General features: G+C 39.1%; 1 protein-coding gene and 1 pseudogene across 16 annotated transcripts; both read right to left on the reverse strand.

Annotated features, from left to right (window-relative positions):
- Positions 1 to 64,543: 64,543 nt before the first annotated feature.
- Positions 64,544 to 174,159, reverse strand: ARPP21 (cAMP regulated phosphoprotein 21). 16 transcript variants are annotated; one of them, XM_088021450.1, is made up of 19 exons: positions 174,031 to 174,159; positions 172,975 to 173,016; positions 171,895 to 171,984; positions 167,764 to 167,908; positions 166,253 to 166,331; positions 165,539 to 165,598; positions 164,672 to 164,812; positions 150,569 to 150,677; positions 148,576 to 148,677; positions 142,249 to 142,286; positions 140,358 to 140,414; positions 136,121 to 136,350; positions 128,568 to 128,798; positions 120,794 to 120,957; positions 119,793 to 119,897; positions 118,604 to 118,864; positions 114,218 to 114,344; positions 65,989 to 66,137; positions 64,544 to 64,801 (listed from the first exon to the last, which is right to left on the reverse strand). In XM_088021450.1, the coding sequence occupies exons 1-19, from the start codon at positions 174,157 to 174,159 to the stop codon at positions 64,544 to 64,546; spliced, it is 2,517 nt and encodes an 838-aa protein (XP_087877576.1). The 16 variants fall into 16 exon arrangements, with proteins under 16 accessions (XP_087877576.1, XP_087877573.1, XP_087877570.1 ...); XM_088021447.1 differs by having other exon boundaries at positions 136,118 to 136,350; XM_088021444.1 differs by having other exon boundaries at positions 140,358 to 140,417.
- A 60,252-nt stretch (positions 174,160 to 234,411) lies between these two features.
- Positions 234,412 to 235,375, reverse strand: LOC114212252 (polyglutamylase complex subunit TTLL1 pseudogene; annotated as a pseudogene).
- Positions 235,376 to 288,358: the final 52,983 nt, after the last annotated feature.

Consider the following 288,358-nt stretch of genomic DNA (forward strand, 5'->3'; position numbering starts at 1 on the left):
ACATTAAGGAGGATTTTGATCTCTCTCTCTCCATCTCTCCCCACTCCCTTTCTCAAGCCATTATCTCTTTTAGTGATTTTGCTTGATATTATCTCACTCTGTTAATGCTAAGATTATCACTGCACTTTAAAAAAATATTTTATTTATTTATCAGAGAGAGAGAGCACAAGCAGGGGGAGCTGCAGGCAGAGGGAGAAGCAGAAGCTGAGCAAGGAGCCCGATGCGGGACTTGATCCCAGGACCCTGAGATCATGACCTGAGCCGAAGGCAGACGCTTAACTGACTGAGCAACCCAGGCATCCCTATCACTGCACTTTGAATGCAGTGGAGGGACGGCATTAAAATAAGCATGTCTTTTTTTCACCTATTATGAACCCAGGCAGAATCCATTAAAAAAAAAAAAAAAAAAAGGCCTGACAGGAATTTACAAAGTAGTTGTTACCAACATTGTGTAATTCTCATGTGCTGTCATTTGCTCCCTGGAGAACAGGCTCTTCCTAAGTGCAGCTAATGCTAGAGCACAGCAAATTAGAACAGCATAAAGCCCACCCAGTACTATTACAAGATGTTACCTTGATTTGTAGACTCTATGTAGAGTCCAGATGCTAAGGAGCCAAGGGATATATGAGAGGGGAATCCAGATGATTGGTCATCTTTAGTTGCCTCACAGTGCTTATGACAGCAAGGTTACAGTCCCTTCCACATATGGGCTAAATCTGAGCATTGCTAAATCTGAGAATGCATCTTGTACCACTTACATTGAATGAGATACCTATCCAAAATGCCAATGGCTCTTTCCAAACATTTCACAGCTATATCTATGTCTTTGCATTTCTAGCAAAGAGTTTTTCAACAGAGTAGCTAGTTTTACCTTTCAGATGATGTGAACTTAGACACATTTAAAAAACCAGGTCTGGGATCTCTCAGTCTACCATTTTGGCATCTCAGAGATATTGGCAACATCAAGAAAACATTAGGGTTTTGAAGGGCTTTATTTAAATCCATGCACGTCTTCCTAAGTGTGTTGATTCTGCATATTTTTCTGCCTCCTAGACAAGATGGATTCTGTTGGGTACAGTGCCAAGCTGAGGATAAAGGCCGGGTGGTGTGTCACTTCTAGGACCTCGGCAAGAACATATTTCAGGGGTAATGCTCATCAATCTGTAGCTCCTTTAAATGAAAAATCTCTGGAAGAACAATAGTTGCACACATTGCTGCTGATCATCCTAACCAATGAATACATTCCTTTCTCACATTCTTATTTGAACTATCACCTCATCCTCACAGCCCACAAATTGAGAAAACTGCTTGTTCCCACTGATCAAAATGTAACTATCCATTTACAGCTTCTCTCACCCACCTGGAATTTCTGTAGAGGATTATGTCAGGTGGTGAACAAATATGCTTGCATTATTTTTTCTGAACACAACCCAGAGATCCAGAATCAGTGGAATCGGAAAGCCTCCATCAGAAAAATTTACAAGATGGTGGAGGAGTAGGAGACCTAAATTTCATCTGGCCCCAGGAATTCAGCTAGATAGGGATCAAACCATTCTAAACACCTACGAACTCAACAGACGATTGAAGAAAAGAATAGCAACAACTCTCTGAACAGAAAAGCGACCTCTTTCTGGAAAGTAGGATGTGTGGAGAAGTAAATCTGAGGTGATATTCGGGAAGATAGACCTTTGGGGATGGGACCTCCCTCAGGCGCTACCAGCTAGTGATAGAGCCGCGGAGCACAAAATTGGAACATTTAGAAGTCGGCTCCACTGAGGGACGTCGCTCCAGTGGCTAAGCAGGGGGTGGAACCCTCACGGGACAGTGTGGTCTCAGGACCGTCGGGGTCACAGAAAGACCGGGGGTGCCTGAGTGTGGCAGAGCTCCCAGGTACTGGAGCAGGGAAGCAGCTGCAGAGATGGAGCCAAGGAGTGGGGTCTCAGCTCGGGGTTGCCATAAACTGTGATCCGTGGCACAGTTGGGCCACTGCTGCCCCAGTAGGGACCCAACAAGCAGCAGATCTGGGGAGACGTCCCTTCTTCCCCTGGGAGGGGTGGCATGGGAGCGCACTGCAGGGATCTGCTGAGTTTGGAGACTCAACACCGGGTCATGTGCCAGAGATAGAAACACATGGTCACAGGCCAGGTGAGAGAGGGAGACAGGAGTGATTGACTGCTTTACTCTGGAGGAGCACTGAGGAGAGGGGCCCCGGTTCTTGGCTCCTCCAGAGTGGAGATTAGGAGGCTGCCATTTTCATTCTTGTCCTCCAGAGCTATATGGAAAGCCTGCAGAGAACAAAAGCTCCTGAGAGCAAACCCGAGCAGATGACTTAGCCTGGACCAGACAAGGGTGGGGCAATTCTGGTTCCAGCAGACATTTGAGAACCACAGAAACAGGCCCCCTCCCCAGAAGATCAGAAAGAACAGCCAGCCAAGACCAAGTTTACCAATAAATGAGAACAGCAGAACTCCAGCACTAGGGAAATACTCCACATAGAATTTATGGCTTTTTTCCCATGATTCTTTAGTCTTTCAAAGTTAATTTTTTTAATTTTCTTTTTTCTTTTATTTTTTTTATTTTTCTTTTTCCCTTTTTCAGCCACCATCTTGTCAATCCCTTTTTTAAAAAATCTTTTTTGTTTTTCATTTTTAGAGTCATATTCTATCCCTTCATAGTAGTTAACCTTATTTTTGGTATATATATATATATATATATATATATATATATATATATGTTGTTCCCTCTTTAAAATTTTGGATTACAGTTTCTTCTAACAGACCACTATATACCCTAAATCTCTAGTGTATGGCTTTGTTCTAGTCTCCTGCCTGATCACATTCTCTCCCTTTTTTAAAAAAAATCCTCTTCTTTCTTTTTTCAAGCAACTTCTTATCTTATCAATTCCTTTTATAAAGTCTTTTATAATTTTCATCTTTACAGTCATATTCCATCCCTTTATCATATTTACCCTTATTTTTGAACATATATAAGCTTTTCTTTCTTTAAAATTTTAGGAGGCACTTTCTTCTAACAGACCAAAATACGCCCAAAATCTAGTGTGTGGCACTGATCTCTGCAGCAGCTTGATCATATTTGATCATATTCTGTTTTTTTTTTTGCTTTGATTTGTTTTTGTTTGTTTATTTGTTTCTATCTTTTCCTTTTCCTTTTTTTTTCTTTTTTTCCCTTTCTTTTCCCCTGGTTTCAGGTCTCTTCTAATTTCTTTAGTGTATATGTTTCTGGGGTAATTGTTACACTATTAGCATTTTGTTCTCTCATTCATCTATTCTCCTCTGGACAAAATGACAAGACAGAAAAAAATCACCTCACAAAAAAGAACAAGAGGCTGTACTGACTGCCAGGGACCTAATCAATATGGACATTAGTAAGATGTTGGAACTAGAGTCCAGAATGACGATTTTAAAGATACTAGATGGGCTTGAAAAAAGCATGGAAGATATTAAAGAAACCTTTTCTGGAGAAATAAAAGAACTAAAATCTAACCAAGTCGAAATCAAAAAGGCTTTGATGAGGTGCAATAAAAAATGGAGGCTCTAACTGCTAGGATAAATTAGGCAGAAGACAGAATCAGTGATATAGAAGACCAAATAATGGAAAATAAAGAAGCTCTGAAAAAGAGAGATAAACAACTACTGGATCATGAGGGCAGAATTCGAGAGATAAGTGATCCCATAAGATGAAACAATATTAGAATAATTGGGATCCCAGAAGAAGAAGAAAGAGAGAGAGGGGTAGAAGGTACACTGGAGCATATTATAGCAGAAAACTTTCCCAATTTGGGGAAAGAAACAGGCATCAAAATCCAGGAGGCACAGAGAACCCCTCTCAAAATCAATACAAATGGGTCAACACCCTGACAACTAATAGTAAAACTTAGTGGTCTCAGAGACAAAGAGAAAATCCTGAAAGCAGCTCGGGAGAAGAGAACTGTAACCTACAATGGTAGAAAAATTTGATTGGCAACAGACCTATCCACAGAGACCTGGCAGGCCAGAAAGAACTGGCATGATATACTCAGAGACTAAATGAGAAAAACATGCAGCCAAGAATACTATATCCACCTAGGCTGTCATTGAAAATAGAGGGAGAGATAAAAAGCTTCCAGGACAAACAAAAACTAAAGGAATTGCAAACACAAAACCAGCCCTCCAAGAAATATTGAAAGGGGTCCTCTAAGCAAAGAGAGAGCCTAAAAGCAGCATAGACCAGAAAGGAACACAGACAATAAACAGTAACAGTCACCTTACAGGCAATACAATGGCACTAAATTCATGTCTTTCAATAGTTACCCTAAATGTAAATGGGCTAAATGCCCCAATCAAAAGACACAGGCTGTCAGATTGGATTAAAATCAAGACCCATCAATATGCCCTCTGCAAGAGACTCATTTTAGACCCAAAGACACCCCCAGATTGAAAGTGAGGGGGTGGAAAATCATCTACCATGCTAATGGACACTAAAAGAAAGCTAGGGTGGCAATCCTTATATCAGACAAGTTAGATTTTAAAGCAAAGACTGTAATAAGAGATGAGGAAGGAGACTATAACCTATTTAAAGGGTCTATCCAACAAGAAGATCTAACAATTGTAAATATCTATGCCCCTAACATGGGAGCAGCCAATTAATAACAAAAGCAAAGGAACACATTGGCAACAATACATTAATAGTGGGAGACTATAACATTCCCCACACTGAAATGGACAGATCATCTAAGCAAAAGTTCAACCATGAAATAAAGACTTTAAATGAAACACTGGAACAAATGGACTTCACAGACATATTCAGAACATTCCATCCCAAAGCAAGAGAATACACATTCTTCCTAGCGTCCATGGAACATTCTCCAGAACAGATCACATCCTAGGTCACAAATCAGGTCTCAACTGGTCCAAAAGATTGGGATCATTCCCTGCATATTTTGAGACCACAATGCTTTGAAACTAGAACTCAATCACAACAGGAAAGTCGGAAAGACCTCAAGTACATGGAGTCTAAAGAGCATCCTACTAAAGAATGAATGGGTCAACCAGGAAATTAAAGAATTAAAAAAATTCATGGAAACCAATGAAAATGAAAGCACAACTGTTCAAAATCTTTGGGATGGAAAGTATATGGCAATACAAGCCTTTCTCAAGAAACAAGAAAGGTCTCAAATACACACCTAACACTACACCTAAAGGAGCTGGAGAAGAACAGCAAATAAAGACTAAACCCAGCAGGAGAAGAGAAATAATAAAGATCAGAGCAGAAATCAATGAACTAGAAACCAAATAACAGTAGAACAGATCAACGAAACTAGGAGCTTGTTCTTTGAACGAAAAACAAGATTAATAAACCCCTGGCCAGACTTATCGAAAAGAAAAGAGAAATGACCCAAATCAACAAAATCATGAATGAAAGAGGAGAGAACACAACCAACACCAAAGACATACAAACAATTATAAGAACATATAAGCAACTTTATGCCAGCAAATTAGATAACCTGGAAGAAATGGATGCATTTCTAGAGATGTATCAACTACAAAAACTGAACTAGGAAGAAATAGAAAACATGAACAGACCTATAACCACTAAGGAAATTGAAGCAGTTATCAGAATCTCTCAACAAACAAGAGCTCAGGGCCAGATGGCTTCCCAGGGGAATTCTACCAAACATTTAATGAAGAATTAATACCTATTCTTCTGAAACTGTTCCAAAAAATAGAAATGAAAGGAAAACTTCCAAACTTGTTTTATGAGGCCACAATTACCTTGATCCCCAAACCAGAAAAAGACCCTATCAGAAAGGAGAATTAAAGACCAATATCCTTGATGAACATGAATGCAAAAATTCTCACCAAAATACTAGCCAGTAAGATCCAACAGTACATTAAAAGGATTATTCACCACGACCAAGTGGGATTTATCCCTGGGCTGCAAGGTTGGCTCAACATCCATCAATCAATCAATGTGATACAATACATTAATAAAAGAAAGAACAAGAACCATATGATCCTCTCAATAGATGCAGAAAAAGCATTTGACAAAGTACAGCATCGTTTCTTGATCAAAACTCTTCAGAGTATATGGATAGAGGGTACATATCTTAATATCATAAAAGCCATCTATGAAAAAACAACAGTGAATATCATTCTCAATGGGGAAAAACTGAGCGCTTTCCCCCTAAGGTCAGGAACACGGCAGGGATGTCCACTATCACCACTGCTATTCAACATAGTATTAGAAGTCCTAGCAACGACAATCAGACAACAAAAAGAAATCAAAGGCATCCAGATTGGCAAAGAAGAAGTCAAACTCCCACTCTTTGCAGATGAAATGATACTTTACATGGAAAACCCAAAAGACTCCACCCCAAAACTGCTAAAACTCAAACAGAAATTCAGTAAAGTGGCAGGATATAAAAACAATGCACAGAAATCATTGGCATTCCTATACACCAACAACAAGACAGAAGAAAGAGAAATTAAGGAGTCGATCCCATTTACAATGGCACCCAAAACCATAAGATACCTTGGAATAAATTTAACCAAAGAGGCAATGGATCTGTACTCAGAAAACTATAAAATACTCATGAACGAAATTGAGGAAGACACAAAGAAATGGAAAAACGTTCCATGCTCATGGATTGGGAGAACAAATATTGTGAAGATGTCAATGCTACCTAGAGCAATCTACACATTCAATGCAATCCCCATCAAAATACCATCTACTTTTTTCAAAGAAATGGAACAAATTATCCTAAAGTTTGTATGGAACCAGAAAAGACTTTGAGTAGCCAGAGGAATGTTGAAAAACAAAAGTAAAGCTGTTGGCATCACAATTCCAGACTTCAAGCCCTATTACAAAGCTGTCGTCATCAAGACAGTATGGTACTGGCACAAAAACAGACACATAGATCAATGGAACAGAATAGAGAGCCCAGAAATTGACCCTCAACTCTATGGTCAACTAATCTTCGACAAAGCAGGAAAGAATGTCCAGTGGAAAAAAGACAGTCTCTTCAACAAATGGTGTTGGGAAAATTGGACAGCCACATGCAGAAGAATGAAACTGGACCATTTCCTTACACCACACACAAAAATAGACTCAAAATAGTTGGAAGTCCTAAATGTGAGACAGGAGTCCATTCAAATCCTAAAGGAGAACATAGACAGCAACCTCTTCGACCTCAGCCTCAGCTACTTCTTCCTACAAACATTGTCAAAGGCAAGGGAAGCAAGGGCAAAAATGAACTCTTGGGACCTCATCAAGATAAAAAGCTTTTGCACAGCAAAAGAAACAGTCAACAAAACCAAAAGACAACCGACAGAATGCGAGAAGATATTTGCAATGACTTATCAGATAAAGGGCTAGTATCCAAAATCTCTAAAGAACTTCTTAAACTCAACACCCAAAGAACACATGATCCAATCAAGAAATGGGCAGAAGACATGAACAGACATTTTTTCCAAAGAAGACATCCAAAGGGCCAAACAGACACATGAAAAGGTGCTCAATATCACTCGGCATCTGGGAAATCCAAATCAAAACCTCAGTGAGATATCATGTCACATCAATCAGAATGGCTAAAATTAACAAGTCAGGAAACGACAGATGTTGGCGGGGATGCAGAGAAAGGGGAACCCTCCTACACTGTTGGTGGGAATGCAAGCTGGTGCATCCACCTGGAAAACAGTATGGAAGTTCTTCAAACAGTTGAAAATAAAGCTACCCTATGATCCAGCAATTGCACTACTGGGTATTTACCCCAAAGGTACAAATGTAGGGATCTGAAGGGGTACGTGCACCCCGATGTTTATAGTAGCAATGTCCACAATAGCCAAACTGTGGAAAGAGCCAAGATGTCCATCGACAGATGAATGGATAAAGAAGAGGTGGTATGTATATACAATTGAATATTATGCAGCCATCCAAAGGAATGAAACCTCGCCATTTGCAGTCACGTGGATGGAACTGGAGGGTATTATGCTGAGCAAAATAAGTCAATAAGAGAAAGACATGTATCATATGACCTCACTGATATGAGGAATTCTTAATCGCAGGAAACAAACTGAGTGTTGCTGGAGTGGTGGGGGGTGGGAGGGATGGGGTGGCTGGGTGATAGACATTGGGGAGGGTATGTGCTATGGTGAGCGCTGTGAATTGTATAAGACTTTTGAATCACAGATCTGTACCTCTGAAACAAATAATACAGTATATGTTAAAAAAAAAAAAGAAGAAGATAGCAGGAGGGAAAGAATGAAGGGGTGGGGAATTGGACGGGGAGATGAACCATGAGAAACGATGGACTCTGAAAAACAAACCAAGGGTTCTAGAGGGGAGGGGGTTGGGGGGATGGCTTAGCCTGGTGATGGGTATTAAAGAGGGCATGTTCTGCATGGAGCACTGGGTGTTATACACAAGGAATTAATCATGGAACACTACATCAAAAAAATTAATGATGTAATGAATGTATGGTGATTGACATAACAATAAAAAATTAAACAAAATGTGTATGCTGTTCCTAATACATTAGAAATAAAATGTTACTTACAATCCTGACTATTTTCCAAAGGAAGCGAGTGTTCCAATCACACAGTCAGATTTTTTTTTTCTGTTGAGTACATCAATTAGTATGCTTATGTAAGTGTTTTGTGGTCAGAGGGAAAGATAAATTCCTCAATTAATTAAGAAGAGAAGAATTTTAAGGAAGCAGGAATGAGGGGATGTAAGAAGTTAGAGTGTGAAGGGCAGAGATGAGAAAGAGTGGAGAAAGAATCATTCAGAAATTAGGAGGGTATAAGTGGATTTCTTGAGGAAATTGGTGAAAGCCCTGGCTTTAAAGTTGTGTAAAGTTTTGGTATCTTGACTTATAAGGCAGACTGTGTATGTATAGTTTTTCATATGTATGTATACAGGACTTAAGAGCCCAGAGGGAGAGGGGTTAAGATAACAGATGGCATGTCCAACAATCTTCAAGAGGCTTTGGACACTCTCAGATGGTAGAATTGGGTCTTGCTGAAGCTTAAGCATTGGGAGACCCAAGTTCACATCTGAATATACTTCAGTAAAGCAATCCTATTTATGAGAAAACATCTTCCAGTATTTTCGTAAAATTTATGCATATAGAAAGTTTGGAATTAGAGAATACTACTTCAAACCAAATTTAGACACTGATCTACTAAATATACTAAAACTATAAATTATGAGTTTTTAACATTTAAATCAATACTTGTTGGGTCTCTCTTTTGAGCCCTGTTGAATTCTCCTACCTTCGTGGTCCTACTGAAAAACCAAGGTTGAAAAAGTTGCATTGTTTGGGAGGAACAATGAACTCAGAGACAATCAGGTCAGGTTTTCAAGACAGCACTAATACTTATGGAATTCATTTATTCATACCACATGCTTTTTAATTAACTTTCATGTTAAGCCATCAAGTATTAGGTGCTGAGGATTCAGATATATAAATAAAACATTATCTTTGCATTGTCTATGTTCTAAGGCCTTGAGTGGGTGGGGAGGATTGAAAGGAAGAAAGAAATAACAAATAGTAAACTTGAGTGCTATACTAAAATATCTAGAATGTACGGGGTACTACTTAGGATTTCAAGCCTAGAAGTAATCAGAATTTAAGTTTAGGATGATCAATTTCAACAAGTTCCAGGATGGGAATCTGGATAGCAGCAATATTTGAGGTAATATATGATGACAGCCTAAAGCAAAGCAGTGGCAGTAAGACAGAAGGGAGAGCTCCATGGAAGCAGCAGCACTTTGGCACTGTCAGAATGTGTGTGTGAGAGATGGGAGGAGTCATTTTCTGACTTGAGCGACTAGATAGATAGCACAGTCACTCATGGGAATATGGAATACAAAGCTGGAATCAGCTCAAGAAAAAAGATACTGAATTGTATTCTGGGCAGTGTCCTTCAAATTGTCTATAGGTCATACAGGTAAAGGTTTTCAGCAGGCAGGTGGATGTCTAGGCTGGAGGTCAGGAGAGAATCAGAACTGAAGCTCTAAGACTGTGAGTTGTCAACATGTAGTTGATACTTGTCATAAAAATGTCCTCAGGTGGTTCAGGCAAAAAAGATCTGCTGAGAGGAGCAGTTTCCCTAAGAAACATCAGCATTTAAAGATTCAACCAGTGTCCATGTCCATCCTTGAACCTTATCTCCCATCCCTGGCATCAGGAGCCTTAGAAACATAGTACACTGGGAGTTTGCAGGGTAAACTGACTCTCCCCACATCCTTGCCCACTTCTATACATACTTTTAGCCTTGTCTTTATCATCCTAGCCAAACCCTCCATTACTTTTATTTTTCAACATCTTGTTGAAATTTTTCACCCACTGATGTTCCCATTCAGATTATTTTTAGATGTACATGCTATACCTTTTTAATTCATTTATGTAATAAGGACTCAGTTTTTAAGTTTTTCCTGACAGCTTGTAAGCCTCAATCTTCCCTCTTTCTCTTCTGCCCCAATCTGGACAAGCTGGTGAGAAAGCCTGAGTGCTCCCTTCTTTGCCACTGGGATGAAGTTCAAATCATGTGCAGAAACCTTGACTCAGCCCCATCCCTAGACCACAATAAAAACTCAAGTGCTGTCTCCTTTTCCTGACCTCTCAAGCCATTTTCAGATCACTCGGGAGCCACCTTGATCTCCTCAGAATGTCTCATTATGTGAGTAAAAAAAAATGTTTTCATCTCCTCTTGGTGTGTGTGTGTGTGATATCATCAGTGTCCACATCTGAACCAAACTTTGGGTGAGTTTCCATCTTTTCTTGCATAGTGGATATAATATTTCACTGTTACTTTAGTTGGATCTTGGTATGGAGAGGAGAGAAATACAAATGCCTAATCCACCATTTTCAGTGGAGGCCTTTTTTTTTTTTTTTTTTTTTTTGGTGATTGGTATTCACCCTTGAGTGTAAATTTGCAATTTTTTTTTCATTTTTTTCATTTTATTATGTTATGTTAATCACCATACCTTACATCATTAGTTTTTGATATAGTGTTCCATGATTCATTCTTTGCATATAATACCCAGTGCTCCATTCGGTACGTGCCCTCTTTAATACCCATCACCAGGCTAAACCATCCCCCCAAACCCCCTCCCCTCTAGAACCCTCAGTTTGTTTCTCAGAGTCCATAGTCTCTCATGGTTCATCTCCCCCTCCGATTTCTGCCCCTTCATTTTTCCCTTCCTGCTATCTTCTTCTTCTACTTCTTCTTTTTTTTTAACATATAATGTATTATTTGTTTCAGAGATACAGATCTGAGATTCAAAAGTCTTACACAATTCACAGTGCTCACCATAGCACATACCCTCCCCAATGTCTATCACCCAGCCACCCCATCCCTTCCACCCCCCCACCACTCCAACAACCCTCAGTTTGTTTCCTGAGATTAAGAATTCCTCATATCAGTGAGGTCATATGATACATGTCTTTCTCTTATTGACTTATTTTGCTCAGCATAATACCCTCCAGTTCCATCCACATCATTGCAAATGGCAAGATTTCATTCCCTTTGATGACTGCGTGATATTCCATTGTATATATATATATACCACTTCTTCTTTATCCATTCATTTGTCGATGGACATCTTGGCTCTTTCCACAGTTTGGCTATTGTGGACATTGCTGCTATAAACATCAGGGTGCACATACCCCTTCAGATCCCTACATTTGTACCTTTGGGGTAAATACCCAGTAGTGCAATTGCTGGATCGTAGGGTAGCTCTATTTTCAACTGTTTGAGAAACCTCTATACTGTTTTCCAGAGTGGCTGCACCAGCTTGCATTCCCACCAACACTATAGGAGGATTCCCCTTTCTCTGCATCCCCGCCAACATCTTTCGTTTCCTGACTTGTTTATTTTAGCCATTCTGACTGGTGTGAAGTGGTATGTCATTGAGGGTTTGATTTGGATTTCCCTGATCCTGAGCGATATTGAACACTTTTTCATGGTTCTGTTGGCCGTTTGGATGTCTTCTTTGGAAAAATGTCTGTTCATGTCTTCTGCCCATTTCTTGATTGGATCATTCTTTGGGTGTTGAGTTTGATAAGTTCTTTATAGATTTTGGGTACTAGCCCTTAATTGCACCTCATTAATAGCCTTTTTGATTTAGACTTGGTTAGATTTTAGTTCTTTTATTTCTCCAGAAAGGGTTTCTCTAATAACTTCCATGTTTTTCCAGCCCAGCTAGTATCTTTAAAATCATCATTTTGAACTCTAGTTCCAACATTAGTACAATGTTGGATATTAGTACAATATCTGTATTAAGTAGGTCCCTGGCAGTTGGTACTGCCTTTTTTTTTTTTTTTTGTAGGGGTGTTTTTTTCTATCCTGTCATTTTGTCCAGAGGAGAATAGATGAATGAGAGAACAAAATTCTAACAGGGTAACAACGTCCACAGAAAATGTATTTTAAACAAATCAGAAAAGACCTGAAACTGGGGTAAAAGAAAGGGAAAGAAAGAAAAAAGAAAAAGAAAAAGATAAAAACAAACAAAAACAGAACAAAACAAAAAAACAGAATATGATCAAATATGATCTGGCTGGTGCATAGATCAGTGCCACACACTAGATTTCGGGTGTATTTTGGTCTGTTAGAAGAAAGTGCCTCCCAAAATTTTAAAGAAAAAAAACTTATATATGTACAAAAATAAGGGTTAATACGATGTAGGGATGGAATATGACTGTAAAGATGAAAATTATAAAAGACTTTATAAAAGGAATTGATAAGAAGTTGGTTGAAAAATGAAAGAAGAGGACTTAAAAAAAAAGAAAAAAAAGGGAGAAAATGTAATCAGGCAGGAAGACTAGAACAAAGCCATACACTAGAGATTTAGGGTATACTTTAATCTGTTAGAAGAAACTGTATCTCAAAATTTTAAAGAGAGAACAACTTATATATATGTGCCAAAAATAAGGGTAACTACTATGAAGGGATAGAATATGACTCTAAAAATGAAAAATAAAAATGTTTTTTAAAAAAGGATTGATAAGATGTTGGCTGAAAAAGGGAAAAAGAAAAATTAAAAAAAATAAAAGACAGGAAAAAAAATTAACTTTAAAAAGACTAAAGAATCATGGGAAAAAAGCCATAAATTCTATGTGGAGTATTCCCCTAGCGCTGGAGTTCTGCCGTTCTCATTGATTGGTAAACTTGGTCTTGGCTGGCTGTTCTTGCTGATCTTCTGGGGGAGGAACCTGCTGCCATGGTTCCCAAATGTCTTTGCTGGAGGCGGAATTGCCCTGCCCTTGCTGGGTCCAGGCTAAGTAATCTGCTCAGGTTTGCTCTCGTAGCTTTTGTTCCCTGCTAGCTTTCGGTACAGATTTGGAGGAGGAGAGCGAAAATGGCGGCCTCCTAATCTCTGCCTCAGAGGAGCCGAGAACTCAGGGCCCCGCTCCTCAGTGCGCCCCCAGAGAAAAGCAGCCAGTCACTCCCGTCTCCCCAGTCTCCGGCCACACTCCATGCTCACCCGGCCTGTGACCGAGCGTTTCTATCTCTGGCACCCAACCCGGTGTTGAGTCTCCAAACCCAGCAGATCCTTGCTGTGCACCCCCACGCTGATCCTCCCAGGAGAGGAAGGGGTCTCCACGGATCTGCCGCTTGTTGGGTCCCTGCTGGAGGAGCAGTGGCCTGACTGTGCCGTGGATCACGGTTTATGGCAACCCCGAGCTGAGAGCCCACACCTCGGCTCCGTCTCTGCAGCCGGCTTCCCTGCTCCAATACCTGGGAGCTCTGCCGCACTCAGGCACCCCTGGTCTTTTTGTGACCTGGAGGGTCCTGAGACCACACTGTCCCACGAGGGCTCCACCCCCCCCGCCCCCCCCCCCCCCAGCGTAGCCACTGGAGCGACGTCCCTCAGCGGAGCCGACTTCTAAAAGTTCCAATTTTGGGCTCTGATGCTCTATCACTTGCTGCTAGTGGCTAGTGGAGGCCCCCTCCCCCACCGTCTATCCTCCTGAATATCACCTCAGATTCACTTCTCCGCACATCCTACCTTCCAGAAAGTGGTCGCTTTTCTGTTCAGAGAGTTGTTGCTATTCTTTTCTTTGATCTCCTGTTGAGTTTGTAGGTGTTCAGAATGGTTTGATCCCTATTCAGCTGAATTCCTGAGACCAGACGAAATCCAGGTCTCCTACTCCTCCGCCATCTTGCTCCGCCCCTCCCATAACAGCATATACTTTTAAAAAAAGAAACTTTATTTCTCCTACAAACTTCTTTGGGATATTTTTAGAAAAAGTCCATCATTAAAAATTACCTTATTAAAAACTATATAAACTAGTGTTGGTTCTGAGTATGTGGTCTTCCAGGAGAAAAACGTCCTATGTGATATTCTCCTGTCCCAACCTCAATCTGTTCCTGACTCATACATCTTCCTGCATACTGAGTCTTTCCACTGGGATGACCTATAGACTTGTCAAATTCAACAGGTTAGTAACCACACCCACTATCTTGGCCTCAAACCCACTGCTGTGTTTCATATTTCAGTCATCAAGGTGGGAGATTTGAGCCCTCTCCTCCTCCTTTTAAGCAGTATTTATCAAATTTATACTTTGTGCCAGGCAAGATGCCATGTTCCAGCAATAGAGCTGTGAACATGACTGAGTTGTACCATTTCTCTGCCATACTGAGTTTACCTCCCAGATTTCCCACATCCATTTCTCCCTCTCCATTTAGTTTATGTCCTTGCCAATCCTCATCTGGACTTCTGAAATTTTCTCTAATCTTACCTCTCTTCCTCTCCCCACATTTTCACACCACATTTTTCCACGTGCAGAGCTGACCATGTTGCTTTGCTGCCTGAAAACACATAGTCAATAATATTGCATGTCACATGATTATATACAATAACTTTGTATGGTGACCATTGATAACAAGACCTATTATTATCATTTTCTAATTTGTAAGAATATTGAATCACTACATTGTATACCTGAAACTAATATAATATTATATGCCAATTATATTCAATTAAAAGAAGGAGAAAAACTGTACATGAATCCTGTGGTCATCAAAAATAGCAGACCCCTCTTGGCTGGCAAGGCCTTTCAGGATATGGTTCCTGCTCACCCCACTAGTTTTATCTTTCTTTCTAGCTATTAACATTAAAATTCCAAAAATCTACACAGGATCCATGATGTGCATTTATAATGTTTGTGTCATATGTAGAATAGCATTCTGCCTATTTTCCATTGATAAAGGTCTTACTCATCATTCAATGCCTCATGTTACTTCGCCTGAGAAGTCTTCCCTTCCCCACTTGTCTTCTGCTCATTCCATTGCTCTTTGGATTGACCACTGTTTTATTAGTGACCAAATAACCCAACATTGCAATTGATGATTCATTTCCCCATATACTGTAAGGTCCTCTACTGAAAGACAGCATCTAATTGATAGTTTTACTCTTATAGATTTGCCTGAAAGCAAAATAAATGCTGTAACTGCTATAAATTTTATCCCCAAAACTCAGGTGTGAAAAATGTGACATTCCTTCATCTTATTAAATCAAGTAAGCAGGTCTAAGATCCCTATTTGACTCAGCTGGTGGCAAGTTCAATCGCAGTCATGAGTTGTGGCAGCTCTTAGAAATATTCGAACTTCATGGACTCTTTGTATTCCAGAATGCCTGACAAAGGACCTTCTAATTTCATTCCATGCTTGATACCACTGATAAGCTCAAAATCCTAGTCTTTATAGATTCATTCAGGAAGGAAGTTCAGGTTTTTTGATTCAATGTCAGCCATTGGAAATTTTTACTCCAGATTCCAGGGCCATAGCCATTTCTTTCATTCGACTTCTGTTCTCCAAACTTTGGGTTTTCTCACCCTCTGGTTGGATGTGTCTATTCACAGAAAAAGCATTAAATTTATTCCTCTCCCGATCTAAGAGAAGTCGTCAAGAATATTTGCCTGCTATGGTTGGCCCTCTTTTGCTCCCCACCTGAAGATTTCATTTCTTTCCCCTACCAAACAAAAGCCTTCAAATTTTTATTTTATTTGGGGGTCTGAAAATGACTTCTTTGATTTCCACAATATTGTTTTAAGGAGTGAAAATCTCTTCTCCAAAATTTGGAAGAATTTGAGGGGGGGTTGATTTCTTCCTATTATGCTCATCCTACTATAACAATGAAAATAAAGCATAAATACCCTAATAGACTATCCTTTTGTTTATGGAATAAATGGTGAGCTCTAGTTATGATCCATAAAGTGAAATCTCATATAAATTAACCAAATGTTTACTAATATTATCCTTACATTGTTTACAGATTTGTATTATCTGAGATATGACAAGTGTCTTTCAAGTCTTTGGAGAAAGTACCCTAAGGCTGACCGGCTTAGGTCAGTGACCATTAGGGGGCAGCCAAGAACTTAATCCTTTTGTTACATTGTAATCATGGAACATTTTCAAATAGATCTTTCTTGGGCCTTACACTAGACAGATATTCCTCAAAAACAAAAACAAAAACAAAAACAAAACAAAACAACTATGTACTATCACAATGTAAAGTACTCTTTCGTATCATCAGTCTCGTATCTTATGCCCCCTACATCTCTCTCACTCAAGTAGCCACACACACACACACCCCTCACAACCACAACCATACACCACAACTACCACGAAGGGCTGTTTTTATTTCCAAAATTACATCCCCACCACAGTGTTTTCCCCCTTTCATTAAATAGCTGAATTAAAAAAAAGAGAGAGAGAGAGATAGGAATTTGACAGCATCTGGAAAAGAGTAAAAGGTGACAATTTATGAAACACATCTGTACTGAACAAAGATCAAACTGGCAAATGTTTTGTAATGTATTCAGATGAGCCTAATTCTAGCTCCTATGCAATGCTCACATTTGAACAAAGAAAATGGGAATGTGGTTGGATTACATTTCCAGTGTTTTACTCTGTGCCCCTATAAAGGCAAAGGAAAATATTTCTTTCAAAGATATTTTCCTGTCATGTTGATGTAATCATAACTGGTTTTATCACACAGTTAAACTATATATGTGTGTGTGTGTATTTATGTGCATATGTATATATTCATCCTAATCCTTTCCTTTGTATATTATTTATTTTCCTTTTCTATCCTTGAATCTGTTCCTCTCTTTCTCCATACACAACAGTACACACACATGCAAGCACACAGATGTAAATGAATATACATACATCTGTGACAAGCTGATTAGAGTGAGGTTGACATAGAATTCTTTGCTTTCCAAATTCTGCTAAACTAATGCCCAGCTAGAATACTGTTACCCTGATTTTCCGAAGAGAGAATGAAGCTCAAAAAGAGGTACCCGTGGTGACTTAAGAGGTGTTGAGATCATAGCACCCACTGCCTTCCATTATATGCTATGGAGGGAAGAATTGCAAATAATAAGAATTCTTCACTGTCAAAATAGAGACAAGATATTACTATAATAAATCTCAGACAAATTAGGGCAAAATGGTAGCTTCTCTTTATCAAGAGGATGGTGAAGGTCATCATTAGTTGGCCTTATAAAAAGTATTGAATCTAGAATACCATGTTTTTGTTTTTGTTTGTTTTTTCTAGCCTGTAACTCATTGTCTGTCTTTTGCTCACCCTCAGAAGCAATGATCCCAATGGAAAAGTTCTTTCCTCTTTGATCTGTCTTGACAAATCAATTTGGGATTTCTAAAACAGAGAAGAGGATCTATATGAGAGAAGAGTCAAGTCTTAAAGCTATGTTTGATTTTTATTGCCAAGACTACAACATTTGAAACTATTCTTCCTGTTTTTTTCAAGCTCTTACGTAGACTTAAATATCTTCTTTGGTCAATCTTATTTCAGTTACAATCAAACACCAGTGTTAGATGAAGGAGGAGGAAGAAGGAGAAGAAGGGGGAAGGAGGAGGGAGAGGATCAAACGGAAGCCATTTACTCTTGAAGAATTTGTTTCTAATAAGATGCCCAGGCTGATTTTTCTGCTAGAGTACACCATGCTGGGACTTGTTATTCTTTTTAGCAAAACAAAATGGAGTAGGAAGGTATAGTAATACTACAAGAATGTGAATAGAATGTAAATCCCACTGCTTTTGTCTGTAGGATCTCACATGAAAAATGTGTGAGAAGTGAATGAAGAACCCTCAATGTTTGTAACTTAGGAAATTGTTACTGTTTGGGTTCTAAAACCATCCAAGATGGACAAATTTACTATAGTTAAGAAGAAATAAAATGCAAAGATAAGCAATAAAGAGCTTGTTGATCTGATTCTCAGTTTCTAAGATTGCAAAGTTGTTCTATTTAGGTTTCCTCAGAATATTGAATGGTAGCTAATTTACCAAAAGAGTAAAACAAAAAAGCCTAATTTAATTTTATCATCTATTCATAAGAGAACAGTCCACAAATTTGAAAGAAAAAAATGTGTGTGTGTGTGTTTTCATCACTTACTAGCTAAACTCTAATTGATTTTAAAAGTGTCAAGGTCTATTATTCTTCATTATAATCTCTACTTCCAAAAACTTGTTTTAGACTACAGAGAAGAAAGACAATGAGGGCAAGTCCTAGAAAACCCCTCATATCAGAAGACCAAGCCAGGGAGAACATATTCCTTCATTGCTTCTCAAAATGAAAAAAAAAAAAAAAAAAGTCTAATGTTGTTGGGACAACATTTTCACTCCACCTGCAGAGCTGGGGGCATGAAAAAAATTCTGAAGTAGGCTCTTGCTATATAAAACTAACCTTTCCAGTCAGGTTAATGTTTTAGAAATTTAAAGTTAACAGTCCTGAGGAGAAAGGAAGCAACGAGCAAGGAGGGATCGACAAGAGTCTGTGAATGGTGAGTCAGAGGCCTCGCTGTTGTCCTCTGTCAGTTACAAAGATCTTTATGAAGATTATGTTTGCACTTTGGCTTTATGGAAAACCACTGAAGCCTTTTTTCTTTCCACTTGGGAAATGAGGTTTTCCCGGTTTTCATATATTGCCAAGGCTGAAAGATGGGCCCCTGGCTCCAAATCCTAGAAGGGATAATAATGTTCACTCCAAAAGAACCTTTATTATCTTGCTTTTCAGGTTCAGCTTGATTCTGGTGTGAAATTCATGAGGAGTCAGTCCCTACCTGATTCCACGGGAGGTGTCCCTGAAATCTCACCACATTCATAAGTATTTCACAGCCAATGAGCTTGAAAGTTCCCCTCAAATGAGTCAGTCCCAGCGTGCGAAGTGGAGGGAACTGTTCTCCCCAGAATTCAACTTCTCTTTGGTCTGCTTTTGGCTTCTGATTCTAATCTCAGAGAATGAGAATTACAGATTGAAGACATAGAAAGATTCTCAGTTAAACATGTTAATGTACACAAATAATTTACCTTACTCCACTTAAACTCCACTACAATGGAAGTAAAAGAAGGAAAGCATACAATATGAGATTCAGTGAGGAGACAACAGTCCATGTAAAAGCTTACCTCCATTACTTTTGGGAACTGGAAAGAATATGGACAAGTGATACCTGACTCCGTATACCTGATAGGGCTGAAAGTGTGTAATGGGGAAGTCTTCAGGAAGCAAATTGATTCATGCCACAGGACCCCAGAAAGAGAGTGAAACTAGAGGTGGGATCCGAGGTGGGTGTGTTGGGTGGAGGGGCAGGAAGAAGGATGCGCAGTTTGTTCAAGGAGCAGTTAGACCCATTACATCATTCTCCAAATCCTTATGCCCAGTAACAGTATTCCTTAACCCCAGCACATATTAGGTTTACTTTCTGGGCAGCTGCAATTATGGATTGTGTGGTCATTAAGCATAGTTAGTAAATGATTCAAGTTCCCATCTGAAAATAAGTGAATGATGAAGACCTCTGGTCTCCTAGGCCACCAGGCTTACTTACCTCAGACAGGAGGTTAAGTTAAAGGATTCCCTAGAGAAAGACACTAGGGGTATCTTAATAAAAAATCCATTTTACTCCTTATCACTCTATATTCAAAACCACCTGTCTGTTGGCCTTCCTCATGTACTGTCGGTTCCAGGCAGATTTTTAGTAACTCGCTTGCAAACTTGAACAGACAGCCAAGAATCAGAGGGAAGTTTAAGGCAGAGAGCATATTCATGAATTAATGGCAGGTACATAGAAAAGGAAGCAAAAACAACAAAAGAGCTGTAAAGCTTACCTCTTTGAAAAGACACAATGCAGAATATAACCAGATATAAAAATATTTAGATGGTTATAGTAATGGGAACACTAAATATTGATTAAACCAAAATTTGTGATATTATAATAGCAGGGAGAAAGAGGAGAGAATGCCTTTATAATCCCTATAAGATAAGCATCATCTTCTATGATATAATAGATAGATATTATATATCTATATATAGATGTATATGATATGTATGTGAATCATATATATATCACATAGTTATATAAATGAATCATATACATATATATGATTCAACTGTGCTTGACACAATTCTCTTTTTTCAAGGTCAAGCCAATTTTAAATCTAAATAGAACTTGGCCATATGTGTTTCTGAGAGGGGTTTCCACTGTCTTCATTATTCTACATTTACATGAAAAATACAATTTTTTCCTAATTATAAACATAATTTATTTAGCAGTTAGTTACTATGTACCATTCCCTATAGTATGTGTCTTAGAACTACCAGTGACAAATCTGTTATTGCTATCTTATTTTATAGATAGTAAGACTGGGTCTCAGAAAGTGTGTATAACTTCCTTTAATGGGTATTGAGATAACATTCTCTAGAAATATGGAAGCAATTTCTGGAAGAAATAGCAAAACAATTTTTAAATAGCTGCTTCTAAGAGCAGGAATTAAGAATGGAGAGGGTTGGGGTATATAAGTAATCATTTGCTGTACAAGAAATCACCCTATAACTTAAAGACTAAAAAAAAAAAAACACTTGGTTTTTTGTTGTTGTTGTTTTTTATTTTCTCTTAAGTCTTTAGTTTGGGCGGGGCTTGATGGGAACAACTCTGCTCTTTACAGCATCAGCTGCATGGCTTAAATGGGATTGGAGACTCCATTGTTGTGGCAAATTTTAGAAAATATTGGAAGGTAGAAATACTGGAAAGTGTGAAAAATTTTAGAAAGCCCATTTACGCATGTGCTGTTTATTTGCATTTAAAGAGCAATATTTGCTTTTCATCCAAATTTTCATCTGTTTCAGAGTGGGACTGCATGGCCAGAATTGACCACCACATTCCAGGGCTAATGTCAGCCTGTCCTAGACAATCCCAGCCTTGAATTCCTGTGATGTTAGAATTCACCACTATAAAAGGTTTGCAACTGTTGTAGATAAATAAAGAACACATGTGAAATTGAATATCAGAGCCAAGTGCAGCAGTGTTACATGTTCACCTTTAATGATACATCCAAACAGGTGCTAGCAGAGCTGAGTCTACAAACATCAATCAGCAGAACTCATAGCTGAGCCCCCAGGATCCCTGACACCAGCATGACATATAGAAAAGATTCTGCAGCTGTCAGAATATCAGTGCTTGGAGCTGCATTCCATGGCTTTTCCCTGATTGACAGGTCTCTTCAAGATGCCTTGGGATTTTGTTACCATCTGGCAGTGTTCCATATCCTTTATCTTCTCAGTGTTTTATGATGCTTAACTGGTTCAACTTCAGAAAAACAGCATAGAGCAGACAGGAGCAAGTAGCAAGCACTTCCTTTCAGCTAGAGATCAAGAAGTACTGAAGCACTGGGAAGCTAGGTGACTTATACAAGATCACAATGTCATAGATTCTGATGCCAGCTCATACGCTCATTTATTTCATATTATCGAACAATTGTATGTGCTGGGAACCAACTTAAATACTGAGCTTATGTAAGTAAACAAGACAAAAGATTGCTCCCTTGTGGAGCAATCGGACTTGTACGCTCAAAATGGAGGACAGAGGCATGTAAGCCGAGCAGTGAGGATACACCGGACCTTGCAAGATGGGATTCAGGAAGCAATGTCTGCTTTCATTTCTAAAGTATGAGTGTGAATTTGCCCAAATGGTGACTGTGCAAGTTTGTGTAGATTGGGAAGGAGAGGAGGAAAAGCAGCATCTAGTGTCTAGAATGTTCAGGAAGCTTGTGCAAAAAAGCACAGGGTCATGACATAGCACTTGCTCATGTCTGTACATTCTTTGGATCACAAAATGGGCTGTATAGCTGGGTACTCTGCCAATTATAATTTGCATTATCTGAACTACATGGGCTAGACCAGAGTCTTCTTAAAGCATTTAGGCAATGAGAACACCAAATAAATATGACAATTGATTAAACATGGGTATGTCACCTTTAAAACACATGGTACACTTTTTGCTAAAAAACAAACAAAAAACTTTATCCTGAATAAGAAGAGAAAATGAATTGAGAAAACTCAATGCTAAGAGGCACAGAACCAGAGGAGTTAGTGATGGACCTCTGGACATTGGGCTTCTGCACTTTTGGCAAAACTGTGAGGGAAAATCCTTTAAAGAGCTTCAAGTTAAATTTGGTAATGACCAAGTATTCCTCAGCCATTGGCTTCTTTCTATAAGCACACAACTTAACTCTGGTCCAGAAACCATCAAACCTGCAAATCCAATCTATTCCTTGTTATTCTGCACTCTCATTGCTAGATTCCTAATCCCAATAGTCTTTGCCTTTTTCCTCCACTCATTTCTGTCTTAATGCATCATAATCTAGTCCACTGCCCCCCTTTCTATGTCTGTCCCCAGCCCCCAACACTCAAACACCAAGACATACATTGTATCGATTCTCCATTGTTATAAAGTAAGAAGTCCCAAACTTGGTAAAATAAAGCAAAAACTCTTATTTATCACAATTCTGTAGGTCAGGAATTGGGGCAAAGCTCAGTTAAGTAGTTCTTCTGTTCTCTGCAGTGCTGACTGGGATCACTTGAGAGACTACAATCAGCTAAGAGTTCAGATAGAATTAGAACATCAAGATGAACTGTCCTCATTTAGGGTCTCCCCGCAAGGTGTTTTGTAATCATTCAGTAGTTTAGCTTGGACTTCCTTGCAGTATGGAGCCTGGGCTCCAAAACAGAAGCAAGCAGAAACTGTCCCCTTAAGGCCTGGGTTTGGAAGTCCCAGAATGCCAACTTCTTCTGTATTCTATTGAGCAAAGAAAGGCAACACTGTAGTCTTTCCCCCTTGCCATGAGGAATGTTGTTTGCTTATAAGGATGAAAGGAACTGTGGCAACTCTCTGGAGACAATCTACTAAACACATACACTCTAATAAAACTACTCTCAAGGACCACAAATGGCACGCTTCCAAATAAATTATGAACCTCTTTTCTCACTGTGTATCTGAAGTTAATTTTTTACGGTGCATTAGTTTCCTAGGGATACCATAATAAAGCACCACAAACTGGGTGACTTGAACTGAAGGCAGTCCCTTAACCAACTGAGCCACCCAGGCGCCCAAACTGGGTGACTTAAAACAACATACATTTATTCTCTCACAGGCCTGGAAGCTAAAAGTCCAAAGTCAAGGAGTTGGTAGCATTGGTTCCTTCTGAGTGCTCTGAGGGAGAATGTGTTCCTTGCCTCTCTCCTAGCTTCTGTTTGTTGCTACAATCCTTGACATTGCTTGGCTGATGGGTGCATCACCCAAACTCTGCTTCTGTTTTCACGTGACATTTTCCCTTTGTCTCTGTCCAAATTTCTCTCTTCTTTAGAAAGAGACCAGTCATATTGGATTGGGGCTCTCCCCCACCCATTCCATGACCTCATCTTAACTTGATTACATTTGCAAAGACCCTATTTCCAAATAAGGTCACATTTTGAGACACTGGGAGTTAGGACTTCAACATATCTTTTAGGGGACATAATGCAACCCATCACACCCATCACCAAGAGAAGTGGCACTGGGAAGTTAACCTCGTTGGCAACTGAAACTGCTTAACAGTGGCCGCTGCCACCATGTGCAACACTCAGAGTTTTTCTTTTTAAACTTACTCTTGAGAATCTTGATCGTGGTGTCTCAATTTGGGTTTCACAGCTCCTGGCTTGGTGCTAAGCAAATTATAAACACCTATTGCATGTGGTTGGTTTTGATTACGTGACCTCCAGAGTTCATGTGTATCACGAAGAATGGGATCATGCCCACACAGCAGGATAAATACACACATAAAATCCTACATGGTTCAAACTGTCTGACAAAGAGTAGTCACAGCTCGAAGTTCAAAAGTGCACTAGGATTCTAAAAGTGCAGCCTTGCACTTGAAGTCCCACGTTATCCAAATAATCTTGTTGGTAGTATTTTACAGCAGTATTTTAATCTCAGGTTAGAGTCCTCTTGCTGTTCTGAGGGCTCAGATAATGCATAAACATTTTCAAATGTTGTTTTTCACCCCTTCACGTTGGAGGTAGTGTATACTCATTTGAGACATTGTGTAAAATACAAAAATGTACCCTACATAAAACAATTACACATAATTCAGCTACCTAAATGCCACCTAATTTAACCTCTGGGACATTTTCTTCTAGTCTTTGTATGCACAATATTTTTACTTTTATTTTTTATGTAACTGTAATAGATTGGGCTGGAGGCTAGTGAACAACAGGCTGCAGGCCAAACCTAGCCCACTACTTGCTTTTGTAAATAAAGTTTTATTGGAACACAGCAGCACCCATTTGTTTATGGATCACCTAAGTCTGTTTTCATGCTAATGTGGCAGAGTAGTTGTGACAAAGATTATATATCCCACAGAGCTTAAAATATTTACTAACTAATCCTTTCTAGCAAAGTTTGCTGGCCCCTGAGCTAAAATGTATAAGTTCCATCAGAAGAGTCCAAGTCAGCTTCATTAATCACTGCTTCCCGAAGTCTTTACACAGTGTCTGATACGTAGTAGGTGATAATACATTTGTCAATGGCTTTATATTGTACTTATAATATTGACTCTACTTTTTAGTTAACATTGCATTGCAAACATCTCTGAATTTTACTCAATAGTTGGGATGTGTGATCCTATTGTCTATATAACATCTTGATGGGTGTAAGGAAAGAGGAAGCATTAATATTAACATTAAAAATGTACCGAGTAAATACTTTGCAGATATTTGTTCTATAATCTTAACAACCTTATTAGGCAAGAATTATTATCTTATTGTTACATTTGGGGAAACTGAGTTTCATGGTGGTTACATAATTTACATAAATTCACATTCTCCTATATTTAGACATTTTGCTTTTCTCAGGTCACCACTATTTCAAGAAGGCAATGAGGATCATGACTACACTACACATGAACTTCTCCCATCTGTAAATTCATTTCTATAACCTAAATATCCAGAAATGAAGTTACAATGTCCAATTTCTTAATTCATACTGCCAAATTATTTTTTCAAGGGGACATTTAAAGTCATTTTAGTATTGATCTAATTACTTTCATAAGAATAACATAGTTTGTAAAATGCACACACACACATATCACACAGCATACCAGAGTTATTAATATGAATCTCTTGAGCAAAACCTGAGAATCAGCAGTTAAACACATTTTTCCAGTTAATGGTGATGATCAGTGACCATTAGTATTTGAGGAATCCTGTTTTTGTCCGAGCAGATTTGACATTTGAATAGCCTGGTATTTAGAAATTCAAACCGTTAATCGGCCAGTAGGACAGATAAGGAAGAGTTTGCATTTTAAAATGTGTGCAGCTTAAAATTATGTAGCTATTTCCTGATGGTCTCCGTAAAAACATTTCCCTCTAACACAATATTTTGAAATAAGCCTAAAGCCAGCCTCCTACTTTGGATAAACAGCTATATTCAGAGCAGACATTTATACACCAAAAGTCTCAATAAAATAAATGATAACCGAACACAGTTCAATCTCAATGCCTTCAGCAAACACTTCCTTTTATTTCTCATTGTGAAAAAAAAATTCTATCACTTTTTAATTTTGATTGGCATGTAAAATTGGGTATGTTTGTTAAAAGCAGAAAAGAAGTAAATGACAGTTTCAAAATTTGAGGATTTTAGGTCCCAGCCATAATGTAGTGGTGGTGGACAGACTGTACTGTGTGGTCAGGGAAAACCACGGTCCAGAGGAAGAGCGTAGAATCAGGATAATGTTCTTGGCTCACTGCTGGATTTGGCTTTCTAAAATTAGCTGAGGGCATTTGTGCAATGATCCCTAGTTCATTACATGGCATAGGCTGCCCTCCACAAAAGGTGGGAAAACATGATGGCTGGAAAGAACATGGACTTTGGTCTGATTCTCCTACTAACTTGGATTGGGGCTATTTCAATCTGTTTTGCACAGAAGTTGTAGTAAGTGAGGTTAAGTTACAGCTCCTCAAACACAGGAGGGTATGACAAAATGGAACATATTCTTTTGAGCAGGATCGACATTCAAGTGGAAAATTCAGGACTGCCCAGTGAAAGTTCTACTTGCTACCATATGGTAGACATGGCATTTTCAAGATCTCAAGAAGTTACACACCTATCCACCTGGTTCACAGTACGGTTTTTCACACCCGAGTGAACCTTCTTCTCATTCCCTATGCCTCAGGCCCACTGAAATGAAGTACTTCACCTGGGACATTTTCCCCAGCCTGGCTTACATGAGATCCACCTGATGTCCTGATCTTTCTATGTCTCCCACTGCTGACCCAAATCGTATTTCATTATTTATAATTAGAACTGTAATCAATGCCTGGAATTCCAAAAGTCATCAACAAAACCGATATTGGAATGCTAGTATTTGGGGCAGTAAACATAAATATTGCCTTTGTTTTCACTGTTTTGGACACTGTCGTTGCTCCTAGCCCCTCACCCATCCCTTCTGTATTCACTTCATCCTTCTAAAGCTGTTTATTATTCATACCTGAGAGCTATTTCCTGGCTAGCAGAGCACACTCAATGTCTGGGGTGTTAATGCTGGCAAAAGTAACCCCCTCTGCCAACAATGGATAGGGACTATATGGGAAAATACTCTGGATCCCTTGACTCTGGGTGGAATCATGCTGAGGCCTGTTCTGCACTGTCTCTCAGAGTCCCCCAGCAGTGCTGAGATCCAGTGTCCCATCGTAGCCCCTGATTAATAACACATCCACTATCGGTTTCCTTCTCTTCTCTGCCTCATTTCCCCACTCTGTTAACTGTGTCTCCTGGGATCACATCCAGCTTTAAATATCTACTCTTGAATAATTGTCTCAGGGTCTGATTTTGGAGAAAACTCAAGTCAGGACAGAAGCTCCCAGCAAAGTTGGACAGCTGACCTGAACACTCTCAAAGGGCCCATGTGCTTTCTCTTCTAGCCAAACTCCATTCTACTACTGCCTTTGGTTCTTGCTTCTATTACATCTCTTGAGGCCATTGTTCCCAAGCATGGACCTGCCACCCAACTGATATTTATTGAATTAATACTAATATCATTGCAAGAAATAATTATAGTAGTAGATGTCATTTATTGAGAAGTTTTCCTGTGTCAGATAATGTGCTCAGTACTTTATTCATATCGATTCACAATTCATTCCATAAGCTTTGAATAACATCCTATTATTATTTATTATCCTTGTTTTGGAGAGTGAAAATACTGGTTTGGTTTAGGTAAGTGATGGCACAAGATGGGCCTGGCTTCAACCATGCTCTTAACTGCTGTACCCTCCAGGCATTTCAACCTGCCAGCACAATTCAGTAATTGGCAATTATTGTTTGAGAGGAAAAGACATAGCAGGCTTAAGTACCTCAACTGATTTTTCCTTTCCCATTGGTCGGGGATATTTGGGATTTTTTTTTTTTTTTTTAGCCAATAGAATATAGAACAGTTTGGGAGCTCTTCCTCAGACATTGGCCTCTGATTATCCTGTCCTCTGAGAGTTGCCCAAGAGATAACGAAGAAGGTCCATCTCGCAATGCCTCCCCCGTTTGGAAGGCCACCAGCCTGTGTGATAACCCTGTGTGACAGAGACTCAAGAAAGCAACTCTCCCTAAGGAACCCAGAAACAGTAGCTTGAACACTTGGGGTCTAGTTCTGACAGCACTACCAAGCAGCTATTTGATATTAAATAAATTATATGATCCTCTAGAGGGTTTTCATTATTGTCAGTTGAAGGAGTTGAAGGAGTTGGTCCTTCACAATTTGGTAAATCTAGGAATCCACAACAATTCCTCCTCATGAATCAAGAAGAAAATCATTGCTTTCACACCTATTTCTCAGGCTATTGAAGACACATCCATGATTTTATTCTTCTCTCCAGATCTTGCTATACCCCTTGACATGGTTTCATATAATTGTCAATCTGTAACTTCCTAGAATATTACAGTTCAAAATACAATGTTCCAACTATTGCAAATGGTCTGTGGTCCCTTGACTATTGTGTTCGCTTTTATGTGTCTTTTTTATAGCGCATTTTAACAATGTGATCTTGTTATTTGTAGGAAATTTTTTTTTCTAACTACACTTGAACTTGAGGATCGGGTCTAATGCATCACGCTTCTTTTAGTGCTTATACATATCTTGCGTTTAGTGGAAATCAATATATGTTCATTGAATTCCATTTAGCAGCCAATATGTCTTTTCCTCACCGTATTACAAGCTTTCATGCTCTGCTATTCAGTGTAGAAAATGCCACGGCTGTGGGTAACTTCAACAAGCCCCACCCTCACCATCCCATTACCTGAAAAAAAATGATTAATATATTCTAGTCTCAGATGTAAGGGCTTCTCCTCCTAAAGGTTCTGAGTGGTGATACAGTAGGGGGATTAAGATAATTTCAGTAGAGCTGGCATTGAATTCAGGCTCTGATACTCATAAGCTGTTTGCCCTGTAGACTCACCGAGCCTGATCTCGCTCACTGGCAACATGGGAATTGCTATTGCAGAGGACAACTCGATGGGTTAAATTATATACTATATGTCAAGTGCTTAGAGCCAAGGCTGGTACATAGTAAGTGCCAAATGTGACATATATATTATTATTACTACTACTATTACTACCACTATTGCTGCTATTACTACTATAAACTACTGAGTCTCATTCTAAACAGAGAATCTTGACCTCAGCTACTGAGGCAGCAACTCCATAAGCTGAAAGTAAGTTAGAGGATGGTCTGACCCAGAAATGAAGTCTAAATGCCCATAGAAACAAGAATGACAATGCACATTTCAGATTAGCTCGAGGAAGAGGAATCCATATTTTTACAAACAAAAAGTTCACTCCTGTTCCCAAAGACCCCTAGTGTTATCTTGTTTGCTTGGAGAAATGCAATTAGCTTGCCAAGGCAGATTTTATTATCATGTTCATTTTGATTTAGATGGAGAAAGTGGGGAGGGAGGTCAAGGGAAGTGAGAAGGTGGGGGGGGTGCAGAGAACTAGGTAACTGTCCTGAAGCCTGTGCCATGCAGGATACAGATTTACAAAAGCAACATCAGCTACATCACCATGCATCTTTGTCTGTACCAAACACAGCAGGATTATTGTAGGCATTACAATCTCTCTCTCTAACACACACACACACACACACACACACACACATACACACAGTATATCTGTACCAAACACAGCAGGATTATTGTAGGGATTACATCTCTCTCTCTAACACACACACACACACACACACACACACACACACACACACATACACACAGTATATCTGTACCAAACACAGCAGGATTATTGTAGGGATTACATCTCTCTCTCTAACACACACACACACACACACACACACACACACACACACACATACACACAGTATATCTTATTTGACACGGAAGAAAAAGAACTCTCTAGAGCTTCAGAGACATGGACGGGTTCATCTAAGAACTCAAGGATAGAATGGAAATTTCAATTTTGGGTGAGTTACTTGTTTGTTCAGCCTCACAAAGTCCATTTTTCTCCCTGACTGATCCCATTTTCAGATAGAATCATTACATGTCCAAATGCAATTGCCTAAATTGAATACATGTGACTCACAGCCGTGTTTACATAGTATTCTTCCAACCTAGGGAGCAAGCTAGTGATTTTGTCATCATCACGGGGACATAGTCACCCTCGGTCAAACATCCAGAACTCGTTTGTTCTCATTAAGAAATAAAATTACTGGCCACCTGTGTCACTGACACACATGACTAGGGAAAATGTGCAAAAACTACAGAGTATTGGGGAAGGTGGCTCACAGACCTTCAAAAATAATGGTTGCTGAGTCTTACCAACCTGAACTCTCCCTTTTATGTCTTTATCTTGCAGTTACTCTCCATGCCAATGGCAGAGGAATTTCCCCCAAAGCACAGTTCAGATCCAGCTCTACCCAAGCGAAAAGTCATCTCTAGCATTTTGACTTTCAGGAAGTGATTTGTAGAGACGATAACAGGAACTGGTGCCTATAGGATTGGCAGGATTCCTATGGGGTGGGGCCTGGTGGAGATAATCCAGGAGAAGGGAAACAGTATGAACAAACAGAGAATGCAGAAGGAGTTTGGGGAATAGCAAATAATTTTTCCTTGTTGAAGCATAAATTCTCTCTAGTCTCTCTAGCATTGCTAATGCTGCAATGCTAACATTTGCCTTTAGAGGTCCTTGAATTAGATCAGATTAGAGATGATAGATAGATAGATAGATAGATAGATAGATAGATAGAGAGAGAGAGAGATAGAGAGATAGATGATAGATAGATGATAGATAGATAGATGATAGAGAGAACTCAATTTAAAGGGGGGATAGAGAGAGAAGACAGAAGGAAGGTGGAAGTGAGAGAGAGACAGAGGGTAGAGGAGAGATAATAAAAGAATTGTAATAATTTTTAAAAGATTTTTTATTTATTTATTTGAGAGAGCAAGAATGAGAGAGAGAGAGCACGAAAGAGGGAAGGGTCACAGGGAGAAGCAGACTCCCTGCTGAGCAGGGAGCCCGATGTAGGACTTGATCCTGGGACTCCAGGATCATGATCTGAGCTAAAGGCAGGCACTTAACCAACTGAGCCACCCAGGTGCAGAAGACTGTATACAAGTCCAAGATCATGAAGAACATCCCAGATTACATGGACACTTACTGCTTACATTTTAACCTATCTTCTACATGTGAGGCAGGTATATATGGTTATTGGAAACTTTGTTTCATCTTGGAAAGTACAGATCTCTGAATTATTTCTTTCAGGTTTTCTAGCCTGCCTTTATAACTGCTACAAATGTACAAAAGAATGGGAAAAATTTTGAACACAGTGCAAGGAATTATCTGTTGAATGTGAATTTCAATCAAGTCTAAAGGTGCCTCCCTGGGTTCTGTCAAACAGTTGTCCCTGTTCCTCTCTAAAACTCCATCTGTAACTGCCCGTCAGCACCTACATGTTCTAATCCTTTCCTAGTGTTCCAATTTCATTCCACTGCATCTCTTAGAGCTTTCCCCTGGCTTACTTGGCAGCAACCACATGGGTCTTGGAGTTGCTAAAACAAAGCAAACTGAACCTTACTCAGAGCCCTTCATCACTCCTCAGTCTCTTCATTGAAGATCAATGTTCTTGACCTTGACAAGACTTGCTCTTTCCCTTCATTCAGTTATCGCAAATGACTGTCCTTAAGGAGCTCTTCCCTAATCACACTGGCAAAATTAGCCCCCCAGTCACTCTCTTACACATACCACTACCACTTAGATCTGCAACTTTAAATTATCTTCTTTATTCTCTGGTCTACATGTTTATTATCTATTTTGTAGGTAATGATAATGAATTGTCAAGCTTAATGGAACAGCAAAAGACCTTGATCAGAACACTGAAGAAGAGCAAAGGTGGAAGTCACCACTGATATGAAGATTTACTGTGAACTACAGTGATCAGGACAGCATGGTATTGTTGAAAGAATTCTATTCTATCTATAGATCCATAGAACAGAATGCTATGCCCAGTGGTAGACTCACACAAATATAGTCAACTGGAGACACTGTGCTCTTAAGGAGGTGGAAAATAGCTCTTCACTCTTGAAGTGTTGGCTAAATGTCATCACTTCCTCCAAAGAGTATGGAAACATGGGGGGAAAATTAAGCAACTTTACTGTGGAGAAACCTGACATACTCAGGCAGGGGTCAGGCAGGGCAGGGATCAAGGTCAACATCCGTAGCGATAAGCCATGTTGGTACTATGTACACTTGATGTGGTATGATGACTATGGCATTTTACCTTGTGATCTCCTCCCAAAACCCATAACCCCAATCTAATTATGGGGAAAATATCAGACAAATCTCATATGAGGGACATTCTACAAACTACCTGAGCATAAATCTTCAAAACTGTTAAGGTCATCAGAAGCAAGAAATGTCTGACAGACTGGCACAGCCAAGAGGAGCCTCGGGAGACAAGACTACTAAATTTACTGTGGTATCCTTAATGGGATTCTGGAATGGAAAAGTAAGGAAATCTGAATAAAGTATGGGCTTTAGTTATTAATAATACTAAATATATTAATAAAAATATATCATTATAATATAATAATAATACATCAATATACTTTATTAGTTATGATAAATGTACCATATTAATGTAAGACATTAACAATGGGGAAACTGGGTGTAGTATACACAAGTACTTTCTGTATTATTTTTGCAATAATTCTGTAAATCTAAAACTGTTCCAAAATTAAATTTTACTTAAGAAATAACAAACTCTTCAATGTCTTCCTTTTGAGAATCAGTATGAACATAAGAATATTAAGAGCTTTAAAAATCCTCCAAAAATAAACATACAAACCAATTAACAAAGCGACAATGGAAAGCATTAGCACCACCTGAGAAATTGAAACTTTCTCTCTATTGCAGGCCCTCACTCCACAATGTGTTTCAGATCCACACATTATAGCACATTCAGATGCTCATTTTCCCTAAAAATTTTCATGTATGCCTCCTCTCCATTTTATACAAATTGCTTCTTGTACCTGAAATGGCCTTCCCCATTCATGGTAGGCAGTCAACCACTACAATGTTTTAAGACCCAAGAAGAAGGCTGCATAATCTTCTGTCAGTTTGTCCCTAATCCATCCAGTCTTCACAAGTAGGAATAAAGCTCTTGGATTCACAATAACCATAAGCCTTTTTCATAGTACTTTTCACTTGGAATGACTTTTTTTTTTTTACAATTTTTTATTTTGTTATGACCATACATTACATCATTAGTTTTTGATGTAGAGTTCCATGATTCATTGTTTGCGTACAACACCCAGCACCCCATCAATACGTGACCTCTTTAATACCCATCACCAGGCTAACCCATCCCCCCACCCCTCCCTTCTAGACTTTTTATCTTATTTTTTTCTGTGCCTCATCTATCTTGGCAAAGTATAATCTTGATTGCCGGATCCAAGGTTGATTCATGTCTGTATTCATACAGACCCTTGTACAAAGCAGAGAGTTGCTAATATGGTGGGTATTTGATAGATTACTTGCTCAATTTAAAAAGGAAAAAGCACAGATCAGGTCTATTAGATTATACAGACATTCTCAATTGTGTCTTAATTTCTAACCATACAGGATAGATGGACCTTGTGAGATCAATTTTACATGAGCAAGGTGATTGATGTCAAAGGAGAAAAAAATCAACATGGGCTTCACTTCTGATTTTGACACATGTATTTTCTTGGGCTTCTGGGCATCAAAGTCTCCCCTGCAAGCTTTGATGCATCACTTCATCACTAATGAAGATCTTTCTCAAACTCCTCTTGTTCACACATCCAGCTTCCCTTGAAAGATCTGAACAAATGTCAATTGCTTCCTGTTCCAGTTCATCACTCAAGATTCCTGACACCATCCGATTTTAATGAATGACACCAGAGCACCCAGTCCCTGTAATACCACCCTCTCCCCTTCTTCGCTCACAGCCACAATAGCACCGCTTTGATGATGTGGATACAACAGAGTCTGTCGAACAGATGTAATCACAAACTACCCTCCATTTAACAGTCAATCAATTTAGCTGATATGATGTCCTTTTGGCGAGGTGTTTATGTACTTATAACTGTTCTTGACTGCCTGTAAAATTCTAAATCAGATTGAGCTGTTTTTCTAAACATGTGCAGTGGTAATGTTCCTTGTTAAACCTTCCAAGATTTTAAAAAATTCTTCATTATCTATCTAAATCAAATTAAATTTAATTCTGAGCTTGTACTTCTCTGGGTGACAAGAAATTCAAACTTAGTCATGTTTGAGGACTCCCTTTTTCCTGGGGCTGCAAACATTTTCTGAGTCTTCTATAGCATTCAGATGAGAAAGGGGGATGGAACAAATGGGCTTAGAGAGAATTTCATTGTGATTGTCTCGTAATGCTCCTTATCAAAGATGGGTGGCTCACTCTGCTTCTTGTCAAATGGGCATCTTTCGAAGTAATTCTTACCATTACTCAGAAACAGCTACATAATGTGTGGGATTCAGTGGGAAAAAAAGGAAAACTCAGAGCCTCTCATTCAAATTTATTAAGAATTTCAAGATGGTGAGAGCAGAGCTTTAATCCAAGAGCAGGTCCTTCTAAGCACGGGCCTGAGGAACTACAAAGATCGTATGTCCATGAAGCCTGGCCTGCTATCTGTTCTTCATGTCATGGGTCACCCCAAGTCACCTTATCAGAGTTCTGGTGAGGCTGGCTTTCTAAGGAAATAGGTCCTTGTTAATTACGGAGCCATAAAACCTTACTACTCACTCTTCCCTTCATTCTGGACAGACCCTCCACCCCACTCTTTAAACAGCAATTTGTTCTCCTTCTGGGCAGAGAAGCTCTTTGTCTTCTTGGGTTTTAGGGCATGAAAACAAAGCCCCTTATACCCCACCCTGGAGCTTACAGAGGCTGCACTTCCCTACGATATGGCTGTTCAAAGTGAGGTCCAGCAGCAAAGGCATCCCCTGGGAGCTTGGTTAGCAATGCAGAATCTCAGACCACAACCACATCTCCTGCATCCCAATCAGCATTTTTACAGGATCCACAACTCTGGGACTCAGAGCGTCACTAATTCTTCTTGGGTTAGAGGGCAAGGAGGGGAAAGGTAAGTTACTTCTAGGGTTTCATTCTTCTACACTAAGAAAAATGTACAAACTAATTATCCTATCCAATATTGGTAACTAATAAATTAATTAACAACAGAATTGAGTTCCTGGCATAAAGAAGGGAGTTACAAACTCAAATGCATCTGAAGGCCAATAGGGTAACTGGAATGGGGGAAGCTGCTTGTGTGTGAGGTGGTGGTGGGGATGCTGGAGCTGGGGCAGATGGGGGAGAGGGGGTGATCATTCTCTTACAGAGATGTTGCAATGGAGCAGCATGGGTCACTTGCTGTACATCTTCTGATCTCAACTCAAGAGAAAGTTGGAATTTACACTTTACTCAAAATCTTCAGCAACTGGTCAAAACACTTTAATGACAAAATAAAGCACATCTTAAGACATGTTTAGTTGGCAGGGTGATCACTCATGTAACACCTGGAACGGGCACTGAGAAGCAGCGTATTATAAAAGAGTGAATTACGTCTCTACCACTCTTTGTAATCTTAAACAGATTATGTGACATTCTTTTTCTTTGATTTTTCTCATTCACAAAACCTAACCCAAACTGTGGTCATGAATTACAAGAAACGGTATGTGTATGCAAGAGCTCTGGGTTTCCTGAAAAAGCAGCAGTAGATTATAACAAAATTTTCTGCGGTGACACCCCCATCTGTATTCATACTCCCTATGATGTGACCTTGCAGTTCATCCATCAAGAAGGAGACAATTTCTCCTGTTCTTGAGTCTAGTCTGGCCTTGTATTTTGCTTTGGCTCATAGAATGTGGTGTAAGTGCCACATGTCAATTCTGGGCCTTACTTCTTCCTCTTTGGAAGCCCATTGCTGCCTTGGACATAAGCAGGCTGGCTTCCTGGAGGATGAGAAACTGCGCGGAGCCAGTGCAGTCCATCCTAGATAGGGCCATCCGGCACCATCCAGCCCCACGCAACCCAGCCTCTGACCATGCAGGTGCATGAGCTCGGCCCAAATCAGCCAAAACATCGTGTAATTTTCTTTGTATTAATCTTGTTTAGGTTTTGCTGAGCTTCTTGAATCTGTGTGTCACTGATTTTCAGCATATTAGGAGACATCTTGACCATTCACTCTCACTACTGCATCTCTCTGTCCTGTTCTTCTTAGGACTACATCCACCTGTTTGTTAGACCATCTGTGTCCTACACATTACCTGTGCTGTTCTGCCCTTTTCATCATTCCTGTGCCTTTTTGCTTTAATTTTAATATATTCTATCTGTCTTTGAGTGCACAAACTCTGGCTTCTGCCAAATGTCTCTTTCCTCCCACCCAGTAGTTCTCAGTTATAGGCATACTTTTTTTCAGAATGTCCATTTGATTCTTTTTTTTGTAAATCCCAAATCCCAAATGAAATTCATTTAAAAAAATCTATTTTCTCTAACTTATTTCTGATAGCCATTTTTAACTTTCCCAGTTACTCCTATATCTTATTTATCTCTGGATTTGTTTCTATTATCCGATTCTTTTCTTTTATTCTCCTTGTGATGTCTTTTTGATTTTTTTATTTAAGTTAAGCATTGTGAATAAAAAATGTTGAGACTGATGATAATGTGATGTTCCTTTTTTTCCCACAGAAGGAAAATAATGAAGTGAATTCATTCTAGAATTAATAAATACAAGATGGACACTAGAACATCTGTGTTGTAGTCCTGACACTCACTATGAGCTATCAAAATTCACCCTGAGGGGCCTCTGTTAGCATTAAATGTTCTCTGCAGTCTTGTTATGTGCAAGAGTTTACAGTTCAATGATTTCCTACTGCTATAGTGATGTAGAAAATCCTGTGGAAAGGAGAAGAATAAACAGTGTTTAAGTTTAATGATACCTTTCAGAGATGAGGAAACTCAAGCCCAAAACATTTGTTAACTTGCCTGTAGTTGTAGAAATTGCTTAGGACTTTCAAATCAGCTTCACTCATGGATATGTGGGTGTACCAAGAAAAGCAATCAGGACCCTGAAGAAGCATATTTATCTTAAGACTATTTTAAATATGATTAATTCAATTTTCAGTTAGCCTTCAATATTCAATGAGTGGTAAATGCTATCTATTTACTTTACAATAAAAATAGAGATGATGTTATTTGAATTCAACTGAGCACAAAAGTACCAACAATACCCAAATGCCCAAAAAGTTCTAGATATTGAATTCTACTCATTCTAGCAAAGAATCCACACAATTTGAGGTCACATGTGTGCATGTGCACGCATACACACACACACACACACACACACACACATACACACACACACACGCGTTCTTTTCTTCCATTAACATAGTGTTAGTTCTGTTTCTTTGCAGAGAATGTCACAATATCCAAATGGGCAGCCAGCAACCAGACGAGCATGTGAAGCAGCACTTCTCCTGACACAGGCAAAAGACAAAATGCTGGTAGTACTCATAGGTGAGCTATCAAACCTCCAAAATGTACTCTTTTATACACAATGTGTGTTTATAAGAAGAAATGCAGGATATTTCTCAGTTGTGAACACTCACCAAACTCAGAGGTAAAGCAATAAAATAAAATGCATGACAACAACAAAACCCCTTTACCTGTGTGTCTTGAAATAATTTTTATCCTGAAATGTCAAACTTTTAGGAAAGCATAGAGAATGAATTTTGTAAACAAGCAGATGTTTAACCATCTATTTTTTGTGAAATCATTATTTTTGTATTTATTTCATATTTTATATTGCAGATCTGGTTGAAACTTCTTAGCTAAGTGTACCCTTTCCATTCCTCATTCTCTTCTTCCCAGAATTAACCACTAGCTTGAATTTAATATTATTCACATGTAGTTTCATTGCATATTTTAAATTATACTTTATCCATATTCATAAAGCATGCATTGATTTATTTTGAATATTTTCACATTTACTTAAGTATCATGTTTTAAATATTTCTCTATTTATATGTTTATCAGGAATTTCTATTTGGGGGATTTTTCCATGCTGATAAATGTAGCTCCAGGTCATTCATTATTACTGCTGCATTATATTTCATTGTATGAATGTATTAATCTGTTCTCCTAATTGTAGGCATTTAGGTTGATTTTAATTTTACTCTTTTAGTCGTTCATGTAAGCATGTTCTTGTCTCCTTGTGCGAAGGGCACTCTAGTTTATTTCTCTACAAGTGGAATTGTTGGATGCTGGGTATGTTTATTTTCAATGTTACTAGATAATGTTACTTTCTTTTCCAAAGTGATTGTCTAACTTATACCCTGTACCCACTTTTGTGGCTAAGAGCTCCCATTGCTTCACAGAAAAAAGAGAGAGAGAGAGAGAGAGAGAGCACTCCCATTGTTTCACATTCTCACCTAATATTTTTTTGTTGTCAAATTTGTTAATTTTTGCTAATGTGATTGGGAGGAGAATGGTATATTAAATTTGTCAATTCCCTGATTACTAGTGATATTGAACCATTAAGATTTAAATGTTTACAAACCATTCAAATTTACTCTTCTGTGAATTGATTGCTCTATTTTTCTATTGAGTTTTTTTTTTATTGGCTTATAAGTAAGTGTTCTTTATATATTTTGAATATATTTAAGATCTTCTAGTCAATAGCTTTTCTCTTCCACCTTGTCATGATGACGTTTCTTCAGAGAGGTTTTAATTTTTATAGGAAACAAAATTTAGTAATAATTTTTCTTTATGTGATTTTTGTGTCTTCTATAAAAAATCAATGTGTAGAGGGGCGGAGCAAGATGGCGGAGGAGTAGGAGACCTGGATTTCGTCTGGTCTCAGGAATTCAGCTGAATAGAGATCAAACCATTCTGAACACCTACGAACTCAACAGGAGATTGAAGAAGAGAGTAGCAACAACTCTCTGAACAGAGCAGCAACCACTTACTGGAAGGTAGGACGTGCGAGAAGTGAATCCGAGGTGATATTCGGGAGGTTAGATGGCGGGAGAGGGGGCCTCTGCCCCTTCTGGCAAGTGATAGAGCCGCAGAGCACAAAATCTGAACTTTTAGAAGTTGACTCCGCTGAGGGACGTCGCTCCAGTGACTAAGCGGGGGGTGGAACCCTCGCGGGACAGTAGGGTCTCAGGACCCTCGGGGTCACAGAAAAACCAGGGGTGCCTGAGTACAGCAGAGCTCCCAGGTATCAGAGCGGGGAAGCCGGCTGCAGAGACAGAGCTGAGGCACGGGCTCGCAGCTTGGGGTTGCCATAAACCGTGATACACGGCCCAGTCGGGTCACTGCTCCTCCAGCAGGGACCCAACAAGCGGCAGAGCTGGGGAGACTCCCCTTCCTACCAGGGGAGGAGCTATGCGGGATCGCACCACAGGGATCTGCTGGGTTTGGAGACTCCACATGGGGTTGGGTTCCAGAGACAGAAATGCTCGGTCACAGGCCAGGTGAGCACGGAGTGCAGCCGGAGACCAGGGAGATAGGAGTGACTGCTTTTCTCTGGGGGGTACACTGAGGTGCGGGGCCCTGAGTTCTCAGCTCCTCCGGGTGGAGATTGGAAGGCCACCATTTTCACCCTGGTCCTCCAGAGCTCTACTGAGAGCTTGTAGGAAACAAAAGTTCCTGAGAACAAACCCAAGCAGCTTGCTTAGCCCCCACCGACAAGGGCGGGGAAATTCCACCTCCTGCAAAGACATTTGGGAATCACTGCAACAGGCCCCTCCTCCAGAAGATCAGCACGAACAGCCAGCAAGCCAAGACCAAGTTGACCGATCAAGGAGAACGGGAGAACTCCAGCGCTAGAGGAATACTGCACATAGAATTCATGGCTTTTTTTTTTACCATGATACATTAGTTTTTCAAAGTTAATTTTTTTAACTGTTTTTTTTTAATTTTTCTTTTTCCTTTTTTCAACCAACATATTATCAATCAATTTAAAAAAAAAGCATTTTTTATTTTTCATTTTTAGAGTCATATTTTATCCCTTCATAGTAGTTACCCTTATTTTTGGCATATAAATATAAGCTGTTCTCTCTTTAAAATTTTGGGATATAGTTTCTTCTAACAGATCAAAATATACCCTAAATTACTAGTGTTTGGCTTTATTCTAGTCTCCTGCCTGATCACATTCTCTCCCTTTTTTTTCTTTTTTTTAAATCTTCTTCTTTCTTTTTTCAAACAACTTTCTATCTTAACAATTCCTTTTAAAAATCTTTTATAATTTTCATCTTCACAGTCATCTTCCATCCCTTCATTGTATCAACCCTTATTTTGTACATATATAAGTCTTTATTCCTTTAAAATTTAGGAGGCACTTTTTTCTAACAGAGCAAAATACAGCCAAAATCTAGTGTGTGGCACTGATCTATGCACCAGCCTGATCATATTTGATCATATTCTGTTTTTTTTGTATTGTTCTGTTTTTGTTTATCTCTTTTTCTTTTTGTGTTTTTTTTTTCTCTTTCTTTTTTCTTTCTTTCCCTTTCTTTTCCCCTGGTTTCAGGTCTTTCCTGATTTGTATACAGTATATTTGCTGGGGACGTTGTTAACCTGTTAGCATTTTGTTCTCTCATTCAACTATTCTCCTCTGGACAAAATGACAAGACAAAAAAATCACCTCAGCAAAAAGAACAAGAGGTAGTACCGTCAGCCAGGGACCTACTCAATATGGACATTAGTACGATGTGGGACCTAAAATTCAGAATCATGACTTTAAAGATACGAGCTGGGCTAAAAAAAGGGTGGAAGTTATTAGAGAAACCCTTTCTGGAGAAATAAAAGAACTAAAATCTAACCAAGTCAAAATCAAAAAGGCTATTAATGAGGTGCAATCAAAAATGGAGGCACGAATTGCTAGGATAAATGAGACAAGAGAGAATCAGCAAATTGGAAGAACAAATGATGGAAAATAAAGAGGCTGAGAAAAATAGAGATAAACAACTACAGGATCACGAGGGCAGAATTCGAGAGATGAGCAATATGATAAGATGAAACAACATTAGAATAATTGGGATCCCAGAAGAAGAAGAAAGATAGAGAGGGGCAGAAGGTATATTGGAGCAAATTATAGCAGAGAACTTCCCTAATGTGAAGAAGGAAACAGGCATCAAAATCCAGGAGGCACAGAGAACCCCTCTCAAAATCAAAAAAATAGGTCAACACCCCGACATCTAATAGTAAAACTTACTAGTCACAGAGAAAAAGAGAAAATCCTGAAAGCAGCTCGGAGGAAGAGATATGTAACCTATAACGGTATAAATATTAGATTGGCAACAGACCTATCCACAGAGACCTGGCAGGCCAGAAAGGACAGACATGATATCTTGAGGGCACTAAATGAGAAAAATAGGCAGCCAAGAATACTATATCCAGCTAGGCTGTCATTGAAAATAGAAGGAGAGATAAAAAGCTTCCAGGACAAACAAAAACTAAAGGAATTTGTAAACATGAAACCAGCCCTGCAAGAAATGTTGAAAGGGGTTCTCTAAGCAGAGAGCCTAAAAGCAGCATAGACCAGAAAGGAACACAGACAATATACAGTAACAGTCACCTTACAGGCAATACAATGGCACTAAATTCATATCTTTCAATAGTTACTCTGAATGTAAATGGGCTAAATGCCCCAATCAAAAGACACAGGCTATCAGATTGGATTAAAAAACAAGACCCATTGATATGCTGTCTGCAAGAGACTCATTTGAGACCAAAAGACACCCCCAGATTGAAAGTGAGGGGGTGGAAAATAATTTACCATGCTAATGGACACCAAAAGAAAGCTGGGGTGGCAATCTTTATATCAGACAAATTAGATTTTAAACCAAAGAGTGTAATAAGCGATAAGGAAGGACACTATATCTGACTTAAAGGGTCTATCCAACAAAAAGATCTAACAATTGTAAATATCTATGGCCCTAAGATGGAAGAAGCTGATTATATAAGGCAATTAATAACAAGAGCAAAGAAACACATGGACAACAATACAATAATAGTGGGGGACTTTAACACCCCCCCAGACTGAAATGGACAGATCATCTAAGCAAAAGATCAACCATGAAATAAAGACTTTAAATGACACACTGGATGAAATAGACTTCACAGACATATTCAGAACATTCCATCCCAAAGCAACGGAATACACATTCTTCTCTAGTGCCCATGGAACATTCTCCAGAATTGATCACATCCTAGGTCACAAATCAGGTCTCAACTAGTACCAAAAGATTGGGATTCTTCCCTGCATATTTTCAGACCACAATGCTTTGAAACTAGAACTCAATCACAAGAGGAAATTCGAAAAGAACTCAAGTACATGGAGGCTAAAGAGCATCCTACTAAAGAATGAATGGGTCAACCAGGAAATTAAAGAAGAATTAAAAAAATTCATGGAAACCAATGAAAATGAAAACACAACTGTTCAAAATCTTTGGGATGCAACAAAGGCAGTCCTAAGAGGAATGTATATAGCAATACAAGCCTTTCTCAAGAAACAAGAAAGGTCTCAAATACACAACCTAACCCTACACCTAAAGGAGCTGGAGAAGAACAGCAAATAAAGCCTAAACCCAGCAGGAGAAGAGAAAGAACAAAGATCAGAGCAGAAATCAATGAAATAGAAACCAAAAGAACATGAATAGATCAACGAAACTAAGAGCTGGTTCTTTGAAAGAATTCACAAGATTGATAAACCCCTGGCCAGACTTATCAAAAAGAAAAGAGAAATGACCCAAATCAACAAAATCATGAATGAAAGAGGAGAGATCACAACCAACACGAAAGAAATACAATTATAAGAACATATTATGAGCAACTCTATGCCAGCAAATTAGATAACCTGGAAGAAATGGGTGCATTCCTAGAGATGTATCAACTACCAAAATTGAACCAGAAAGAAATAGAAAATCTAAACAGACCTATAACCACTAAGGAAATTGAAGCAGTCATCAAAAATCTCCCAACAAACAAAAGCCCAGGGCCAGATGGCTTCCCAGGGGAATTCTATCAGACATTTAAAGAAGAATTAATACCTATTCTCCTCAAACTGTTCCAAAAAATAGAAATGGAAGGAAAACTTCCAAACTCATTTTATGAGGCCAGCATTACCTTGATCCCAAAACCGGAAAAAGACCCCATCAAAAAGGAGAATACAGACCAATATCGTTGATGAACATGGATGCAAAAATTCTCACCAAAATGCTAGCCAATAGGATCCAACAGTACATTAAAAGGATTATTTACCATGACCAAGTGGGATTTATCCCTGGGCTTCAAGGTTGGCTCAACATCCATCAATCAATCAATGTGATACAATACATTAACCAAAGAAAGAACAAGAATCATATGATCCTCTCAATAGATGCAGAAAAAGCATTTGACAAAGTACAGCATCCTTTCTTGATCAAAATTCTTCAGAGTATAGGCATAGAGGGTACATTCCTCAATATCATAAAAGCCATCTATGAAAAACCTACAGCGAATATCCTTCTCATGGGGAAAACTGAGAGCTTTTCCCCTAAGGTCAGGAACGCAGCAGGGATGTCCACTATCACCACTGCTATTCAACATAGTATTACAAGTCCTAACCACAGCAGTCAGACAACAAAAAGAAATCAAAGGCATCCAAGTTGGCAAAGAGGAAGTCAAACTCTCACTCTTTGCAGATGATATGATACTGTATGTGGAAAACCCAAAAGACTCCACCCCAAAACTGCTAGAATTCATACAGGAATTCAGTAAAGTGGCAGGATATAAAATCAATGCACAGAAATCAGTGGCATTCCTATACACCAACAACAAGGCAGAGGAAGAGACAAATGAAGGGTCGATCCCATTTACAATTGCATCCAAAACCATAAGATACCTAGGAATAAGTTAACCAAAGAGACAAAGGATCTGTACTCAGAAAACTATAAAATACTCATGAAAGAAAATGAGGAAGTCACAAGGAAATGGAAAAACTTTCCATGCTCATGGATTGGAAGAACAAATATTGTGAAGATGTCAATGCTACCTAGAGCAATCTACACATTCAATGCAATCCCCATCAAAATACCATCCACTTTTTTCAAAGAAATGGAACAAATAATCCTAAAATTTGTATGGAACCAGAAGAGACCCCGAATAGACAGAGGAATGTTAAAAAAGAAAAGCAAAGCTGGTGGCATCACAATTCTGGACTTCCAGCTCTATTACAAAGCTGTCATCATCAAGACAGTATGGTACTGGCACCAAAACAGACACATAGACAATGGAACAGAATAGAGAGCCCAGAAATGGACACCCCACTCTATGGTCTACTCATCTTTGACAAAGCAGGAAAGAATGTCCAATGGAAAAAAGACAGTCTCTTCAACAAATGGTGTTGGGAAAATTGGACAGCCACATGCAGAAGAATGAAACTGGACCATTTCCTTACAGCACACACAAAAGTAGACTCCAAATGTTTGAAAGACCTAGACGTGAGACAGGAGTCCATCAAAATCCTAAAGGAGAACACAGGCAGCAACCTCTTCGACTTCAGCCACAGCAACTTCTTCCTAGAAACTTCGCCAAAGGCAAGGGAAACAAGGGCAAAAATGAACTATTGGAATTTCATCAAGATAAAAATATTTTGCACAGCAAAAGAAACAGTCCACAAAACCAAAAGACAACCGAGAGAATGGGAGAAGATATTTGCAAATGACATATCAGATAAAGGGCTAGTATCCAAAATCCATAAAGAACTTATCCAACTCAAAACCCAAAGAACAAATAATCCAATCAAGAAATGGGCAGACGACATGAACGGACATTTATCCAAAGAAGACATTCAAATGGCCAACAGACACATGAAAAAGTGCTCACCATTGCTCGGCATCAGGGAAATCCAAATCAAAACTTCAATGAGATGCCACCTCATACCAGTCAGAATGGCTAAAATTAACAAGTCAGGAAACGACAGATATTGGCGGGGATGTGGAGAAAGGGGAACCCTCCTACACTGTTGTTGGGAATGCAAGCTGGTGCAACCACTCTGGAAAACAGTATGGAGGTTCCTCAAACAGTTGAAAATAGAGCTACCCTACGATCCAGCAATTGCACTACCGGGTATTTACCACAAAGATACAAATGTAGGGATCTGAAGGGGTACATGCTCCCCAATGTTTATAGCAGCCTGTCCACAATAGCCAAACTGTGGAAAGAGCCAAGATGTCCATCGACAGATGAATGGATAAAGAAGAGGTGGTATATATACACAATGGAATATTATGCAGCCATAAAAAGGAATGAGATCTTGCCATTTGCAACGACGTGGTTGCAACTGGAGGGTGTTATGCTGAGTGAAATAAGTCAATCAGAGAATGACATGTATCATATGACCTCACTGATATGAGGAATTCTTAATCTCAGGAAACAAACTGAGGGTTGCTGGAGTGGTTGGGGGTGGGAAGGATGGGGTGGCTGGGTGACAGACATTGGGGAGGGTATGTGCTATGGTGAGCACTGTGAATTGTGGAAGACTGTTGAATCACAGATCTGTACTTCTGAAACAAATAATGCAACATATGTTAAAAAAAAAAGAAAAAGAAGAAGATAGCAGGAGAGGAAGAATGAAGGGGAGTAAGTCGGAGGGGGAGACGAACCATGAGAGACGATGGACTCTGAAAAACACACTGAGGGTTCTAGAGCAGAAGAGGGTGGGGGAATGGGTTAGCCTGGTGATGGGTATTAAAGAGGGCACATTCTGAGTGGAGCACTGGGTGTTATGCACAAACAATGAATCATGGAACACTACATCAAAAACTAACGATGTAGGGGCGCCTGGGTGGCTCAGTTGGTTAAGCGACTGCCTTCGGCTCAGGTCATGATCCTGGAGTCCCAGGATCGAGACCTGCATCGGGCTCCCTGCTCAGCAGGGAGTCTGCTTCTCCCTCTGACCCTCCCCCCTGTCATGTACTCTCTCATTCTCACTCTCTCAAAATAAAAATAAATAAATCTTTAAAAAAAAAAAAACTAACGATGTAATGTATGGTGATTAACATAACAATAAAAAAATTAAAAGAAATCAATGGGTACCTTGAGGAAATCAAGATACTCTTTTATAGTTTCTCCTTAAGTATTATGCATGTTTTTGCATTTCGTATTTAGGATTTTTTCTTTTTTCAGCTCTATTAAGGTATAATTGAAAAATAAAATTGTAAGTTATATAAAGTATACACTCTAATGATTTTATATATCTACACGTTGTGAGAGGATTTTCTTTTGAGTTAACACATCCATCACCTCATTTAGTTAGGATTTTCATCCACTTCTTTGTTATTTCTGTGGATTTTGTGTGATACAGCATCTAATTTCATTTTTTCATAGAGATTACATATTACTGGTAAAGATTCCCATTACTGGATAAATTATCATTTTCCCACAGTTTGCATTGTATTATTTTCATTTGTGGATGTGTCTGTTTCTGGGTTCTTTATCTTATTGTTACAGATATATTAATTTAATAGTGTGTTAATACCATGCAACTTTAACTGTATACCTTTATAAAATGTCTTGATATTTCATAGAGCAATGCTGTCATCTTGTGTCTCAATATTCATATGATGTTCTTAGCTATTTGCTATACCCCGTAGGGGGTTCAGGATACAATTTTGAAGTTCCTTAAAAATATGTAGAAACTTTGTTTAGAATTGATTTCAATTCATAGTGTAACATGTGGAAAACTGATATATTATTTTACCAGAGTTTCCATAACACAATACCAAAGAATGGGTGGCTTAACCAACAGAAATTTATTTCTTGCCGTTTTGACGGCTTATATCCAAGATCAACATGTTGGTAGGTTTTGAGTCTTCTGATGTGATCACAGATACACATAGACATTGTTGGGTTGCATTTGTTAATGTTTTATTCCAAATTTTTGCATCTATTTTCCATGAATGAGTTTGGCCTATAATTTTACTGTCTTATTCTTCCCTTGTTTTGTTATGATTTCAAGGTTAACAGACTCATACATTTTTTTAGGGATGGCCTTAAAAAAAAAACCCTCTGGAGAATGTATATGAGATCATTTAAGGCAACCCAATGTAAACATTTCTGGGACTGGTGTTTGGGGATTGGAATATCTTTAACTATACATTATTTTTGATCTGTTATCATGTATTATTCAGCTTTTGTATTTATTCTTCTTTTTTTGTGTACATTTTATTTTATGTATGTTATAATCCAATACATTTTGTTAAACAACAATGAAACAAAACAAAACAAAAAAACTAATCTAGTCTAATACTATTGCTTCTGGACAAAAATATCTCTGGCCTAGCTTTCTTAACTCACAAAATTTTAGGGTTAGAGGGATCATTGCATATTATTGCATCCCACACTTTTAATATACAAAGGACAACTAAATCCTTAAAGTGTTAAAATCACCTCCCTATTCAGAGTTTTTCTTTTTAATTTTTTTCCTTTAAATTGTTTTATTGTTACGTTAATCACCATACATTACATCATTAGTTTTTGATGTAGTATTCCATGATTCATTGTTTGTGCATAACACACAGTGCTCCACGCAAAATGTGCCCTCTTTAAAACCCATCACCAGGCTAACCCATCCCCCCACCCCCATCCCCTTTAGAACCCTCAGTTTGTTTTTCAGTCCATCGTCTCTCATGGTTCGTCTCCCCCTCCGATTTACTCCCCTTCATTCTTCCCCTACTGCTATCTTTTTTTTTTTTTAACATATATTGCATTACTTGTTTCAGAGGTACAGATCTGTGATTCAACAGTCTTGCACAATTCACAGCGCTCACCACAGCACATACACTCCCCAATGTCTATCACCCAGCCACCCCATCCCTCCCACCCTACCCCCACTCCAACAACCCTCAGTTTGTTTCCTGAGATTAAGAATTCCTCATATCAGTGAGGTCATATGATACATGTCTTTCTCTGATTGACTTATTTCACTCAGCATAACACCCTCCACTTCCACCCACGACGTTGCAAATGGCAAGATCTCACTCCTTTTGACGGCTGCATAATATTCCATTGTATGTATATACCACAGCTTCTTTATGCAATCATCTGTTGATGGACATCTTGGCTCTTTCCAGCCACAGTTTGGCTGTTGTGGACATTGCTGCTATAAACATGTGGTGCACGTACCCCTTTGGATCCCTACATTTATATCTTTGGGGTAAATACCCAGTAGTGCATTGCTGGATTATATGGTAGCTCTATTTTCAACTTTTTGAGGAACCTCCATACTGTTTTCCAGAGTGGGTGCACCAGCTTGCATTCCCACCAACAGTGTAGGAGGGTTCCCCTTTCTCCGCATCCCCGCCAACATCTGTCGTTTCCTGACTTGTTCATTTCAGCCATTCTGACTGGTGTGAGGTGGTATCTCATTGAGGTTTTGATTTGGATTTCCCTGATGCCGAGCGATGTTGAGCACTTTTTCATGTGTCTGTTGGCCATTTGGATGTCTTCTTTGAAAAAGTGTCTGTTCGTGTCGTCTGCCCATTTCTTGATTGGCTTTTGTTTGTTGGGAGATTTTTGATCACTGCTTCAATTTCCTTAGTAGTTATAGGTCTGTTCAGGTTTTCTATTTCTTCCTGGTTCAGTTTTGGTAGTTGATACATCTCTAGGAATGCACCCATTTCTTCCAGGTTATCTAATTTGCTGGCATAGAGTTGCTCATAATATGTTCTTATAACTGTTTGTATTTCTTTGGTGTTGGTTGTGATCTCTCCTCTTTCATTCATGATTTTGTTGATTTGGGTCATTTCTCTTTTCTTTTGGATCAGTCTGGCCAGGGGTTTATCAATCTTGTGAATTCTTTCAAAGAACCAGCTCCTAGTTTCGTTGATCTATTCTAATGTTCTTTTGGTTTCTATTTCATTGATTTCTGCTCTGATCTTTATGATTTCTCTTCTCCTGCTGGGTTTAGGCTTTATTTGCTGTTTTTTCTCTAGCTCCTTTTGGGTGTAGGGTTAAGTTGTGTATTTGAGACCTTTCTTGTTTCTTGAGAAAGGCTTGTCTTGCTATATACTTTCCTCTCAGGACTGCCTTTGCTGTATCCCAAAGATTTTGAACAGTTGTGCTTTCATTTTCATTGGTTTCCATGAATTTTTTTAATTCTTCTTTAATTTCCTGGTTGACCCATTCATTCTTTAGTAGGATGCTCTTTAGTCTCCATGTATTTGAGTTCTTTCCGACTTTCCTCTTGTGATTGAGTTCTAGTTTCAAAGCATTGTGGTCTGAAAATATGCAGGGAAGAATCCCAATCTTTTGGTACCAGTTAAGACCTGATTTTTGACCTAGGATGTGATCTGTTCTGGAGAATGTTCCATGGGCACTAGAGAAGAATGTGTATTCCGTTGCTTTGGGATGGAATGTTCTGAATATGTCTGTGAAGTCCATTTGTTCCACTGTGTCATTTAAAGTCTTTATTTCATGGTTGATCTTTTGCTTAGATGATCTGTCCATTTCAGTCAGGGGGGTGTTAAAGTCCCACAGTATTACTGTATAGTTGTCCATGTGTTTCTTTGCTTTTGTTATTAATTGCCTTATATAATCAGCTTCTCCCATGTTAGGGGCATAGGTATTTACAATTGTTAGATCTTTTTGTTGGATAGACCCTTTAAGTCAGATATAGTGTCCTTCCTTATCGCTTATTACACTCTTTGGTTTAAAATCTAATTTGTCTGATATAAAGATTGCCACCCCAGCTTTCTTTTGGTGTCCATTAGCATGGTAAATTATTTTCCACCCCCTCACTTTCAATCTGGGGGTGTCTTTGGGTCTAAAATATGTCTCTTGCAGACAGTATATGGATGGGTCTTGTTTTTTAATCCAATCTGATAGCCTGTGTCTTTTGATTGGGGCATTTAGCCCATTTACATTCAGGGTAACTACTGAAAGGTATGAATTTAGTGCCATTGTATTGCCTGTAAGGTGACTGCTACTGTATATTGTCTGTGTTCCTTTCTGCTCTTTGCTGCTTTTAGGTTCTCTCTTTGCTTAGATGACCCCTTTCAATATTTCTTGGAGGGCTGGTTTCGTGTTTGCAAATTCCTTTAGTTTTTGTTTGTCCTTGAAGCTTTTTATCTCTCCTTCTATTTTCAATGACAGCCTAGCTGAATATAGTATTCTTGGCTGCATAGTTTTCTCATTTAGTGCTCTGAAGATATCTTGCCAGTCCTTTCTGGCATCCAGGTCTCTGTAGATAGGTCTTTTGCCAATCTAATGTTTCTACCATTTTAGGTTACATATCTCTTCTCCCGAGTTGCTTTCAGGATTTTCTCTTTGTCTCTGAGACTCTTAAATTTTACTATTCGATGTCGGGGTTTTGACCTATTTTTATTGATTTTGAGAGGGGTTCTCTGTGCCTCCTGGATTTTGATGCCTGTTTCTTCCTCACATTAGGGAAGTTCTCTTCTATAATTTGCTCCAATGTACCTTCTGCCCCTCTCTATCTTTCTTCTTCTTCTGGGATCCTAATTATTCTAATGTTGTTTCGTCTTATCTTATCGCTTATCTGTCCTATTCTGCCCTCATGATCCAGTACTTGTTTATCTCTCATTTTCACAGCTTCTTTATTTTCCATCATTTGTTTTTCTATATCACTGATTCTCTCTTCTGCCTTATTTATCCTAGCAGTTAGTGCCCCCATGTTTGATTGCACCTCATTAATAGCCTTTTTGATTTTGACTTGGTTAGATTTGAGTTCTTTTATTTCTCCAGAGAGCACTTCTCTAATAACTTCCATGCTTTTTTCAAGCCCAGCTAGTATCTTTAAAATCATGATTCTGAACTCTACGCCTGACATCGTACTAATGTCCATATTGAGTAGGTCCCTGGCAGATGGTACCACCTCTTGTTTTTTTTGTTGAGGTGATTTTTTCCATCTTGTCATTTTGTCCAGAGGAGAATAGATGAATGAGAGAACAAAATGCTAACAGTGTAACAACGTCCCCAGAAAATATACTCTAAACAAATCAGAAAAGACCTGAAACCAGGGGAAAAGGAAGGAAAGAAAGATCAAAGAAAGGGAAAAAAAAGAAAAAGAAAAAGATAAAAACAGAAAAAACAAAACAAAAAAACAGAATATGATCAAATATGATCAGTCTTGTGCATAGATCAGTGCCACACACTAGATTTTGGATGTATTTTGGTCTGTTAACAAAAAGTCCCTCCCAAAGTTTTAAGGAAAGAAAGACTTTTATATGTACAAAATAAGGGTTGCTACAATGAAGGGATGGAATATGACTGTAAAGATGAAAATTATAAAAAATTTTATAAAAGGAATTGATAAGATATGAAGTTGTTCGAAAAAAGAAAGAAGAGGGTTAAAAAAAAGAAAGAAAATAAAAGTGGCGAGAATGTGATCAGGCAAGGGACTAGAACAAAGCCATACACTAGAGATTTAGGGTATATTTTGATCTGTTAGAAAAAACTGTATGTCAAAATTTTAAAGAGAGAACAACTTATATATATATGCCAAAAATAAGGGTAACTACTATGAAGGGATAGAATATGACTCTAAAAATGAAAAATAAAAATGTGTTTTTTAAAAAAGGGATTTATAAGATGTTGGTTGAAAAAGGGAAAAAGGAAAATTCAAAAAAAAAAGTTAAAAAAATTAACTTTGAAAGACTAAGGAATCATGGTAAAAAAGCCATGAATTCTATGTGCAGTATTCCCCTAGCGCTGGAGTTGTGCAGTTCTCATTAATGGTAAACTTGGTCTTGGCCGACTGTTAGTGCTGGTCATCTGGGGGAGGGGCCTGTTGCCATGGTTCTCAAATGTCTTTGCTGGAGGCGGAATTGCCCCGCCCTTCCCGGGTCCAGGCTACATAATCTGCTCGGGTTTGCTCTCAGCAGCTTTTTTTCCCTGCAAGCTTTCTGTACAGCTTTGGAGGACGAGAGCAAACATGGCGGCCTCCCAATCTCTGCCCCAGAGGAGCCGAGAACTCGGGCCCCCCTCCTCAGTATGCCCCCAGAGAAAAGCAGTCAATCACTCCTGTCTTCCCTGTGTCCGGTCGCACACCGTGCTCACCCGGCTTGTGACCAAGCATTTCTATCTCTGGCATCTGACTTGGTGTGGGGTGTCCAAACCCAGCAGATCCCTGCGGTGCACTCCTGCGCCGCTCCTCCCGGGGGAGGAAGGGGAATCTCCCCGGATCTGCCACTGGCTGGGTCCCTGCTGGAGGAGCAGTGGCCTGACTATATCACCAATCACAGTTTATGGCAACCCCGAGATGAGAGCCTGCGCCTTGGCTCCGTCTCTGCAGCCGGCTTACCCGCTCTGATACCCAGAAGCTCTGCCACACTCAGGCACCCTCGGTCTCTCTGTGACCCAGAGGGTCCTGAGACCACACTGTCCCATGAGGGCTCCACCCCCCGCTTAGCCACTGGAGCGACATCCCTCAGCGGAACCGACTTCTCAAAGTTCCGATTTTGTGCTCTGCGGCTCTATCACTTGCCAGAAGTGGCCGATGGAGGCCCCCTCCCCCGCCATCTATCATCCCGAATATCACCTCGGATTCACTTCTCCGCACGTCCTACCTATCAGAAAGTGGTCGCTTTTCTGTTCAGAGAGTTGTTACTATTCTTATCTTCGATCTCCTGTTGAGTTCGTAGGTGTTCAGAATGGTTTGATCCCTATCCAGCTGAATTCCTGAGACCAGACGAAATCCAGGTCTCCTACTCCTCTGCCATCTTGCTCTGCCCTTTAGTCTTCATTTTTGCTAATTAATATTTTACAAATATTTTATCTCTTTTCAAATTTATTGGCATACAGTTGTTCAGAGTATTCACACTATTTATTGTTTTTACTGTGTTTATATTTATGCCCCATTTTCCCTAATATTATTTATTTTTTTCTTTTTTCAGTACCAATGACATTAGAATAATGACATTTTTATTAATCTTTTCACTCACTTTTGTTTATTCTGAGTAGTAAGAAGGACCCCATCCAATAAAGGTTTGCATTTCTTTTTCATATCATAGATTTCTTGCTGCTAAGTGGCCTCCTGACTAGGAACACATTTGCCAGGCTCTCCCTTCCATAAAGCACATCCACATGATTGATCTTCACCAATGTGAACAGAAGGCTGTGTGTCACTTCTCACCCTTCCTATGCACTGGCTGAATGCAGAGGACTTTAAGAGTATAAAAGAAAGATAAATCCTCAAGATGGAAAGACTCTGGGTCCCTGTCTGTGACAGCCATGGGAATACTCCTCTCAAACCTCTGATTGCAGGGAGATTGAGTGAGGACCCCAGGCACTGTGCTCCGAAAACCATCTCTATCTTCACAGCAGTATCAATTATCACACATGCTGCCCAAAGACAGCGACTGAGCTCAGCAGAGATGTTAAGGTGGGTTCATTCCTAAGACAGGTAGGTCTCCTCTGACACAGTTGTTTTGACTTGAAGACTCCCCATTGATCTTGATGAAAGTTTCTTGAACTTCACTGCATTCTAAGATTTGTCCCACCCAGACTTTTTCTCCTGCCCTCCCTCCTCCATGGGGTTTCAGACTTGCATCAGGGTCAGATGCCTCTGCTGGAATCCTTCAGCTCCCTCCCCACTTTTCCTTCCTCCTAAATCTCTAAAAAGTCTAATCCCATCTTGGCATCTGCTTTCCAAAGGACCCAAACTAACACAAGTGGTGACAAGTGTGGTATAAATAATGGGCAGTAAGATGGGGTTCAGGACTGGCAAAGAAGACACCACCCATGGTTCCCTGGCACTTAGCTCAGTGGCTAAACATTGCAATGGCGGTGATGGGGGAAAGCACGCCTGGGGAGAAAAATGACCTTGTAGGTAAAATGATTCAAGCATATAACAGATATGAGGGGAACAGTGCCCACAAAGGTAGCAGAGAGGTAGTTAAAGTTATTGCTAAGTTGTGTTGACACTCTGCAGAAGGCTAATGAAGAACCAAAGACCATTATCAAATAGTTGCAGTCTTAAGGGCTAAAGCCAGAAATGCTCTTTGGGAGCTTACAAATTGCTTCTACTTCTGCAGTGGAAGACAGGACAGAGCTGAGCAGCAAACAACAAACATAAAGTTGAATAGAATTTCAGAGCTCCAGAGACTTCAAATGTTCAGCTGGGAAGGTCTGCAATGCTAAATCAGGACCACAGCTGAAGAAACTAGAGACCCTGAAACACAGAAAGGGGGGCATCTTTTTTTTAAAGATTTTATTTATTTATTTGACAGAGAGAAAGTACAAGTAGGCAGAGCAGCAGGCAGAGGGAGAGGGAGAAGCAGACTCTCCACTGAACAGAGAACCCAATGCGGGGCTGGATCCCAGGAACCCAGGGATCATGACCTGAGCTGAAGGCAGACACTTAACTGACTGAGCCACCCAGGCACCCCTGGAATGGGGGCATCTTGATTGATGTCCTGGGGGGATGTTGTTTCTGCAGGTCCCTCTGAAACTTCAGAGTTCCCAGAAATGGCACCTCCCCAGGGTTGTATGGAAGACAGTGTGGAAGCCCTGTTCCTCCTCAGCAGATACCCTTTCTTTCTCTCCTGGCTGCAAGGCTGCTTACTAGTGTTAAATCCCTGCATAAACTGACTGGACAATTGTTGGGCAGGATAAGGGAGGAAAGAAGTGAATAAGGGAAGGAACAGCAGTAATTAGAGAACATGTACCAGGAGGACCCAGAGGAATATTTTAGAGGTTAAATTCTGAGGGTACTTCATCATGGGAGCTAAGATGTAAGACTTTCTCAAGACATGGGGTTTAACATTCTGGCAGGGACCCTGGGGGATAGCTTTCAAAGTCCTGAAGAAAGTGATGCTCAGTCCTGAGAGAAATAGAAAAGCCCAAGATTTACTGACAGATGATGGAGAGGGAAATAACAAGGGTGGAGGAGGTGGGCTTGCTGGGGGGCTAATGTTTTGAAAAGTCAGAAGATTGGCTAGAAATTTATCTTGGGAGGGCTGGAGGATGCATGATTCATCAAGATCATCAGAGATGTGCTGATAAGGACATCAGCATCACTAAGATTAGTGGTGGCCTGCTCAGAAGAGCAGGCTGATGGTAGGAGATGGGGTCACAGAGCTAGGCACACTAATATTATAGGAATGATGGCACCCCCAAATGACAGTGTTAGGAGGTTATGCTGTCATCATAAACTAAGGGCCAGTTACTACAGTGACAGATAAGTTTGGGGAGGCATTTTGGAATGAAATAGATAGGCAGACAACATCTGCCACCAAAAAGGCAAGAGTAGAGAAGAGGGGGCTGAAGGTGGCTGTTCCAATAAAAACTTATTTCAGTAATATTATTAAAAAAATAAATTATAAAGGAGGTCTAGGTCTTTGCAGGCCCCACCCCTACCAAAGTCTATCATTGAAAGCTCAGTGCCTTCCATCCATGGCCTTGAGTAGTTTCCTTTTTAACACTCAGAGAATTGCCCTAAACACTCTCATAGTCCTGAGTAATTTAGATGGGAATTATGTCTTAAGATCATGACCTAGACTTTCTACATAGGTCTTACGTGTCCCTTAGATATGTCAGGGATTTCAAAGTCTTCTAGTCCAAATCTCACTGACCAACAGAGCCACTGGCAGATCTTTTTAAAAAGATGAGATCCTGAAATCCTATTCTCCACCACCCACTCCACTTGTTGAACATGAGTCTCCCAAACTTCACAAATGATCAGACTATCCGAGGACAATGGCACCAAAATGGACACTGCAGCGAGGAGCTTGTGGACAGTGCTTCCAGCAGTGACTGAGGCTTGGACAGACTTCCTATCTGAAGTCTTTCTTTGTCCTTCAAGTTGTCAAGTGAAGGAGAAGACATATGTCTCTATTTTGGAGACTGGTAAAAAATAAAGATTCAGTGATTGAAAAATTTATCTAAGGAGAGAAGATGGACCCCACAGTCAGGAAGAAGGAGTGTCAATGCAGTTATATGAAACTTAATGAAAATAGCATGTAGAGAGGGAACTCTACTGGGTCTTACTAGGGGATCAGGAAGCTAAAGGAAAATTTTCCACAAGAAGAAATGTTTGCGGAAATGAAGGCTTGTCCAATGTCACCCATGTAATAAACATAAGGACTTGAAATCTGATTTTTTTTTACCCAAAACCTGATGGTGCTCTATGAAACACATCCAACCATTGCAGGGCCAATGATGGACCACAGCAGACAACATAGACTGATGTTTGACTATAGTTTGAGACCTGTAGGCTTTGGGTATGTTATGGGTTATACTGTGTCCCCCCAAAAGATATGTTCAAGTCTTATTCCCAGAACCTGTGAGTGTGCCCTTATTTGGAAATAAGGTCTTTGTGGATGTAATCAAGTTAAGATGAGGTCATTGAATGGGCCTTATAACCCCCTATGATGGGTGTCCTCGGGAAGGAGAAAAGTCAGAGACACTGAGACAGAGACACAAATGACAGACAGATTGCCATATGAAGAAGGAGGCAGAGATTAGAGCCATGCTGCCACATGCCAAGGGACACCTAGAACCTGAAAGAAGTGAGGAAGCATTCTCCCTAACAAGCTTTGGAGGGAACATGATCTTACCAACACCTTGGTTTTGGACTTCTATCTTCTAAAACTGTGCAGGTATATATTTTTGTTGTTTGAAGCTACCCAGTTTGTGGTATTTTGTTATAGCAACCATAAGAAACTGATACAGGGCTTGAAGACAGGGAAATTAAAAAAAAAAAAAAAAAGAACTGTGCATACTCTCAAAGCCTGGAGGCATTCTGGGTCTTCTGCTTTTATGACTTGATCATTCCATATGTAACTGAGCCCACACTCAGGCAGCCACAGTGCAAGTCCATCCCTCCTGGTAGTGTGGTGCATGCACACAAACATGGTAAATTAGGCTGGATACAAGCACTGTATTTTGGGATTGTCCCAAGGTGGAACCCAATATGAACAAGGACCAGGCATGGTCTAGGTGTAGGGTACACTGATGGTGGCCGAGTGGGGGTGCGATGTGCCCCTTTTCCTGAATGAGTAGGGGACAGCAAGGTCAGAAAAGGAGACTACAGTGAGATTCTTCCAGGCGAATATGGCAGCATCTTGTTCATTTAGAATTATATACAAAGGTGCACTAAAAACTTGGCTTAACCTCTATACGTGAACACCGTCCAGCCAATATGGCATTTTGCACTTGTGTTTACAAATGTAGAGTATGAAGCTGTGAGAGAGGCTAAGGGGCTTGCACAAATCCCAGTGAGTGCGTGTGTGTTGCAGCGGCGGGTGGTCGGGGTGTTGCTGGGATTCAAACTCGAGACTTCTGATGTCATATCTTATACCGCAAGTATGGCAATATGTTGGTATAAAGGAATAATCGTGTCATGTATCCTTATGCCAAGCAATACCAACTGATGAACAGCCACCAATTTGAACAAATCAATTAGTTGCTTGAAGAGTTGAAAAAGATTCGATACATATATAGACAGATAGATAGATGATAGATAGATACTAGATATAGACACTTGTGTGGAGGGGTGTGGGTGTGTGTCAAAAAATATCCTAAGACACTGTTGGACACAGAGTAGATTTTGAGCAATTAGAAACCCCCGGGTTTCCCATGCCTCTTGTACCAGTATTCCATAGAGCTTTACATTTTTACATAAAGAAAAATAGAATACAGACATCACTGTCTTCTGGTACAGTACAGATCCTTCCCTGATGGAAAGGAAGCTAACCGAGCCTGGTAATCTCCAGCGAGGATGACATACAGGCAAAGTAAAGCAATAAATCATCAAATGATCTGCCAGCAGACTCAGCTGCAAGTGTGTTTATCTACTTTCTTTTAAACAACTCTTTTAATGGCATCTCACTGTCTCTCCCTTAGGAAATTATTTCATTGTATAATTGCCCTGGCTTCGAGTGAAATTTTCTTAATGTCCAATTTAAATTGCTGCTTTTTTTCTGTCTCAAGCCATTGCTCTCTATTACATTACTATTAAGCAATGTAAGTAACTCCTCTCTCTTTTGAAAAGGATGAAATCGGCTTGCACATTTCATTTAGAAATGTGACCTCATTCTTGTACATCAAAAATTTGAAACACTTGGAAAAGACAGGTAAGCATCCTATTTCTTGGAAAAACAGGGGATTTTCCTGCTTCTGAGTTTTTCCACCAGCTTAGAAACAATTCATGGGTCTAATACAATGACCCAGACAACACTATACATGTGGTGTTTCTTGCAGTGTCCCTGTAATGGAAAGATAAACACACTCATTTCTTCAAGGAAATGTGAACCCTGTATTAGATGAGGCATTTTACACAAAGAAGGAGAACATATTTGCACAGACAGAGGTGCTTATTGACTTACTTGCTCAAGAACCCAGGAGAACCAGCTGCAGACTCCATGCGCCAAAGAGATAGAACCACAAGAAGGTGGGGAGTCTTATGATAGCACTATGGCAAGCCAAACATGGATAGTTTCAAATCTACTAGACAGTAAAAACTTTTAAGGTACAGAGGGAATAATATGGCCTTTACTTTTACTCAGAACCATCTATTTTCTTGGGTCGATTCTTATGGAGGTGCTAAATGTTTAGTAAGAAACATGATTCAAAAATTCACAAAAAAAAAAAACTGCCCTAATTTGAATTTGAATTCCAGGACGTACATCTCTATGACTCACCTTCTCCTTCTGCACCCCTGCGTGCCCCCTTCCTCCATACCCTATGTCGCCCAGACACCGAAAGAATGAGGCCTCAAGTATTCAGAAAATGACCCTCCTCCAACAGGACGCTATCCAGCTGCATCGGTCAGTCTGGGCCTGCGCGTCATCTGCATGCATATCGTCTTGATTGCCTGCTGGGTTTGCTTCTTGATTGTCCATCAAATCCAGTTTCAGGGTTCACCTCTATTCAGATTTATGTCTCCTTCTGTTTGCTCAATATCCAACCTCTCCTGACTCCTTCTATGCCAACACTGGGAGTAAAATGGAATAAAGCAGTAAAACAACAAATCAAATCATGAACACAAACATCAAAGCGTTCCCTGAGCTTCCTCAGTCAGGGAGTTGGTTAATATTGTCTTAGAGGATGCAGCCTCATGCCCAGTACAGGAATCAGTTCTTTGAGGAATCAATCGGGAAATGATTTTCCTCCACAGAAGAGTATCAGATGTCTGCCACCCCCACTGTGTCCACAATGCTGAAGCAGCAGAGAACAAGATCAGGGTGAGCTGCTCGTGCCCCTGGTGGCATATAATAGTGGCAAATCTTTCTGTACTGAAGATTGGAGGCTGCAAAACTCCTCAGAAAGTGGATGATAAAGATTTGAACTTGAAATGAGCACTAAAGCTGAGAACTATTGGAAGATAATCTCAAAGCCCTAATGAGAACAACTTCCTTAGAAAAGAGGGTTTGGGGTAAAATAATATGGAAGGAAGCCAAAATGTCTGGTCTTATGTAGAAGAAGTGTCACCCATAAGAGTACAGAAAACACATTTTTTAAAAGATTTTTTATTTATTTATTTGACAAAGAGAGTACACAAGTAGGCAGAGCGGCAGGCAGAGGGAGAGGGAGAAGCAGGCTCCCCCCATGCAGAGGACCCCCCTCCATGCAGGGCTCGATCCCAGGACCCTGGGATCATGACTTGAGCTGAATGAAGGCAGATGCCTAACCAACTGAGCTACCCAGGTGCCCCGAAAACCCCCTTTTTTGAGCTCTAATGGAAAAGGATTCTCACCATGTATTGAGACAAGGGGGTATAAGAAGTTGATATCAAATTTCACCATGTATCTCGTACAGATACTGAATACTTAGCAACCTTCCCCATGCTGTCTCCAGTCTCAACTCAGACTTCATTTCTTTCACCCGGACAGGGTATAGTAACTGTGCCATGTGATGCAACTTGACAGGGCACTTACATGCACACATTTCCATCCAAGAGGGAAAAACAAGACCTATACCACTATAAAACTTGGCTGTGCATGCAACACAATTGCTAAGGGTTGAGAACCAGGATTCATTTCTGACTTCTCCCAACTAGGCTGCTGGTCCCAGTAGCTCAATGACAACCCTTAAGTATAATTGTGTTCATCTCCACTTTCTGAATGAAGAGGCTTTTCAAGTCTAACCCGTCCTACTTTTCAAGGCCCATGCTTCTTTAGGAACCATGGCTGGATCGTATCACCTTTGATTCAAAACTCTTCAGAAGTCCCTGGGGGCCTGTTAACGCTGCCTGGCTGTCGAGGTCCTGCCAACCAGGCCCACCATGAACCTCGAAGTACTCCTCCTGTCATCTTCCTCTATCTAGCTACCTCCCACTTCAACCAACCTGAATGGGAATGTCCAGGGGTTCCTGGGTTTCTTTCGTTTTCATGTGTTTCTCTTGGTTGGGGTTGTGACTCACTCACCTCATGTCTGCATGCCCAAATTCCATCTAACCAGCATGGCCCAGGCCAAAAGCCTCATAAAACCACAGCCAGGAGCCATCTACTCCTTCTCTAAAATCTTGTTTTTACATGTGTTTTTCATATGAAGCCTGTGACTACTTTCCTATAGTTTTTAGTCATTTGTACACTGGTATAATTTATTCTGAAAACTTATAAACTTCATAAAGGCAGGGGCTCCAGATACTGGCACAAAGTATGGAAATTAGTGAATACACAGTAAAAGGTGGTTGAATAAAAAAAAATGCATAAATCACTCTTGTTCTTTTTTATACTCATAGGAAGGTGTGCAGGATCATTAGAGATAACATCATCTATATATCTATATGACTATTACTTTAATAATTTTATTTTTTTTAGAGATTTTACTTATTTTTTTGTCAGAGAGAGAGAGAGAGCACAAGCAGGGGGAGCAGCAGGCAAAGCAGGTAGAGGGAGAAGCAGGCTCTCCGCCAAGCAAGGAGCCTGATGCGGGACTCGATCTCAGGACCCTAGGATCATGACCTGAGCCGAAGGCAGACGCTTAACCGACTGAGCCACCCAGGCATCCCTATAATAATTTTAGATATAAATTCTTCCAACATCAAGAATTTAAAAAGAGAAAGCCCAGAAATATTGGTGATATGGCATTAGCTTCCAGACTCACACACTCATGGAGGAAAGTGTACACACTAGGGTAGTTACCAAAAGATGTCATAGTTGGAAGGAGGGTTGTGATATTACATGTGCATATATAATGTAGTTTCTATGCAGATAAAAGAACTATATTTGTATTTTTTTAGGAGCCTCTAACGTAATGTTTTAAAATAAAGGTTCCTCATAATATTAATCTTTTGATACAGTCTGTGAAGAAAAGATATTGTGCTCGACTAAGTTTGAGAAACTGCAAATTATGCCACCCGCTTAGAAACTCGTAATCTAAAGTGCTATGGTAAAGGTTTCCAGAAATCAGAATCTTTACAAAGATTGCTTAACTTTCATTAACCTTGTTTCCCAACCATTATTATCCTTGGAACAGTCTTTTTCAGATAATAACTATTTGTATCCCAAGGAAAGGGTCTACCACAGAAAATGTTTTAGAAACTACTCTTCTAAGGTTTTACTTGTGAACAAAACCCAAGCTATTTGTTTTAACTCTGCCCTTAGGGTGAGAGATTTATAATGCTTTCTTTCTGGTCTATAAGTGATCAAGTCACCTGCGATGACGAGTGCCAGGTTAGAGGTAAGGGGTGGGCCTGCAGTGAACAGTGCAGACCTGTGTGCACAGAATACAGGTAGCAGACCATGGGGGTTGAAAACATCCCACCACACTCTAGCTGTTGGCCAGAGTGGAAAGGGAGACTGAAAGTGCATTTGTTAGACCTCAAAGCCATTTCTGCTGCAATGTTCTTCCTTCCCTGATTGTTTTTGCTTTGTACTTTGAATCTCTCTTATAAAGCTGCTCTGGCTCATGTGTACCCTACTTATTTTTGTTATGATGATTTATAACTTTATTTTAAATCCTCCAACCATACTTCTAATTAATTACATAACTCCACTTCCATAATGTTACATAACATTCTCTCCTATCCCACCCACATCCTGTGAAACTATATTAAAACAATAAAATAATTATGGCTGACATCCATTGGCATCCTGGTTAGAACATTTAGTTCCAACTATCGCAGAATAACTAAGTGTATGATAAAACTTACAAAAATAAGTCTAAGTGCTTTAAATTTATTTGTACTCATTTGGAATGGTGCCACATAATTAGGATATAATCAAGTATGCAATAAAAGTTTGCTGAATAAATGAATGCATAAGTCACTCTTGTTCTCATTTACGCTCACAGAGAGGATCATTAGGGATGACTGTATCTATGTAGTTACATATATATGTATCCATGTCTCTCTATAAGCTTATGTACTGAATAATATGTAATTACAAAATGTGATTGTGATAAAATTATTAGCCAACATGAAAAAATAGGAATGTTCTGATGATAAATTAAATCCTGGAAATTCTTCACTGATAAAGCCATCTCTCTACACAGCCATCTCAAATATTCTAATGTAAAAGACAGCATAATGTAAGATCTGGAATAAATAATGTTGGGTATCAATATTTAGTGAAAGTAGACAAGGCTCAGCCTGAAACAGTATCCAAATTGCTTTATGCAGGAAAAGTCAAATGTCTCAGTGGGAAAGAGCACGTTTGCAGGAGGGGGGCCAAAGACAGAGAAAGCCTGTCTTTTCTACAACCGTGATTAATGTTTCAGATAAAGAGGGCTGAGTCATGCTAGAAATCATTAAAGAAAAGATAAAAAGTTCTCAGAATTCTGTGAAAAGAAGATAAACATTCAGACTCATATTTGGATCCTTGCGTTTGGGATCACTGCCAATATGAGAGAGCTAAATGGAGGCTATATTTCTAAAGTGATCTCTATTGGTCAGCCCCTTCCTTCCATTAGGGGAAGGTATTAATTAGGCAAACACATTGCTCCTTCTCAGAGCAGCTATTGGTTTAGTAGCTACTCAGCCTGTTGGTTTAATGGCTCAATAAAAAAAAAAAAAATGCAACATTCTCTTTTTATAACAACTCTTTCATTGGATAGGGCTTATTTACAATGAAGAATTCAGGAGACTGAGATTTGGGGCAATGGGACAGATGTCCCAGGGAATGAAGCTAATGAGAGCGTGCATAAAAGTTCCCTTTTAAAAGAAAAAGAAAATGAGAATATAAACTTAAGAAATGGTAATCCTAGGTAGAGTTTTTAACTAGTAGCTTCATGCTATCTCCAACTAAGCAACATGAAAATGGAAAGATCTAATATGGGGGAAAGTGATAATAAAAAGAACAGTGGGAATTATCCAGATATACTCTCCAAACCCCTCTCATTGGTAATAATGGTTTTTAGACAGAGAGTATAAAAGAGAAAACTATTAGTCATTGTACTGTGATAGCACAGGGGAAGCTGTAGGGTTATATTCCCCCATTAAATACCTCCCAGAATGGCCAAAGCTGATGTTTGGAGTTCTGTTATTATTTTTCAAAGGTTGTCATAAAACAATCTTACCTGCAGAATCTACAGGGGATTAGATAAACATTTTAGGATTAGACAGGATCGGCTTCTTCTAAATGTTTCTTTTTTTTCCCAATGTTCTAAGTCTTTGTGACTAAATTGTTGTTATATTTTACCTTCCTTTCAGTTGCCAGGATAAACGTTAGCACCTTTGAGTTATTGACCCAAAACTAGTGGCACTTTATTTACATTGTATGACCCAATATATTTGATAGAATTAGATCATGCCCTTCCAATTTCCCACTAAATGAAGAAATCTTGTTTTTCAGGTAGATGGTGGAACTTCAAAGAAGACAGAACAGAGTTTGGTGTAGGGCTGCTATTATAAGTCACTCAGGTTTTCCGACTTCCCGAATTTCCGAGCTACATATATTCAATACCCCTAGATCTAAAATCAAGATATACATTTCAAAAATGTGAAGTCGATGAATGTTGGAAATGGAAGACATCTTATTCCCAGGACCCCTGTATTACTAGGACAAGAAACTACAGTTGGTTAATTGTTTGCCTACCACCTCTCCCAACGTGATGCCAGATTTACAAATATCTGGAACATCTTTACTGGGCATTACTCATGAAATAGTGTTCAAAGGGGTAACAGTGACACATAAGCAAACACATATTGGAAGAGAGAGTGAACCAAACTGGTGGTAAAAACATGACCTTCCTCCATAAGGTCAAATAGTTTTATTTTGATTAAACACTACAATACAGTATATATCCATTAAAAAAGAAAACTCTATAGTGTATATAAATTATTCCTTCCATTCATCAATTCTTTTCTTTTCCATTACAGCTTTGGTACAATGTGATTTCAGTATATCATTTTTAAATACTTTTAGCATCACAAACTCAACACAAAGTACAAAACTAATAATCCAAATTAGGGATATTATAATCTACACAGTGGTATTCAGTGGTAGGAGAAAATCTTACCTTGATGAATTCATGTCACTAGCTAAGCTAAAGGCATACCTAGCAGACATGACGGAAATATGCACCATTAAACAGCTAATGTGTGTATTAGTCTTTGTTGGTTTTTTTTTGTTTTGTTTTTCTGTTTGTTTTTTTACAGAATACCAGCAGCAATCATTTGAGTGTTGAGTGAATGCTTGAGTCCTCAGCCAGTCTCCCACCTTGCTCCTCTTCCCTTAAAGGCCATGAGTAAGATCACAAACATGTAGCACAGCCAGAGCACTCAGAATTTGACCTGCCACCCGGTGTTGCTCATAGTTGTACAGTTTGTCCTGCAGCTAGCCGACATCACAGGGACAGTGCTGGAGGGGCAGTGTGGACCGATCAGCCTAAGGTTGTTCTGAGGCGTCGGCGGTGTGACATTACAGTAAACAGGCATTCCAGTGGCTGGGAGTGACCCTTGACCTGCCTGGTTAGGTAGCATGATTGGCTGTTGGTATGACTGCTGGGGCAGTCCTTGAGAACCCTGGGTCATTGGCACCTGTAGAAGACACAAGAGAGAGCCCTTCATGAAGAGGTTGAGTTTGCCTGTCCCATGAGCTACTGTGAGGTCAGGAAAAATACTCAAGCGTTTGGGTGAGACCTAACTGGTCACCCATCCCAGCGCTACCTTTTATCAGCTGTTTTACCTTGGGCAAGTCCCTCAACCTCTCTGATTGCCTCGGCCATCTGCATAGTGACACCCATGCAAAGTGCCACTGAGAAGATTGTAAGGCTGATGTACGGTGCTGGGACATGTGTGGTGATGGCGCAAAAGGCGTTAGCTCAGAACTTCCTTCTTTCCTCCCTCCTTACCCACTGGAGGCTGCAGTTTAGATTACTTGCTCAGAATTTCTGTTTGGAAAGCGACACTCCCATGCTGGTTTCACATACACAAAGTGGCCTGGAGCCAGACAGCAAAAGGGGCTTTTGTCCCAGGCACCTGCCTCACTCTCAACCTGCAGCTTCAAAAAACATCTAATGTGGAGCCAGAGGTTAAACTGAGACAATTTGAGTCAGGATTCTCAGAGGAGGAGGACGGAGGATAGGGTTTTTATTTTGTTTTGTTTTGTTTGTTTCTTTGTTTGAGGGCCAGAAGTGGCTGGTGCAGCTAAATTTAACAGTGAAAGCATTTCACTAACCCTTCACTTCCACTTTCAGGCTATCTCAGGATGTAAATCACAAAAGGATGCATGACATTTTTAAAATACCCAGTATGGGTTGAGTCTAGAAAATAAGGTTGGTATAGACCTTATCCATGCCCTTTGAAAAATCTGAGATGCCATTTGAACACCTCTTTTAACTTGAAACTGTGGTAAAATGAAATTTGGGGGGCTGTGTACAAAAATGAGTGGAAATTTGTCATGAGGGTTTTTTTCCCAATAAGCCAAATTACAATGGAACAGCCAAAGGTCTTCATGACCAAAACGTTATAGGCTGCAGACTTTTCTTCCATGAATAGAAGTTTATATAGAACCACATTTAGCAGGACATTCAAAAGCCACAGTAGTTAGAGAAGCATACCTGTCCCATTTTCTACTTATAGTCTTAATTCAAAGTCAACCATCAACAGGGGCTGGGCATAGCACCCACCACCCTGCTAACCACCCAACACGGGACATACCCACAGCCTCTACTTTGGCCAGTGCTACTTTCTAAACCACAATTTTCCAAGCTGCTGATGTGCACCTGATAAGAAGACATTGTTGGGTAGGAGACCATCACGCTTTGCACCGGAGCTCCTGGCTGGTTGCTCATCACGCTCTGACTCTGGGGTGGCTGCTGCACTCCTATGAGGCCTTGGAACCCCTGTTGGCCAGACAAGACTGGCTGGTAACCTGCAAAGAAAAACCACCTTTTGAACTGGTTGCCCCAGGAAGAGCACAAGTGATATCTCATGGGGTACAAGCACTTGTTCACAAGGCAGCCTTCAGACATCTCGATCTGCCTGTCGGCAATGTGTTACCCAAATGCTTATTTCCCAAGAATGTGGTTTTTTGTTCTAAGAGTGGACAAGAGTAGGAAGCCAAAAAATTCGCTGATATTTGCATCCTCATGCAGAACGGTCCAATGAGCACGTTGTGACGATTGTAGATTTTTTTAATGGCACAAACACGGTAACCTCTATTGGTATTTGATAGCTATAAATTACACTTCTCATGATTTGTTGTTTGCTTTGTTTCAATATTTGGAGTATTCACAAATTATCAAGTTTTTTTTCTAAATAAATTGACTCATTCTCTTACTATCTCACCTTTCTGCACAAACTCGTTTCACCCAGAGATCATCAAACTGCCTAATAACTTTCTATTTTCCACGTTTTAGTGAATAAAATGATTCACTACCCTTACTAATTCGATGTCCATTGCCTTAGACAAAAGGCAGCAACAAGAGAAAAATATGGCATGCTTTTATTCTGTTTCAACACTAGCTCCCAGGAGAACATTCTGGTAAAGCACTCTACTAAATGACCATGTACATACAATAGATAATACAGAATACAGCACTTAAAAATTTTTATACATCGTGTCCTTCTGAGTGGGTCAGTTGCTTTGGTTTCTTTTCTTTCTTTCTTTTTTTTTTTTTTGAAGTGGATCATAATTTATTTGTTGCAATTATTTTAATCCCCACCACAAGTGGTTTAAAATGCATTCTTAAAGGAAGTGAACTAGTCTTATAAATTCTGGGAAGAAGGTTATGATTTAGGTGAAAATGATGTGGTGGTAGAAAAATGAAACAGATTGACTTCATGATATAAAAGAAGTCCTTCCAGAGCTCATATTACTAACCTTACTGAGTACTTGAGAGAAAGTAGAACTGTTGTGTTAATACAATTCTCTGAGAGAAAATCTTTAAAATCCTAGATTTTTAAAAAAGATTTTATTTATTTATTTGAGTGAGAGAGAGAGAGAGCACGATCCCAGGACCGTGGGATCGTGACCTGAGCCAAAGGCAGACGCTTAACTGACTAAGCCACCCAGGCGCCCCTAAAATCCTAGGTTTTTTTTTTTTTAACACAAACACTGAAATATGTTTTACAACCAGATTTTGAAAATTGAAACAAAGAGTAAAAAAATTCCTAATCAACATGCATTCTTTTTTTTAAGATTTTTATTTATTTGAGAGAGAGAGAATGTGAGCAGGAGGGAAAGGATGAGAGAGAATCTGAAGCAGACTCTGCGCTGAGCATAGAGCCCAACCACAGAGCTCAGTCTCACCACGGCGAGAGCATGACCTGACCGGAAGCCAAGAGTCAGATGCTTAACTGACTGAGCCACCCAGGTGCCCCTCAATTCTTAATAAATAACCCGTGTTTTGAGTGCATGTGACAGTTTTAACTTTATATCGAGGACAGGTAAATCTTTGCAGAGGAAAATATCTTGCTATCCTTTCGCATACATAAAACTACATTTACTCTTCTTAGAAATATCATGGAGAAAATGGCTTGCAAAGAGTCACTGAGTTAGGAGATCAGCTCCGTTGGCCAAACTAGATGGAAATATGGTGCAGTCCATATGGAACACCTAAGAGAGGAGGCCTGGGGAAAAGCTGAGCTGGGAGGCCTGACCTGTGCCTGCCACTGGGTTGGGAAGTGTGGAATTTAGAAAATCACCCTTTGATCTTCTTTACATATTCCACTGTTTTGTGTTCACAGTAGTCACCAAACTTCAGTTCCATAGTGGTTTTAACTTACTGAGTTATTTTAACTTCTTGTGAGGACACCACATATTAAGAATATAATTAAGAATAATGACAATCTCCCCTCTATCTACTTTGTGCCCATGGTACACAGTCAAAGCCTTCCCTGGACATGCTCTGTAGGCCCATGTAAGACTAAGAGCATCAGCTCAGGGGGTGGCATACCTAGAAGGTTTACAAGTTATACAATAAGGAAAACCCACCAGACAGGAACAAGAAATTGGGACAAAGGCCATGTCATCGTCCTCACTGTCTCCCCAAATGCCTCGTATACAGAGGCACTTGGGAGAAAATTATTTTAACATTGCAGACATACCTTGTTTTATTGAGCTTTGCTTTAATGTGCTTTGCAGATACTGCATTTTTTACAAAGTGAAGGTTTGCAGCAATCCTGCTTCAAACAAGTTTATCAGCACCATTTTTCCAACAGCATTTGCTCACTTCGTCTCTGTGTCACATTTTAAAATTCTCACAGCATTTCAAATGTTTTCATTATTTCGTTTGTTATGGTGATCTGTGATCTCTGTTTATAAGTCATGGAAAGCTCAGATGATAGCTAGCATATTTTAGCTATATATATATTATATATGTATAACATATATATATATAATTTTTTTTAAGTAGGCTCCATGCCCTGCATGGAGCCCAACATGGGCCTCATCTCATAATCCTGATATTGAGACCTGAGCTGAGATCAAGAGTCAGATGCTCAACCGACTGAGCCATCCAGTCACCCCGTCAATAAGTATTTTTTAATTAAAATATACACACTGCAATTTTTAGACATGATTCTAGGCTATACTTAATAGACTAAAATATAGTGTAAACATATATGCACTGGAAAGCCAAAAAATTCATTTGACTCACTTTATTGCAATATTCACTTCATTGCAGTGGTCTGGAAGTGAACCCACAGCATCTCTGAGGAATGCTTGTCATTGCAAACAATTGTTTTTTATTATTTCCATTATCCAGAGATTCCACTCTAATTCATGTATCCATTGGCCCTGAAAAATTCTGTTGCTATTTTGCTTTTATTACGACATTATTCCTAGCCATATCAAACTCAGGCTAGCAAGAATTGTTACACATGCAAGAAAACAACTTGATATGAATGTAAACAATTCATCACCAACAGTCTTCCTTACCATCTAATTCCACAGCAAAGAATAGGCAATGTGTGAACACACTTTGTAGTCTAAGTAATGGTAAATATAATAGAGCTTTATTTCTCGCTGAAGATTCAAAGCACAGGTTGAAAAAGTGAGGAATGTCTTAAAATTCTCACTTATATCTGGTCACAGAGTGAAAGCCCTGTTGGTCTCAACGGACGTTTTGCAGGACACACATAACTAAGATGGGAACAGAAAGAGGGGAGGCAGGGAGGCGAGGGGGGCAGGGGGTGAGGGGGAGGCAGGGGGGCGAAGGGGGGCAGGGAGGCGAGGGGAGGCAGGGGCGAGGGGGGCAATGGAGGCGGGAGGGCAGGGGGGCGAGGGGGGGCAGGGGGGCCAGGGGAGGCAGGGGGGCGAGGGGGGCAATGGGAGGCATGGAGGCGGGGGGAGGCATGGAGGCGGGGGAGGGCAGGGAGGCGAGGAGGGGCAGGGAGTCAAGGGGGGCAGGTGTCGAGGGGGGCAATGGAGGAGGGGGGAGGCAGGGAGGTGGGGGGAGGCAGGGGGGCGAGGGGGGGCAGGGAGAGGTGCAGTGGCCTTGCTTCTAGAGATTATTTATGTATTTGCTTATTGAATCCTTCCATCCTCCCACAGAGTCTTCTTCAAAATGTTCAAAACTAAACTGAGGTGGCCTTTGAGAGATTCATTTATTGCACAAGCTCTAAACCAAAATTGGGGTGAAGGGATATAAGTCTTATGATAATAGAGCTGTTTAGACATACAGAAACAGAATGTCTTGATAGGACGAGGAAGGACATGCCAAATAATACTCAAGCAGAGAAAAAGCCTAAGGAGGCTGTGTGGCCTCATCCCAGGACAGGCACAGACCTGAGGGTGAGATGCATCTTTGCTGAGAGGACGGATGCAGTGCACTGCAGTGATTCCCTCCCCAGGCCTCCTCCGCCTCATGACCTGTGAATGTAAATACTCAGTAATAGCAGAGCAATGAGCTTCCAGCTCTGCACCGGGGTTCCTGTGGTAACCACACTTAGGGCACATAAAGATTTCTGTGGGAAGCGAATAATGCTCTACAATTTCAAAATGAAAACTTAACGTGTAAAGAAAGCCCAATTTATATTCATGAATACCATTCATTTCTCAATTTGCTCCCCAGGCAAGAGATTTACACCTGGAATGGTTTCATTGGAGGTGCCCGTTTCTTTAAATTACGGTAGGCAGCAGAATGGTCCTTAAGACAGGAGGCTTTTTGGAATGTGAATCTGAGACCTGGTCCAGAAATAGACCAATAGAAATGCAATAGCAGTGACCTGAGAATGAACTAACAGTATCTGCCCAGGACACAACACACCCAAAGGCAGAGCTGGCAGAGCTGGTGGCAACCTGCTTAGCTCGTCTATTCAAATGACAAATGTGCTCCAGTTTGTCAATTCTGAGCTGTGAAATGATCGGTTTTTTATATTTATTGAGGATTAGCAAGATAGAATGCATCTTACAAAACAGAAACAGCAACACTCTGCCCTGTAGGCTTGCCATGGAAATCATAAAGACATTAGCTATTTTTATTTCTTTTTCCAGTCACGATTAATTCAATTTTCGAGTCACATGCACCATTTGTTTTCTGAAGGTAAAAAGGTTAGGAATGGACAAATGTCTCCTCGCAAATAAAAGAATGCACTCTGCTAAGATTGAGGGATTATATGATTTAAAATGTCTGGATCTGATCAATCTGAAAATTTAATACTGTTTCTACTAAAATACAACAGTTATTGGATACTCTTTGTATTTTGAGGATTATTCATTAATTTTCTGTCAAGGAAACATTTCTCTTGATACACCACAATTATGAAAAATCAGAATGTAAATTGATTAGGGAATATAAATTGGCATGACTGTGACGGACCTTATTTTAGCCAGTATTTGAATACTTTGTTACAGATCCAACCTTTTGAAATGAATGAAAGAACAAAGTAGCAAACTGTATTTTCAGTTGCCTCAGCTACTGTTGGTTACAGAGGTGAAGATGGGGAAATGAGTAGTTAAGAGAGCAGATATCTCTAGAACAAATTAATGAGAAACTAGCCAGTTCTTCCTGTCTCCCCCAACCCACCCAAGTAGTGTAATTTACATGTTGTGTTTATTAAGTAAAATATTCTTAATGTGCCGGGATGTCTTTTCAAATATTAAAATTAATTTTAATTAATTTCTTAATACAAAAATTGCTTATCTTGGCTGAACCAAGATACAAATATTTCTCTAAGTTCCTAGGGAAAATGCTAGCTGTCTATGAATCCAAATTCTGCTCTTTGTACACAGTTTTGAGATGGAATTACAGTAGCTCAGCTGTGTCATGGCTGGTGAAGAATATGAAGAAAAATGTTTATTCAGAACTGGCTTCTCCCTTTGCTGAATTTTCATAGTTTGTGCATTAGGCCATTTTCCAGTATTTCCCCAGTTCTGTTTCTCAGTTTCCTATCAATTCCTTTATACTTTGATTTTCTCTGAAGATTTTCCATTATAAACTAGCTAACTAGCTATTTTTGTTGATCACTTAAGTCTAATCCAGACAGTGAATTAAATGCTTTTACCTTTTATCACGATAATCCTGGGAAATAGTCACTATTATTAAATTTCTTTTACAGAAGAGAAAACTGACTTAGGTGTAGGGTTTTCTCAAGGTCAGACAGCTACTAGGAGGGAAAGCTTGAATTTTAGTTGTGGCTTACTGACATCAGGAACCTTGCCTATACTCACTAAATTGGAGTACTATTTAGTATACCATTTTTCTAATTCTCATACCCTAACAATTCCTTCAGTGTGGCAGGTACTCAATGGTCATTTATTGCATTCATCGTTTCTCAATAATTGAAACAATTAAGAGGACAAGATTTTTGATCCATAGTTTGCTGAAGAAGATCTTGTTAGTATCAAAGAAATAAAATCAAAGTCTGACCTGTCAAAACCAACTCATACTACTCAATAACAGTTTTAAAGTTTTATTTGTCAGATTAGGGGATACTAGACAGGCAGCTGGGTTGGAATAGGGTTGGGGGGGCAAACAGACTCTAATCCCTTCATTTACTTCTAATAAGCTGATACTATAGTTTTCAATCACTAGGATCATTTCAAATAATGGCTTGCTTCACAATCTTTGAAGACCTGATCTTAAAATATAAGGTAAAAAAAAAACTGAGGGTTCTAGAGGGGAGGAGGGTAGGGGGATGGGTTAGCCTGGTGATGGGTATTAAAGAGGGCACATTCTGCATGGAGCACGGGGTGTTATTAACAAACAATGAATCATGGAACACTACACCAAAACAAATGATGTAATATATGGTGATTAACATAACAATAAAAAATTTTAAAAAAACTTATGCCTACATTAAATATAAAGTTAGTCATTTGACTGTTTTAGGCAGCTGGTTGCCTCTAGGAAAGTCACTTGGCCTTTGGAAACAAAACTAGTTTTAATCATACTGAGAAATAGGCAAGAGAGGGTAGATACACAGAGACTCTGCAAAATGACCTAGGATGTCAGATGAAGGCTTGGAGAAACCAAGATCCCCCAGGCCACTTAGAGATGGCTATACCTTTGGATTTTATAGACTGCAATCACGCTTCCTAGTTCTGTGAAACTATGACTTCTCTCCCGAGTTTTTCCTGTTACTAGGCCACTGTCTTTAAGACAGGGAATCCTTTTTGGCTTCATCTACCTATAGTACCTTGGTGTTCAAGGTGGCCTTGGGTAGAGAGTATGGATATTCAGCATGGTATCACTATGGTTTCCTGAAAGAGGAATCCCTGTCTTATGCTTTAGAGAGGTGGATTTGGGGTAATCGATGCCCCTTGCCTGTCATCCCACCCTCATGTGAGGTGGAAGATCACCTCAATATCTTCCCTTCAGGCCTTCCAGAACTAGAGGGTCCTCAAATACTAAGGAAAACACCTGATTCTGGCCTTTGCAGATGCTGGCCTGTTCTAATACAACACCCAGGTGACAAATCTCAGGTGTGACAGTGTCGCCAAGTGGGCTCAACTTTGACAAGCAAGGTGTTTACCTTTTGAAGCACTTGCCTCTATGCCACACTCCCCATTTATGTGACCTAAGCCCTAACTAAGATTTTTTTAAAAAAAGATTTTATTTATCTATTTGAGAGAGAGAGAGAGAGAGTACAAACATGAGCGAGGGTGGGGGGGGAGAACAGAGGGAGAAGCAGGCTTCCCGCTGAGCAGGGAGCCTGATGCATGGCTCGATCCCAGGACCCTGGGATCATGACCTGAGCCGAAGGCAGACACCTAATGACTGAACCACCCAGGTGCCCCGTAAGTAAGACTTTTAAAACAGGAGAACTGTATAGACTAGATTGGAAGACATTTTTTATCTTTATACATGTCAAAAATTAAGATATGGGATAAAAATACCTAGCCTAGAAATCATAATCAGATACTCTTCTGTTCTTATATATGAAGTAAAATAGCACAAAACGGTCCTAAGCCTTCAAAAAGAGGAGGGTAAGAAACTGCTTTATTTTTCCTCTACCCATTAAAGCCCATCACCACTTCTTTCATCTCTGTGTAAATGGCTGCCTCCACCTTATTTGCCGGCTGCTTCTGCACCGATCCTCTTCTTTTCCCTGCCATTTATTATTCTGTGGTGTTAATTTCATAGGAACATGATGCAGAATGACCTGCAGGGAGTCTGCGCGGGAACAGAGGTAATGCAGCACACGTCCTGGCAAAGACCAGTCCATCCTAATGAATTTGAGGAAGGCTGTGACAGGCTCTAAGTGGAACTATGCTTCCCGAAGCAGTAGTTTTTCTTCACACTTGTTCTTTTGCTCATTAGCTTTCATACAGCACAGAGTGTAATTCTTAAAAGCCTCTTTCCTGTCCCCTGAGAACATCCATGCATGGGTCATTTTCTAATGGCAGTACACATCAGATGAACCAGCCTATTACTGCCAGTTCGGGGGCCTCTTCACTGCAATTATACCATCCTGATCCATGTTGTCGCAACTACAAAGCTGTTTTTTTTTTCTCTCTTTCCCCCATTTTTTTTTTTTTTTAAGTCAGGGCAAACATGAGAGATACTGTTGAACGACTAGAAGAATGAATCATGTGTGAACTTTGAATGAATGCCACTGGGAGAAGCTGCACTGAGGCCCATTTTAAATGGGAGAGGCTGTCGTATTACTAAAGTCATCCTCTGAACTTTCCCGGCCCAGAGTTCTGTGCTGACAGCCAGAGAGCTTCAACAACCCGGAGGGAGAAAAGCTGCATAAAAGACCCGCAAACGTTTTACTTTTCTAATGAGGCTGCCGCAAGGCTGCATGGTTTTGAAGATAAACTGGCGCTCTTGCATCCCTGCACCTCTGCCAGAATTAACTGTGGCCATAAGACAGCCAGGCTGGGTGACAGCCAACTGCTGCGGAGGCAATGTGAGGACCTCTTTCCCCAGATAGGCTTGGGGCAAAGTCAAGGTTGAGAACGGCTCTAATCGCTGTCCGCATAATATCATCCCCCCTGGTGGGTATTTCACTGATGAATTGCTGTTGATCAGCTGGCTCAAACAGGGTAATTGTGAGGTCAAATGCAATGGGGTTAACATCACTGTGATCAAATGACCATCACTGCCATAGGGCTACAGGGTATAACTTGGCCCTGGCTGACTATTTTGAAAATAAGTGCTGTGAACATAGAGTCCATCTGTAGAAACCTACCCATCACTACAACTAGAACAACTAGTTCAAGGCAACTAATGGTGAATCAAAAGTGCCCCCTTTATATGTTATTTTTCCCAAGTCACCAAAAATAATTATCCTCTTTTCTTCAATTCCAGACTGGCAGGGTTCTTATCCAAACCTTATTCTAGTGGTACATTTAACAATAATATTGTCCTAGGGGCAGTCTTCTGGAAGGCAATAATAACACTGCTCGATCTAGAGTGCAGACAATGAAGACGTGAACTAAAGCAGGACAGGTAGGAATTGAGAGAAGGGACAGATACTGAGAGATACTCAGGGTGTGAATTGTCAGGAAGTGGCATCTAGGAGTTTTAGTGGTATCGCATGCTTGACGGACATGAACGTGGATTAATTGACTGTACCACCATCGTGAATATCAGTCATCCCCTGGAAAACTGACTCTCTGACTAACAAAAGCCCTGATTTGTAGTTCTCCCTGATTTTTCTGATGTAAATACTCTCCCCACGGCCCATTTCAAGCTACAAACACCTTAACAATTAGCTGGAAAGGTTCCTGATTTTTTTAAGGGTTGTTCTTGTGAGCCAGAATGAGACAACTCAGCAGAGTGGTACACCACTGTCCTAAATTCAAAAGCAATGAAATTTTCAGTTCAGTTTCATGTTTTTTTATCCTTCCCTCTAAAATCTTATTTACTATTTGTTCTTTGACATTTGGCATAAGAATGATTATAAGAGCCATTCCCAGAACTTGGGCAAGTGGTGGAGACCAGCCACGAACAGAAACTTGCAGTACACTAGGATGGCCTTAGGATAGAAGCAGGACTCAGACTCTAGCATCACTGACAGGGAGATTTACTTGTGGTGAGAGTGATGAAATGGGGAGCATGTGATAGAAGGCTTCCAGGAGATCATTTTGAACCTAGTATTAGAAGATGAGTAGGTGTTTGCTAATGGGGTTGGGTGAAGTGGGAATAATCAGGGTAAAGGAGGTAAAGCATATGGAGCAACATGTGAAAAGCCCAAAGATGTGGGGAATACATTCAAGGATTGTAAGTATGTAGAGGTGGTGGCAGGTTAGAAATGAGGAGAGGCAGTACAGGGGGAGAGAAAGGGAGATGTGTTCAAATCCTAAGGTCTTGAGCACCATTTATAAAATTGAAATTTAATGTTGAAAGAATTGGGGTGCCATGTAAGGCTTATAAACCTAACAGTGAAATGATGGATGGCCATTTCATGAAGATTCTTCAGGAGTCACTTGGGGGTTGCCATACCTGGAGGTAGGGAATCTCCTCCTCAGAGGCCATGGCAATCATCTAGGGCAGAGACAATGAAGACATGCATTGGATTGGTAGGGGTGGAGTGAGTGGACACCTCAGAGAAATACTTAGCATGTGAACCATCAAACACTGGCATCTAGGAGCTGCAGGGACAGAAAGGAAAAAACCCAAATATCAATCTCAAGCCCTGGTTTGGTTAGGGGAGTTGACCGTAGTGCCTTAGCAGTAATACAAGAGGGACAGTTAATGGAGATGAGTAGAGAACAAATGAACGAAAGAGGTCTAGAGCTCAGGTCATCAGCCTCTTAGGGGTACAGACTCGGAAGTCATCAGGACATAGTTGCTCTTGAAGACAGTATATTTATGAGTGAGTACAGGCTGGGAAGACAAACAAGATGGAGCCTTTAAGGAACAATATTATTCAAACACTTATCTGAGAAGGCAACACCTAAATAGAAGAAAGAGGAGTGATGGGGAAATTAGAAGAACCAGAAGAGAATGGTGTCAGCAAAAAAGGGAGAGGAGTATTTCAAGAAAGAGAAATATGCCAATGACTACAGCTGTAGAATTGCTGAGAAAGAAAAGAAATGAGGCCTTCAGTTTAAGAATATGCTGGTGATCTTGACAAAAGCAAAGGCAGTGAAGGGCAAAGCAGCCAGATAGGAAGGAAAAGGAAGAAAGGAGATTCCTCTGAGAAGTCTGACAGTGAGACCAAGTTGTGGGCAGAGAACAGAGCAAAGAGCTAGAGGGGGCCATAGGGTAGACAGGATTTTGTGGGTTTGTTTTGCTGTTTTAACATGGGATGAATGTAAGCATTTTTATCTTTTGGAAAAATGAAGTAAAGAGAAAAAGATTAAAAATCTGGGAGAGAATAAGAAAATCTATGAACTTGTCATGATTCATAACACATTAAACATCAAGGGATGCACACAACCGAGAAGGCTGGGACCTGAGTGACAGAGAGTCTGCATTTTCTTTCCCGCCCATCTGAGAGCTTTCAGTGTCACCTCCTCACTAATTTATACCTCCTCTGACCCAACAGTGAAATATCCGGTGTCTTTCCTCTCTGCCAAATTGGTTGAAGGAACAAGACAGCTCAGAGGGCTTATGAGGAGACATGGCAAAATGCTGTAACATAATTTTGAGAAGGCAACAGAAGATATCCTAGATAACTTCTGACAAGAATCTGAAGGAAAGAGGCCCCTATTCATTTTATGAATCCGATTAGTGTTTGGTTCACATGGAATTGCAGGAAGGCAGTCTTGATTAGAGGTGAATGAGAAGCCCATGGTCCCACAAACTCTCCATTCAAAATCAATCAACAGAATCCACTGATGTGATGACATGATCTCTATTACTTCCTGAAGTAGACAATCCAGTGAAATTTCCATCAACACAAAGCTGAAACAATAAAGAGACACTTTCTGCTCATCTACATAATCAATGTGGTAATCCTTGGTAACAGCAATAAGAAATATCTTTAATCTCACCATGTAGGCAACTGTTATTTAAAAGTGTTGTTTTCATCTGGATTGAGACAGCAATCAGAAGTCTTCAGCTTTGTCCACACAAATACAAATGGGCTTATCTCTTCAGCTGACTGGAATTGGAGGCTACGGTCAACACTTAAATCCGATTTCACAATAATTAAAGTGAAAATGAAATTGTAGGACAAATGGTCTGTCTGTCCTGAAGCCTCTTTCAATCATCCCTCTGAGGCAGGCTGTCTCCCCCGTGACAGAGCAGTTTCATTTTTTTAGTGGCCTGCTCCAGGGTAGGAAGAGAAATGATTCAGATCATTCACTTGTTAATTTTTCCCTTCAACCCAAGGCATTCAAGGGTGATATTCACATTTCACATGGTTAAGTGCTTTAGAAGCACCCAAATAGAGCACGAGCATTTTAAAATAGTCACAACCTTTCTTGCCTGAGGTTCCCTTCCGGGCCTCAGAGGAACCCCCCACATGGCACAGCCAGCTCTCCAAACCTTAGGCAGAGGGTGCGCTCTGGGCCAAACGTACCACTGTTCTCTTCGGTGCAAAGAGATAATATAAACACACTGGGTCTAACAGAGCCAGCCGGCAAAAGCCTCGGGTTTTATCCTTGGTAGGACAGCAGGCTATCCTAGAAGTACCTCTGAGAAAGTGCTGTATAGGGTCCATCCTTACCCAGCAAGGTTGGCATGCTGGCATCTCAGAGCTTTGGGTTCTCACTGTTTCACTCAGTCCTGCCTCATCATCCTGTCTCCATTTCTGATTGCCTGCTTCCCCACCCAGCTGGAACTCTCCCCTGGGTCCACAGTTCTTAGGGTTAGCCTGTCTCCGAATAACATGGAGGGCCAGTGAAAACATAAACCACTGGTCTCCGGTTCAGTGGGTTTGAGTTGGGGCTTGAGAATTTGCATTTCTGACAAGTTCTCCAGTGATGCCAATACTGCTGGTCTGGGACCACACTTTGAGAACCACTGCTGGGCCTGGGCTCTCAAAAAATACCTTTGCCTTGAATTCCTATTGTTTAACCCACTCATTATTTTTCCCCTTACAGAGTGAGTGATGGGATCTGACAAATCACGCTCTGTGGGAGGCCATCTCTCCTCTCGGTGGGTTTTAGGATGGACTAAGAGCCCTCTTGTACGACACACCCCAGTAACTGGGCACCTGGCAATGACCAACATGTGTGACTCTCTTCCCTTGCTCTTTGCAATTTCCATCTTGTATGGACTTGGATTATATTGTATTACTTACTTAGGTCCTGCTTCCCAGGGAGATTACAATCATCAGGAAGAGAACGTCTGTACTGTGCCTCTCTGCCTAGCCTGGTATTCTACATTCGGCACTTCAAGATTTCTTGACAGTGCTGATGAAGAAGCTGCCCTTACTACACTCACCCTACAAGAATCCTGTGATGTGACATAATAGAAAATAAGCCAATAAACAAAAATTTGAACGAAAAGAATGAAGAAGTGACGTACTCAGAAGAGAGAGCCCAGAGCCCTGCCCATGCTCAAGAGGTGGCAGGAGGCAAAGGATTTGTCAACTCCACAGCAGAATTTCTTTAAAAAGCTCAAGAGATGTCAACGACTTTCTCTTATCCCCTTTGCCTCTGGAAAAAAAAGAAGTTCCTTCTAATGGCAAATCAAGAGGGCACAGCACTCTTTTCTAAATTTACCTCTTGCTATGGAGATGGAGGCAGAGATAGGTCCAGAAAAGGAAAGGGGGAGGAAATCTGGGAAGAAGCTAACAAAGGGAGTGCAGGAGAGAAGGAAAAGTGCATCGGAAATGGATTATGTTTGTCACCCTCAAATCTATGTGTCAGCATTTGGTGAGGCATCTGGGAAACCAAACAAGATGTCTGGAGCCTCCTACTTCTTAGGCTGTAGCAGCGAGTTTGCTAACCAATGGTTACGTGCCTGTGGCTGTGCCTCAAACTTTCTTTGTCCTAAAAGAAAGGCAAACAAGAATCCTAGACCTCGCTCACTTTCCCTGATACAGTTCACGCGAATTGTCCTTGGTTTTCTAATTTTCTCATTGGACCCCACTAAGCCTGTGGGCATTCAACTTGACCGTGGACCATGGATCTGGAATTACCTGGTCGAGCTAGCTCTGGGTGGTGAGGTGGAGGTTTACAGGTGAAGAAAGCACTTGCACAGGATCACAGACAGAATTTCTTATAAACTGGGGACTAAATCTCAGTTTCTTATTAGTCCCTGCAGGAGCATACATGCTATCATGCTTCCTCCAAGCAGGACAGACTGGACTTCTCAGAATGTTTTTGTTTCCTGAATGTTCACACTAAGGGACTCTGTAGTATCATATTGGAAATAATCCATATGTGTTCCATAATTGAATGATAATGCCATTTCCTTTCCACACTACTGCTATTATCATTTTATTACTAAGAGCTTGGAGAAAATGTCTCGTGAACCAGACCTGAAGCTCACCTAGCTTGTCTGCAGTAGCTACCAACAGACTTTTCAAAGATAACACATAGTAGGGCCTTAGGGAGAAAGAAAATGAGAGTTTTGGAGATTCAGGGAACTCTTATGAGTTGCAAAAACTAGAATTAAACCAACTCTTTTAAAAGTTATCAGGCCAACTGTATCCTAATATTTAGATACATATATTAGCAGTTATTTACCAACAGGCAACATTCCCAGGAGGTCATAGCATGGATTAGTACGGTCTACCCTTGTACTAACTCAACCCAGGAAAAGCGCTTGCTTAAGCATTCTCCTTACCTTATCAAAGATGGTGGTAATACTAACGGACGCACCTTTCTGTACTCACTGAGCTATGCACTTGTAAGTGGGTACAATTAGTATTCTCATTTTACAGACGATGAGATGAAGCACAAGGAATTGGGTAGATGGTTAGGGCCACATAGCCCTGAAGTAGCGGACTGAAGCTTTCTCTCCCACCCCCCACCTCAGGGGCCTGGCAGGCAACAGAATTGCACTCAAATGATCCATCTGAGGAGACTAATAAGGAGAGCAGAGCCAAATGAGTGGGCAAGTTAAGGGACCAACAAGTGAGGGAGGCACCCAAAGCCTAAAAACAGAGGGGGCACCATTTTCACTCTCAGGCCTGAAGGCCTTAGGCAAGGAGGCGGTGTTACCAGAAACCTTAAGAGCTGGAGGGCCCATCAGGAGAACCAGCCACATCACTCATCCTGAGGCAGGCAGGGAGCCAGGATGCCACTGACCTCTCTCTCTTGGCCCTCTCTGCTCTCTTACTGCTGATGCCTTCTCTTACCAGAACTCACCTGGAAGCCCCAGGCCAATGGAATCTGAAAGCAGTAGTCTGCAGGGTCAGAAGAGAAGGAAAGAGAACAGCTACGGGATGGGGGTCGAGGCAAACAGAAAACAACCCCACACGCCTTTCCTCTGAAGATTCCGAGGAGTACCTATGTCAGGCACTGGTTCCCAAGTTACCACACCAAACTGCTCAAAGATTTTAAAGAGAGTGGATAATGATTTTAGCAGAGTCCTGTCTTGCGGTTTTATAGATCTTTTTTTCCTTTCAGAAATTATCCTTTCTAACACCTGATAATATGTCAGACTATGCACTTAGCATGACTACTTTGGCAATTAAGTAAATGTTAACTCTCAGAGTTCTATGTCATTAGATATTAGGGCAGAATATTTGACTCTTTGCCCTAATGCTTGCCTTTCCATTTTGAGGAAATGGCAATGTTTGTAGGGAATTGATAATAACTTAGGAAGTACTATTAAGTAATGTTACTGTTTAAATATCCTGTAGGGCAAAGGAAAAAAAAGTTAAATTATGATTCAATTCAAGCAGTACTACTCATTTTGTTGAATCTGACATTTTCCTTCGCTGGCAGCAGCAGAACCAGATGGCTGAGATCAAACGCATAACAATGGGCAGAGAATATTTCCGGGGAAATGAGAAAGGAAAAAGGAGGATCTAGTTTATTTCTACAGTGACCTAACTGACCCTTGCATTCCCTAAGCATATTTGGTTTAGAAACTGCTCTGCTATAAATTGGTCTCAAACTTAGTACATGTAGCCAAATTTCTTTTCAAATATTTAAAGCAACTATTGGCAAGATGAAATAGTATGAAGGAATACTTAAATGAGACTTTACGTAAGGCTTCTAATGTTAAATCTAAGGAGTTTCTGTTCCTAATGGAAAAATCACAGGCTGTAATCACAGACAAGGGGCTAAAGGCTACCTCTTCCACCCACTGGCTCTGTGGGGGAGGTTATCTAATATCACTGAGCTTTGTTTTGCCTGCCTGTTAACTAGAGGCTGATAATTCCCCACTTCCTAGGGCTTTTGTGAAAGTCAAGTAGATATCAGGTGATGTGACTAAAATGTTCTTCAGCACATGGCATTTACTCATGGTAGCTGATGTTTGTACCCACCAAACGATGCTATGTAAATAAAAGTACTCTCACTCCCTCCAGAACTGTATCTTAAATGAAAAACAAACTGGGTGTTGATAGTAGCAGGATGGACTCCACCTGCCAAAAACCCAAAACAAAACAAAACAAAACAAAAAACCTGGAACCGCTCCTTCTAGCTGACAGTGTGGAGGCTTTGGTACCCCCAGTTTCTTTATGAGCCAAGGCACAGTCATTAAGTGCAACGTACATGGACGTAAGCACAGACGAGGCAATGACAAGGCATGACTGTGTTCCTCCGCCCTTGGATAACGGAACGCGTCAATTCTAGTAGCAAAAACATCAGAAGCGGTTTTGAATGTGAAGGTAGGCCAAGTACCCAGTAGAGCAGGGGATGGAGAGGACAAGCTGGCCATAACTGGGGAGCAGATGCCCAGGCAGGAATCCTTTGGAAAGGCATTTGGGCCCAGGCTCCAAGCACGGGGGAAACACCCATTTCTCGACTGTCACTTTAGGACAGCCAGGGTCCTATGTCCTTTCAGTCCAGGTGCTAAGAGACTCAGCAGAATGTGAGGCCTCCGTTTGTTCCCACGTGAGAAACAAACCCAGTTCTCCGCTGCCTCTTGTCTCCTAATCAAAGCTGTGCTTGCACCTCCCATAGGCTTTGTGTGCGCCACCTGATCAGAGTACTCAGAAAACGGAGCGCTCCCCTTCACCTAAAGCTGTCTCAGAGCAAAAGGGTGCTGAGTGCACCCTGGGCTCGGGCAGGCGCTTTTCAGTCTTTTTCTGGGGACTTGAATAAGCCCATTTAATAATGGAGACCCTGTCATCGCATCAAAGATAAGACACAAAGCAGTGGCCCCCTTCTCTGCTTCCCAGGCCAGCTGCTCTTGCTAAAGGCCATCTCCTAACTTGTTAGCCTATTACAATGCTTCCCCGCATCTAGAACCCCTGAGATGTATGCAGAGGGACAGAGAATCTTCCACCTTACGATATTTCTAACCTAACCATTTTGTACTATTTTTTCGTGCTAGATGATTAAGCAAGTGATTTTTGAGAAAAACTTGTCTTTCCAATGAATATGTTATTGATTCTATTGTAGTATCCTTTCAAACGCAGTATTTAATAATATTCACGATATATAGGGGACAATTTTACTTTTTCCCATTGAACAAGTGAAACAATGTTTCATTTGTTTTCTATTTAACTATATAAGAAAAAAACCCTCATGATTTGTGAACAAATATCTTTTGAAATTTGGGGCCTGGGAACCAAATGAATAATAAAATGAACACTTCAGTTAAAGACATATTGAAGCCCCAAAATAGATTTGAAACATGTTTTTTTAACTTGACGTTTGGAAATTGTCACACTTTATGCATTAAAAATCAACTGGCTGGTTTTGATGATTTTTGTGTTTTGTTTCTAATTGATAAGATAAGACAAAAGGATTCATGCTGCTCACTGAAAGCACTTATCCACAAAAAGCACATGATAGATTATAGATAGCCTTTATTCCTTCTAAACAAAAAGCCAAATTGGATATAAATGTCACTATTTTCCTCTTTTAAACTTTGGAATGTATTTATTTACTTTAATTACTAGTTTTTATTTAATGTATATTGTCTAAAGGAGCACAGAATGAAGATTAAAATTGACCTCTTCTAACATCTTTTTTTTTAAATCATAGAGGCAAATTTTGCAGTTATATATAGAGGGGCCATATGTATTTATTAATGCCTATTGTTCTAGTACAATCATTAACAGCCTTCCTTTTCACTCTCAGACATGTAAGGGTTCAGATGGTAAAGAGTCCTGTTACTATATACGTGTGTGTACATAGTAACTGCACAGTATATATGTAGGTATATATACACACATGCACACTGATAAATACACACATATATACTTTTACATACAGATACATACATGTGTGCTTTTGCATGTGTGTGCATATGTATATACACATATGTACACATAAATATACTCTTTGTGAAGATAGTGACGACTTAATTTAAATGAAGTTAGAGAAACGTTACTCTGTATGCTGCTCACAAACTCCGTTGCAAACTTTCTTGTCCTTTCTCTTCCTGTCCTTAACCAATGAGCTATTATGCATATAAGTTAAACAATGTATAGCTTAGAATTAAAACTATTCGAAACAGTTTGGCAGATAATTGGGTTCAGAACAGTGCCCAAGGCATGAGTGACTGAGTGAGGGCATGCTCTCTCTTCTAATCTACTAATGGCCTCCCACTCAGAGTACATCTTCAGAGTTATTTTTCTTGGGGCTGGGCAGGGGTGGGGAGTGGTTATATTAATTTGATGTATTAATCTTGTTTAAATTTGGTGTATTTACTGTCTTTGACAGCAAGGACTCCCAGAAGCCCTTAAGTCCAGTTTGGGAATTGCTGTTTAATTTCCTTGCTAATCTTTGAAAGGAGAACAAGGCCACTATAACAATAGACACCACGGACTGTTCATTGGTCAAGGACACGGGCATTTAACAATCTCAGAGGAGTATGGATCACACTGAGAATGTGATGAAAGTCTTGAACCTGTTTTCTAATCAATTGTATCCAGACACATACAAAAAAAAAAAAAAAAAACTTGCATAAAACTTCCCTGGTTTTAGGAACTCCAGAAACCCCATCACAAAATCCAGAATTTAAAACTCCCGATCTAGCCAGAAAGATGAGCAATTCTCATTCTTTGCCATTCAAATATAACACAATTCGAATGGAATCCTCCTCACTCCTCCAGCAAGATTCGAAGTATTAAAAAGCAGTGGAAGAGAGGGAGGCAGGGCTTGAGGAATACACAGGAATACATTTGCATTGATGAAGAGCAATTTAATGTCACTTAGACAAGTTCAGGAGTCTATGACTGATCCAAGAGAGACTACCAATGAAAGTACCATGCTCCTTTGAGAGGTCTTTGTGAACTGAATATAGAAGGGAATTTGTCCTGGTACGGACCTCCCAAAGTATAAAGCATGTCACTTAAATGCCTCTCATTCAGTTACACTTACAACCATGTTTTTTTTTTTTTTTAATTGCTTGTTACATGGGAAAGCCTTTTTAATCTGTTATAAATTGGTAAGCACGTTTTAGGGGGACGTCCTCTACACTCACAAAGAACACTTCGCTGTTAGGCTCTTGTACCTGGCCATCAATATGGCGACAGTGTAACTGCAAAGACAGGACACAGACCCCGTCTTACCAAAGTGAGTAAAACAGAGTCGGCACAGCCTCCCGATATAAACACCAGCTGAGCTGACACGGTGCCTCCACACTGCTGTTGGGAGCACAAAGCTACAAATGCCCGTATTTACAGAGAGGTAGCCAAAGATGCGGTGCAGCACGATAATTAGTTCCATTATTAACTTACTGAAAAACACATCGAGCGTTTCTTTTGCGAATACAATTCTAATTAAGGAAAGTTCTATTTCAGCAGGTGAGGGACCCTGGAAAGCTTCTATGATGAAATCTCATGACCGTCAGGTCCTAAGCGGTCTGGCTTTATTAACAAGATCATGATGAAAGACATAGTTGAGCAGTTTAAAAATAGATGATTACAACTGTTTCACCTAGGTGTGAAAGTGCTGCTGTTTGCTACCTAATACCCATAGCCACACATCTAATGACGTCTCAGTGGACGCACACCTTTCATCCTAAGATCAGCAAGAACATTTCTCTGGGAGGAAGTAAGGATGGCTATTGTTTTATTTTGTAGACACAGACTGTCAAGTCACGAGAGGCAGTGTATTATAGTAAAGACCCAGCTTTGGGAGACAGGCTCCATGTGTCCCCTAGAGCAGTTCCTTTCCCTTGCCAAACCTTGATTTCCATCATCTGTAAATGAGGCAGGAGATACAATGACAATATCTATCTCACAGGGTTGGGGTGAGGATTAAGTAGCATAACACCTCTAAGCACATTGCCTGGCATATTGAGAGTTGCTTTTATTTAGAACCTGAAAAAATGATCTGAAGTTAGAAATTCACTTGCTGCTAAGAGCACACCACCCCCAGGATGGCCCAAAAGGCATCATACCCTCATAATATGCTTTATCCTCAAGATGATGTACTTTTTATTCATTTTTCAAGACACGGTTTTGAGTCTTATGAATAGTAGAGAACTCAATGCTTAGGCTGGAGCTATGGCTAAGAAACCCAGTTCTTAAAGTACAAAATCCTTTTGATCTCACTTCAATAAAAGGTAAAATATCTAGGAGCAACAGCCCGCTGTAGGCAAAAATAATTGCAATCTACTAATGCCCGGCTCGGTTACAGAAGCGCAGTTCTGGAAGAACAGCTGATCCAGGTTCCGGCTCACACCCTACACTGGGAGGCTGACATCAATACATCAGCCCAGGCAAAGCCGGGCAGCTGTTCGCGGGCATCCTGAGCCCTTTAATTTATCTGCAGCTAAGAAATCTGTGATGATCACCACACAGATGATTGCCCAAAATAAAGTGGAATAAAAAGAGAAGAGGATTACACCTCGTACAAGTAAATTCACTGGACCAGGAAAAAAAAAACAAAAAACAAACAAACAAAAAACAGGTTGGCTTTGAAAAGGCATAATGGAGATACGATGGAGAGTCTGAGACCTTGAGGACTGCCCAGGAGGACGCGACCTCACCTCTGAATGCAGAAAACATGCCCAATTTCTGAAACGAGGATGGCCTTACTCATCCCTAACTGACAGACTGCTCGGCAATCCGAATGTCAGCTCACGACTTGACTCTGTCGTCTGGCTCTGAGCAAGTGACTTTCTCAATGTCGGTCTTTGTGCAGTATGACCGTAAAGCTGGGGTCCTGAGCTCAACTGGGTCTGTTTAAGATCTCGTCCGAGTCTGACATTCTACAGATTAAACGGGATTGCCTCATTGAGGACAATTAAGTAAATGGTTTTCCGTTGCAAACTTTTTAAGCTCTGGAAGATGTTTCTCATTTAAATATCCTTTCTTTTGATCCGTCTTCCGAGAAGAACTGATACTAATACCACTTCAACAGATGCCCCCAAATGCTTCAAATCTTAAACCTGTCCAATTCATCAAAGTTACATTTCTGAATGGGCACAAAACCCAGCTGCAACCAAAATTAGAACTCAAATGGCTTCAAAGAACAGCTACATTTGCTACTTAAAAAGATAATATTGAGCCTGAACCAAATCTGATATTAAGTTTACTTAAAGGGGAAAAAAAAAAAAAAGATCCTGCCTGTTGTGAATTGGGCTTTTATGGAGTCTGTTAAGGTCAGTCTAATCTATATCTTTGGGAGAAAACAAACAAAGCAACCAAAAAAACTTCTTGATCTGAAGAAAGGATAGTTCAAAAGACCTCTACAAATATTTTGTTTACATATATGACTATGCAATGATTTTTAAGTCACTTTCCTTCTCCTTCTTGAGTGTAATCCCTAAGAGATGGCTTTGTGTTATTTATCTTTTTCTCATTTTTCCCACTTTGCTTTCCCCACACCCTCTATGTAGTTGCAAAAAAGCCTGCATATACAGCAGACGCTCAATAAATGCATTGTTACTGTTCAATAAATGGTATATTTTTAAAAAATCCGATTTTGCCACCTGATATTATGTAACATTTCACCTACATATCTTGTTTCTGAGGAGTAGAACCCAGAGGCCAACAAGCAAAATAGGCAAAGGACAGCAATGTGCACCTGGGCCAGGGGAACTGATCTCCAGTGTAGCTGGGAGGGACTCTAAAGGTCAACTCTACTGACTTGCCGTCCCGCCAACTGTGATTCTAACTGCCAACAAGAGACATTTCCAACAAAATTAAGAGAAAGGGAATTCTCACCCACTGGAGCCTCGGGTCACACACAGAGGAATGGTTTGGCTTTGGGCAAAGCATGTAACTCACTCTACCTGTTTCTCAGGTAAAAAATGAGGAAACTGGATGACTCCTACAGCTCCAACAATTCATGTCCTTAATGTGTCACCCATATTGACAGGCATTCTTCAGCTCTGCTTTGAAAACCCTGGGTCTTCATTGACGATTCATTCATTCTATTTGTCACACCAAATAGCCCTCCACTGACCAAAATAATACATCACAGCAGTTATCTCCCATATGTCCTCCCCATTGTTACATAAATCACTTAAGTGACACAAAATATCTATTAGGGCATACAGAATTTTGGCATGCGGATAGAGTCAGGAAGTTACTGTTCGATTTCAGCACTTTATGTTTAATTCTTCCGCAGGGTATCTACCAGGCTCAACAATGATGCTCAGCAAGTGTGGCATCGATACAACTTGGCAAAGTCACTGCCCACCAGTGAAAACTCATCATCAAATGTATTCACACTTCTGAGGGCTGGGTGTAGTCCAGGCCATTCTTCAAGAGTCTTCAAAAATGTGGCAGTGACTGTTTCACCACAAACAGTAAATGCTGTTTGTAATAAAGAGAATGAAATGCTATTTCAGAATGTTCAGTCCCCAGATCACTGAGATAAAAAGCTGCAATTCCAAGAGGAAGCCTGAGCTATCCGAGCCTCAAATGGCTCTCAAGACCAAGGATGATGAGCCATCTTACTAACCTTACTAATGCATACCCTTAAAGAAATTGTCATTGGAAAATCCAAGCTATTCTTTCCTTGGCCAAGCTGGTGAAAAGAGAAGAAATGAATCAAAAGAATCATTTTAGACATCCAAAACACCAAAGTGCCTTCCTTAAGAGAATTTAGAAGCCCAGTTGGGACTCTGCTGGGAAGAAGGGCATCATATAAAACAGGTTGGGTTTTAATCCCAGAGACGATGAAAAAGCAGCATATTTCAGATGAGTATTTTGCTCATAACTGCTGTGGTTGAGAAACTTTCTAGCTGCCTTTAGATTTTCACTGATGCAATGGCTTCTTTTAGCTGTGACAACACAGCAAATCATTGTGAGTCACCTGAACTGTGAAACCTCTCCTCCATGAGCTACATACCCCCACACTCCCACAGACTTGTACACTTTTTATTTTTGTAGTTAGGTGTGGTTTTTGTGAATTCTTAAACCAAACCACTACATGCCCTTCTGAGCAAGGCCTTGACTCACACATTATGTTTCCCTATCAAATTGCTGGTAGCAAAAAAGTTTGCCCTAAATTACCATCAAAGGGGCTGGATAAATAGATGTAAAGATTGTCCTTAGGATGGTCTGCCTGACTACCAAGAATAAAACTATAATTTGGCAAATTATTACTCATTGCAGTGAGGAAGGCCATACAGCAGAGGGATGACAACTTTGTTGTCTCACCAACAAAGGAAAATATAGAGGAAAATATAGAGTTATCAGAGGGAGTTTAACAGAAGCAAAGCAGGACTGTGTCAAGGAGTCAATATCCTGTCTGGGCTGCAGAGTGGACCCAGGGTCCTGTCTCCTTGGGAACCACAAAATAGAGGGAGATTCTGGAACGTCATATCCAGAAATTCCTGTCTGAAACCCTGCATGTGGGATGTGAATCGAGGCTGTTCTTTATGTTCCAGTGACTGAGGTCTTCCAAGCAAGAGTGGGAATTATATTCTCAAAAGATATAACTTCGAAGAACAAAGCTTAATAGTCTATAATTTTAGGGGACAAGATTTCTCAATGAATGAGAGGACAGCAGTCATTATTCAGATAAGGGGGTTATTATGACTACAGCTCATAGAACAGGTCCTTGGGAGACAGTTTTCCAATTAACGTTGCACCTGCTGCTGTCTGTGTCTGATATTCCAGCCTGATGAATGGCTGCATAGATTTTTACTTTCTCAGTCTGAGCTAATTTTCACTTTCTCAAGATATAGATACATAGTCATAGAGAAAGAGATGGAGAAATAGAGAGAAGGGAGAGAGAGAGAGAGAGAGTAATTTCTTCAAGGATTATCAATCTTCATTTCCCTTTCCCTTCCTCCCAGGCTTCACACAGGTGGACACCCTGCAGGTAAAATTCCTTCATTCGAGCCCTTTCTCATTTCCATCACTTTTCTTATTCCATAGTAAACTGTGCCTTTAAAATGAACTTAGGATACTGAAAAATATCACACCAGTATTTAAAGAACACAATGACAATATGACAATAAATTGCAAGCATTTAATGATAAAACAATTACAGCAATAATATTGTCATATCTTAATAATTTGGAAAAGAATGCAGGTGGCCTGTCAGTGAAAAGACAAATAAATGAGAGTGAGTCATGCGCAATTAAGCACTTGAAAAAATGTACAACTCAACATTCTACAATGGAACATTTAGTAAAAAGCAAATCTGTGAATGGGATTCCACATAGAAGAGTTGTCAATTAAGTGTGCAAACGACCACCCATGAAGGATTGCTGTTTTATTATTATATAGCTCTTTTCTTTAAAAATATACTGCTATTAAAATTAATGATATTACCCTAAACTATCAGTTGTTTTTCTTTTTTGAATGGGTATTTACACAATAGAGGTAGTCCCATAAATAACTGATTTTCTAGACAAGGAATCGCTAGGATGTGTTAGGCAATGTCTCATATTTTGGGAAAATGAGTAAATCTTCCAAAAAATGATGGTAATCTTTTACTTAAACTGTTTGAAGTGGAATTTGAATTGGCCTTGGGGAGGAGGAAACCAGCTCCCTTCCATGGATAGTGTCAAAGAGAGAAGAGAATGAGGTGAGGGTCTGGGGAAAAAAAAAATGGGAAGGAAAGAGGCAGAATTCTATCTACTTAAAATTTAAGTCAAGAATCTGAGTGCCCATCTCCATCCCCAGCCTTTCCATCCTTTACCTCCATCCCACACCCATACACACACGTATGCACATCAGACACACACACACATACACACATTGACACACCCCCAACGTACTCACATACACACATATACAGCATATACACAAACATACACACATACACATACACAACATACATATGCACACATTCAGAGGAATGCACGTGCATCAAGCAGGGCATGAGCCTGGAGCTGGGGTGAGTTTACCTGGGTTCAACACCAGAGAGGCACAGAGGTGGCTGGTGGAGCCAGAAACCAGAAAAGGAGGGGTATTGAGGAGATGAAAATCCTGGGGTGCATCCTGATTCACCTGGGCTGATGGGAGTATTGTGGTGCTTGACATGGACATTGATGTCCAAGTACTGTTTCAGGGGCAGGATGGGACCACCACCCAGAGGCTGTGAAACACTGGTTGGAAGTCATCAGGCATAAAGGAGGGGTTTCTGAAGTTCTCAGTAGCTGCTAGCAGGTAGTTTGATATAAACACAAAGAACATAGAAATGCGTGAGAGAAGGGTGGACAAATCTGAAATTCCATGACAGGACATGGAAGTTCCCTCTTGATAATAAAGACAGAAAGAATGAAGGCTTATTCAAATATTGCAGCACACATGGGAAAACACTTGGCTTTGAAACAAATAAATTAGTTTCTAATTATAAAAGCTGGCTCCTTTATAGACACTGTTTTCTCTGCTTGGAATGAACTATTGAGGCGATTACAGACAAAAGTATTTTCCTACCACGTAAGAAGAGATGGCAAATTAGTTTATAAATATTTAGCAGTTTTTCAGTCAAGCCAATACAAGAGGAAAACACTTTATTGCCCATCATGCTGAATAGAGTCCTGCAATACTATTAAAAATAGATTATGTTTTCCTCATTGGGTACTGCAGACATAATATGGTTATATAATACATTTTCTCTCTCAGGAGTCTAAAGGGTTCAAATCAGGTTTGAATTTGGGTTTGTTCATTGTGTGAAATAAAGGAAAATGGAAGTCAATCCCAGAGATCACTATGGGCAAAAATGCAATTCTGCAGCCTGATTAATTGGAATGGCTGTCTTTAGAGTTGTCAGTAGAGATAGATACTTGCTAAACATCGGGTTTCTTCACCTCGAGCGTAGCAGACCTAACAGGAACCATTTGTGCCGAGTCCTATTTCTTTGCGGACTGGTTTCACCGAGACACTGGAGCAGTGAAGAGCTAAATGAAGTTTAACCCCAATTGCAAGCATTATTACAGTAATCATAAAGGAATAAAGTGCTGCTAAATAATAGGCAGGATAAAAATTGCTGCATTTCTCTTTGAGCTTACATGATTTCCTTGGAATATTTCCTTGCATCTTAAATATGAGCTTCCTAATTTCATTTTAGGAAATGGGTTATGATGCATTACAATTTACACAAATAAAAGTCTTGGAGAGCATTGCATCTATAAAGCATGAAGATAACTTATTGTTCTGGCAAATGATAAAACTGCTTACAGTGGCAGGCAGCTGTGATTTATTGAAGCAATTCAAATACACTTGGAGAGTATATTAGCTTTGCCTCTATCCACAAAGGGCGTGTTTGAGCAGGGTAGGACAGACCAATGATAAATTACAGACCAGATCCAAGTGAAGGCAACTGGCACATCAGATACCTAAAGGCTCCAAATTATAGCACGAATGTGTTTTCCATGATAATCCCTCATATGCAGTGGCATCTAGGGTAGGCAAAGAAACAAATTAGCACCTGATTGTTTTATTTTGCGATGGTGTTTTTATTATTTGTTTAATAATAAAGCTTCTCTTGTTTTCATCAATAAAGAGATTGGCACCTCCAAACTGCGGTCAACATTACCTCAAGCACGTGTGCCATTAAAACTATAACTGGTGGGGATTTACAAATTGGTTCTAGAACAAAACTTGGCTGAGCCATGTGCCTATATTTACAAAAGAATCCAAAATGCCCAGTTTCCTCTTGAAAGAATAAAAACATGACTCTAACTATGGGACAAGCATTTAAAACCCAGAAAGTTTAATTTCTAATGGAAGATCACTGAATGGAGCATTTTACTGCATTGGCTATTAGATATCCCCCTTAAGTAGAAAAAAAGCGCCTTAGAAGAGAAAATCTTCAGCATCAGTGCTCATGTCCTGTGCAGGCTCTGTGAGGTTACTCACCAGTCATTGCCGTCCATGCATCAAGCTCTTACTAAGTGCCAACAATTGAAACAATCTACTCTCATTACTGCATTGGTGACTGATGAGTTAATCCTAGGATTATCTTCATTTTACAGATCAGAACACTGAGGCAGTGATTAATGGGTCGAAAGTCAAACACCTATACTCGACAGAGATCTGAAGCCAGGTAATCTAACTTCTTAGTTCTTCTTTCTAACCATTTTATATAGGACAAATTATTTATGTTTAATAATAAATGAAGCTGATCTATTTAAAAGGACCAATTCTTATCTTTTTCATCTTACTCAGTTTTGATCTCAGCTAGAAGGAAACTACTTATGTTCGATGTATTTAATAAGCATTCAAAGTACTCCCTTCATTACACTTTCATGACACCTCTTTGTTTCTTGGTATGGCTGAGCTTTGTTTCTCGGCAAGAAAGCATTCAAAATTGTATCCCATGAGGAGAAAGGGGAACCCTCCTACACTGTTGGTGGGAAAGCAAGTTGGTGCAGTCATTCCGGAAGACAGTATGGAGTTCCTCAAAAAGTTGAAAATAGAGCTACCCTATGACCCAGCAATTGCACTACTGGGTATTTACCCCAAATGTAGTGATCCAAAGGGGTACGTGCACCCCAATGTTTATAGCAGCAATGTCCACAATAGCCAAACTATGGAAAGAGCCAAGATGTCCATCGACAGATGAATGGATAAAGAAGATGTGGAGTATATATATATATACACACAATGGAATATTATAAAAGGAATGAATTCTTGCCATTTGCAATGACATGGATGGAACTGGAGGGTATTATGCTGAGCGAAGTGAGTCAATCAGAGAAAGACATGTATCATATGACCTCACTGATATGAGGAATTCTTAATCTCAGGAAACAAACTGAGGGTTGCTGGAGGGGTGGGGGGTGGGAGGAATGGGGTGGCTGGGTGATAGACATTGGGGAGGGTATGTGCTATGGTGAGCGCTGTGAATTGTATAAGACTGTGGAATCACAGACCTGTACCTCTGAAACAAATAATACATTATATGTTGAAAAAAAGAAGAAGATAGTAGGAAGGGAAAAATGAAGGGGGGGAATCAGAGGGGGAGATGAACCATGAGAGACTATGGACTCTGAGAAATAAACTGAGGGTTCTAGAGGGGAGGGGGGTGGGGGGATGGGTTAGCCTGGTGATGGGTATTAAAGAGGGCACGTATTGAATGGAAAAAAAATTGTATCCCAACTATGCCCAATTGACAAGAAGGATTGCTGACTGATGTTCTGTACACTGATGCTTCACTTATGTAATAAGCTAAAGGACTCAGGGCAAAAGAGACAACTCAGTTAACTACATGTCAGTATCTATGTACTAAAACCCATGCTTTTCATTCTTACCTAAGAAGCTTAGCTATCACTCAGAATCAATCTCAGGCATGTTTCTAATAAGCTTTGTTATCACGCTTTCAATCCTAATCAGAATAGAAGAAAAAAAAGGGGATCAAGGCAATTCTGCTTAGAATTTGCCATTTTGACAGATGTAAACCAGGAAAAACAAGTATAGGCTTGGGATATTTAGGGTAAGAACAAACAAGGTTATGTTCAGTGTATATACTTGGTTTATTAAGTTTACATTTAAGTCCAATTACTTAAAAGGATAATTTTTTTAATTCACCTAAGAAGAATTTTCCCTGTCCTTCAGCAGCAGTACATACATGAGACAACAATGTGTGTCTCATAATTTTAATTCTGATGTTTTGACTTTGTATTTAATCAACAGAATATAGAGAATTACTTCAGATCCTGAGGAGTGAAGAGGTTTTGAAAATAATGCATGTTAAACTTTTTGCCGTAACTCAGTAAGTAGTTAAAAACCCTCTATAGACTCTGTACATCTGTGTGTGTATAATGAATAGCTCTATCTTTCATATATAAGCAACAGAAATATAATTTTTTAGTAAACGTGGCAGACTTACATTTACCTCTAAACAACCATTTAGAAAAACACACTGCATATATATGCAAGCAGAACACCAAAACTCCCACAAAACATTATCCAGGATTCCCTCTTTTGCGTAGTAATTCTCTATTCTCACTGACCTCTTTTGTAACCAAAGAAAACTGTACTTGAGAAGGTCACCTGGAATTAGGGATGTAGGTGTGACAATGAGGACAATTCCTGCCTTCCACCCATTGTGTCCTAAGCTGCTATCCCCACAGCGCTATGGAGGAAAGCACATAACAATCCAAATTTAGTCTTGAAGACCAGGGTCATACATCATCAGCCCTGGGAGAGAAAAAATAAAAAAGAATACACAGAGGAAAAAAAAGAAAAACACTGAAATCTGTTGCCATACCACTTTATGTTGGTCAAGTGTTATCTTTCTAGTGCAAGGTGTCAGGTTTGAAAATTAAAGGCAGAGTATTAAAACTAAACATTTCTAAAAATGCTATTATTTATCATTCAAAAGGATGCATATAATACACCTATAATTTTTCTTGACAGAGCATGTTTCTAAGAGCCTTCACAAGAACTAATACTATTATTTCCATCAATCTTCCATTTTTTTGGCTTACCAACAAAAGTTAAAACTTCCACCATACTCTTCTATGGGACAAGAAGAGATACCAACATTTAATTGCCTAAAACAAGTAAAAATCTTTTTAATGCACTTTTAAATTTTCATCAGCCTTAGTAATTCAACCCCATCAGAAAATCATATTTGGAATACAAAATGGTCATTAGCATAATTTTACTGTTGACGGACAATTTCTGAATGTTTCTACAAGTATTAAAAGGAGATGGAAAATTTGGAAATGATACCACTTAACACTTGGAACTGTGGGATGCCCCTATCTAGGCCTCTAATTTGTCATTAAAGTCAGTTGTGACTACAAACTCAAGATTAATGTACTATATTCACTTATGTAAAATTTACTAGATTTTACAGTGATCCCTAAAAGACTTTTGATTGCCAAAAAGAGAACCACTGGGTTGCCATTTTGGGAATTGTCCAAGATCCATGTGGTTCCATGGGATTAAGTAATAAATAGCTCTTTTCCCTAATGGGTATAACTGCAGGGTGAAGAGCAAGGTGGAGCAGACAGCCACCTCCTGACTCTTTGCCCTCCGTGAGGCACGTCAATGACAGAGGGATGTTACATACAGGTCAAGACTTAACATTATCAAGCACATAAACCAAAGTTCTAGGAGTCCTCCACAGATGTCAACCCACGAGGTAGTGTCGACTCCCTTAAGAGTTGTCCTAAGGCTGCATGAGAATCCCACCTTCTTCTATAAGAACAAGGCTGGAAGAGAAATATCCAAGAAGAGCAGAAATGAAACAAGTGGGGGAACTATCAATCAGAAGCATGGAGAGCTTAATGAACCCAAAGTATGTCATTTAATTTTATTAGAGAACTTTTGATGGGCTTCCTTGACCCTTGTTGTGTAATCAGTCATATTCTTAAAAAAACACACAGAATCACTAATTTTAGCCCTATGTCCAAGGAGTTTTCCTTTATTGGGTCTTATTATTTGGTCCAACGCTTGTGTCCCCTATGGAGGCCTCCGATTCAGTTCTCCTGTGGTTATTTCAAAAGTCTGAAGTATTTCAGAGAATCCAGTCTGCCTGAGCATTAGAATCAGTAACATTTAGTAAAAGGAATCACTGAGGTGACCCCTCCCCAGTAAGACTGAGTAATTTTGGAAATGATGGTGCTTTATAGTTTACTTGGATCCAGAGCCCCATCTGGTTTTAAACTTCTGGCCGTCAATATGATGCTAAATGAAACCTTAACAAAACCCCAACATATGCAAGTCTTTGAATCAGGATTCAATCATACGCCTAGAAGCATCTTTTCCAGCATTTGGTCTTATTATTTTAGGAAATTGTGGCATCTGCCATTTGTTCATTCAAGAAATCCTGTCTGTGTGCCAACTACATGGGGTTTATATTAACACAGTTGGTATCAACTGGTCATAAGTGGTCAAGGATGCCTTTTAGGCCTCATGAATCCAATACTCACCAGAAATAAGAAGACATTATAATGAGAGCAAATACACGAGGACCTGCAAGTCTCAGGCAGAGGGTCAAATATACTAATAACCTGAATAGCCTCACACCTGTTACCAACATTATTGATTGTATATAGAAAAGCAAATACATAAAAACTGAGAAATAATATCAGCATTTCCCTAATAGCATTGCAAATATCATTTTTAAGTTGTCAAAGTAAAGTATAGTCTACTTGTTTACCAACACAAATGAAAATATTTTCCATGACAGAAGATCTCTGTAATTTTGGTTTAAAAATATATGAAGAGATATCAACTAACTTATGGGAAAACATTTTTTTATGTGTAAGAATAATGATATATATTCTGTGTGTGTGTGTGTGTGTGTGTGTGTGTGTGTGTGTGTGTGTGGTTACTACAAAGTTTTTGACTTTGGTGTTGAGGGCTTTGTGTTTGGGAAAAGCTCTTTATTATTTAAACATGTTGTAAAATCACAACAAATTTGAGAGGATTCATGATGAATAATGCAAATGGCTTCAGCATGTCTCCAGATATCCGTGTCTCCAGATATCACTGAATTTCTACCTGGTCCTCCTATTAGGGACTCAATAAACACTTGCTGAATAAATGCCTGGTTATAAAATTGATGTTTGGCTTTCACTTGGAAATTCAACCTGTAGAAACAGAACTCACGATATACCCCGAAGAAATCTTTTTGCTCCTGGCATTAAAATCACTGGTGGCTATAGTGCTAATCTTTCCAGTTTCTACCTTCTGGAAATTCATGATATCTTAGCTCTCACTTTCTACCACTTAATAATAAAGAATCACATTGGTTCCACTCAGATTATTTTTCCCTCAGAGGCTTAAAATATTTCTTTTAAAAACAGAGTAGACAGCCCCAATGGGATGCCTCTGTGGGCATCAAAGCACAGAGGAAAGAAGGTAGTGCAGGAAGGCTATTCTTCAACAGAAAGTCCCTGTCTTCACGTGAGCAGTTACTGTATAACTTCCTCATGTTGCTATATGAAGAAGAAACACTTATGAAGGCACAGAGATCTTATGAGTAGTTTATAAGTAGCTTTGCCTTATAAGTTGTCACACTTGCTGGCCAGATGCCATTTTTTTTCATGTACCTTGCCTCCATCAAACCCCTCAGCCACCTTCTAGTCAGAATCTTCTCTGAACACATCCCTAAACCCAGAGAAAACAAACATTTGCATTATCAGACAGTATTCCTGGCAACATACACACCTTGGAAAATGTGGAAGGAAATTTGCACCCTGTTTGAACTGGATAGTATTCCCCCATGGATTCTTTAGAACATAGGGAAAGAAATAAAAAATCAGAAGAACTCTCAAAGTAGATTTGTTTGGACTGAGAAATGAAATCATCCTTGACCACTTGAATGTTAGTGGCATGTTAAGTCCTTGAGAATGTATTTTGGAAAAGCTGATCTGTCTGAGCATTAGAATCAGTTACACTTAGTTTAAAAGAAAAAAAAAAAAGCTTTTACAGAGACTGGAGAAATATAACCTCCTCATAAAAACTGAGTAATCCCTGGGGAGAGGTGGTGCCCAACCCTCAGCAATTCAGGAAAATCCACTTATCTGCATTTTTTATAAGCTCCCCTCCTCATCCTCATATGGGTGGAACATCTCTTGGACAACAATGACTTAGGGACTATGCAGGTGCATTTTTCCCATGGCTGATTTCAATCACATCACCACCTTTCCTGAAGAAAAGTCTATCATCTACTGTTCTGTGATCGGGTCTTTAATTTTGAAGTCTTTAAGGTTTCCATCTGCTTTCACAATGCCTCCAAATTCCTCCAGGTACATAATAAAGTTCTAATAAATCAATGAAATTCATCTCAAGTCCCTTGAAGGCCAGCAGAATTGAAACTCCCAGTTGATTTATTTTTCTACTTCCTGCTTCTACTTCCATGCCTGTTAGCTCCCAAAATAAAGCTATCTGTGGTGATTTCACAGAGGTTCTGGCTTCCCTGGAGACTTCGCATTCCCCAAACCCAACAGAGACTTCTGCTACAAATCTAGTCGAAAGAGCCAGATGGCAGTTGTCCTACAAATGCTGGCTGTCACCACCGGGCAAAGGTACAGAATCGTGTAGCCTGTGTTCACAACAATCCTGCAGACCCCAAGGGCCACCAGTGTGAGCTGGAACGGAAGAGAGCTCCCGGGGTGCTGAGAGCTGGCATTACTGATTCACACAATTTATTGTCAGTTACTGTCACCACAAACCAACAACAAAGACAACAACCATAAAGGGAAGAAAAAAAGAACAAGAAAGAAAGGTTTTGGTGTCTTTTTACTGTTTTCTCGCAGTCTCTTGAATAAACCCCCGCATGTCCTTTTTTAGGTTTTTAATCTCCATTTATAAACACACACAGATACAATGTGATGTTTAATATATGCCATCTAGTTCCTGAAGGTATAATGTAATTTCTGCAACATTAGAGTGGCTCAAAATGAGAAGGAACACAGAAATGTTGTTTCTGTTCTGGTTAATTCTAGCTGGCGGTAAAACACTCCAACGTGCTAGTATTTGTTGACAGCATTACAAGAACGCTTTGGCAAAGCACATCAGTTTCCACCTTACTATCTTTCTTCAACTCTTCAGTTTGAAAAGAATAGGCAGATTTCTGCAAAGCAAGGAAAAGAGGCCTCAGAAGAAACCAAAGCTGCCGACAAACTTGACCTTGGACTTCTAGACCCCATAACTGTCAGAAAAAAATGTCAGTTGTTTACACCACCCCCCCATTCACAAACAAAGCAGATACTAATTCTCTGAGCTTTGTTACTTGTGCTGAAGACTGGTGCCTGAATAAGAGGCTAAACTACTGGCAAACTCTTAAATTCCTAAAGTTCCAAGCAGAACAGGTGGCTCAATGATCCATCCAGAAAAGGATGTGAAAGCCTATGGTACATTGAAAATCCTTGAATAACTGACCAGCCCAGCAGCGGAATAATTTAGAAATCAACAACTGTACAGTATTCATCTTCTCTTTCATTGTCCTGAGAAGGAAAATGATACAAAGAAGAGGGATAAAGTGGATTGGGAAGAGGTAGAGCTTTGGCTCCCGATAGGGTCTTATTGCTATCCTGGGGCACAGTGAGAGCTCAGGACTAAAAATCACATTGGTTAATCCCCATACTTGCTGAATGGCGTGTCTGAAATTAGACTACATAGATTACCTATCTATAAATTCATAGGTCTCTATTCGCCTTACTGTTTTCAATAGTGGGGAGAAAGGCATTTTGGGCTTATGGGAGCTTATTTAGAAGTATACTTAATAAGTATGTCATGAGTTTTGCCAAATTAATACATTAATTTTCACAGCGGTCACCAAACATGCCATTATGTTCTGCCAGAGATTTAAAAATACCTTTGATGCAAATTTCAGAGACTGAAAATAAATGTAAAAGTAAGTGCTACCAGTCATTTAAATTCGGTTCATTAGGACAATCACATTCACACACACACACACACACACACACACACACACACACACACACACACATTTCTTAAAACCCAGTTTCCCCTTTCTCTTTTTTAAATGGTTAAAAAAGACCAGCTAACGGCAATAATGAGAAAAGGCCCATTTCACAGCTGAACTGTTTTCACTGATGGGAAAACAGAGCAAAGGGTTGGTAATGGCACCTCAATGGCTAGTTGATCAAGAGCAGGGACTCTTGTCTCCATTGTAGTTTCTGTGCCTGGCAAACAGCAGTGCTGAGGGGCACTAGGGAAGGAGGTAGGGAGCAAGTGTTTCCATGGATTTTTATTTTTTACCACATTCCTGTTGCCAAGGAAACCGACTCCTTTGTGTGGCATGTTCATAGAGGCACTTGAGGTAGACTCCAACTCAAAGAGCGTGAGCTCCTTGAATTGTATCACTTTTAACAATGGGAAATTAAAAAGACAAAAGCGCTTGACAGAAGGTGGAAAAATACCCTGAAACTTCTGTGGAGTCCTCCCTGCTTGGGGAGAAGAGCAGCAAGCCGGTAACAACAGTTTATTATGAAATATTTGTTGGATATGGAAGTTAAATAAGATAGATAAATGAGAGATGTGAAAGCTTTAGTCTCCCCTCCCCCCCACCACTTACATACTTTTTCTTTGAAGGAGAAACCAGGAATGAAGGACTGCTTTGGGAAACATTTCGTGTTGTAATTGTTATTATTCTAGGAGACTCTGTAGGGTGTTTGGGGCTCACTGTGAGTGCTTCCCAGTGACTGAGGCAATGCCGTGGGCCCTTTGGACCTACAAGGTTGGGAGCAGGGTGATTGCCTTCATTGCTATTAAAATTGTGTCACACACTATTCCAAATTGAATTTTAAACTTTCCATTTGTTTTCTGCCAGTATAGAAAATATTGTATATTAAATATTGATTTATGTATATTGTCCTTATATTCTGCAATACTGTTAAATTCCCTAATGAGTTCTAGTAGTTGTTTTGTACACTGTTTAGAATTTTTTATGTAAATATGCTTGTCACCTGCACATACAATTTTACTTCTAAAAAAGACCATGTCACAGAAATGTCAGAAGACTCAGTTTACATGCAAGTGTAAAATGAGTTTTGAGTGAGTAAAAATGTTATATTAATAAAAAAGTGGCATGATCTATGATTGCAATACATGTATGTGTCGGTCATGTGTACATACATAAGCTCAAAGGCAGAAAAAGAAGAGGCAAAAATAATCCATTATCGTGTTGGTACGGAGTTTTTTGCGTCTTTTTTAAAACATCCTTTACTGCAAGTACTGTGTTGTTTTGACAGTTTATAAAAGTTATATATGCATAAGAAAACTACAAAAGTTGCCCACTAAAACAATCTTCTCTTCCTCCTAATTCTTGCCATGATTTTCAGCAAGGCAGAACTTTTGTCTCTGATTTATACTTTGGATTGTTCTGTTTAAGTCACCTCCGCAGTAGGAGCTGAGCCTTTCTGACCAGATAGATCTAGTTAGTCTCAACTGGGGAAATCGAAGTTTCCATCAAGATGCACTGAAGAGCGCCTCAAGCTTTCTGATCTCCGCAGTGTATGTAATACCACACAGTCTGCTTAACACCCTCTGTGCCTAGGTGAGTAATTAGAGTGATATTGGTTGATAAGTTGCTACTGTTGGAAAACAGTGCATGGAATGCCTGCTCAGAGCTGGCTTGGCAAATTTGACTGCATGCTCTTAGAATAAATTGGGATGTATACTCCACTGCACTACCCTGCATTCTGCAAAGTGCATTTGGGGCTCATTCTGGCCCCTCTTCCTGCCACTAATTTCTTATTCTCAAAACAATTATGACCCACATGGCTCATGAAAAGTGCAGTGCTGGACCTAATACAAAAATAAAAGTAAAACACAAGAGTAAGAGCATTTGGGAGAATGTTAAAAATTCAATTATAATGAGTCTCTAGGTGCCTTCAAGGAAATGGTGAGGGGATCAGGAAGAAGATGTCAGCAAGCCATTAGGGATTGGTGGCAGTCCTTGCAGGGCATCGAAACCATCACAGCAGCCAGGGAGGGTCAGCGGGCAACTGGGAATAGCACCTGGGAGAGACCACAGAGGCAGGCCCCGGGGAAGCTTAAAGGATTTGGATGAGAGCTTAAGTGTGAAGGCTACTGCATGCTGCTGACATGCTCTTCCAATGAACAGATGTGCAGAAATGCCTGTGCCATGGAATCATGCTGTAACAGCTGAATCAATTAGTGACCCTACTTGTAAGCATGTGACCCCCCCCCGCCCCTCCACCGCCCAGACTCTAAAGAGGTTGTGTGAGTCATTGTGTTTCTTCTAGAATTATACTACTTCTCCTAGGCTCAGACAATCTTGTGGCCTTCCTGGGTTATAGAGATTGCTACTTGGCTCTGAACTAAAATGTTCATGAACCACTCATGTGGACAGGATGGCCCATGGCATTTCAGGACTGAAGGGAGTGATGAGAATCTGTTCTTATGCTGATGGTCTGGGGAAGGGGCAAAAACTAGCATGTGTGAGTCCATGCAGATTGGTTTTACTGAATATCCATTTGTGTCCCTACAAAAAGCAGTCACATCTGAAGACAGTAGAAAGAAGAAAGAATTTCAGAAAACAGCACATTTTAGGGCTGCTGACTTCTGAGGTCGTGTCCTTTAAATTTAATGGTTTGTACACTGCTCTCTTTTCAAAGAAGGAACAGCAAAATGTCTAAGCAATAGTGAGCCCCTTGGAAATGACAAATTTAAACATCATCCAAAAGCCTGACAATTTTCCTGTGGGCACCACTGCATCATTGAATTTGGGAAACAAAATAAAAATAACATCCTTCAAGATGCTCTTCACTTTTTTATCACTACAATTTTCCAAGTTTGAAGTAACCAACCCTGAGGGTAACTTTATGCTGGCTCTAAGGACAGCAAGGTGGAGAGAAGACAGTTTAGTACTCTTGATGTTCTCTGTTCAGAAGGTGGGGAAAACCCAGCACATTCTCCTTAATCATTGGCATGTTGGATCATGAATATCTCTGGAGGTATTAGGTGTCCTATCTCATAATGGAAAGGAGTGTGTGGAATGGAAAGAAATAAGTTTAATAAATTAAAAGAGAAGAAATGCAGACAACTAAAGCCTGGTATGAAAATCACCCAGAGTTTAGAGTGAAAAGTATGTTTATTATAAAGAGAAAGAAACAAAAAAAAAAAAAAGAGAAGGAAAGAGAGAGGTCCAGGGAATTAAAGATAGAAAGTAAATAAAATGAGAAGTCAGATTTGGAGATGGAAAATCAATGAATACCATGAAAAGGTGAAAAAAAAGTGCTTCCAAAGAAAGGAGGGACTGAAAAATAAGGCGATTTATAGATGAAGGCAAAGTTGGCTGCAGTAACAAGAAATTGGAACAAATTGCAACAAATTAACAAGAAAGAAAAGGGGGAGAAAATTAAAAGGATGGAGGAAGACTGCATACGCCACAAAATATCCTAACTTCTCTTCATTTAGTTCAGTGAAACTATTGGGTAAACCTGACCACTTGGAACTAGTAGTTTGGGTTCTTTAGATTTTTCTAGAGTTCAGATTCTCTCAGGAAAGCTGTGCATGAATGTTAGAATTTTGGAAATAAAAACACATAATTGGTATGCTTTTCTTGCCACCTTTCTTTCCTTGCCATCTCTAAACCAAATCTTTCTTTTCTCTAACAAACTACTGCTTCTACTTTTGGTTGCATAATACAAAAAATAAACGATACTGCTATGATCTATCTTACTCCCTATCTTTGTAGAAAAGCAGAAATCCTAACCACACCAGTAGTGCTTAACTGCATAACAAATGAGTAGATAAACACCAAAAGCTACATAAAATGCAAAGTGCTAAAGCAACTCTCAGAAACATGTTGAATAAATCCATTTTACTATATAACCACCTAGGGGACAGAGAGAACCTGGCCATCTGTATTGTTTTGGTTACCTGTAAGGCTTTCAGATCTAAAAATAGCATGATTCCTATTATTGCTCCTAATAATGTTAACCTTTCTCATAACCCCGTCTTAATACTTCTCATTCCCATTTCTGTAAATGGACTAATTAGGCCAATTAATGAAAGAAACACATGAACATTTCCATAGAAACCTTTCCCAGACTCATATTTTTAGAACAGCATGTTCCTTGAGGATTTATCCATGTGACTTCCACTGATGTTAACAGAAACCAGACAAGTAAAGCCTCATGTAACTCTTTGATAATCGACCCCCTCTACTTTTAGTAACATAATAATGCAGACACCCAAGGTACCCATGGCTTCCTCAAGGTGGTCAAATGCAACAATTTCTGCATTGCTTCTCTGAGTGACTATTGGTTATACATTTTTAAAAATGTATTTAAAAATATATAGAGGGATTATTAAGGCTTTAAGCATTAAAATATATGTAAATTATACATAGGATAACTAGACAAATCTTTTTTAAAACCATCAAGTTTGGAGAAGGCGTTTTAAGACTAAAAAAGAAAATCCCACTGTCTAGAAATTAATATATCTTATTGGTCACGCTGGTATTCCAAATTCTTTCTTTAGCTCTGATGGTCCTTCCTCCTATCTCCACCCATTCCCCAAAGGAAGAAAGTCAAGGGGAGGAATACCATAAGAGCAAAGAAAGAGAAGATCTTTTTCAAAGATAAAACTCCTCTTAGTTGCATTGACACTGCTTAATAAGTCAAGCTGAAAATACAGGATTCACTGTCAACTTTACACAAGTGCTCTGGTTAAATAAATTTATAGACTCCATTAAAGTACATTTTGCCCCATCCCAAATGTGTTTCAGAACAACATTAAAGAGATAATAATCTTTTTTCCTACTAGGAGATGTTGTTATGAACAATATTCTATCACAACAAAAATAGTACTACTACAAGAAGAAAAAAGCTAAACATAGCACTGTTTATTGAACTTCCATGCAGGCCTATCAGGAAAGGAGCTGTGGCTTTGGTCTATTTTCAAATATACACGTGTTGTAGATAATGACATTTTCCTGCCAGAAACGCCACCGAGTCCATTCCTTTGTTAAAAACTCAAAAGAGAGCTACGTGATTGAAGAAAGGAGTTGCCTTGAACAGACGGTCCTATGAGCAGTTTTCAGGGTGTGGTTACTCCCTGCCATCTGAACAATTTCAAAACTAATCTGTTGAAATGAGTGTTGATGGGAACATTATTCCTTTAAATTTATAAAAATTCATAAATTTCTAAGCATACACAAATCCAAACATACTATCCCCCTGAAAGTGGCCCAAAGGGTCTGTGACCTATTCCTTGGGCAAGTGTCTGAACTTTGAAAAAGGTGTGTATTTGTTTGTTGCTGTGGATTCGTTTGTTAGGCTGTCTCTCTATCTGATTTCATACCATTTAACTACACTTTTGCTCTTACTCATATTTGAGATGGAGACTGAGAGGTTTCCATTTAGTCTTTTCAATCTTCACACATTCTCTCCTCTCTCTCTCATACACACACCAACACATACACACAGCCACCTAACCCTCCGTGTTCATGCTAACTTGAAAAGAGGTACACATATTATTCATTCTTTCAACACTTCTGAGTCCCTGTTGTGTTGTGGAATCATGCTATATTTACTTTCTATCTCAGAATTTGGATCTGTAAACATTAATGCACTAATTCTAAATATAATTCATTAGCACTGTGAATTGTGCAAGACTGTTGAATCAGAGACCTGTACCTCTGAAACAAATAATATGTTATATGTAAAAAAAAAAAATGAAGAAGAAGAAGATAGAATGAAGGGGGGAAATCGGAGGGGGAGACGAACCATGAGAGACTATGGACTCTGAGAAACAAACTGAGGGTTCTAGAGGGGAGGTGGGTGGGGGGATGGGTTAGCCTGGTGATGGGTATTAAAGAGGGCATGTTCTACATGGAGCACTGGGTGTTATATGCAAACAGTGAACTATGGAACACTACATCAAAAACTAATGATGTAATGTATGGTGATTAACATAACATAATAAAAAAATAAAAACATAAAAACATATGAAATAATAAAAAAAGAGTCAGACGCTAACTACGAAGTATTAATTTTTGCCTAAAATATAAATAATGTCAAATCAAAGAGTGAATTTGTGTAGGTTCCTTCCTTTTGCTACAGCTTATACATAGGCCAGCCATGATCAAAAATTTGCTATCTATGACATTGTTCTCCAGATGGCAGGCCATTAGCACTAGCATCCCCTGGGAATGTGCTCAAATGTGCTCGAAATGTAGAATCTCAGGACTCACCCCAGAACTACTGTGTCAAAATATGCCATCTGATCAAGATCTTAGGTAGTATATATGCCTATTAAAGTTTAGGGAGCCCTGACTACAGTAACCCTCCCTCAAACACCCACAACATGGGAGGGGCTGAGAATGGCATTTACAAGCTCTTCTCAGGAATCCAGAGAGGCATGGAAAAATCCAATGGCCTGTTATACAGCTAGTGTTTCTGACAGGCTGAACCCTCCAATCATACAAGTCCTCAGTGAAGAACTCCCTACACACAAAAGGTTTTCTGCATATGTAGAATGGAGGTTTGAATCAATGCAATCTATATCCTAAAGGTCAGAGTGTCCCTAAAGATTCCTGGATTAGGCTGTTATCCTATCATCAGTTAGCAAAATAAAACAAACAGGATCTACATTCCCTGACCTGATTTTCTCTTCCTTCGGTGTTCTTCTGTATGCTCTTTATTTACATATATTTTGAATTCATTGCAAATGTTCTTTATCTGCATCCATCCTTCTTCTCTTTGATCAACTGGACAACATGAAGCCTGTTGCAAGGCTTGTTTTTGTCTTCTCTAACAGGACAGAGAAAGATGATACTCTGAGGGGGTCGAAGCTCCAATTTCTGTCTTATGAAGGGGGAGGGGTGATAACACATCTCCCAAGTTTTCTGTTTGCATGCTCTCCTTATAACCTGCACGTGGTACTAAGTTCAAATATCCAAGGACAGAATCTCACAAGTCAGACTTGGTTCACACTGAGTAAGCCTGCTGGGTTTCTGAAACCTGTGTTTGTCCATGAATCTGTGAAGACTGAGGTACTAGAAGCCCCCCACCCCCCTTTCTGGCTCTGACAAGAAAGATGCCACACCAGGCAGGAGGCTGACCTTCCTCAGTTTCCTCATTTAACCAAACTGAGCATTTAAATTCTGAGTCTACTATTCATACCTCATGATGGCTGTTTGGCAGAGTGTAAGAGAGAGTCCAAGTGAGGCTTATGTTAAATATAAGTGAAAGAGTGAGTCAAGCAGCTCAAACAATTTTGAAGATCTCCATCATTGTCTCCTGCAAGGATTCCAGCTCTGCTTTGCCAGGCCGAGTTGGTTCGTCATTTACCCCACCCAGAGCCCTGACAGGACCGGAGCAGAAGTAAACTAAATAGGCTTAAGGAAGCCCCACAAAAGCTGCATGGGCTTTTGCAATATGATGCATTATTTAAGACTTCTTTTTCATGGTTTCTTTCTGAGCTATAATTTGAAAAGTAAAACATTTTCACAGAAATTGTACTATGAAACTGGTTTTTACCCAAAATGAAGCATTCAGCAGGTGGCTGGGAGTGGGGGAGGGAGGCAGGAAAGGGATTTAAAAAACAGAGGTAAGCAGCATCTCCAGAGTTTTCAGAATCTACCCCAAAGGATGCTGCAGTTATAAACTAACCGAATGAAGCGCTCCCTCAAGTATTGTGTTTCCCCCTTCCTGCTCTGCTCTGCGGCCATTCTACTTTCACGGCATTTAAGAATCCAGGTTCTCCTGATCTATCAGGAAAGCAGCACTGTTGGACTGCCTGTTGTAAACAGTAATCTACATTATTCTTCTACCTAAACCTAGAGTAATATCATTGGCATTAAGCAAAGTGTTGGAAGCCTGGCACATAAGGGATGTAGGCAACAGTGTGTGGGAACAGCTTACCCAAACCTCATTGGTCACAGGGCCTTACCTTCTGGACTATTTTTATGGAATGTTTCTAACGTTTTTTAGGGAATCAAACATGTCTTAATTATTTGAGGAAAAAAACAACAACAACAAATGATAACATGCTTTGAATAACTTCAAAGTTTCCCCCACATCCTTGGACTCCAGGGAAACTGAGGGTAATCTTTGCCTTAAGATTTACGTCAGGACTATAGGAAGTCTTATAATTGGAGTTGTGAATATCACCCCTTAGCCATGGATAGAACTAGTTAGCAGAAAATCATCAAAAGTATAGAAGATCTGAACAGCAAAATAAATTGACAGGATTTTAATTGACATGTCTACAACATTTCTGCCAAACAACAGCAGAGTACCCAGTTGTTTTCAAGAGCTTATGGAACATTCAGCAAGTTAGACCATATCCTGGTCCATAAAACCAACCTCAACAATCTTCTAAGAGTTGAAATCATACAGAGATGTTCTTTAATTGTAATGGAATCAGTCTAGAATCAATGACAGAAATACAACAGGGAAACCTCCAAACACTTGGGTATTAAACAAAACACCTCTAAATAATCCATAGATCAAGGAGGAAATCTCACAGAAAATAAAAAAAAAATATATATATATACACAAATGAATGAAATGGAAATAAAGCCACATAAAAATATGGGGCACATTGTTAAAGCAAGGCTATGAAGGAAACCTATAGCACTAAGTATGCTTGCATTAAAAAAGAGAAAATGTCCTAAATCTGTAATCTCACTTCCTACCTCAAGAAACTACATAAAGTAGAACAAAATAAAGCAAATTTGTGCAGAAAGAAGAAAATAAAAAGATAAGAACAGAAATCAATGAAATCGAAACAATAAAATAGAGAAATCAATGAAACAAAGTGGTAGTTCCTTGAAAAGTTCAATAAAATTGATAAATCTAGCAAGACTTACAAAACTGAGAAGGGAGAATGTAAAAATCACCAATAGTAAGAAAACAAACAAACAAACAAACAGGATATCCCAACATATCCTGCAGCCATTCAAAGGATAATAAAGAAATACCACTAATAACTTTTCACTCATAAATCCAGCAACTTAGAAGAAATGAGCCAATTCCTCAATGACCACAAAGGACCAAAACTCAGCAAAGATGAGACAGATCATCTGAATACTCTTGTAACCATAACAATTTCATAATTAAAAGCTCTAGGAATTATATTTATGTAAAAAGTAAAAAAAATAATGCTTCTGGAAATCCCCAGGCCCAGAGAGGGTCACTGGAGGATTCTATCAAACATTTAATTCGGCACCATTTTTACACAATTCCTTCCAAAAAACAGAAGAAAAAGGAACACTTCCCAATTCATTTTATGAGGCCATTATTATTCTGATACCAAAACCAGGATTTATTCATCCCCACATGCCCACTTACAAAAGCGTATAGGACTTTACAAGCCCATTTTTGTGGCTTTTAGAACATGTGCAAGATTGTGGAGAGTGGAGAATGAAGCTACATATATTTCTTTTTTAGTCAAACTGAGAAAGGAATTTAGAGTTGGAGACAAGATCCAAGATGAATTCTTTTTTTTTTCTCTCTCTCTCTTTTCAATATGTGACCCGCACATAAATGTCTCAGCTGTGCTCTGTCATTGGCCGTTAGTGACCAGCACTGCAAAGGAATATGAAAGCCTGTGGATGGTCAGGAGCCAAAGTCCAGAGTCCCCCATTTGTTCTGCTATTAGTCAACCTGGTTGTGCTTGGATAATTAATTAGGTGCTATCTGCCTCCGTAACACGGGCCTGCAGGTTTAGTTCCAAGGGGCTTGTTTCTCTATGATCATCTGTGACAGTAAATAAAGGCAACACTAGTAACTAGGCTTATGTGATTGTGATAAAGTGATTAATGCACAGGTTTAAAACCAGGCAAGCCTGGGTGCTCCTCCCAATCTGATCAACCTTGAGACCCTGGGTAACTTATTTCTGAACAGGGGTGCTCACAGCTATTTCCCTTGTAAATTTGTGGTGGGGATGAAAAAATGTGATGTTTGTAAATACTTCACATAGCAACTAGCCCCTTAGAGACCTAACTGATGGTGCCTATAGTTACTACTAACATGTTTGTGGCCTTAAAAACATTTTTAGGGGCGCCTGGGTGGCTCAGTCAGTTAAGCGTTTGCCTTTGGCTCGGGTCATGATCCCAGGGTCCTGGGATCCAGCCGCACATCGGGCTCCTTGCTCAGCGGGGAGCCTGCTTCTCCCTCTCTCTCTCTATCCTGCTTATGCTCTCTCTCTCAAATAAATAAAACTTTTAAAAACAAAACAAAACAAAAAGTTTTTAAACCAGAATAAAATCATAGCAACATAGGTATTAACTAAATGCAAGACGGTAACTGACTACTAAGTAAGCCTAAAATATAAAGAAATGAAACGCTTGCTCCTCAGTACTCCATTTCAGTATTTGATCCATGGAAAAATCCTGTTCTCAGGTGGGACATTTTCACTTCCAAGTCTTTCAAAGCTGGAAGGATTTGAAAACCACAGTCTTTTTAGCTTGAACCTGATAACTGCCTTTCTATGCAGCTTCAGGTCATAGGGGGTACCTGATAATGTTAAACTGACAACATATTTTTTTTCCATTAGAAACACTTCTGTATTAATGGTTTTTATATCCCTCATATATGTAGCTACAAAATCCAAATATCACTGTTCAAATCTACCATTCATTAATGACCCTTGTTTGTAATCCCCACCAGTTCTTTCGGAGGCTTAGCACCTTTGGTAGAGTAAAGAGTACAAAAAATCACCAGGAGGAAGAATTTATGTCCCCCTATTGGGCCTCAGGGTAAGGCCTATTTAGTCAATTGTAGAATATCCTATTTCCTTTATAAAAATCCACTATGTGTAGTTTTAAGGCCTAGGAATGATGTCGTGACTTACAGAGATTTCAATTTGGTCAAGAATGTAGGACAAAGAAGAAATACTTTTCACGACTGTTAAATAAAGATTAAGAACAGTGTCAAGAAGCAAACTGGGATTAAACTCTCATTTGGTTGTAACTGAGATAAATTTGCTCCACACTAATGTCTAACCCTGTGATACGGAGTTTACTCTGACGCAGGCCAGGCAGTACCAGATACTCTGACACACGCCAGGCAGTACCAGATACTCCTACGCAGGCCAGGCAGTACCAGATGAAGGTGGGAGAAGGTCAGGTCCCTGAGACTCAGGGCATCACTGTGGGGTGGTGCCAGACCACCCCTTGTCCTGAGGTCACTTTACAGAGAGAGAGAGGGCCTATCTTCAAGCTCCTCCAGGAACTGTGGCTCCCCCAAATAACCACCTTGCCCCTTTGGGAAATCTCTGTTAGTGTCTAAGCTCAGCAAAAGGCCTCCTAGCTGTAGTCACGTACTGTCACAGAACCATGGCATGAGCTGGATGGCTGGGATTTTGTTAGCAGAGGTGATTCTTAGTGAGGTCAGGGGACACTGTCTTCCCAAACCTTCAGTAAGTCCAACACCACGCTGGAAACTGCACTGAGATTTTCGGCTCATACCAGGTGTGGTGGTCTCAAAAGCTAGGAGCTCAAAGGTCTCATGTGCATATTGACGCTGTCCCTTCTGGGAGGGTATCATTCACACGTCAATTCCTTTTTCTCATCTCCCCACTCCCCACAGACCATCTTAGCTCCACTCACCTCCTTGACACCTGAAGCACTTCTGTTTTGGATATGGTGCTACTTTAAAATGCACCCCTCCTAATTGCGATGCTGTTACCTCGCCTTGGGGCTGGCATTTCCATGGTGATGCGGGATCATGGGACAAGTCAGTGTCTCCAGGCTGCCAGGGAATGTAGTTGGAGCCAGTTAGGTCTCCATGAGACCGGGGGAGGTTCTGCATCCCTAAATTCTCCCACAGTGTTTTAAAAAATATAACAAAATATCACAGTGTTCTTGCTAATATTGACACTCATCAATGAAGACAGTGGAGAAGGGTCAAGGGGAGCCCAAGGCTTGTCCTAAATCTGCTGTTGCCCAGCGAACATATTCATCCAACTGTCTCAGTCCCTCACACAGACCCAGAGTTTTCAGGTTTTAGTAGGTCCCAGAATGTTTGTAACTGCACGCCTGCGTAGGAACTATACTCGAACACAAGGCTGAAATATCTCTTCAGGAAACTGTCAAATAATGGCAGTAAACTAAAATTTGGTCTATCATTACCATTAGATATCTGCACCTTTCTTCTACAAGCATTGGTAACCAAAAGGAAAACTTCACAGTGGCCTCTGGACCAGTAGCTAGAAGATCATAAATTAACTCTCTGACAAACATTAGCAGGAGGAATGCAAGCAGCACATCACTATAGTATATATCTAAATTGATAGCACCGTTACCACCACGTGATAGAGATAATAACATTCTCCAACAATCAGAGAAAATATTACCCAACTATTTTCTTAAAATAACTGATCATTTTAAACGCTTTTGTGTTCAGGGCACCTGGGTGGCTCAGTCGGTTGAGCGTCTGCCTTCGGCTCAGGTGATGATCTCAAAATCCTCTCCCTCTCCCTCTCCCACTTCTATCTCTCAAATAAATAAAATCTTTAAAAAAAATAAAAAAAAATAAACCCTTTTGTGTTCTTATTACTATGAAAATGTAAAATCAATTCAGAGGTCAATGTGTATTTTTCCTCCAAACTATTACAGTGTTGAAACAAAAGACAGTCTGGCTGGCAGCAAAACATTTCTCTGACTCTTCTCCCACAGACTTTAAATAGGCCATGAGCCGAACCAAAGACTCTATACCTATCTGCAGTACAGAGGAACTGAGTCATTGCTCCAATCTGACAAGATGCTAGTCGTGTCCGCATTCCTGTTCTCAGGGTATCTGTTCTTGGTGTGAACCCTTGGCAAGGACTGTGCTTTTTGTCTGCTTATAAAAATTGTACATCTCCCATATACACCACACGTATATGTTCATATCACAGATGCATATACATATAATCAGCACAGAGATCTGATGGCAGAACAGCCATTCAGGAGACAGTGGGAGCACGTGCTCTAGCACAACCTACTTACGGAAGGCAGGGTCCCCCAGTCAGGCGGTCTTCAGCATGGCAATGAGCAGTTTCCCCTGCAGAGTGGTCAGCAGGAAGGACACAAGCCTCTCCCTAGCACAAGTCACTCAGCCCTGCTGGGTTCCTGCTGCTCTCTGGGCACCGGCATGCCATTAGGAGTGTGACACAGTAGGGAAAGAGACCGGTTCACTGTGAGACCTACTACTCACTCTCGTACAGTGTATCGGCCCCCCTTCCCACTGCACAGTGGCTGCCAAGCTCTGGGCAGGAGGCGTGTGGCCCTCGAGAAAGTGAGCCATGGAGTCAGAGTTCCACCGGGGATACGGGCTGCAGTGTCGGGGGCCTTCTTCTAAAAACAGTACTTTTTAGGATGGCATGGAAACAACCTGATTTGGTCCCCTAGCCTTAGGAACAGGGGAAGGATTTCTTCAGGTTGAAAATGAAAAAAAAAAAAAAAGAAAGAAAAGAAAAAGGTATGAACTAGGAAGATAAGGATGTGGTTGGCACTCTGCTTTAAAAGAAATTAAGAAGATCCAAAAATAATTCATGGAGACTGTATTTAGCATGCATGTCTGGGGTGCTCGAGTGACATGGGCTTCACCTTCTTGTACCTGTTACTTTTCCACACAGAGTTAATCCAATGCTCCGTTATCTTGTCCGGGTAAAGGAAATGAGGCGATTTAAACTGCCAAGCTTGGATACTCATCCAAAGAGGACAGCTGAGGTATTTACATGCAAAAATCACCGGTTTAGAGGAGGGCATGGAAAACAGACTGCAAGTACCTGCTTGTTGTGCTGCCTGCGGCATTGGCTGACCCCTCTGAGCACTGTACTGAACGGAGGCCAGGGGTCGGTACTGCTGCGTGGTTGAGGTAGGGTACTGACCAGATGGATAGTAATACACGGACATCTGTGGAAGAAAGAGAACAACCACAGGGAATGAGAAATGTGTACGAAGTAACACTTTTTAACATAAAATATGTGGTCATCTTATGACATACTACGATTGTAGTAGATTGTAAAGATGGCCACCAAACACTTCACCCTGGCCTATGTGTGTGCATGCTACTCTTCTCATGCAGATGTGAAATCGATTCCCCAAGTCCTTGAATCTGGTCTGGCTCTGTGACTTGCTTTGACCAATGTCATGAGGCAGAAATGGCGACTCTGAGACTTGCAAGCCAGGTCCGTAAGAAGACTTGCACTTCTGCTCACACAGGAGGGGCACCCAGCCACCGGGAAAAGAAGTCCAGGCCATCCTGCTGGAGAAAGAGGCCATGTGGAGAAGACCGGCACCCCACTGGACAGGCTATGCCGACATTCTAGGCATGGGAGCGAGGCCATCTTAGATGTTCCAGCCCCAGTCAAGCTGCCTGAGCCATTACCATATAAACCAGAGCTGAACCATCCCTATTGAGTTCTGCTGTAGTTGCTGAATTTTTGTGTTTTCAAATGAAACAAGAGTGAATGAAACAGGGGCACCTGGGTGGCTCAGGTGGTTAAGCGTTTGACTTTAGCTCAGGTCATGATCCCAGGGACCTGGGATCAAGTCCACCATCAGACTCCCTGCTCAGTGGGGAGTCTGCTTCTCCCTCTGCCCCACTCCCCAGGCTTGGGCTCTCTCCCCATCGCTTACTCTCTCTCTCTCTCAAATAAATAAATAAATATAATCTTTAAAAAATTGGGGGGGAATGAAACAGTCATCTACCACAACAAAAAGTTTATGGTAGTTTTAATTATTTAATTTAATTATTGTATTATTATATTATAATTATATTATATATATTATATTATATATTATATTATAGTTATATATATTTAATTATATATAATTAATATATAATTATAATTATTATATAATTATATATAATTATAATTATTATATCTAACAAATTGTTTTCCTAATGGAAACACAAGTGAGATGTGAAAACTACTAATCTCTAGCCTATAAGAAGCAGGGGTTGGAATTACGAAATATGGTCAAGTCTATCAAAGCACTTGGCAGAGTGATTGGCACAGAGCCAGTATCCAAAAGAATTTATGTTCAATCTGAAAAAAGAAAATATATTTAAAATAATGTTTATGTCACCTAGTGTCACTTTCTAATGACTGGGAATAGCAGAAAATATTCTAATTACTTCCAATAAGATTCCAATCAAATGTCTCTTGATTTGGACATTGCCTGCCTCAGTTCATTTATTTTAAGGCTGCTCTCTTACTGATCTTGAATAATTTTTCATCTCCTCACCATTCTTCTATCATCTTCTTGAAAGTGTAAACTGAGGTACACTAGGACCAGCCTACAAGTAAGTATCACATACACAGAATAAAATTACAAGCCACTTATATTTGAGAATGGTGATTTCAATGGTGATTTTATTTTCTGATTTGATCATGTCAAATAGGAAACACTTTTTTATTTCAATCTTGCTATTGAAACACATGTATCATGTTTTCTTGACTTAGCATAACATAGGGACAAAAGATAACTTAGAGTGTGTTGAGCTGTGGTTCTGCAACCCCCTGGAATTGTTATGAATTCTAATTCTGTCTGGCAATATGGATTTCCAAGGGTAAGAGACTGAACGAGTCTTGAGTGAACGCGGGTCAGTATTTGGCAAATAACTGATTGTACATTTTGTTTATAGTGATTTTTTTTCTCCCTTTTTTTTGTAAGGCAATTTATAACAATAAAAACCCAAAGAATCCTAGAGTAATAACAGGTTTTAGCTATGCTCTGGCAAATCATGACGCTATTAAAGATTACTACCATTATACATCAGATGCTTCCTAAAATTAAGAACAAGAACAACTATTATGGAATTTATTCATGAGCCTTATATTTCTATGTCCTTTAGGAAGAATAAACAGTTTGTTCCCTTAGGAAAATCTGTGACTTGATTCAATGGAAGCTACTAAATATGTTACACAATCCTTGGTCTTTTCTCTCACATTCAATATGAAACATGAAAATACCTTTAGGGATGAGGGACAGAGTTCAAACATTTAAAAATTCCCTCATGAGCACTAATGGTTTGGATGAAAGTATAACCTCTTGAAGGAGAGCCTCAATTTTTAGTACTCAGTTGTCCTGGTTTGTTCTTGTATTTTTCTCCCACCCTACCTCCTTTGATACCCTGCCAGGCTGTGCTAGAGGTTTGGTCACCTCCATTTAGTACCTCTCTCAGGCAGAGCATCAGCCAGCTCTTAGCACTTACATCTCCCAGTCATATGAAGGAAACGGGGCATGGGCACTTGGCTCTTCCTCATCCCCCCCCATGGAGGAAGGTGCTGAGTGGGGCTAAGAGGAGTCATCAAAGGATCCAAATGCAAGGTTGGAAGGGAGAAAAGAATAAGGATAGCTCCCGAGAGGAGAAAATGTTTATTTTTCAACAACTATGTATATTTTAAGGCATGGAAAACCAAAATATGAGTAGATTAGGAGAGGAAAGCAATAAACGAGAAAAAAGAAGAAGCCATATTAAAAAAAAATCTCTTCTCCCACCAACTTCTTCAAGTCCCTCTTTGCCTTGTGCATGTGTTTCTTGCCTCACCTTCCAGGGGGTGTTCAAAAGGCTTACATAACATGGCAGACAAAACTGACTTCAAGGTTATTAAATATTAGGTTCACTTTCTGCATACATTTCATTTATTTCCATATGCCCATGGACTGTACCTCAAGTTCTTTTCATTGTTCTATAGTTGAATAATCAAGGTTTAAAATGTTTACTAAATTGAAACTCACAGTGGGTTATATCTTATACATAAGAAGTTCATGCATGCCCAGACTGACCAGGAACCTTGAACATCTGTTTTGTTTTTCTACTCTCCTCCCTTTCTATTTCTAAATCTTTTGAAGAAGTGTCTGTTGCAGACACACCAGGGGTTCTGAGTTGTCTGTGCTCCTGCAGTGCACTAATACTGAAATTCATTCATCAAGGAAGACTTTTTTTTTAAAGTCTTTCAAAAAAATTCTTCAATTAAATATCCTGCCAACTCTTCTTCTTGATAGCAGAAATGGGTAAGAAACACTTAGATGCTGTTTAGGGTAAAAGAGCTACACTATTTTCCTCATTAATTAAACTTTAAGTATTTAATTTATTACTAAAATAATTAATACATCAATGAAGTCATTTCTCCTGTAACTTAAAATTATTTTTTCACATCTCCTTAAATCCTACTGGTCAAGAGATATTGCAGAGAAGACAACCGAAGATGAACAATTAATTAATCATTCAAAATAAAATGAACAACTGAATGAAAATCATTTCATGGTGAAGAGTTTTGCATGGCTCAAAAAGAAAATAATTTATTCAAGATGTTAAGGCAGTGAAACAAATAATACAAAGGTGACACCGTACTTTAAACAGCTCATCCAATGCAATATTTCTTAATTAGGATGGAATTTGCTCGGGATATGTGTGCCTTGAAAATGGACCAGAAAATGCCTCCGTGCATTTTACATCTTGACAGTAATCACTTGCAATATTCTGCAAGGGATACCCAGGAGAGCACCAGAGATGTTTGGTGGTGAACAGTAACAGATAATCAGTCTTTGCGAAGACAGTAAAAATCAGTGATCTGTGGTGTCTTACATGCTCAAGTCAATTAAATATGATTAATGACTACCCATGAGAGCACGCAGGAGCTCTGCTTCCCCCTAGGGAGAGGAAAGGACAGTGGATGTCCCCTTTAGCTTCCTCCTTTATATTCCTAGAGGAGCTCCTGCCTGGAGCCCAGATTAGCTCCAGAAAATGCTTAAGGAAAGAACACATTTCCCAAGCAGCAGCAGGGGAGAGTTGAAAGTCCCCCAGGAGCAGGCTCTCTTCTTCCTTCCTACTTTCCCTTTCTAGGCAATCCAGTGAGCAGGACGTTGCATGGGAGGGAATGCTTTCCTGCGTGGCTCCCGTACCAGCAGCCTGGAAAATGGGACACTCCCCGCACTGTATCATGGGAAGTTGGGTCAGTTTCATTCAACTTACTTTCTGAGCCCCACGGCTTTGCACAACTGCTGAATAGGACAGATCAGGTTCTGGAGGTGGGGAATATCAATATGGACCAGAAAGAGCCACACCAGGTTGACCTGGTGATATTTTACGTGGAAATGTAGATGTCAAAACAGCCAGCGAACAAGCTATAGGTCACAGGTGTGAGGAAAAGCACACTCACCTGTGCAGGTGGAGGCTGTTGCACAAATCCCTGTGGTGAGGGAGGGGCCTGGAGGACTTGCTGGGAGATGGGAGGTCCAGAGCCTGAGAACCCCCCCGTAGGGAGCTGCTGGCCTGTAGAGGCAATGACGTAGCTTGGCTGTTGGGTTGGCTGTGCCATGAGAGACGGCGGGTAGACAGGACCAGATGGGGGCTCAGGAGTCTCTCCTGAGGATTGCCGGCTCAGGTTCATCTGGGTGAACTGTGTCGCCACATCGTCTCTCTGCCCAGAAACAAAGAGGAAATTAGCAAGAGCAGCCTAGTAACGGGAGAGGCACACAGAGGCAGGCACAGGCCACACTCTTGTTACTGTGGGCAAGGGAGGGCGTACCAATTGGAAACAATAACTGAAAGGAATTCTCTGTCCAGAACAACAAGAGAACATAATAAGATTTTAATCATCTGGAGGATCAGAGATGGTAAACAATTTGACCGAATCTCCCTCTTCCAATGGAAACAAATCATTATTTTTTCACCAAGGGTTTGAGATCCTCGGGATGGTGCTGAGACAAGGAGGGCTTGGTGTCCTTGGTCCTGAAAGGTCAGCAGGGCTTCCCAGAAGTAACCACAGTCTCTGCCTTCTGGAGAGAGGCAGAAGTGGTTGTATTCACCATCACCCACAGCTGCTACAGAGATGGAGCCATCATGGTGTCATGATATATTGGGGAGTATTTTTTACTGGCCTGGACTGAAATTTCGGGGCGATGCTCCTTCTCGATGTCCAAAAGGACCTAGTTCATTGTGGGGAAAGGAAGGGAGAGTGGGGGATCAGGGAGCTAGGGGAACCCCCCACATTAGTAGCACAGAGTGATGACCACCTCAACTAACTTTAAGCTGTTTCCCAAGCCATCACGCTGAGTTCACATCTCTCTGTTTCTGACTTCGAACTCTCGGGGCATTCAATCCCTGCTTAGCCAGTAAATTCTTAAAAGGGTACCCAATTGCAGAATCAGCAAGCGTGGAGCAGATGACAGAATGGCAACCATTATTTTGGAGATGGGGTGCAACGTTCTGGAATGAGACCCCAACTCATGCCCCCTCACAGTCAGCCCGGGGCACCCACCCAGCATCAGCCAGCCCTGCACAGGAAAGTAATAAAACTGGTGGACATGCTCTCCCAGGGGAAAGGTTGCACACATGGAATACGGTACCATGGGGAACTGTTGAGTTGGAGACACAGGCAGGAGATGCTGGGGAGGAAAAGAGACCGCTGGGTATTGCACTGACTGGGAGGAAGCCTGCAGCCCCTGCACCGACTGGAGGAAAGAAAAAGCTGATCAGGTAACGGGGAAGCACTGGGGGGCAGAAATCCCACAGGAAGGTTGGCTTATTGGAAGCACACCACCTACACCACCCTACAGGTCCTCTTGGCTCAGTGCCCTCCAGAGAGGGGAACCAGCCACCGACGGGAAGTCAATGCCAGGCAGAGCACAGCCAGCCAGCCTTGCAGGAGGCATGTTTGCTCAGAGTGAACACTGCCTTCAGAAGTCACTGCGATACTTTTCATGTCATTGTTGTTAGTCAAATCCACTGGGTCTAAAGATACTGCACAGGGACTGAGAAGTAAGGGAAAAAATTACAAATGAGGTTCACTCTGGCAACCTCCTGGGAACACTACAGATTTCTGTGGCTATTTCCAAGTGTTGCTCTAGGAAGGGAGGACCACTCTACATTTCTTGAAGAACAGGCAGGCCACCTCAGAATGGACTGATATCTGTTCTTCCAATTGATGAAGCATTCAGTACTATCCCTTTGCAGACATGAGTCCTTGGTCTGTGCTGGGAATGAGTGAGCAGGATGATATGAAAGCTTGGTTGAGGTTATGGATTCAGTCTCTCAGTCAGGCTCCGTGATGCCTTAGAAGTAGCATCTAGGCCTCAGAGACAACTTGGCATTCGTTTTCCCTAGCGCAGTGTGCTCACCATGCAAATCATTGGATGGGGCATTCACGTCTATCTAAATTTGAGCATCCAGATGAAATCTTATCAACCTGCCATCAAGGGCTCTAGGCTGCCAGGTCTTACATATGAGTGGGTGGAAGTGGCCCCAGTGAAAAGTATCACCTCCTCCTAAGGCACCAGTCGCTGCTCTGAGAACTCCGCAGCCTTTGCCTGGGAACACCTCCCCTCCCCGCCTTCCCACCAGCTTCTACCTGAGTGACCAGCGGACCGGCCATATGTGGCTGGGGTGGCTGAGGAGAAGGCTGTTGCTGCGGTGGCGGCTGGGACTGCGCCATCATCGAGCCTCGCAGGGGCTGCTGGCTGGTGGGGGGGTTGTATATTGCAGGGGTTCCGTCAGGATTCACAAAGGGCTGGCCTGCAATGGAATCGGAGCTGGGTTCAGGTGAGCTCCTCGGTCTCGCCTTTAGCAGGAAGAACCATACTGATAGATATGCAACAAGTAACCCAAGGTAAAGGGGCAGGGAGGTGGAAATCTAGGACAGCAGAACCTTCACCACCATGAAGACTTTCCTGTTTATGACCTATCTGCTTAAGCTAGCTAACGGTGCAAGCCCAGAGCAATTTAAGAAGCAACGAATAAATCCACTGCCTTCAGGGAGATTCGCTAAAGCTAAGCGCGTCTGTGCACAGTGGCGCCCAGTGGAGAAGGCCTGTGGAGAAGCAATCTTCACGAAACCGTGTGTTTGCCGCCTGCACCTCGCCATTATCAGCAAGATCGCACACACTGAGAGATAGGGCTGCCTTCCCTTTACAGAATTCCGGCTACCCTGGCTTACATATTATTTACCAATACATTTGTTTTTCTTCCACTCGGCTTGTTGCCAACTCGGAATGGCGATCAGTGCTCCCGATACACACACAACAGAACATACCACATCCACATGCTCGCTTCTCTAAACAGACACAACAAGGAGCACGCAGGGGTTCAGATTTTGAAGATGATGCATAATATAAGCATCACAGCATCATCTCCTGATGGTGAAGCAAATATACATTGTTTTGCCTTTTGAAATGATGGCATGGCTCGCTATTGTTATTACTATTATTTGAGGAATATTTTATGGTTTACAAAATAGTATCATCGGATCCCCAGCATGACTCTGGGAGGAAGGACAGTATCATCTCCCTATGTCGCACAGGACGCAATGAAGGCCCACCAGAAGTCACAGGAAAAAGGAAGGAGCCAAAGGAGAGGCAGATGGAAGCGAGGGAAAGAGGAGGGAAAGAAAAGGAGAACCAATCAAGTTCCAGTGTGGCGGGCACCTTACACACACAGCTCAGCTCTTCCAGGGACCCCACCGACATGCGATCTCATCCCACTTTAGAGACAAAAACATTAGTGCCCGCATGGACCAAGCAACTCACTCAGAAAGGCCAAATCAGTACGCGAGAGTCAGGAAATGGCCCTGGTCAGAGTGACGCCAAAGTCCATTCACTTCCCATCACACCAAATAACTTCAGTGGAGTATCCAAGTTTACACAAGGTGTACGTGCTACAACAAGGTCTGATGACAAAAGTCCAATCATAACTGAAAATCATTAACACGCGAGAAGTCAGGAGGGGTGGGGGACATGTTTTAAGGTGGAATCACAGCCAGGACTGGCAGGTAAAGAATGAGAAGAATCAGAATATGCTGATTTGCATTAAGGGGATATCAGAGGCAGCTTGCTAAGTTCCTCCCAAGCACATAGCTGAAAGCCTCCCCTCACATAGTTCTGGTATATGGGGTTCATGAGAGCATGTGATGGTTGAGGAAAACAGCCCTTTTCATTAATAACATATATGAAAAACAACCAAAGATCACCAGTGATATGCGGAAAATTAGCAACAAAACACAACAGGTTAGAATGAAGATAAAAAAAAAAAACTGACCCAAACGAAATAGTATTCTAGTGGGGAGAAAAAAAAAATGTGTGGTATCCAACAAGAACAGACTGTTACAAAATGGGAAATAATTAGCCAATATACACCAAGTGAAAGAAACCAGTCCCCAAAGGGCAGCCATTAGGGAAACGTGCAACTACATTTCTAATACCTTCAAGGTCAGGCAGAACTTAATGGTAATGGAAGTCAGAAAAGTGGGACCTCTCAGGGGGCAGGAGGGAGCCTCCTGGGAGACTAGTCATGTCCTATGTCTCCTTCCAGATAGTGTTCACACAGGGGTTCATACATTCAAATACCTGCCAAGGCTACAGGCCAGGTATGTGTGTTTGACAAATTACCCGTGAGAAAATATTTTAGAGTAGGTTTGGAATGCAAACAGTGGGGTTGTAGTGAAGCCAAACCAATTGTTCCCAGGACTTAATTTCAGGCCCGTTAGGAACTGTAATGGGACCCTAGTGTACCCATCATTACCCCACATTTTCAGCCCAAATATACTTGTGTGTGTGCAACGTGAAACCCTTAAATGCTGCATATTCATGAACTAAGGAAGTTCTGACAACAGTTTCATAACCAATCACAATGTGCTGTGATGGAAAAGCAAATGTGCCAGAATTATAGTCAGAGAACAATGACTAAATTTAGAGGTATTTAAAAAAAATGTTAATGTTCTTCATAGGCACTTGTTTTCCTATCACTGTCATTTAATTTTAGATACATTTAATTGTTTTAAATACTTTTTTTAAAAAAATAACTTTCTTCTGGATTTAAAATCTGCAACCCATTTTTTTCTCCCCAAAGACGGAAAGTAAAAATAAAATGATCTTTACTATATTTCCTATGACTTCCAATTTATCCCAGTGAGAAGTAAGGTAACGTAAAAAACGGACCATAATTGGGGTGAGAAACATAACCACAAATTATTCAAATGTCCTTTTTGATAAATTTTAGATCCTCTGTGTGAAATATTATTAATGTGCTATGAAGCAGGCAAAAGAAAGGTTTCCATATAATTGCATATGAAAAGTACTCAGAACTCCCTTAGGTAGAGAGAGGTGGCAGGTTCTTCTGGAAGAGAAGAGAGAGAATAGAAGACTGCTTTTATACTCACTAAGGAGGGGTGGAAAGACCTGAGAGACTGAAACAAGTAAGATGGATATGCCAGGGAAGGGAACAGACATGATTACATGATTTCCTAAGAGACTTAGGACAGGCGACTATTGGTTTTCAAGTCAGGCAACGCTGGCCTCTCTAGATGCTGCCATTTCTGCCAGTCCAGATGCAATTACAACTGGATATGGGCAATTAGTTTGAATGACAGCTGCTGAAGACCGAAGGGGAAGGAGAGACAGTTGGCCTAGGACCATCCAGCTTAAAAGAGGTTTTCATGTCCAGAACTGTGCGAGCATGCCTGGCAGGCCCTGGCATGTGTGCTGGCACAGGTAAAGGGTGCAGGAAAGTCGGGCTGCCACAAGCTGGCCGAGTGCTCATTCCCCTCAATACATGGCCTTAGATGGAAAACCTCTCCACTCTCCACATCAACATGAATAATGTGCAGTAGATATTATTTTTTTAAAGATTTTATTTATTTATTTTAGAGAGAGCGAGTGGCAGGGAGGAGCAGAGGGAGAGGGAAAGTCTTAAGCAGCCTCCCTTCTGAGGGCAGAGCCCGACGTGGGCCTTGATCTTAGGACCCTGAGATCACAACCTGAGTGGAAACCAAGAGTTGGATACTAAGCACCTGCGCCACCCAGGCATTCTGTGCAGTAGATATAATTTTACTATTATATAATTATTGAGCCTTGCATGAAGACTAAGACTTGGTTATCCATTCCGGAGATGCAAAACAAAAACAAAAACAAAAAACCTGAGTCTGATCCCTCCCCACAAAGAGCTTATAAATACCCTGGTAATGAGGAAATGAACCCAAGGGCAATTCATACTAGAAACAAAGTAATCAAATGCTCTTGGTTTCTAATACCAAAGCATTTCTGCCATGTATTTGGCAGAAGGGTATTTATTAAAAAAGATAGAGAGGGCATGAGAAAAAGAGATTTTTCCTTTCCTAGTCCTTAGAAGGTGATCAATCAAATCATAAGGATGCTGCTGATTATGGATAGACAAAGGTCAATTCAGATCTCACAAAGATACGTTGAGGGCCATGTCACACACAAAATCTTCATGGTACATTTAAGAAAGAGGTGGAAAAAAATAAGAAAGAAGTAGAATAGATGCCAGAAGGCCTGTGAAAAATACAAAGTGTAGTGTTAGGAGGATCCATCAGGAGTATTTCAAAGAGATGAGCCCTAAAAGGCTGCTCAAAGCAAAGTCCCAGCCGATGGCATGCCCTTACATCACTCACTTGTGAATTTGTGCCAGATGAAGGCAAAGCGAAATGGCAAAACAAGAGATATGGGGATTAATGAGTACTTGGGGGATGTTAATGCCTGTTGGCATCTCTGGATAGCTCTAAATTGAAAGAAAATAGCCAAACAAAGATGAGCTTTCTGCTAAAAATTTCTAAAAGGAGGCCAAGTCCAAGACAGCAGGAAGAAGATCAAACTCAAGAGTCAAACCCAGGCTTGCCTTGTGAGGATGAATACATTATACGGGGATAACTTTGAAAAAGAGCCTCTGCAGCAGCTCACTCATCTAGATGCCTGAAAAGCAAAGAAAGGATAGGCCAGAGGTCTTGAGTTAGAAACAGACTGGCTGAGAGCAGAGTCTAAGGCCAGACAAAATAAAATGTGATCGCATTTGGGGAACTGCGAGAAGATATGTGGGTGGGTTGGTTTCAGGTTGCCAAATATTTGGTACTTAGGAAGAGGCAAGTCAATTGTGCCCACAAAGGAAGTTTCATTTTTGTTTCATTTGGTAGACATGACTGGCAGGCACCTTGGTATTCTCAAATTATTGCTTGTCTTCTGTCTGCTTAAGATAGATACTTTATGAATAAACAGACAAAAAGCAGAATCAGACCTATAAATACAGAAAACAAACTGGTGATTGCCAGAGGAGGGGGGATGAAGGGATGGGCAAAATGGGGGAAGCAGAATGGGAGGTACAGGCTTGCAGCTATGGAATGAGTAAGTCATAGGAATAAAATACACAGCAGAGGGAATCTAATCATTGATACTGTAATTGTACTGTATGGTGACAGATAGGAGCTACACTGTGGTGAGCCCAGCATAACAGGCAGAGAAGTTGAATCACTATGTTGCATACCTGAAACTAATATAACACTGTGCGCCAACTATACTGAAATAAAAAAAAATAAAAGACAGGTATTTTATCATAGTTTCATACATGAACCACAATCTCAAATATATTAGATAAAACTGTTCTACTATGCACATCAACATATAATGAGTAGTAGATATTATTTCAATACTATGTAATTTTTGAGCACAGTGCCTAAGACTACTTTGTTATCCACTCTAGTAAAGTAAAAAAATAGCCAAGAATGGCCCCTTCCCACAAGGAACTTATAAATGAGCTGGTAACAAGGAAATGAATCCCAAGGGCTATTCACACAAGAAGTAAACTAGTCATATGCCATTGGTTCCTAACCCCAAAGAATTTCTACCGCACATTTAATGAAGGGGAGAGGTGTGGATTTCAGGAGTTCACAACAATGACAGAGAAAGATGAGTTCCAATCCAAAGGAGGCAAATTTCCAGTTTCAATAGTAGAATCATAGGAGATTAAATAAATAGATGGTTGGATAGACAGACAGAGAGACATGCACACATACACACCATAGACACACACACACACACACACACACACACACACATATATATCTGAATACATGATGGATCTGTACACACACACACATGCATATTTTCAGTTTACAAAAATAAACACATTCTAGGAAAGAAGAAACATCATTCCCCTTCGATCCTACCACTCAACCATGGTATACAATATATTAATATATTTTCCTTCTGGTCTTGGGATATTTTAATGTCAAGCATTTGTCAGATCAGAGAGGTGCATACAGAGAAGCTACTCGACAGTGTGATTAGATCCTTTTCCTCGGTTAGGATCCTTTTTCAAAGGAGATATTTTGGTAACAGCTCTAAATGACTGGATCTGATACATAAGAAATTGGGACTTGACACCAAAAATCACTTTCTTTCTTTTTCTATAAGCAAGATTATACATGATAATATACACATAACACATGCATAACCATTATATCATTACAAATAACATTTCTTCATTATACCCTAAAAAATACTCTGTTGAGCTTTTTTGAAACACGGCAATTTTGCTTAAAACAAATGACTCAAAACTAATGCCCGTGTGTGCTCTTGTCAGCAAGCCCTCCATCTCAATTAGAAGTGAAGGGATTTAAGCCAACGGAGTCAGACCATACTTCGATCAGTGCCCAGAGTAATGACTATAATCCTGGTTTTCTTTTAATTTCCTTTTAGTGCTTCCAATGATCCAAATAAAATAAAAGCAATCTAATATTCTCCTTAGAAGTATCTCTTCTGAAAGCTTTCAAATGGTTTTCAATAAAATGATTATGCCTTCTTTTCCCTCAAGCTTATGGCATTTTCAAAATGTCTCCATCAAACACCCTGCCTTGAGAATGTGCCATATGTTTTCATGAAAATGTGGCAATTATTCAAGTAACTATTTTACTATCATTCTCATGTTTCTCTGAATTTCCTAATTACTAGTAGTGCTATATACGTGAAAAGATTGAGTCAGATTGCTTTTATGAGATTCTCATTCACTTTTGCTTTTTCAAGTTTAGCTAATCACAGAAATACTCTGGAATCGTTGAAACCAAACCACAGACATTTTTTGAGATAATTCAATTTTTTTTCCAATTACTTATAAAGGCTTCCAAAGAGGCAACTAGTCAATGTCAAGCCTTCTAACTGAGGGTTTCCCAGCCATAGCACTACTGATATTTTGGGCTGGGTAATTCTCTGTTGGAAGGGGCTGTCCTGTGCATTGTAGGATGTTTAGCAGCATGTCTGGCCTCTACCTTCTTAGATGCCAGTAGCAGCTCCTTCCTCTCTCAGTCACGATAATCAAAATGTCGGTGGATATTGCAAAATGGCCTTGGAGGCATGGGCACAATTCCCCCTGGTTGAGAAGTTTCCCCTATGAGGCAGATGCTTGTCAGTCTATTTGCCCAATGCCCTTGGTTCTTTGGAATCAGTGTGGAAGTTAACTGACCACTAGAGAAATTAAAAAATAAAGAACCATTGATCATGGAAAAAATAATCATCATTGAAGTTACCAATTTTCCAAACCTCATCAAAACCAGTCTAGTCCTAGGATCCCTAAAATACATAAGAATTTGTTCCCTATGTCCTATTTGTCACTGCTATTCCTTATTCCCCAAGTGGAACTGGGTGAAATTCTAAGGCAAAAGAGCAACTTCTATCGGTAAGAATCTTTTTTTTTTAAAGATTTTATTTATTTATTTGATAGCAAGAGACACAGCGAGAGAGGGAACACAAACAGGGGGAGTGGGAGAGGGAGAAGCAGGCTTCCCGCGGAGCAGGGAGCCCGATGCGGGGTTTGATCCCAGGACCCTGGGATCATGACCTGAGTCGAAGGCAGACGCTTAACAACTGAGCCACCCAGGCGCCCCTCTAGGTAAGAATCTGCTATGTGTCCCAATTGATATTTCAAGTTTGTGAAATATCTTGGATGCAAAAACACTTTTGACATAATAAGAGGCTAAGCCGGGATTTAGTCTGCGAAACACAGTATCTTAATTAGTATTTCCCAGATCATCACTTTACGGTCTCTGGTCTTAGCTCCCAGGAATACCTGAGACACACCATGGTCAACACAAAGAGGACAGAGGAAAAAGTGGATATTTCTGGGAAGAACCTATATTTATCACTACATATCAATATTGCTATCAACATAGAGATAGAGATTACAGCTATAGATCTTCTCTTCCCAAATCAAGACCCTACACAATGGTTCATGCACCTAGCTCTCCTGCTCAGGAATTTTAAGAAAACTTGCTGACGAATTTATAAGCTCAAACACAAGAACAGAACTCTGATCTTGAGTCCCTGCCATAGCAGAGGTAAGGAACTAACCTGTGTGCGGATTGAGAAGGATGCTTCCGGGCGGGATGCCTGTCGCAGCCTCCAGTGGAAGGAGGATGTAGCTGGTGCTGGGGGCTGCCTGGCCCCCTGCTCCACCCTCTGGATAGGGCACACAGCCCGGAGAGCCAGCGGCCACGCCCGCAGCCAGGGGCGTGCCCTGCAGGGGTGCGTGGGTGCGGGGCAGAGACCCCGAGGAGCCTGTGCTGCTGTTAGACTCAGAACCTGCCACAGAAGAAAAGGATCAGAAAATCATCCAACACAGAGAGCTCTGGATCTAAATGCCTAGTTTACATAATCCATCCTTAAACCATGCGAGGTGAGTGCTGCAGGACCAGAGCAATATTTGGGGCTCACATTTTATTGAGATATCTGCTACATATTTTTCAGATGTGTCCATTTCCTGGGACAAGAGAGGTTAAGAATGAGCACTCTCTTTCAGCCTCTCACATGCCCGTAGGGTGGTACCTTGGTAAATGGTACCCTAAAGCTTCGGACTCCATGTCTGGAGATGCCCATCACCCTGAGTAATTAAAGCCAGAGGGCTGTCTTACTGGAGGTAGGAGAATAAAATGCCAGGTGGATATTAAAGAGACTGCAGTTTAAGAAGGAGTCCTAGAATGTGCTGATCATGGATGGCATGGCTCTAAGGTACTGGTTTTCCAACATCCATAAAGCTGCATTTTGAAGAGGCATGGCCAGAAATAATCTTTTCCCCTCAGAGGTGAGTAGAAGAACTGGGTCACTCCTACTGTGAGTGCTTAAGGCGCGTATTTCACATAGTCACAGAAATCTTACTAATATGTCCAAGAGGCAGACAAAGAAGGGCTTGGCCTTCATAGAATGCTGGATCATCCTTTAGACGACACAGAAGAGTAAAATAATGGGGAGGATTGTGGACTGTGTATTTTGCAAACATGTAGGTAACTGGATTACAAGGTGGACTCTAGCCCAACCATCTCCCTCTCCCTCCACTGTGGACAAGGAAACACCTGGTATCTCCCACGTCCATTAGGCATTACCTGCCCTTCACCATGACCAGAGTCAAGGAGCTCTGGCACCCTTGACCACGGCTGTTCTGGGCACTGAATATTAACCAGAGCATTGAAGAGAAAATGCACCAAGCCCCATTTCTATATCAGTGAATTCTAACTAACAGATGATTTGGACGATATCATATAGTACAAGAAATTTTTAAAATTATTTATTAGCTCACAACTATCGATTTATGTCATTAAAAATGCATTCCTCTGTGTCATTAAAGGGAAACCATATATAAGGAAGAGTTAACATTGTTTTCAAGATTCTAAAATGTGCCCTTGAATTAAATTGGAGACCTTTAAAAATGAGTGATAGGAATACGGCATGTAATTGCAGAGAAGAGGGGCCATCGGAGAGAATTTAGAGGAGGACATAGTTTTCGAGAAGGAAGACAGTGATATTTATTGAGCACTTAGTATGTGTGAGCACCTGGACACACTGTACTAATAAGTACTATTACTGGCTGTACAGATAGGGAAGTTGAAGGATAGAGATGTTCGATAACTAAAGCCGACTCATACAGCTAGTGACAGAGTGGGATGTGAGCTAGGCAGACTGATCTAGGTTTAACTGTGACCCAACACTGCTTCCTGAAAGCAAGCATATACGTATGCCATGGACTGCCACCAGTGTTCTCAGTTGGGAACCTTCTCTTCTTCTCCCACGTCTTGATTATTAATAATGATAAAGTTATAAGTTAATTCAGGATGCATCATCTAACAAGTTTAGAATGCTGATGGATTCTGAGTAATGTATGGGGGAAAAATAAAGAATCTAAAAGGAGATCTGAAAATGCTAAGAGTCGTTTTGAGAGTGCATCCTGGCATGATGTCCCCAAGGTTGCAACCCCAGGGCAAACTGCAGGGTGTGTTTGTGAACTTGCCCCATGTGATTCGATGCTACAGTCCAAGTTTGACACTAGTGCAGAAAGAACAACAGCAAGAGCAATAAACAATAACAAAACCTTCTGCCTCCAAACGCTGAAGTTCATACAAAATAGGTTCAGCCCACCTCCAGGCTGAGGGGTCAGACAGCAGGAAAGGGTTGGGACTAAGGCGGCATGTCCTGAGTAATTTGAGGTGTCAGCTGGTGCTGGCAAGGGGAGGGGGGGTTAGGAGAGGGTATGGATGCACACAGCTGATGTGCCACAAGAAAATCCAGAGTGTTTTTTCTTTTTGGCTTTCAGAAGTTGGCTATTAATCACTGATGTGCAATATCATGTCCTTCTATCAACAGGAGAAAAGCAGCACCTTCAACAAGAACAATGAGAATGCGGTGCAAAGACAATGTAAAGAATCTGTTTCCACAGGTTAAAAGGATAGAAAGGAGACGGATTTAGCTTAAACTCTCAACACTTGCAAAGATGGAGACAGTGAACCCTCTTTGGGGGGATAGCTCAGCAACCACCATGAAGCCAAGGTTAGTAACTGGCCTTTTTGGCTGGCTTACAACCAGCTTTGAACAGCCTGTAAACATCAGTCTATGCTGTGCACACAGCCAGTGTTACTGAAGTTCTTGATCAAAAATGGATGCTAGCGATGGTAATAAAAGGCACAGGATTAGAAGTGTTCAAAAAATTAAAAAAAGTGAAATTGATATTTGAGAACTTTACTGCTTTGGGTGCTGAGAGTTAAAGTGTGTCCAGTCTCCTTTTCTCAGGGACTTGAATATTAACAATGGCAAATATTTAAACAGTATGTCTATGTGACAAGCACTGTGCTAATCACTATGTGAATTACCTAGTTTCATTTTCACAGCAACCTCATTTTGAAAATGAGAACTGATCCTCAGAGATGTTAAGTAAATTTCCCAAGCATACTTCATGTGTGGCAGAGTCTGCATTCAAACCCAGGCAACAGGAGCACACGGGCCACGCCTTACTCCAGAGTGACATGTAGGTAGGGCTGGGGCCCTGACCAGGACTGTGCCAAGTTCTAGGAGATATAGCATAGGAAGTCAATGCTGCCCCAAGTCAGATGCTTAGGAGTGGAATCTGGACCCTGAGGGGAAGGTGTAGGGACAAGACTTCAGGGTGCCTGATGGGGGACTCTGGTGAACACCCAAGAGAGACAGGATAAAGGAAAAGGGGAAAATGGGGGGGAAAGGTTGTGTAAAAGATTGTAAGGCAGAACAAAATGGAAAACTGACTGGGCAGAGAGGAGGGGTGTGGGCAGATTTCCTTGGAGCTCCCTACTCCCCAGGGAGGAAGCATTCTGAGTTTTAGTTCTTGTTCTGCCACTGACTAGCTGTGTTTTCTTCAGGAAGTGATTACTTCTTTTTTTTTTTTTTAGATTGATTTATTTATTTGAGAGAGAGAGAGAGAGATTGTGGAGGGGAGAAGCAGAGGGAGAGAGAAACTCAAGCAGACTGTGCTGAGCCCAGAGCCTGACGTGGGGCTTGATCCCATGACCCTGAGATCACTACCTGAATGAAACCAAGAGTCGGATGCTTAACTGACTGCATTACCCAGGCACCCCTAAACTGACTACTTCTTTCGACCTTAGTATCCTCTTTTGTAAAATATAAGTCACCACACTAAATTGTGAGTAGCTATCAGGATGATGGCCTTAAAGTTTTTCTCAGCTTGACCAAACTTTAGATGGGTTTCTTCCAGAGGAGCTTCCCTCTACCTCCTTTTTCTTAGAGCATTTCTGCCCCTTTATGGTGTAAATCTTCCACTAGCCTCTTAACCCAGGTATATCTTTCTTGAGGATTCAGGAACCATCTCTTTGAAATGTAACAATCAAGAGAACTAGTGCCCTTGTCTCCCAGTTTCTGTGGAAGGGTAGAAAGAAGACTGACTTTGATAAGCACCAGTCAGCGAAGATGACTTAGTTGAATTCACCAACCACCTGTCCACCTTTCTCCAGTGCTTTTCCAGTGATTCACTACAGCGCTTCAAACTCCCCTGTAAGTTGTTAGTGCAAGGATGAGTTCAGTCTTTCACCCCTATTGCAATAGTCTTGACCCTTATTGCCATAGTTATGAATAGAACCTTCCTTGTCTGTTTATCTTGTCTGATGCAATTCTTCTTTTATAAGGACCCGGAACCATAAGTATTTTTCCCTGAATTAATAATTCAAGAAAATATTTCCAGATTCAGGGGTCAGAAAATTCAATATAATGACCTAAAGCTTCTGAAATTACAAGGAGAAAGAGAACATCCAGGATGCATTAGCACTGTAATGAAAATAAACACAAAGAAGAGGAAGTGGTGGAGAGATGAGGTGTCTTGCATTGGCTCCAAAAATACTCTGGAATGTAGACAAGAAGGTGACAACAACAAGAATATGCTTGGATCCCAAAAACAAAATACCATGCCATGTAAAATTACTAAAACAAAACATAAGGATATCTTATTTCTCCAGAGCATTTGTTCTCAAAGCATGGTTTGAAAACAAGCAATCTGTGATTTTACAAATCCTTCAGGTGATTCTGACGCACCTACAGTCGAGAACCCCTGCTCTGGAGATGGAGAGAGGATGATAGTAAAGCAGTGTCCTTTGACCAGGGTGGAAAGAAAGAGATGTCATGCTCATTTCCCAACCTCATAGCTGCGACCAAGAAGCAGCGGAGGTTATGGTACAAGCACAGTTCCTGTCCTCTCCACGAGGAGGATGTTGTGACAAAATGACATCATCTACCCCTGGAGCCGTGTGCTGGACATCTGGTAGGTGACCGTCACTAAGCTCGGTGTCAGGGATATGTTAAGGGAAAGACAGCCCAGGCCTTCAGAGCATGAGCTTCTGCATTCAGACTTCAGCAATAAGCTCCTTCCAAAATGTAGGAAAGCATGTCCCCACCTGGAGAAAGTCTCATCATTATCTATTTAAAGCTCAAACCTATGCAATTAGAGGAGGAGAAGAGTAACTTAAATGTCACAACTCCAGGCTTGGTTTCTGAAAGGTCAAAAAAAGAGTTTGCAATTCCACTGAGAATAATGAGGCAAAAAATTGAAAACTTGTGCTGTTCTGAAGAGCCATGACAGCAAAATTGACAGCTTTGCTTCATAAAACCATCTTGGGAAATTGTAAGCTTGTTTTGACATTCTATCTTGATCGCCTTTAATTTTTTTTTCTTCTTCTTCTTTTTTTTTTTTTTTTTTTTGCTTTCCGTTCCTGCACCTTGACAAGCTTTCAAAAGGAGACACTTAGATTAAAAGGGAAAAAAATGTCTGAAGCACTTAAATTTCTAATCATTCTTCAAAGAACATGGCATTTTAGCATTCTTGAAGTGTTTTAAATGTTTCCAAAGAGCTTTTCTTTGGAAGTGATTGGGGGGTGGGTGTATGGACAATGACGATTAATTTAAAAATCTTAAGAGCTCTTTTGGTGTGCTGGAATTTTTAAGTGTACCATTTAAGGTCCTTAGTTTCTGCATTTTAAGGAGATTTAAAGCTATTTAACCTTTCTTAGTTTACAAGAGCTCAAGTGTACCACACTGGGTTTTCTTGACTTCAGTTGCTGCAATAGTGGGATATAAGAGCAATTAATTAGAGTAAGACATCAAGAATTCACCAATTGGTGATACGACAGAGGGCAGAAGGCAGGGTGAGCCCACCTGAATCTTTCCAAGGAGAAGGAAATATGTATATATATAGTAGTGGCTGTGACTAAATGCTATTAGTTTTCTGCCTGTGTAGGAAAACACGAGATAATTTCTTAGGAGCATTTTCAACAACATAATTATCTTAAACCATTAGCATAATAAGCCTAGATTTCACAAAGAGTGCCCCCTAGTGTGAGTGTGAAGCTTGAATAGGAAAGTATTCTCAAATTAGGACAACCCATGTCTAATCTCTGGTCAGTGTTGGCCATTCACCATCCCCGTCCCTTCCCTACAACCCCAGGTCTGTGAATGCATCCCCAGTGTGTCCAACACCCAGGGTGTGTCACTGAATCACAGCTCTCGACCCCCACCCTAGCTCCGAACTTCTGAGGCAAAACCCAAACCAAACAGAAACATTACAAATTATCACCACACACTGAATTCATGGAGAACTACTGAAGGGTCATCTGTTACCTTCCTGGGATTCTAAGAGATACTTTGATTGAGAACATTTGAAAATAATTTGAAAACAATGATGAGGGATTTTGGAGACGGAGGAGCTAGAGATGGCAGACCATGATGGGGATTTTTTGGACTCATATGAACCTCCTTTAATGGTATTAAAGTTTCCATCAGTTTAAAGTTGTTTCCAGATCATGGTTCTCATTAGTGCTCACCTCCCAAAGACTGTCCATGCAAACTTGAACTACCTACCTCAAAAGATCACTATTCACTTAGAAGAAAAACACAAGGTTAAAAAAAAGAGATACCTGCACCTGGCTACTTGGAACTCTAAGCCTTTCTGAGGCTCACTTTCCCTGTGGCTGTAATAAAAATAAACATGAACTCGTGTTTATTGAGGGCTTATAACCTGCCAGGTATTATTCTAATTGCTTTGTGTATATTAACTCTTTTAGTCTTGAAATAACCTTGCAATATAGGTCCCTATATTATTATTAGGTCCCTATTGTATAATTAGGTCCCTAATTATACAATTATTCCCATTTCTCAGATGAGGAAACCAAGACACAAATCGGTTAAATAACTTGCCCACAATCAGACTAACAGCATGCCAAAGCAGCAGCCAAAACTATTAATATTATAATTACCTTACAGTGTGGTTTTAAGAAACTGATCATAGTATTAAATTAAAAACAATAGCTAGCTTTTGTTAAATAGTTACCTTGTGCAGGTGCCTTGGTAACCATTTGTATATAAATAGTTGAAATTTAACATACAATAGTTTGCTAGGGCGGTGGTGGGGGGTAACGTCATATTCTATTACAACCTACATTTCATAGTGTGAAAGTTGAAATGACATGGGGCGCTTATGTCAAGAGGTTTTCAAATGGAGTCAGGAGGCCACTAAGGAGATGGGTGTTTGACACGTCCTCACCTGTAGAACCATGAACTTTTGAACCGGGCCAAACTGCAAAAACACCAAGGACTCAGCTCAAACACCTACAACATGCTACAGTAAGAGGCGGCTTAGGGATAACCTTTGAAACCAATTATATTCAATCAAAATCAGAGTTGTACCGCCAACGCCAATCAAAAATTCTTTGTAAACAACATATACAAGCATTCCCTTCTTGCTTTAAAAACCCCTGATTTTGCTCCCAAGTGGGGCACCATTTAGGTTGTTACCCATATCTGTGTACCCTGAATTGCAATGCTTTGATCCCAAATAAATGCTCTTGGTCAATTATTGCCTCCTGACAATTTTAGGTTGACAACAGATAAGGAAACCGAAGATTAGAGAGGTTGGTAATTTGACCTAGGCACACAGCTAGGAAGAGACAGGGTTGGTATTTTCATTGCACTTCTGACTTCCCAGGTATCCCAGCAATTAATATCATCATCATTAATTAACTGGAAGCCAGAGGGGATAATGACTGTATGGGTTGGGTGGAATCTAGGAAATACATCAGGACATAAACCCATTCAGTACTAACTACCTGCTTTGGACAATTTCCCGGTACTCCTGGTACTGGATGTGCTGTCACCCCTGGTCAGCACCGTGATGCCCCCGAAACTTGCCGTCTTGGTCATGGTAGGCTTGAGATTGCGGTTGGAACTGTCAGAGTCTGTGCTGCTCCAGGCCCTCTGGTGGTCCGACCACTTGAGCTCATTCTCCGAGCTGCTCTGTCGACTCCCGGATGTTCTCCCTGAGCCATCTCTGTTGCCCCTGGAGCACAGCCATCGGAAAGATGTACAGGGACAGTGTTACATTTCACGAGAGGTATGGATCTAGAGGGGGACCTTTCTTGGAAGAGCCGTTCACACAAGACCCTTCTTGCAACCCTTTCCATTAAGCCCGTTGCCTCACAAACTGTACCGCAGATAGCTCGTTGATGGGCAGACAGATAACATACCACATTTAATGTCATGTTTACAAACAGAAAAACCAAACCTAGAAATGTCAAACCATCCCTCTGCCAGTGAAGGAGAAACAAGTAGAAAAAACATGGTATAAAATATAGTTGTTAACTTCTCTTATGGAGAGGAGAGGAGGATAAATTCTCCTGACCCAAGTAAAAAAATGAATCAAGGTTTGGGACCAATTATGATCTTGAATGATTCTGAAGGCAACTCCCACTGAAGACAAGTTTGTCTGTCCCTTTAGTGTTAAATAATGGACCGTGAGAAAATGCACACAGAGGCAGTGAAGCCATTTATTATTTTCTAACTTGATGAGATGTCTATCTGAATTCATTAAGGCTTTGGCAGTCAGCACAGAAATCACGGAAATTACTCTGTTGACCTAGGGTGAGAGTTTTGCCCGATGAGTTTAACCTTCATGGGCAGAGGAAAGTGTCTTTTAATCCTTTTCACATAGAAAAACTTGTGATAATAACAACACCAGTATAAACACTACACTGACAGGAAACTTTCCAAGGGGATCAATGGAAATAACAAAGCTCCATAGGTGAAAGAACACACTGGTTCAAAATCCAAATTGAGAAAGAGTGAATGTACGGGAAGAGATCCAATAGGCAGACATGCTTTCTGAAGACTCCAGAATATCTCTAAGTAGAACACAAAATTACATGTGTTTTATAGAGAAAGTTGATGAAATTTGCATTTTCATTGGTTTCCAATCTACTTAAAGAGGAACTTAGTGAATATTTTCAAAGCTTTTCCTGCAGTTGGAAATAAGACATGATTAAAATACTCTAAGATTTTCATGGATTGTAAGTAAGTAAAGGGGGCATAAATCATTGGCAAGAGATAGAACCCGTAATTTCATTATCACTAAACAATGTGACATGCTCAAGTGTTGATCCAGATCTCACAGATGTGGTCATTAGTTTTGTTAATAGATAGTCTTCTAAAGACAAAAATAGACCGCAGAGATGTTAGGAGTGTGTGCATCTGATCGAAACACTCACCAACAAAATTGTACAGAAGGTACACAGAAAATTTTTGCTTTTGTTTCAACTTTACCTAATAAACTTTTCTTTTGTTTTATGAGAACTTAAGAAGGTAAATGGATCCAAGAGATAATAAAAATGAAATGGCTCATCTGTGATAGGAACTTTGTAAAATGAGGGGAGGACAGAAAACTCATAAAACAACAAGCACTCAGTGCCCTGCTGTCCTGCATCAATGTTTTCTTATAGTCTCTCTGTTAGCACCTCAGGATGGCTGGGTTTGGAAGGAGGAACTAAAAAAAGACCAGATTGTGAGTAGAAAGTATCACACACTCACCAATGGTCAGATGGCTTGAGTTCTTAAAACTCCTTTGAAATTCAAGAAAGCCAGAGGAGGTGGGGGTAGAGGGAAAAAACCCATCCTCTTCAAGGGTATGGTGTTCGATTCCTGATTGTTTTCCTTTCAAGTACCAAATTCACCTTTACTCTTTTCACATTTAATTCTGATTTATTTGACCCGTCTTTGACAAAGCTTGGCAAAATCATTATTTAGCCACTGTGAATGCCCCAGGGATGTGATAATAGTCTCACTTGGAGCTAATGGGGAATATTGCGTATAGGAAAAGATTTGGGGTAGTCCTTAGCCTCAGCATACAAGATGCCTCAGAAGGAAGCTCTCCCTATGCAGGTGATCATCATGAACTCTGCTTGAGTTTCCCTCTCCCTATGCCCCCTGCACCTCCATGGGAGGAAATGCCAGTGTGGCTGACCTGTCTGCAAAGCAGTTTCCACCACTATTCCTGGGTGCAAACTAGTGTGCTGGAGTTTGCAGGCTTCACCCTGGCGATGGGTAACTCCTTTAGACTTGTGCCACACCCTTGGCCGATAAGGCAACCTAAGATTTCCTTGACTTCTTCTACCTCTACTCTCCACCCGTTCAAATCAGCCTCCCAAAGTCAAGAGCTCTCAAAATTCCCAAAAGAGGGAATTTAAGTTGCTGCTTTAGAGTTAGCATTAATGAGATTCATAATAATGCATCTAATTCTGATTTATGGATCTCTATTTATACACTGAAACAGTATTTTATAGCTCTATCTACTGATTATTCACCTTAGCACTGGCAAAGTGAGGTCCAGAATTGAATTTCATATCTATTTGTATGTAGAATCATAGACCTCATAGATGAACATAACCACAAATGCCTTCCTATCCCTCCTAAGCCCAGTCTTGGTCCCTTCCTACCAGAAACCAGGAAGACAATGGTAATGAGGTGTCTGGTCATCAAGAGGAGTTGGTCCTTGTGCATGTAATGAGAATTTGATCCCAGAGTAGTCATAAAGCACATACTTGAAGTTCTGTTTCTGTGCTGATTAATATAACTAACATTTATTTTCCTTCATGTCTGTACATGGTACTTTTGTTTTATCAAGTTAGATATGATGTACACTTTGAGTTGCTTTTACTATTGTGTGGATGTCTTTGTGCTAAGTCATCTTCCTGAGTCTCTGTGCTTGGTGACTCAGTGGGTGATGGCACTCATATTTGTAATGACTGATCTGAGTAGATGGTAACTCTGGCTAGGGACCAAATTTGGAGCTATGTGAAACCAATTGGCCTAGAGGGGCAAGAACCCACATTTCATATATTTATTGGCCTAAGCAAACCAGATCTGGTGTGAGTACAGGAGTACTGATAAATTCTTCTTGTTCTTCTCTGGATTTTCAAAGGAACAATGCAGAGTTATCATTTTAATCTACAAGTGTGATAATAAATGGTCTATCAATAAAGGGGAAGGCATTAGACTATGTAGTTCAATCTAGAAAAGTGAAGGACATTTTTTTAAAAATCTTTTTATTTCTGCCAAGTGTAAAGGGAACAAATTAATCCAACTTTTCTAATGATGAGGTCCTAAATTCACATTTACTACAAAAAAATACTTTCTGAGCACACAATCCATTTATTTTTTTCCTTAGTCTTTTCTTCCTTCTAAGTGGGCAAGAGGTTTTATTTGTAAATGAATACGTTTTCTCTCTCCTACAACAGAGATGAATCCTAATATTCATCGGAGCAGTAACATATTAAATATATGCATTACATATCGAGTACATTGATAATGCTGTATATCCCTTTTGCCCTATAATAATATTAGAGGTATATTTAATAGGGTAGTGACAACATGGGTATGGTCCCTCTGCTTTGATGGAGCTTCCGGCCTAGTATATAACTTAAAATATACAATATTAATATATAAAAAATACATATACATCCATTCTCTTTATCTTACACAGATCTTGATTTAAGTAATTCATTATAATTGGAAGCAATCCTGTACCTTCCCTTAGAAATAAAATCTTTGCTTGAAAAACATATTTGAAATATTATGATGGATAGTAGTGGCTAAAAATCAACTACTCAAATGGAGTTATCATTGGTGTTTTTTTCCAGTATCAGGCATGTATATGTAATTGCAAACTATCAGAGAAATTTTAACTTGGTGTAATTCACCAAAGTTGAATCTTAAATCAGTGTACTGCCAAAGTTAACCTTTGAGGGGAAAACAAAAACAAAAACAAAAAACCCACCAAAAACGGAAAATCAGAGGAAGAACCTGAAAGGATTATATACCAAGCAGTAATTTCCTGGTCCCATATCTCACATTATCCAGTATGGCTTCAGTACCAGCTCTGTAACAAGCTTTACAAAGATATAACCAAACATATTTATTTTATGAACAGATATTTTACACTAATACACTTATATTTAACATTGATTCTGCCACATAATCTGAAAACACAGTTTTAAAAAAGTAAACCATACCAACCGAAAGAGCTGTCTTTTCTTATAGGTCTCATTGCATATGTTACTGTCTTCCAAGAGCCTACTGGAAATGAAAAACATGGTTTTTATGATATAAAACCTAATGACTCTAAATGCCCTATGCTAAATAGATGTGTACTCTTTTGTAACAGTACTGCTCTTGCAAATCAACCCCGTGGACTATGTTTTATGTGCATGATATTGAATTTTGCAATAATAAATTAATGACAACATGATTTTTCTCCTATCCTAGGATTGAGGTGCCAATACTAGATAAAAAGGAAAGGAAGAAGAAATAGAATGAATGGGAGAGGGGAAAATAAAAGAAATTGATGTTTAATAGGTATTTAATTAAATATACTCATTGTGATTTTTTTTCCTTTGGGTAATATTAAAGTTATCTTTTTTGGGGGGGTGCAGAGAATGAAATACTGACATTCCAAAGACAGGTATACAAGAAATGTATTTATTTTTGTAGGGAATCTACTCAATTAAATTTTTGCTTTTTGGAAATATCAAGACTTGTTCATATATGCCATGCATGTATGTGACCAATTATTGTAATGATGAATATAATTCAGTTTGAATCTAAGGGACACTTAAAGTGTATTAGCAGTCTTTTTATGCAAAATCCAAGTAAATGAATAAAATTTGGGCATAAAGCAGGGAAAATGACTGGCTGGATGACTAGGGAAAAAGGTTTCCCACCAAACTGAATTATAAACACTCACTTCATCATTTTAGTTAGACTATAGAATTTTGGAATGCTTCATCATCATCCCTAAGATGTTAGTGCTCATAGATTCTTAATTAACTGTAAATAAGGAATATTCACTTAAATCTGTATGGATTTTTGAAGTTGCTTTTGAATGCCTTCTTTAGACATGTTTTCTACTTTCATCTATTCTTCTAGAAGAGGCTGTTCAATGAGGGGGTTAGCTACTCAAAGATTTCTAACTGCTAATATTAAAGATAGCTTTTTTCCCCCAAGCATCTCTAATGCCAAGTTTAAATTTTCTCTAAGTACTAGAATTTAATCAAACAGCCTCCATTTTAATCAGTTTTACAGGGACACCCATTAAACCAACCCCTGAAATAAAGTTAAGCACCACTTTCTGAAGGGATACCATATTTCCATTCCACCTTGCCCACTCTGCTGCACCTTAAATGTGATTAATACAGTTAATGTGGAATTCTTTAATTCCCCTTGGAAAAGCTGCAATTAAATCAATGGGGCATTTGAATATCTATGTCAGTTTAGAACTATTTCTTAAAAGTATATGTTAAATTTGAAAACCTTTGGCTCATATACTCAAAACTTTGTGTAAGTTGTGTAACCCATTCATCTCACAACAACCACCTCCCTGCTAACTCCCAAGTTAGTAAATTTAGATTAGATTAGATAGATTTCCAAGTTAGATCAATAGGTTGTTTAGAGTGAGAAACTTAAAACAATATTATTCCAATCATTGTTTGTATAGCTATATATAATTATGGGGCACAGGAAGTGGCTAATGATACCCAATATACAAATACAGTGAACAGTCTCGTCCATAAGCCAATGAAATTGCAAGTTCATTTATGCTTTGTAATGCCTGGTAAAGGTAACAGGAATTAGACCTCTGGAAGGACCAGAAGTCAAGACTTTACATAAGGAAAATGTACAAGCTATGTCTGGAAGTAAGAGAAAAGTATTTCCCCAAATTAAATAGTTTTTAGGCATGCTAAATAACATACATGTGTGTGCATGTAAGTATGTATGAATAGATATATGTATTCACTTATACATATATTCAAGCACACACTTATATATGGGGTATATATCTATGAAAATACAGGACACACATGACAGACTTTGTTCCTCTAAAGACATGAAAAAGCATATTTCACTTTACCTGTTTTCCACAAAAAGGCTGTCCTGGGAGCAAACTGACTGAAAAATAAAAAAAAGGGCATTGTATCAGACGTTCTGGATGTGCTGAGGGATCCCAAATCCTTGCCTGCTTTTAAAACTACTTTTCCCCTCCAAGAGGAAAAGAATTAAGAAAAATATGTACTACGTTTTGAAAAAGTGGAAATAAAAAAGGAAAAAAATGGTTAGAGTTAGAAGTGTAAACCATTCTCTTTCTCTTTCAGCATACAAGTACTTTTCCATCACAGCATCTCCAGGTCACGGATAGATTTAGCCCGTTTAGCATCAAGGTCAGGAGAAGAGAGATGTGAATGAAACTGTTCGAGAATCAGAGAACCATGTGTCCATCGGATCCTGAGCTAGCAGTTTCTTCTGGGCTATGGAGATGCAGCCCCCAACAAGAGCCAAAGGACTGGTTCAAATCAAGGCAGGGCATGTGCACTTAGCACGATCCACCTGAGGATAGGAGAGCCATAGAACCACAATCCTGCAGTTATGACCTGGCAATGATAGACTCTCTTGAAATAAACAGACTGACTGCAAGACTCTCAAAATTGAAGAGATGACATCAATCAATTTGCAGGGGGGGTGCGCAGAAGACATGTGAGAACAAAATGGAGCTAATTAGGAAAAAAAAGGTCAAGTCCATCTAATATTTTGTTTTGTTCTGTTTTTCACACAGAAAAACAATGAATTTCTTCTTAGCTTCCATTCCCCTAGCTATCACTTCTCCACTATCTTGTGTTTAATACACATGGGGAAGAGAAAATTCCATTACCATTACAAGCTGGGGAAAGGCAAATCAAATTGAATTTTAACAAGCAGAAAAAGAGAAGTCTAAACCAAATATGGTGCAATGGCCCTATAACATAGTGACTGTGTTTAGGAATTAACAAAAAAACATTTTCAAAGTACTGAGTTTCTAACCATAAATATATATGCCATATTATACGTGCAGATTTTCTAGATGATGAATAAATGACCTCTATATGGGTAAAATGAGACTTAACAGGTCCATTTTAAGAGAAAAAAAAAACTAAAGTAAATAAGGACCTTTCAATATTGAATTTTTAAAAGATTAGCTAATGTAACCACTACTCAGAGAGGCAAGCAGGATATTGGTTTCTCTGTACATTTTGTTGGAGAAATCATTTCCTTCCACTAAACCAAAGGGCTAGCTTTGGGCATAACGTGTTTTCCTCAGTGGTCTGAACATTTCAGTGAGGGCATCTCTAGAACCATTTGTAATTTAACCTTTGTGAATTTAACATGCATCCTGAGTATCAAGTGCACAAAAATCTTATTTAACAAAAAGCAAAAAAAAAAAAAAAGATTAAGAAAGAAGCTTTTCAGAAAATATCTTTTTTTAAGTTTTTTTTAATTTGACATTTGTATTTATAAACAAATACAATTTATGGACCACTGATATTATTCCTGTGGAGATCTCTTTATAGTAAGTGAAATATCCCACTATCTTCATTTCCTTTAGTTTGGTTTTACTCCCACTTTCAGTCAAGTCATGGAATTAACTGTCTCAGGTATACATTATGAACTCAAGACTTCACTACTACTCAGCTCTTGTAGTTGGAAAGAGGTCAATTATGTTTATAATGTTCTGGCTGGATAATGGAATTGTTGAAACTTTACTACTTCTTTGAAAGAGTTGATCAAAGACATACTGACCTCTTCAGACTCATTAATCCAATAGTATTTTGAGGGAAGTTAAGCTGCCATAACTCTTTGAATGAAAAAATAAGGCACCTGCAAGTTGAAGATAACTTTCCCAAAAACGTATCTCAAGAGTATTTTTCAATTTTTGTGCAAAGGTCCTAAAGATTTATTGCATGATCTTCCAATACAGTTTCATAAATAAGGCAGATATGGTTATGGGCTGTGATTCAGTAGCTGATGAAAATAAACTTTAAAAAAGTTATTAATATAACTTACGAATTTTAATAGCAGAGAAAGATAAAAGTGTCACAGTAATTAAGTGCAGCATTCAAAGCTGTCACTTATTTGCATTCTCAGATATAAAGGGCTCTTTTTTTTTCTTTCTTTTAAGTAGAAAATAGTTTTGCCTAATGGGTTACAGAATTCTCTCCCACACCCCACTCCCAATCCAGGTGGCATCACATGCCCTTCTCAACGGTTGTCACGGAAGAGAGATCCCAGTGCATGTTGGGGAGACTGCAGATGAGCCCCTCCTAGAATCCCTCTTTACACATAAATATCTCTCAGAAACCATCCTCCAGGCAAAACATGTCTTTCTCAAATATATTGCTTTAGCAATGTAACTTACCAAAGCCAGCAACATTGCATTGAATTAATCATAAAATAAGCTGAAATTCTTGCTAAAGGAAATAAGAGTTATATTTCAAATATTTCTGACTACAAAAATACACTCATTTTTTATTTGAGAACTAAATTGTTGTGTGCCTTGACTTACAACAACTTCATTCTCAAATAATAAATGTGCCTTATCTCAGGCCACCCAAATTCTCAAACTATATTGAAATTATTTTTCTAGCAAATCCCCAAATAATCTGAATATTTTTATTGTGGACCTAAATAAAAAAGCACACATGCACGCGCACACACACAAACACACACACCTTAGACACCAAGATACATTTGTAAAATATTCAAGAACGCTACTAATGTTAAATTTTGATTTTGCTAAAGTGTAAATACCAGGAAGTAGTTCTCTATAACTATTGTAACTTCGAGTAGGAAAAAACAAACAAACAAAAAAAACCCCAAAAAACCCTCTACGTAAATATGTCACTATTTGAACCTGTTTGAATGGCTCCACTACTTATATCATAATTGGTAATTGAAGCTGCTTTTATTACCTCAGTTTTTAAATCATGAAGACACTAAATTAAAGGCCAGCTAAGAAAGACAGGAGATGCCTGTAATTTAGTTTCCTTATGCTGGATTCTTTGCATCGCTTTTATAATTGGCTTACTATACTTGACTTATTACCTTGTGTCCCTCGACAATCTGAGAAGTAGTAATGGTCATTTGGGAATCTGGAATCATACAGATGAAGACTCCCTAAAGTGTTCTCTCTCTATGTAAGTGGAAAGGAAGATGTGTTACTATAGGTATTCAAGGAAGTTCATATTGCTATGTTATGTCCCTGTGTTTGCATTAATAAAAGATACAGTAATATCCTGTTAACACCTGGTGGCCCCCAATGATCCCTTCTTCTTGGTATTCACAATCAAGATTTTTTTCTAGTACCTCCACATTGTACCAGTTTGGTCTGTGTGTCCAACCAAATACAGCAGAAGGGAAGGTATGTCAGCTCCAAGATTAGGTTATAAAAGCCTGTAGCTTCCATCTTGGGCTTTCTTTATTTCTCTCTTGGATCATTTGCTCTGGGGAAGCCAGTTGCCAGGTCATAAAGATGCTCACTAGCCTTTGGAGAGGCCCGCATAGTGGGAACTGAGATCTCCAATAGCCCACTAGGAACTGAGGCCTGCCAAAAACCATGCAGGTGAGTTTGGAAGCAGACAACGACTCCCATCAAGCCTTCAGAAGACTGCAGCCCCAGCTGATGGCTTGACTGTAACCTCATGAAAGACTATGAGCCAGAACTGGCAAGCTAAGCCACCCTCTGATTCCTGATCCCCAGAAACTGTGAGGCAAAAAGCATTTTGTGTGTTTGTTTTGGGCTGTCAAGGTTGGGGATAATTAATAGCAATTAATAGTGAAACACAGGGAACACCAACCTTATGACAGCATTGTTTCTACAGAGCTGCAGGACTAGGGAGAAAGCACTGAGCATCTTTTTTTTCCCCCCTCTGGGAAAGTGGCTCTTAGTCTTGTAAGGGTGATGAAAACTTGTAAAACTATGATAAACAATCAAGATCTCTTCCTTAGAAAAATGTACCTACACTCATGGACATAATACTTTGCAGATGATGTCGGGGATTTTATTTAATCTCTGAAGGCTTACTAGGAGTATACTCTGGGTGCAGGATGCCAATTAAAAAACCCCAGCCCCAGGAGAAGATCAGGTGGAAAAGTAGTGCTAGAAACAGGCAGGTGCTCCACTTGAATTAATAACCCCGGGAGTGTTGGACACCAGAGAGCCTTTCACCCAGCTCACACCTCTACTCTACTCCTGCAGGGGGAAGAAGCCACAGTATTTCGAAGAACGTTGCCAAATGATGCCATGGATTGGGAAGGCCATGGCAATAGCTTGGCGTTTAAGCTTTCCTACACTTCAGTCTGCTTTTACTTTTCTTTTTTTTTCTCAAGTAAGCTCCACACCCAGCATGGAACCCAATTAAGGGCTCAAACTCATGACCCTGAGCTCAAGACCTGAGCTGAGGTCAAGAATCGAATGCTCAACCAACTGAGCCACCCAGGTGCCCCCAATCTGCTTTCACTGTTTTAAAAAATGTTAATTCAGCAGTTAGCTATTGAGGCGTGAAATAGCAATGCTTGCCTCAGATCTTTAACCTGGGGCCCAGGTTCCTTGCTGTTGATCTCCTTAGTAGGGCTGTTGGGAAATGCAATGTGTACAGTGAGTCATGCTGACCCTCCTTGCCCGTGATGACATCTCTGTCGACATGGGGATGCACACATGAAGGGCAGCAGCACAGGAAGCATCCTCCTCATAGACAAGCATCAAGGATGCTTTTCCAGCTGCCTAGCCCTTGAGAGTCTGGCAATGTGGCGCAGCTTTGAAAAAAAAAAAGCATAATGTTTGTATATTTATCTGGGTGATTAGTATTTGCTTTTCAACACAACTCATTTATAAATTTTATGACTTGCCAGAATGAGAATCAGAGGGAAATTGTGTGTGTGTGTGTGTGTGTGTGTGTGTGTGTGTGTGTGTGTGTGTGTAAGGCAGGGGGAGGGAAGGATGGGGAGAGAGAAAGAAAGAGAAAGCATAAAAAATAAACTGGCCTTCAGAAAACTTTCTCTCCATGAAGCTCATCAGACAGAAACACTGCCTCCCAGTCCACTTGGGCCACCCCTACGCTACCATGAGTACAACAGAGCCTCTCCTTACTTCGTCCTTTTATCCAGGAAACACAATTAAAAGCCTACCATGTGTCAGGCTATCCTTTGCACCACCAATAACTCTAATCATAAGAAAAGTCTAAGTAGCCCACACATATGCAGAATCTTCTAGAATTGCACGTGGGCAGTATCCTTCTACAGCTACCTCTCTCAGACTCTGCTAACTCCAGAGCTCTGAGCCAGATTATTCAATCATTAAAGTTCTATTTTATTGTATCCAAGAAAGGCAGCGAGGATCTAGAAGAGATCACAGAAACCTGTGTCAACATGAAAGAAACGCATTGTTGGTGGAATTTGAATTTCCAGTGCAGCTTCATGCTGAAGGATCCAGCACGAGCTGGAGGACCTGGGAAACTGGCTCAGGCCTGAAACCTCCAAGGTCAGAAGTCCTCCTCCATGCTAAGCGGTGGAGCCTAGGTCTCTAGTCTGGCTCGGTAATGGCCTCCAGAGCAAATCCCAACGGGAGGTAGGATGGCCCACCTAACCCAGCCAAGCCACAGAAGGTCTGCACCAAGGAGCTGCCACCTCTATGGTTACAAAGGGAAGAGCCCACATCTTCAGAGGCTGCCACATGATTCCGTGGCGTGGAAAAGCTATGGCCCTCGCTTGCCCTTTTAGCTTTCTTGCATTTAAATCCAGCTGTTTTAAATCATTTTTTCATTTTTATTTAGTTTAATCGCATTTTATTTTGGACACAGTGGGTAAAAGGATAGAAAAATCCCCCACCACATTTTCTTTGCTGGGATTTGAACAAAAGAAATCATTTTATGATTATTGTCTTGTGACAAACTGCTCACAGACCTAATCTGATGTGAAACTGAGGGGGAAGATGAGTATTATCATTTAACTTCGATATAATAAAATGCCTCTGCTTGCTAAGAAAGCAGAAAACTCTGTGTTTATGTATGTGATTAACAGATTCTCTTTCCTTTTTATATGTCTTTCTTCTGCTCCACGTTAGTGTTAGAAGGACAACACTTGGCTGTCTGCGGGCTAATATGAATGTGAAGGCATTTTTTTTCAAATCTGACAACCTCACTGGGTCTGTTTTAGTGACCAAAATCACGCCTCTATTCCCCCTTAGGTCACATCCTAGGAACACACACAACCCTTGGCTACTTTTCCGTCACTTCCCTGAACCAGGTCCTCTTCCAGAAACACCTCTGGTGAGCTGCCGTTGGATTTATCCCTGGCTCCAGCCTCCTGAGTCCTACCAGCTGGCTGTCTGGGGAAGGACCGCACTAAAGAGGCAATTAAAACAACTACTCACATCGTGTGCAAATATTCTCTCCCTCACTCTCTGATATTCCTCTTCTCTCTCTTCAATTGATTTACTTCGTCTGTCATCTCTAAAGGGATGCATTCTGTTTTGCTGAACAGAAAAAAGAAATCAGTACGGTTATCCAAGTTGAGCTGCTGGAAATCTGCAGTTAAGCAACTGTCAGCCGAGAATAATAAATGTTCACTTAAATAAATGGAGCATGAAGAGTCTCATTCCCTCTGGTCCCTAAGGAGGCAGTGCCGGTATGTGTGGTGTGCCGTGTGTGTGCATGACACGCAGTGGCAGGTGTCTACTGCTCCTGCTGGTCTCCCCACTGGATGCAGGGAGTACAGCTGTTTCCAGAATGAAAGCACCTGGACGTGTGTCAGGTGTTCAGCCAGCTCAGCTATGACGTGGGTCACAGGGAGGGACTCTGTCTCCTTTGCTAGGCTGTATGCTTTGGAGTCCTTAGACAAAGGTGGAATGCTGAGGAAGTGGCTAGTTCAAGGCGGCTAAGGGAAGAAATGGCTCTGAAAACCGGGGCACTAGAGACACAGAACAAGGGAACCAAGCAAGTAATGGGCAGAAAGGAAACTGGACTTGATGTCTCCACGTCCTAATTTGTGTTTCTTCTTTACTCAGTGACTGACTGATCCTGTGCCCTGCATTTTTGCATAGAAGGTAGAAGCTAAATTTGAAAAGCCTGTTGATTGAGGTCAATGCCAAGGAATCTAAAGTAACAATCCAAAGAACCCAGCATGAGGACTGTTCTTCAGCCTTGCATCTGCACCGCTGCCTGCATCTCAACGACCCTCCCATCGTCTTCTTGCCATTCCTCACAGAATGCTCTGCATTAACCACGTTCATCCATCCATTCAACAAACGCCCACTAAGTACACGACACAGGCATGTGGCTTGGAGTCAACGGGAGCTACTTGTCGCTTGATGGTGGTAGTGGTGGGGATAAGGAAGAAATGAGATACAAATGACAAACAGGTTTTTTAAAAAAAAGTGCGTCAGAGATGCACGTACTGGCTTCCAGTGACTCACTGAGAGCCATTAAAATAATAACTTCAGCGAGATGCATATTGTCTTAGCTTTAAGAATTCTAAAGCAAAGTCTATTTTCAAAAAATCTATTTTGATTGTCAGAGACACAAAGTGTAATTGTAATGGCATTATATAACTCCCTACTGTTCTAATTATTGTTTAATATTTGTTTTCTTTTGCCATTCACTTAGTTTTCTTCCTAATTACCCAGGATCCCACCCCCCCCCCACCCCCAGTCTGGAGAAGAGGTTTAGCAAAGTCTCTCCACCCTTGCTGAGGAACCATAAATAGGGCTACTCTAGGACAACGTAATGTTTTGTCACAAGCAAAATATGCAAAAAGGAGAAAGTTCTGCTACAGTTCATGCAAAACAAGCACACGGTTTACATGGACAGTAGAACATGGGAAGGAGGAGTGGGGAGACTAAAACATGAACTTGATTCTTTTCTGTGAAGACTTATTTTAGGAGAGTTGCAAAATCCACCTGTCCTCACCATAACAAGGTTTGTTCTTTACAGCTACACCAGTTGGCCATCGGTCCATATTGAGAATCCAGCTCAATCTGTGCACAACTGAAGGGCAAAGCTGTAGGAGTGGAAGGACTGCCACAGTGACACAGACATCTGGAAATGTGATGACAAAGCTTTCCCCGACAGCTCCGGCTGGTGGCCTCCCAACCCGCCCAACACATGCAGCAGGGACTGCGCCAAGCACCACCCATGCAGCCCAACACAGAGCCATGGCTGAAGCAATCAGGACATATTCTCTTGGCTACCCACTGAAGGCCAGAGGGGGAGGCGAGGGGGCAAGGAGGTTGGTAAGAGGACAGTCAGCATTGGAGGCGGGGTGGAGGGAGCTGGGGGCGGGAGAAGGGGAGAACAGAACGACAAGAACATAAGTCAGCCCACCTTCAAAAACAACAACGTCAGCCACTCTCAAACTTGAGAACCAACCTGATTGTCTTCTTTATCAATACTAGAGTTATCTCGCTTCAAGATAAACCGCTTCTGGGATTCTTCACCTTTTTCATCTTTTAAATGTTCACAAAACCTTTGCTCTGGTCTGCCAGCAAAGTAAAACATATCAATAAAAAAGTTTTCCCCCCTGTTTAAAGTTATTTTCTTAGTGCTGTTTTTTCCCCCACAGTGGCATTCAACTTAAATAAAAAAAAAAAAAAAAAAAAAAAGAAGTTACGCATGGTTTTGACACTAGAATTGCTGGCATTTTACGGATAGGTAATAATATGCCACTTCCCAGGTCTTGTTAGAATACCTTTTGTTGTCTGGAATTCGGAGTCTTGTTTGCTGAATGCTTCTCACCATGGCTGAAGTTAAAAAAACATTTTAAAGACCTGAACATATATAGTGTATAGATGTTTTCTTTCATTATTTTGACCTCCACTGCTCCTGAATTCAATCAAGGTCACAGCCACATTGCCAAACAAATGCACATGTTTAGAACTTGGGCAGGCCATATTAATTCACCAACGTCTGCAGACTAGGGGGACAGCTCCTCTTATATCGTCCCACTCAAGAGCCATCAGAATCCATAGCAAGAGAGGATCATCTATAAATTCTTTCCGTCTTTCTCAATGACAAATGCTCTGGAATCTGGCTCCTGTAGACTCTGACATCCTTGACCATGTCTTGTAAATCAGTTCAGTAATTGGGGAAACGGGACATATTTAGTTTAAACAACTTAATGGCTGATTAGCATGGGGGAAATGCTCCAAGCAGTTACACACTATTGATTAGTCAATTGATTTTTCAGGTCCTCTTAATCATTTTGTATTATTACTGGAAAGGGCTCCACGTTCTTGTTAATTTCCCACACTCGTCACTGCATGCCACAGAACTCAATGAATGGCTCGGGCATGGGTTCACCCCCAGAGGAAGTGCTAAAATGTTTGTCCCGGGTTTAGAAGAAGTTGTAATTGATGACTCTCATTAAAGCGTCTCTGTCTTGTCTAATGTATTACATCTGAAGCCCAGTGGGTTTTCTATCTCTACTGGGTTTATTATGAATTCTGTTATTGGAAAGCCACTTCTCAGTGTCTGTTGTTTAATATGGGTGACCAGTAATTAAGGGAATCTCATAATTTCCTTCTAGCTCCCAAATAAGCAAACGGCACGTTGAAAACAAAGGAGTCATTTAAGTGTATAGTTCAAATCTTGACGAGATGCATCCTTTATTCAAACACATGTACACAGATTATACTGATATTGGTGAGCAGACACTAACAGAAAATTGGAATAATACCAGTTATGGCTTCCAGAACTGTGTATGATTTTTGCAAAATGGTATCATTGTCATACTCAATCCTTACACTAAAACTCTGATGTAGGAGGAACAAATATTTCATGCCTCTTTTACAGATAAAGAAACCATCCCTCAGTGATCCTTTTGACTCCCAAGTTTATAGATTTTCCCAGCAAGCCACAGGCATCAAACAGCCTATTCACATCCTTGCAGAGATGTGATTCAGTCTCTCTGCTTCCACAGCACACAGCAGGCCAGAGCCCCTCCAGCCTCACAAGGAAGAACAAAAACCCTGCATGACATCATCCGAAAGATCAATGGAGATGTTTTCCACCAAAATTAAAATGTAAAATATGATACAACAAACAATCTGCAAGTGCAAATATGGCATTTGAAAATCAGAACACTAAGGGAACAAAGTAAACTTGCACTTTACAGTGAAAAGGCCATTTCCAGTGGAGAAATTAAACGTGTCTCATGTGTCGCATGCTTACAGCACACTTCTTATTCCACTGGATAGTCTTATAATGTTAGTGTGAATATGGGCAGGCCACTATAAATAATAACAATTCTCCAAGAATTTTTTTAAAGCCTCCTAATGTTTTCAGCCAATACTTAGATGTTACCTTTTTTTTTCTTTTTTTAATGTAGCAAGTGAAATTGGGATATTAACTTAGATACAAATGCTGATTGTGTCAATGCTAAGTAAGTCTCTCTGAAGGTACTTAAACTCCATAGTCTGGTGAATTCTAGTAGATAAAATGCTTTGCTTGCTGCTAAGTTTACAGATCTATTTCTTGTATTTGTTGCTAATAGTCTGTAACTGTTCATTTAGATATAAAGTGGTCTGGAAATGTGAACTTTTTGATTCACGAGCAGAAGGTGAATTTGCTTTAGGCTAACTTCTTTAAGAAGAAAACTGCTTTGAGATTTCAGCATACTAACCAGGGCAAGAATGCGAGCTCCCTGTTGGTAGAGACCTTGCTTTTTAAAGACTTAATTCTTAGTGCCTAGAACGGTGCCTGGAATATGGGAAGCATTTGGTTGAATAAATAAATTAACCAATGTATGAACAAATGAAAATTTAATAGAGCTGTTTATGAATCACTGTATTTTAGGGACAGATCAAAGAGTCACTGAATAAGATATGCAGTCATAAATTTTTAAATTATAAAATGACAAGAGAGAGTTTGGTTAGCAGAATCATAAATTCAAATTTAGAACATGAGGAAGATCTTTAAAAATCAAATTTATGTTTTGGTTCAAGTTGACAAAAAAGGATCATGTTACTTTAAAAAAGTCTTTAAAATTTGAGGGCATTTTGGGAAAAGAAGTGGGAATGAGAATCTCAGTTTTTTTTTTAGTTTTGGAACTTCTCAGTTTAAAGTGTTATAGCTACAAGAGCTGTTCAAATATTATTTTTGAAATTTCATTTACATTTCCTCATAGTGCTGGCTTATTTGGTTTTCATAGCAGAACTTATTTAGGAAAAATACATCTATCACATAAGAAAAGAATAGTCAAAGGAGCTTGTTCTAATCAATAATGTAAATGTGATTCAGAGCAAAAGTATTTCTTGTTCTGATACATATTATGCAAAGTGCATTCTCCACAATAGCTTTTCAAAAATATCCTGTTTAAATTTTTTTTCAGACTTTAGAAACTAATAGTCAAAATTATTAGTTCCTTCATGATTTTCCAAAACCATTTTAAGTGATTACAAAATAACCACTTGAAGTTTGTGTAAAACGGGGCAGGGGGGAGGCTAATAAGATTGTTCCAGGTTGATTTTATCGGGAATTATCTATTACTCTAGAGCTAAAGGGCAATTTGCAGTTAAACTCAGGCAAACTAAAGTATACAACTGAAGTACTGTCTGTGATTGAACTACAAATTACTGGTAATGCATCATTATATTAGAGCTTTTAAAAATCCTTTCTACCACAAATTTAACATCATAGCAATGTTATTTCTTAGCCATAAAAATGAATGGAGCTGAAGTAATATATTATGGACCTTTGTTTAAAATGGGAACGAGTAACTTTCGGGGTATCAATATGAGTATGTATTATGAGTTATTATCAATAATATCAAAAACTCATATTATCAATATGAGTATGTAGTCAACTACATACATATCTCCTAGTCATGCATGACACATGTCTAATTGCTTTTTCCTGATGGATGATAGTCCATGAGGTATTATTTCTAGCTTTCTCTCTATCATCATCAAGAAGCAGAGAAAAGGGATTTAATGTTTCTTCTTGATGAAAAGATAGTTTCTTCTTCTTAAGGCACAATTTGTAGTAGGTATTTATTGTAAAACTCATTGTTCGTGTGTGGTGAACAGTACTGGCATTTCCAGTCAGTGTCTTGGTATCTCCAAACAAACCTCTGAAAAATCAGAATTAAGTCCTCATTGTTCCTCATTAGACACGGCTCAGGAACTGAGAGGCAGTGTGGCTGAGTGAAACCCTGAGTAATACATTTAAACTCTGTCTTCTAGTCAATCTGTTACAATTTTAGGGTTCCCCCCCTTGAAGCTTAAAATAAATGAACACTCATTATTATTTTAAAAATCTTTTTCATCTAGAAATATTTTCATCACCAGTTTCTTGAGACCAAATATATTAGTTTTCTTCCAAATAGTTAAGCTTAATCCCCCCATTCTCTACATATACACAGATGAAAAATTCAATTCTACTAAATATGAATAGGCTCAAATGGATGCCTTTGAATTTCATACCGAATAACTGAAAGATGGTCATCAATATGCATAAGTATCTTTACAAAGAAAGGTTTCTGTGCACAACAGGATACAATATTTTGATGGTCTAAGACATCTATCAAAAATATTTTAATAGTCGAACATATTAGGGGAGTCTAAGAAGCACTGTTCCCTTAGTACTTTTAAGTCAATTAAAATATTTATAGCTGATGACTTTAATTTAAAAAATAAAGTCCTACATTCTTCTTCAAGTATTTTGCAACATCCCCTACCATCCCCTGTCATTTTATACCATTTCGTTGTCTCTCAAATGAGACCACATCTTACAAACCCCCTATATGCAGTGCTAAGTACCCAGCTTCCTTTATTTGCATCTTTCAAATTCATATTCTCAATTTTCTATACCTTTGACAAAATCATTTTATTCTTCTCTCTCTCAATTGTACTGTACATATAAACAGAGACATGCAAGCTAACACAGGACTTGACCTTGACCCTCCTTTTACAGAAGGCTATTCATGAGCGACAACAACATTCAGCAGAATGCTCAAGACAACAAAGGTCTATAAGGCATCTCCTCGTATTGGTGCCAGTACCCTGGAAAGTAGGCCATGTGCATTAAGAGCCTTATAATTGTCAGTCCACCTTGACAGAAGGGATTCCATTTCCAAGAAGGAAGCCAAAGAAAATAGTAACACATGGATACACAGTGTCATTGTTCAAGACAGCGAAACAGTGGAAATCCAGGTGGCCTGATTAAGTAGCTTAAAATACCTCCATATGTAATATGCAGCTCTATAAAATGATATTCGAGGCTACTAACATAGAAAAGTGATGTCTAAGAGGATATACTATAATCACATTTATGTTGAAAGTATAATATCTAATAATAATGACAGTAGTTGTCTCTGGATGGTGGAGTAATGGGCAACTTTTACTTCTAACTTTTTATATATTTGTGATTACTATAATAAAAAGCATTTTATAACAACAAATAATAAATGCTATAGGGTTAAAAATATATGAAACCAATTCAACGACCTACAAGTGGCTGGCATATAATCATTGAATTGTGGACAATTAAAATATTCTTATCTTTTGAATATTTTCTTCCATGTGCTGTATTATTTTATGATCTAAAGTGGATATTTAGTTTTTTCATTTTGTCAGAAAATCACCCTTTTTATTGCTGTGTCCTTGTTGATCAAGATCCATAGAAACTTGCATTTACTAATGATACTGTAATAATAACTAAGTGATAGTGTTTAATCTCAAGATCTTTTTTTTTCTTCTTTAAAGGGAGAATTCAAATAATAATGATAGAGCAAAAAGATAAGATGGATGAGGGGAAAAAAGGAGAAATTATGAAATTTGAAAAAGAGAAAGAAATCCTATGCATTAAGACCTAGAAGATTATATTCTGTGTTTGTGAATTTGGCTATTTCTGAACAGTACTGATCATGGTATTGCCAACAATACCAAGGAGTCACACACATCAGATCGATACACTTAGCCTAACAAAACAAGCATGTTTTTGCAAGTTTACCTATAAATTGAGAATTTCCACAAATGAAAAAAAAGCTTTTTTAAAAAGGGCTAGATTATCACTGAACTTTTCCCTCTTTAAGTTCTTCATCCTTCCATTTCAATATTACATGAACAGTAAAAGGCAGTAGCATTAATATATGCAATGACCAAAGCTCCATTCCCTGCAAAGCACAATGCATTTGAATTATCCAATAGCTTTATATAAAATGGATGTGAACTAGCATACTAAATTTAACACAGCAGTAGTTTTAATAATTAAACTAAGTTTTGAACAATTCACATATAAATACTGATAAGTGGGCCCAACAAAAGTTTGTCTTTTCAAAACATGCTTTGTGGTGTCTTTTCAGCTCTGCACCTTACTAAATATGTGCTTTTTGCAATTTACTTCACATCCCTAAGACAGAGATGTTGTTTGGTTGTTTTGTCGTAAAAATGGAAAGCAATAATAATTCTTTTCTGAGAGTGTTTGTGAGGATCAAGGAGATACAAGATAATGCAAGTTAAGTTTCAAGCCCAAAGCCAGGCGCACTCAATAGACGTTATAAGCCATCATTACCATTGTTCGTATCTTTCTGAGAGGTCAAAATCTTAAGGTACCCCCAAAGAATATTGAACCAACATTTACATTACTGTTAATTTTAATTAGGATAAATCCAATCTGCACTATAATATTCAAATAATGGTTTGATTCATGAGTTCCAAATGAAGCAGTAACAATTGTCTGAAAGTAATGTTTGCTTTGGAAACTGCTGAATGTGATTATTGTTTCTTGGCATGAAAAGCTTTTTGCTTACACATTACAATGCTGTGTATAAAAACATTCCATTTAAGCTTATATGCAAATATAGTATTTTACTTGCTGAGAAGGTCCAGAGTGATCAATGTGCTTTAACTGATAGAGAATGACTAAATATTTTTTGGATGTGTAAGGAAATGCTTTTTTTTTTTTTCACTTTCCTGGTTTAAAGGGCAGGCAGGTGGGAAGCAAGGGCTATGCCCCCCTGGGAACGCTGTGGTATCTAGAAAGGCTGGGAGGTTGAAAGGACTATAGCTGTGAGGTAAAATGTATTAGGAACGCATCCACTTTCCGAGGTAGATTCCAATTTATTGTTTGAAGATTGGTACCAATCATTACAATCTAGCATTTAAGTACGCAATTCAATGGAAACCAGACAACTTTGACCAATAAACCACAACTTCTCTTTCTACTGTATGGCCAATTCTATCTTCCCTAAAGCTATGATAACATGCTCATGGCCTCTCCACTCTCAGAAATCTTAAGATCAACAAGACACAAGAACTACATCAAGAAGACCAGCTCTTCATTAGATCCAACCAGACCTATATCTTCAAGTATGCCTGAAAACTCTCCCTGAGGCATAAGGACTGAAGTGACTGCCAACCCTAAAGGTGGGTCTAGAAGCAAGAAAGGGAGAACTCTGCAACTTGGTCTCATTCTGCTGCCTACAGCGAGAAAAGCAACAAGTTCTAGTAATCTCGCTTCCCCCAAAACCATCGCACATTTGGGATAATACTGCATGCAGTGTATGTGTATACAGTGAACCCTTCTCCAACTGTCCCAACTCGTATGACACAGATCATATATTTACACACACACACACACACACTCAGGTGTGTGGGCATGCACACACAGACACAGTGCTGATCAATATTATCTTGGTTCCTTAACATAAACAGAAGAGGGACATGTTCGATAGCCTATAGTTCTTTTGTTCAAAGCATGACACTGAACATGAGACAAGCTTTTCACTTGGCACCGCCTAAGAACCTGGAACTGGGTTGGGTCTTACTTCAACATATGTCGGGACAGTTTTTAATCCAGTGTGTTCTGGAGTTTTGGTGGCATCACAGTTTTAACATCCACCTTGGTATTACCATTGTTTCATTGAGTTCCTGGTTCAACTTTAAAAAATAATGAAATGCAAATTAGGATTTTGTAAGGAAACCAAGGGAATTTGGTTTCCTTCTTACTTTTTCATCATTTCAGAGTATTGGTTCTATTCATATTAGTGCTCGTTTCCCTGACCTGAGGAGAAGGGTCATGGCTGAGGAGCGAGCTGCAGATTTCAGTCTTGGATCTTCTGTGAGTTGACTAAGTAAGATCAAGACATGAGTCTGTTTTTGCTACTGTAAAATGGTTTAGTTTTATCTACCTTGAACATTGTGAGCTAAATAGAGTATTTATTTAAAAGAATCATCACCCCATGGGAAAGCACTTTTAAGAGAAAGCAACATTAAAGATTCTAATGTGATAGAAGGAGCATGCATGTTTCATTTCCACAATTAAGGGGTAAATCATCCATACAACACTCCAAGGGCCATAAATAATTTCAGGTGGGGAAAGGAACACAACAAACTTACTTTCTCTCCTCACGATATATTTTTGAGACTTACCTATCTCATCTACAAGATGCAATTTCTGAGGCATTTGAGAATAATAATATGAGAAAATGCAACATTTGTGAGAAATGATACAGAGTTTGACCCATGTTAACAAATCAGTCTTACTTTGAGCCTGAGTATTGATTAAAGGACTAGGGTGTCAGTTCAGTAAATAAAGCTTCATGGCTTTGCTGAGAGCAATGTGATTCTTAGTTAGGTTTCTGATCTTTGGCTTCAAGTCAGATGCTTTTTCAAGGCTATTCCTATGAAAAAATGCAGAGTAAATTTACCATGTTTAGAAATAACAAGATGCCAACCAACCACTCATAGATTTCCAAGAGGCATTTAAATAAATTGATGCCTGATCTTCTTCAGAGGATCATTAAGCAAGCAGCAGTATCGGGATGCTACTCAGTTTACTGAGGGTGCTATTCACATGCCTAGCCAAAGGAAAAGAAATAGAACACATGTGGGAAGGAAAGCTTGGGGTTTTAGTTAGTTTGTTTTGGTCTAAATGCCCTGGATCACCTGCAGGGAGTGAAATGCTCAAGAGTCAAAAATGGATGATTCCCATTTTAAACCTCAGTCTCTTCTGGAAACTGAGCAGAACAGACATCCATTGCTGCTCTAACCCTCCTCTCTGTGTCTGTCGCTGGGCAGGTGGAAGGTCCCACAGTCCTGCCTTGTAGTGCAAGACTTAGCCATCACTTCAGGGATTCCCAACAAAGTCAACTGGGCTCAACTGCTTCATGAAAGAGAAGCTTATTGTTCTTGTGATTTACCAAATAGCTAGCTCAGTTAATTATCCTTTCTGGAAAAAAGGAACAAGCCAACTATGGTCATCACTACTCAGGTTCACACTTCTCAGGAATCCAGGCATTATGTTCTCTTAAGGTGTAGGCTCAAATCTCTGCCTTTGGGTCACTATTCTCGTTTCACAACACAAGCCAACTATGGTCATCACCATAGCTGGTTTCTGGGGCCAGGGACCTCTCTCCTCCAGTGGAGATGTCATTTCCAGAAGGAAATGCTCTGCACTGCACCGAGAGTAGGGGATTTGAGGCAATGACTGTGGGTGGGTGCCAAAGTCAAAAGAGAAAATATTCAAGAGATGACAATCTTCTAACATGACAATTATCTGGGACTAGTTAAACAGTTACTCTGACATTTGCAAAGACGTTCAGATACACATGGGACTCTCTTTGCCTATGACTGATCTTGGCCCTTTGGAAAACATTAATGCAAAGAGATGGTTTCAAGCCTCCAAACGATACAACCTGAGCATATATCCTTTCTCTAAGATAGAGAAAGGCAGACAGAGATAAAAAAAAAAATCATCTAATAAAAGAACAGTGGGCTGCTTTGCGCTAACCACCTAGAAAAGTAAGCAAAAGACAGTGTGGAGATCAGAAAGGCAGACAAAGAGAAGGGCAAAGTTTCTCATATAAAAATAGACACATATATTTGTAGCATTTAAATATTTTTTATAAAATCATGTTCATATTTTTAGCCTCAGTCCTAAAAAATAAAAAAGAAAAGAAAAAGCAACAGTATAGAGAGTAAGTACATTTTAAATATCATTTGCAGTACCAAAATAACACAGACCCTAACACCCCCTACCTAGATTCCCAAGGGGCTCATTCGGTGCTACCACCTAATCTGACAGTTAACAAAGAATCCCAACAGAAAAAAACTTAAAAGTGCTACAGAGTGAAACATATTTCTGGCAACATACGGGGGAAAGAGGGATAAACTAAAGATGATAGAATATAACAGGGTGAGTCTCAGCTCAAAAACGCCATTCATCATTTCAACAAAAGGCAGTGAAGTTTAATGAGGGGCATCCCCAACTACTCAGACCCAATTTGTGAACCAGTAGGTGTGCTGGGAGGCTCCAGGTGACACATACTCACCTGTTCTTACCCTGGCTAGCTCCGAGAACCTACAAGGTTGCGGTGCTGGAGGGTCAGGTGACTTCCTTATCAACTCTCTAAAGTACCCAGGTTTGCTCAGAGGAAGGCACTTTCTTGGAATGTCTCCCACATGAGCATGGTTGGCATTTCCTACTCTCTCTTGACTACTCTATCCTTCAACCCCACCCCACGCTCTTGTGGCTCTGGCATGAAACCATGGATTTAGACAATTAGGTTGCCTGTAGTAGCAATTTCATAATAATACAATAGGTAGGTTTACCTCCTACACTCATAGTATTGTTAAGTGTAGCTTTTTCATTTTGGGGGGGAAAAGATGGAAGCAGAGTAAAGCAAGGTTGAAATTGAATCGATATCACCAAATATCACATTTTGAAGTAGTGATAAACACAGAGGATGCAAGAAGAACTATCAAATTGTGGGAATTATACGTTATTTACTGATACCACTGAGTTCATCTTCAAAAATATCTCCCCTTCCCCCGGGGCCCATGCATTGTTTCTTATCAGATAGCAAAAGACTTCAAAGAGGTGGCATTCCCCACCAATCCAAGGAATCTTGTTGAGGATTTTGCTCAAGATGTTCCGGGTGTTTTTGCTCTAAGAGAGTTAGATTATTTAAGAAAATTGTTCTTGGCATTTAACAAACAGACTTGGATCCCAGCCATGCTAATCATTGCTTCTCTGTAAGCCCAAAATTGAACCTGAGTGTGTCCCTCATTTTCTGCTTCTGTAAAATAAGGCTCTAATTACTTAGGCTGTAAATATGTTTTCAGGAGTAAATGGAATAATATACATGAAATAAGAGGTAAAGTATCCAATGCAATGAATAATAAGTAGGTAATGCTCTTATATCACTTAAATAACTGAAAAGTCAGCCCTCAGACAAATTTTTTCCATCATGAAAGACAGATATATTTTATCTCAGGATATTAGAGAAGATACTAGAGGAAAGTAAAGTACATACACACACAAATATAATCCTCACAGTGTACTGTCATGAGTAAATGTTTTGAACCTCATGTGAAACTATTCTCTCTCTGGGCAAAACTTAATATTCTCAAGCCACATTGTATAATTACTTGAATTGCTTATAATCTAGAAAAGCAAGGATTCTGGGAAATAAATTCCAGCCATTTTGTTGCTGAAAGGCATCCATGTCAGAGGATCAGTGTCATTGAAGAAGAAAAATTAAAAATTATATTAAAACGTGCTTTCTCTCTGTCAGCCCTTTAGTTCATTTTTGTGTCCTCCATCCGCAATTTTCAACATTTCTCCCAAGCTACGGTGCCATTTAAAATATGCACGTTCATGTATTTGCACTAAAGTAGCATCAAACTGTATCCCCTGCAAAGGTATTCCCAAAACACAAAACCCACAAGGAGTCATGTGAGGAATTTCCACCTCTGCCTCCCTCCTTAATATAAATGGAAACATTTCCATCCAATAATATACCTATTATAATATATCTTTTACTGTGGTCCCCACAACCATCACATGCCATTTGCCTTGAGAGAGCAACTCTTAAAGTTTTTGGAGGACCAAAGAAAATCAAGACACCCAACACTTAAACAAAATGCTCCGAACAGAATGTTCCATTTAAACTTTTAAATACACAACTTCCTACAGAACAACAATGCTTCTTTGCTAACGCTGATTCTTTGCCAACAGTGATTCTCATTCTGAGGGGGTGACTATTACTATTTGACAAATGACATTTAATTCATCTCCTTCTCTTGTCCTGAAAGATATCAGCACCCCCTCGCCCCCTTCCCCAGACAACAGCCGCTCAAATAGAGGACGGTTGGAAAGGTGGCTGGAATAGAACAGCACGACTTGACAGCTCTGGGTTGAACATTAGTAAGTTCAGCTCTTCAGGAAATGCCTTAAAAGTCCATGCTCTACAGTCATTTGCCTTTTTTTTGTCTAGGCACAGCCTGACTCACGGAGTGGGGCTAGAGGGTGTGTGCAAGGACAGGCATGGGGGAAGAGACTAAGCCAGTCCAAGCCCTTCCATTGCAGTAACTACACTGGAAGTGTTCTCTGCACGAGCCCTCTTTTGCTCTTCCGGAAGGCATAAACCGGAGGCGTCTATTCAAAATTGTCTATTTGGGGGAGGAAAAAAAACCCAACCAAACAAACTAGTGTTCTCCTGGAAGTGAAATCTAATAACATGATAATATGATACTTATTAGCCAGAAAATGAAAGTTTAAAGGGACAGATTATATCCTCCAGTGGTATTTGGAAACTTGCAAGAATCACACAAGTTCAGACAAGAGCTGCTCAACGGAACTTTCTGAAATCATGGCAATATTCCATGTATGTTCTGTCTCATACGAGCACTTGAAATGTGGCTAGCCTGACCAAGGAACTGAATTTCGAAGCTTAAATCTTATTTAAATTTAACTAATTTAAATTGAAATGTAAATAGCTGTATGTAGCTAGTAGCTACCATCCTGGACATTGCAAGTTTAGGACCATCACTCAAAGTTTACTGAGAGTCTTTACATGGCGCTTAATTTTCTCAAAAACCACTCTACCCAGAAACAGGTATCAAACATGTATGCTAATATCGTGACCATGTGATTGCAAAATCAATGTGAATTAAAAATCAACACACTATCTCTGCTAGTTGAGCCTGTATCAAACAACAGGCTTGATCTATGGGATTTTCCATGTCTGTTATGGCCTAAAGAGAAAAAGAGGAGAAAAACCAATGAAAAAAAAATTGTCCATTGCTGGCCTATTGTGCAATCAGTGTGTCCCTGCACTTACAGTATCTGAAGGTCATAAGAGAAACCAGAATGGACAATGAAAACCAACAACAGCAACAATGAGGAATGCTTGATGGAGAGAGGACATATAAAGGTTTAAAGGACAGTGACCTTTCATTCCCGTGACAGTTGAAAATAGGAGGTGCATGTGCCAGCAATCAGATAAAGTGGAAAGCTGATAAATTTTAAAACGTATTTTGCCAGCACAGTAGAATGCAACCATAGGACCCCAAAATTCTGAAGCTTCGAGGGCCCTTAAATACCATCCACTTCAAACTCTCCTGCAGATAAATAAGTAATTGGAAGCCCAGAGAAGCGAAGAGCTCGTTGTCCCTGAGATAATAGCCCAGCTCTGTCCCAGATCTCTCAGTTTGTTTTCTCTCCACTATGACCTTCATTCTCGTTCTGCTGAACACAGACTGAGCCTTGAGTAGAGAAAGAGCCTCATCTCTAGCCCTACTTGTCCAGCCTCGGGTGAGCAGAAAATAGAGTGTTTGAAACACGCTGCTCCCTTCACTAGCACAGCATTCCTAAAATCCATGCAATTCACACAATTGACAAGGCACACTGTGAAAAAAGAAATTACAATGCACAAATGTTTTAAGAGAATGCTTTGCATAGGGACAGTTTTTCAGTTTAACATATATTTGCTTATAAAAGTGGCTTTGCGCTGTGCTCAAAACATACATGCCTTTAAGAGAGCCAGGTCCCAATTTCCAAAGCACATGACTACTCATCCTATGCTTTTGGTGACTCAACGGGACATAAAAAGATATTAAGATAGAAGCAAACAATTATTTTAAGGATCAAAAACAAATAAAACACCTTCCTTTTAGAGCCAGAACTTAGACAATTCTCCTTTTACAGGTGGAAAAAAAAAAATGAGATGGCAGATTTTAACTTACTTGTTTCAAGTCACACAGCTAGTAAGTAAAAAAATGGGACTTAAGGTTCAGGATTTCCCTCTCTGGGTGCAGAGCTTTTTGTTACTCTAGAAACCATAATAAGACAGAGGTCTACAAACCAGAAAAGGAAAGAAAAGGACAATTATCCTGTATATGTCATTGCTGTTTTAAAATGTCTGTTTTTGAATTTGAGTTATACTTTGACATAAAATGTCCCATGCTTTTTTCTGTAATCACATGGAGTATTGATGGAAGAGAGACAATTATGTCTTAGGAGCTATGTAAAAAATCTGGGAATAAACCCACTTTATTGCCCAGATTTTATAAACTTTCCCAGTCCTCAGATAATCTTCTGCAGATAAATGCCACACACCGCTGCTAAGTGCAAGAGATAAATAACACTGCACATTTTAAATGTCATGTACTTTGAATTTTATACCATACTCTTATAAATGAATCCATAAGAGAAAAAGAAAATACTAAATAAATACAGTGATGGGCTTACATTCTTGTGTTGCTGGTCTTGTTGATGATAACAGATTTCCCTGTTTGATCCACATTGTGATCCAACCCAAAGTAAGCTGCCACCCGATGGACAAGCATCCTCTGATAGGATGACATCTGAGGGAACTTTTTATAATGATTGCTGGAAAGGAATGCAAGAAACAGTGGAATCAGCATTTGTGTTTCTGGCCCATAGGACATTCTATAGGTACACACACAAAACCATTCATTTTTCATTTAAAGCACACAGCTTATTTCATCTCTGGCATCACACTTCATGTCCTCATTTCCAGACAATTTTCCACTTATTATGGATTTATTGATTAAGCTACACTAAGTATCTTTGTTTCATAGTTGCACATTTCTCGCAGCAAAGAGAACTTAATGTCTTTTGGAAAGTATTCTATTTTGGTCCATGATACCTCATGAACGGAGCCAGGCTCGGGACAAATGATATGACATAGTATGTGACTGCAGATGCCTATCTGGAGATGTGTCATTACACGGTTTACACTGAAAGTAGCACAATTATGACCAGGCATAACCGACTGCAGCCAGCTGGAGCCCATTAAAAACCTATAATAAAAATGAAAAGGGTTGCTTCTTGTCACCGCTACTCTATGCTAATCAGCCGCCCCCTGTTTATAGCCATTTTGTCAGGAATTTAACAAGCAGGAGCACACATGGTCCAAGCAACAATTCCCATCGATATATAGCTTCTAATCCTAATAGCATCTCCATTTAACAAATCGGCAAACATATTAAATAATGTTTTATTTATCCCTAAATCTTTTCAGAATGAATAATTAAACCCAAATACCAAACTAAGCACATCATATAAATTAATCAGCACTGCAATATAACATACTTGTTGTCACCAATGAAATCAATAATTTCTTGCTCCATTTTCAAGAGTATCATCCTGTCCCTGCAAAATAAATGTTAAAATGAAAAGGTTTGAGGCACTTGCCATTCCCAAAGACCTAAAAGGTTCATTTGCATGTCTGAAAAATTGGTTAAGTTGATATGACTATAACTCTTTACCTAACTCTTCCCTAGAATATCCTGTCCATATGCATGTGGTTTCATTCTACTGAAGATATTTCTCATCTCATTTGTTAAGTATTTTGTAATATTGAAACTTCTGCAGTTTTAACGTTAATTGAGACATGTAAGGTATTAAGCCTATAAGACACATCAAATACATTGTATACTTTAAATTAATAGGAAACTGGAGCAAAGCAAAGCCCAAGTAAATAGTTATAGAACTGCAGTAGAGCATAATCGGTTTATTTAACATTGACTTTCATTCTCTATCTTTTCCCGTTAATCAGTATCTCTTTGTGACCAGGAAAGCAGAACTTGTAAACTATAATTTATTCATTGGGTAACTACCCAGGAATTAAGACTACCTATACATAGTAAACATGCAAACAGAAAAGAGAAAATATGAGAGATAGTTTAGGACATTAGAAAAGGTGCCTGCATTTTACAACTCTGTACTTAGAAATGCTTGGACTCGTGGCTTCACAATATTCTACTTTACTCTTTTAAAAAATAAGAGGTTTATTTAATAATTTACCTGGAATTATTCTTTAATGTGTTAATCAGAAACTCATGTAAGTCTATGCCAGTAGAATCCGTGTATTCTTGGCTGCAATCTGAAACAAATAGCAGGAGGGAATTGTCAGGAATGCTGATGGGGAAGGGAGGGTGAAAAAGGTTTCCCTCCTGCTGGGTAAATTTTAGGTGAAGCTATTGGCGTGAAGGTACATGTTTCGAAACTGGCAACTTGGCAGTGTAACACCAGAATGAAAACCAGATTTGAGATGGAGGAACCCAGTAGATCCTGAGTGTGGAAAGATCCGGCTGTCACAGGAGGGGATGCGGGCACAGTCGGGTAGGAGGTGGGTGGGGTGAAATGCCACGTGTTCAAGTCTTGCCATCAATCAGCAAGGCCAGGGCCTCCACGTGACAGGTACTACCAACCCACAGAAAGAGTTCTCAAGAGTTTCAGATTCCAGGGAACCCTTTTTCTTTTCAAACAGAGAAGGCAAAGAATTAAAGTTCTGTGATGAGACCGTCTAAATATTCATCAGTACAAAACACAGGAGGGCACTAAACATTTCCAAGTCTTTCAAATCTTCTGATGCTGGCTAAAGCTTAATTCCTAAAGTCATCTTAGGAACCTGCACTTCTTTACTCCTGTCACACCTTGGGTTTTAGACATTCAGTAGCAGAGATAATCATTATAAGCAGATACATGGTTACAGGGCATAATATAAGCAGTCATCATTCCTCAGCTAATTGGATGCCCTGTTCTTTCTCGGTTATTTAAGAAAAAAAATGTCTACTGCAAAGCTATTTATTCACGGTATTCTTCGTTTCAACTTAACTTAGTTTTATTTTAACTTTTGTTTCCTTTTTTTGGTTTTATTTTTGTACAGTTGTATGTATGGCCATAATTTGAAAAGTCTGGACTATGGGCTTGGGGTTTTAGAAGGTATAGCTCTTTTTTTTTACTATTGGAGTAGAAATGTATATTTTTTTAGGTGAGACATGATGTGGCGGTTATGTGGGCTGCAGAGACCAAATCCATTTATGGCAGATACAATGTTAATCACGTAGTCCACTGACATTGATGTATATACGTCTGTGCTTTGGGGACGATATCACTTACCGGCTGTGAATTGCTAATCTACTGTCTGTCTTTTAAGATAAACATGGAAGTTAAGATATAAAACTGGGTATCATTACTGTTCATCAGCCCAAGTTAATTGGATTCATAAACCTGAATTAAGAGCAGATTTATACTCAGTCATTTGTACAAATTTATCATCGAAAACAGAAGATCCGAATGGAAATCCAAAGAGATAAGTGATCCTAAAATTAACCTTTCTGGATACACAAATAATGACACCATGAACAGAAAGGAAATAGAGTTCACATCTTTTACACACACACACACACGTACACATATAGAAGTATATGCAGAGGTTGGTGGCAGGTGAATACGTGTGTAAATCTAGGATGTACTCTGTGACTATTTATCTGTCCAAATTCAGTAAGTTAAGGAAACATGTTCACATTCACCTTTTGATAACATTCTGATCTTGGGTTTTTCAGAGGTTTTATCTTTGTTTTTATCCTTTTCTTTTTCTCTTTCTGAGTCATCTTTCCTAGATTTATCATCCTCTTGCAGGCTGGGAAAACTGGAAAGCTGTAAATGAATTGATTCCTGTTGGGGAAAAAATATAATAATTTAGGGCCAGATTTAAGAATCTCTGTCTGGTTTCCATTTTGCATAGAGGTTATTAAGTACAGGAAAATGAAAGCCAGGAGCAGATTTTTTTTTTTTTTTCTTAAATGGTAAAAAAAAAAAAAATTAAACCTGTCAGAGAAATAATTGCCCTTTAAGGTGAATTAAACTTCAGAAGTCAATGGGAGGTCATGAGAAACATCTAGTACTAACACTTGGCCTCATGAATATTAACATTAAGCAAGTTACTTTCCCCTAGATCATACCTCTTATTTTCTCTACAGGTTTATTTTTAAACACTTAGGAAACATTTCCTTATCAGTAAGCTTGCGTCACAGCCACTGCCATGTCTCAAAAAAAGAAAAAAAAAAGCTTTCTGAGTTCTTTTCTGTAATTCCTTATAAGGAGAAATCTGCACAAACATAGACAGACAGGTATTACGAATCGTAATTACAGATAGAACAGACATAAAGGCCTTAATAGCCAATTTACAATAAAAAGTCTGTTTTAGAACCACATCAACAATGATTTCTACTATTAAGAAAAACCAAGCTATCTAAATGCAGGAATCCCGGGTATGGATGATTATCACACCTTGTTTATAAACTCCATTAATAAGTCATCATAACGTATGGTTAGAATCGGCATCGCCTTTTAGAAAACAGAACTATGTTTCCCATCAATTAAATATAAATATTTAATATTATTTTAATTTTTATCAGTCAATTCTTTCCAAAATGTAAAATTTTCTTGAACTGATGCTTTGGTACAGTACTGACCATTTACTGTATTGGGACTGAATCCGTTTTTATATTTATTTATTTTGCACTGGAGACAGATTGTTTTAACTCACATATCAGCCATGTGGTTGATAGTATGTTCACTGTTTTGAAGAAGAATGAGCCAAATCATATTTTTTAAGAAGTTTTATGAAAAACCTGTGCTATGATTAAAACTATGACAAATTAACCAACATTAAGTCTGCTTTCTCTTATGTAAGAGATCATTTGATGGGAAAGCTTTTTTCTACTAGTGACATTAAAATTCATGATGTAAAAAAAAAAAAAAAATTCCCGATGACTAATAGTGTTTCTCACTAAAAACTAAACAAATGTTCCTATACATGTGACTAAAGCAATGCCTGAACCTCCTCAAATTATGGCCATCCTAGGATTCCTAGGGTTCTTGGTAAACTTGGCTAATCTAACAAGCATAAAACAAGACCCCCGAAATCAAGTTTGCTTTTTAGGAGGGGCTCCACTGTGAACTCCTGGCTGGAATAAAAAGGCACCAGGGCTGAAAAGACATATGATAGAGAGGATAAAATAAATCATGTTCTCATGATAGATATTTATCCTAGCCAGATTTCCTGACATCCACGTGTTTATCCTGGGGATAGACTTATGCAAAACATGTAAAACTGAGTGTAACTTGATTATAGGTTCTATTGTCATGTGCTTTGGGACAGAAATGCCTTTAGTCTGCAAAGGTTTGGGCAGACTTTAAGGTTTTGATTTGCTTCTGCTTGCTAAGGAGACAGCTGCAACATTTCTGGTTCAGAGAATACAGTTGGGGGTGGGGAAGAATCAATTCAATAGTTGATCAGGCGGGGAAACTGAAGGCACCAAGCCATTGGAGTGGTCTCATTGCTTCTTCAAAACCTCTTGCATCACCCAGCCTCTGTCAGTTTGAATCTACAATCTAAGAGGCCTGGAAGCATAAATACAAGAGCAGAGGCTAAAAGACATCTTCCACCAGAAAAAAAAAAAAAAGTACAAACTCACGCCATGTGTGGACAGATAGTATTCTCAGAAAAATACCTATCTTTTCTATACATAAATATACATTATGGTGTTGAAAGAACACACAAAAGTGCTATAGAGTTGGTAAAAAACAATCTGTTATTTTTTAATATTTTTATTGATATGCTCAATAATAAAATACAAGTGTTAATAAATACATTGGTACAGGATAAGTTTATATCCAACAACAATAAAAGAATGATTCAAGTCACAGTAATACACTGATAGGTAAATAGTATAACATTAGGAAAGCAAAACTCCTTTAACTGAAGGACAGACTGAACCAGCAGCTATGGGTCTGAGATCAAGTAATACAGGTAGCAAGAGTTTTTCCCACACAGGAAAATGAAGGCAGTTTTCAAATACTGTGAATATACAAATATTAGGGAAGCAATACAATCCATATACTGTATATTTCTGCCAGGGTTCTCTGGGATTCAGTTCCCACATTTTGTAAGTGCCGGTGGTACCTAATGAAGGCATTGCATATAAGCTCAAAGGTCTGCTTCTTTATTCTCTAACAAGTCACATGCCCACTTGCTAATATGTGCGTCTGGGTATTTTTTATTGGCCGCCTGCTCCCACCACCCCTCAGCCAGCCCAAAGAGAGGTGTACAAGTTCTAATTCTCTCTTACACGGCTAGTCTTGGTCACTGAGCTTGAAACCAGCAGGAACAAAGCACCGATTGCATCTTATTTCTCTGCACAATTGTATGGAGAAACTAGACTTAGGTCCAGGACGGGCACTATGATACAGATGATCTCTTAAAAAATTTCCTCCTGGTACCTTGTCAAATGGGATGAAAAGCAGATTAAGTCTATAAAGGCTGTCCTCCTCTGCCTGGTATTAGGAGTGGGGGACAACTGGGGCATGACTTCTCCCAGAGTCTGTCATTCCGCGGAGTTAACATATATCGTGTGCAGTACATTATAAGCCATCAATCAACATTTAATAATACAAGCCGTGATAGTTGCATTAGTTCCCCTTTTCAGTCTCCATTAAAAATAGAAGCACAAGTAAAATGCTGAAGAAAAGCCACACATTTCTCAGAGCCCAAGTAAAATAAAGCTTGTGTATGAAACATAGTGATGGCTAGAGAAAGATAGCCTGTCCATGCCTTACGACATGAGTGGCACGATAAGAAAATGAGGCTAGCGAAAAAAAAAAATACTCTTAGGACAAAATCTATAAGGTATTTATTTTTGGTCCTTTTAAAGAAAGTGCTCTTAATGCTCTCTGTATCCATGAGGAGAATTTAGAGTATTTCAATTAAAGTAAAAAGAGGAAAGCAAACAAGCCCAAACAAAAATAATGATATCTTAATCAATTTTCTCTCCCCTGGGCTCAGATAAATCATTTTGCTTTTGTCTCGACTTCTCTCAGCCTCTGATAAAATAAGGAAAATTTCAGCTGCTAAACTATTTTTATAAAAGCTAATATGATGCCTAAAAGGCAAACAAAAATAAATACGATATGAAGTCCCCATTTGGTCATGGGAGGGTTTTGTCAGAATTCGAATTTTCAGACCCTAATAGTCTTCTTGTAAGGAGCAAAGATAAGTGGAAAGATCCACAGCGATATATAATAGTATTAAATTCATATAAATTTAATAATATGAAATTCACCATCACCTCAGATTCATTTCTGGACAATTTTTTTCAGTATTCAGCATCTCTACCAAAGGCCATAAAAATACGTCTGCAAAGCTCAATGCACCTTATTCACTATTTCCAAAGTTTCCTTAAGAGCCAAGAGTTGTGTTTCTTATAGGCAAGTGTATTTTGGGGAAGTGAGAGGTAAGAATCTCCAATAAGGAAGGAGACAGGATACTTAGGACTATATTTGGTTCAGTCTTATCAAGAGAGAGCCTGTGAGGAAATGCAGCACTACCGTGCTTACTTTTTAAGTTTTTTATCTAAATTCTTTTGAATTCCTTTCCATTTGCAGTTTTCAGAGAGTCTGGAAAAAAACAAACGTAATACTCTGTGACAAACTGTTAAGCTAGTTTAAAATGTCTCATAAGTAGGGGATGAAGCCAGAAACTACGTCTTTCTTTGCTTATTTTTTTCTCCCCCAAAAACACTGTGTAATACCAGATTTCTACTCATGCACACAAAGACAGATCCCATCCATGCAGTTAATGAAAATGACAGGGGATATACCTGATCCTGAAGACTTTCACCTCCTGGCCTGGCTGAGGATTCTTCACAGACAGCAAGACTGCGAGTCAGTTTACCTTTTCCTGCTCCTGACTGGGGAGGGGAAAAAAAAGGCAAGGCAAGGAAAATAAAGACAACAAACAGAAAACATTCTCTGGCTGTCAACTCCCCTCTACCTTCCCAGGACATTCCCAAACCAGATTTCTAAAACCGAGCTTCAGATTGGCTGCTCAGTGCTGTCTGTCTACACTGGCTTCAAGATTCAGAGCCCTGGGGTGCCTGGGTGGCTCAGAGGCTCAGAGCCTCTGCCTTCAGCTCAGGTCATGGCCCCAGGGTCCTGGGATGGAGCCCCAAATCGGGCTCCCTGCTCGGTGGGGAGCCTGCTTCTCCTTCCCCTTCTGCCCCTGCTTGTGTTCCTGCTCTTGCTATCTCTCTCTCTCTGTGTCAAATAAATGAATAAAATCTTAAAAAAAAAAAAAGATTCAGAGCCCTGTGTTGGTGGGGATGCAAGGGGAGGAGAACGTGAATACATGGATTTAAGGGGCACTTTTAGAAAACTGTGCCCACCACATCGGAAAATACAAAAAAATGAATTGCTGCCACTTTGTGAAAATATAAGGAGAAAGATGATGGAAATTAATTTCTACTAAAACTGAGTTAGGGAGAGATCAGATTGAAAAGATGTTTAAGATGAGGAAAGGGACCTAAACACCAGCACCTGCTTACTTAAAGGGAGAAATCAACTAGCGAGACTAAAACATCTACCCCAGATTTTATTTAAATGAAAGCAAAACAAGCAGCTACTCATTTTGTAAAGTGCTGTCAAATCTAATTGCTGTGAAAACAAGATCAGGTACACACATTTGCGGCTATGTGAACCCTAAATGCTCTAATTGAAAAACATACAGAGCTAGAAAGAAAGACAAAAAGTGCCAACAAAACCCCATTAAAAGGGGACAGGGCTAGTAGAGCCAAGATCCACACACGACCATTTGAAAGCGTGGCAAACATTTTTAACCCCAATGCGAAATATGCAACTGACATCCATCATATCAGATCAATGGGGAATCTCCAGAACCCTACCTTGGATTTTCTTCTTTCTTGATTCTGAGCTGCCAGCCGCCTCTGTATATTAGAAACAAAGTAAAACAAACAAACAGACAGTAAACCAACACAGGAGAGAGAGGGGGAGAGAGAGAGAAAGAGAGAGAGAGGAGTTGTCACTAGAGTCCAGAAATCAATAGTAACAGTGAGATATTATAACCATTGGGGGAGGGTTCCCCTTCCCTCTCTCCCCCAAACTTTTGACCTTTTAACTTTTATCTCCTTCTCCTTATAGCAGCTATGGGGGGAGGGGCGTCAGGGAAGCTGACCTTGAAGGCTTTTGGCCATTATGTGGTTATCTGCCTTTGTTCACTGGTATATAAAAAGAGCTAACACTTTTGTAGTTTGGTTCAAAGAAAAATCAATACAGGCTATTTGCAAGTACAGTTTGTTTTCCCTCTACCAAACCTCTTGCTCTCATAAATCATGGTGTATTTAATCATATCACCTTTTCAGTACAGTCAATCACCCCCAATACCCCCCACCCACCCTTTTCTAGGGTCTTCTCTGTCTCTGTCTCACTTCCTCTCTCTCTGGCTGTGAATTCTAGGGCTTAGGTTTGTTTGCTAATATGAATTGAAACTTTCCCTGCCCTCAGAGGTCCACAGAGCTCAGGTCTTTGATTTTTCTTTGTCTATCATGAGCTGGGTCTTCAGCTTTCCCTGGAATAGCAAATCCATTTTTAAAACTCAGCTAGCCTAAAGCTGCCTCAGGGAGAAACTCTTCACAAGCTCCTTGAGGTGGCCTGGAAATCACTCTGGAGATGCTGTGCACAAATTCAGTCATTAAACCTGATCTCTGGTTATTCATTTCATTTCAAAGGGCATTTTATAGCACCTTTTGGTTAGAAAAAAAGTGATAAATAATTAGGAAAGGAGAGGAGTAGCTTTATGGATTTCCTATTCATTTACTAGTCAAACTCTTAAATGAAAAAAAAGAAAAAGAAAACAAACCTTCAAAGTATTCTGCTTATGAAAGATAGGGACTGAGCACAGTGGTGCAAGCTGGGCAGACAGAAAGGGTTTCCAAGCTCACCTGCAGTTCCAGTTTCTCCTCTTCATCCAGACTCTCCGATTTCACAATGCCGTTCTCCGGGGTGGCAGACTCCTGCTCAGTCCCGCCCTCCTCCACCGCTGCCTGATTCAGGTCTCCTGGCTCAGACATTCTCCCAGACACAAGTTAAAATAACAAGGTGTGATGCCCTGTGAGGTTAAGAAGTCAGAACCTAAAGTCAGTGCACGGTGAAGTACTTCCTATCATTCTTGTGGTATTTCATTCCTCCCTTTGTATTCAAATTCACATGAGCAACTCTGGCATCTCTGCCAATTTTACAGGAAGGGCGAATAAGACAGCAAAATCAAATCCAGTACCCAGGGCAAACACGCGAGGCAGATTCAGTCGCCCTATCCACAGCCCCTCTGCACCCATACACACACACTATCGCGAATACACCTTGCCATCGAAATGGATCAACAAATCTTAAACCAAGACACAGAACTCCCACACATCTTCCCGTCCCTATGCCCCAGGACAAAGGAGAAGAAAAAGAAAAAGAGAGTGTTGCTCCATCTCTTGAAGAGATGACCCTCAGCTGCTGAGGCAAGAGCGCGTATTGGTGTTCTGCAGCATGTCTGAGATGATTCAAAAATGATTTGCAAGTTTCAACCCACCAACATGCCTTCCTAAGGCATAAGGAATACCGTGTACTCTACAAGTAAGGGCAAAAATCAATTTAAGAGCTAATAATTCAATATAAATATAAGATCTAAATTTGGCAATAAACCTTTCAGGGCCAACATTTTCAGGCTTCAAATTGACAGCTACATTATTAAAAGCAAGAATGCTTTCCTGAGTGCCTGGCAGTTGCTAGTGTTACACAGACCCCGTGGAAGGCAGTCTCTGGCAGGCAGTTTTAATGAAGCTATAGCCACTGAACCCCGCTACTCCAGACCCACAGTACACTACTACCCAGATGCTGGAAATGGCTTTTCGAAGTTAAAGCCTGTTATTATTTTTTTTTCTCCCAACCTCCGTACAACCCCTGACACTTCCCCTTCTGATATGCTGTCAAATGAGGTTCATGAATAATTTAGCATTTACTTCCTCCTCAGTTTTTTTTTTTTAAGATGTGAGAAGAAGGAGAGAAAGGAAAGAAATATGGAAGGAAGGAAGGAAGGAAGGAAAAAGAGAAAAAGAAAAACAGTGTGACCTAGAAAGTCTGTTCTTCCACAGAAGTTCCCAAACAATGACTGTCCTCCTTCCAGTCATTACAATGGTAATGATTATTGGACAAATCAGGGATAGGTTTCTTTGGGAGTGTTTAATTACCACTTACTAATTCAGTAACTTTATTTCCAACTGGATATGGGAAGCATGAGAAAAAAATCTAAACCACAGCGATTTCTGTTGCAAATTTGCTAAGATCTACCGTGACAGAACAGATGGTATCTAATGATATCTTTAAAAAACGCAGGCTAACTTGGCAAAGGATTATGGGAATGTAAAAGGAAGAGTTTTCTAAAGGATGGTGGCTTGAGTCTGTAAGTTATTGGTGAGCACTGCTTTTAAGTTTGGGGAGATTTGAGGATATCCCATCCAGTGTATTCAGATAGATTCCTCATATTTCAGTGACACTGGCGGGGTTCTGTGTGTAGTTAACAACAGTTCTGTTTCTCCACAGCAAACAGCTTGTTTCTCAAGGTATTGGGTAGCGGGGGGAGGAGATGGACGTCTGTTGCCCTAACTCTGTCTTCAAAGCATTTCCATATAAAAGCAGATTGTGACTAGATTTAAAATGGAATGAACAAATTGAGCTCTAATGTTATAAACTGTAAGCCAATCGAGTCCCTGCTCTAGATCCTGTCTGTTTTGGTTACACTGAATGACCTCTTCTCTGCCAACAGGCACATTTATATGATAACAAAATACAGATGAGATGACAGCAGGACAACAAGGCCTTTACCTTTCGTGCAGAATTCCTGCCGTAGGTCTTGATGACTTACTAGCGGCTTCTGTCGTTCTACACCGGGAAAATCCACACAAGTGATCAGAGACAACTGGAGTCCCATGTCCCCATTAACAGTTCGGAATGCCCATCTCCATGCGATTCCCTTACACAGTTTGACACATCGTCAACCTGAAAAAAGATGAAAAGTCAATAATAATAATTGCAATAGTCATGGCAGGGTGAAGGACCAAATAAATAAGACCAGATTTCTAACACTAATGACCAGCTTCCAGCAAATCACGTTCACAGCTTGATCCAGCCCCACCTGTCTTGGGCTGCCTGCTTCTTCTCTAATGAAGGCTACAGCCCGGCTGTTCAAGTCAGAGCGGCACCCACGCAGGGAGCTAAAATTAACAATTGCATTATGCACCGAAGATTACTCACTTCAATTTTAACCTTTTTTAGTGAAATCTCGCACTTTATATTAAAAAAAAAAAAAAACAAGCCTATGTGTTTGCCTCAATGAGAATCCAGATCACCTACGAGCTAAAGTCTTGCCTCCTTTTTTAACCAAAGCTTTTGTTTTAATTATAGGTTAATATAATATACTTAATGTTATTTCCGAGACTCCTTTCTTTAGGAAAGTTATCCTAATAAAGTGTATTTCAAGATTTTGATTTAATGGGCATTATCTATAAAAGTGAAAAAAAAAAGAAAAAAGAAAACTTTCACAATGGCATGGCTGAGAGAGCTCTTTCCTCCCTGCTTACAGTTTGGAAAGAAGAACTCCTAATATTGTTGTCGGGCAGTGAACACAGTCTCCCCATTCCCCTCCCTCCCCATCAGGATTGCCACCACCAGCTGGGCATTCTGCTTGACAGCATAGAAAGACTGTCAGAGGGATTCAACAGATTTGCAAACTTTGAGCCCATTGAAAACAATCCACGCTATAATGTGCACTTTCTTTTTCTCACAACTCCTACAGGAGCAGCGGCAAAGACAGCTTGAATGCAAACACAGAGATGGATTCCTAATAATATTTGCCAAAACCAAGCGGTATCTCTTCCTTCTGCTGCAACCCTAGGGCACACCTGCTAAATCCAACAACATGCACACCTCTTCCATCACACACCCATCTTTGCAAACACTAAATGCATCTCAGTTATTTTGTCTGTAGTTGAAAAACACTCCCTGCCTCCCCCTTGCTGCCCCCCCCTCCCAAGTTTAAATGAGCACAGCCGGTTCCTCACCGGATTTTGCTGTGGCTATATTAACAGCATATTGGATTACAACACCATTTGTTGTGCAAGAGAGAAACAACTGTTGAAAATGCGATCACTAATACAGTCAATAATTTCTAGCCTTGTTCTTGCGTTATCAGAATGGCCAATTTGGCTTTACGATATGTTTCTTTGATTGTTAGACATTATATAGCTATGAGAGATAAGTGAACATGCACTGAGGACAAAAATGGATCGCTAATCAACAGTCATTTTAATTTTTCAATTTTGACCAGTTTCACCATGGCTACTATGACTAACACTCGATATTAAATAGAAGTCAACATGTCTTAAAATTAGGATCTATTTAAGTAACCAGCCCATTATCTAATATGTCTCAGAATAGGCACCAGTGATAGATGGAATTACCACATGCTTTTTGGATTCTGTTTTCCTTTTCCCAAAGAAAATGAAGTTATCAACGATCACCTCAATCTTTTTGTCTTCTCTTCTCTGATCCTCATATTTGTACAGTGGCATTTAATCCAGCAGGTGAATGGCAATGCTGTTTTCAAATCTAAGCCTCAGATGCATTATTCCAGCCCCAGTAGGTGGATGCAAGATATAATTCTTTCCATGAAGAAAAAGGAAGAACAAACTGATATTCACGTAACCAACTCAAAGCGTGAACAGCCTGGAAACATGTGTGTGCGTAATTACCAGGACACGTTTTGAAATAGCACTGAGCTCTAAAGTCAGCGAGGTATTATTCTTGCATGCCTGAATCATAAAGTCACCATCTACCGAGATAAAAGGGAATATGGGCATATGGGAATGAGCAGAGAGGAACATATGGATCACAAATATTTTTGTAACTGATTAAAATTGTTCTCTTTGCGAAGAAAGCAGTGCCAGGAAATCAACCCTACTCCAGCTTTCTGTTCACCAAACTACCCGACTCTTCCACTGCTATTTAATCTTAATCTGTTCAAATTTTTCCCCTTTTCACAAAAAAGCAAAACTATTTTTAACAAATACCTTTTATCCAACATTTGATTAATGGGGATGCTGGCCAACTTTCAATTGTTGGAGTGGGAGGGGTGGAGGGAGCAAAAGGAGACCCCATGCAAAGGCACAAAATAAAAGTTACTGTAGGTTTTTCGGTGGGAACAATATTGCAACCATAATTTAAGGGAGAGTATTTAGCAAAGGCAGTCAATCGCTTGCCAAACAAGCTATGGGAAATTGATCAACAGTGCTGCCAACTGTTTTTGATGAGGAAAATGAGTAAAATCACTACCACTTCTCATTATATTTAGGTTGTTTCTTCTCGAGCTTATTTTAGAGTTGAAAATAGTAGCAATCATGGGATCGCGGGGATGAGAAAGCCAGGGCAAGGGGAGAAAGGCGCAACCGCTGGGCTGTCACGTGGAGAAAGCTCAGGATTAGATTCAAATTCCAGGAGTGATTTAGTTCTCAGGGGATATCTAAAATGGGAAATTAAAGTTGAAATCTATTAGCAAGTCGGGAAGGCCACTTTCTTAGTCACTTTCCTCATAATCCTTTTACTAAAAATGAACACAGTATGACTACTCTTATCCCAAATCAATATGGGTAATGTATGATGAAATGACACAATCAACATACATTTATCTGAACAATTGAAATGTCTCTCCCCTAATGTATTGCTCCTTCTTCTTTTTTTTTTTTAAGCTGGTCAAAATTCTGCAACTGTATGCCACTTGCAAATTGTGGGGATATTACTGATTTGTCAATTGGCTGTGTGAGGTTTTGGAAAACTGTGACACCTGAGAAACTAAAGGCACATCCTATTCTCAAAACAGTTATTCTGTTAATGCTTAAAAATATTCTGAGTATGTAAAATAAAGTTTAAAGAGTAAAAAACAACATAATTGGAATATGACCCTTTCAGAAATGAGATCAACCATGGGATGACCAGAGTGTACAGACTAACATCTTCAGCAAGTTTGAAACTTTCCTGGGGCAACAAAACATCAATAACAAATTTTCACATAAGTTTAATTTCCCAAAGAAAATTTTCTTCTTCAGTAGAAGAAACGGTCAATCATGAGCTCTACCCTCTAACTAAACTGTTCGGTCAACCCAACACACAGGCATTCTGTAAGATTCTTGAGTTACCCGAGCAAATGCCAAAATAACCAGACAACTGTTGTGGAAGAAGAACCTACGGGGATATTTAAGAAAAGGAATTTTCATACTAGGGCTTTAGGGGTAGAAATATCTTACATAAATATTCTTATTTGAGTTTTAAGAGCAAGGCAGCTTATAAACATGTAGTAGATCATATGTAGAATATCACTTTTTCTTCTTTAACCAGTATAATAAACTAGACACAAACATATATTAGATCAACATTTAGCAGAATCCCAGTAATGGAAATAACAGATGTCACAGCTTTGGACATAAAAACAGCCCCCGCAATAATCACAACTGCCTTTAAAACAAGAGAGATCTGGTCTCAGTAAAAACAGCCAACGACAAAAAGCCAATGTTTCCATTCTTCGTTCTTACAACAAGTCTTATGGAACTTCTACTATGTACAAGGATGGTCTACCTTATGACATGGTATTCAAGTCAACTAATACAATGTCAACAAAACACTTTTTTTCTAAAAATACAAAATAAAAGTTGAATACTTCTAATGGGTCCCAGTGAGAAATTTTAAAGATGGATTAAGTAATTTTATCTTCACCATCCACTTTGTGATTATTCATGAAGTTGAAAAGAAAGATGACATTTGCTTTTATAATTCTTAAATGCTTTCCCAGTGTATCTCAAAGGTAGGAAACATAAACTTGGGAAAGGCGTCTAATGCACTGGATCCCAGAACAAATTATTTGGATATCCCCATAGCATGAAAATAAGTGATGAAAGTAATGCCATGAAATGTGGGGTTGATAGAAGATCTTACATTTGGGTTCTAAAAAAACAGATTACATCACTTGAAATTTTTAGCTTAGACAAGAGAAGACTTAGAAAGGACATCATAGCTATTTTCAAATGCCTAAAGAATATTCAGAGAAAGAGAAATTAGTCTTGGTCTTGCTCCAAAATTTAGAACTAGGGAAAAAGAAAAAAAAAAAAAGAATCTACCTTTTTAAACATAGAACTACCATATGACCCAGTATTTCAACTCCTAGATGTATATCCAAAAGGGGATTGAAAGCAGGGACTCGAACAGATATTTGTACACTGGGGTTCATGCCAAAATTATTCATAATGGCCAAAAGGTTGAAAACAACCCAAGTGTCTGTCAACAGATGAATGGGTAAACAGAATGCACTACACATGTGTAATAGGGTATTACTCAGCCTTAAAAAGGAACAGAATCCAGATACATGCTACAACATGGATGGACTATGAAAATATTATGAGCCAGACACAGAACAAATATTGTATGATTCTAATTATATGAAGTACCTAGAATAGACCAGCCCATAGAAACAGAGAGTAGAGGGGCGCCTGGGTGGCTGTCGTTAAGCGTCTGCCTTCTGCTCGGATCATGATCCCAGGATCCTGGGATCGAGCCCCACATTGAACTCCCTGTTCGACAGGAAGTCTGCCTCTCCCTCTCCCACTCCCCCTGCTTGTGTTCCCTCTCTCACTCTGTCTCTCTGTCAAATAAATAAAAACTTAAAAAAAAAAAAAAAGAAAAGAAACAGAGAGTAGATGTTTCCATGGTTGGAGGTAAGGAGGAAAGGAGTTGTTATTTAATTGGTACAGAGGTTTCATTGGGGATGATGAAAAAGTTATGGGTATAGATGCGGTTATGGTTATGCAACACTGAATGTATTTAATGCCACTGAATTGTACATTTAGGAAAGGCTAAAATGATAAATATCATATTATGTATATTTTATCACAACGAAAAAGAACCTACAAAAACTTTTTCTCCCTGAATATGATATAAATCACAAGGAAACAAATAAATCCACATACAAAGAGATCAAAGGCAACAATGATAGTACAAGAGGAGGAACTGTCATTCTACTTTACAAATTTCCTCTGATGTTATCAATAACATGTACATGTAAAGGCAAGTTCTGTGGAAATAACCTGCCCAGGTTTGTAATGGACTCGGATAAACACCCAATAATGGAACCATCATCACCCTCATCAATCATCTTAGCAGTCTTGTCTTTGGCAAGATAAGCTTTGCTATTCAATTTATTTTATCCAATGCGGACATTTCAAGAAGAAAGAGGTTAGGATGTGTTATTCAGAGAACCTTCCATTACACCTCTACCAGAATCAATGTGTGTGTGGTCAATGTGTTCTCCCCCACACAAAGTAACAGACACCATTTCTAACTGGAAAAAAAAAAAAATTCTGGGTACAGTCTTAACACAATGCGAACATGGGGCTGTCAATAATCTGGAGGAGAGGGCTGAATGTAACAGAGCAGCTGGTCAAGAGGAGCTTGTCATGTCACCGATTCATTTTTTTTTTGCATATTTTTTATTGCCAAGAAGGAGAATTTTCTGACCAAAATCAATGCCACAGAGAACAGGGCTAATAGCCCTGCTGCCATAATTGAAAATAATCCAAGACTCTGAGGAAGCACTGAGGATGATATGGGTTTGACTGCATGACCCCCGGGACTGGGACTATTCTTGGAAATTTTAAAAAGTCTCAACTTTTAAGACCCATACCAGCTACTCACCACCTTCATGTGCTGTCTCATCTTAGAGTCTAAGAAGGGTTTATCCATTTACAAGGTAGTATCATCTACCTCCAGCCAGGTACGATCTTAGAGAAAAAAAAAAAAAAAAAGGTGCAAGTACCCAGAGACCCAGGGCACTGCAAAGACCCTTGACATCAGCCAATCTAGCTGACATTACATAGAGTAACCTGGGCAAGATCCACAAACATATAATGGCAGAGTGGGGTTAAAACATTGTCATTTTGATTGGGGATCAGAGCTCTTTTTAATACCCTGTGTTCCGCTAGTGACGACTCTCTTAGAAATCTAGACCAGGCTCACCTAATCTATGCAATTAATTTCCAGGATAGCACAAGAGAGACCAACACATTGTTTTTCACTAGACCACTGCCATAGGAACCATCAAATACTGCCCAGAAACTGCACAAATGTATCGTCTACTGATGTATGTGTTTCTTCTCTAATTATATTCCTCATATCATAGGGATATATGTGCTTTTCTAGACATTTTTCTCAGTCTTTCTCTTTTAAAATCCTAAAGGCTCATAAACCATAATTATCAGAATGACCTAAAGTTATCTGCTAGCTATCTGCCCAATTTCCTCCTTCTACTTGTAGAACTTACAGTACCCATCTTTCCAGAAGCCATACAGGAAATCACATGCCTGCAGGATTCCCAGATAAAGTGTGCCCAGGGTTTGCAGGAAGGCATTATACATTTTTAATGTGGAACAATTAATTAGAATCCGTACTGGTGCCAGAACACATGTAACCTTTAGAAATGAAAGTCTCCCTGATCTTCAGGCAAAGAAATCAGGATCTCAGAGTTGGGGGATTTGCCTTGTAATTCCAAGTATATCTAAAACAATTTTTTTTGTGAACTTAAATAACACTGCTGGGATCTTGTTGATAATGATATCATATAACTTTGCCAAAGCAAAAATGTTCCTAAATAATTAGATCTTCCAGGAATCCCACTGACTTACACACTCACCCTAAATATTTCTCTCAATATCACTACACTGTGATCTACAACAGGCAACACTATTTCAGGGATTGGGGGGTCACCAACAGAAATGGTACTTTTGCTTCAGTGTTATTAATCTCACAGGCGCTCAAACTCCCATATCCTAAATTCAGTTCAGTTCAATACAGTATTCAAAAATATCCTCTTTTGGAGGATCTCCATGCTAAGAAAATAACCCATTATCTATTGTCAGTTATTTGTATTGGAGACACCTTGTAATGGAGCAAGGATTTGTCACAAAACACATTTTCAACTCTGGCTTAAAAGATTCAAAATTATAAGATTTCATCATGAAGAGAACAGGCACTTCAGAAAAAGGGAGGAGAGAAATATTAATTTTATTCAGCACATCTGACATGAACTCTTTTCCTTCATTCCTACAAGAAGTGAAAGAAGCATCTGTCACTTCAAAAACAATGAAACTCAACAAATGTGACGCAATGATAGGTGGCAGAGTGGGGGCTAAATATTTGAGTTATTAAAACCTTTCTTGCAGAAGAGAAGAAAGGAAGAGACATGTAGATAAAATGCATAAAAGCAAAGATAAATTGATAAATTGTTACTCTGTCGGATGTTTGAAATGGCCATAAAATTCATGTTTTTCCCAAATGTAAATTAGGAAAAATAAGAGGTTTTCATCCCGATGATATCTTTATTTTTCCTTATGTCAGTGTGTAGTATTTGGTGCCATAGATTATGAATATTTCACGCCTAATGTTGCCTTTTTCAGAATTATCATTAGCTAACATCATTACCAAACCTAATCAAAAGAATTAACATAAGAGTTTAAATTACCCGCCCATGACCTCAGCTCTGCCTCCCCCGCACCGCCCAGCCCACAAAAGAAGAACGAAAAGGTTTTCCAAGGGAGAAAAGAAATCAAAGCATGCTTCCCCAAAATAAAACGCCAAAATGTCCTGAGGGTCTTAAGGGTCTCTGACTGCAGGGGGAGTGCTCTACTCCCAAAAGGGAGGGAGAGACACAGCACGGAGAGATGTAGCAGAAACGGATGCATGCTGCCATCCCAAGTACAGTGTGGGGAATTTCAGGAGACACAGGCATGAAGGGAATTTCTCCTTCTGGGGGGTAGCTCTTTGGGCTTCAACAGTGTGTTAGCATACTGACAGCAAGCTCTTTCAACAGGATTCAATAAGCACACCAACAAGTGCTTTTCTTGAGTGTTGACTTTGACATGGATAATTTTGGACTGTTTTCCATAGCTTATGACATTTCATCCTCCTATCAACTGCACCATTCATTGCTAGCCTCTAGCGGGAAACACAGCAAGCTGCCTGCTTGTCCTCTCCTAAGTGTGAAGTCAGCTGGTTGTTGACTCCTTCAATCACTGAATCCGCCAGGTCTTCGAAATGCAAACGAGTTATTCCTTAACGAGTCCCCATATTTGAATCAAGTCCTAAAAATCACTCTCCCCCCACTATTCCCTAAGTTGCACAGGGGTGGAGATTTCTGTCTGTTTCAGTCTACCTCTGTATTGACTTCAGTTCTGAGAAGAATGCCCGGCAAGTGTGTAGCAGGGCTTGTTGACTCGGTGAAGGAAAGAAGCTCCATCTCTGTGTGCATTCTAATCAGTGATGGCTGGGTGACTTTTCTGGGTTTCTGCTTTCTCCACCTAAAAGCCAAGGCATCTAATCACTCAGAGACCAACTAATCCATGTGGTAAGGGTTACGGGAAAACCCCCAACGGCCACTGAAAGGTAAAAGGGCAAAACCATGACATGTTTCTGAATGTATGGGTCTCAAGACGGCTCTGATAGTGGCCCTTTCCATCAGAGAGAGAGTGGGAGCTTATTCATGGAACATCTACTGTGTAGAACATTCCATGACCTTCTGGATAGGATGCTAGAGAAAGGAAAGACATGGTGCTGGCCCTGAAGGAGCTACAGTTCTAACTAGAGAATTCAATGGATGAGGAGATTTAAAAGCAAAACTACCCAGAGGACTAAAGCGTATGACACAAATGGCATACAGTACTGCTAACCCGAGACTTAAGGTTTTCCCAAAGTCTTCTGTTCTCAAAGGATAATTTTGACCTCAATCTTAAGGGAACTAGTAGATACAATGAACAGAAAATGGACAATGGAAAGACATTTTTACTAAAGATAAAAGGAAAATGTTGGTCCCCTGAATGGAAGACATACATGCAGGTGAGTTTCTTCAGACTATTGGTAGTTTCTGAGTTTTCTTGAGAAAAGTGATGGCATCAACGAAATGCATGACTTGTCATAATTCAACTGGCCTTGCTCACATTTCCAGGCTAAAGGGGCTATAGAAGTAATGCCTTTTATTTCCTCTGCATCTACTCCTTTCACGGATTACACAGCTTCCTTGAGTGCTCCCTCTATGGAGCCCTCACCCACGTGTCACCGCCCCTCTCAGATGGCAGTGGTGTACACTCCAGGGGCAGTGCTGTTCACACCACAAAGAGGAAGGTGATCTCTCTCCATTGCATATGCCAACTTCTTGAATGCGAGAGCCTTGTATTTTTTCCTGCTGTGTTTTTCCCTTCTCTACACCGCCGAACACAGTGCTACACAAAATGATGTAGGGACAGCCCTGCAAAGGCAGTCATGGAAACTAAAAAGCCACCGTGCGGAGATCAACACGTCTGCTAGAGAAGAATATAAGCGTTTGATAAGTAAGTCCTGCTATCCTCAGACTTCCTGTAAGAATATGCACCTGAAAGGCTGGATAAATGGATGCCTTTGCACTGGCATGTTTTTGCTTCTGGTGGGTAGCAGCGTTGTGTTGGAGTTTTTCCTCCCAATAATTACAAATCTCGAAAGCCTAATTTCAAAGGTAAATGTAGGAGAGTAACAGCAAAACCACCACAGGATGCTGTGCGTTCAGGATCTCAAGCGCTGAAGGAAAGGTGGTAAAGGCTTCAGATGGTGCCTCCCTTCCTCGAAGACAGTCTAGCAGTCAGCAAGTGGGAGGAGCTACTTCTCTACAGAGAGAGGGCTCCCAGAGACTCAGGTAGAACAAACACAGAGGAAACGAAAGCCAATATGCAAAACAATGTCTCCACACTTTTATTTCTAAGCCACCAAGAGTCTGGCTTGATTTGGATCCTGCTGTAAATATAAGCATTCTGGAGAAATGTGGCAGATGACTAACATGGCCACTGGAGGGCAATTCCCTGGACAGAGGGCTGGCGGATCTCGTACTGTTGATGGTGCTTAACACCCCGCAGATGCATGATCCCCACCAGTTTGCTTAAACGAGAAATGGGTATTTTCCTGGGAGGGAAACATTTTCAGGAAGCCTTCCAGCCCAGAGTCTGTGTTTTTGCAGTGCCCAGGGCTCAGCCAGGAAACATACGAACTGGTGTGCGCCTGCTTGTGTTCGGCAGCCCTCCAGCTCCAGGGCCATCTGTGGCAATGCTGATTGGACCCCAGATGCTACACTTGGAAAGTAACCTAAAGGGAGCATGTGGTTGGTCATCTGAAGGAGAGGGGCTGCCGTTTGAAGTTGGCCTGCCTGAGACCACTCAATGTCAAAACTGCAATCACATGACTGCTCCCTTCCTCAAAAGGCCGGCCAGACAGGATGACGTCTCCCCCTTCTCCCTGTCCCAACCTCACGTAAAGTTTTTATTATTTTTTTTAACAAAATGTTTTCGCTTATAGGGACAGTTAAAAGTTTAAAGAGTTAGTTGCATTCAAGATGACAAGCATTTGCAGGTGAAGGCCTTTTCCTTTGATGGACTCTCCTATCTTGGGTGTTCCCTGTAAAACCTTCTGACAAGACCCTTCCACCCTGAGAAACCCACATCAAGGGACATGGGTTTTTTGCATCTTTAAATTCTATATATTTTTAAATACCTAATACATTTTGATAATCTTATAAAAATACGAGCTGGCATAAGCTCTGTAAGGTATTACAGCCTGCTAGAGTTAGCCATTGATGAAGAAAGAGAAAAAGCAGGTTCTGAAACCATTCTATGTGAAAGAACTGGCAGAAATGATTAATGCAAGTCAAGAGACACATGGACAGTCTCAACATAAAGTGTTGAGAGGTGTCAGCCTATGGTCCCAGGGCTGAAGTTTCCTGTGACTCTTGAATGAAAAGGGTCAAGCTGTTTGCAGGAATTCCCAAGGCTTCCTGATGGTGAGGTTGAAGAGCCGGGGCTCATTTAATTCATGGATTCTATAATACCTAAGCTAAGGGTCTGGAAGGGGTTATCCGCTTCATAAATGTGTGATGTCATTAAAATCAAATAGTCTTGAAGCTTACTTGCTTTCTAGGCACTTCGATAGAAGAAAACTGCTAGAGGCCCAATGTAAACTGACATTTCTATAAGGCATAAGGCTGTCCCATCCACTTCAATGTCTCTGATATGCAAACTTGCGCTTAAAAATCAAATGGATGTAGCATCCCTACAACAAAGTAGGGCAGCCTGATCCCTGGAATGAGGCTGGAAATTGGTATTGCACCAAAGAATGAAAACATACGTGAATGCAGTTGTTAAAAGTTTGCAAGAATGTACATCCAGGCTACAGATTGGAAATGCCAGGCTGAATTGTCTGGGAAAGAATCGAATTTGTGATTTGATATATCACAGAAATAAAAGATCTGCCAATGGTATGTAATATGCAATACTCAGCTTTTGAGCTGCAGCTTATTTGTGATACCTTCAAGATTTTAAACATAAATAAAAAAAGAAGTCAGTCATTGTATTCATAATACACTCCAAGACGTGCTCAGAAGTAGAATCTGTTTTTGCTGGATATGGTCTCCTTAATAAAAAGTCCAAGCCCTATAAAAGGCTTCAATGTGGGGAAAAACTATACAGTGAGGAAAAAAATATCATAACCTTTCTTTACTCATAATGATAAATTAGAAAGAAAAGGGGAGGAGGCAGGGATGGAGAGAAGGGAAGAAGGCACGCAGGCTGGCCCAACTTTCAGAAACAACATGTGAAATTAATCTGTGAAAGTGGCACATGGACTATTTTGAGGAATTCATGACGAAGCCTGCAAAACAAATTAATTTTCACAAATCGATTTAAAACTAGAAAGACAAAAAGAGCCAATCACCCATTATTATTGACATTTAAACAGAGACAGGATTGTTCATTAAATAAATAATATGTTAGGGATAGCATTGCCCTGTATTTGCTAAAGACTGGTATGTAGGAAAATGTGCTCTGTACTTTAAATGATTACATATTTTCACTGGGAAAAAAAAAAGAAGATATAAGGAAAGTAAAGAACATAATGGGATCCTGTTACCTTTCAAAAGTAATCTACATGATGACAAGAAAAGTAATTTGAATGTATAAGTGCCAATAAATTCTAAGCATATTAACATGAATGACTAGCCTCACAAGGCTTACATACTAAGTAAGGATGAAGGTCTATGTATCTATCTATCTATCATCTATTGAGAGAGGGAGGGAAGGAGGGATGACATCTCATCCATTGAGAAAAGGAGGGAGAGAGACAGAGACAGAGACAGAATGCATGTGTACTTGTGCATATATAATTTGTACAATCCCAGGTCTTTGAAATGATCCTCTGGGGTCTAAAATATTCTTGTAACCTGGCAGGTTCCATTTCAACTCTGGAAATACTGGTTCTCCATTGGAAATTCTGCGGCCTGACTATTCCTATGAGGCTTGCCCACATATGCCAATTTCAGGTCAGGCTATGATTATTCCAATTCTCAGAAACCCCAGCACGAGCAAGGGGAGAGTAATTCATGAGCAGAACATGTAGGCTATTCCTTCTGCTGGTAATCTACTACGCTCATCAAGATGCCAAACTTAAGGTGATTCTGCAAACCTCAAAAAAGCGCTGCCTATCTAGATATTCCCTGCATGCTATAGCATTTATACATGGATTCAGTGAACCACATCTTGGAACAGTTTTGTCCTTAAGAGAGTGCTCTTGTTGTAAGTAAAACATACCTCATCACCTGGCCTTCTCTGGGCACAACCTGGTTGAATGGCCTGGACTTTGTTGCCAATTATGTGTCCTGGTATCATTATTAAAAACTGGTTAGAAAATTTAGGAAGCTTTCTTTTAAAAAGTGTTACCTTGCAGCATTTTCACATATTTTATTTTTTCAAAAGTTGTATAAACAAATCAGGAGTAAATTTATTCTGTGGTTTTTTCTTTTCTCCTTAAAGCATTACAACTGAATTATTTGGGCACGTCTCTTAGTGAATTTTGAAAGAATAACTGCAGGCTTTTCTTGAAATAAATACTGGAGCAAAAGTTTCTCTTCTGACTGACAATAATAAGTTACTGATATTATATTCACCATGGTCTATTTAAAGTGTACCCTCTAACCTTCTTAATACAAACCCTCTCTAAACACACACACACACACACACACATATACACACACACACACATCTGGGATATATGTATATATAGGATGCAATAAATACAATATTTCTTAGAAGTAATACATACAGATTCCCCCAAAAGGTTTGTGACCCCAATTTTTTTCTAGCCTTATCTTAGTAGGGATATGCTCCCACAAAAATGAATACTTCTCTATTTAGGACGATCCCTCCCCCCAAAATGAATAAAAACAAAGTCAGAGGTGATACAGGGATGTTCTAGTCACCATTGCTGGTACATAACTGCTATAAACCCAGCATATAAAGATCTGCCTTTTTAAAATCAGTGTCTGTTCAAGAATGTATATGGTGTCCAAATGTCTGCCCCAATCCTAGCTTCCAGAGTGCGTTATTTTGGAGTGCGAATAAATCAATACCATTCAAAACTTCATTGCAAGTTAAGATATTGTGCCCTCTAACTTCCCATTTCAGACTAGATTGTATTTCCCTTTAATTAACTGTAAGAATCCTACAGTGCTTCTCCCCTCTCATTTTCTTTTAGTGCAGCACCTCTCCAACATGCACTAAGAAGTAAGCCAAGCTACAGATGGAGCCCAGCTTTCAACAAACACTGCAAAAAAGACTTGCTTCTGGGGCACCTGGGTGGCTCAGTCTGTTAAGCGTCTGCCTTCGGCTCAGGTCATGATCACAGGATCCTGAGACTGAGTCCTGCATCAGGCTCTCTGCTCAGGAGGGAGCCTGCCTCTCCCTCGCCCTCACCCTGTGCCTGCCGCTCTGCCTACTTGTGATCTCTCTCTCGCTGTCAAACAAATAAATAAAATCTTAAAAAAAAAAAAGACTTGCTTCTTTAGGCAGTATCCATGAGTTACTTATCTCTCTTTTACCAAAGTTCTTAAAAAAACAGGGACTATCCTTATTTTTCTTGTACTGAAACACCTGGCATTCAGTAATGGTTTGATGAAGCACTCATTTAATAAATTAATACATAATTTTAACAAGTCATGAGATTACTGTGCCTTGTCATAATGCAAAACTGTGGAGGTCTCCCTTTCAAATTAGCAATTATTTCCCCACTATCATTATCATTGACATAAATCACATTGGTAAATAAAACTACTTTTACTGTGATATAATTTAAGATTTTATATAAAAATAAAAATAAATGCTAATATGAACAGAGCCAATCTGAAACAATTCCAATACACTGACTGACATTATTTTGATTAAAAATTATAGTATAAATGGATTAACCCTTAAATATCTCATTTTGGAGTGGAAGAGACTGAGTCACAGAGACATGAAATACCCTAGCCAAGATTTTACTCTAGGAAAGGGTGGGTCTAGAGTTCAAATCCTGACAGAAAGGTCCCAAAACTTCAACTTCAACCACAGCACTTTGAGATGAGCAAGGACAACAGGTACCACATACCAGACGAGAAATAATAAAGGCACCCCAAAGTGATGCCAGGGGTGATTCATGGGATGGAGGGTGTGTGCATCCTTACACCTTTCTAAATGTTCTCAGGTGAAACTATTTTACTCTTATATTCAAAAAAGTAAACATAAAGATTGAGAAGGAACCAAAAAATAATGAGTGAATTCAAATTGACTATTTGCATTGTTAATTGCACAGTGAAACATGTTTGTGGTTGCAATGTAATTACCCATTTAGTCAGAAAACATGGAAGTAAACACAATTCAGAGAATTGTTAATAAAATCAAAAGTATAGAATAATTTCATCTAATCCAATGCACAATAAAAGGAACTAAGTCTATGAAAACATGTTTTAAATGGATGTCAAAGATAAAACTAAAGAAAAACACCCTACACACAAACCAATGTAATAAAATTTTAAAATCTACTTTAAAAATGCCAAAGGAATCTCAAGACTAGTTATAAAACATTGTGATATAAATTATCCCAAAATATGTTTTGTGCTTGGAATAAATATCAAAATCAATACAATTCAATTGCATTAAACAACCAAGTCAATAACAATTGCAAGTCAGACTGGCCCCAAATTTCTTAAGAATTCAAGGATATTTTTATACAGAGCCACTGACTTGAATATTGTGTTCTAAATGGACTTCCTTCTACAAGAAATCAACCAAAAAGTGTCAAGGAAATTTAACAGTATGTAGAGAGACCCTATAACTTCACTAAAATAAATGTGAGTCCCTTCTACTTTGTCAATTTGGATTCAGAGAAAGGTATATGGGTGACATCTGCAATCCTTTGTAAATTTCTCCTTGTATACTATCTATTAAACCCTTTTACTGGGCAGTCCCCACATAGGTTTGTCACTTTTGAACAACTCCCGCCTGCAGGCACTGTTCTTTGAGGGGCGAGGCTGGAGCTAACATCTGAGAATTTGGAGAAAAACTGGGAGTCCTTATACCATGAGCAATGATCTGGGTATTTTTTTTAAAGATTTTATTTATTTATTGACAGAGAGAGAGACAGAGAGAAAGGGAACACAAGCAGGGGGAATGCGAGAGGGAGAAGCAGGCTTCCCGCCGAGCAGGGAGCCTGATGCGGGGCTCAATCCCAAGACCCCGGTATCATGACCTGAACAGACGCTTAACAACTGAGCCACCCAAACGCCCCTGATCTGGGGAATTTTAACATCACGACAACACACGTCATCATGTTTTCCCTTCAAAACCATAACAAACAGAATAAATTGAATATCTTCTCATTTAATCTCTAAACTCCTAGTAAGTACCTGGGTAGGAACAAAGGGAACAGAGACAACTAGAATATAACCCCACTCTTTAGGAGGACCTGGATTTGAGGGTTTGGAATTGTATTAATTGTTTCCAAAATTGGGTGGAGTTCATTAAGTGGCCCTTCAAAAACAGGGGTGCTTCTAAATAGGAGGATAATGTCGTGAACTCATGTGATGCTTACCCAGAATGTTTTTTTCTGGTTTCTCAAATATAGGAAATAATTAATCCTGAATGTTTGATATGATCTCTTAACCTCCAAATGGGTGTGTTTGCATTACATAAAACAACTCTATGGTAAGCCATTTTAAGAGACCTACCAACTATTGCTTTGTAGAAATAGATACATAGATGTGTGTGGGTATCTAAGTACAGTTTTGATTCTGTAGTTTCTTTAGAGTGTCCATGTATAGCATTTTGCTCAGAACTTTCCAGTTACTTTAACTTCTTTACTTCCCCCCAAAACAAGCTCTCATCATCTGATCTGGGAGATTACCTTTAATTAACATATTAAACAAACAAACAAAAAGCTTAGGTCAAGGGCAATGATGATATCCAAAATCACATGTCTATCTTTGTAAAGGCCAAACAACAACTAGGACTCGGTTCTAGTGATGCTCCTGGTGCATTAGCCTTCCCACGCTGCTTCTGTGCATATGTAGAAAGACATAAATATTACCAAAACATGCTTATATTAAACACATACATTCTGACTTAGGAAGGTACCCTCAACTTTATCTTTTAAAATAATTCCTTAAAGATCTGCAAATCCACTGACCTCAAAAGAGTGAAAGTCTTGCTTTCTTCACCAATCTAAAATTTTTCACGTAATGTGAATGTCAGAGAATTGTCCCCTAAATTAGCCCCCCCACACACACACAGCAGGTGGGTTAAGCCACTCAGAATGTGCAAGTGACACTTCTCACAGGCCCCTCCCCGAATGCCAGATGAGGCCGTGTTGCAGCCAGGGTTGGTTCCTGCTCAGAGAACAGAGTAGCAGCTGCTGGGAGCTGGCCACAGCTCAAGTCTCAGCTGTATTCTTGGCCCCCTGCCTCCTCCAAGCACTTACTAAGGGCGCGTGACCAAGGAAACAGCTGAGCCCCCACCTCCAAGAGGAAATGCAACCGCCACAGCCCCCCCCACCACCACCTGCTCTGGGGCCAAACAACCACCACGTTCCTGCTGGTTCTTGCAGGGGTAAGAGGACTGCTGACTCACTCCCGAGCATGCCAGAGCTGAGCTGCTTTGCTCGGGACAGGCGAGCAAAGGCACGGTCCGACAGGCTGAGGCATCAGCCTGAACACTTTGGTGGGCCACCTGGGGACCCGAACTTGCAAAGGAATCAGATATGGCTCAGATGTTCAAATCACAGGATCCTCATCGGATCCTGGACATTGCCTTGGGTATTCTCTGTAGATTTTCCCTGAGATACCCCTTTCCTAAACAGAAATTTTGATTTTGATTTTGATTTTGAAAAATCAAAAATAGTGGGTTGAAAAATTGCTGAGAGCACAGGAGGCTGGCAAGTCATTTCCAAGTTCACCGATTTCCAGGAGTCCTCTCAACACAACATATTTATGAAAATGAAGCAAATGCATTAAATGTCCTGCCCCTTCCTTGGCCTGTGACTCACAGTGTGGCCCTCTTGGGTGTCCTGGAACACAGACGCAGGACAGTGAAGGTCCATGGGGATAGGTATGCTGCTTCCCAGAACCAAAGCTCTGACAACTTCAACTGCACTCACGTCAGTACTATTAAGAAACATCCATGCCTTCAAACATTGTGAAATCTCACCCTCCTCTGAGGACACACCTGTCCGGATCTGTCTCAGATCAACACGGGAGGTTATGCTTTATGCTATTAAAAAATCTTCTGGAGAAGGACAAAATATTGACACTCCGTGATGCGCAGTCGGGGTCTCTCATTTGATTACTTCTGCTTGTTGTATGTTTTGAAATCTTCCATAATAAAAAAGCTTGATGTAACAATTTCTCTGGGATTCAATAACCTTTGGGTACAAATACTATGCCCCCCAAAGTGGGCTTCAGTCCAGATGAGAGAGATTCTGATTTCTGGGAGCTGTTCTTTCCAGGGAGAATGTGAGAGGTTTGAAGACCTATTACAGACTGTGACTTCTTTGAAAAACTGACCCATGTCTAGTTAAGGTTTTTCTCCCTGGGAGTGATGAGAGACAATTTTTCTTCAACCCTGGTGTATGCTTTGAAACACACTAGCTCTAGGGCATCCTGGTGTTAATTTTTTCCCTTTCTGGTCAACCTCAGGGGTGGACACAGATCCCTCTTCAAGGAAAGACCTCTTGGGGATTATTTTTGCTGTAGAGAGCTGAGTGACCTGATGCCACAACTTTTTTCTAGGATAATTTATATCCAATAATTGATGAGGTCGGATTGTAAGACCTGGCTATCTCAACCCTTGCAAGACAACCTGAAGGTCATTCTAGCTGGAGAATATGCCATAGAGTTGGTCAGATCTGTTCTCATCCTTTGGCCCCAACCGTGGCTTACCTTCTCCCTCCCTGCCCCTCCATGGCATTGGTCCCAAGAACTCTTCATAGTAAACAACCCACACACCAAACTCCATCTCAGAGTCAGCCTCCCAGAAGCCTACCTGGGACACCTCAGGACATCCCTTTGGAAAGTGGAAATCACACTGTGGCCATAATAGAATCCAGCTTCAGAATCACTGGTGGCTTAAAGCCCTTGTTAGCTTCTCCAACCCCTGACACTTCACTGCTGCTGATTCAAATCTTTCAATATTTATAAAGGTATTAAAACATGTACATACAATTTGCGTTTGTATGCTGAACCATAATTCCGAGTTACCGCTTCTTACGTGACCACATATTTATTTCTAGTCAATTAAAGATATATATGATTCCCCCCAAAGTTATGAATTCTCACTAATACATGAAATACAATCCCATTTTTTATCTCCAAATCTCAGAGGCCACTACTAGGTTACATAATCCTCCAACTTCAAATCTAACAAATGTCTACTTGTCAGCACTTCCAAAAGTTACCGTCCTAAATGTAATTCCAAAACCACCAGCAGCTCACATGATGCTGATACACGGTAGACATGAAAGATATCATGATAACATAGGAGTTAATGCTTATAAAATGTTAAGCAGTTTATATAAATTATTTCATTTGCTTCCCCCCATCACTAATAATTAGCTGCCACTGATTCTACTCTACAGATGGGATAACTGAAACTCAGTTGGGCCAAGAAACTTGTCCAAGATTATACAAATTAAAAGACACTGACCTACCCTCACTTTAACCCCAGGAGATATTTATTATTGTTGTCTACCTAAAGTACTCTTTTAGGGAATAGGCAGGACATAATAGGGTCAGTTAGAACTGACTATGCTGATTTTTAAAATTTTAGAGCCAGCTCTAAGAAATCTGTAAGTGTTCTGACTTCTCTGTGCTACTCCATGCAGAGCATGAGCGTTAGCAGTTCCCGAATTCTAATAACAGAGCAGCCTGAACAATTATAAAAGCAGCTAACATTTGCATTGTGTTCCTAGATGTTGAGCAGTATTCTATGAACTTTTCCAGTAAGGACTCACAGAGTCCCTTTATCGCTGTCCGTCTTTATGTCCCATCATTTACCACTTCTCTTTCTGGATAGGCATCGGGGAGGTGAAGTTTTAACAGCATGAATCATTATTCTCATGAGCACAGCTCAATAACTGAATTTCCTACTATGACAGTGAATCAATAAGAGAATATTAAATTGTATTGGGCATTTGATGTTTTACAAGCCTGAGAAGATTTGTATTTAAATTGGTCAAAGTGAAATATAATGGTCTCTTGGAGGACCCAGCTCTCATTGTGCAGACAATCCGTGTGTGTAATCAGGCCTGTTTACATACCTGAGTCAATAAACAATTATTTACTCAGCTCCTACTAGGTGCATGGCTTTCTGCTAGGAATTGTGAGCAGTACAATGATTTTTATGGTCCAGCGTCTGCTTTGAAGAAATTTATAGTGTGCTGAATACGAAGACTTACTCAACTCAGCTTTTCAAAGACTTCTCTTTTTTTCCATTAAGCATGCTAAACAGTGAATTCCAAACGAATCCTTATCAAGTGTTTCACTAATTTTCAAGGGGAAAAGTTAAAAAAGAAAACTCCTTTTCTTCCAATAGGATGAGACAGTGGTGTCCTATAAGTAAGCAAGGAAATATTTGCTCAAAGTCCTCAGTCAAGAATTATGAATTATCCTTTTGAGTCTGACAATGACTCATCAAGAAGTGAACTTTAGGACTATAGTCCCTCATTATCTTAATCTGTTACACACGCTGAAGAGGTATGAGCAACTTCCCTCTTTCCCTCCCAAGTATGGCTCTCTTTTTCCAGACCTTTCTCCAGGGATGGGATGCAGAAATTGGAAAGGAAGGCACAAGCTATAGCCAGGGGCAAGGATGGTTTAAGGGGCAGAGGAGCGAGGTTGAAACGGGGATGTGCATTTGGGACAAGTGTGCAAGGAGAGGGGCTGGCAGAGTTTGCTCACATCTGGAAAGATCAAACCAGAATAAGAAGCTGAAATCAAGAACAAGCATAGACATGAGACAGCCAGTGATCCTCTAGTGGCTAGGCCCACCCTTTATAGATGTCATTTTGCTCATTGCTCAGTGTGTGAACAGACCTGCCGCCTGGGCCCTGCTGGAGAAACTGAAAAGAACAATTCAAATGTAAACATTTAAAAGAATTTTCAGTAATTTAGAAACAATTATGATTCTTTATGAAACCATCTTCTGCATGGAACCAGGTCAAAAAGAGAAAAAAAGTCAAGGTCTGTAACCTGGGAATCCCTGGGAAGGATGCCAGGAAGGCTTGTCGGGGCTAGAGCATCGATCAGGCCCTTGGCAGCGTGTCTCATGCTCTCCCTGCGCCAGCAGATGGTGCAATGCACACCTGCGACACTTGTCACAAAACAGCACTCTGAAGTTTTTATTACGAGAATTTACGTGAATCTTTACAAATCTGGGGGCCAGTGTACCCACGTGTCACTTGATTTAGCTGCTGCTGACCAGTAGAGTGTTTTTGGTAGAGAACAGGAAGCCCCTCCACCAGCTGGGGTCACAGCCCAACCCTCCATCCTCCAAAGGTTTTCTTCTTTGGAGAAACTCATTTTTACAACAAGTGAGGGATCACGACCCCAAACCTATATATTAATCAACAAGATGAGATTAAGAAGTCACCTCCTCCCTTATCAAAACCCTATCTCCCCACTGCCACTGCCCGTGGTCTAGTCTTCCTCTGTGTGCACACTGAGCTCCATCAGGGCAAACACTTCCATTTCACTGCTCATCACACAGGGTCCTAAATTTGTCAGAAGCGCAGGCTATATGTTCCCCAAGGACAGGGATTATGACTTGTTTACTTCTGGGTCCCTAGGAACCACCAAGTTATCTGGAACATAATAGGAAATTAGCAAATGTTTCTCAAAAATCAATGTCTTCTGTGAATGTCTTCTAATCATTTGAACCAGGAGACGTGGATTAATTTTGTAATTTAAAATATTAACTGCTGATAGTATATCAATAGTATCATAAAACATTTAAGGCATATGCCTTGGAAAAAACAACTGACCTTGTGTGCTATGGCTTTATGAAAAACACAACTCAGATTGTAGACATTTTCTAGAAATACACTGGTCACCTTATTCAAGAAGTCCATCCCTTCTGGAAAAACTGGACATAGTTTAATAATGACTCACACTCACGATTTCTGAAATACTTTATCTGATTCATCCATAAGTACTTACTGAGTGACCAGATTATTACTGTCCTCAAGGGGTACTAATTGGCATTTATTTACTCAGTAGATCGATACATTAAGATTATGCATAGCTGAAGATCAAAAAGACACAGTAATGCCAAATGCAGTCCTTTCCATGAATTCTGGGACAGAAGATAAAATCATAAGTGAATTTAGGGATTCCTGGGTGGCTCAGTCAGTTAAGTGTCTGCCTTCGGCTCAGGTCATGATCCCAGGGTCCTGGGATCAAGCCCCACATCGGTCTCCTTGCTCAACGGGGAGCCTGCTTCTCCCTCTGCCTGCAGCTCCCCCTGCTTGTGCTCTCTCTCTCTCTCTGTCAAATAAATAAATAAATAAATACCTTTAAAAATTAAAAAAAAAAGAATCATAAGTGAATTGACATGTAGACTAATGTTTTTCAAACTTTAGGTTATGACCTGTGAGGAAATCATGAAATCAAATCATTGGCTTAACTTCAATTTTTAAAATGAAATAAACAGAACACAGAATGGAGTGGAATGAAATGAACTAGACTAGAGTACATAAGAATTAGAGAACATTATTGCCCTTGGTAAGACTAGGATTTCTTTTGTAAAACTTTATTTCACACACACACATGTATATGTTCCATGTACATGTACCTATGTCGGTGTGCTGGGAGTTCATGTAAAAGTATTTTTAAAAATAAGTCTGTCAGAAAAAATGCTGGAAGAGATCACATAATGTTTTCATAACTGAAGAATAATTTGAAATATATATGTAACTCATGTCTTGATTACCAAAGTCAGCAAGAGAAAATACTGGCTGTGACAGGGTTCCCGTTGTGAAATCCAAACATTATTTGTGAGATGCAAAGACCTTATCATTTAAATGTGAGGATTGATGCCTCTGATGAAGATACAGCATCTTCGTTAAAACAAACAAATGATTATCTTGGACAACAGTGTAAACAAGTCCCTAATTCATGAAGCTGCTAATTGCTCTTCCCAGCTGCAGAAGATTGGCTTGTACCCCATGTCTCACCACGCGTAAGTGTGCATAACATTTGTACACTCACTCTTAAAACTCAGCCTCACACAAGTCCAGCCACACACACCAGGGCCTGGGGGTCAATGAGGGTCAGCTCAGGAAACATCTGTCTATAAGACAGCTAGTTAAGGCATCAAGGGCTTTGTTTTATAGCCATAGATTTTCCTCTACGGTTGTGATGGGATTAAACTCGTATTTAAATTACTTTATTTCCTCACAAGACTTAACTGGTGTGTCACCAGGAGAAGAAGGGCTTTGGAAGCAGATTTTGTAGCCAGAGGAAACTGATCCTTCCTATCACTTTTTTTAAAAGTGAATCACAAAATTGGTATCCGAATAATGGTAATCACGAATTCCCCTAATTGTTCATATTTAACTCACTTAAACACAGTTGCATTAACTCTTACTATAAAAAATAATAGCTACCATGTTTTTGTATATTATATTATGTGCCAAATGCTGCAAGGAACGCTTCACCCATAGTGCTTTTATCCTCACTGCCACTCATCCCATTCACACGTATTTAAGGAAGGGAGTGAAAGAGACAGGGAAGGAAGAAACCTGAAGTTTCAGAAAAGATGAATCCCTGCCCAAGGTCAAATGACACTGATATTATTCAAATTAAGTCTCAAATACCCATGCCCTGTCCACTGCCTCCCCTCACGTTGTTCAATCTATGCATTTGGTATGAGTTCACCGAGAAGCGAATGCAATGCCCACATATTCAGTCATGGGTACTTATTCAAGAAAGATGCCAAACCACGTAATAACTACATCTTTTATCATAACAAGTATCATTTCTGCTATCCCTAGCCAGAAACATGCAATTATTTTTTATTAGTAAAGTTGACTTGGCTATCCCACTGAAACACAAGAAACAGCATACTCAGTACTTGATTATTTTACTAATCTTTTTTTTTTTTCTTTTACTAATCTTAAAACTGAGAAGTAAATGAGCTACAGAAGACTCTGATACTATAAAGTGGATGCGTGGCCAGAATGTTATCCTGTCTGGAGAAGGGCTAGTTCTAAGGTTCATGAGATCTCATCTTGACCACCATGCTAGGATTCAGATTTGGAGATTTCTTTGAGGAATGTGCCAGATGCTAAGGTGATGCAGCCTCAATCCACAGCTATCCTCTGGGACTGAGCTGAACCCAGTCACTTAGGATCCCACGGCATCCTCACGAACTGGGTTCAAACTAGAATCAGCACATCCTGCCCAGTTGGTGCAAGAAGGTCAATTCTGTACAAGAGTTTATGAATGGTCACATGTAAACTGAAATGTGCCATTGACAAAAATATCAGTCTGCCTTAAAAGGAAAAAATACAGCAAAAGAAAATGTCACAAAAACCACAGTGTTGGATAGCTGTGAAGTGCTTGGACTCTGAAGCTGGGTTTCCAGGGTGGAAGTTTGCTTCCTCTACTAACTGAGCAAGTTTCTAAGGGTCTCCATGCCTCAGTTTCCTTATCTGAAAATGGAAACAGGAAGAGCCCCTGCCTCCTAGATGATTGTGAGAATTAAATGAGAATTAAACAAGTGAATTTATGTAAAGCACTCAGAAAAGTACCTCGCACACAGTTAGCATTACAGGTGTATTAGCAACTGACTATCTCCTACTGGGACAAGCACATGCATCCATTCAACAGAGATTTATGGATATTACCTGATTAGAGCTCTGGCTGGAATTCAACTGCCAACACTTCTAGAGACCCAGACCTTCTAGACACTTCTAAAGACCTCAGTGTCTTTAAAAATTATAGATACTTCAAAATGATATTGGCTTTCATCCAAGACGCTTAGAGAGCCATCACTGGGCTGTTCAAGCTGTGGGAGGATGGCAATTCCTGAGGCTCCAGGCACATATGTAGGAGGCCTCTGGATGACAGTTCTGGCATTGTCTGTCTTCTCCAGCTAGGATAAATGATAAGAACAAACCTGCGCCTGAAATTCACCTCGAAAGTGACAAAGCTTACAGAAAAGGATTCCAAGAAAAGGAACAAAGGAAGAAATGGAAAGACGGTGTTAGAGGTGACCAGATAAAGATTACATGAAGCAGATTTTCCAACTTCTAAATTTTTCCTCGGATCCCTGCCTGCAGCAAATGACCTTACAAACATTTATAAAGAATCCTTATAGAGATCATTTTTTTTTCCTTTTGCTCGTGATAAAGCATTTTTATTTATTTAAATAAGTTGATATTTTCACATCATATAATGATGCAAATCCAGGTACTTGGTATAACTAAAAATAGTGTTATTCTGATTTTTTATTTTTTTAATTGTTAAATCATCATTTTTATATGATCATAAAATTACCATATAGTAAAGTTGTCATGAGTGGGGGCTGTATAGTTCCATGGGTTTTAACATGTGTATAAGTTTGTGTAAACACCACCATAATCGGGCTACAGAAGAGTTCCAGCACCCCAAAAATTTCCTCATGCCATCCCTTTCCAATCACACCTCCCCTTTTTAAAAATTTGTTTATTTATTTTTATTATGTTCTGTTAGTCACCATACATTGCATCATTAGTTTTCAATGTAGTGTTCCATGATTCATTGTTTGCTTATCCCCTTTGACATATCTCTTGGCATTCACTAATCTATCCTTCTCTGTTGCTATATTTTTGCCATTTTGAGATGTTCTACAAATGGGATTATGCAGTCTGCGATGTTTTGAGATTGGCTTCTTTCACTCAGCATAATGCCCTTGAGACCCATCCAAATTATTGGGTGGATTTGTAATTTGCTCCTTTTTATCGCTGAGTAATATTCCACCATATTGATGCACCACAGTTTGCCCAATCACCTTTGGAAGGGCATTTGGATTGTTTCCAGTTTGAGGCAATTATGAATAAAGCTATTATAAACTGCTGTCTATACAATTTTTGCATTCGTAGTTTTCATCTCTAGTGCTCACTAATTTTTATTTAAAAAATTTTTCTTAACCCTCAGAGTAGCCAGTCTTGTGGATTAGAGATTATGTTATCTCCATTGATTTTAGAGTCCTCCACTGGAGACTCCTACAATACAACCTCAGGGGAAACTAGCATCTCCCTATAATCATCTAAGCATCTCCCTATAATCGTCCGGGCTCCTACCTTTTTTTCTTTTTTTTTTTAAGATTTTATTTATTTATTTTGACAGAGAGAGAGACAGCGAGAGAGGGAACACAAGAAGAGGGAGTGGGAGAGGGAGAAGCAGGCTTCCGACGGAACAGGGAGCCCGATGTGGGGCTCGATCCCAGGACCCTGGGATCATGACATGAGCCGAAGGCAGACACTTAATGACTGAGCCACCCAGGCACCCCTCCTACCTCTTTTTCTAGTGGAATTTGCAATCCTTATCTCTTCTCTTAAGATGCTATGTTTTGAAAAAAATAATTTTAAAAGTCAAAGTAAACTGAAATTAATTTCTTAAAATTTGTTTTGAAATTTTACAGTATTTCTTTAATATTTCAGATTATAAAACAGCAATCATGCAAAATCTACATTCCGACAAGAAGTTTTGTGTTTTAGATAGGTGGTTTTCATGTTATGGTCCATAGACCAGTAGTATCAGCATCACCTGGAAACCTGTTAGAAATGCAAATACTTGGGCCTCACCCCAGGCCCACTGAATCAGAAACTCGGCTGGTGGGTCCAGTGAACTGTACCTGAGTAGAACCTCCAACTGATTCTGATGCATGCACAGGTTTGAGAACCACTGCTTCAGGGATGCCCTTCCTGTGTGGTACAGAAGGAAGAACGTCTTCGCCTGAGACTTAACCATTGAGAGGACATACTTGGTACTCACTCACACTTCCTTCCTTCCATAATAGGATTGGCTTAAGGAATAGGATGGCTCATTTGTGTTAAGATATGAGTCCTAGTTCACCAACCAACATTTATAAGACAAATGGTGTAGCGTAGTTCTTTTTGGTCACTGGGGAAGAGTTGTGGAGTAAAAACCTAAAGTCTAGAGAAGAATCCCTAACTCTTCATTTGAAAGGATAAATTGATCACACTACCCTCTATTTCCATCTTGCCATTTTATCGGTGCAGATGGGCAGAGAACAGGGGTAAATGCAAGTTTTCTCTCTTTGTTGACACTCTTCTATAACCCTATACTTAATGGGATATTGTTCTTTATCAGTGAAATAAGTGAATTCAGAAGGAAAAGAAAGTAGAAAAGCGGCTGACTTAGGTCATGCCATCACTGATCTCTCAATAAGAGAGAGTACTCTTTTTATAATATAACCAGAGCCCCAACTTACATATATAAGTATTATAGATATACACATATATATGTATTAATATATATATATAAAATGTGGCATATATAATGTGGTATAATATATTATACCACATCTAATATATAGTATATTAGATATATGTGTATAATTTTTATAATATAACCATATATATGTATTTATTAATATATTAAATATATAAATTATGCCATATGTAATAGTCTATAACATGTGTGTGCACATTTATGTATTTTTCAACATATTCACACATATATACATATAAAAGAGTGTGCATGTATATTCATTTTCTGTTATTCTGTTCTCTCTTCAGAAAAAAGCCCCCAAAATAAAATTACAAGCAATTCCCTAGGCCTAGATCAATATTTATCAAGTAAACCTAGCTAATGCATATGATAAATTGTACAGATTAAGAAATTTGGAGCAATCCTCTCTGTATATAAGGTAAGATATATTGCTTATCAAAAAAATCCTTATATTTACCTATAGATAGTATTTCTAAGATTTCCCATTTCCTCAGGTTAGCTAAATGGGAAAATAAATAAGATAATTTTGGTTGTTAGTTTCCTTCAGGCCACAAAATACAGTATAAACATTCACTTACTAAAAAGTGTGCATTGGGGCGCCTGGCTCAGTCGTTAAGCGTCTGCCTTCAGTTCAGGTCATGATCCCAGGATCCTGGGATGGAGCCCCGAATTGGGCTCCTTGCTCAGTGGGAAGCCTGCTTCTCCCTCTCCCATTCCCCCTGCTTGTGTTCCCTCTCTCGCTGTGTCTCTCTGTGTCAAATAAATAATTAAAATCTTAAAAAAAAAAAAGTATGCATTGTCCCTAAATTTCTCTGTCCAATAATTTAACAAAGCCATTGCCTTTGACAAATAATTAATAAATAGGATTTTCATACCTACTGCACTTCACTATTATTTCAGGGTAAGTTGAAATTTCTGTTAACCTCACCACTTCCTTTATCTGAGAAACGGACTCCCTGAGGGTAGAAGGATAAAAAGGCCACTTTGATCTTGTACATCTGCCAAAGGCAACCGTCACCTTCTGTGCCAAACACGAATGCACAGGCAAAGACCGAGTGTGTGGTGCTCCAGGTGCCTGGGGTTGACTTGGTAGAAAACAAATTGAGGACAAACAGTCTATGAAAAAAGCTCACACTGGTTAATTCTAACTCAAGTTTTCCAGAAGATAATTTCAGGGGCAACATATTAGTAAAAGTGGATAATTCCATCCTCAATATCAGTAATTGCATAAATACATGTTGGCAGGTGGACTGACAATAGGTTTATGCACCTGGCATTGGCTCTTTCCCATGGGACAGAAGGCAGTGTATAAGGAAACAGTATAGCACTTTTCCCCACCTTGACAGAGGGATAGCACAGAACACTTATGTGCAGAGCAAGGTGAGATGCCTTCAAGACAAAGATTAGCAAAAGAGGACCAGCGACATGCATTTAAAAGGTCAAACCATGTAAATCCATTAGGAGAAAAAAAAGAGAAAAAAAGAAAGACAATTCTTTAAACTCTGCGAATAACTTAATAGATATCTTCAAAATCATTTTTTCATTGATTTACTCAAAAAATTTTTAATTACTGTTTTCACTTAATCACTTATCCCTGGGTATCTATTTTTATGTAAGTGTGAACCACTGGGTCCCTTAAATCAATAGCATTGTTTCAGACTGTTGGGCAGTGAGTAAAGATACGTGTTTAGATGTGCTGTCGTGTTTTTTTTTTTAATTCTTTTCTAGCTATGTGATATGTATTGTTAACATCTTATAAAAGCCAACGCAAAAGAATCCTACCACCCTCCAAAATCATTTTATCTCTCTTTTTTTTTTCAGTAATCTGTGGACAGATAAAATACTTAATGACTTAAACTATAACTCTATACTATTTTCAAAAAAGCATTGGTATATAATTTCATTACACATGTTCTTATAGGTTTCTACGTTTTAATGGATAAACAGTCCCTGTAGGAGAAAGCAGGAAGGAAATAACATTTCCATTTTGTGGCAAATATGTTAAATATGATAACTCATGAAGGGAGTATTGCTGCCCACAATATTGTCATAAGAAAATTGAAGATAACTTGGCCAGGCCAGTGAGAGGCAGAGATGACATTCAAACTTAGGTCACTTTGACCTCAAGCCTATTGCTTTTCAAGGACACCAGGTGAAAGTGTGTCCCAAGCAGAGATGAAATCAGGAGATGGGAATCCGTTCTTGTCTCAAACGGCAGCCACAAGTACAGATTAAAGATGCAGACAGACAGATTTCTGGTCACTCTGTACCAGCTTTACAAGTGAATTTCCATGTCCTTCTATGCCATAGCCTGGCCACATATCCTTCCACTCCTCCCTGGTTCTCAGTTCCTAACCTCTATGTTAGCTCTGAATCTCTGGGCTTCCCATGGCTATTACATATGACAGTGTAAACCAGGTTACAAAGAAAGAAACAAAATAAGGATGACATATACATCTTTCTTTTTCCTCAGACAAGAATTCCCAAGTATGCTATGACAGAAACTTTGCCACAGCTGTGATCACAAGGGTAGCTTGTGTGTGGACATCACATTAGCACACAAGTCCCTTTCACACAAGAGGCGGCTCATAAATATCAGTTAACATTTACACTGTAAAACAATTGAGCAAATTAGTTTTCCAAAACAACAATCCTACAAGTAGCTTTCAATCAAAAATGATCCAAAGGTAAAATCAGAATCAATAGAGGAATATTGATTTTTCTTATCACTGTCCCTGTGGCATCAGCAAATGATACAGGTCGAACTACAGAAATCTTGAATCTCTCTATTGATAAGAGTTTTCGCCTGGAGAAGCAAGGTAGTTCAGAGAGCAGAAGGAGCAAGCCAAGTGAAGTAATTCCCGCACAGCAGAACAAATGGGACTAATGACCTAATCAATACAGAAATAAGTACAGATTTCCCCCACAAATGGCCACTCAGTAGCTTCCCTAAAAAGTACAGGAACATATCACATTCCTTCCATTTAGATTTCCTGAATGTTTACGATGTACTTCATCCGAAATACTCAAAAGTTGACTTTCTACCAGTTCAGTACATTAGGTAAGTTCACCAAGACTTGGGGTAAAATAGATGAGTTCTTTCAAGTTTGCAGGTCTGGGTTCTTCTCAATGCTATGAATTCTTTGACGACTAGCGCAATCCATTTGATTCCTGCCTAAGCCTCAGGATCTAATCTATAAATGATAAAACAAGTGATATTCCCTCAGCCTTTCTTAAAACATCAGAATCTATTTTCACAGCTAGGTTGAAACAATGAGGTAATGTTCTCTGGTGATTGCAGAAAAATTGATTTTAGAGCTCTCTTCTCTTGCTGGATCCATCAGGCAAATCTCTGATTATACAAATGGCCTTCTGTTGGATATAGCTATTGGTTTTATCTGCAAAGTGTACACATCACATGTCTACCACAATTGTATTTGAAATCATTTCTAGTTCTTAGATAAAGTCCCAAATTGCTCCTGGAAGGGTGCTAAGAGTAAACTCTCCAGAAGGAGGCCTAGTTAACTTTCTTTGTGAATAAGCACAGGGGCCATAATCTTATCCTAGGAGAGTCAGCAATGGCAAATAATAAAATACTGCATGGAATTTTGTGTACACATGGAATTCTAAATCCTCCATGCCCCAAACTCCTTTTCCCATACAGCAGGGAGAGAAGGCAGCCTCTCTTATAGCTTGGTTAGAGCTGCTCTGCTTCCAGGAGGAAGTGGGGACTGGAAACCCCCAGTTTCCAGGTTCGCTTCTCCCTCCCCTCCTCACCCCTGCCTTCTAATCCAGCATGGCCTGCTCACTCAGCCTTTAGAGGAGTGACTTCTCTCCCCACACCTGGATCACCTTCACTATGGTTAATCTCTCCACAGGCACTTGTCCAGTAAACATGAGTTGTCACTAGCTCTGTGTACCAGTGATTTGGAAATTTCTTGTGAACCTGCCTTTGCCTCATCCCTTCTCCCAAGACCATATTAACTGAGTGTTGACCTTAATTCCCTTCCACGCAGATGGAAAAGTGATCCATATATTCTGTTCAAGTGGACTAAAGTTTTAGGGGCCTTGTATTCCTGTAGAAGCCCTAGTCACAATCTGAGATCTGAAGAAGGGACTCCTTTGTGAGAGCCCAAACAATCGTGAGTGTAGTTACAATTCCACATACAAGGGCACATCTTTGTTCTCTTTTTCAGAAAGATGAATGTCAAGTCCACTAAGCTGAAACTTTAGGGGGAAAATACAATTAAAACTTGACTGGGGGCTGATTTTAAGTCCTGAATATTAGATGCCTTTAACAATATAGAAATCAATTTTTAATTCAACAAATTTTGATTAAATATCTGCCACATGCAAGCAAGGACTGCTAAGGACAGTGGAAAAATGTATTAGAAAATGTGCTTTGGGGTCAAATTACTTTTTTGCTTAATATGAGTTAGGTAGATGACTCTAAGCATGTCTATTTTGCAGATTCTAGATATAGATGTAGATACAGATATATGCCGATTGTAAATATATTTCATATATATGATAGACAAAATATATAAAACACATCTTATAATAAGATATATATGATGGACATGATATATAGATAGATCTATCTATATATTTATATATATGTTATATATATTATATATATAAAATCTGTCTACCCTTTCCTTGTTTTTAGTTTGTTTTCCAGCAAATATCAGAATACCAGAGGATTATAAATTTATTCTCAGACACCTTCTGAGAAGTTCCATTAAATAACTTTCTGAGTGTGTTCTCCTTCAGAAGAGTGGCTGATATTCACATTATAATAGCAAATAAAGCTCAGTTATTGGACAAATTTATTGCTTTGCACGGCTCACCTTCACCTGCACTGAATACTCCTCGTGGTTTCCTATTTCCTAATAGGCGAACCAACTGATTAACCCCCAGTTACGAAGGGAGTTTCTCCCCTCCTCCGGCCACTTTCACACGAGTGCAGAATTGATTCATTTCAGCAACAGTAAGAGCAGATGCTTCAGGATCAGAGGCCAGATCAGCTACTCAGCCCAAACAGCTCACTCTGTGCTTAGACACCAAAGCCTTCTGTGGGGTGCCGCGGAGCCTACCAGCAAGCCCAAGGCATCGCTTGCTTTAACGTCTCAGAGACACTTGAAAATATTTCCTTTTCCCATGCCAGCCCAAATCTGCCCTTTAAAAGCTTTCACCCATTAACGCAGGATTGAAGGTTATTCCTTCACGGATCCACTCCGACCCCTTCTTGTTCAATGATTCGGTTCTTTAGCCACCTCCTTTAGATGGTAACAATGACACAACTGAACTGTTTTGGAGAAATAATATCTCTATGTTCGCTTTGTAGATGAACCTGAACTGGGCCACCCCTTCCCTTAGAGACTGGCACAAGGTGCCAGCCTTGTGAAGCATCAGGATTCTTCTGCAGTGCACACTCCCAGAGTAGTTTTGACCTTGGCGTGGCCTCCCATATTTCATAGACACAGAAAAAGATTACAGCTAGTCTCCAATAGTAACCACCAAAAATGTTACAGGGTAGAAAACAAGAGAGCTGTACTCTAAACTACTCACGGCAGCAACAATGACAAAATCTTAAAGGGATTTTGTCTCGTTTATGGAATCAGGTTAAATCTCTAAAGGTTTTCATATGAAAAGATGATGGCTTCTTTTTAGTGCATAATACCTATGTGCCTGTGCTGAGCTCTTCCTTTCTGCTTCAATCCTTCAAGGTAGGCCTGATCTGACTTTACAAATGAGAGAATCGAAGCAATGAGGAATTCACTAAATTCCTAAAACCTCTTAATCGGTAATTTGTTCATATCGGAAGGGTGTCACTCACAATTTTACCTGCAGCAACTGTGATGCGTGGAGAGGTTTAGAGTCATGGCCACTGTCACGCTGTTATTCACTCAGACCCAGAAGCCCGACCCCAGGACTGGTTGTTCAGGTACTAAATTGCGCATTTACGGAGGTAAGTTGAGGAGTAGTAAGAGGTATGGATACACCATAATATTTCGGCCTTGTTTCCCAAGACCTTTCACTTCAGTCCAAGTTTTGTACATATCTGTAACCTGCAGACCCCCCTGGAGGCTCAGCAGTAAAGCCTGGCTTCATTGCTCACAGCAAGTCACCTGCTCCGTCCCAGATAAGCTTGGACCGCACCTCTGCCCTACGTCCCCTCAGTTAGTTTGAACCCGACTTTCCATCGGAAGCTCCACTGAATTCAAAACATCTGTCTAGAGCTCCTGATATCCTATCTGACCAAAAAAAATGCAGACATTATGGTCATTTGTGGAATAAAATTGATACTGACATCCTTATCCTAGAATATGTGTAATTGTTTTAATATATAAACTCTCAGATTTAACATGTGTACTCCCTTGCCTCTTGATGCTAAAGAAAACCCACTAAAAACTAGGTCATCCATTGTTGTGGATGAAGACAATAACAATAATAATAATTAAAGGCGAAGGTGTCCAGTTAGAATGTCTAACTGCACTTAAGCAGAGAGCAATGTATGTACATGCAACATGATCTCATGCTCTAGTATTTTATCTTTCCAGGATTCTGTTAGTGATTATGTGGAAATTTCAGCGTTGGAGAAAGGTTTTAATCTTCACAAAGGAATTCGCTTCTGTGACCAAAGAAATGACCAAAGATGATTTACCAAAGTAAATCATCACTTAAGTGGGAAAAAAATGAAGAATCTTTAATACCAGCTAGCTGTGTGCAATGGGATTTTTGAATTCATCTTAGTGCTTATGCCAGTTATTTGGCAGTTTCCTAAAATTCCAATAATACCAACATATCTAAGCAAGTTTAAAATAAACAAATATGAAACTATGTAATTTAAAAGTGTTCATCATTCCCAAAAGCCAGATAAAAGAAATAGGATCATAGATATGGCTGCAAAGTCCTGACAATTAATTAATTTGGCAGAATTCAATAGCAATTTTAACTCAACTGTCTGCTATGTTGGCTTAAAGAGTCATCATCTAACCATAAATTTTAATCTTCTTTCTCTAAAAAAGAAAATAAAGTGTCATATTTCTAATCAAAGTTTCTTTTTTTTTGACACACTTTTTTTTAAATAGTTTTGTAAAGAACCAGTGAGTATTTGAAGCTTGCAAATGCTGCAGAAATCTCGATTCTCTCACACACTCACATAGAATCTACTCATTTTCTGTCCAAAAGCTCTTTGGTGATTAAATTGAGTCAAATGCCAGCAATGCTGGGATTTCCACCAAACTCACATTTTAACAAACAAAATGCTGAGAAAAGCATGTCAATGCAGATAGATATTTTCGTACCAAAAGATATTAGAACTTTATGTGAGGATTTTAGCTTGTGTTTCTAGAAACATTTTAATCTACACATTTTTATAAAAGCTACAAAAGCAATTTAGTAGCTCTTTATTTTTCTACTGAGTTCATGAACAAATAACAGGTAAACAATTATGAGTAGCCCTGAATTCCAGGGAGTTTTCATGCCCTTCCTTCACCCATGGCTTGATTCTTCTAGGCCTCTGCGACAGTGCTAAGATCACCTGAAAGCAACCTAAGTTACTCAACAGTTGGAGGATGGCTAGGCCTTCTGAGTTACATGTCAAGGGATAGTACATTTAGACCACCAGGACCTTAAAACTTTTTGAAATTGATGTTCCATTTTGTTCTCTAAAGATGTCGAAACATTTTACCTCAATTATTGGTGTTGCTTCTTAATTTCAACTAGGTCAAAATATGTCAACATGGATTTTTTCCCCTTTAAGTATGATTCTAGGGAGGAGAATGTTCTAAAGTGAGTATTGCATCTTAGCAATCAGAAGAAAAGCCACTCATCTGGTTTCCACTTCCCTGGAGACTGTCCTCGTTCTTAAGTATTTAGTGCGTAATAAAGAATCAACCTAAGATCCTACAAATGTAAGGGAATGCGCATCCATTATTAAGCATTCCTGCACTAAGTCTAGTTAAGAATTCACCGAGTTCTTCTTTTGGATGTCCCTATCACAAGGACTTATTTCCTAGCTTGTGTGGGTATCAGGAAGAGATTACTGGTTTATCTTGGTAGATAAGCTTTGTAAATATGTCTCAGCACTGCAGAAAGAAAGATTACATGTTACGCTAAGTGATTCTGGGTGGAAACATCAACCACAATGTGCCAAATAAATCTCAAACTTTGCCAAAACATTTGAAATAAAAAGTGACGTAACTGTTTTCTTGTTAAAAATCTCGAATTTTTCCTCTGAATTAAAACCATATTTTTTATTTTCATTTATCTTAAAACCAATGTTATTATTTACAGAAGTGATTTTGTTAGTGAGATCTCGATATTTTGTGTGTTCTCCACGGTGGATTTCTAATTTATGAACTGTTGTGTCATTTTGAAGTAATGTGAAATGTGAGAATGTGATTAAGAGGCCTGTTCTTAAAAGGGATGATTACCAGCGGCCCCCCCCCTTCACCTGGAGAAAATGACATTATTTTCTGTTGCTAGACAGAAAGAGCAATTGTAAAGTCTGTTACTTTAAAAATGCATACATTTATTATGAATATGTGCCTTGAGTGAGACAATTTTGGACTAATTTTTCAGCATTTCAGGAAGTCGCAACTGCAGTTTTATCCTAATAGGCATCCCTTGATTATAAAACTCAGAAAAATCTTATATAACATGTGGCATGGACACATACATTAAGCAGGGGTATAAAAAAACTGCCAGAAGAAATTTCCTTGGGCAAAGCATGTGGAGGAATTCAAAATATTGATCTACTGTGGCCATAGATAGTGATTAACACTCGTTTCACCTGGCAACCCTAAGCTCTATGTGGCAGCTAGAAAAGAGGAACCTAACATAATGCTAAGGATTCGTTCTGAAAGTAGAGAGTCAGTTTGGTGTATTCAAGCCAATTCTTTTATTTTTTTTCGAAATGCTCTCCATTTTCTTGGTATAATGATTTCAGTTCACTTTTTGGTTTACCTGCACAGCAGGTGCAGAAAGGTCCCAGTAATATTAGAGAAAGGTATATTCAAAATGTTATATGGGCATTTTATACCTTAAGAAAATATCACCAGACTACAGAGGATTTTGGGACCTAAAGGTAACAAGGTTACCGAAAATTAAAAACTGCTGAATGAACTTGATGCTCCATCCCAAGCAATTAATTCTTTATCAAGAATATTATATTTATGTATACAATTTAAACACTTTGTATCTCAGCTTATATCTGATCCTTATGGCAATGAAATGGTTGTGATGTAAATGCAAGTAATAAATCCTGTGAACATCCAGGGCCCGGTTTAATCCAAAATGAGCAAAATTAATTTAGATAAGGCACTAAAAAAAAATCAATTTATTAGAACTTGGCATGAATGTACCTTAAAGGAAACTAACACTCAGAAGCAAAGATAGCCTGAGAAAAACAAACCCAATCACAGATACATCTTTACTAAAGTACTTACTTATAACACTGCTTGAAATTATTTATCATATTTAACTTTAAATGTTAGAATGAAAAACAAAAGAAAGGAAAGTCAGCGGAAACATAGAGGCTCTGGAACCACAGATTCCCTAAAAAATAAAAATCCTTTGTCTAAAGAGAGGAAGTCTGTATTTTATAAGTTCATCACTGACTTAAAATGTGTCCAGAACTTTCCAGGTGACCTAATGCATTTCTAAAGAAGCCAATTCTTTTTCTGATTAGAAATTCACAAATTTCTAAACACGCTACCACCGTGTGGTACCAGGTAAAATGATGCCAGTACTTACCATCTGAAGAAATGACTTTCACTGTCCACATCATTTTGAAGCCCCACATTCTTTCCTAACCTTGTTGCAAAGCAGACGAATTACATTAACTTATATGCAAATGGTTCATTTGCAATTTCCAACCTTATGGACTTCAAACTCTCTCCCAATCCTAATGAGAATCCTCAGTTATATTCACTTCTGTCTATGTTGTACATTGTGTCTTCAGGGGCTGACTCATTCCACACTCTACTCATGTAGCTTATCATTATCTTGTCCACAGACAAAATTTACACTGAATTCAGATGAGAATGCCCACTAACTTGAGAATCTTGAGAAAGGTATCAGCATTGTGGTCCAAACAGCATGACCACCAAGGACAAGATTACAGCCAGTGTGTAATTATTTTCCCCCTCTAGAAGTCCAAAGTAGAAAACACAACAACAAATTAGAGTAACTCCTTACAATGCATTTCTCTTATTAGTTTATTTAGTGGGGGGGATTATTCTTCATAGAAATTGGCAAAACCTAGAAAAACTCTGTACGTTACACTAACGGCTTTATTTAATAATAGTAATATAATTATTATTCCCCACTTAAAAATTTCTCACTTTCTCTTATGTTTATTAATTTTTAAATTACTTAGGCATTTGTCTTATTAGCTTCACTTTGAACAAAGATATAACCTGATTATTGCATGTTGTAAGTATGAAAATGAACAACAGAGACCTTTCTGATTGAACGTTTTCACTGTCTACCTCAAGACAGGTGTTCTACATTATACAGACGTTGGAGACAGAGGGCTTCTTATGTTTTACGCACTATAACATTAAGATATTTCCCCCTTCATTATAACATTCCAAAAATTATTAGTGCTGCCTCTGCTATCTACATTTTAAAAATACTTAACCTTCGGTAAGGTAATCTATTGAGCTTATCTCAAAATAAGGAGAGAAAACAACTCAAATTTTCTACCAAGTTCAACCAAAACTTCCCGCTTCACTTAGCTGCCACAATTCTGGAATCAGACTCCAAGTTTATAAAAGAAAAACAAAAATTCACAAGGCAGAGCTTCAAGTTATAATATCTTACGAGGATGTTAGTTATTTTATACCTATAACATTTTACAAGCTCCAAACCCTCCACTAGAACAGTATTTTAGGAATCTGAAATTATTTCTGCACTTCTCACCATCCAAGAATCTGATAGCTTGTATGAAAAATAGTATGTGTGCAGCAACTCCTTGGTGAGTATTTCCTTTAAGTTTTAAGGCATTCAAATGATTGAGTCTTCTTTCTAGGAATTACTGAAGAGGTTTATGAAAACACATAGCAGACTATTCATGTGTAATTCTCTCACTAAAATCGATTGATTTCTGTTAGTACAATAATTAGGACTAATTAAAAATACCATATCCAGCGGCCAGTCTGTACCTTTTCATATATCCTTCTCCAGTATCCAAAAGTATGCACTGCTCTGTCTTCCATCATGCTTCTTTTATTGCTGAGTGAGGCGCTCGTTCCTTCATTAAATAGTATTAAAAATAGACAGCCAAGAACTCCCCAGTGGAGCATGCTCTAACAGAGCTAATGCCACAGTTCTCAAGGTAACCATACTCAGCTGGGATCTAAGAGGGAAAGTCACTGGGAGATCAGCAATTTGCAAATCTAATAGCTCACACAAACCTGTCTCTGTCTGAGTTGAATACTGTAAAAGAGAAATCAGCATGTAGTGAAATTAAGCCACTGAAAAGCTCAAGTCAATTTCTGAAGCTGTAGAAGTTTCTTTAAATATGCCTTACCTAAGCCAAGTATTCTGTTAAGTAGGCATTCACCTACAGCAATTGATTTATATTATTATTTATCAAATAACGTAAGTCATGTCAAGAGGAACGGAGCCATATATGCATAGCATCTAAATGTCTTAAAAACTGCATAAAACCAAATTATTCAAAGCAAACAAATAGTATTGATAAGCAAGGACAGTATGAGGTTAGCCTTTTGAATCTTTTGTGATGAAGTGTATTTCTTAAAGAATATCCTAAAATTCCCCAGAAAATTTAAAAATATTCTGTTAGTTGAAATGATAAAAAGAAGTAAAGGAAGGTGATAGGAGAGGAAATACGGGATCAAACACAAATACATACCTTACAAATCCATATAAACCTGAAATGAGCGCATATATAATTTTTCACATGTGATCCACGTTAGGAGTGCAGCAGAAGCGATTACTGCCAAAATAGTACATTACTTGGCTATTTGAACAGAACATAGCTAGAGCTCTTGGCTTCCAAATGACTGCCTTTTGTGAAAATGACATTAACTAAAATCCTATTAAGACATACAAGTCCCATGGTGACACAAATACAGAGGATCAAAGGAGTAGGTGCATTTATTTTAAAGTGTATGTCAAAGGTTTTCTAACTTTTACCAAAAGAAAAATGATTTCCTGTCATCTCCATTTCTGTTTTCTTAAAACAATCATAGTGATTTTGATCTCCAAAGTAGGTGAGGAGGAGGTGGAAATCATTTGGAATTATTCAGCATTTGAGCAAAATCTTGTACAGATTCATTCAACTTTGGGGAATGTCATTCTTTTCGGAGAGTGTAAAGTGTCATACCATTAGCCTTTAAAAATCAGAAATCAAAATGGGTATCTGCACTCTGAACACATTCTCAAGAAATGATTTCTACCAGCCTTGCCCTTTGCTTACTAGCTTCCCATCCCTTTGTAACTTTCAATGCCCCCTTTGCCTTTCCTTTTAGGCTTGGTCTCTCTCCTTATCTCGTATCTTAAGGAGGTGATCAAATGCTGAGCCTGAGCAGCTGTCAGCAACCACATCCACTCCAGCTCTATTTCTATGCATAAACATTAGCTGAGTCCATTTCTCTTCCTAAGAAACTTTCTAAATACATGATCAATTCAGCTCAATTCCACCACCATATCTACAACCCAAGATAGAACACATTAACTTTGGAGTTTGCAATGAAACACAGATTTCAAACACATGTAAAAATAAAAGGTAATATCTTTTCCCCCAAAAGCCCTTGGGAGCCAGACCCTGAGTCCCGCAAGAACAACAAACTGATTACAACTTTTTTGCTTCTTGCATAGTTCTCTTTCAAATGAAATAAAGAGGGTCCCAAACTTTCTACCGTGAAACCTGCCTAAATCACTGAGACTTCTCTGATGAAAAGAACTGCCCTTCTCAGTTCTCTTCCAGCTTTCCTGGTCAGCCTCATCTGGGGGAGGGGAGTCTACCCCTCCGTTGATGAAACATAAAAACACAATACATGTATGACATCAACAGTTTTCTACAGACATGAAGGAGAAATACAGACGAGAAACAAATCTAAAGAAAAACACAGATATACGGCAGAAAGGAGGAGAAAAAAAAAATCACAAAAGACGTGCAATGTTCACGTCGGAAGACCTTGATTATTACCTTGACCGAACAGTGTTGGGTATCCCCCCAGCGTCTTGGTGCCTTGATTGATTTGATTTAGTTTTTGATTTTTATTAATATTGTTTCTCAATGATTGAATTGGCTGGATTTGTTTGGTTTAGCTTGTTTTTTTTTTTTTTTGGTCGATTTATTTAACTGCTAGTAAAACGAGCTTTCTGCAGCGTCGGCAGCTGGGATCCACGCGCGGCTGCGGCGACCGTGGTGGCTTTGGCTGACGACCCCGCTGCCCCTGCTGCTTGTCGCTGCTCCGGACGAGCTCAGGGGGCGCCGCCGCCGCCTCCTCTGCCGGGCTGGCTTCGGGAAGTGAAGGAGCCCCCGCCTCCTGTCTGCCAGTCTGTCCCTCTGCACGTCTGTCTGCCTGACTGTCGCTCAGCCGGGCAGCTCAGCGCTGGATTTTCGCTCTCCTGCGCTCTGCTCTCGGAGCTGCCACTCGCGCCGGCTGGCAGTCCGTGCGTGTGTCGGTCTGTCGGTCCCTCGGCGTGTCTCGGTCCCACTAGCAATGCAAGGTCCCTGTTCCAGTCTTCTGTGCCCGCATCGCTCTCAAGCTCCCACTCAATGCCCCGGCCTCTTCCTTCGGACAGTGGAGGGCGTCTGGAGGGGAGGGTGCACGCGAGTGCTGCTCGCTCTCTCGCTCTCTCGCTCCCTCTCTCTCTCTCTCGCGCGCCCTCTCCCTCTGTCTCTCTCCCTCTCTCTCTTCCTTTCCCTCTCTCTCTCTCTCCTTCTGCCTCTCCTCAGCGTTCTGCTCTCCCTGACTCAAGCTGTCTAACTGCTCCCACCTGTCCGTTGCTCTGTCACTCTGTCGTCCCACCCCGAGCCAGCCAGCCTCCGTCCGTCCCTCTGTCCCGCGCCCCTGCCTCCCCGCCTCCGCCGCCTGCCCCTCCGCCAGTCCCTGCCCTCCCACGCGCCCGGCTCCTCCCCGCAGCCCCGGCCGCATCCGTCCCCGCCCCGGCCGCAGCCTCCAGCCCCCCGGACCGCCACGCCCGGGAGCCGGCCGGGGCCAGGCGCCTGCGGGGGCCAAAGCCTCTGCCACTGGGCGCGGCCGGAGTTGGCAGAGAAGGAGCGCGGGCACCTGCCGGGTGTGCCCGGCGCGCAGTGCCATCCATTCCCCCGGCAGTTCTCCGCCAGCCCCGAGGCTGGAGACAAAGCGCCGGAGCCACGCGCGGCAGCGTGAGCTTCATTAATCAGAGGGAAAACTGGCACGCTGTCCCCTGCCCCTCCACACCGCCTCCCCTCTCCCCGCCCCCGTGCCCGAGCCCGCCGGCGTACCTCTCCCGGGGGCACCTCCGACTGCTGCGGACACTTGCCCAAGCCCAGCTCACTCCCTTCCTCCGCTGCTCACTCTCCCGGCCAACTCTGCAGAGAATATCCCACAATAATAACACCTCACTCCACCCAAATGAATCCGTAGCCTCCGAGCTCTCAAAGATTCTCGGCTTCGAGCAAGACCAAAAGTCCGGGCGTGTAGCGCCAAGTGCACTCCCTGTGGGCGACTGCCCAGACCGCTGCCCACCCGAGCGCCGATTTAGAATCACAGCGGTGCCGCAGATAGCCGGGCAGGGTAGGGCGCGGGGTCGGGAACAGAGTTGACATCCGAAGAAATTAAAGCGCTGCATTTCCCGTTTGTTCTGGAGATGTGCTATTTTTATTACCTGTAATTCATTTTTTTTTTCATTGTCTCGGGGCACTTACTACCAAAAGGGGAAAAAAAAAAAAAAAGGAATCGTGGAGGAATGGGGATACATTTCCGGAATACCGCCCACCCTTCCTGAGTGAATGTAGAGCCTACTTTTCCAACATTATAGGTCACCAGCCAAGATATATCACTCTGGCTTTCTGCCCCCAGCTGAGAGCAAGGCATTTGATTCTGGGCTTCTTTGCTAGGTTGTTATTAATGTGAAGCAAAATTATAGTTGTACACGCCTGCATGGAATTGCCAAAGCTCATTTTGACAGTATCCAGCATTTCAGTTTCTAAAATGTAGACGCTGAATAACTATGGATCTGGTGCAATGAACGCCCCACAATAAATTGAAGAGGAGAAAATCAACTTTCACCAGCTACAATTAGTAACCCCATGAATAGATAACAAATAAATAACTAGCGTAAACCATGCCATGAAAATTTCCATGTCCTTTTAGTTTCATTTATTGGCATCCATTCCTAATGACAGACATTATACACAGATTTATTAAGGGATATGCCTTCTACTTTTTATAGGAGTGTAATTTCAACAGCTGTATCCGTGTTCACAGATACTAAGATATTGATTAAAAATATCACACAGATGATATGTGTAGTTCTAGAAAATGCTATAAAAATAGGATAATGTTGTTCTGGTCCTTCATGAACAGATAATTATTTTCCAAATATTAGAAATTGTCTCCCTTGGGGATCAGTTCTTGCTGGGATAAGAATGAATCTGTTGTATAAGATTTCAGCAAATGAAGCCCGAAGAATTTAAAACCCTTATGTTGATCTATTTTCTGAGGATTTCTACTCGGTGCCCTCCAAAAGCATTTTGACAGACATTCCCCACCCCCCTCCTGCCAGTCGTATGGAATTCAAGGGAAAATTAATAAAAAGGTATTTCTTATTCTCTTTCCTTTCTTTCATCTTAAGTCATGTTTTTAAAAAACCTGCTTTTCTTTTTAGGGAAATTGTGCCAAGTTGTTTTGTGCCATAAATTCACACAGTTGGGACTGCATGGGAAGAGGGTCGATGTCCTTGATTTTCCTTCTGGACAGGGCTACACCTAAGCATCTCTTGAATGGATGGATGGCTAATCTACTAACAAGAAACCTTAACAGCTTGCTTTTAATACACAAAGTGTTCCTAGAACAAATCAGATTTCACTCTGAGAGTTGACAAAAAAAAAAAAAAAAGGAACTCCACCCTACTCCATCCTATAGATTGGATATAGCAATTGAGCCCAAGGAAGGGGGACTCAATCAGTACTATTAGAACTGATTATGTTAAAGAACAAGATAGAATATTTCAAGAACTTCAGTGTATGAACAACAATGATGATGAAATTTATTGTGATTTCTCAAGGATTTTAGCATTTATTTAAAAAAAAAAAAGCACCCCAGCAGTTGGGCGGCTCAGTTTGTTGAGCATCTGACTCTTGATATCAGCCCCCATGTCAGGCTCCCTGCTCAGTGGGGAGTCTGCTTGAGGATTCTCTCCCTCTCCCTCTGTCTGTGCCCCATGCCCCGCTCATGCATGCACTTGCAAGCTCTCTCTCTCTCAAATAACTAAAATAAATCTTTGGAAGAAAGAAAGAAAGAAAGAAAGCACCCCAAGAAGAATAACATTAACTTGCTTTAATTAAAATTTTCTACCAAGGGTGCCTGGGCGACTTAGTCAGTTAAGCGCTGGACTCTTGATTTCTGCTCAGCTCATGATCTCAGAATTGCAAGATGGGGCCTAGTGTGGGCTCTGCAAACAGCATGGAGTCTGCTTGAGGCTCTCTCTCTCCCTCTCACTCTTGCTCTCACTCTCTGCCCCTCCCCCCTCTTGCACTCACTCTCTAAAAATACATAAATAAATCTTTAAAAAATTTTTCTACCTGTTCTCATAATATTTTGCAAAAGTTAGGAACTGGAGAAAGTTCAAGTTTATTCAAGGCCATGTAGATAATTAGCATTCGGCTCTCCAATTTTAAATTTTGTGTGTCCCAATGTGGTACTAAAATATACTTTTGGGAATATGGAGCAGGTAGTGAGCAATAGGTGATTCTCCTAGACTTTCAGACGGTGTATTTCCTTAAACAATTTGAAACAGTTGCCATTCCTTCCAGTCCTTGGCCTGTCATGTATTTACTACTAAATTCACAAAAACTGCTGTGCACCTGATTGGGCCCCCGGGTGACAGATCCACAATGCCAGTTGCCAAAGTGTTTATGCACTGAAAGCATCCCAACTTCAGGGGTAAGAAGTAGTGGTAGTGGGGAAAGAGAAGGCTGTGATGTTACTGCCTTCGTCTGGATGCTTTTGAATTTATTTGGTATCAGATTGAAATGAAAAAGCATACATGTAACCAGGTAACCCCAGCTTGGGGAGTTGAGCTCACCTACACACTGGCAAACATCGAAGATTGTCGACAAGCTCCTTTAAACACATATTCCCCTAAGACACTAAATTAGTGCCCTTTAATGAAGCTTCCAAATTGGATTTTCAAAAGAAGGCAAATAGCTAAAATAGCCCAGCTACCTTCATAAGCACCTTTTCAGCTGAAGCGAAAAGTGGAATTTCCATGCTGTTGAACTTCCATCATTCCTCAACAATTAGCTGGGAGGAATGCCCCTTTAGGGCATTCTCCCTACCACAGTAAAGGCCCAGAAATCCCCTGGAGAGACTTCTCATTTGCCCTGTTTTCAACAAAACCTAGGGTCTATTAAATACCAGTCTTGGGTTTAAAGCCATACAAATATGCGTGGCGCGGAAAGGCAAGGTAATAAGAAGGGGGTGGGGGGGGGGAAGATTCGCATTTCAACCAGAAAAGTTTAGCTCCCCATTCTTATTTTGTGCGAAGCCAAAATAACTCTAAAACACATTTCAGAACATCAACAAAGAATGTTACATCACGTATGCATCTGAGCATGAAGAAATGTCACGATCAAAAACAAAGAGGATTTGGGAGACTAGAAACCAAATGTTCTGATGGCACAGATCCCTTGACTGGCAGCCATGTTTCCTCTGTAGTCTGCGGCGCGCAGTATAAGAAAATTATCTCCGTGAACCCTCGGTGTTCTCACAGGCAGACCACAAATGAACACTGTCCTGCACACGCACACTGTGATGCTTTGCTGAGAAGGCAAAGCAAGAAATTTCCTCAAAAATGAATGTGTGTACTCTTTTCACGGCAATGCATCTAAATCAGAGGAGGGACAAGAAGTCAAGAGATGTTTAGAAAACCTGTCACTGAAAAATCTGAGCACCAAAAGACTGGAAAGTCTGTTGCCTAATTGTGTTATTTCTTTTCCACATCTCTTGGAATAGAAATGCCCGCATACAGACACATCCTTAGTATTGGGGGGGTTTGTCCCCCAGACCCCCAGAGCACTGTGTGTCTTGCTCCTCTGCACTTTCTGCCCTGAGGGACCCATGGCTTGCTTTGGCTGAGCTGAGGCATACGCAGCACGCAGCAGAGCTCAGGATGCAGTTCTTTCTGACTGCAGAGCAGGTGTGTGCAGGCAGGACGACTAGCAGGCCCCGTGGACATGGCCAGCGTTGGCACTCCCCTCCAGGACCTGCGTCAGCATGCAGTGCTCTCAACCTCCTACACAAAATGATTTTGATTTTTAAAAACTGAGCCCAGAAATGAAGCAGAAGCAATGGGAGTATATATGAGGAGAACAGAGGTAAATGTTAGCCTGCTGAAATGCGGGAAATTATACCAAGCATAACGTAACGTTTGCCAAAGCTCAGTGTGTCATCCTGCCTCTATTCTCACATTCCTGTTCCTAAGATACAACATTTTCCTCCATAATGAACACCGTTCTCCTTTTCACTCAAACGAAGACAAAGGTTACCAAGTTATTCAGAACTTGGAATAATACAGTTGGCTTCTCGACAGTGAGATAATATTAAGAGGTCTCTGAATTAGCCACTAGAATAAAGCAGCTACAATCCATCTCTAATGAAACACAGGACATTCGCATCTTAAAACTGTGCTTCATAACTTAAATAAGTGTGTTTGTGTGTGTGTGTGTATAAAAGGTAAAATATATCCACCATATTCATATTTCAAAAGAGTACCAAGATCTTACTGGAAACCAGATTGTTGGCCAATACCTGGCATCTGAAGAAAACATTATGGAGATTTGTAATTCTGCATGAATGTACAGCTTGTTCTCCAAATCTACTCTTTGAAGAAAATTTCTCTCTCTCTTTTCTTAAAAATAAATGTACATTTGCAAAATCTAGAGTCTTATTGTTAAAAAAAAAAGAGGTTGAGGGTCAAAATTTAAAAGGAAGAAAATAAAAATATCTCAAAATACAACCACCCAAACAGCTATCACTTTGGTGTTTAGCCAATCTCTGCACATATATATCCACAAATATAAAGCAATGTTTTACATAAATGAATTGCAAAATGCATGTTACTTCATAATCTGCTCCCTGCTCTTTACTTTAGAATAAGTCATGGGAGTTCTTTTCATGACATTGACTATTTCAACATATTAAAGAGAGTATAGTAGCCTATTAAATACAAATTACGTGTGTGTTATACATAAGTGAAAACTATTCGTGGGCAGGGTTTCCAAATTAGAGGATTATCCCTTTTGGGCAAATCTTGAACATTTGAATTGCTCATCAAAAGTATCTATACTTTACATTTTGGCACAACACTAGATTTAAAGATGATATATCAGCTTCAAAATATCTTTTGTTTTGATAATTGATCTTTATTAAAGATATTTCCTTCCTTGTATAAATTATATAGATTTACAAGTAAATATAACATTTAAAAACATATAAAACATTTTTCTGCACGTATTTTTAATTAAATTGTATTAAATAAAGGCAAAAATATTTGTATGGAAAGAGAATTAAATAAAAATTCTGTAAGCTTACTAATTATCTTTTGGCTTCAGACTTTTAACACAGATATCACTTTTTTTCTCTATAAAAAGGGTAAATATTTGAGGAAGCTGTGTGAACTTTTATAGGCCAAGAAGCTATAATTTGGTGGACTGCAGATCTGCCTTCTTTCTCTCCAGAAATAAAGCAAATCCCTAGGAACCATGGGCAAACCTCCAAACCATTATTTTGATCCTCTTTCTTTTCTTATCATTTTAATCATGTGGACTCCACAGAGCCAAAAATCACTAATTTGACTTACATTATCATATATTTATCCTTCCACTATTAGGATGGGGGGACACAGATATACAAAAATACATTTAAAAACTGGAAGCCTCAGTGGGAGAGAAAATAATCAGGTAGGACTCATCGGCCTAATAAATCAAAATTACTTTCATGTTACTACACATCATTATAATCCGCAGTTCACAACATCTGGTTCTTTCCTTTCTAGACATGAAGGACACATCATTCCCCAGCCCTTTTGCTGGCAGGCAGGGCATTGTGACATGTTCTCACCGTGATATGTGATGGAACTGATACATACCACCTCTGGGCTGAGGCAATGAAAGGCCTCCAAAATTCTCCATGTCCTCCTTGACCCCCACATAGCTACAGAGGAGGTCAAATGTCCAGACATTCTAGCTACGTGATGATGTAGATTTCATCAGCCTGGGTCACTGAGCGACTGTGTGGAGCAGACTTCCACACTGACCCATAATCAGACATATAAACCAAGCAAGAAAAAAATATCATATTTTGAGCCATTGAGTTTTGGGGATTGTTTGTTACTACAGCACAACTTAGATTCCCTGATTTATAAAGTCTGTGCTAGTTTAACATGTGAGAGAGTAATATTTACTGTAGTAAACAGAGGCTGGGTCCAGGATTTGGGACACAAGAGTTTTGGTCTTACATCAGCCACTAAATCACCATGAGACTTGAATAAGTCATTTCTACCTTAAAGTCTCAGTTACTTTTCATTTCTGAATTTCTAAAATGAGGTGATACCACTAAGTGTACATTTAACCAATATCACACTGTTCTCATTGCTATGTTATATTAAGGCTTGATATCTTCCAGGCAAGACCCTACTCTTCTCTCTTTTTTTTTCAGCTTTACTGAGGTATAATTGACAAATAAAATTGTAAGATACTTAAAGTGTACATCATAGTAATTTGATATATCTATACATTGAAAAAGGATTCCCACCATCTAGTTAATTAACACATCCATTACCTTATATATTTATCCCTTTTTTAAAGAATTCTTTTTTTTTTAAGATTTTGTTCATTTTAGAGAGAGAGCGAGAGAGCAATAGGGAGAGAGAAGGGGAGCAAGTGAGGGGAGGGGCAGAAGGAGAGTGAGAATCTGGAGCAGACTACGTACTAAGCAGGGAGCCTGATCGCACGACCATGAAATCATGACCTGAGCAGAAACCAAGAGTCGGTTGCTCAAACGACTGAGCCACCCAGGCACCCTGAGAATTCTTCTTTTTAATAATTATTCTGGATATATATTTTAACTTTACTCTGTGTCTTTCATATGAATTCTAGAAATAGCCTAGAAAATTTTATAAAACATTTTCCCAGTAGTTTTATTGCATCGATTTTATAGATTGGTTAGAGGAGAATTGGCATCTTTGTTTTGTCTTCCCAAATATGAATATGATCCATCTATTTCATTTTTCAGTTTTTTTTTTTAGTGTCCCTTGGTATTTATCCATATTATTTTGTTATGGCCTCGTTAATTTCTAAAGTTGCTTAATTGTACCATCTCTTACCTAATTGTTGTTAATATTGCCAGAATTTTTGTATTACTTCTTCCAAAAAATGAGCTTTTAAAAAAATCTACAAATTCTATTTCATTAAATCCTTCATGTGTATTTTTCTTTCCATTACTTGGGGGTTTGTTCAATTATTATTATTTTATAGCCTCTTAAGGAATAAGCTTAGGTCATTAAATTATAATATTTCTTATTTCCTATTATACACACTTAATATATATTTTTATCTGAGTACATTTTAGCTGCATAAGAAAAGGTTTACCATTTGTACCTTCTTTCATTTGACTGTATATTGTAATTCTCATTATAAGTCATTTTCATCCTGCAGACTGTATAAAGGATTTTTTTCTCTTTAATTTGTTTATAAAGGTACTATTTTTTAGGGAGTGCTCACTTTTTTAAATTGGGCTTTAATTTTATTTCATTTTAGTCAATGATTTTGAATTTGTTGAACTCTTATTATAGATCTGGGATATGAACAATTTTTGTTAATAGTCTGCGTTCTCAAAACAATGCATGCTCTCTATTTAGTACAGGGTTCTATATAAATCTAGTAGTTTGGATTTGTAAAATTAATCTGCTTTGTATTTTTTTTAAAAAAACTTCTATTGTCCTTTCAATTCTGGTGGCTTGATTTATCTGTTTCTGAGAGAACTGTGCTTTTTATATCTATTAATGATTTTACCTTAAATTCTATTTGGTCTGCAATTAATATAGACATTAGAAGTTTCAGCTAGAAAGTGCTAATATATATTTCATTCATTTCAAATTTTCTGTATTATACATGTGTATTTTCTATATTGTAGTCATTTAAAAACATAAAACTTGAGTCCCTGGGTGGCTCAGATTTAAGTGTTTGCCTTCGGCCCATGTCGTGATCCCTCATGATCCCGGGGTTCTGGGATCGAGCTCCACATCGGGCTCCCTGCTCAGGGGGGAGCCTGCTTCTCCCTCTCCCTCTGCTCCCCTGCTCCTGCTCTCTCTCTCTATCTCAAATAAATAAATAAAATCTTAAAAAAAAACAAACATAAAACTGATGTCCTTTACAAAATATAATCTCAGGGTTTGTTTTATAGTTTGTTTTCATTTATCTTACTAGGGACTTCATATATTTATATAATATATATACATATATATAATATATAGGTATATATTTCATATATATAATATATTCATATATATGTTCATATATATACACACACACACATATTTAATCTGAAGAGTCTTCCTTTTTTAGTTCTGGAAAATTTCCCAGATTTGTTGTTGCCTCTTTTTTATTCTCTCTTTTTCTGGGACTCATATTTAATACGAGCTGTAGCCTTTCTCTCTACAAAATTTCCTTATCTTTCTGCACAGATTTCTGTATGATTTCCTCATATCTAACTTTGTCATTTTCTTTACAGTGTGTTTAGTGTTCTTCTTTAACCATCTATTGATTTTTAATATTATTATTTCAACAACTATATATATTATATTTTATTCTAAAATTTCTATTTTGTTCATTTTCCAACACTCTATTACACGTTCCTAAGTTAGGTAGATCTATAGTTTTTCCTTCTTAAGTTTTCCTTATCTATTGCAGATATCAGAGGAATAATTAGAATCATATAGTTAATGTACTAACTGACTTTCCATGATTTTCTGTCTTCCAGAAAAGCATGAATAAAAAGAATTATCTGTATTAAATTCTGAGTTTGATGGCTTGGTAAAAAGTAGAACTTAAGGATACACATCAATTTCAAGTATGATTTCTGGCATATTCTGGTTTTCTAGTTTTTCTTGTACTAAAATTTTAACTTTATATTTTCTAAGAAAAATTTCACTTTTTCCCACATTTTCATGATTATTGATATATAGTTGTACATTTTATTCTTCCATGCATTAAAAAAATTACCTACTGCTACAGTCGTGTACTTTTTATTTCTTTCCTCATACATCCTGATCAAAACAAGAGGTGCATGAATGGATGAATGGATATGCAAGTATCAAACCAGGGACACCAACTGTGGTTCTGTGAGCTGTTATCTCCGCAATTGCCATGGAGCTTTGTTACTTCTAAAAAGCTACCACCTTTGGGAATGAAACCCCTTCAAAGCTTCTTACTTTTTCAGTAAAGGTTTTGGATTACATCCTCAATTTAATCCCCCCTTCCATCTACAGTTCCTTTTCCACAATTCCTAATGCACTAATGACACCCCTTTGTAATTTCCCTATGCAATTTTGTCCTTTTTATGGCTTCAGGCCAGAGAGAAGAGCCTTCAGCATATACCTAGCATGCATGGTAAAATTAACTGCATATCTTTTTTCTTTTTTTGGTTTTTATTAGCAAGGAGAGAAGCTCATAAATCACTTTCCCAAAAAGAGCTATGACACTATAACCTGGATTTACATTATAAAACACATCACTTTTTTGATAATTTACCCTTGGCAAGCACTATTTGCTTGGTTGGCCTGTGCCAAACAGGTCAAAGACAAACATTTATATAAATCTATTATATATTTACACATAAACACACATATATAACAGTATATATAATATTATAGCACATATATTATATATAAAAACTCCAGCATGTTTTCTGATAGTTGTATAGCCTTGTATCTAGCTTCAGGATTTTTCTTTTTAGATGTGCTAGTCTGCTTCTTAAAATATGCATTGGTATGCGTGTGTATATATTGATATATCACATGTCATACGTACGACATAACACATATACACTATGTATCATATTATATATTATATATACTGTGTGTTATAAATTATATAAGTGTATATAAATACTTCTGTGTATATATACATATATGTATTCACACAATGAATGTTTTAAATATAACATAGTATGACACATAATATATATTATATAAATATGAAATATTTTAAGTCATATATTATGTATAATTAACACACACATAGATACACAAAAATATACATTAACATTTTTGATAAGTTTCTTTGATGTTTGTGTAGCTTATTTTATCTGTTAAGGTAGTGTTCAAACTTATTCCTCACATAGACTTAAACCCACCCGGAAACAAAATATCTTCTTTTTGGCCTAATTAAGAGCAAATTTTAACCAGTAATTTAAAAAAAATCAGATACTATAATTTTTAGTTTTAGACTTTCCATTTTATTCTTTTACAGTTTTTATTTCTTTGCTGAGGTTTCCTATCTATCTATTCATTACAAGTATATTTTCCCTTAGCTCATTTAGCTTGTCTATGATCACTGCTTTAATGTTATTTACTAATTCCAAAATCAGGACTATTTGGAGGTCAGCCTTCATTGATTTTTTTTCCTCTTAAAAATGAGTAACATTGCTCTGAACATTTGTATATCAAACAATTTTGGATTGTGTCATGTATCACGTGAATGTTACACTGTGTAGATACTATGTTGTATTATGGCCCAAAAAGGAGTGTAGATATTTTTGCTTTAGCAGATAATTAGCTTGACTGGGTTCCAACTGCACACTCAATAGTTAAGTCAGCAGCTGAAATCTCAGATTTTTTTTTTTTCATTGGACTTCTTATAGGCTCCTTACTTAGTGCAAGCATGGCTCAGGGATTAGCTAAAGATTTTAGAAGAGTTTATAGACAGAATTCGGGCTTCCTTCTCTGAATCTGTCCTTTGCAGAAATCTCCCTTTAACATTCCAGTGGTCCTTCAGATTATTGTGCCTATGGGTCTTTTCAAATCATAGTTGTAGTCATTATACAGTGCTGACTTTTGATTGCCCTCAGTCTGCAAGCCATAAAAAATATTTAACTCAACCATACTAGTCCTTTAATTTAAGGATCAGTTCCCTTCCAAAATTTGCTTTCTTTTATTCCCCAGTGTTTATTATTACCAGCACAGGGAGATTTGGTCTGTTAGGAGTTTATTCAGCCATCCAGGAAGCAGAACTGAATATTCCCCTGAGTTCTATGAGCTTTTTTTTCTTCTTTTTTTTTAATACAGTCATCTGGAAGACAGCAAGAGGAATTAGAATTTATAAAGGTCATTCTAGTAAAATAAACTTGAAAGAAAAAAACATAGTAAGAAGACTAATTATGTGGTAAGACTCTTCCTGGCATAGGAAAGAAAGAGGGAAATTGGAAGACAAAGAAAATACTATTCACCAAACTTTGCCTCTGAGCATGGGGAAAAGATATCATATCCAGGTCTCTTGCTTGTGTCCCATTTATGTCTCATTAGCATGTCTAGATGCAAGGGAGCCAACACATTCCCATGGCTCTCTAGTCATTCTCTGTAGTGGAGGAAGACTGGGAAAGGAAGCTGAAATTGGTGTTAAGTAGCCTGAAGTACATTACCTGCGACTGTCTCTACTTGGGTTTCTACACTTATCACATGCCTCATCTTCCTTATAAAGTCTGAAGGCTCGATCGTCCTCTCTCAAACACAAGCATACTTACTTCAACCAATCTAGTTTGGATAGAGTTTATGGAATAGAGTTCATCAAGAATAGAAAAAAAAGTATCTTATTTCATCAGCTCTCAGGTTTTGATGACAGTAGACACTTAAATCTTCTCACTTTTATAAACAAGGGAACTCTTTCTCAGGGCTTTTGGATGTGTTTTACACATCTTCCTGCTGGATATATTCACCACTACAGGGTGGGTAAAATCTAAGCTGGTCTCTCTGGTTAAGGTAAAATGTTTAAGAATGTTTCTTTTTGCGCTTTTCTTTTTGTGGTTATTAACTTCAGTGCAATATAGTGGAATATTGAGAAAAGTTGTGAAGTGTATCTCAATTTGCTACTAATAATACTTAAATATCAAGTTTTGCTGGTTACTTTAAAAATACATTAAATTCAGTGTTATTTCTCTAGCAGTGACATTCAAACTTTTCTTGCATTCTAATGTGCTTACTTGAGTAGAAAGTAAAGAGGGAAATTAAATATTTTAAAATTTTACTTGGGGATGTTTCACCCATCTGAAAAATTTCTGGCCTGTCACAGGAAAGAAAAAAATGTTTCAGAACAACACAAGAAGTTCCTATCCTAAATGGAGGAGTTGTTAAATAAAATGAAGCTCAGAACAAGAGGTTCTGAGTGGATGGAAGATATTGGCACCAATGTCAATGAGGACAAAAGTGGATGAACATTAGAAATAAACAAGAACACTGCATAAGTAAATATGATGTCCCATGTGGCACTTAGTTATGCCAGAAAAAAGTCATGACAAGGGAAAAAAAAAAAAAAAAAAGCAATGAAAGTGTGTAACTTGTCCAGAATCTACAGGTCTATTAGGAGAGGGGAAAATAGTGCTATGAGTCAGAAAGATAATACACCTGCCAAGTGGTTTTTGAACCAGGCTAGAGAACATTTAGGTGAAAATAAAGAGAGAGGGCAGCACAGTGGGTTCACAGAGGGGAGGACTACTCAGGTAGATGGAGGCTGGGTTCCCTGGGCGTTGATCATAAAACTGACACAAGGGGAGGATACAGCAGCCATGAGGGACCTCAAACACCTTTTCAACTGCTCACAAGTCTCATTTGCCTAAAAGCAGTGCACCTGATAAATTCTTGCTGTGCCTCGCTCCCAACTTCATCCCTTAGGTAGTAAAAAGGCCTATTTTAGGCCCAGATCTATGCACTAGAAGGGAATGAATAGACCCAAAGGATGTTACAGCAACCTTGGGATACAGTGTATGGGGCAGGGTCAGAAGTATCCTCTAGACTTCAAAGACACAGACCTGTAAAAATTTCAGAAATATAGGGGAGACAATCTCCATGGCCTGAGTCTCTTAAAGAAATATTGTTAAAGAAGTTTGGATTAATCCACAGGAAAAAAAATCTCCATATTCCACTGATAAATAAAATTTGGTAGAGATTAATGTGGCCACACAGGCAGCTCTCTAATAAGATCAAATTCTAAAAGACCATGAATTAAAAATGAAACAGAACATGACCTGAGGCTCGTGGGCAATGGTAGGAAGCACAGAGGTTTTTGTTTTGTTTTTAATTTTTTTGTTGTTATGTTAATCACCATATATTACATCATTAGTTTTGGATGTAGTGTTCCATGATTCATTGTTTGTGCATAACACCCAGTGCTCCACGCACAACGTGCTCTCTTTAATACCCATCACCAGGCTAACACATCCCCCCACCCCCCTCCCCTCTAGAACCCTCAGTTTGTTTTTCAGAGCCCATCGTCTCTCATGGTTCGTCTCCCCCTCCGATTTCCCCCCTTTCATTCTTCCCTTCCTGCTATCTTCTTCTTCTTTTTTTTTCTTAACATATATTGCATTATTTGTTTCAGAGGTACAGATTGCACAGAGGTTTTTTAAAGCAGCATATTGAAAGCACGTTGCCACTGATGTGTGTGTTATGCTGGTTGCAGGGTGCGCAGCTTCTGTGGTGTGGCCTGGACCCATCAGGCTCTGGAGTTGGTCGTGAGGTGACACTAGAATAATATTCATCATTGATTATTCTTGCTCTCATTGTCATTGCCTTGCAGATTGTTCAGTGTTCGTTTCAGGTCCCCAGTCTCTAGAAATTGATTGCTCTGGAAGTTTGCTTCCTCAGATATACTGCGAAATATATTCCAAGAATTTCTGCGTACCAGGAAAAGGCTGCTCTCCATATTTAAACTGAAGGCTCTGAAACTGTGGCTTTTTTCCCAGGCTATATGTGGGCAAACAAGAGGATCTTGTTCAATTTCCTAACTGAAAAGTTTGCATTAGAAAAATGGACGCCTTCAAATTTTCTATGTAACGTCACTTTGCATATCCCTCCTTGTTGGCCTTAGCAGCTCCACAATGTTTTTGTGTGATGATTGTTTAATGTTTACCATGACATTAGTGCAAAGACATAGCTGCTATTCCACTGAATCAGGCCCAATATGGTACTGGCAAAATTAAATTATCTTTTTTATGGAGTTCTTTTTCTTTCACTCCTTAGCTATGTATAAGTTCTTGTTTGCTTTTTTACATGGAGCTCAGGCACAATTATCTGTCAGTAAGAAAATAGTGAAGTATGATTTTTATCAAAGGACAGTTGACTTCTCGAAAAAATATTTTTCATTATATTTTAATTTCTAAAAAATAAAACAATTTGATTTATACTAAAGAACCTTGAAATAAGGATGAAATTTTAAAGCAAGATAATTAAACATCTCTAAATCCACGAACTGGACATTATCTAGAACGTTATGTAGAATATTTTCAGTATTGTGGAAACCCGTCCATGAGCTCCTCCAAGTCCTATCCCATAGCTTCACTGCTAAATATCATTACTACCTTGGTTTTTGTTTTATCATGTCCCTTTTAAAATGGCTTGACACCATATATGTACATATTTCAAATCAATATGTTGTTCATATTTCCTATTTTTTTGGATTTTTATGAAGAAAATTTAAAAATACCAATATACTGTCTGTACTTTCTTGAACATGCTCTTTTGAATTCAATATTATTTTTCTAAGTTTGGCTATATTTTATATATAGCAGTAGTTCCTTTATTCACACTCCTATATAATATTCCATTTCAGGATTAACCATTTTTTCCACGACAAACATTTGCATTGTTTCTGGTTTTCAAATACTTTAGGCAATGATACTTTGAATATACTGGTACGTATCTCAGTGTACTAACTCTGCCGGAGTTTCTCCAGGATATATACTTCAGAGTTGATTGGTCAGATCATAGAATATGTGCATGTTTAACTTTTGAAGACTTAAGTCTACTATGTAGCCCCAAACAGAAATATATTTCAATTAATACTACATGTAGCTCCATGACTATGAATAAATACACTTACTTAAATATTTGAACCCCTAATCCAGACATTATGCTATACATTTTAAAAATATTTTATTTAAATACTTAATACCATTAATGTTTCTATACAGACTCCTGGATTAAAACAAACAAACAAGAAATCTGATTTTGTTCAGGGTGGCCAGGCTCCAGATGATAAGACAAACTTATTGAAGTCCATCATAATAATCCTTTTTACCTTCTGTCAGGCATTTTCTAAATCTGCCTCCGCAGCCAAGAGGGTGGTGGTCATATTCCCCTTTATAAACAATAAAACGTAAGGGGAAGCTTGTTGGGGGAACTTCTGAAAAACCTTTTCATTTTGGATAAACATAGAGAAGAAATGTGAAGAAAGAAAAATTACCAAGCACATGAAAAGTTTCATTAATTTTAAAGAAACATTTAAAAAGTGATTCCAAGAATCAGAGGTAAGCAATATGTTGCACGAATTTTCAATTACATATTAATTTTGTTCTTGTTCTAGTATTTGTAAGCCTTAGATGTACAACTTTAGTGAGGTATGTGATCTAGTCCAGTAATAATGAAATGATGTCAAAATAATTCAAATTCCTTATTCATTTATTTTTATTGACAAAATATATAATCCATGGCAACACTACTTAAAATCTTTTCTCCTCAAACCCACTTCTATCGTTCCTGAACAACTACTCATTACCTGGTCCCTCTCAGATCTCCCCCCAAATTTCTTTCCTCCCCCAATCCATTTTTATTTTTGTCTTTATTACCTTATTTTCCCTATCCTATCTCTATATCCCTAAGTATAAAGGCACTAGTAGGGTTTGGTCAGTGCTGTCCTAGAATATGAGGGAAGGAAACCTTTTCATATTTATTGAGACATGTTTTATGACCCAGAATATTGTCTGTCTCAGTCAATCTTCCATGTGTGCTTGGAATGAGTGTGTATTTTGCCATTGTTGGGTGCATTGTTTTATAAATGCCAAGAAGGTCGAGTTCCTTGATACTGTAGTTCAAGTTTTTCATATCCTTACTGATTTTTCTGTCCACTTGTTCTATCAATTATTAAGAGTAGAGAATTGAAATATTGTAATTGTGGATTTATTTCTTATACAGTTCAATCAATTTTAAATTCATGTATTATAAAGCTGTTTTTAGGCACAGATGTGTTTGGAATTTTTATGTCCTCTTGATGAATTGATTCCTTCATTATTATGAAGTAACATTATTTATCCCTTGTCATCTTCTTTTTTTGCTTTTTAAGTTTGAATTTATTTGGTATGAACTTAATGTAGCCATTCCAGGTTTCTAAATCTAGTGATAGATGGCATACCTTTTTTTCTTTCATTTTTAAACTATTTGTGTCTTTATATTTAAAATATATGTGTTTCTTATAATCCATATAATTACTTCTTGCTTTTTCATTCAATCTGAAAATCTCTAGCTATTGAATGGAGTACTTAGACCATTTACATTCAGTGTGGCTATTGATTGACATGGTTGTGTTTAAGTCTGTCATCTTCTTATTTTTTTCTGTTTATCTTGTCTCTTCTCTACATTTTCTGCCTATTAATTTCTGTATTAATTGAATATTTTCATGATATAATTTTATCTTTTATGGATGTATTGCTAAAACTCTTTCTTAAAAATTTAAGTGCTTGCTTTAGTGTGTATAGTACAGATCTTTAATTTATCATAGTCTATCTACAAGTGATATCACATCCCTTTATGTAGAGGCTAAGAAATTTATACTTCCTTTTCTTGATTTCCACTTTTAATTTTATACTTTTTTTTTTCACCTTCTAAAGAAACGCCTTTATTTATTTACAGGGCTTAAGAAAGGGGGGAAAAAGCTCTAAAAATAGGAAATTTCAAAATAGGCCCAGGTGCAGTGAGTATCTGGCAGCGTCCGGGATTGCAGTCTTTTGCACCTACTGGTGCTCACTTCCAGGTTGTGAGGACGGTTCTCCCCGAGTCTCACGATCGGCACCCTTTGGGCCCCAGTGACGGGCCCTGTCTACTTCTCAGCTCTCCATCAGCCCCATCACCCTGTCAGCTTTTCGATGATGATGTCGTACCCATAGCACTCAAAACAGTGTTTGTCATTATTCATCACGGGTGCCACGGCCTTCAGCGACTGCACGATGATCCAGTGGATCTCGTCGAACAGCTTGCCCATCACCTCCTTGCCTCGGGTGCTCTCCAGGTAGAGCCGCAAGTTGCTCATGGTCCACTTGCCCCAGTTGATGTGGTTGTAGTCTTCCCCATGTTTCTGAATGGCGATGTTGGTAAGGTGCACAAACATGTCCAGCTCACTGGTGCTCGGGGAGTACTTCACTGTGCAGAAGCGGCAAAATCCGAGCCTATACATGTAACAGCGCAGCAGGCGGTGCATAGACACCAGAACATACAAGCGCAGGCCAAACTTCCTCCCACCAATGAGCAGCAGGTTGTTAATGTAGAGAGAGATCACGTGGCTTCCTTAGTAGACTGAGTCACAAACGAAGAAGTCTTGCTGTCCCGGGACCACTTTTTGATCTGCGAGAGCTTGTTGATCAGAAAGATGCCCTTCCCCTGGGCTTTGCCACAAGGTTTCATGACCCAGGTGCTGGAGGGGCTTTTCCTGAACTCCTCCACGAACAGGTTGTAGTTGGCGGGCAGCATGTAGGTGACCAGAACAAAGTCCAGATAGAGGTATTTCCCATTTTCGTCTTTTTCTGCTAGAGGACTCCCTTCCTTCTCCAGCCCCTTCCTGTATTTTTTAATATTCTTCACCATCAGGTCCTTCGGGGTCAGTTCGTAGTGGTTTGGAAAATGGTTGACTATTTTTGATCATCTGAGAGCAGATAGCCAGTCTCGACACTAAAAACGTTTCAGATGGTTTGCACACTCATCCAGTAAAAGTTCCAATCTTCATTTTCTGTCACTTGGATCCATCCTCTCTTTTCAAAGTTATTTATCAGCACTGACTTCTTAATATCAGTGACCCATTTCACTTTTCCTGCCATAATCCGTAGGTACTTCTGGAACCAACAGGCACAGACAATTTCACTTCAGCTTCAGGGACTCCTGCTTGTGGTTCGTACCTGATGTCAGATTGTTCTCCTGTTACTTCCTCCTGTGGGCTCAGAGCACAGAGCAGAGCCGAGGAGCACCGAGCAGGGTGGCCCCGCGCCGCGCCGAGCCCCGGCCCCGCCTCCAGCCCCACTCGAGTGCCAACAGGAGAACGCCACCTGCAGCCCCGCGGACGGGCCCACCCTGCGCCATGCTGTACTTCTTAATTTTACACTTTTATCAAGTATTTAAGTATGTAGGTAACTAGAAGCTAGCTCCATAGATAAAAGTATACGGATGCTTTTGTAGCATTATTTAAGAGTGAAAAGTAAGACAATTTCATTTTTAACACTTTAGCAGTGTGTAAGTATGTACAGAGCTGTTAATCATGAGATATAACAATATAAATTGACATGTGAAAATAAACACACAGACAAAATATGAACAGATAAAAGTATATTAAACATTAATGTGTATATGATTCTTTTTTGCAGTTTTGTAAAACAAAATTAGAGACACACTAAAACATATGATTGTAGCCACGTGAATTTCATATGTGAAATAAGGGCATAAATTCGTAACAGACAAATTATAAAAGAATAAAATATGATGCAAAAATTTAATTAAAGGAAAGACAAATAAATGCCTTATGGAAAAATGTATAAAAATGATGAAAAAGAAGTTATAAAGGATAAAGTATATTTTTTTCTTCTTTTAATAGCAAACTAGCTGTAGACCAACTCTCTCACTAAGTACAACTTATCCCTATTACTATTTAACGTTATTCTGGGTTTCATCTTTTTCAATAAAATGAACAAACTGGATATGGTAGGCTAAAATGTCTCTCCTACAAGGGAAAAAAAAAATCCATGTCCTATAAATTCTGTAAATGTAAAACCTATAAATGCTACCTTATTTGGAAAAGCAGGTTTGCAGATGTGATTAAGAATCTTAAAATGAAGAGATCATTCTGGATTGTCTGAGTGAGTTCTAAATCTAATGACAGTGTCCTTATAAGAGAAAGGCACAAGGAGATTACACAGACAGAAGAGGAGAAGGCAATGTGTGAAGAAAGAGGCACAGGTTGGAGTGATAGAACCACAAAGCAGCCACCAGAAGCTTTAAGAAGTCAGGAACAGATTCTCCCCCTAGTGCCTGTGAACCAGGCTGACACCTTGATTTCAGCCAATTGATGCTGATTCTAGACCTCTGGCCTCCAGAACTATGACAGAATAAATTTGTTTTTTTATGTCACCATGTTTGTGGTAATTTGTGATAGTAGTCATGGGAAACTAATGCTCTAGAAAATAGGTATAAGTACTGGAAACAAGAAGACTGAAGTGAAAATTATTTGCAAATGATCTTTATATAGATATCCTCCCAATGCAATTAATAAAACAGTTCACTAAGATAGTTCATTTACAAATGAAAAGACAAAATTAAGTAGCTTCTCTACATAGAAGTGATTACTCATTAAACGAATACTATAAAAAAGAAACATGAAGATTTAATGACAATAGCATCAAAAATAAATCAACTACAACAACTAAAATAATACCTTAAGATCAAACTTAATACATACTGAAGATTTATATGATTAAAATTATTAGAAAAATTTTAGGCAAATTAAAAAGATTTTGATTGACAGTATTCTCTAAGTCAGTCTATATGTATGTGAAATTCTAGTTATTATCTCAGCTGGATTCTTTTGATTGAAAAAAAGAAGATTCTAAATTTTTATCTAGAAGAAAAATAACCACAGCAATTTAATAAGTGAAATACATTAACAAAATAAAATTTCATATGACTATAAAATAAGATATCCTTTCGATTTCAAATCTTTATATCACCATTGCACTGAGACAAAAAAACAATGGAAGAAACTAAGAAGTCTAAAGATAATATGTTTTAATCATCTCCTATTCACTCCATTGGTGATGGAGGAATTTCTACCCTGGGGTTGTGGGGTGGTTGAACACAGGATACTTAGCACTGGACAAATAAGCAGTTTATTAGTTACATATGCTCACATATTTCTTCAGGAGGGAAAAACACTGCACCAAGCAGGGCCACATGGGGGTTGCACTCAGGAAAGGAGTGAACAGCCAAAGTCTGTAGGAGGTAGACTGTATAGTATTCTGTGGGTGTGATACTTCCTAGTTTATGCAGGAGGATGTGATTGGCATGTTTGAATAATTCCATGGCTGTTTCATGAAACACATTACTCAGCTATAAGCAGGAACTCTGTTTGGCACCCTTGATAAGGTAGGGTCGATAAGGAGGGCTGTTGGCCATGGGGACTCAGGGAGCCCAGTAGGGAAGGGATGTTATGGTTAGGGTACATGAGACTCTCCTGGTTTTACTAGATGTCAAGAAAGCATGTAATATTGTGTTTTGATTTCAGACCTTTCACCACACAGCTGCGAGAATTTAGTGCAAAGGTTAACAAACTTTTTCTTAAAAGGTCCAGAGAGTAAAGATTTTAGGCTTTTTGGGCGATATGGTCTGGGTCACAACTACTCAATTCTGTTATAGCATAAAAGCAGCCATAGACAATGTGTAAACAAATGAGCATGGCTGTTTTCAATAAAACTTTATTTATATATAAAAAAAACAGGCAGGAGGCTGGATTTGGCTTGCAGAACACAGTTTATGATCCCTGATTCAGTGGATGATAAAAGTGTTATTAGAAATTATTGGGGAAATTGATTATGTAATAAATTTTGTCTGGACAGCTTTTTAAAATAAAATCTTAAATATATGTTAAATGTTATGCTAAGGTAAGTTACAGTCTGATTAAATATTTAAATGTAGGTAAATAGAGTACAAAGTGTGTATATATAAACTCATCAGAGGGTATGTAATCTTAGAATGTGGAAAGCTCTTTAAGTACAGAACTGCTATTATTCAGGTTATGCCAGGCCATGATTTGGTGGGAGGAAAAAAGTCCCTAAAATCCTTCTGGTTTTCTCTAACAAACATTTATTTATTTATTTATTTATTTATTCATTCATTCATTCATTCATTCATTTATTATTTATTTATTTATGCTTTTACTACATGTTTAATGTGGAGGCTCTGTGGTCCTGTGCTGCTCTCTCAACATAGTCACTATAAATGGGGACAGTTGAAGGGTGTCACACCAGTTCTGAAATGGCATAGATATGACACACAGTTCTGCTCACAGTCCTTGTCCAGAACTAGACATGTGGCCTAAAGGGTGTCTACAAGGGGGATTGGGAAATTGTTGGAACATAGATACCTGGGAAAGAAGTATATCTGAAGTCTAATTTATTCATGTTCACACCTGGGTATGAAGGATGTCTATTATGGGTCCTGTGACTGCAAGAGCCCAGGATTTCATGAGAACACACACACACACATACACACACACACACACACTGTGTGTGTCTGAAGAATATAATGGGCCCCAGTGTCACTGAAAATAAAGGATGTTGTACTTTAGAGCACAACTCATAACTCTTAACCTCCATTCTCATGACTAACACCATTTTAGGTCACAGGTGTCAGGGGGAAAACTCTACTCCAGGACTACTCTACTACTCTACTACTCCAGGAAAACTCTACTTCAGCCCTTGGACCTAGAGACAGGAGGCAACTGTGTTCAACTACCATGAAAATATTTTGCATTGCTAAGTATGAAGATGGGTGCTGCTTCAGAATGCGGGTGGAATTTGAGCAGTGGAAGCACTTAGGTAAGAAAAAAGACTAATTAATTAACATGTCAAATCTTTCTTCTGGGTGTGAATTTAATGCTGTGTATATATGCTATATATATTTATATATCTATACCTATATAAGTGTGTATATATATTATATTATATTATATTATATTAATTATATTTATTATATTATATTATATTAGTAACATGTTCCCAGTATTGCCAAGTGTCTGCTTTGTTGCTACTTGAGGTTTTCAACTAACCCCTCTACTTATGTATCATCCCACTATTTGTCTATTTGCAACAATTTTACCTAGTGGCTCTGGAACATGTTGCAATATTAAGCAAATTCTGTTATTCTTAAATTTATATACACATTAGAATTGTCAGATAAAATATAGGACAGCCAGTCACATTTGAATTTTAAATTTAAAAAATGGGTAACTTTTTTAGAATAAGTACATCTTATATAATATCTGGGACATACTTGTACTAAAAACTATTGCTCTTTATCTGAAATTCAAATTTAATAGAGTATCTTATATTTTTATTTGATAAAATTGGCAAAATGCCTGAAGGACAATATTGATTGTTTACATTGGCAACTAGATGGATTTTTAAGGCTAGAATTGCAAATAGTGTTATGTCTAAAAACATACTGAGTATGATTTACAAAAATTTCAAAATATAAATGCAAATAAATTTCACTAAATTTTTGTTCAAATTTGTGATTTTATTTTTTATTTTTAATAGGAAATGATGAATACTTCAGAAGAAAAATAGCATTCCTGAAAATATATACTGTTTTTTGTTTGTTTACACTTGTTTCATATTCAAATTGTCTGCACTTTGAATATATATCTACTTTATATTTTAATCTTTTATATCACCGTTGTCACTTGAACACAAATTAGGGAACAAACTTTGCATAACAACATAATTATTTTTTTTATCCAAAAGGATGGCAAGAAAAGCAAATTTTATAGACTAAAGAGACATTGATTTTTATAGTATATATATCTCTTCATATTATTAGTCATTCAAACACCTAGACATGAACAATAACTATTAAATTTAGCTGTCTTTGATATTTTTTACTTTCAGTCATATAAATATATGAAGACCATAACTTTCCACACTAATGGTCATCATATATCCCTTTGTTACCTGTTTCCCACACATAAAAAAACACTCTTTTGTCTTGGGAGACAATCTCAAATACCAACTAACCAACATATTTATTTCCAAATCTAGGGTCTCTCAGTGATAAGTCATAATTACTATATCAGGTCCAGAAGGAGCTCCATGCAGCTGAATTTAAAGAAGATACCTGCTGCCCCTTCCTCCATCCTACTTCAATATGCAGAGGTTGGGCAAGGAGAGGATAACCACAATAAACATCCCCATCTGGAAAGGAGAAAAACGAGAGATACCAGCCAGAGGTGTGTAACAATTTTGAAATCCTTCTGGGTAAACATTCTTAAAGACCTTCTACTCTCTGGGTACGGAGAATTCTTTGTCTTGATTCTGCTCTTGGGGAGAAGCAACCTTGTCTTTGCTCTTTAAGTCTCCAGGTGATGCCCTCTGGGTTTTTTTGTTGTTTTTGTTTTTGTTTTTGTTTTTATTATCTTCTTTGACCCTTCTGGAAGGTCATGCAGCTTTCTTGTTGTGTCTCCTGCCTGCAAAAATTTGAGAGTCAAAGAGTGATTTTAAGTCTCAAGCTCGTGGTGGTTTCTTTGGTAGTAACTATATTTCAAAACTTAGTAGGCTTCTTATATTCTGATTTCAGTAATTCCACATGCTAACAACTATATTCACAGTTCTCCTCTTCTCCTCCTCCTTCTTGTCATTGTCCTCTTCTTCTCCTTCTCCTCCTCCCTTGCCCTTCTCCCCCTTCTTCTCCCCTCTCTCTCCTGCTTGCAACAGGCTATCTACAATCACAGGTATGAAGCCTGTACCCTTTGTCCAACTTTTGCCCTGAAGTACTTTAATCTGCTGAGAAATTTTAACAATAGGTATATAGGCTGCACTCTTGTTTTGATTTTTGTTTACATCTTTTTAATTGAATGCCAACTTTACCGGGTATTTTTCCATTCAAAACCTCTTAACTTGACTCTAGAAGCAGTCTGCTTCTTCAGCATTAGAACCTCTGCTTTCTTTCATTTCCACTCACTACCTGCTGATTGCCAAGCCATAGCCTCTTCAGCTAGGTTTTGGTTATAGCCATTTCTCTCTTCTGGTAGAAATTTATTATTAGTTATGGCAACACCACTCTATGCTTTAGATTCCTGTATCCAAAAAGTATTAGGTAATATGATTCAACCCCACCTCTTATCTGATGAAAAAAATAAAAACCCAGAGATTTTATGTCACTTCACAAATTCACATTATTTACCGTGTTAATTGTAGAGGTCAGGATTGGAACCCACATCTCTCCATTTGTAGGCTAGTGTTCTTTCAATTTTATTATGAGGCTGCCTTGGAAACTGTCGTTCTCCTTCCTGACTGTGTTAGTCAGGTGTGATATTGTATTTGTTCTCCAATCAAGGTGTTATTTGGAATAATGGAATGTCAAAGTCTTCAAACTTCCATATATATGATGAAATAGATATTCTTCATTAGTCCACTGGTTTCTCTTCATGGGAGCCTTCCTCAGCTGCCCCAGGCAGTCACTGCCACCACCATCCGAGTCTGCAAAGCACTTCACACAGTGCTTGTTCCCATTAACAATGCATCACCCTTTTACTTTTACTTTGGACTATAAGCTCTTTGAGGGAAAATCCTTTATCTTCTTTCTTTTTATCGGCCCTTGAAATAGTGCTTGGGACATAGTAAGCACATATGCATATAGAAAAAGTGGAGGCAGCATAAACAATCTAAAAATTTGTATGAAGCACCAGATTGGAGATGAAATGTTATAACTAGGAATTCTGGGTACCATATTTTAATTCTCTTCCCTCTCATCTTCTAGTGTTTCCAAAGGATTTTTTTCCCCAAAGGATCTAATGCTACATTGATCCTTACTAAGGATCTGGCTAGTAATTTTTAGATAACTAATAAACCATTTATCATTTTACCTATTGTAAAGAATTCAAGATTAAATAATCTTTCTAATGTGTGTGTTCCCCTTAAAAAATATATAGGTAGGTAGGCAGATAGAGACAGAATTTTTTAAAGGGATTTATGGGTATTATGATTTTTAAGAGGAACTTATGGGATTATGGTAAGGCTAATTTTGATAATAATAATAATAAATTACTGGATATAGAATGAGAAGCAATAGGAACAAAACAAAATGATCTGTTAAATCTTAGATAAAACTTTTCACACTTTAAGAGATGGAATTTTCTAAATATCCTCATAAGTATATAAAAATATTACGGAAGACATTAAACGGCTGAGATTAAAACATTTCATTAGCCCATTAGCCCTATGTTTCAATTTTGAGCAATATTGCTAAACTTTATGCTAAGACAGAAGAAGAAATAGGCATTTTTGTACTTCTGCCCATCTGTACATCTCTCCAATTTTTTTTATTCAGCAAAAATAAAGAATTGGCTGTCAAATACAAATCACACAAATCAGTGGTCTTACCCAATATTAAGCTTTACTAAAACTTAAATATTCAAGAATTAAGATGTCCAAACAATGCAAAGAGAAGCCCAAGAGAACTTGCATGGTTCCTCAGCTTCTTTCTTCCTTTATGGGACAAAAGGTCTTTGGGCCAGAGTAATATTTAAGGCTTCTTATTGAAATTTGCCAGAGCTTTACACAATGGAAAATATTTTAGTCATTAAACATTTCCATTTGATATTCCAGTCATATAGCTTATATGATATTCTTTAGGAATCATGCTTCATAAATCTGTTTATACTAGTCTTGTCCATCATAAGCAAATCTAACCAGGATATTCTGGCAAGAGCATTCCATAGATAAGAACTCTTTCTTCTAGCAAATACCATTAGTCTATTTACCAAGGGGTTTAATTACCAATATGTTTAAAAGAAGATTAGATAGAATTAACAACTTTTTTCCTTCTCCAACAACATCCTCCCAATAATCATGGGTCTGCTGTTTTAACTTGTTTCTTCTCAATACATTTTTCATTTCCATGGTCAAAGTATAAGTTATGTACATTCTGTCCTATTAATCTTATTCCATTTATCATAGTTTCTTTAAAGAGGACTGTTTATTTTGATTCATCTCTTGGTTGTCTGGATTTTGTCAAATAATTATTTCAAGAAATTCTCACAGATGCTTTTTACCTTGAGATTTCCCAAGCTTAACAGTGTTGGCCAATTGTCTTGAATAATAGCTTGACAGATAGAGTATTAATTCAATGTTCCCCTGCAAACCTAGTAGACATTGGTCAACTTTCTTATCTTGACTAATAATGTTTTAAGCAGGGAGCGCAAATAGGTTTTAACTGAAGGGCAAACTGTAGTCAGTTGGTGGCAAACTGTAGTCAGTTGGTAGCAACTGACTCCAGTACTATATTCCAAGGTAACATCTGGACTATGCAGGAAGGAAGACCTTGATCAATTAGACAAGTCTGGCAAAGGCCCAGGAGCAATGGGAGATGGCATTAAATACCTTGTGATTGCCAGGCCAGCTGCAAGTATCACCTTTTCCAAGGCTGATGGCATTTCATTAGAACATTTTTTGAAAAGAAAAATCTATTTGGATATAGAGGAATCCATTTCTAATGATAGAATTCTGAAAATGCAAAAAGAGATTTTGTAATAGCTTCAAAAATATATAGAGCTAAAATGGGACAATTCAAAGGAAAAACTGACAAATATAAAGGAAAAGAAAAATAGCAAAGATATCAGAGTTAAATGACATAATAAATATGATCAAATAGCTCTCTAGAGTAGCTCATACCTTTCAAAGAAAAAAATATGCATCCTTCACAAACATATGAAACATTACAAATACAGACTATGTTCTAGGCAAGAAGGAATTGCCTGTCATTAAAAAACAAAACAAAACAAACAAACAAAACACAAAAAACCACAACATATTTTCTAACCCTGATGAAATGAAATTAGAAAGCAATAATACATTCATGGCTAATACCCTCCAAAACATGTTGGGATGTTAAATTTCACACTTTCAAATGATAAATTGGTTAAAAATGTGATAATAGAATATAGAAACTATTTAAAATAAATGACTTTTTTTTTCAAGCCAGTGTGAAGTAGCTAAGGCTGTTCTCAGAGGATATTTCATAGCCCTACATATAATAAATATGGATAGATAGAATAACTGAATAGTGATTATCTAAATATCCAACTGAAAAAGAAAAACAAGTACAGCTAAACTAAAATTTAAAATAATATAAAAGGATAAGATTGACTTACTGTAATTGTATTATAACCAAAACAAATTTTTTCAGGATAGTATATTCTTTGAAAATCAGATAATTCTCTAAGAAAATAAGAACAAATATACAAATAAACACTCTGAGGAAGTAAAAAGCTAACACTGCTACAAATATGAGATTCCTTTTTGTTTAATTCTAAAGTAAGCTACAAAAAAAGCAATTTTTAGAAGTTTAAAGAAATGAATATCTTAAAGAATAAGGAAAAGAAAACACAGAAAGTAATTGAAAAATCTTCCACCTCAAAAAGCAAGTAAATTGTTCATTAATAGAAAAGAACTCTAGCCCAACAATCTCTATTCCTAAAGGAAACCCATAGTGTGACCAGGATGTTTAGCATTAGAACCTTTAAAGGACTAACATATTTTTTATTATTACATTATATTTGTATATATGTTATATATATATCATATTTAATTTAAAGTAATTAAAAAGTAATTTAAAACAAGTAAGGAATAGACTCCTAATTATTGAGAACAAACTGATGGTTACCAGAGGGGAGGTGGGTGGGAGATGGTTGACAAAGGTGATGGGGATTAAGGAATGCACTTGCTGCGATGACCCAGGAGGTGTATGGAATTGTTGAATCACTATATTGTACACCTGAAACTAATATTACACTGGAATATTGCACTAATATTAACTAACTGGAATTAAAAACTTAAAAAATATGAAAACAAGTAAGCAAATGAGCAAAATGAAGCCAGTCGCTAGCTTTGGCTTTAGTCCTTCTCAGTTTTGTTCTCATATTAGTCCATGTCCTGCTCTTTTTCATTTAGACTCAGAAGTCAGATTCCTTAAATCAAGACACAAGCCTATTTTCTACATCCCTTCTCAATGACTCTTTTTTCTTCTTCTCTGATGCCTTTGAATTCACTCTTTTTTTTTTAAAGATTTTGTTTGTTTCTTTAGAAAGAGAATACAAGCAGGGGGAGGGACAGAGGGAGAGAGAGAATCCCAAGCTGACTCCCTGCTGAATGAGAAGCCCCACTTGGGGCTCAATTTCACCACCCTGACATCATCACCTAAGCCAAAATCAAGAGTCAGACACTTAACCGACAGAGACAGCCAGTCATCCCTTGTCTGATGCATTTGATGTTCATTTTAAACAGGTTTCTTCTACATCAGAGCATATATGTGGAGGAAGTTCAGCAAGATATTGTTACTCACACAGTGTTTTTTGCCTGGCAAACACCCAGGGATGAACTTGGATGAGGGATGGTATCTTCTTGGGGTGGGGTGGAGATGTTAACTGAAATTCCACTCCCTGAACGACCCTACTCAGGGTCATTCAGAACCTCATGGTTCTGAACCATCAGAACCCTGATGTTAAAATGTGTGTACATCATCTTTTCTTCAATCCACTCAGCTTTAGCTTCACTAATGTTTTCTGAAATTCCTTTATGTGCTCAGAACTGTGTTCCTGGCTGAATAGGCTGATCTTCGCAGAAATCTCTCATTTAACCTCCATACTGCCTTCTTTTACAGATCCAAAACGGTCTCCACTTGGGTTTTCTAGGAAGCAGATTCTGAGCTAGAGTTCCATCAACAGAATATTGGGATCCACTCCTGTGGAGGGGATGGAAAGCACAGGGGATTGGAGAGAAAAGTCCAGTTGCCATGCAGTCCTGCTGACAGCCTCAGCCAACCTTCCTGCACACACACCCATGAGGAGCCCTAGAGCTATGATGGCCTGTCAGAGCTGCTTCTGCTTCTACACTCTTATACTCCCACAGCCAACAGACATCAAGCATGGACTCTCTCAGGAAGGGCCATGACTTTGTATGAGGTGATTCTTGACAACTGAAGCAATCCCTGAAGGGCTGACAAGACTATCTGCTAATAGTTCTCCCAGCAACTGGGGCAGCTGTCCATTTTTGAAGAGAACTCTGTGCACCATGTCTACATGTGCATTATATATGCCCTACTGTATACATCTAAGGGACGATAGCAGACAATGCAACCCAAGTTTCTGCTTCCAGGATTGAAAGGCTTTCTATTATATCCCAGCTGTCTCTTTGGCCTTTTCACTACAGAACACTCATCTGTGGGGGTGAGGATTGTTCCAAGTGAGTCAGGTGAGAGGCAGCTTGGTGCAAGTGGAATTAAAGAAAGAAGGGTTTAAATCTTGACTCTTCAGTGGTTGGCTGTGTAACTTTGAGCATAGCAATCATAAGAATGAACATTTTTTTGGATCTTTATTATATATCAGTGACTGTTTTACATGTATTAATCTTTTTTATCCTTTGTTTCCTTGATTATAGGCAATAATACCTGCTGAACAGCTTTGCAATGTGAATTAAATGAGCTAACATATTATCTAAATCTCTGCATCGAATGGGTTTATCACAGGTGTCAGTTTATTCCTCCCTCTTCCCCGTAATACATGAATGATCTAGATGCCCCTATATATGGATTGCTTTATCAGCCTTGACATACGATAACATTTATAATGATGGATAATATACCTGCCTTTTATTGAGAGTTTACTATTTTCCAGTCAGTGTGCTAAGCCTTTCACATAGACTAATTGAGTCCTCATACCCTTCTCTGACAGGGATTTGATCCCCTGAAAAGTCTGTCTTGCCCTGAAAAGAAACCCCAGAGAAGAACATTTTTCTTCCCAAACCACTACCACCATCGTTCATCATTCCCTCCCTTTGAATACACACACACACACACACACACACACACACACACACACACACACACACACTTCATCTTAATTCTCTTTTTTTAACTGCCTTCTTTCTGCTTCTCTTTGCCTCCATCTCCAGACATATTTAAATTTTTTTCTTTTGTTTTATATTCTGAATTATTTCATGCTCAAAAATTACAGTCTTGGAGAGAAAGAAAAGAATCCCCCCCTTTGCAAAGCTCAGCACGAGTGGGAATCCTGCCATTGAACAGTCTGTCCATGTTCAATTTTAGCATCATATAATTTCCTGCATAATTGTTTAAATGTCCTCGTTCTCATCCCTGTCGCTCTCCCCACACTTTGCTATTTTTTAAAGAAAGCATCCAAGCTGCATGTCTGGTTCAACAGGGAATTTCACAGAGGACAAATGCCAGGCTGCATCATGTGCCTTGACTTACCGCAGCACCTAGGAGAACAGTCATGAGGCCAGAACAGAAGTCCTCCAGCCGCTGCTGCCTTTGGTGACCTCTCTTCTCTGCCAGCCACTTCAAGGCCAGATATGTGAAAATTCCTCATGTGTTTGTGTCATTCGATTCCCAAATATCACATAACCAAAAATATTAAAATAAAACTGCTCATAACATTTTCCTGAATGCCATCTGGGCCCCACTGGAAGCTGACATTATCTGTCAAACTCAAGATAACCACATTTTTCCCTCCTTTGTATGTGTTAATGTTTGTCATAATGGATTTCACTTTAATGCCCCAATTACATTTATGACATTCTTCTAACCGAGTGGCACTAATGACTTTCATTATTATTTATGCTCCTCCTTAATTATAAGACTCTCACCTCTCTCATTACACACACTCCTTCATAACCCCCTCACTTGCATACATGATCTCTGGTATGAGGCTAATGTGCCTTGGCTTCCAATTTCAGAAAACACAATGATTAATTACTCTTGTTAAATCACCCTACCCTAGGGTGATCAGATTGGCAAAATGAGAAGAAGGGCCAGATTGTTACTCCAGAAGGATTTCCCAGGACACCTGTCAAAAAGAAAAAAAAAAAAAAAAAAGGAGGAGCCCCCAACCCTCACACAAATAAATGCACAGCATCCATGTTTGTCTTAGCTCTGTATGAATCACAAGGAGATGCAAGTTTAAATTAAAATAAAATAACAAAGCTTTGGTTCAAATGTCGTGCTGTGTAGATGATGGTAGTAAAACTCAGTGAAATCACTAGGAACTAAGAATTGTCATGCACTATAGTGCTCCTTCCATCAATTAAAATAGTCTCCAGAACACCTGCTGTGGGAGATTGCAAACATTGCACCAATTCTTTCAGCTCTTCCATCAAGGAAAGGAATTTCTTTTATGCCCTTTAAATCTAGGCTGTGCTTATGATTTGATTTAGCCTGAAGAATATGGCAGAAGCAACATTGTATTTGCTAGCCTGGGTCTTACAGATTCCACTCTGCTTTCTTGGTCCCTCCACTGTTTTCATAGGAACAAACCCAGGCTCTCCAAATGGATAAAGGCCCATTTTTCCAGACAGCTCCAGTTGACTTACAAGCTAAATGCAGATGCATGAGCAAGCCCAGCCAAGAAAAGCTAAATTCATAACACACCATCCAGCTAAGTCCAGCCTAAGTTGCCAATCTGCAGAACTCTAACCTCAGGAAATTATTGTTGTTTCAAATGTTTTGGAGTGGTTCATTACACAACGCAAGCTAACTGTCAAAAGAGAGGCATCTAGCCATTAGATCTATGATGAAGGTTGAAGAGAAGACTAATCGCTTTGCAGTAAGTACTGAAAAAAGAAAAAAAAAAGAACTCAACAGATCTGAGAAGGAGTTCTTATCTTCCTCACTTTGCAAAACGAAGGCCCAAATGTGGCACGCCATCAGACTGATGAAATAATTTGCATGAGATCTCAGATGAGGAAGCAAGATTCAAACCTAGGACTCTTTGGCTCCAAAGATGATGCATGTCCAAGCACCACACTTGCTGGTACACAGATCCAGACCACCTCACCTTAGGAAGCAACATTTCCTGTGTTCCCTGTGCTTTTCCTTTCCCTACTGCTCTAGCCACGGCTGGCAAGAAGAGGTAGCTGGGGGCAGAGAAGGCGGAGGGGGGCGGGTGGTGGTGGTGGTGGACACAGCCTCCTGGTTCTGTCCTCATCCTCATCAGGAGGCAGACTTGGCCCCTTCACATCTCTTTTATAAGTTGATGGACTTGAGAAGAGTTAGGGACAGCTACTTAAACCACAGCAATTGGCACATTTGGCAGAGCTTAGGGACAGCTACTTAAACCACAGCAATTGGCACATTTGGCAGATTTCAGTGAATAAAATGCATTTGCTCAGATGTATGTGTTATGGTTAAAGACTGAATGTCTGCTTAAAGGACTGAACATTTTTTAGGTAGCCCCCAGAATCGCTGTTATTAGTATGCTGGCCATTTGCTCCTTCTTTGTAGAAAATTTTCCATCTAAAATCACAGTGTCTTAAGAATCAAGTCAGTCTCACTGAGACCCTTGCTGAGAAACTAAAAAATGTTGAATCCCTTATTTTTAAACTATTGTGTGTCTTCATTTGATTAAAATAAATACAAGTTGAAAAAATAATAGTCTATTTACAATGTCCCAAAGTAATCTATATCCTATTTTGAAATGAATTTCCTCCTTATTGCATTTTGTTTTTATTTATTCTTACCTATTTCAAATTTCATGTATCTTTAATTCTGAGGGAAACTTTAGTTGGTATACTATTTAATAATTTATTCAAAAATATTTACTCACTTAACAACAACAGTACTCACTTTTCTGGTATTTTACTCAATACTCAAGGCTTAGACCCTGAACCCACCTATGAATAAGGCCTGCCTTAGCCCTAATCAGCCTCTGTAAAAATATAAACTGACTTCTGAGATCCCTTTGAAATCTATAAAACTCATTATTTTGTTTAAAAAAAGGCATCTGTAGATGGGAGAAGCAAGATGGCAGAGGAATTAGGAGACCTAAATTTCATCTGGTCCCAGGAATTCAGCTAGATAGGTATCAAACCATTCAGAACACCTACAAACTCAACAGGAGATCGATAAAAAGAATAGCAAGAATTCTCTGAATAGAAAAGCGACCACTTTCTGGAAGGTTAGGATGTGCAAAGAAGTGACTCTGAGGCGATATTCAGGAAGATAGACAGCAGGGGGAGGGAGCCTCTGTTAGCCGCTACCGGCAAGTGATAGAGCAGTGGAGCACAAAATCGGGACTTTTAGAAGTCGGCTCTGCTGAGGGACGTCGCCCCAGTGGCTAAGCGGGGGGTGGAACCCTCGCTGGGACAATGTTGTCTCAGGACCCTCGGGGTCACAGAAAGACCAAGGGTGCCTGAGTGGGACAGAGTTCTCAGGTATCGGAGCGGGGATGCTGGCTGCAAAGACAGAGCCAAGGAGTGGGTTCGCAGCTCTGGGTTGCCATAAACTGTGATCCGCGGCACAGTCAGGCCACTGCTCCTCCAGCAGGGACCCAACAAGTGGCAGATCCGGGGAGACTCCCCTTCCTCCCCTGGGAGGAGTGGCGTGGGAGTGCACCACAGGAATCTGCTGGGTTTGGAGACTCCAAATAGGGCCGTGTGCCAGAGATAGAAATGCTCAGTCACAGGCCAGGTGAGCACGGAGTGCGGCTGGAGACCAGTGAGACAGGAGTGATTGACTGCTTTTCTCTGGGGTGCACTGAGGAGTGGGGCCCCGAGTTCTCAGCTCCTCCAGGGTGGAGATTGGGAGGCTGCCATTTTCACTCTTGTCCTCCAAAGCTGTATGGAAAACTTGCAGGGAACAAAAGCTCCAGAGAGCAAACCTGAGCAGATTACTTAACCCAGCCCCGGCAAGGGCGGGGCAATTCTGCCTCCAGCAAAGACATTTGGGAACCAGGGCAACAGACCCCTCCCCCAGAAGATCAGCAAGAATAGCCAGCCAAGACCAAGTTTACCAATCAATGAGAACGGCAGAACTCCAGCGCTAGGGGAATACTACACATAGAATTCATGGCTTTTTTCCCCCTGATTCTTTACCTTTTCAGGTAATTAAAAAAATTTTTTTTCTATTTTTTTTTAAATTTTTCTTTTTCCCTTTTTCAACCAACATCTTATCAATTCCTTTTTTACAAATCATTTTTTTTCCTTTTTAAGTCATATTCTATCCCTTCATAGTAGTTAACCTTATTTTTGGTATATAGTTGTTCTCTCTTTAAAATTTTGGGATACAGTTGCTTCTAACAGACCAAAATACACCCTAAATCTCTAGTGTATGGATTTGTTCTAGTCTCCTTCCTGATCACATTCTCTCCCTTTGTTTTTTTTTTATAATTTCTCTTCTTTCTTTTTTCAACTAACTTCTTATCAATTCCTTTTATAAAATCATTTATAATTTTCATCTTTACACTCGTATTTCATCCCTTCATTGTATTTACCCTTATTTTTGTACATATATAAGTTTTTCTTTCTTTAAAACTTTGGGAGGCACTTTCTTCTAACAGACCAAAATATACCCAAAATCTAGTTGTGACACTGATCTATTCACAAGCCTGATTATATTTGATCATATTCACTTTTCTTCCTTTTTCTTTCCCTTTCTTTTCCCCCAGTTTCAGGTCTTTTCTGATTTGTTTAGTGTATATTTTTCTGGGGTCCTTGTTACCCTGTTAGCATTTTGTTTTCCCATTCATCTCTTCTCCTCTGGACAAAATGACAAGATGGAAAAAAAAATCACCTCAAAAAAAAAAAGAACAAGAGGCAGTACTGACTGTCAGGGACCTAATCAATATGGACATTAGTAAGATGTTGGAACTAGAGTTCAGAATGACGATTATAGAGATAACTAGCTGGGCTTGAAAAAAGCATGGAAGATATTAGAGAAACACTTTCTGGAGAAATAAAAGACTAAAATCTAACCAAGTCGAAATCAAAAAGGCTATTAATGAGGTGCAATAAAAAATGGAGGCTCTAACTGCTAGGATAAATGAGGCAGAAGAGAGAATTAGTGATATAGAAGACCAAATGATGGAGAATGAAGAAGCTGAGAAAAAGAAAGATAAACTACTGGATCACGAGGGCAGAATTCAAGAGATAAGTGATACCATAAGATGAAACAATATTAGAATAATTGGGAACCCAGAAGAAGAAGAAAGAGAGAGGGGGGCAGAAGGTATATTGGAGCAAATTATAGCAGAGAAGTTCCCGAATTTGGAGAAGGAAACAGGCATCAAAATCCAGGAGGCACAAAGAAACTCCCTCAAAATTAATAAAAATAGGTCAACACCCCGATATCTAATAGTAAAACTTATGAGTCTCAGAGACAAAGAGAAAATCCTGAGAGCAGCTCAGGAGAAGAGATCTGTAATCTACCATGGTAGAAACATTAGATTGGCAACAGACCTATCCACAGAGACCTGGCAGGCCAGAAAGGACTGACATGATATATTCAGAGCATTAAATGAGAAAAATATGCAGCCAAGAATACTATATCCAGCTAGGCTGTCATTGAAAATAGAAGGGGAGATAAAAATCTTCCAGGACAAACAAAAATTAAAGGAATTTGCAAACACAAAACCAGCCCTCCAAGAAATATTGAAAGGGGTCCTCTAAGCAAAGAGAGAGCCTAAAAGGAACATAGACCAGAAAGGAACACAGACAACATACAATAAGTCAACCTACAGGCAATACAATGGCACTAAATCCATATCTTTCAATAGTTACCCTGAATGTAAATGGGCTAAATGCCCCAATCAAAAGACACAGGGTATCAGATTGGATAAAAAAAAAAACAAGACCCATCAATACACTGTCTGCAAGAGACTCATTTTAGACCCAAAGACACCCTCAGATTGAAAGTGAGGGGGTGGAAAACCATTTACCATGCTAATGGACACCAAAAGAAAGCTGGGGTGGCAATCCTTATTTCAGACAAATTAGATTTTAAACCAAAAACTATAATAAGAGATCAGGAAGGACACTATATCATAATTAAAGGGTCTTTCGAACAAGACGATCAAAATCAATCCCTATCAAAATACCATCCACTTTTTTCAAAGAAATGGAATAAATAATCCTAAAATTTGTATAGAACCAGGAAAGACTCTGGATAGCCAGGAATGTTGAAAAAGAAAAACAAAGCTGGTGGCATCACAATTCCAGACTTCAAGCTCTATTACAAAGCTCTCATCATCAAGACAGTATGGTACTGGCACAAAAACAGACACATAGATCAATGGAACAGAATCGAGAGCCCAGAAATGGACCCTCAACTCTATGGTCAACTCATCCTCGACAAAGCAGGAAAGAATGTCCAGTGGAAAAAAGACAGTCTCTTCAACAAATGGTGTTGGGAAAATTGGACAGCCACATGCAGAAGAATGAAACTGGACCATTTCCTAACACCACACACAAAAATTGACTCAAAATGATTGAAAGACCCAAATGTGAGACAGGAGTCCATCAAAATCCTAGAGGAGAACATAGGCAGCAACCTCTTTGACCTCAGCCTCAGTAACTTCTTCCTAGAAACATCGCCAAAGGCAAGGGAAGCAAGGGCAAAAATGAACTATTGGGATTTCATCAAGATAAAAAGCTTTTGCACAGCAAAGAAAGAGTCCACAAAACCAAAAGACAACCTACAGAATGGGAGAAGATATTTGCAAATGACATATCAGATAAAGGGCTAGTATCCAAAATCTATAAAGAACTTATCAAACTCAACACCCAAAGAACAAATAATCCACTCAAGAAATGGGCAGAAGACATGAACAGACATTTTTCCAAAGAAGACATCCAAATGGCCAACAGACACATGAGAAAGTGCTCAACATCGCTTGGCATCAGGGAAATCCAAATCAAAACCTCAATGAGATATCACCTCACACCAGTCAGAATAGCTAAAATTAACAAGTCAGGAAATGACAGATGTTGGCGAGGATACAGAGAAAGGGGAATCCTCCTACACTGTCGGTGGGAATGGAAGCTGGTGAAACACTCTGGAAAACAGTATGGAAGTTCCTCAAAAAGTTGAAAATAGAGCTACCCTACAACCCAGCAATTGCACTACTGGGTATTTACCCCAAAGATACAAATGTAGGGATCTGAAGGGGTACGTACACCTCAATGTTTACAGCAGCAATGTCCACAATAGCCAAACTGTAGAAAGAGCCAAGATGTCCATCGACAGATGAATGGATAAAGAAGTGGTATATATATATATATATATATATATATATAAAATGGAATATTATGCAGCTGTTAGAAAAAAAATCTTGCCATTTGAAATGATGTGGATGGAACTAGAGGGTATTATGCTAAGTGAAACAAGTCAATCAGAGAAAGACATATATCATATGATCTCATTGATATGAGGAATTAATCTCAGGAAACAAACTGAGGGTTGCTGGAGTGGTGGGGGGTGGGAGGGATGGGGTGGCTGGATGATAGACATTGGGGAGGGTATATGTACTATGGTGAGCACTGTGAATTGTGTAAGACTGTAGAATCACAGACCTGTACCTCTAAAACAAATAATACATTACATGTTAAAAAAAAAAAAAGAAGATAGTAGGAAGGGAAAAATGAAGGGGGGGTAATTGGAGGGGGAGACGAACCATGAGAGACTATGGAGCCTAAGAAAAAATTGAGGGTTAGCCTGGTGATGGGTATTAAAGAGGGCACGTATTGAATGGACCACTGGGTTTTATACACAAACAATGAATCATGGAACACTACATCAAAAACTAATGATGTAATGTATGGTGATTAACATAACATAATAAAACAAAATTTAATAAAAAAGGCATCTATATTTCACTTACATTAGAAGTATGCTACAAACATTAAAGTAGAATTCATTTGTATATTGAGGTCTTTCAAGAGATTTAGTAGTCTTAATTTTGGAGGCTAAAGTTTTTTTAATTTAAGTTTTTATTTATTTTAAAATTTTTTTTATTTATTCATTTGGGAGAGAAAGGGAGAAACAGAACAAGTGGGGGGAGAGGGGCAGAAGGAGAGGGAGAAAAGCAGGGAGCCTGATGCAGGGCTCAATCCCAGAATTCTGAGATCATGACCTGTGCTGATGGCACTTAACCCACTGAGCTACCCAGATACTCCTTTTTTTATTTTAATTGCAGTTACTTAACATACAGTGTAATACTAGTTTCAGGTGTACAATATAGTTCAACACTTCCATATAACACCCAATGCTCATCACAACAAGTGCACTCCTTAATCCCCATCACCTATTTCGACCCATCCCCCACCCACCTCCCCTCTGGGAACCATTGAAACATTTGTTCTGTTTCTTGCTTTATCTCTCTTATTTTATCTTATTTTCTTCCCTTTGCATATATGGTTTTTTTTCTTAAATTCCACATATGAGTAAAATCATATGGTATTTGTCTTTCTTTGACTTATTTTGTTTAACATTATACTCTAGCTCCACACATGTTGCAAATGGCAAAATTTCATTCCTTTTTATGGCTGAGTACTATTGCATTGTCTATATATACCACTTCTTGATCTATTCATCTATTGATGAACATTTGGGCTGCCTTCATATCTTGGCTATTGTAAATAATACTGCTATAAACAAAGGTGTATGTATCCCTTTGAATTAATATTTTTGTATTCTTTAGGCAAATACCCAGCACTGTGATTGCTGGATCACAAAGTAGTTCTATTTTCAACTTTTTGAGGAACCTCCATACTTTTTTCCAGAGTGGCTGCACCAGTTTGCATTCCTACCAACAGTGCATGAGGGTCCCATTTTTCTCCACATCCTCGCCAACTTCTGTTGTTTCTTGCATTGTTGATTTTGGTCATTCTGATAGGTGTGAAGTGATATCTTATTGTAGTTTGATAATAAGTGATGATAAGCATCTTTTCCTGTGTCTGTTGACCATCTATATTTGTTCTTTGGAGAAATGTCTATTTATATCTTCTGTCCACTTTTTAACGGTATTATTCATTTTTTGGGTGTTACGTTTTATAAGTTCTTCATATATCTTAGATACTAGCCTTTTATCAGATAGATCAATTGCAAAGAGCTTCTCCCATTCTGTAGATTGCCTTTTAGTTTTGTTGATTGTTTCCTTTGCTGTGCAGAAGCTCTTTATTTTGATGTAGTCCCAATAGTTTATTTTTGCTTTTATTTCCCTTGCCTCAAGAGAACGTATCTAGAAAAAAAGTTGCTATGGCTGATGTTGAAGAAGTTAATGCTGTGTTCTCTTCTAGGATTTTTAATGGTTTCAGCTCTCACATTTAGGTCTTTAATCCATTTTGAATTTATTTTTGTGTATGTGTAAGAGAGTGGTCCAGTTTCACTCTTTATCATGTTGCTGTCCAGTTTTCCCAACACTATTTGTTGAAAAGACTGTCTTTTTCCCATTGAATATTCATTCCTGCTTTGTTGAAGATTGACTATATAATTGTGGGCTTATTTCTGGATTTTCTATTCTGTTCTATTGCTCTATGTGTCTATTTTTGTGCCAGTACCATACTGTTTTGATCACTACAGTTTTGTAATATAACTTGAAGTCTGGAATTGTGATGCCTCCAGCTTTGCTTTTCTTTTTCAAGGTGGCTTTGGCTATTTGGGGAATTTTGTGGTTCCCAACAAATTTTAGGATTGCTTGTTCTGGTTCTGTGAAAAATTTTGTTCATATTTTAATAGGGATTGCATTAAATGTGTAGATTGCTTTGGGTAGTATAGACATTTTAACACTATCTGTTCTTCCAATCCATGAGATAGAATTTCTTTCCATTGTTTTGTTTCTTCTTAGATTTCTTTCATCAGTGTTTTATAGTTTTCAGAGTACAGGTCTTTCACCTCTTTGGTCAGGTTTATTCCTAGGTATCTTATTATTTTGGGTGCAATTATAAATGAGATTGTTTTCTTAATTTCTCTTTCTCTTTCTTCATTATTGGTGTATAGAAATGCAACAGATGTCTGTACATTGATTTCATATCCTGTGACTTTACTGAATTTATTTATCAGTTCTATCAATTTTTTGGTGGAGTCTTTCAGGTTTTCTACATATAGAATTATGTCATCTGCAAATAGGGAAAGTTTTACTTCTTCCTCACTGATTTGGATTCCCCTTATTCCTTTTTGTTGTCTTGCAACACAGAAATAAATCTCACTGGATAGTGGTGGATGATTTTTTAAAATGTATTGTTGAATTCAGTTTGCTAGTATTTTATTGAAAATTTTTGCCTCTATGTTCACCAGGGATATTGGCCTATAGTTCTCTTTTTTAGTGGTATCTCTATCTGGTTTTGTTATTGGTAATGCTGACTTCACAGAAACAATTTGGAAGTTTTCCTTCCTTTTGCATATTTTGAAAGAGTTTAAGAAGAATGGGTATAAACTCTTATTTAAATATTTGCTTGTGAAGCCATCTGGTCCTGGACTTTTGTTTGGATTTGTTTGTTTGTTTGCTTTTATTATGGACTCAATTTCTTTGCTGATTATCAAACTGTTCAAATTTTCTATTTCTTCCTGTTTCACTTTTGGTAGTTTACAGTTTACATGTTTCTAGGAATTTATTCATTTCTTGCAGGTTGTCCAATTGGTTGGCATATAATTTTACAAAATGTTCTTCTGTGTATTTCTCTGGTGTTGGTTGTTATTTTTCCTTATTTGTGATTTTATTTATTTGAGTCCTTTTTCTTTCTTGATAAGTCTGGCTAGAGGTTTATCAACTTTATTGACGTTTTTTAAGAACCAGCCCCTGGTTTCTTTGATGTTCTGTATTTTCTTTCTTTTCTTCTTCTTCTTCTTCTTCTTCTTCTTCTTCTTCTTCTTCTTCTTCTTCTTCTTCTTCTTCTTCTTCTTCTTCTTCTTCTTCTTTGGTTTTTGTATTATTTATTTATGCTCTAATCTTTATTATTTCCTTCCTTCTGCTGGTTTTAGGTTTTATTTCTTGTTCTTTTTCTAGCTCCTTTAGGTGGAAAGTCAGGTTATTTCAGATTTTTCTTGCTTCTTGTGGTAAGCCTGGTTGCTATAAACTTCCCTCTTAGAATCACTTTTCCCACATTCCAAAGGTTTTGGACCAATTTGTTTTCATATAATTTCTTTCCATGTACTTTTTTATTTTTAGTTTTTGATTTCCTCGTTGATTTCCATTCTTTAGTATCATGTTATTTAACCTCCACATATTTGTGGTTTTCCAGATTTTTTCCCCCATGATTGACTTCTAGTTTCATTGTGTTGTGGTCAGAAAAGATGCATGGAATGATTTCAGTCTTCTTGAATCTGTCAAGGTTTATGTGATAATATGTGATATATTCTGAAGAATATTCTCTGTGCACTTGAAAAGAAGGTGTATTCTGCTGTTTTAAGATGGAATGTTCTGAATATATCTGTTAAGTCCATCTGTTCCACTGTGTCATTCAGAACCATTGTTTTCTTGTTTATTTTCTGTTCAGATGATCTGTCCATTTCTGTAAGTGGGGTGTTAAGGTCCCCTACTATTATTGTATTATTATCAATCAGTTCCTTTATGTTTGTTATGAACTTTTTAATGTACTTGGTTGCTACTATTATGGGTGCATAAATATTTATAATTGTTATATCTTCTTGTCAGATTGTCCCCTTTATTAATAAATAGTGTCCTTCTTTGTCTCTTGTTATGGTCTTTGTTTTATAGTCTGTTTTGTCCAGTGTAAGTATTGCTACTCTGTGTTTCTTTTGCATGATAAATTTTACTCTGTCCTCTCACTTTCAATCCATAGGTATCTTTAGGTCTAAAATGTGTCTCTTGTAGGCAACATATAGTTAAGTCTTGTCATTTTATACATTCTGTCACCCTATGTCTTTTGATTGGAGCATTTAGTCCATTTACATTCAAAGTAATTATTGATAGATACATATTTATTGTCATTTTATTACTTGTTTTGCTATTGTTTCTGAATGTTTACTCTGGTCCTTCCTTGTCTTTCATGTTTTGCTGATTTTCACTAGTGATCTATATGTATTTCTTCTCTTTATTCTTTGCATATTTATTAGTGGTTTTTGATATACGGTTACCATTAGGTTTGTATATAACTTCTGCATATGACAGTCTATATTAAGTTGATGGTCATTTAAGTTTGAGCCATTGTTTTCTGCTCTCCTCTCCACATTTTAGGTACTTGTTACTTTATTTTATATCTTTTTTTTTGTGAATTCCTTGACTGATTTTTTTACAGAAAAATTCACTTTTACTGTTTTTGTGTTTCCTATGTCTCTAATTTCACTTATGTATTCTAAAGATACACATAGTGTATCTTTAGTGTTCAGAGAAGGTAGCTTGGCTTATTTTGCACACTCCTACTGGTCTCTCCTTTCCACTCAAGGAGTTCCTTTTAATACTTCTTGCACGGCTGGTTTAGGGGTCATGAACTCCTTTAGTTTTTGTTTGCCTGGGGAACTCTATCTTGGAGGCTAAAGTCTTGAGCATATTCTTACTGTCAGATAGTTACAGATAGAGAGACAACTGAAGGAAAGTATTAATATAGCTCCTATAGTCTTCCCCATTGGACTTTGTGGTCATGTGATAATGTATAGGCCACATTGTTTTCCGCACTAGTTTTCGGCAGAAATCTACACAATGAGATGGGTCAGAATGCCCACCACTCACCCAAACTACAGTTATTGAGGAACTCTCTATATGATTCTTCCATGGCTTAAGTCATCCTGTCCTACCATAAGTTAAATATCACTCACATATTCTTCTGTACTTGAACTTCTAAGCTCCAAAGTTTTATAAGTCACAACCTCCCTAGAACAATAAAGTCCAGTGGCAAATCCTAGGACTATTGCCTGGTGGGCTACATCAGAAACACCTGGATGGCCTTATAAAATATTTGATCTTGTGTTCTGACCTAAGAAATTTTAATTTATTAATTCCAGAATGGGGCCAAGAATTCCATGTTGTTAAGCTTTTGAGATTCATTGTCTGTCGAATTGTTTCATGTGAGGATTTGAAAGAATGACATGAGTTTTATTCTAAGTGGCAAAAATGTTATACTCGTTTCTGTGCCCAACCCCTGATATATGTTACTAAGGAGACCTGGGAGATTAACCATGGTAAAATAGAAGGTGACATGCATGTGGGGTCGTTATTACAAGTCTTTGCTGTGTGACCTCAAGTAATCACTTTACTTTTCTGGCTATCAATATCCTCCCCTGTAGAAAACAAGGTTTTAGATAAGATGACAATCACTATCTTTGATCAGGTGACAGGGGGCTCCTTTCGGGGTCACTGCAGCTGTGAGTCTGAGCAGGAGTTGAACAGATCAGTCCATACCAGAGATCCTTAAGTTGAGTACTCCTCTTTGATTTGTTTACAATGTTAAATGGGATTGTGTCTAGAGAAAGAGCTCCAATGATAAAAGTCTGGACAAGATGTCTCCAAGGGCCACTCTGGTTCTGCCGTTCTGTACAAATAGCCATTAAAAGGAGAATTACACCAGAACAGGATCACTTGAGAAGTAAGGTTGATAACAGAGTCAGACCCACAGTTACGGAGCAATTAGTAGCAGCTCTGTCTGAAAGACTTAGAGCAAAACATGGTCTCTCATTGATTTCTACAGCTATTACAAACTAACTCCCTAAGCTAAGGAAACAAGCCTGGTAATCATGATTAGAACTCAATAATTGTGACCCTTTACTTGTCATGCTGTGCCTCTGTTGTTATACAAGGCAGAGCACTAACTACAGTTGCTACATAATAACCTCTCATAGTGTATCTTTAGTGTTCAGAGAAGGTAGCTTGGCTTATTTTGCACACTCCTACTCATTCTTGAAGATCTTGCTCACATGCCACCCCATCAGTGAAACCACTTCTCATCCTGCACATCTCCACTCAGGGAAGATTTAATTATTCCCAAACCTGAATTTTCTCAGCATCTAATGTGAATAATAAATAAAAATAACAATAATGAATATAATTTCTTCTCTTAACTAAGCTTTCTTTCTTATCTCAGTAATTGCCTATGTTTTACCCAAATAATAATAATCGTTTCACTTTAATCAGTCTTTCCCCACCATCAGACTGACTGCTGCCTAGAGTTTAGTTGTTTTTTTTTTGTTGTTGTTGATGAATGAATGAACGCTTTCTTTATACCTTCTATGTTCTCATTCTCCCAATCCTCCTAAACTCTCTTGGCTCCGAATCAAGGCTGCTGGTCCTGATTCATTGACCCAGCTAGAGTGTGATCTAATAAAAGTAAAAAACACTGAGGTATGGCTGACCAGTGGACTAACTCATCAGATCTTTACTTCCCCCAAGAGAGACACGTTAGCTTCCCTAATCTCCAACTGGTGTTAAGTGTAGATGCAGTATTTTGGGACTGAGCTTTCTTGCTTCCTGGAACTACTGTAGGATCCTCTGTCCTCTAAAACCCAAAGCACAAAGCTTCAGTTTCACATTTTTTTTTTCTAAATGTTCCAGCTGTTTGGTTCCCAAGGAATTTAAGCCTTCATAGACTAGCAGCTCTATGGTGATGTGGACTTTGAACCCTTGTTGCATAGAGCACTTTGCAAAGTAAGTCTCCATCATATTCACTAGAAAACATGACTTGCTTCTTGAAGATTGCAAACTGTGAGTGGGGACAGAGAGACTGAGGAAGTAATAGAGAAACCCTTTTATTGAGCCCATCATCATTGAGGGTTCTGTGCTTTTGAGTTAAGATGATTTTACCTTATAAGTAGCATTTTAGTCCCTGTTCTGCTAATTCCTATGTGACTCTGGACAAGTTCCTTATAACATCTAAGACTCAGTTTCTTACCTGCAAATTATGTGATGCTCACGTTGATCTCTTTGTATTTTTGTTACAATTTAAATGAGTCAATGAATATAAACATTGTATTCAACATTGTATCAGGTTTCAAGGGAAATGTTCTAAGTATAAAAAAATTTTAATTAGATATTAAAAATTATCCTTTGTTAATACACTGAATTCTAAATATAGGCTTTTAATGTTAAAACATATTATCATTTCTGGGGTAGATCCTGATTAAATTAAGTTGTGATTTGTCTTGAATTTGACATGTAATGGTGAAGAACCCTAAAGGAAGCACCAGAAAACAATAAAGATGATAAAGTGGATTGTTTGTAAAAATGACTGCAATAATTTGACTCGAGGCATCAGAAATGTTTTGTGATATGATTTTGGTCTTCCTCCCATCTGATGGTGAAGTTTTTGAATCTGGACTGGGCTTGTGACTTACTTTAGACAGTAGACTGCTCCAAACATGAATAACTGTCAGTTTCAAGCCTTAGTCTTAAAGTTTTCAATGCTGTTTTCTCTTTCAGAAGCCTGCCTGGTCACCATGAGAAATACCACAACAATGATGCTGGAGGATAAGCCGAGACACATGGCACTGTTGCCTCTATATCACTTCGCTAATAATAGGCAACTCTCAGACACACAGTTCTTCCACAGAACTGAAGCTAACAACATATTCAAGGGAGAACCCAATTGAGACCAAAAGTATCACACCACTAAATCTAGGCTAAACTGCCAACACACAGACTTATGAGCTGCATAAATGTTGTTTTAAGCCACTGCGTTTGAGAGTGCTTTATTATGTAGCAATAGTTAACTAATACACAGGGCATGGGCTATGAGATATGCCAGTCAGATATTTAATAAAGGTTTCTACACCACATAAATGTAACTAATGGCATATTGTTTGACACTGTCATATGTATATTGAATTGGATTTCCCCCAATTGTAGGATAGTCATACTTCTCCTATGAGTAGGGAAAGGCCAACAGTAATCAGATAGATTTGGCTTGAATACCTACATAGATCAAACTTTATTCTAACTGGAAAATGCAACCTCAAGCGTGCAAATACACCTTCATGTTTGACTTTTCCATAAAGTCCTAGAGACCTTCATTACTAGATCTGTAAGGTTGCAAAGTGAGACTTTTTAATTATGATATATAATAGTTGAACAACAGTTAGAGAGTAAGGAAAATATGATTTAAGCCTTGCTGTCACTCTGTGAATCACAATTTTACCCTATCCCAAACTTGCCCTTTGTTCTCAGCTTATTGAATGCTGTCAAGTTTAATCAGACTATGTCCACAAAACATAGTTTATTCCCTAGAGAAAGGCTCTCTTTTTAGAAGATGTTTTATATAAGGAGAGTTACATTCATGTTCCCCTATGCCCATTATCTTCCTTTTTTCCTTCCTTCCTCCCTCCCTCCCTTCCTTCCTTCCCTCTTTTTAAAATTTTCCTCTTCAATGTAGATTGTCCAGCATGGTTGTAAATGAACAACTTTGTTGATCATCCATGCTCTTTTGTTTTGAATAAGGTTGCATTTCTGGTGAAGCTTAATTTTCTTAATTAGTGCATAATCAGAAAGATAGAACATAAAAGTCATGGGCAATATCTTCCCATCATCAGTTCTACATGTAATCAAAGAAATATTGAGTGAGAGGAAGGTCAAAGAAAAAAAAACCTCAAAAGACCAAAAGAATTAGAGGAAGATATAAAAAAAATCAAGCCCACTTTCTGAAACAATGAAAATCCCAAAGGATATCAAACTCATATCAAAAATAATCCCAAAAGTATAAGTGAGAAGAATCTGAGGACTATAGAAAGTTTAATAACGTTAAAATAAATTTTATATTTGGTACTGAATAAAACTATAAGTTTTTTTTGAACTTTGCTTTGAAAATCAGTGTTAAAAGTAATACAGGTATTAAGTACTAATTTGATCTGTGCTAATGGAGTTAAATAAAAAGTAAGTTTTCCTCCCTTGCCTCCTGACCTAGTTAACTCCCTAGGAGTGAACGTAACCATTTCAGGTGATCAACATTATAATTCAATGTGGGAGCTCTTTACATTGTCTTTTGAATCGGTCTATGGAATCCCTAAGTTGGATCTGTCATATTCCCTCCTCTCTCTCCTTCTTCGTTTTACTTGGTTTTGTTTTATTTTGCCAGAGTTCACTTTTTTCCCATTAAAGTTAATAGAAATTAAATTTTTGAGTCCCTTTCTGACTAAGTCTTTATTTTGCATTCACACTTTACTTTGTTCAGTGCTTGCAATTGGGTCTTATCCTTGAAGAATGTTTTCTTTGGTAGTCAGTCACCATGTTGTAGAGCATCTCAATGGAAATAATGAAAAATTAGTCACCATTTTAATTCACAATAATTTAGGTATATTTGCTCCAGAGCCAGTTGTCCACACTTAGACCAGGAGCTCTCATTTCCTCCAAGAAGATTATTTTATTTCTTCACAGAGGATTGCTTTGATTTCATTCTGGAGTTTGAATGAGCTTTATCAGTGACTCTTCATAAAGGATAGGAAAAAGAAAGTATGTGATTGACACGTTTATTCCATAAGTAGTTTTCAAATTGACTATTTTGGTTTTTGTCCTTCTCCTTCCCACTTTCTGAACCTCACTTCTCCAAGTTTGAATTTTTCCATTTGGAGAAGAGCATTTCTCATCTTCTTTAGCCACTTCCAAAGGGCACTAGTGGCTATTTCTCTCTGTTCAAGTTTGTCCATCAATCCATTTCCATTCACTTGTTATCATCCAGAAATTTGTCTAAATTTTCAGAACTGACAAGGACATGGCCTTTCTCTCTTCTCAGTGTTGTTTTCATTCTTTCATATTAAGAAGACATAGTCTTTGACTACAAATATATAATCATTGTTATTTATCACATATCTAACATTGAAATTGCATAGATATCAAAAAGAATGCCTGATTATAGCACATTTTAATGTCCTAACCAGGCAGTTACATCCTAGCTGTGGTATCTTTTCAAACCTTGAATTATGATTTGTTCTCTTGTCCACTGCATGACTGCATGAGCATGCTGAAGAACTTAAAATTCCTACCATGGGTATCTTTTGTCATCTCCTACCATGGTTTTGTAAGCATACTTTAAGAGGATTCATGATCCAATGCTCTTCTCAGTTATTTATTTATTTTTTTTGCACAGTAATTTGAGTTTTGCTTTTTTTTTCTGGCTTCTAGAAGATTATCCCCAAGGTCTTCCTCTAGTCACCTGTATAATTGGGTTAAGAATCTTCCAGATGACTAGAGTAGTTAAGGGTTGCCTGAATGGCAAGTTGTATTTAGTTTTAAATAGAAGAAGTAGTTAAGGGTAGGAGTCGGAAAGGTGGTGATAAAAGTAATATCCATTCAATCATTGCAGAGCCTAACATTTGAAATACATCACTGATCATATCCCCAACCCTCCCTCTTATTTATCCAATTCACCAAATAAGACTAGTTTTCATTTATAACAGATACCTAATGCTTTCAGTCCCTATGTCATTACTCAGGAGATTTTTCCAATCTGAAAGCCACTTCCAATCTTATCTTTAACTGTAAAAATCCTCCTAGGTCAACTTAAATGCAACCACATTCAGAAAGTCTATGTCATTCTCCCAGCTGAATTTTCTTTCTCTTCTGAATAATCTATCATAACACAACATCTATCACTTTTTGTAATTTTCTGTTATTTGCAATTATTTTTAGGGTATTTTCTTTTTTTTTTAAGATTTTTTTTTTTATTTATTCATCTGAGACACAGAGGTACAGAGAGAGAGAGAGAGAGAGCATGAGCAGGGAGAGAGGCAGAAGGAGAGGGAGAAGCAGGCTCCCCGCGGAGCCAGGAGGCCGATGCCGGGCTCGATTCCAGGACCCCCGGATCATGACCCGAGCCGAAGGCAGACGCTCAAGACACTCAACCATCTGAGCCACCCAGGTGCCCCTAGGGTATTTTCTATGTATTAAAATGTGTGTGAAAACACCAGCATAGTCTTTGCTGGTCTGTTTCCCTTGCCTTAGTCCTTGCTCAAGGTATCTTTTTACTTTGTTTGCTTGGTTGCCTTCACAGTGGGATGCTTGCTATATTTGTAAAGCTATTGTTAGGAATATCGGGTCATGGATGAAGGTGTGTTGTTCTACAGAGGATATGTACTTGCTTTTCCCAAGGAGCTGAAGGCACTATTTGTCTTAGAGCACCTTAAATCAAATTCAAATCATGAAGTGATTTGAACTACCTAGACCATATGAACCAGGATACAAAAATGTCCATGATAATTTGATTCAATCTTATCCCAAGGCTGTAGTGCTTTAGGGGACAAAATATTTGTGGGTTTATGTTTCCCACATTGTATGAGTCCTGATCATTAATTTCTTTTCTGTTACTCAGCATAAGGTGTCAAAAGTAAAGTTCAAATGTTCAGGATCAGTAAATGCCCTCAAGGAAAAGCTAAATTGTTTACCTCTGAGTTCTCATTGTCCCTTCAAATTTTCTGATGGCATTATTTTGGTAGTTTTTGGATGCTTTCAAATCTTAGAAATACTTTTACTTAACATTTTATGTTCATCATCACTTGGTCTGAAAAAACTTCTTGGGAAATCAGAACTGCTCAAAATACAATATCTACATGGCTCCAATTTGCTATTATTTTCTATCTCTTATTATAGATTTGGGTCTGTCAATTAGCCTACTAGACTGCAAGCTCCTTCAAACCAAAGACAAATTTTAATCACTTTTTTATCCTTTCCTCACTTCTTTATTTCATAGACATTAGAAAAAAGATTGAAAATTGTGTCAATTTTTATGTTTTTCTATAATTTGTCCATTTCATTCAACTACCAGATATTATTGACATAAAGTTCTTCAGAATATCCTATTATTATTTGTTTATAAATATAGGATCTGTAGTGATGTGCCTTTTTTGTTTGTTTTGAATTGTTATTGAGTCTTGTTTTTTATTCCTCCTTGATTATTTTTGCCAAAGCTTCTAAATTTTATTTTAAAATAAATTGTATTTATTTTTTATTATTTTTTACTTTTATTATTTTTTAAATTAATTTATTTATTTTTAAGATTTTATTTATTTGTTTGACAGAGAGAATGAGAGAGCACAAGCAGGGGGAACAGTAGTGGGAGAGGGAGAAGGAGGCTCCCCGCCAAGCAGGGAGCCCAAAGCAGGGCTCGATTCCAGGACGCTGGGATCATGACCTGAGCTGAAGGCAGACGTTTAACTGACTGAGTCACACAGGCATCCCTATATATTTATTTTTTAAAGATTAATTTGTTTATTTGAGAGAGAGAGAGAAAGAGCATGAGCAGGAGGGGCAGAGGGAGAGGGAGAGAGAATCTCAAGCAGATTCCACACTGAATGAGAAGTCCAACCTGGGACTTGATCTCAGGACACCGAGATCACGACAGGAGCTGAAACCAAGGGGCCAGTGCTTAACCAACTGCACCATGTAGGCACCCCAAAGCTTGTCAATTTTAATAGTCTTTTCAAAGAACTGATCTTTGACTTTGTTAATGACTTTTGTTGTGTGTTTTTTTTATTTCATTGTATTTTGAGCTTATCTTCATTATTTTCTTTCTTTTCTCTCTTGGAATTAAATTTATTCTTTTTCTAAATTCTTAGTATACATGCTAAGAATACTGATTTATGTTTGAGTGTTCCTCTTTTCTAATATATGCATCTTAGGCTATAAATTCCACTCTAAACATGACCTTAATGGCATCTCATTTCCATTAGGATATCTTCTTTTTCCTATGGGTTCTTTAGAAGTGTATTTAAAATCCCTAAATATAAGAAATAAGCCATATTTCCATCAATGCTAGAATGGATAGATTGTAGAATACTCATAGGATGAAATGCTACTGGCAAGTACTTTGAAGGAACTTTTGTTACATAGGGTGACATGCAATAATAATATCTGTAACATCAGAAAACAAAAAAAAATAAACACTCTTATCTTGAATATTCATTAATACATAGAAAGATACACATAGTTAAAATGCAGGCATAACTAAAATACTGCAGGGTGTTAAATGTCATGATAGTGATCATTAGTATGAGAGGTGGTAGCTGTGATTGGCAGGTTTTGAGAAGTGGCTTCCTGGGTAGTGGTGATACTCTAATAATATGTTATTTAACCTTAGTGGTGGTTTACATGGATATGTTCACTTTGCATAATTTCATTATCCTGTACAATTACTGTTTGTGCAATTTAATGTTTGTAAGTAAAATGCTTGCAAGAGTGTTGGGTTTATTCAATAAATGTTTTTGAGTGATTACTATCAGCAAGATACTACGCTGGACATCAGTGAGCATAAATGGTGAATAAGATAGGGCTTCAACCTTACATTATAACTTAAATGAAAAAAAATAAATTATATAACTAGACATTTATTGAAATAGGTGTCATAAAAAGGAAAATATGGGACTTATACAAAAATGGGAGAAGGAAGGAAAACTTCTATCAAGATAATTTAAAGTTTGGGGTGCCTGGGTGGCTCAATCATTAAGTGACTGCCTTTCGTTCAGGTCATGATCCCAGGGTCCTGGGATTGAGAAGGCATTAACTTATTTCACCTTAACAACAATCTTGAACAGGTACTACTATCCTCATCTTATAGTTAGAGAAGCCAAAGTTCTAATAAATGGAATAACTTGTACACAAGTAGCCTTTAAAAAGAGAGTTGGGGGGGGCGGAGTAAGATGGCAGAGGAGTAGGAGACCTGGGTTTCATCTGGTCTCAGGAATTCAGCTGAATAGGGATCAAACCATTCTGAACACCTACAAACTCAACAGGAGATGGAAGAGGAGAATAGCAACAACTCTCTGAACAGAAAAGTGACCACTTACTGGAAGGTAGGAGTTGCGGAGAAGTGAATCCGAGGCGATATTCGGGAGGAGAGATGGCGGGGGAGGGGGCCTCCATCGGCTGCTTCTGGCAAGTGAGAGAGCAGCGGAGCACAAAATCGGGAACTTTTAGAAGTCGGCTCCACTGAGGGACGTCACTCCAGTGGCTAAGCAGGAGGTGGAACCCTCGTGGGACAGTGTGGTCTCAGGACCCTCGGGGTCACAGAAAGACCAGGGGTGCCTGAGTGTGGCAGAGCTCCCAGGTATCGGAGCGGGGAAGCCGGCTGCAGAGACGGAGCTGAGGCACAGGCCCTCAGCTCTGGGTTGCCATAAACTGTGATCAGAGACAGTCGGGCCACTGCTCCTCCAGCAGGGACCCAACAAGGTGTAGAGCTGGGAAGACTCCCCTTCCTTCCCCGGAAGGAGTGGCGAGGGAGCACACTGCAGGGATCTGCTGGGTTTGGAGACTCCACACGGGGTCGGGTGCCAGAGATAGAAATGCTCGGTCACAGGCCAGGTGAGCACGGAATGTGGCCGGAGACCGGGGACACGGGAGTGACTGCCTTTCTCTGGGGGCACACTGAGGAGCGGGGCCCCGAGTTCTCAGCTCCTCCGGGTGGAGATTGGGAGGCCACCATTTTCACTCTGGTCCTCCAAAGCTGTACCGAGAACTTGGAGGGAACAAAAGCACCAGAGAGCAAACCCGAGTATATTGCTTAGCCCGGACCGACAAGGGCAGGGCAATTCGACCTCCGGCAAAGACATTTGGGAACCACAGCAATAGGCCCCTCCCCCAGAAGATCAGCACCAACAGCAGGCGAGCCAAGACCAAGTTTACCAATCAAGGAGAACGGGAGAACTCCAGCACTAGGGGAATACTGCACATAGAATTCATGGCCTTTTTACCATGATCCATTAGTTTTTCAAAGTTGATTTTTTAAACTGTTTTTTCTTTTTTTGAATTTTTCTTTTTCCCTTTTTCAACCAACGTCTTCTCAATCCCTTTTTTAAAAAAAAGATATTTTTCATTTTTTAGAGTCATATTCTATCCTTTCATAGTAGTTACCCTTATTTTTGGCATATATATATAAGTTGTTCTCTCTAAAATTTTGAGATACAGTTTCTTCGAACAGATCAAAATATACCCTAAATCACTAGTGTATGGCTTTGTTCTAGTCTCCTGCCTGATCACATTATCTCCCTTTTCTTTTTTTCTTTTCTTCTTTGTTTTTTAATCTTCTTTCTTTTTACAAACAATTTCTTATCAATTCCCTTTATAAAATCTTTTATAATTTTCATCTTTACAGTCATCTTCCATCCCTTCATTGTATAAACGCTTATTTTGTACATAATAGGTCTTTCTTCCTTTAAAATATTAGCAGGCACTTTCTTCTAACAGACCAAAATATGCCCAAAATCTAGTGTGTGGCACTGATCTATACACTAGTCTGATCATATTTGAACATATTCTGGTTTTTTTTGTTTTGTTTTGTTCTGTTTTTGTTTGTTTTTATCTTTTTCTTTTTCTCTTTCTTTTTTCTTTCTTTCCCTTTCTTTTCCCCTGGTTTCAGGTTTTTCTGATTTGTATAGAGTATATTTGCTGGGGACGTTGTTAACCTGTTAGCATTTTTTTCTCTCATTCATCTATTCTCCTCTAGACAAAATGACAAGACAAAAAAATCACCTCAGCAAAAAGAACAGGAGGTAGTACTGTCTGCCAGGGATTACTCAATATGGACATTAATATGATGTCAGGCCTAGAGTTCAGAATCATGACTTTAAAGATACTAGCTGGGCTTGAAAAAAACGTAGAAGTTATTAGAGACACCCTTTATGGAGAAAGAAAAGAACTAAAATCTAACCAAGTTGAAATCAAAAAGGCTATTCATGAAGTGCAATAAAAAAATGGGGGCACTAACTGCTAGGATAAATGAGGCAGAAGAGAGAATCAGCGATATAGAAGACCAAATGATGGAAAATAAAGAGGCTGAGAAAAAGAGAGATAAACAACTACAGGATGACGAGGGCAGAATTCAAGAGATAAGCAATAGGATAAAATGAAACAACATTAGAATAATTGGGATCCCAGAAGAAGAAGAAAGAGAGGGAGGAGCAGAAGGTATATTGGAGCAAATTATAGCAGAGAACTTCCCTAATGTGGGGAAGGAAACAGGCATCAAAATCCAGGAGGCTCAGAGAACCCCCTCTCAAAATCAATGAAAATAGGTCAACACCACGACATCTAATAGTAAAATGTACGAGTCTCAGAGACAAAGAGAAAATCCTGAAAGCAGCTTGGGAGAAGAGATAGGTAACCTATAATGTTAGAAACATTAGATTGGCAACAGACCTATCCACAGAGACCTGGCAGGCCAGAAAAGACTGGCATGACATCTTCAGAGCACTAAACAAGGAAAACATGCAGCCAAGAATACTATATCCAGTGAGGCTGTCATTGAAAATAAAAGGAGAGATAAAAAGCTTCCAGGACAAACAAAAACTAAAGGAACTGGCAAACACGAAACCAGCCCTCCAAGAAATATTGAAAGGGGTCCTCTAAGCAAAGAGAGAGCCTAAAAGCAGCATAGATCAGAAAGGAACACAGACAATATACAGTAACAGTCACCTTACAGGCAATACAATGGTACTACATTCATATCTTTCAATAGTTACCCTGAATGTAAATGGGCTAAATGCCCCAATCAAAAGACACAGGCTATCAGATTGGATTAAAAAACAAGACCCATCCATATGCTGTCTGCAAGACTCATTTTAGACCCAAAGACATCCCCATATTGAAAGTGAGGGGGTGGAAAACCATTTACCATGCTAATGGACACCAAAAGAAAGCTGGGGTGGCAATCCTTATATCAGACAAATTAGATTTTTTTTTAATTTTTTTTAAAGATTTTATTTCTTTATTCAGAAGAGACAGAGAGAGACAGGCAGAGGGAGAAGTAGGTTCCCCGCTGAGCAGGGAGCCTGATGTGGGACTTGATCCCAGGCCCCTGGGATCATGACCTGAGCCGAAGGCAGAAGGTTAACGACTGAGCCAACCAGGCGCCCAAGACAAATTAGATTTTAAAACAAAGACTGTAATAAGAGATGAAGAAGGACACTATATCCTACTTAAAAGGTTTATCCAACAAGAAAATCTAACAATTGTAAATAACTATGCCCCTAACATGGGAGCAGCCAATTATATAAGGCAATTAATAACAAAAGCAAAGAAACACATTGACAACAAGACAATAATAGTGGGGGACTTTAACACCCCCCTGACTGAAATGGACAGATCATCTAAGCAAAAGATCAACAAGGAAATAAAGGCTTTAAATGACACACTGGACCAAATGGACTTCACAGACATATTTAGAACATTCCATCCAAAACCAACAGAATACACATTCTTCTCTAGTGCCCATGGAACATTCTCCAGAATAGATCACATCCTAGGTCACAAATCAGGTCTCAACTGGTACCAAAAGAATGGGATCATTCCCTGCATATTTTCAGACCACAATGCTTTGAAACTAGAACTCAGTCACAAGAGGAAAGTCAGAAAGAACTCAAATACATGGAGGCTAAAGAGCATCCTACTAAAGAATGAATGGGTCAAACAGGAAATTAAAGAATTAAAAATCTTCATGGAAACCAATGAAAATGAAAACACAACTGTTCAAAATCTTTGGGATACAGTGAAGGCAGCCCTAAGAGGAAAGTATATAGCAATACAAGCCTTTCTCAAGAAACAAGAAAGGTCTCAAACACACAAACTAACCCTACACCTAAAGGAGCTGGAGAAAAAACAGCAAATAAAGACTAAACCCAGCAGGAGAAGAGAAATCATAAAGATCAGAGCAGTAATCAATGAAATAGAAACCAAAAGAACAGTAGAACAGATCAACGAAACTAGGAGCTGGTTCTTTGAAAGAATTCACAAGATTGATAAACCCCTGGCCAGACTGATCAAAAAGAAAAGAGAAATGACCCAAATCAACAAAATCATGAATGAAAGAGGAGAGATCACAACCAACACCAAAGAAATACAAACAATTCTGAGAACATATTATGAGCAACTCTATGCCAGCAAGTTAGATAACCTGGAAGAAATGGGTGCATTCCTAGAGATGTATCAACTACCAAAATTGAACCAGGAAGAAATAGAAAACCTGAACAGACCTTTAACCACTAAGGAAATTGAAGCAGTCATCAAAAGTCTCCCAACAAACAAAAGCCCAGGGCCAGATGGCTTCCCAGGGGAATTCTACCACATTTAAAGAAGAATTAATACCTATTTTCTTGAAACTGTTCCAAAGCATAGAAATGGAAAGAAAACTTCCAAACTCATTTTATGAGGCCAGCATTACCTTGATCCCAACACCAGACAAAGATGCCATCAAAAAGGAGAATTACAGACCAATATCCTTGATGAACATGGATGCAAAAATTCTCACCATAATACTAGCCAATAGGATCCAACAGTACATTAAAAGGATTATTCACCATGACCAAGCGGGATTTATCCCTGGGCTGCAAGGTTGGTTCAACATCTGCAAATCAATCAACGTGATATAATATAGTAACAAAAGAAAGAACAAGAAACATATGATCCTCTCAATAGATGCAGAGAAAGCATTTGACAAAGTACAGCGTCCTTCCTTGATCAAAACTCTTCAGAATATAGGATATGATATCAATATCATAAAAGCCATCTATGAAAAACCTACAGCGAATATCATTGTCAATGGGGAAATGCTGAGAGCTTTTCCCCTAAGGTCAGGAATGCGGCAGGATGTCCACTATCACCACTGCTATTCAACATAGTATTAGAAGTCCTAGCCACAGCATCAGACAACAAAAAGAAATCAAAGGCATCCAAATCGGCAAGGAGGAAGTCAAACTCTCACTCTTTGCAGATGATATGATACTTTACATGGAAAACCCAAAAGACTCCACCCCAAAACTGCTAGAATTCATACAGTAATTCAGTCAAGTAGCAGGATATAAAATCAATGCACAGAAATCAGTGGCATTCTTACACACCAACAAGACAGAAAAGAGACAAATCAAGGAGTCGATCACCTTTACAATTGCACCCAAAACCATAAGATACCTAGGAATAAATTTAACCAAAGAGGCAAAGGATCTGTACTCAGAAAACTATAAAATACTCATGAAAGAATTTGAAGAAGACAAAGAAATGGAAAAACGTTCCATACTCATAGATTAGAAGAACAAACATTGTGAAGATGTCAATGCTACCTAGAGCAATCTACACATTCAATGCAATCCCCATCAAAATACCATCCACTTTTTTCAAAGAAATGGAACAAATAATCCTAATTTTGTATGGAACCAGAAGAGACCCCGAATAGCCAGAGGAATATTGAAAAAGAAAAGCAAAACTGGTGGCATCACAATTCCAGACTTCAAGCTCTATTACAAAGCTGTCATTATCAAGACAGTATGGTACTGGCACAAGAACATACACATAGATCAGTGGAACAGAATTGAGAGCCCAGAAATGGACCCTCAACTCTATGGTCAACTCATCTTTGACAAAGCAGGAAAGAATGTCCAATGGCAAAAAGACAGTCTCTTCAACAAATGGTGTTGGGAAAATTGGACAGCCACATGCAGAAGAATGAAACTGAACCATTTCCTTATACCACACACAAAAATAGACCTCAAATGGTTGAAAAGACCTAAACGTGAGACAGGAGTCCATCAAAATCCTAAAGGAGAACACAGGCAGCAACCGCTTCGACCTCAGCCGCAGTAACTTCTTCCTAGAAACATTGCCAAAGGCAAGGGAAACAAGGGCAAAAATGAACTATTGGGATTTCATCAAGATAAAAAGCTTTTGCACAGCAAAAGAAACAGTCCACAAAACCAAAAGACAACCGACAGAATGGGAGAAAATATTTGCAAATGACATATCAGACAAAGGGCTAGTATCCAAAATCTATAAAGTACTTATTAAACTCAACACCCAAAGAACAAATAATCCACTCAAGAAATGGGCAGAAGACATGAACACACATTTTTCCAAAGAAGACATCCAAATGGCCAACAGACACATGAAAAAGTGCTCAACATCGCTCGGTATCAGGGAAATCCAAATCAAAACCTCAATGAGATACCACCTCACACCAGTCAGAATGGCTAAAATTAACAAGTCAGGAAACGACAGATGTTGGCGGGGATGCAGAGAATGGGAACCCTCCTACACTGTGGGTGGGAATGCAAGCTGGTGCAACCACTCTGGAAAACAGTATGGAGGTTCCTCAAACAGTTGAAAATAGAGCTACCATACGATCCAGCAATTGCACTACTGGGTATTTACCACAAAGATACAAATTTAGGGATCCGAAGGGGTATGTGCACCCCAATGTTTATAGCAGCAATGTCCACAATAGCCAAACTGTGGAAAGAGCCAAGATGTCCATCGACAGACGAATGGATAAAGAAGATGTAGTATACATACACAATGGAATATTATGCAGCCATCAAAAGGAATGAGATCTTGCCATTTGCAATGATGTGGGTGGAACTGGAGGGTGTTATGCTGAGTGAAATAAGTCAATCAGAGAAAGACATGAAATAAGTCAATATGACCTCACTGATATAAGGAATTCTTAATCTCAGGAAACAAACTGAGGGTTGCTGGAGTGGTGGGGGGTGGGGGGAATGGGGTGGCTGGTGATAGACATTGGGGAGGGTATGTGCTATGGTGAGCACTGTGAATTGTGGAAGACTTTGAATCACAGATCTGTACCTCTGAAAAAAATAATGCAGTATATGTTAAGAAAAAATAAAAGAAGAAGAAGATAGCAGGAGGGGAAGAGTGAAGGGGATTAAGTCGGAGGGGGAGACAAACCATGAGAGACGATGGATTCTGAAAAACAAACTGAGGGTTCTAGAAGGGAGGGGAGTAAGGGGATGGATTTGCCTGGTGATGGGTATTAAAGAGGGCACATTCTGCATGGAGCACTGGGTGTTATGCACAAACAATGAATCATGGAACACCACATCAAAAACTAATGATGTAATGTATGGTGATTAACATAACAAAAAAATATGACTGCAGAAAAAAAAAGGAGAGTCAGGAATCAAATCCAGGTGTGTTTGGTTGTAAAGCTTAGGTTTATACACCTTATGAGGCAACATGTCAACGAGGCAGAATAGTGAGCACAGACTTGTGGAAAGCAAATACAAGGCATAGTTCAAGGAAACAGAACATTTCAACTTACTATTTTGTACTTATAAGGAAAAAGCAATCCTCTGAGCTCCTCTCTCTTACCCTTTCCATTCCATGCAGTGAGGCTTGATTAAGGACAAGCTACTTCAGAGGCTTGTGGTTAGTAAAAAGGGGGAATGAAATGTTCATCTCTGTGTTTTTGATTTTTAGTGTCTTAGGCTTAAGGAGCTGACATCCCACCAATTGAAGTGGATTTTTAAATTTTTTTTTGCAAAATGCATCTGGAAATAGAAAAGTGTGAGCAGAAGACAGAGAGAAGGGCCAAGCTCTGTGGGCATTATCACCCATTTCTTTTTTCATAGTTGACACAGGTGTTAATTGGAAATGATCCACTTATTTCTCAGAAGAAAATAAAATTAAAAGACTGGTTTTCTGGGTCTGACTTTTCTCAAAGCCCTTGTACTTGATCCTCTCTTTGGGAGGCTTTCAATGGGAAAACTGTGCTGAATCTGTCTTTGGCTAGTAAATGTTTTTTAAACTTAAAAGAACAAAGCAAAGTAAATTAAAATAAAACCTTTCTAAGGAATACACACAGGTTGCCTCTCCTCCACAGGCACCATCATTCCTGGTATTTTACACTCAACTTGCAACACTTCACTTGCGTCCTGTCCAGGCCTCACTGAGCAGTTGAGTCTCCCATTTTTGTGTGAAGGGTAGCATTAATGCACCTAAACTTTGGAGTCAGAATAGATGCAATAGAATCCTTGCTTTCTGTGATCTTAAGTAAATCACATGTGCTACTTAATCTGTTTTCCCATCTGTAGAATGGAATAATATATCTCTTTTGAGTTTCTTTGTATAAAGTTCTTAGCACAAGTGCCAGGCATAAAGTAAGCTCCCAGTAATTGTTACTGCACGTTACTTTAGTTACTGCTATAATTAGATAGTCTGGGGCCCAGTTTATCAAAGCTTTTTCCCCTCTCAAGAAGCCACAATTCCCAAGGCCTTTACACACTGCTTTCTTCCTCTTATATTTATTAGGGCTCAAATATACAAGTAAAGTTAACTTTCTTTAACATTTGAGGTCTGGCCTTTGAGAATTTACAGTGTGCTGAATTTGCTGCTGTAATAAACTCACTCTTGCTAACTAGGGAAAGATGGAGGCCATGTCACGGACCAATCACTCCCATTTTCCCACGTAGCTTCTGAAATCAAGTTTTGTATTATTAGCTTACCCAAAGCAATGACTGATGTTTCAAATTCCCACCTGTAATAACATTAATCCTGTAGTTAAAATATAATTACGTGATTCCTAGCTTACCAGAATATTGCCTAGATTTTATTTTGGCTATTTAGATAGCATACTAGTGTAAACCAATTCTGATTTTTCTTAGTGTTTCAGAGAGATACACAATCCAATGACAACTCCTATATTAAAATGCAGTAGAGAACTCTGAGGTCTTAAAAATTATGAGGTTTTAAGCTGAAAATTTCTCTTGATAAAAAAAATAGAGGTCTTGAAGTCTTTCAGCTCTTTTATAAATATCTTAAAGTTTAATACCTTATTAAAAACATAATAATAAGCCTTATAATCAGGTCACTAGATTTATAGTATTTAATGTTGCTTTCATGATGATGATTTTCAAAGGAAATTCTCACTTATATTGTGCATAAAATCAAATGTTATGTGAAAAAACCTTTCATTTAATTCAACAGAGGGTAAAGCACAGTGAATTAACTTGTCATTGAATCTTTGCCCAGTTATGTGAGATTGTTTGCTAAATAAAATAAAAATAACTGAATCTTACCTAGAACTGACAAAATAATTCATAATTTTACCAGATCTTTACTCACAGTAGCCAAGACATAGAAACAACCTAAGTACCTATCAATGGATGAATGGTTAAAGAAAATGTGAGATATCTATCTATCTATCTATCTATCTATCATCTATCTATCATCATCTATACAATTCAGTTTTAAAAAAGATACAAATCCTGCCATTTGCAAAAACTTGGATAAACCTAAAGGGTATTATGCTAAATGAAATAAGCCAGACAGAGAAAGACAAATACTGCATGGTATCACTTATATGTGGAATCTAAAAAACAAAACCAAAACCAAAACAAAACACACAAAGTCTAGATCATAGAGTAGAACGGTTGCCTCGCTGGTGGTTGGGAGACGGGAGCAATAAGGAGAAATTGGTAAAATGTACAAATTTTCATTTATAAGATGAATAAAGTCTGGGAACATAATGGATTACTTTGTGATTATATAACTGATAATATTACATTGTATAATTGACTTTTGCTGAAAAAGTAGAACTTAAGTGATCGCACCAAAACAAAAACAACATTAACAACAACAAAGGAAAGGTAAATATGTGAAGTGATAGAAATGTTAATTAACTTCATTGTGGGAATCCATTTACATGTATACATATATCATCATGTTGTACACTTTAAATATATTATAATTGGGGGGGCGGAGCAAGATGGCGGAGGAGTAGGAGACCTAGATTTTGTCTGGTCTCAGGAATTCAGCTGAATAGGGATCAAACCATTCTGAACACCTACGAACTCAACAGGAGATCGAACAGGAGAGTAGCAACAACTCTCTGAACAGAGAAGCGACCACTTACTGGAAGGTAGGACGTGCAGAGAAGTGAATCCGAGGCGATATTCGGGAGGATAGACGGCGGGGGAGGGGCCTCCGCCGGCCGCTTCTGGCAAGTGCTAGAGCCGCGGAGCACAAAATCGGACCTTTTAAAAGTTGGCTCGGCGGAGGGACGTCGCTGCAGTGGCTAAGCGGGGGGTGGAATCCTCCCGGGTCAGTGTGGTCTCAGGACCCTTGGGGTCAGAGAGAGACCGGGGGTGCCTGAGTGCGGCAGAGCTCCCAGGTGTCGGGGCGGGGAAGCCGGGTGCAGAGATGGAGCTGAGGCGCGGGCTCTCAGCTCGGGGTTGCCATAAACTGTGATCTGCGGCCCAGTCGGGGCACGGCTCCCCCAGCAAGGACCCAACAAGCAGCAGATCCGGGGAGACTCCCCTTCCTTCCCGGGGAGGAGCGGTGCGGGAACGCACTGCAGGGATCTGCTGGGTTTGGAGACTCCGAGCGGGGTCGGGTGCCAGAGATAGCAACGCTCGATCACAGGCCGGGTGAGCACGGAGTGCGGCCAGAGACCGGGGACACGGGAGTGACTGCTTTTCTCTGGGGGCGCACTGAGGAGCGGGGCCCCGAGTTCTCGGCTACTCCGGGCAGAGACTAGGAGGCCGCCATTTTCGCCCTGGTCCTCCAAGGCTGTACCGAGAGCTTGCAGGGAACAAAAGCCCCTGAGAGCAAACCGGAGCAGCTTCCTTAGCCCGGACCAACAAGGGCGGGGCAATTCCGCCTCCGGCAAAGACATTTGGAAACCACAGCAACAGGCCCCTCCCCCAGAAGATCAACACAAACAGCCAGCAAGCCAAGACCAAGTTGATCAATCAAGGAGAATAGGAGAACTCCAGCGCTAGGGGAATACTGCACATAGATTCATGGCTTCTTTTTTTTTTTTTTTTTTTTTTACCATGATTCATTATTTCATCAAAGTTAATTTTTGTTGACTTTTTTTTATTTTTCTTTTTCCCTTTTTCAACCAACATCTTATAAATCCCTTTTTAAAAAAAAAACATTTTTTATTTTTTTTTCATTTTTAGAGTCATATTTTATCCCTTCATAGTAGTTATCCTTGTTTTTGGCATATATATATAAGTTGTTCTCTCTTTAAAATTTTGAGGTACAGTTTCTTCTAACAGATCAAAATATACCCTAAACCACTAGTGTATGGCTTGGTTCTAGTCTCCTGCCTGATCACATTCTCTCCCTTTTTCCTTTTTTTTTTTTTTTTTCCTTAAATCTTCTTTCTTTTTTCAAACAACTTATCTTACCAAGTCCTTTTATAAAATCTTTTATAATTTTCATCTTTACAGTCATCTTCCATCCCTTCATTGTATCAACCCTTATTTTGTACATATATGTCTTTCTTCCTTTAAAATTTTAGGAGGCACTTTTTTCTAACAGACCAAAATACGCCCAAAATCTAGTGTGTGGCACTGATCTATGCACTAGCCTGATCATATTTGATCATATTCTGCCTTTTTTGAATTGTTTTGTTTTTGTTTTTATCTTTTTTTTTCTTTTTTTTTCCTTTTTCTCTTTCTTTTTTCTTTCTTTCCCTTTCTTTTCCCCTGGTTTCAGGTCTTTTCTGATTTGTATACAGTATATTTGCTGGGGACGTTGTAAACCTGTTAGCCTTTTGTTCTCTCATTCATCTATTCTCCTCTGGACAAAATGACAAGACGAAAGAAATCACCTCAGCAAAAAGAACAAGAGGTAGTACCGTCAGCCAGGGACCTACTCAATACGGACATTAGTACGATGTCGGACCTAGAGTTCAGAATCATGACTTTAAAGATACTAGCTGGGCTTGAAAAAAGCGTGGAAGTTATTAGAGAAACCCTTTCTGGAGAAATAAAAGAACTAAAATCTAACCAAATCGAAATCAAAAAGGCTATTGATGAGGTGCAATCAAAAATGGGGGCACTAACTGCTAGGATAAATGAGGCAGAAGAGAGAATCAGCGATATAGAAGACCAAATGATGGAAAATAAAGAGGCTGAGAAAAAGAGAGAGAAACAACTACAGGATCACGAGGGCAGAATTCGAGAGATAAGTGATACGATAAGACGAAACAACATTAGAATAATTGGGATCCCAGAAGAAGAAGAGAGAGAGAGAGGGGCAGAAGGTATATTGGAGCAAATTATAGCAGAGAACTTCCCTAATGTGAGGAAGGAAACAGGCATTAAAATCCAGGAGGCAGAGAGAACCCCTCTCAAAATCAATAAAAATAGGTCAACACCCCGACATCTAATAGTAAAACTTACGAGTCTCAGAGAAAAAGAGAAAATCCTGAAAGCAGCTCAGGAGAAGAGATATGTAACCTACAATGGTAGAAATATTAGATTGGCAACAGACCTATCCACAGAGACCTGGCAGGCCAGAAAGGACTGGCAAGATATCTTCAGAGCACTAAACGAGAAAAATATGCAGCCAAGAATACTATATCCAGCTAGGCTATCATTGAAAATAGAAGGAGAGATAAAAAGCTTCCAGAACAAACAAAAACTAAAGGAATTTGCAAACACGAAACCAGCCCTCCAAGAAATATTGAGAGGGGTCCTCTAAGCAAAGAGAGAACCTAAAAGCAGCAAAGAGCAGAAACGAACACAGACAACAGACAGTTAACAGTCACCTTACAGGCAATACAATGGCACTAAATTCATACATTTCAATAGTTACCCTGAATGTAAATGGGCTAAATGCCCCAATCAAAAGACACAGGCTATCAGATTGGATTAAAAAACAAGACCCATCAATATGCTGTCTGCAAGAGACTCATTTTACACCCAAAGACACCCCCAGATTGAAAGTGAGGGGGTGGAAAACCATTTACCATGCTAACGGACACCAAAAGAAAGCTGGGGTGGCAATCCTTATATCAGACAAACTAGATTTTAAAACAAAGACTGTAATAAGAGATGAGGAAGGACACTATATCCTACTTAAAGGGTCTATCCAACAAGAAGATCTAACAATTGTAAATATCTATGCCCCGAACATGGGAGCAGCCAATTATATAAGGCAATTAATAACAAAAGCAAAGAAACACATTGACAACAATACAATAATAGTGGGGGACTTTAACACCCCCCTGACTGAAATGGACAGATCATCTAAGCAAAAGATCAACAAGGAAATAAAGACTTTAAATGACACACTGGACCAAATGGACTTCACAGACATATTCAGAACATTCCATCCCAAAGCAACGGAATACACATTCTTCTCTAGTGCCCATGGAACATTCTCCAGAATTGATCACATCCTAGGTCACAAATCAGGTCTCAATCGGTACCAAAAGATTGGGATCATTCCCTGCATATTTTCAGACCACAATGCTTTGAAACTAGAACTCAACCACAAGAAGAAAGTCGGAAAGAACTCAAATACATGGAGGCTAAAGAGCATCCTACTAAAGAATGAATGGGTCAACCAGGAAATTAAAGAAGAATTAAAAAAATTCATGGAAACCAATGAAAATGAAAACACAACTGTTCAAAATCTTTGGGATACAGCAAAGGCAGTCCTGAGAGGAAAGTATATAGCAATACAAGCCTTTCTTAAGAAACAAGAAAGGTCTCAAATACACAACCTAACCCTACACCTAAAGGAGCTGGAGAAAGAACAGCAAAGAAAACCTAAACCCAGCAGGAGAAGAGAAATCATAAAGATCAGAGCAGAAATCAATGAACTAGAAACCAAAAGAACAGTAGAACAGATCAACGAAACTAGGAGCTGGTTCTTTGAAAGAATTCACAAGATTGATAAACCCCTGGCCAGACTGATCAAAAAGAAAAGAGAAATGACCCAAATCAACAAAATCATGAATGAAAGAGGAGAGATCACAAGCAACACCAAAGAAATACAAACAATTATAAGAACATATTATGAGCAACTCTATGCCAGCAAATTAGATAACCTGGAAGAAATGGGTGCATTCCTAGAGATGTATCAACTACCAAAATTGAACCAGGAAGAAATAGAAAACCTGAACAGACCTATAACCACTAAGGAAATTGAAACAGTCATCAAAAATCTCCCAAGAAACAAAAGCCCAGGGCCAGATGGCTTCCCAGGGGAATTCTATCAGACATTTCAAGAAGAATTAATACCTCTTCTCCTGAAACTGTTCCAAAAAATAGAAATGGAAGGGAAACTTCCAAACTCATTTTATGAGGCCAGCATTACCTTGATCCCAAAACCAGACAAAGACCCCATCAAAAAAGAGAATTACAGACCAATATCCTTGATGAACATGGATGCAAAAATTCTCACCAAAATACTAGCCAATAGGATCCAACAGTACATTAAAAGGATTATTCACCACGACCAAGTGGGATTTATCCCTGGGCTGCAAGGCTGGTTCAACATCCGCAAATCAATCAACGTGATACAATACATTAACAAAAGAAAGAACAAGAATCATATGATCCTCTCAATAGATGCAGAAAAAGCATTTGACAAAGTACAACATCCTTTCTTGATCAAAACTCTTCAGAGTATAGGGATAGAGGGTACATACCTCAATATCATAAAAGCCATCTATGAAAAACCTACAGCGAATATCATTCTCAATGGGGAAAGGCTGAGAGCTTTTCCCCTAAGGTCAGGAACGCGGCAGGGATGTCCACTCTCACCACTGCTATTCAACATAGTATTAGAAGTCCTAGCCACAGCAATCAGACAACAAAAAGAAATCAAAGGCATCCAAATCGGCAAAGAGGAAGTCAAACTCTCACTCTTTGCAGATGATATGATACTGTATGTGGAAAACCCAAAAGACTCCACCCCAAAACTGCTAGAACTCATACAGGAATTCAGTAAAGTAGCAGGATATAAAATCAATGCACAGAAATCAGTGGCATTCCTATACACCAACAACAAGACAGAAGAGAGACAAATCAAGGAGTCTATCCCATTTACAATTGCACCCAAAACCATTAGATACCTAGGAATAAATCTAACCAAAGAGGCAAAGGATCTGTACTCAGAAAACTATAAAATACTCAGGAAAGAAATTGAAGAAGACACAAAGAAATGGAAAAACGTTCCATGCTCATGGAATGGGAGAATCAACATTGTGAAGATGTCAATGCTACCTAGAGCAATCTACACATTCAATGCAATCCCCATCAAAATATCATCCACTTTTTTCAAAGAAATGGAACAAATAATCCTAAAATTTGTATGGAACCAGAAGAGACCCAGAATAGCCAGAGGAATATTGAAAAAGAAAAGCAAAGCTGGCGGCATCACAATTCCGGACTTCCAGCTCTATTACAAAGCTGTCATCATCAAGACAGTATGGTACTGGCACAAAAACAGACACATAGATCAATGGAACAGAATTGAGAGCCCAGAAATGGACCCTCAACTCTATGGTCAACTTATTTTTGACAAAGCAGGAAAGAATGTCCAATGGCAAAAAGACAGTCTCTTCAACAAATGGTGTTGGGAAAATTGGACAGCCACATGCAGAAGAATGAAACTGGACCATTTCCTTACACCACACACAAAAATAGACTCCAAATGGTTGAAAGACCTAAACGTGAGACAGGAGTCCATCCAAATCCTAAAGGAGAACACAGGTAGCAACCTTTTCGACCTTAGCCGCAGCAACTTCTTCCTAGAAACATCGCCAAAGGCACGGGAAGCCAGGGCAAAAATGAACTATCGGGATTTCATCAAGATAAAAAGCTTCTGCACAGCAAAAGAAACAGTCCACAAAACCAAAAGACAACCGACAGAATGGGAGAAAATATTTGCCAATGACATATCAGATAAAGGGCTAGTATCCAAAATCTATAAAGAACTTATCAAACTCAACACCCAAAGAACAAATAATCCAATCAAGAAATGGGCAGAAGACATGAACAGACATTTCTCCAAAGAAGACATCCAAATGGCCAACGGGCACATGAAAAAGTGCTCAACATCGCTTGGCATCAGGGAAATCCAAATCAAAACCTCAATGAGATACCACCTCACAACCGTCAGAATGGCTAAAATTAAGAAGTCAGGGAACGACAGATGTTGGCAGGGATGTGGAGAAAGGGGAACCCTCCTACACTGTTGGTGGGAATGCAAGCTGGTGCAACCCCTCTGGGAAACAGTATGGAGGTTCCTCAAACAGTTGAAATTAGAGCTACCGTTCGATCCAGCAATTGCACTACTGGGTATTTACCACAAAGATACAAATGTAGGGACCCGAAGGGGTACGTGTACCCCAATGTTTATAGCAGCAATGTCCACCATAGCCAAACTGTGGAAAGAGCCAAGATGCCCATCGACAGATGAATGGATAAAGAAGATGTGGTATATATACACAATGGAATATTATGCAGCCATCAAAAGGAATGAGATCTTGCCATTTGCAACGACGTGGATGGAACTGGAGGGTGTTATGCTGAGTGAAATAAGTCAATCAGAGAAAGACATGTATCACATGACCTCACTGATATGAGGAATTCTTAATCTCAGGAAAGAAACTGAGTGTTACTGGAGTGGTTGGGGGTGGGAGGGATGGGGTGGCTGGGTGATAGATATTGGGGAGGGTATGTGCTACGGTGAGTGCTGTGAATTGTGCAAGACTGTTGAATCACAGATCTGTACTTCTGAAACAAATAATGCAACATATTTTAAGAAAAAAGAAAAAGAAGATAACAGGAGAGGAAGAAAAGGGGAGTATGTCAGAGGGGGAGACGAACCATGAGAGATGATGGACTCTGAAAAACAAACTGAGGGTTCTAGAGGGGAGGGGGGTAGGGGAATGGGTTAGCCTGGTGATGGGTATTGAGGAGGGCACGTTCTGCATGGAGCTCTGGGTGTTATGAACAAACAATGAATCATGGAACACTGCACCAAAAACTAATGATGTAATATAGTGATTAACATAACAATAAAAAATTAAAAAAATATATATATTATAATTGGCAATTATATCTCAAACTAAAAATGTATATTTAATATACAGGTTATATAGATTATATTATATAGATATATAGATTATATATGTATTCTTTGATATATAATATATATTTCATATTTTTATTTATAATGTATATTTTATTTCATACATTGTTTTATATTTTATACTTTAAGAATACATATTTTATATATGAAAATATATCCATTCTTTTATGTTTTATGGAATACATGATTGAAACCACCTGTTGCTGGATTTTTCCCTATGGGTATCTTTTTGATTACTAAATTAATCTCTTGTTATGGGTTTATTCAGATTTCTATTTCTTACTGATTCACTTTGTAGTTTGTGTCTTTCTAGAAGTTTATATATTGTATTCATGCTATCTAATTTGTGGGCACCTGATAGTTCATGGTTTTTCCTTATGATCCTTTTCATTTCTATATGGGCATTATTAATATCCCCTCTTTAATTCTTGATTTCAGTAATTTGAATCTCCTCTTTTTTTCTTGGCCAATAGCTAAAGTTTTGTCAATTTTGTTGACTTTCTCAAACAATCAAGTTTTGGCTTCTCATTTTGTTATTATCTATTTCATTACTTTCCACTCAAATCTTTACCATTTCCTTTCTTCTGCTTTTGTTAGGTGTATCTTGATCTCTTTTTCCAGTGGATTAGGGTGAAAGGTTAGATTATTGTCTTGTGATCTTTTTCTTTAATATGGGTGTTTCAAGCTATAAATTTCCCTCTAATCAATTGCTGTATCCCATAGTTTTGTTATACTGTGTCTTTATTGTCATTGATCTCCAAGTATTTTCTAATTCCCCTTCTGATTCTTGAGTCCTTGGTTATTTAAAGTATATTATTTTATTTCCAATTTCTAATTTCTAATTTGGTTTTTGTTATTAATTTCTCATTTTTTGTCATCATGGTTGAAAAAGATACATTGCATGTTTTCAAATTTTTAAAATTATTAAGGTTTGTTTTGTAAAATATGACATATTCTGGAGAATGTTCAATGTTCACTTGAGAAGAATGTGTGTTCTGGTGTTGGTGGGTAGTTAGTTCTAAAGATGTTTTTTAGGTCAAGTTGACTTCTAGTGCTGTTCAAGTCTTCTTTTTCCTTGTTGATTTTCTGTCAAGTTGTTCTGTTCATTATTGAGTGAGGTATTGAAGTATCCAACTATTATTTTTGAATTGCCTGTTTTCACTTCAATTCTATCAGTTTTTGCTTCATGTATTTTGGGGGTTCTGTTATTAGGTGCATATATGTTTGTAATTGTCATATCTTCCTGAGGATTGACACTTTTATCCTTGTAAAATACTCCTTTTTATCTCTTGCAACATTTTTATTTTATTTTAAAGTCTATTTTGTCTGATATTACTATAGCTACTCCAGCTTTCCCATTATGTAACTTTTTCCATTTATTTACATTCAACCTATTACTATCTTTGAATGTAAAGTGTGTGTCTTATAGTCATCAAATAGTTGGATCTTCTTTTATAATCCATTCTGACAATCTCTGTCTTTTGGTTTTTTAATCTAGTCACATTTAATGTTATTATTGATATAATTAGATTTATGTCTTCCTTTTTACTTTTTGTTTTATGTTTCCTATCATTTCTTGTTTCTCTATTCCTTTTTTATTGCTTTCTTTTGCAATTAAGCAAATTAATTCTAATATAACATTTCAGTTCCTTTAACAATTTTTTTCAGTATTATTTGGAGCTATTTAAAAATTTTATTTCTAGGACTTATCCTGGTAACTTCTTGAGAAAATTTTCAGCCTTTTTCTGTAATTCCTTAACTGCATCTGTGTGCTAACTCTTCTTATTCTTACAATGGAGCTGATGCTGAAAGACAATGGAATATGGGTGCTTGCCAAGGCATCACTACTCATGTGTGTGTGTCCATGTATCCGAGTGCTCATAAGCAAATATGCTAACATGGTGGAACCAGGTTGGTGCTGTAATAAGGAGGTATGCACTCAAAAGTCTTTTAATTAGTCCCCCTTTCCATGGATGTTTGACGGGACCTAGTCGAAACCTGCTATCATCTCTACTCATGTACAATTAATTCTTCTACAGCCAGTGGAAATTACCATTTGTAGGAAGCAGTCTGTGAACAGCACACTAACAGCAAACTATCATTGCTTTCTTTGGCTCTCCCTGCAAAGCATGGGCAAATTAATGAAAGGTTTTATCTTTATCATAAAACAACAGTCTCCACAGCACTGAGAATGCAAACAGTAACATAATAACAGAAGCATGCTGCAAAGATTAGTGGCAGAGAAAAGTAATGAATAATGTAACAAGATCTTAAACTAGATTATCACACCAAGGTAGCTTGTCAGAGCCCTGGGTAGCTTATTTGACAATCCATCTTCCTCAGCAGTAGCTGAGTATGTGTTGGCCATCCTCATTAGAACACTTCCGTGCAACTCCTGTCCAGCATTCTTATATATTAAATTCATGCCAAAGACAAAGTGGTAATGTATCAATGCTTGAAGCCACAAATCACATGGCACACTCTACCCGTATCCACAGAAGCCAAGAGATATTGACTTGGGGTTATCAAAAATAAATAAATGCATAACATAAAACAAAACAAAACTGTTTTTCCATTATAAGCATTTATCTCACCAGAGAAGCATTTTAAGTACTCATAGAAATTTCCACTAAATATTCAAACAGCAGAAAACTGTTTTGGAGTAATTAAGACAGCATCTGTCTAGGCCCAAGCTAAATTAGTTGAAACA

This window comes from Eumetopias jubatus, unplaced genomic scaffold (assembly GCF_037043125.1).
Source record: "Eumetopias jubatus isolate StellerSeaLion01/CBP00866 unplaced genomic scaffold, mEumJub1_p1.0 scaffold_1, whole genome shotgun sequence".
Classification (NCBI taxonomy): Eukaryota; Metazoa; Chordata; class Mammalia; order Carnivora; family Otariidae; genus Eumetopias; species Eumetopias jubatus.

Coding starts and splice junctions, on each gene's coding strand:
- ARPP21 (XM_088021443.1), bottom strand. CDS start 174,159: ATGTCTGAGCCAGGAGACCTGAATCAGGCAGCGGTGGAGGAGGGCGGG. Junction 173,017..174,030: donor AGGAGAAACTGGAACTGCAG/GTGAGCTTGGAA, acceptor TCTAATATACAG/AGGCGGCTGGCAGCTCAGAA. Junction 120,958..128,567: donor CCTTCTCAATCCGCACACAG/GTTAGTTCCTTA, acceptor ATTCCATTGCAG/GCCAGCCCTTTGTGAATCCT.